The 279,683-nt window shown below is 38.1% G+C and overlaps 7 protein-coding genes and 1 pseudogene across 13 annotated transcripts; 2 read left to right on the top strand and 6 right to left on the bottom strand.

Annotated features, from left to right (window-relative positions):
• Positions 1-1,630: 1,630 nt before the first annotated feature.
• On the bottom strand, positions 1,631-25,150 carry TXNDC15 (thioredoxin domain containing 15). Its single transcript, XM_063086833.1, has 5 exons — positions 25,005-25,150; positions 8,776-9,260; positions 7,177-7,340; positions 4,750-4,880; positions 1,631-3,178 (listed from the first exon to the last, which is right to left on the bottom strand). The coding sequence occupies exons 1-5, from the start codon at positions 25,069-25,071 to the stop codon at positions 2,982-2,984; spliced, it is 1,044 nt and encodes a 347-aa protein (XP_062942903.1). The 5' UTR covers positions 25,072-25,150; the 3' UTR covers positions 1,631-2,981.
• A 13,309-nt stretch (positions 25,151-38,459) lies between these two features.
• Positions 38,460-48,071, bottom strand: C2H5orf24 (chromosome 2 C5orf24 homolog). 3 transcript variants are annotated; one of them, XM_063086199.1, is made up of 5 exons: positions 47,832-48,071; positions 42,620-43,049; positions 40,777-40,850; positions 39,591-39,642; positions 38,460-38,674 (listed from the first exon to the last, which is right to left on the bottom strand). In XM_063086199.1, exons 2-3 carry the CDS (start codon positions 43,044-43,046, stop codon positions 40,810-40,812), a joined length of 468 nt encoding a protein of 155 aa, XP_062942269.1. In that variant the 5' UTR covers positions 43,047-43,049; positions 47,832-48,071; the 3' UTR covers positions 38,460-38,674; positions 39,591-39,642; positions 40,777-40,809. The 3 variants fall into 3 exon arrangements, with proteins under 3 accessions (XP_062942269.1, XP_062942268.1, XP_062942267.1); XM_063086198.1 differs by having other exon boundaries at positions 39,591-40,850; XM_063086197.1 differs by having other exon boundaries at positions 39,591-43,049.
• Positions 48,072-56,825: 8,754 nt separating this feature from the next.
• LOC134370899 (ribulose-phosphate 3-epimerase-like) lies at positions 56,826-59,937 on the bottom strand (annotated as a pseudogene).
• Positions 59,938-62,486: 2,549 nt separating this feature from the next.
• On the bottom strand, positions 62,487-125,867 carry DDX46 (DEAD-box helicase 46). The gene is made up of 23 exons (XM_063085677.1): positions 125,705-125,867; positions 122,245-122,433; positions 120,656-120,799; positions 116,508-116,604; positions 114,366-114,531; positions 112,745-112,896; positions 111,571-111,684; positions 110,738-110,903; positions 110,048-110,168; positions 108,717-108,892; positions 107,665-107,786; positions 105,711-105,789; positions 103,767-103,849; positions 89,297-89,461; positions 88,415-88,577; positions 80,272-80,465; positions 77,995-78,132; positions 77,538-77,687; positions 74,014-74,187; positions 72,829-73,047; positions 71,530-71,674; positions 64,768-64,841; positions 62,487-63,513 (listed from the first exon to the last, which is right to left on the bottom strand). Exons 1-23 carry the CDS (start codon positions 125,719-125,721, stop codon positions 63,466-63,468), a joined length of 3,096 nt encoding a protein of 1,031 aa, XP_062941747.1. The 5' UTR covers positions 125,722-125,867; the 3' UTR covers positions 62,487-63,465.
• Positions 125,868-129,892: 4,025 nt separating this feature from the next.
• CAMLG (calcium modulating ligand) lies at positions 129,893-139,112 on the bottom strand. Its single transcript, XM_063084633.1, has 5 exons — positions 138,888-139,112; positions 138,507-138,743; positions 136,365-136,825; positions 134,228-134,293; positions 129,893-131,217 (listed from the first exon to the last, which is right to left on the bottom strand). The coding sequence occupies exons 2-5, from the start codon at positions 138,676-138,678 to the stop codon at positions 131,026-131,028; spliced, it is 891 nt and encodes a 296-aa protein (XP_062940703.1). The 5' UTR covers positions 138,679-138,743; positions 138,888-139,112; the 3' UTR covers positions 129,893-131,025.
• A 1,827-nt stretch (positions 139,113-140,939) lies between these two features.
• Positions 140,940-226,898, bottom strand: SEC24A (SEC24 homolog A, COPII coat complex component). Of its 5 annotated transcripts, none has more exons than XM_063084612.1 (23): positions 226,338-226,898; positions 207,306-207,773; positions 200,358-200,528; positions 198,279-198,356; positions 197,513-197,673; positions 197,077-197,249; positions 196,116-196,218; positions 194,968-195,094; positions 193,816-193,925; positions 192,009-192,121; positions 190,580-190,698; positions 186,440-186,495; positions 185,021-185,227; positions 183,999-184,119; positions 181,114-181,272; positions 178,068-178,241; positions 167,615-167,725; positions 164,644-164,819; positions 161,735-161,872; positions 158,310-158,414; positions 157,122-157,214; positions 155,094-155,197; positions 140,940-141,018 (listed from the first exon to the last, which is right to left on the bottom strand). In XM_063084612.1, the coding sequence occupies exons 1-23, from the start codon at positions 226,432-226,434 to the stop codon at positions 140,976-140,978; spliced, it is 3,207 nt and encodes a 1,068-aa protein (XP_062940682.1). In that variant the 5' UTR covers positions 226,435-226,898; the 3' UTR covers positions 140,940-140,975. The 5 variants fall into 5 exon arrangements, with proteins under 5 accessions (XP_062940682.1, XP_062940678.1, XP_062940688.1 ...); XM_063084608.1 differs by lacking the exon at positions 140,940-141,018 and adding an exon at positions 149,402-152,382 and having other exon boundaries at positions 226,338-226,897; XM_063084618.1 differs by lacking the exons at positions 140,940-141,018; positions 200,358-200,528 and adding an exon at positions 149,402-152,382 and having other exon boundaries at positions 226,338-226,896.
• Positions 226,899-234,360: 7,462 nt separating this feature from the next.
• On the top strand, positions 234,361-266,909 carry SAR1B (secretion associated Ras related GTPase 1B). Its single transcript, XM_063086547.1, has 7 exons — positions 234,361-234,483; positions 250,402-250,477; positions 252,362-252,481; positions 256,885-256,950; positions 259,181-259,284; positions 260,407-260,538; positions 261,760-266,909. The coding sequence occupies exons 2-7, from the start codon at positions 250,420-250,422 to the stop codon at positions 261,874-261,876; spliced, it is 597 nt and encodes a 198-aa protein (XP_062942617.1). The 5' UTR covers positions 234,361-234,483; positions 250,402-250,419; the 3' UTR covers positions 261,877-266,909.
• Positions 244,337-244,507, top strand: LOC134371134 (small ribosomal subunit protein uS14-like). Its single transcript, XM_063088153.1, has one exon. The coding sequence runs from the start codon at positions 244,337-244,339 to the stop codon at positions 244,505-244,507; it is 171 nt and encodes a 56-aa protein (XP_062944223.1).
• Positions 266,910-279,683: the final 12,774 nt, after the last annotated feature.

The following is a 279,683-nucleotide window of genomic DNA, read 5'->3' as shown; positions in this document are numbered from 1 at the left end:
TTTATATGTTGTATTTATTAATATTTTATTTTCATTCCTTTTTTTGAGATACAATTGACATACCATAAAATTCACCCTTTAAAGTGTAGTGTTTTTTAGTATATTCATTTGTATCTTTTTACTAAATAATTTAAGCAAATTAATAACATAAGCAGTTTTGCAGAGGATATAGCAAAACAATGTTTTTTTTTTTTTTTTTTTAAAGAATGAGTGTCTATTATTCAACTTAGCAGTTGTTAGTGGTCAGTTTTATATCCCATATGGACTTGGAAAAAATAAAACTTTTTGTCTAAATTTTAGCCTAAAATTCATGTACTTCTGGCCTGACCTTTCTTCTTCCTTCTGCCTGCTTGACAAGATGTAACTATTACAAAAGCAAAACTCAAGGGAGGAGTCAGGGAGAGGGCTTGATCAGATGTCACTGGTCTGAAGGCATTTATGTAAGACACTCTGGTTTCTTTTGCCTGAGGCCTAAAGCAGACAGAGACTTAGGGGTGGACTTAAAGGTTGTATTTCCAATATTTATATCTGGTGTTTATGATCATGAAAAATACTCATATTTGTTCTTTAAAGTGAGAACTGAAAGATGAATTGGTTGACAAGTTAGTGACCCTTCAGCATTTTCAGTGAGCTTATTTTCATCATTTTCCTTCCTTAACACCACTGTACAAGACTGTGGTATCTCAAGTCTAGTCATTAAAACATCAAGAGAAGGATGCAAGGACCCAGGAGAGTGATGTCTACCAATAGGGGCTGTGAATGTTCTGCCCTCACACAAAGCTCCCCAATTGACAGGATTTAAATCCCTTAGCAAAGATGAACTGGGCACATCCTCTGTAGCTCACTTGGGATGGCTTGGGATGGTTTGGCTGGTTGTGCTTTTGTTTAGATGGTTTAGATGGTTTAGCTTCCCCCTTCCGCTTCCCTCAACAGCAGTGCTTCCTGGCTGATCCTCTCTAAACTTGAACCTCCTCTCCAGTGAACAGCCCTGTTCCACATTTCCCTCCAGGAGAATCCCATGTAGCTGGTCTCAGCCGAGTGTTAGAAGCAAAGCCATGGATCTGTTGGTCATCCTGGGAGCTTTCCCTCCACCTTCAGACTAGAATAGGGCCCCCTTATATTTCAAAAGGCATGAAAGTTTTTGTATCTTTGATATTATAACTCCTACTCTGGGAATTTCCCCCCAAAGAAATGAGACTATACATACAACAATAATATACAGCAAAAGAAGACAGGTTAGGTAAGTAATGTTGAGTCTACTCAAAGGCCTGTTATGTATCTAAGGTTAGGAAAACTATTACCAACAGTAAAATATTTGTCATTTGTTAGTCAAACAAAAAAGTAAGGTGCTAAGTTATAGCTATATTATGACTACAACCATGGGAAATACACACAGGAGAAAGACGAGAGAGAAATGCATTCAATGGTCACACGGGCCATGGTACAGAAGCCAGGAGGGTGCCATCCCACACAGAGGTTGTGCAGTGAGAATACTTAAGTTTGAAGCTTGGTCCCACCACTGAAAGCTCCATGACTAAGAAATTATTCGGAACCTCAATTTACTTTTAAAAATAAGGATATTTAATAGTGTCAATCTCAGGACTATTGTATAGATAAATAAAAGTTTATGTGAAGCTTTTAAAACAGTATCAGGCCATCATATATTAATAACTCAAATGTTAGTTATTGTAAAGTAGAATCACTAGATTTTTTTTTTCTTGTATTTGTAATTACAGGTATACATCCATGTGAAGGTTCAAATCCCAGCTTCATCAATTTACTGTCTGTGTAACCTGGGCAAGTTATTTAACTCCTCTATGCTTCAGTTTGCTCATTTGTAAAATGGAAATAATGGTACCTTTCTGAGTCATGGTCCCCTCCTGCCAGTGACCACCCCAACCATAGCTGTTCACAGCATGACACATAACTTTAAAGTTGTAAACTCCCATTCAACACTCTGAGAAGGAGACATCTAAGGTCTCTATTTCTGTAGACTTAGGGTACCTTATGAAGTAAACATTCAACTACTCTTTCTAAAACACTGGAAACAGTATAAAAGTAATTTATCATTAGGTAATCAGCTGTCTTATATCTGAATTTATTTTAAGGGATCTTTTAGAAGTACCTTTTCAAAAATTTTGTATAAATTATATGTTGTCTCTTTACTAAAGGTGTCCTGAACTAGAATAAAATCAACTTGTGAGCAAGAACGGTGTTTTATACTTCTTTTGACTCACTAAACCTGGCACATTACTAGGAACATTTTAAGGGTCAATTAATGCATGCTGGTGAGACAACCATGGCTAAAGTTTATGTTTTAGCATGGAATTGATAACAAATGAGCTTTAGTTATCACATTTATTTTCTCCTAACATCTGCCTTACCCAGAAACAACTTAAACCACTTCAAATTCTTTCAGTGAAAGTATAGATCGCAAACACCAAGGTATCTGACTCTTTTATTTTCTATCGGTTGCTATTTGTGGAGTCACACTAGTCAATTCTAGTTACTCTTCCCGTAACAGAACACTTTTCTGCTTATGGACTCTGAAAGAGAAATTGCAAACAAACAGAAAACCAACCTTTTTAGACATACATAAAGAATCAAGAGTTTTCTAAAAGTATAATCTGAAAGTCCTATTTCTACCTTCTGTATAGTATGCATATTGTCATTCTCATATTCTACTAGAATACGTCTTCACATTTCAAACTGGATTACTCTTTTAAAATACTGGATTACATTCAAGTAGTAAAAACAAGAACAGTGCATTCTATTGAATATTTTTGCATGTTCTTATTGCAATACTAGTTAAAACACCAGCAAATAATTTTTTTGCACATTCAGTGGCTCAACAAATGCATGATACTTTTAATTTGACTGAAGTTGCAAGTCAACTGGAGAAAATGTATGAAATTGCAGCACTAATTTCTGAAATAAAAGGACTGAAATTCCTCTTTCCAACTTCTCCCTCCAGTCCATCACTACTCCGCATGTTCCTGCTCTTGTCCTGGAATTAGCCACCGAATACTCTCTGTTCGAATGGTAGCATACATAATAAAACTAATTAAAAAGAATGAGGAAAATACAAGCAACCAGTCCACACTTTTTATCAGAGTGCTGGGAAGAGGGCCTATTTGGTCAGCTTGAGTTACCACCACATTTTTCTTGGCTTCTATACCTGAAAGAGAAATCAATTGTTTCAAATCAGTTAGAAAAAGCACCTGCCACAGACTTCTCTTAAGTATTATGCATGGTATGCAAAATGACATGCAGTCCTAAAATAAACACCACCACTAATATATCTGGGATGGATTTCACTTGCCTGTCAGTTTAATTTGTAACTTGCCTTTCTCCCCAACGCATCAAAGGATCAGGAATCCATTCAGCTATTCAAAGCTAAAACACTAGAATTTCTGAGAAGTCATTAAGAGGTTTCTTAGACAATGCATTGTTAAGAGTTGCCTTTTGTGCTCTTTTGAGACCAAAATTCAACAAGTAACTAGTAAAGGTACTCTCAGAAGTCTACAGAATGTTTTCACAGGTTAAGTAATGCTAAATTCAAAATGCTTTTAAATTTACAGAAAGAATTGTTAGACCAACTAGCCACCACTGGGATCAGTGATTACCAAAGATGCTGTGACTCCTACCTAGGTTTCAGTTGTGTTCTAGGTCTTCTTAGTGCATTGAAAAAAATGAGTCCCACTCCCCACATCAATCTGAGTGACAATTGGGAATCCACTGCAAGACCTGAAATAGCTAACCACCTTGTAATATCCCAGTCTTACGCCTATGAGCTAACTCAGCTCTTTGTTCTTTAGGGCTAGATAAAAGTGACTACATGCAACTTAATATATATGAAAGGTGTGTTACAATTTGTATTTACTTCCAGTGAATATTCTTCAGGAAGAAGTGGGGTGCTCATAATTGAGGCATTAACGCTTTTGAGGAGTGAACTTTTCCAGTGGAAGAGACTTCTCCAATTTACAGTGCTCAAAATTTACATACATTAAAAAATAAGGTCATATGTTTTGGCAAATATTAAGAAAATAGCATCTGCAAATGAATTAATAAATGGAACACTACTCAACAATATAAAGGAACAAAACATAACCAAGGCAGTATCTCACAAGCACAATGTTGGGTAAAATAAGCCAGACAAAAAATAATACATACTGTATGTCTCCATTAATACAAAGTTCAAAACAGGTAACACTAGTCTATGGTATTAGAAGTCAGGATTGTGGTTATCTTCAGGGAGGACAGGAGAAGTAATGCTGAAGAGGGGCTAGAAATGTTCTATTTCTTGATCTGAGTACTGGTTACTGTTCGCTTTGTGAAAATTCATCACCCTGTACACTTAATGATTTATGCACATTTTTGTGTAAATATTAAAATGTAAGTGAAAAATATATGTTAAAAGGTATCTATAAGTGGCTGGCCAGCTGCCAAAAATAAAATAAAAAGTATCTATAGGTGAAGTGTATGGTATGTGAATTATATTTCAATAAAGGTGTTTGTTTTTTCTTAAAAATGCATCTATAAACGTTAAAATTACCTATTCATGTTGAACTTGCCATTGATTGGGAGATATTTAACAGGATCATAACAGTTCATTAGAAAAGTATTACATCTCAAAATCAATCTTGAATCCTTCACTTAGGATAAGGATTATAATAGATCAAAACCCACAGAAGGCACATACCCCCCACTATAAAATATCTTCTCCCTCAGTATATTATTTCTACATACCCGTCTGATTAAAAATGAAGATTTTCAGTGTTTCCAATGTTCGATCTGTATGGTTAAATCTAGCCATTGGTTTAGCTCCTTGAAATAACAAAATGTTAGGAACAGCTACAGTGCCAAACCTAGTAGAAAGACTACAAGAGAAAGAAGTCAGTCAGAAAACCTAAATTAACGATGGGCTTTCTCACACGATTACCATATCAGAATGGACAGAAATAAATGAAAAAGGATCAGTTTCGCGTGACCTAGGGAGGTTTCTGATATTTAAGTTTTAGGCTTTTAGAGGGCCGCCCGTGGTGGCTCACTCAGGAGAGTGTGGTGCTGACAACACCAAGGCCACGGGTTCGGATCCCTATATAGGGATGGCTGGTTAGCTCACATGGGAGAGTGTGGTGCTGACAACACCAAGTCAAGGGTCAAGATCCCCTTACCAGTCATCTTTAAAAAAAATAAAATAAAAAATAAACTTCAGGCTTTTAGTTTGTTACTGATGTCTTTCCTTATGGGTCTTGGTTCGGGGCATTCCTGTTCTGCAATCTGAGTTGCTTTCTATTACAATATAGATGCACCCATGACACGATTATTTCACTATTTAAGTTCCTAACTGTGAAAACAGATCAAACATAAAATGCTAATTCATGGACAAAGCACACTGGCAACTTACTTGACAGAAGAAATTTCAAAGTCTTCAGAATGCCCCTCCTCACCCCTCAAAAAAGATCAACTTATGGTAAGCAATTAGTTTGGTAAGTTGGCACATGGGAATATATGATCTAACAAACACTCCAGGAAGTGTACAATTAGGGCAGGATGACTTGGAAGTAATATGACTTTTACATAACACAGACCAGTGGTGATCAACTCCAGAGTCAAAACACTCTGTGTTCAAGCCTCAGTTTCCCCATTAGTAAAATAGTAATATTGGATAATCAGAATTTTTCTCCTTTGTAAACATGCTGACTTAAATATTAACATAAGAGGCAAACACATGTCCCAGCCCATATAATAAGAACAAGTGTCCACTTCTCCATAATTAAGGCACCATACCAGGCACTATATGGAGGTGAAGGAAAGAAAGAACAAAGCAAACAGTAAAAGTCTGTGGTGGGGCGGAGGGAGGTGGCGGGGGCAGACAGTGCCAGACCCCAAACCAAAGAGTACTAAGAATGCATGGGGGCAGTGGAGGGCCTGTCAAAGCTGAACATTGACCTGAACTGTCCTCCCAATCAATCTGTTTCCCTGGGCCAGGCCACTTAGTCTGATGCCCATATGAGAATTACTAATTTGTGGGGAATTTCTTTCTTCATAAACAGCTTCAGGTAAACATTGGCAGTTACATTCCCATACTGAAAATCAGTGGAGTGCAAATTAATAAGGTTTTGCTCTACGTCATTTTTCTTCGTCTTCCAGACACTTCTAAGTATTAACATACAAACTCCCTGTGCTCTGCTAAGAAGCATCCGATTTAGAAGAAGAGGGGGAACACACAGTTTATAACCCCAGCACAATCATAGCACTTCAGGGAAATATAGAACATCTGAACAAAGTTCTCTGTACCTTATTTTATTGAACATTTAAAATAAGACAAAAGTTTGCTGGTAGTCATCCTCAGGGTGGGGGGTGGGGGGGAAGAGAGAGAAAAGCTCAGTGAACTTTAAAAGAAATATAAAACAAAGGTAAATGTTATTTTAAAGAGCTAAATTGATTCATTATTTTATTGTCTACTGCAGAACATGCATGCAAGAATAAATGTAAATCATAAGAGAGAAAGAAAGAAGGAGGAAAAAGGAAAGGAAGGAAAGAAAGAAATCCTAAGTAGACACAGAACAGGGGTGCTGGGAGTTAGACTGCCAGGGGTGGGGACCTAAACTGTAGGTTAAAGTCAGAAAGGAATATCCTACTGTGATGCCAACTGTGCTAATTCAGTCTGGCCAGGACCCTAAAAATTCCTCTGGCTCCTCCCCTGCCATCAGGTGCCATCACCTGCCACCTTTTATTTATTTATTTATTTATTTATTTTTAAAAGATGACCAGTAAGGGGATCTTAACCCTTGACTTGGTGTTGTGAGCACCACGCTCAGCCAATGAGCGAACCGGCCATCCCTATATAGGATCTGAACCCATGGCCTTGGTGTTTTCAGTACCACACTCTTCCAAGTGAGCCACGGGCTGGCCCCATCTGCCACCTTTAAATCCCCCACACAGAGAACAGGCACAGGCCTCTTTCTTTAAGGGAAAAAGAAAGTGATGCCACCAGCTCCCTCAAGAGTTTGACAATCCTCACTATTCACTCCTGCCTTTCCCTTCCTTCAGTCCTGTACCAAAGCTCATGCCCACCTCCTCTATTTCTAAGCTAACTAATTAAAGCCTCCAAATAACTACAACCATCAGCCAAAAGGATGAGACGCTAACCCCACCCAGGGAACATACCTGCTGTGCTGAGATGCATCCAGTGCCAAAAAATGAAGAGCTGGAAATGCCCGGGGCAGAGAATTAAAATGAGGGGCCAAACTGGCAGAAAATCGGCACCATGGGGTGTAGAACAGGACTAGGGTACAGTCACTACCGTTTGGATTTAGAAAATCCATAAGATCCTATGGTAAAAGAAACAAGTGTTAAAGTCAGCAGTAAATGTACATGTAACACTTTTCTGGAAGGATCCCCAAGAAACAAGAAATACTGCTGCCTCCAGGGAGAGGAGGGAGACTGTGCAATGTACCCTCAGGAACCTTTTGTATTTAGAACCATATGAACCTGTGAATCAGCAGCAAAGTACTACCAGATGCCACATTATAAACTTTCCTCTAAGCTTTCCTAATATTACTACAGAGCTATTCAATATTTTTAATAATTCATCAATTCAAATACTAAATGCTCACAGGATACAGGCCACTGCACCAACCTTTCAGCTGTGCATCTCAATCTAAAATGGCATTATTAGAGCACTATGATCTCAGATCCAAACTATCATTTCAGTAGAGGTGGGTCTGTACTAAGCAGTCAGATAAATATATTTTGTCACGGGGCTGGCCAGTTAGCTCACTACATAGAGCATGGTGCTGATAACACCAAGGTCAAGGGTTCTAACCCCCATACCAGCCACCTGCCAAAAATAAAAAAATTTGGCCAAAGGTTAGTTCAATTCAAGGGTGCACCGCCCCTGCCACCATCTGTTTAAACTGTAACTCAGACCGTTTAAACTGCTCTCTCGTGGTCATGTATGACCCGTGAAACAGTCCTGAAGAGCTGAGGCACAGTGTCTACCAGTCACTCAGAGGGAACATGAAGGCAGCACTAGCCCCTGCCCTTGGAGGAGTGACATGCACTAAATGTACTGTGCCCTCCTCGACAGCAAGCAATCACAACTTTCAAAGCTAGGATTTACTTCTCTTTTATAAGCAGCCTGAATTCATCCTGTTATTCTGGCTTCTTAACCAGCCGACAGAAATTGTCAGTCTTTATTTCAGTATTCCCTTTGGAATCACCATTTATCCAACTATCAGGAAAAGCATGGCTTGGTTTAGGAGAATGGTTTCAGCTCTCACTCCAGAATAAACAGTGGATTCACATTCTTTAGAGGAAAGAGAAACTATCATCAATATTTTAATGAAAACATATTTTCTAGGGGCATCACTAGTCTAAATAATGCTAAATTGCAATTTTAGTAATTCAGATATTTTTAAGTTGTCTCTATTATAAATACTTCATTTGGAAGAAGAAAAACGCTGGGATTCTGATGTCAAGCACCTATCTGTCCACTGGGATTTTTATCATGAGTCCTGGTGGTGAAATTACTGCAAGACGAGTAGGCTTAGGCCACCTAAAAAGCCTAATTGACACTAGTTATATTTCCTCCTTTCCCTATAAACATCATAGACAGCAAAGTTAATTTTCACTGGAGCAGTCATTAAATGCTATTCCAATTGCAATATGATAAAGATTGACTCTCACTTTGAAAGTTGATAGAGTATTAAATCATAAAATTAATGTGCTAGAAAGGAGAAAAGTACTATATAATTTTTTTCTTACCTGTGACATATTCAAAATTTTCAGAGTAAAATTTTCTAATCCTGTCACATTTCTCTCCTCACAGGTCACCTTTGGGGATTTCAGACTTTCGGTGTTATTGGCGTCCTCTGTCGGGGCTGGGTCGGATTCTGGCACTTCTGGCTCTGCGTAATACTCCTCTTCCCTATCAGGGAAGTTTGCTCTAGCACTGTCCAGAGAGTAGAGGCTCTCTCGGAGGTCACACCTCGAGTCTTCCTCTCCTCCAGCATCGCAGGTGCCACTGCTGTACCCTGAGCTCGGTTTGTCCTCAGCTTCCCCAGGAATCACAGACAACATCACCCTGTGGTCACCATGGGTGTCCAGCCCCAGCACTGCACCAGCCTCTTCTGCTGCCCTGTCCTGGCCCATCGGATCACGTGGGGGCTCCTCTTCACTCAGGTACACAGCCCCCACCTGCAGAGGGTGAGCAGGCTTCTCCTCTGACAAGTGACCACCTTCTTCTGCAACTAAACCATGCCAGCATGTTCACAGTCATATTTGACTTGAAAATAAATGATCCCCAAAGAATTACAGTTCTCACATATGAAATGTTCCCTTTCCATTAAACTACCAGAGAGCTATCCACCATTCTCCAGTTCAGGAAGAAGGTCACAGAGCACACTAGATTAATGACTATTAAATAAATAAGTGGACAAACACATAGTTTTACATGAACCCTGCAGCTTGCCATGTGGATTATAACCAAAAATATTCCAGTGGAGATATCCAATTAAGAAAATATAAACTTGTTAACATTTTTATTTGTTTGATAAGAATACTCAAGAAACTACTAACAGTTTTATGCAAGATTCTACTAGGGCAAAGCATCTTTGCACACATTGTAACAGCTCTGTGAGATAGGCAAGACAAGCGTTATCTAGCCCACTTAATAGATGACCAAGTTAAAGCACAGAGAAGCTAAGCGTAGTGCCCAATGGCACATAGCTAGTAAGCAGCAGAGCCAGGTCTGGAAGCAAAATCTTCTGGCTGTTACCCAGAATGGGCCTTATCCTCCCTGCCATGATACCTTGGGGGATGTTGAGACATACCTCCTGAGGAACACTGCTCATGCCACACAGCAGCTCCTTCCTGAGGTGGCCTGACAGCTGGACTCTGCTCTGCTCTCCTGCCTGCACCCTTGGGTTGCTGCCCTTGGGAGTACTAAGAGATAGGCCCACCCACGCAGGGGCAGCAGGAGAAGGAAGAAGAGGACCTTCTTCCTACTTTGGAGCCAGAAGGAAAGCCTTGGGCAAAATGCTCAGATAAGGGAAGAGTCTCAGGCAGTTTTGTATACCCATTTAGCATCTCCATTCACATCTGTAGCAATGACTCCTGCTTTCTAATTCTTATCAACTCAACACCAGCTGCCAGACTCTGTGCCAGGCCCTGACCAGGGGAAACAAATGAGGCTAGCTACCCTCAGGAAAGCTCACCATGAGGCTGGGGAATGAGGCTGTGTAATGAGCTCTGCATGCCAACAGTGGGAATGACCAACAGGCTTCAAAGCTGGCAACAGGTTTGGGAGCTTCCTAAGGTATGCACATTTGTAAAAGGCCTCAAAAAATATCCCTACAGAGCCCATAATTCAGAGGGCACTGAGTAGAGTACACAAAAGGACTTGCCTAAGTAGAGGGCACAGTTAACCCTAGGGTAAATACAGCTCTGCTTGCATCTAACAAACCTCAAAAGCAAGATCCGAAAGGATCAAACCATTTTCAAGTGACTTTTTTTGGCAGCTGGCCAGTACAGGGATTGAATCCTGGAACTTGGTATCAAGTAACTTAACAGTACCCCAGAACAAAGCTCAAGAATATTTATAGGAATACTAAAATATCCAGTGTTCAACAAGGTAAAACTCATGTCTGGCATCCAATCGAAAATTACCAGACATTAGGCTGGCCGGTTGGCTCAGTTGCTTACAGTGTGGTGTTGTGATCCCCATGTTGGCTAGCCACAAAAAAAAAAAAAATTCCAGACATGAAATATAATCCATAATGAGAGTTACCAGCCAATCAAAACTGACCCAGAACTTACACAGATGTCAAAATTAGTAGACAAGGATATTAAAATAGTAATTATAACTGTGTCACATATGTTCAAAAAGTTAGTTTAGGATGTTAAAAAAAAAAAAAAAACCTGGGCCGGCCCGTGGCTCACTCGGGAGAGTGTGGTGCTGAGAACACCAAGGCCTCGGGTTCAGATCCCATATACGGATGGCCGGTTCGTTCACTGGCTGAGCGTGGTGCTCAGAACACCAAGTCAAGGGTTAAGATCCCCTTACTGGTCATCTTTAAAAAAAAAAAAAAAAAAACCCAAATCTTACTTCTAAAGATGAAAACTATAAAAAACTACATGTATGAGATGAAAACTGCACTGGATGGGGTTAACAGCAGATAAGACATTGCAGAACAAAAGAATAGTATACTTAAAGGCATAGTAATACACAGAACCTATCCAAAATGAAACACATTCAGAAAAAAAGAATCTGCCCCCCCACCTCCGGCCATATAAAAGCATCAGTGAGCTATGGGACAATTTCAAGTAGCCTAATGTATAGATAATTGGAGTACTGGAAAGGGGGTGTGGGGCAGGGAGAAAATATTTTAAGAAATAATGGACAAAAACTTTCCAAACTTGATGAAAACTATAAATCCTAGTATCCAAAAACCTCAACAAACCCCAAGCTCAATGAACTATACCAAGGCATATCATAATCAAATTGCTCAAAATAGTGACAAAGAGAAAAATCTTAAAAGCAGCCAGAGAAAAAAGACACATTATGTACAGAGTAACAAAGACAAGGATGACAGCAGATTTTTTGCTGGAAACAATGCAAGCAAGAGCAGTGTCTTTGAAGCACTGAAAGAAAACAACTATAAATCTAGAATTCTATAAGCAACAAAATACCTTTCAAAAACAAGGGTAAAATAAATACTTCTTCATACACACTAAAGCTAAAAGAATTCATAACCAGCAGACCCACATGACAAAAATCTTAAAGGAACTCCTTCAAGCAGAAGAAAAATGATACCAGATGGAAATATGAATCCACATAAGCGAATAAAGAGTACCAGACATGGTAACTAAATGGATAAAAATACACAATTCTTTCCAAAAGCCTATCTATAAAGAGAAAAAGGAAGACGGGGTAGTAGCCATGGGCAGGCAAGGGACTAAGGGAAGTTTCTATTTTGGTTTTTAGGACATGGGAGCAATTTGAGGATATATAAGGTTGATAGGAAAGCAGGTAACGAGAGAGAGGTGACAATGTAGGTTAAAGAGGGCAGAGTTCAGGGCTTGGGCAGCAAGGTGAGTCTTCAGCAGAAGAAGGTCAATCAAGGGCCAGCCCATGGCTCACTCGGGAGAGTGTGATGCTGATAACACCAAGGCCACGGGTTCAGATCCCTATATAGGGATGGCTGGTTAGCTCACTTGGGAGAGTGTCGTGCTGACAACACCGAGTCAAGGGTTGGATGACCTTACCGGTCATCTTTAAAAAAAAGGAAAAGAAAAAGGTCAATCATTTCCATGACTATAACCCAGAGACGGGGCTGGGTGCCTAGGCAGGGGGCTTTGCCATTTTTGTGGGGACAGGACCACATAGCCTGTCTTTCTATATAGCCTTAGGCTGATAAGCATGTATTGCTTGTATAATCAGAAGAAAAAACATGTTGGTTGGATCATCCACAAGATAGAGCAGGAAATGAAGCCAGAGAGGCTAAGAATCTGGAGAAAGAAGGATGCCAGGTTTGGGGGCTTTAATAATCCGTTTATGTTGCTTATAACAAAAGACCTGAGACTGGGTGTTTTATAAAGAAAACAAAATTTATTGTTTACAGTTTCTGAGGCGGGGAAGTCCAAAGCCCATCTGGTGTTGGCAACAGTGACCCAGGGGTCTCACATTGCAAGACAGTGAAAGCAGAGCAAGAGAGAGAGACAAAATCTCTTCTTCTTTTAAAGCCCTCAGAACCACACCCCTGACCACCATAGCATGGTCCTACAATCCAATCATCTCTTCAAAGCTCTGCCTTTTAATTACCATAATAGGATTTCCCACCCTCTTAACGGTCTTAGTGGGGGCCAAGCTTCTAATACATAAAACTTGGGGAATACAATTCAAGCTTCAATAGTTTTGGGGGGACATAATTCAGTCCACTACAAGGGCCAATCCTACTCACAAACACCCAGCTCCTCAAAGATTGCCCTCACTAAACCTAATCAACAGCCTAGGTTCCATAAGTAAATGCAGAATGTCTAAACACTGAAAGAACCTCAAGAAAATAAAATCAGGGCACAAATTAGAATCTGGTTCTCTCTGGACACCCTCGCATAGATGTCCCCTGCAGAAAATCAACAGGGAGTCTGAGTGATGCACGATGCTAGTATTTTATGTTCAGGAATATTGTTTTTCTGCCCTGTGAAGATATTTAAGTATACAGTACAGATTAGGAACAAAAAACATTTTTATGCCCTCAGGACCCAATATTTTCGGGTGTTAAGAAGAAATGAAACATTCCATACTAAGATAAAAATGGCATACTATGTGAGAGCTGTTGAACCCTCCCATGGTAATGTGCTTTTTTTTTTTTTTTTTTTGTCTTTTTTGTGACCGGCTGCAGAGCGCACCAGCCATCCCTATATAGGATCCGAACCCGTCGCGGAAGCGCTGCTGCGCTCCCAGCACCGCAGTCTCCCGAGTGCGCCATGGGGTCGGCCCGGTAATGTGCTTTTTAAGAGACTTTTTAACCTAACAAACTGACTACACTTTGAGCCATGCATTAAGTGAAAATTACTGCATCACTGGTAGCAAGGAAGTTGTCTGGAGAGCAAGAGTGGGGGCACCATGCCAAATCTGCCAGGGAGCACTAGCCTAGGTCAGCACCAGCACACCCTTCCAGCTTTTCTCAGAAGGCTCTCTACCAGCTGCAGGTTTCTTCACAATGGTTTCTGTGGCAGGGAAGCCAAGTGGAAAAGGATCAAAAATAGCCAGGGGTTGGAGGGGCATCAACCCATGGTTTCCATAGGCAATACTCGGTGTGCTCATCTAACGAATGGAGAAAATACCACCAAAATGCAGAAAAGTACAGGGCTACTGTGAAGATTAAATGAGAAAAGATGTGTATGGACACTGGCACATGGTAAGCATTCCATAAACAGCTGCAGGGATGATGATGATAATGATGATTGGAGGTTACAATTCAAAGAGACGGAAAGGTGCCATAACAAAGTTCTATTAATTCCCCTGTTAAACACATTCAGAATCCATCCACTTGCCCCCATGCCCACTAACACTCCTCAGCCTTCTCTCACTTGGACAATTGCTATAGCCATCTAACTGGTCTCCGCGGTCAGCCCTCTATTTCCTCTCCAGACCCTGCTCCTCACAGCAAACCAAGTGGAACTGAAAGTTAAAAGGCAAATCTGATCATATCACTCCCCTGCTAAAATCTTTTCAATGGCTTCCGCCTGCCCTGTGAATAAGTATGGATTCCATAGCATTCTGCATACTCACTTGGCACCACCAGACATGGTCTTTGATCACTCACATTCTTTTGCCTTCCTCAGAGCTTTCTAAGGCTGTTTCTCTGCTGAAAAAGCCCTCTGACCCCGCTCTTCTTCTGGCTAAGCTGATTCATCCTTCAGATCTTACCCTAACATCACTTCTATAAAGACACCTACCTTGACGTTCAAACCAGGGTGGGAGGACTCCCATTACAGTGCCTGATAATGCCCTGAGACTCTCCTTGATGTATTTTTCAGTCTTGCAATTTACTTAATTATCTGTAGTCATTTCATGGCTGCCTTCCCCACCAGATAGGAGAGCGAGGCTGCTGCTTTGTCTGGCTCACCACTGTACCCCCAGTGCCCAGTACACTGTCTAGCATATGACAGGTGCTCAGTAAAATCTGCTAGCTGACTGCCTAGTGAAGATTGGCATAGGGGTCTTGAAGCCAGGAGTTCGCTCCTATTCCTAAACACCCGAACAGCACTGACACCTCCAGTTGCTAATCTGCCAGGGGTACCCTATGCAGAAAAAAAGCCTTAGATTTTCAGCCACCCTGAGAAGGAAACAGCTGGTGAAGGCTCCTCTGTCTGCACCCTGTCTTCATGGCCTGGCCATGATGACCAATGATCCACCCCACAGCTGATGTTATCCCTAGGATCTACATGAATGTGACCCTCACTGTCAGGTGGGCTCACACTGACCGCAACAATAAGTCCCCTGAATCAGCCTAGGTTCTGCGAGGAAAAACAGCACATTTAACTTGGGTAATGTGAGGAGAACTTAATAAAGAGACCAGTGTGAGCTGTGTGCAGAGAAACTAAAAGTAACGGTAAGGAACTCAAGGTCCAGAGGCAGAAGCAGTCAAGGGCCCCCCAAGAGGAGAGCTCTACCCCTCCCACAGCCAGGCATACCGCCAGTGCCACGGAGTATGCCAAAAACATCACCTCGGTGTGGGTATCCCACCACAGCCACCACAGTAACGGCTGCCATGAAAATGGCTAGATGTCACAACCACCACGCAGATGGTCCGTCAGCCACTGGAGTGCATTGATACAGGGAGAGTCACCAGCAGAGATAAAGAAAAGAAGAGGATGTCTCTCTCCACAAAGCCCATTCCAGAGTAAAGAAGAAGAATCTGCTCTAAGATAATATTGGGGGACCTGATCACACCTCTCAGCATTGGACAGATCATCTAGGTAACAATCAACAGAGTAACCATTACTCTTTCAGAAGGAGAGAAGAAATCCAAGGTTATCAGTGGTGGATGGGGGGAGGGAGAGGGGGGAGGGAGAGATTGGACAAAGGGGAATAAAGAATAAGTACAATTTGTAACAATATATATACTAGTAATATTGATTTGATCAACGTATGTCAACATTGAACCCCCAAAATATGTATAATCAATTACGATTCAATAAAAATTAAAAAAAAAAAAAAAGAGGAGAGCTCTATAAAAGTCACTGCCTTTCAGCAGGGGTGGGGAGATGGGGGAAGAAGGGGGACAGACAGCCTTGAGGGAGAGAGCTAAGAGAATCAATATCCTGACCTCACTCCCCCCTCATTCCAACTCAGAGGAAGCAAGGTGGCAGGAAAGCCTGTTACTCCATACAGGGCAGCCACTGAGGGCACAAAGTGGGGTGGAGAAGCTGGAGAATGATCTGGGGGACAAACAGAAGATACCCAGCACATGTTATCACCACTCTGAGGCTGGTGATTAAGTGTAGTGAGAATACAGAGGTTTAGCTGTGAAGTCAGGCAGACGTGGGCTTAAATGGTTGTGGCTCCTCAACTTCGGCTGTATGACCTTGGCAAAGGACTTACTGTCTCTCAGTCTCAGTGTACTAATCTATAAAACGGGAACGAAGGGTTTCAAGATGGCGGCGGCTGCGGCGGCTGGCGCGGAGTAGCTGAGGTGGAAAAGGTGGCCACTGGGCCTCAGGCAGCCGGGAAACTTGTGGACCTTCCTCTGGCCATCTCTTAAGGGAGGACTGCTGCTGCTGGCCGGTCGTGGGGACTCAACGCCACTTTGCCCCCGGCAGGAGAGGCTGCCTCATTTACAGACAACAGCTTTAAAGTGTGGAGCAGGAAAAGAACTGATTCTTAGCTGCAAAAGCGAGTCTTGAAATAGGGAACACGGCGCCAGGGCTGCTGTGGATGCAGCCAGGATCCCGGAGGCTGGGGCCGCACTGAAGGCGGCCAGCTGCCCTATTCAAGATTCGAGGTTTCAGGCCGGCATTAAAGAAGACTCCTGGGAGCGCCCGAGCTGCGCCGCGACTGAACAGCCCGAGGCGGCAGCGCCGAGAACACGGAAGGCAACAAACCAGTGACAGAGCGAGCGCCCGACCTGGCACAGCACTGTGAGTGATCCCTGGCACAGCTCTGTTCGGGGGGTGGTTGCCCACGCGGCTCCCCGACTGCACCACCAGGCCACTCACTGCCCCGGTGCTGCCTCCATTTTCCCAGGTGCGGGCAGCTCCGCCCTGCTCGGCCATTACTGAGCCCATTTGCTTGGCCTGGCGCGGGGCTTTCCGGACCCTGCGGGCCGGCTTCCTCTCCCACTCCCTCCACGGTTCTCTGGCAGGGCTGGGGGTGTGGGGCGTCCCGACCAGTTTTGGGAGGGCTAGGAAGTACGGGCGGGCCGACTGTCACTCCACCACTCCCTGGACTCCGGCCCCGGTAAACTTCCTGTTACTGGGAGGCAGATACCATCTCTGTGACCACCAGTTTGGAAAAAAGCCTAACGAATTTCTGGTTGGGAATAGTGTGGTAGGAGAGTTCCCAGGTCCGCTTGAACCTGCCGGAGAGCAGGCTGCAGGCGGGCACTAGACTCGGTTTATACCGGGGGGATACAAAGGTGAACAAGACCCGAGAAAGATCTACACAGTGTTACAAAGGCACCCAGAGAGACCGGTCGTCTGTGCCTAGCAGAAACCTGGTAGACTTCCTGGGCGAGGCGGTGCTGAGCAGGGTCTTGAAGGCCCAGCTGATAGACGAGGGGTGCAGAAGACACGCCCCAACCCAGCACAGTGTGCACAGAGGGGGGAGACGTGCGGCCAGGGAGGCGGAGACTCGACAGAAACCACACACCCGGTGGGGTCGCCACTGCACGATCTAACAGCCTGGGCCAGAGCACACGGAACGGGGAGAAGTCCTGTACAGAAAGTGAAAGCTCAACAGAGATCACACACCCTGTGGTACGTGATCCACCAGCCCAGCAGAGTACAAGCTGACCAGAAAGGTGGATCCCCGGAGAAGCCCAAGACCCGAGGCAACCACACACACAAGACACTAGAGGCCAACTGAGCAGTCACGGCGGGAGCCATACCAAATTGGCAACCACAGCAACATCCTAGTTAGTCATTAGTCTTAAACCGGTGGACTGTGAAACCCCCTGCCACAATGAATAAACACCAAAAAAAAGACACCAGAAATACAAAAATCAAGAAAGTACACCACCAAAAGTTAATAAATCTCATACTCTAGATCCTATAGAACAAGAAGCCCTTGAAATAACTGACAAGGAATTTCGAGTGATAATTCTAAAGAAACTGAATGAGATACAAGAAAACTCAGCTAGACATCATGATGAAATGAGGAAAAGTATACAGGATCTGAAAGAGGAAATATACAAGGAAATCAATGTCCTGAAAAAAAATGTAGCAGAACTTGCTGAACTGAAGAAGTTATTCAGCGAAATAAAAAACACAACGGAGAGTTTAACCAGCAGGCTTGTCGAAGTTGAAGAGAGAACCTCTGAACTTGAAGATGGGCTGTTTGAAATAACACAAGCAGACAAAAAGAAAGAAAAAAGAATCAAGAACATGGAAGAAAATCTGAGAGAGATATCAGACAACCTCAAGCGCTCAAATATCCGAGTCATGGGTATTCCAGAAGGGGAGGAAAATGGAGATTCCATTGAAAACATATTCAACAAAATAGTGGCAGAAAACTTCCCAGGTATAGGAAAAATCACAGATCTTCAGATCCAGGAAGCTCAACGATCTCCAAACGTATTCAACCCAAAAAGGCCTTCTCCAAGACATGTCATAGTCAAATTGGCAAAACTCAGAGACAAAGAGAGAATCTTAAAAGCTGCAAGAGAGAAGCGTCAAATCACCTATAAGGGAGCCCCAATCAGGTTAACATCAGACTTTTCATCACAAACCCTAAAAGCTAGAAAGGAATGGGATGATATTTTCAAAATACTAAAAGACAAAGATTGCCAACCAAGAATACTCTACCCTGCAAGGCTATCCTTCCGAAATGAGGGGCAAATAGTATATTTCTCAGACAAACAAAAACTGCGGGAGTTCACTACCACAAGACCACCCTTACAAGAAATCCTCAAGGGAGTACTGGGTTTGGTTCCTGAAAAATAACTACCACTGCCATAAAAACCTAAGAAAAATCTAAACCCGCTAGTACAATAAAAATGGCATTCATGAAGAGAAAACAAGCTAACAAAAACACTATCTACAACCTAAGGAACCAACAAACAAAGAAACCAAACAGTAAATCAGAAAGCAAGGAACAAAAGACACCTAAGACAACCAAACAACCAATAAAATGCTAAGAATAAATCAACACCTTTCAATAACAACTCTTAATGTTAAAGGCTTAAATTCCCCAATTAAAAGACACAGACTGGCTGACTGGATCAATAAGCAGGACCCAACTATATGCTGCCTACAAGAGACCCACCTCACCCATAAAGATTCACACAGACTAAGAGTGAAAGGATGGAAAAAGATTTACCATGCAAACAGAAAAGAAAAACGAGCTGGAGTGGCTATTCTTATATCTGACAAAATAGACTTTAAACTAAAAACCATAAAAAGAGACAATGAGGGACACTACTTAATGATAAAAGGACTGATCCATCAAGAAGACATAACAATCATAAATATGTACGCACCCAATGTTGGAGCAGCCAGATTTATAAAACAAACTCTATTAGACCTAAAGAAGGAAATAGACACTAATACCATAATAGCAGGGGACCTGAACACTCCACTGTCAATATTAGACAGATCATCTAGGCAAAGAATCAGTAGAGAAACACAAGATCTAAACAAGACTCTAGACCAATTGGAATTGGCAGATATCTACAGAACATTCCACCCAACAACCTCAGAATATTCATTCTTCTCATCAGCACATGGATCATTCTCCAAGATAGATCACATATTAGGTCACAAATCAAGTCTCAATAAATTCAAAAAAATTGGAATTATCCCATGTATCTTCTCAGACCACAATGGATTAAAACTAGAAATTAATAACAAGCGAAACTCTGGAAACTATACAAACACATGGAAATTAAACAGCATTCTACTTAATGACATATGGGTCCAAGAAGAAATCAAGCAGGAAATCAAAAAGTTTATTGAAACTAATGAAAACAATGATACATCATACCAAAACCTGTGGGATACTGCAAAAGCAGTATTGAGGGGAAAATTTATTGCATTAAATGCTCACTTCAGAAGAATGGAAAGATGGCAAGTGAACAACCTAACACTTCACCTTAAAGAACTAGAAAAACAAGAACAATCCAATCCTAAAGTTAGCAGACGGAGAGAAATCATTAAGATCAGAGCAGAACTAAATGAAATTGAAAACCAAAAAACAATTCAAAAGATCAACGAATCAAAAAGTTGGTTTTTTGAAAAGATAAATAAAATTGACAAACCATTAGCATGGCTAACAAAAAAAAGAAGAGAGAAGACTCAAATAACAAAAATTAGAAATGAAAAAGGCGATATTACAACTGATTCATCTGAAATACAAGGAATCATTCGAGACTACTATAAACAACTATACGCCAACAAATTTGAAAATCTGGAGGAAATGGATAAATTTCTGGACACACACAAGCTCCCAAAACTGAACCGTGAAGACGTAGAAAATTTGAACAGACCAATAACAATAAAGGAGATTGAAGCTGTTATCAGAAGGCTCCCAACAAAGAAAAGCCCAGGACCAGATGGATTCACAGCAGAATTTTACCAAACATTCAAAGAGGAATTGACACCGATTCTTTACAAACTATTCCAAAAGATTGAAACGGACGCAAATCTCCCAAACTCATTCTATGAAGCAAACATCATCCTGATACCAAAACCAGGTAAAGATATAACCAAAAAAGAAAACTACAGGCCGATATCCTTGATGAATATAGATGCAAAAATCCTCACTAAAATACTAGCAAACAGAATACAGCAACACATACGAAAAATTATTCATCACGATCAAGTGGGATTCATCCCAGGGATGCAAGGTTGGTTCAACATACGCAAATCAATAAATGTGATACACCATATTAATAAACTCAAACACAAGGACCATATGATCATCTCTATAGATGCTGAAAAAGCATTTGATAAAGTTCAGCACTCATTCATGACAAAGACCCTCTATAAGTTAGGTATAGAGGGAAAGTATCTCAACATAATTAAAGCCATATATGCCAAACCCACTGCCAATATCATCCTGAATGGGGAAAAGCTGAAAGCTTTTCCTTTAAGAACAGGAACTAGACAAGGATGCCCACTCTCACCACTCCTATTCAACATAGTGTTGGAAGTACTAGCCAGAGCAATCAGAGAAGAGAAGGAAATAAAGGGCATCCAGATTGGAAAAGATGAAGTCAAAATGTCCCTGTTTGCAGATGACATGATCCTATATATCGAACAGCCTAAAACCTCTACAAAAAAACTCTTGGAATTGATAAATGATTTCAGCACAGTAGCAGGATACAAAATCAACACACAAAAATCAGTAGCATTTCTTTTCTCCAATAGTGAACATGCAGAAGGAGAAATCAAGAAAGCCTGCCCATTTACAATAGCCACCAAAAAAATAAAATACTTAGGAATTGAGTTAACCAAGGAGGTGAAAAATCTCTATAATGAGAACTACAAACCACTGCTGAGAGAAATTAGAGAGGATACAAGAAGATGGAAAGATATTCCATGCTCTTGGATTGGAAGAATCAACATAGTGAAAATGTCCATACTACCCAAAGTGATATACAAATTCAATGCAATCCCCATCAAAATTCCAAAGACATTTTTCTCAGAAATGGAAAAAACTATTCAGACATTTATATGGAACAATAAAAGACCACGAATAGCCAAAGCAATGCTCAGCAAAAAAAATAAAGCTGGAGGCATAACACTACCTGACTTTAAGCTATACTACAAAGCTATAATAACCAAAACAGTATGGTACTGGCATAAAAACAGACACACTGACCAATGGAATAGAATAGAGAATCCAGAAATCAACGCACACACTTACTGCCATCTGATCTTTGACAAAGGCACCAAGCCTATTCACTGGGGAAGGGACTGCCTCTTCAGCAAGTGGTGCTGGGATAACTGGATATCGATATGCAGGAGAATGAAACTAGATCCATACCTCTCACCGTATACTAAAATCAACTCAAAATGGATTAAGGATTTAAATATACACCCTGAGACAATAAAACTTCTTAAAGAAAACATAGGGGAAACACTTCAGGAAATAGGACTGGGCACAGACTTCATGAATACGACCCCAAAAGCACGGGCAACCAAAGGAAAAATAAACAAATGGGATTATATCAAACTAAAAAGCTTCTGCACAGCAAAAGAAACAATTAAAAGAGTTAAAAGACAACCAACAGAGTGGGAGAAAATATTTGCAAAATATACATCTGACAAAGGATTAATATCCAGAATATATAAGGAACTCAAACAACTTTACAAGAAGAAAACAAGCAACCCAATTAAAAAATGGGCAAAAGAGCTAAATAGGCATTTCTCTAAGGAAGATATCCAAATGGCCAGCAGACATATGAAAAAATGCTCAACATCACTCAGCATCCGGGAAATGCAAATCAAAACCACATTGAGATACCATCTAACCCCAGTTAGGATGGCTAAAATCCAAAAGACTATGAACGATAAATGCTGGCGAGGCTGCGGAGAAAAAGGAACTCTCATACATTGTTGGTGGGACTGCAAAACGGTGCAGCCTCTATGGAAAATGGTATGGAGGTTCCTTAAACAATTGCGGATAGATCTACCATACGACCCAGCCATCCCACTGTTGGGAATATACCCAGAGGAATGGAAATCATCAAGTCGAAGGTATACCTGTTCCCCAATGTTTATCGCAGCACTCTTTACAATAGCCAAGAGTTGGAACCAGCCCAAATGCCCATCATCAGATGAGTGGATACGGAAAATGTGGTACATCTACACAATGGAATACTACTCAGCTATAAAAACGAATGAAATACTGCCATTTGCAACAACATGGATGGACCTCGAGAGAATTATATTAAGTGAAACAAGTCAGGCACAGAAAGAGAAATACCACATGTTCTCACTTATTGGTGGGAGCTAAAAATTAATATATAAATTCACACACACACATACACACATACACACACAAACCGGGGGGGGGGGAAGAAGATATAACAACCACAATTATTTGAAGTTGATACAACAAACAAACAGAAAGGACATGGTTGGGGGGGAGGGGGGGAGGGAGAAGGGAGGGAGGTTTTGGTGATGGGGAGCATTAATCAGCTACAATGTATATCGACAAAATAAAATTTAAAAAAAATAAAAAATAAAAAAAATAAAAAAAAAAAAAAAAAAAAAAAGAATAAAGGCTAAAAGGACAAAAATAGTTTATAATTCTTTACAGCAGGTTTTAATAATCCCGATTCCTAGGTTACACTTAAATCAGAACCTCAAGGTGTGGGAGTAGGCCCCAGTATTTTATAGAGCTCTCTACACTTGATCTTAGCCAAAAGGCCGAGAAGCGATTATAGAGCTCTAGGTGATCTTCATGTGTGGTCGAAGTTTAGGAGCACTGATTTTTATGGTATGCAGAGCATTCTAACATATACGATTTCATTGTAAACCCATGTACAACCAATCTTACAGCTACTCTGTTAATTATATACTAGAATATTCCAACCACAAAAGGATATTCCCATAAATAGAATACAAAAAAAGAATTGTCAATAAAAGCATATTGCCACATAAATCGATAAGGGGATGGTGTGATATAATACAAAGAAGATTAAAATTTTAATCAGAAGATCTATTTATGGATCTAGTAATAATTAGTTGAAGTTTTAAAAATTTTTCTCATTTGCTATGACGTGGTCTGTTTCTTATTCTGTCTTCAGTTCCCTTATTTCTAAAATAAATAACTGAACTAACAAAAATGATTTCCAAGCTACTTTCTAGCTCTCAACTTCTTTAATTTTAGAATGAGTAGAAAAATTTAGAGATAAAGGGATGAAGATTAAATTTTGAGCCTTATAATATACCTAATATACCTAAACACAAAGAATGATGACTCATTTCCTACAGAGACATCTTTAAATATGTTCTATCTTTCTAATTCCCTATCACCTACTTTTCTGATCCTGAATTTTTATCTTTTTCTGATGTTATACTCATAGACCCAGAACTTTGCTCTGAACAAATTTCCCATTATTTGAGTATGAGAAATCACTTTTTTAAAAACAATAATTACTAATTATTCATATTGTGTTTGCCAAACTGAAAATCTCACAACTTCAGTTCTTCAGATCATGAAGATGTATCATTTTCTTATCTCATCAATTAAATGAAGTAAAAAGTTATATGCATTAAAAAAAAAAAAAAAAAAAAAAAAAAAAAAAACGGGAACAATAACAACATCCACTGCATAAGCATTTCAAGATGAAATAAGATGATGCCCGTAAAGCACTAAGCATAGTGCCTGGCACACAGTGAATACTTTCATTAATGATAATAACTGTGTTACTATTCCTCACCCATTTCCCTGCTCATCAACAGTCTGCTGACCGGCCTCCTTCCAGGGCATTTCAGAAAAATGAAAGAGCTTCCTATTAAGCTTTGAATAACAAGCAAGGCCAAAGGGTCTGGACTTTAACAGGACTATGCAGGAGCAATGAGGGTAAGGCCTCCACTCCCACTTCAGCCAGGCCTCCAGCGTGGTGCTTTCCTCACTAGAAAAGCTCCTCAGAGCATGCTCTGGCAAGCGGGGGGTTACCCTGGGAATCTCCTTTGTTTTTCTTGTCTGTCCTTCATGCCGTCATCCGACCTAGAGCGTCCCCCTTAAGACAGTGGTGCAGCAGGGTGGACTCCAGCGCGCCCTGTGTAGTCAGAGACAGGCTCTGACACTTACCATACGTGCAAACTTGGGCAGATTGCTTGGCCTCAGCATCTCCATCTGTAGATGCTAATGGAATCTATCTCACAGGGTTGGTGGGAGGATTTAATGAGATGATGTTGCTTTATGCAAAGTTCCTGGCCCTGGCAGCAACAAATGTCGGCTATTGGTTATGATTATTATTAATAATAAAGTGCTCATCACAGGAGGGTATGCCTCAGCAGGCGCTGTATACGCGGTCCCTCCGGACTAACAGATGCTACTGAAGGGGCCTGAACTTGGCGGTGTCGCACCCGGGATCCCTCCGCCTTCCCCCTACCGCGGACCACGAGCGGGCAGCACACCGCGGAAGGAGGTCGGGACGAGCGCAAGGGAGGACGACGGCCAGAGGCGAGGCGCGCATTGCGGGCCTTCGCGCAGGTAAAGGAGCGTCGCCCGGGTGGAGACCTCCTCGTTCCGTCATCTCACGCACCGCCGCCTGCCGCCCCCGGCCACGGCCCCAGCCCCGGCCCGCACTCACCCTTCAGGCCGCGGGCGGGAAGCCCCAGCACCCACAGCAGTACCTGCCCCCAGCCGAGGAGCTGCATGGCGTACGGCGGCCGGGCCCACCACGCAGGTCGAAGGGTAACCGGCTCACGGCGACGCGAGTCGCGCTCTCAGACCGAGGAAGGCGGGGGGAGGAGAGCCCGGGAGCGCGGGCGCGGCCCCGCCCCGCCATCTTGACACCTGGCAGCCACCGCCGGCGCCATCTTTGAGTCGGGCAGACGTCCTCTGGCTCTCTTTAGGAGCCAGCTTCCGGATATCGCAGGTGGTTTCGAAGTCCGGGGAACCCCACGTCCAGAATGGTGCTTCAGTAGAGGTCCGTGGCCCCCTTTCTTCCCACTCGAGTTAGGGCCTGACTCCTTGCACCACGCAATGCTCCTACTCGCAGAATGTTTCCACACTTCATTCCCAGAGCCAGAAAGGCCCAGAAATCTTGGAGTACCCCATAGAGAACCTTTGGACTCTGCAAATCTCGAATCTCTTGCTTTATTCGTGCTACCCTACCTAGGGTTGACAGATGGAATACAGGATACCCAGTTAAATTTGAGTTTCACATAAATAATTTTTCACAATAAGGGACATAACATAACTGAGCACCCTGTAATTTTATTTGCTATATCTGACAACCCTAACTCTACCTATCTACTCAGAGCAAGAGATGTTTGGTTGGTTGGTTGGTTGGTTGGTTGGTTGGTTGGTTGGTTTTAACTAACCTCCAGAGCAACCTTTTCCTCCCTAAATCACCCACCTAGGGCTTGGACCATGAGCATTGGCTCTGGGTCATGGTGGAGGTGGAGCTACCTGGAGCATAAAGCTAGGAAGGGGCTTAGAATGAAGGCATAGATGGGAAGGTGAGGTGTGCAACTGAGGAACAGGGCTCTGCATTCCCAGGCGAAGGCACAGAGGGAAAGTGTAAGAGAAAATTCTTAGGAGGGATAAAGAGGATGATCCTATCCTGTCAATGATTAGGGTCTTTTGATGGAGAGGGTCTTCAAAAATCTAATGAAGCAAGTTTTGAGCAGCCACCAGGCCTAATCAATGCAGAGTGCAGCTTCCAAACTTATTATAATAAGAGGTTTGGGAAAAAATAGAAATAGATTTCAAAGATCTTTACATCAATTTGTTAACATAGCAATGTTAAGGGAAACCTGGGTTGTTTGGCCATATGGTGAATCCCAGCTCCAGCACTTATGATAGTAAAGGGTCTGCAGGTGATTTAACCTTTCTTTAAAGCTCAGTTTCTTCATCTGTAAAATGGGGATAAATTATAGTCATGTGAATTAAAGGAGATGAGATGAGTACAGTGCCTGGTATACAGTAAGCACTTCAAAATGATACCCTGTCTTGGGTTGAATGTCCCCCCAAAACTTAATTCCCACTGTAACTGTTGAGGTGGGATATCCTATTATGGTAACTGAGGGGGTGGGCCTTGAAGAGGCGATTAGATTGTAGGAAGGATGGTGCCACATAGTGAATGGATTAAAAACGGTAGTCAGGGGCATGGTTTGGAGAGCTTTAAAAGGAGAGCACATGAGGGGCCGGCCCCGTGGTGCACTCGGGAGAGTGCAGTGCTTGGGAGTGCAGCAGCGCTCCCACCGCGGGTTCGGATCCTATATAGGAATGGCCAGTGCGCTCACTGGCTGAGCACGGTGTGGGCAACACCAAGCCAAGGGTTGCGATCCCCTTACCGGTCACAAAAAGACAAAAAAAAAAAAAAAAGGAGAGCACATGAGGAGGTTGCTCTCTCCCTCTCTTTGCTCCATCATTTTCTTCATGTGAAACCCCTGAGTCACTGTTGCTACCACCAGGACTCTCATCAGATCTGTTCCCTGGACTTTGGACTTCCCAGCCTCCACAATTGTAAGCAATAAATTTCATTTTCTTTATAAATTACCCAGTACCAAATATTTTATTATGAGCAACAGAAACAAACTAATACATAGCTATTATCAGTTGTACCATACAATTCTAGTGCAGTAACCATAGTTCCCTTGTACCCATCAAAGAGAGACTGTTACACTAGAAAGATGCATCATAATCTGACTGCATGGATGAATCTGTGGAGTATACTATTAAGCAAATATATTTCACAGGGCTTAGTTTCTTGTAGTTTCAGGCTTAGCCTAACCTTTTGAAATTACATATAGAAATGTTAACCTTGCAAAAGACAGGAAACTTTTCTCATGCTGGGCCTCTGATGTGGATGGAGAGTTGTGGCACAGCAAGGTTGCTGGCTCAAGGACAGACAAGTTACTGATTGATATGTAAAGATACTGGGAAGCTGATGTAGGGAAAGAGAATGTTTGCTAAGCTCAAGCTTTTGTTGGTGGATCGACTTAACCTTTTGCACATTGCACTATGGAATGTCACTTTGCTTGTTTTACTGATGTTACCAGCCTCTTTATTAAACTTGTTAAACTATACTTAGCAAAAACCCTACCCGTGTTCTTTTCCTGTAACTTCCTGGTCTGGAGAATAAATGTGGGTCAAGAACCCCAGTTCATAGTTAATTTCCCCCAAAAAAAGGAATGCCTCACTCTTGAGGGTTCTGGGAGATTAACCCCTTTGGAGTCTCTCACTGCTCAGAAGAGAAGGGCTTTGAGTAATCCTTTTTGCAGCTCCGTCACCCAGGGGAAGAGAGGTGACAAATCCGTCTGAGGCAAAGCAACATGAATCTTATAGTCTAAATAGGCTGCCATGGTTTTGCTATACTTAAATCCTTAAATGCCATTTTGTGGGTTAAGAGGATCTGAGACAATGGACAACATGAATAAAAAAGCCCACAGTTCTAGAATTTATCACTACAGTCATTTGGCTAACTACATCCCTCACCCTCAACAGTGTAATAGCAAACCTTTCCGTTAATTTATTCTCTCCCATACCCCTCATACCCAATTTGAAGGTGCATAAAAAAAACCAATAGGACAGAGCACTAAAGAGATTTATATATATATATATATATTTTGTTGTTGTTGCTGTTGTTGTTGTTGTTGACCGGTAAGGGGCTTGCAACCCTCGGCACGGTGTGGTCTGCCATTGAGCACCCCAGCCATTCCTATATAGGATCCGAACCTGCGGCCTTGGTGCTACCAGCGCTGCACTCTCCTGAGTGAGCCACGGGGCCAGTCCGGGATTTATAATAATTAATAAAAAAGAGGCTGATTTGATTCATCTGGATACTCCATGTGGGTGCTCTGTGGTTACTAGTCTTTTTATTATATCCTTTCCTTCTTGCGTATATGCTTTAGCTGGTGTGTTTGGGCAGATACACTTATAGAAGTTAGAATTGTTCTTTCAATAAATACTATATCTACACCCTCTAATGACAATTTAATGCAATCAACAGGATAGACTCTTCATTTGGCTGTCTCACCACTAGGTGGCACATGCACTTGTTTTCAGTGAGAAAATGCCTTCAGGTTTTTCCTGGTTTCTGTCAGGTTACTGAGGGGTGGAAAGAAAGTTGACATCATTCTTTCTTTGGCTGAAATTAAATCTATCTGCCAATAACATATGACCTGGGTTTGTTCAAAAAGATTCTGATAATAATGGAATTGTTATGCACAGCTATACACTTGCACTCCTGCTGTTTATAGTTTGTCCTCCTATAGGTTTTCCTAAGTTTTTAATTCTGATGAGTCATGAGAGCCTCTCTCTCTCTCTTCCCACCCCAGCCCCACCCCTCCATCCCCAACAACATACAGACAAGTATTTACTTTGGTTTAGATCACTGTGGCAAAGTATATTTTCCAAAGATGGCCACAACAATCTGTAGAGGATTCATAAAGCAAATGTACTTCACAGGGCCTGGTTTTCCAAAGCGTTGCAGTTTCAAATATTGACCTTGCAGAGGACAGGAAATTTTCCTCAGGCTATACTATAAAGTCTCTGGTGTAAGATAAAGATTTGTGGCACAGCAAGGTTGCTGGCTCGAAGACAGACAAGTTACTGATTGATATCTAAAGATACTGAGAAATTGCTGTAAGAAAGGAATGTTTGCTAAGATCAAGCTTTTGTTAACGGATCACTTAATTGCCTTACTGGAATGTCAGCTGGCTTGTTTCACTGAAAGTTACCAGCCTATATTATTAAACTATAACCCCACATATGTTCTCTTCCTGTAACTTCCTGGTCTGGAGAATAAATGCAGGAAGAGAACCCCAATTCGTGGTTAATTTCCCAAGGAAGGGATGCCTCTCGCTTGAGGATTCTGGGGAGGTTAACCACTTTGGGGCTTCTCACTGCTCAGAAGAGATGGGCTTTGAGTCCATTGAATCCTTTGTGACTCTGTCACCCAGGGGGAGTGGGGTGACAAATCCGTGGGGGGCAAAGCAACTACAATCCCCCATCCCACATGCTGCTGCTCTACAGTGTAACTTTGCAACTGCCCCATCAGTAGGTAGAATCTAATTCTACCTAAATTTGGAGGGGTGTATGATTCATTTCTAACCAACAGAGTGTAGCAGAAGTGATTCTCTATGATGTCTGAGGTTACACAGCTTTATCCTCTTTTGCTGGAAGATTTGCAATGGAGCTACTGGAGCTCTGAACCACAAGGTAAGCAGTTGGATTGTCCTAAGGCTGTCATGCTATGCAAAAGCTCAAACTAACTTGCACAGAGAGGCCCTGACACTGCACAAAGAGAGATGCCCACCATTTCCAGCTGATCCTACTCGGTTCCAGCTTTGGCCACCCATCAGTCTATGCCCAAGAAACTAGCCAGAAATGACCAGCTAAGCTCTTCCCAAATTCCTGACCCTTGGAAACAGAGATTTTAAAAATTGTTGTTAAGTCACTAAGTTTTAGTTGATTTTTTTTTTTTTATAGAATAACTGGATAATTGGGGGGTAGCTGGTCAGTATGGGGATCCGAACCCTTGGTGTTACAAGGCAGTGTTCTAACCAAGTGAATTAACCAGCTAGCCCTGTATCATCTTATTTTGTAATGAAATATCTTTAATCTGAAGAGAATATTTGAGTTAATTTAATAAATCAGTACTTTGGGCATATATTCACACACAGGCATACCTCACTTTATTCTGCTTCACTTTATTGCACATTGCAGATTTGTATTTTTTTTTACAAATTAAATGTCTCTAGCAACCCTGTGTCGAGCAAGTCTATCATCACCATTTTTCCAACAGCAGGTGCTCATTTTGTGTCTATCACATTTTGGTAATTCTTGCACTATTTCAAACTTTTTCATTATTATATCAGTTATGGTGATCTATGATCAGTTATCTTTGTTTTGGGGCAACAGGAACTGTGCCATATAGCATGGTGAACTTAATAAATCTGTGTGTTCTGACTGCTCCACTGACCAGCTGGTCCCCTGTCTCTCCTCGGGCCACCTTATTCCCTGAGACACAACAATATTGAAATTAGGCAAATTAAAATAACTCTACAGTGGCCTCTAAATGTTAAAATGAAAGGAAGAGTCACACCTCTCGCTTTAAGACAAAAGCTAGAAATAATTAAACTTAGGAATGCCTGTCAAAAGCCAAGATAGGCTGAAAGCTAGGCCTCTAGCTCCAGTTAGTCAAGTGGTGAATGCAAAGGACAATTTCTTGAAGGAAATTAAGGATGCTACTCCAGTGGACCACACCAATTAAAAGAAAGCAAAACAGCCTTATTGCTGATACCGAGAAAGTTTCAGTGGTCTGGATGGAAAATCAAACAAGCCACAACATCCACTTAAGCCAAAACCTAATCCAGAGCAAGGCTCTAACTCTCTTCAATTCTGTGAAGGCTGAGCGAGGTGAGGAAGCTACAGAAGAAAAATTTGAAGTGAACAGTGGTTGGTTCATGAGGTTTAAGGAAAGAAGCCATCTCCACAACATAAAAGTGCAAAGTCAAGCACCAAATGCTAATGTAGCAGCTGTGGCAAATTACCCAGATCAAGCAAAGATAATTGATGAAGGTGGCTACCCTAAACAACAGATTTTCAATGCAGATAAAACAGCCTAATACTGAAAAAAGATGCCATCTAACTTTCATAGCTAGAGAGAAGTCAATGCCTGGCTTCAACGCTTCAAAGAACAGGCTGACTCTCTTATTAGGGGCTAATGCGGCTGTGACTTCAAGTTGAAACCAGTACTCATTTACCATTCTGAAAATCCTAAGGCTTTTAAAGATTATGCTAAAATCTAACTCTGCTTGTGCTCTATAAAGGGAACAACAAAGCCTAAATGACAGCACATAGGTTTACATATACAGCATGGTTTACTGAATATTTTAAACCCACTGATGAGACCTACTCTCAGGAAAAAAATAGATTCCTTCCAAAATAATACAGCTCAGTGATAATGCACTTAGTCTTCAAGAGCCCTTCTGGAGATGTACAAGATGATGACTATTGTTTTCATGCCTGCTAACACAACATCCATTCTGTTCCCCATAGATGAAGTAGTAGTTTTTACTTTCAAATCTTATTTAATTTTTTGTTTGTTTGTTTGTTTGTTGTCTTTTTCGTGACGTGCACTCAGCCAGTGAGTGCACCGGCCATTCCTATATAGGATCTGAACCTGTGGCGGGAGCATCGCTGCGCTCCCAGCGCCGCAGTCTCCCGAGTGCGCCACGGGCTCGGCCCATAGCCATCCGTCTTCAGCAACCACCACCTTGAGCAGCCATCAGCTATCAACATCAAGGCAAGACCCTCCACCAGCAAATAGATTATAACTTGCTGAAGGCTCAGATGATCGTTAGCATTTTTTAGCGATAAAGTGTTTTTTAATTAAGGCCATGTAATTTTTAGACAATGCTATTATTGCATACTTAATAGACTACTATATAGTATAAACATAACTTTTATATGCACTGGGAAACCAAAATATTCATGTGACTTGCTTTATTGACATTTGCTTTATTATATTGGTGTGGAACTGCACTAGCAATATCTCCTAGGTATGCCTGTAGTTATCCTTACAACTTTATCATTTTAATGTTGTATTTTGATAGAATTAAGTTGACCCAATGCATTCATTATTTCATCAATACTGAATATTCCTTGTAGTTACAATAAAAGGTTAAACTGAGCTCCTTCAATAACTCATTATTCTCCTAAGATATTTACTATCTTAAGAGACTTGTGTCCTGAAGAACAGGGTAAATCAGAACAATGTACAGTAGTTGAGAACTAAACACTAAAAATGAACAAACAAACACAGGCTTTCTAACTTTACTCAGGGCACATACCCTAAACTGCATTCCTATTCAAAATCAGGCTTTACTCTGATATACATGAAATGATACCTGGTATAATTACAATAAACATCAGTGGTAAGAGGAAAATTCTGCATTTCTAATCTGGGTGCTAAGCCCTTGGCATGTATGTTTTCACTCAGATGGTTTTCTCCCAAAGATATCACTCTTATCTGCCTCATTAGGAATCTGAAATATAGAAAATGACTTGTTCAGTGTCACATAGGGATTTTGGACAGAGGTAAGGCTACAAAACCAATCTTAAGACTTTTTATGTCATGGTATGCAATCACTAACTCATCTCCAATGCTATCACATTGTTAATCAATACTTCTGTAATAACTTGTGTAAATATTACATTTAAATAAGCTGGTTTTTTAAAACACTAATGAGAAGGATCCTATAGGGAGAGGTTAAAGATACAAGAGAGGATAATCTCTAAGAAGGAAGAAGATAAACTTCCAGGGAAGAATAAACTTGAGACAGTAAGAGGAATACTTCCTACATTGTAATAGGAGGAAAGTATACATGCAGATAAGCCATTTTCTTGGTCAAGAAGAAAGGTGGTCTGCTGAGAGTGAGAGCCTGTGGTAGTATCTAAGGAGAGTGGAAAATACAGTAAAATAGCTTAAGAATGGCATGAGAACCAAGGATACAAAAAAAAAAAAATGAATTTGTTGGTAGCACTGGAGATCCAGCTGTGGTTGGAAAGCAAGAATTTATAGTGGCAAACAGCACAGTTAAGCACTTTTCTCCATCAGCCCAGGAGTAAATGGTAGTCAAAAATAGCCCAGTTAGTGTTTTGCCAGGCTGATGTGATAGTGCAGGATAGCTGGTTAGCTCCATTGCTTAGAGCACAGCCTAGTAACACCAAGGTCAGGGATTTGGATCCCCACACTGGCCAAACACGAGGAAAATAAAAAAAGACCATGGGCAAGTTACTTAATAATAGTTGTTGATTTCTTTATCTGTATAATTCAGTTTTACCATTATTTTGAAAGGGAAATTTCAAGAGTTGGCTATTCCTTAGATATGTTAATATAACCTAACAGTCACTTACGATTGGTGTATTAGTTACCTATCGCTGCAGAACAAACTACTCTAAAACTGGGTGTCTTAAAACAACAATAATCATTTATTATCTCAAACCATTTATGTGGGTCTGGAATTCAGGAGTGGCTTAGCTCGGTGGTTCTGGCTCAGAATCTCTCATGAGGCTGCAATCAAGATGTTAGCTACTATAGTCATCTGAAGGCTTGACTGGGACAGGAAGATCTGCTTCCAAGATAGCAAGCTGACATTGACTGTTGTCAGGAGGGCTCAGTTCTTCAGACCATGCAGATTTCTCCACAGGGCTGTTCGTGTCCTAAGACATGATAGATGGCTTTCCCCAGACCAAGTGATCCAAGACAGCAATGCTAAAGCTGCAATGTGTTTTATGTCCTAGACTCAGAAGTCACACATCATCATTTATGCAATATCCTATTACTGGTTACATATGTCAGCCATATACAATATGGGAGGGGACTACACAAGGACATACATACCAGGAGGTGAGGATCATTAGGAACCATCTTGGAGGCTGGCTTACCATAATCAAGTAATAAGATTTGAATATCTATAGTTTTAACATTTAATATTATAAATAACAACAGAATAACATTATAAAAAATACCTATCCAAGACCATTACCTAATGGTCAATTACCTAACTACTTAATATGCTATCCCTTCCAATTCATTGAATCTGATTTTTTTGAAAAGTACTTGAGCTTACCACAGATATGAGTTCTTCTGTTTAGAAAATGTAAAATATTCAAGCAATAAAGAAATAGCTAAATTATGATTCGACTTAACTGTTTGATAGTGTATCAAATGTAGAATTTGGAGATACCAATTCACTACTGCCATCTTTAAAATGTTAAAACTGACATAAAAGTGATGTGTATAAAAAAAAGGGGCAGTAGGCCATATATATTTTGTTTTAAAATATGAAATTTCTTTATTACAGGCTGGCTGGTACAGGGATCTGAATCCTTGACCTTGGTCTTATAACACCATGTTCTAACTGAGCTAACCAGCCAGCCTGTACCACCCTTTTTTTTTTTTGGGCAGCTGGCTGGTAGGAGGAACTGAACCCTTAACCTTGGTGCTGTAAGGCTTCATGAAATTCTTAAGGAAGAGAAAATCTTTCGAGTGTTGGAAGTACCCTTATAACCAGTTTTCTAAGAATAATTGCATCAATTGAGGTTTCTCTCCTCTCCCAGCTCCATTCCCACTCCAATCTCCAGATAACTTGAAGATTAAAGGAATATCTTATGATATTGCTGGATATTCTGCTGATACAGGTACCCAAAGGCCCAACTCAATGAGCAAACTTTTCAAATTAAAAAAACTCAGCATCCATTTTCATTTTAAGATACTTTAATGTTAAAAGACTTTTTGAATTTGTATTATAACTGTTCACTTGTGTGAACCTTTCACTGGTTTATAAACCAGTAGTCTAGTGCACCCAGAATACTGTTTGGATCAAAGAAAACACTCAAATCTTTACTGAATTAATCTGTTAAAAAATGACAACTAGTAACTATTTATTTATTTATTTTGTCTTTTTGTGACCGGTAAGGGGAACGCAACCCTTGGCTTGGTGTCGCCCACACCGCCCTCAGCCAGTGAGTGCACCGGCCATTCCTATATAGGATCCGAACCCGCGGCGGGCGCTGCGCTCCTAAGCGCTGCACTCTCCCGAGTGCGCCACGGGGCCGGCCCACTAGTAAAAATTTAAATGTGCCTTAGAAACCTCAGTTTGAGGGCTGGCCAGTTAGCTCAGTTGGTTGGAGCATGTTCGATCCCTGTACTGGCCACCTACAAAAAAAACCAAATGAAGAAAAAACAGAAACCTCAGTTTGGTTTCATGTAACCTGTAGGTATAGTTTTTGCTTATTCATTCTACCCCAACCTCCATTCACAAACCTTACCTATAGTAATGTGGTAGAGACTGCCACTAAAATCCATTCCCTCTTCCCATAGTATAATAAATGAACCTGGTTGTTCAAGTAGTGACTACATTTCCCAACACCTCTTGCAGTTATGTGGTCATGTGACTAAACTATTGTCAAAGGAATGTGAGAAGGGACTTAAGTTCACATTATTTGCTTAAAAGTGCTTAGACTTCTACAATCCCTCCCCCCTTCAGACTGGCTAAAATGAAAACAACTAGAGTAATACTGGAAGCCATGTTTTGAAAATGGCAAAATCACTATAAGCCCAGGTACTTGAAAGACTTCAGGGAAAGCACAGGAGTTATGTGAGTAAAAAATATGCTCGTCTTATCTGTGCCATTGCATTTTGAGGTCTCTTTGTTATAACTATCAATATCATAAGGTCTAACTGATACACATGGTATAGGCAAGGCAGATGAAATGGAAGACTTCAGATATTCAGAAATACTATATTGATCTCATAAAGATTAAAATTTCCCATAATATGAAAAACAGCATTAGTAGGAACCAAGGGTCACACAAATATACAGAAATTAGGTATTTTCTAAACTAGTTAAAATATTTTCTTTAATGAGAAAGAATTGATGTTATTTGAGGCAAATTAACAAAATCAGCAAGAAATTAGCAAGTAAAAACAATTCAAAGAGGAAAAAGAAAAAAAAGTATGTGTCTGTGGTGCCTATAGGTCACAAGCAGCTATAAGGCAGCAACTGGGTTGACTGCCACTCTACATACAACTTCTTATCCCAAGAAAAGCTAGCCCAAGGATAAAGGGACAGATGACAAACAATAAATCATAAACCAACTTCTTAGAGATCACATACCAGCACTAGGCAAATCAGAGACAAAGTGGCAGATTCTATACTGAAAAACATTCCAAGCCCATATGGAAATAAACACCTAAGATAATGGACTAAAAACCTTAACAGAGTTGTAAAAAGGACAAATGACAGAGAAAACTAAAAATAAGACTGACTTTTTCTTTCACTCTCCTTCTAAGAAGCTACTGCAAAAGCCCACAGGATCTCAGAACAGAATGGCCATGGAGATAAAATGAAATACATCACAGTTCTCCATGGCCACATTTATCTATCTGACTCAGTTCAAGAACACCTATTACTAAAAGCAGAACCCCATTTTTTTTCCCAATGGTGAGTTTACAGTAGCAGTTAAGATCCCCAGCTTTGGAGTGAGATAGGCATGGGCTCAGATGCTGACTCTATCACTAACTGGGTGTATGATCCTGGGTAAATTATTTAACGTCTCTGGGATTCAAGACTTCTTACCACTAAGAGGGGTATTCCAACTCCTTCAGCACCATTCAGTAAAACCGCAATGACTTAATGAAATAAAGTATGTAAAGTGTTTATATGCCATGCACAGTACTAAGCAGCCATTATTACTGTACCCTATTATTATATTTTCACCCCAATGGGGTTTTGTTTTGGAAAAGATTTATAGTTGACAGTAATTTTGAAGCAGCTGCAAGTTCCCTTTAAGGCAAAAGGCCACATCACAGTGTATTCTAGATTTGCCAACACCTACCACAGGCATTTGCATATATTACCTCACCTCTACTACTATAATACTCTTACAGAAATTGGGCATTAAAATTCCCATCTACTTCACAATTTATGTGATGCACATCTAGAAACATGATTGATTGGTATTGATAAAATCCTCATAAAACCAGAACAAAGTATTCTAGGTGCTAACAAAGGAATATATATGGCTGCAGCAGATCTTTCATTCTCAACTGTAACAATCTAAATATTTGTACCAAAATTCATAATTCCATAGTTTTATAAAACTATCAAATGCCAACTGACTAATATTTTCTAAAGGTTGTTCATGATTCTCACCCACCGGCAGCTGTTAGGATAAAGAACACAAGCCTGTTATTTTTCAAGGTATAAATTCTAGGTGATAAAGGGAGACAGCCTTCTCTTTAACCTATGGATTTTCAATTGGCTGGCTTTCTCAACTAAATAAAATACTGATGTGCTTGCTGACATTTACCAGAGAATGAGAATTTTGGAAAAAATAATTACAACGAAATAGTAAATATTTATTACAAAACTCTATAAAAAATTAAAGAAAAATGTGATAAAATATATTTAGTGAACAATAATTAAATAATCCTGTGAGCTACAGCAAATGGCCCATGTTTTACTATGATGATGTAGATATTTTCCTAGATTAGGAATAGCACACCTAATCAACAGCACATGCCCATATACAAGTGAAAGGACTTCAACAATTGGAGCAAAAGCACACATAAAATCACTTCTAATGCAATCTCTAAAGGTAATAAAAAAGCCACTATCAATTTTTTAAAAGGTTTTGAAATTCAACTTCAAATTGTATTTGCTGTTTCCCACTCCAATTTCTTTATAGATGAGGGTTAAGCAAACTTTTTCTGTAAAGCAAAGGAACAGTTAGTAAATATTTTAGGCTATGGGGACTGGCTGGTTAGCTCAGTTGGTTAGAGCACTCTGTTATAACACCAAGATCAGGGTTTCAGATGCCTATACCAGCCAGCCACCAAGAAAAAAGAAAACTTTAGGCTATGCAAGGCCTTATGTCACAAGTATTCAACTCTTGCCACTGTAGTGTAAAGCAGCCATACACAATCTGTAAACAAATATCTACTCCAATAAAACTTTATTGACCAAAACAGGCAGTGGGCCAGGGTTTGCCAATCTCTGTTCTAGATGATCTGCAGCCTTCAGAGAAAATGAAAAACACAATTATACATTCAAGTAATCATGAGAAAGTATTTTTTCCTTTTTATATCTCAAATATTTGACAGTTACAAAAGATGCACACACCGATCTCCCTAAGGTTAACATAAAAAATAAAATAAAATAAAATGAGCCATGTTTATTATCTGATTTTTTTAAACCAAAGGGATCAATCATGTTAAAATTTAAATATAAGCTTTAAGTAAAACTATTAGTCTGATGTATCTTCATAATGGGAAGAAAATGCAAAGAAAATTAGATCTATCTGTAAGGATTTTAAATTACAAATATATAAATACAGCTGCTTTAACAAAAATTAAAAAGTATAAAGGGGAAAAATAAATAATTTTTTTAAAAGTATAAAGGGGCAGATTTTAGAAAGCAAAATTCTAATAAAAATACAAGATCCACAGTCATGAAAACGGTTTACCATTTACTATTTCCCTACTAAAATGTGCTATGCTAAAAAATAAAGTTGTAAACATAACTGGTTTTAAAGTAATGACTTTATTAATAAATATACATCCATATGATGATGTAGATACAAATCATGAACACTACTCCATTCCCATACACATAATTGCACACGAGTAGCTCAAGTTCATGGACATAAAAACATACACAGTATCTATTCAGACTTTTTTACAGCAGAGGACAGCGTGCTTATTATCAGTTAATTGGTAATCATTTTCTCCATAATTATCTGTGGAAAAAGGAAATAGTGAAAACTTAAAGAATCAAAGTGGTCTGATTACTTTAAATCACACACTTGATTTACTATAGCATTAAATTTTCCAAAAATTAAATACATTATATGTGAGAGCACAGATTTATCTAGTTGGGGGCAGTAGAGAGAAAAAGCAAAGGAAAGATTTAGATACATCCTAGAGTTGAATAGCATATAGTTAAGCTATAATAGAAACAAAAATGTAATAGCATCAAATTTTTTACGTACAAGGAAAAGATGTTTTGAACAACTGTTCTGAACTCTTATATTTTACTATAAAGAGATCATAAAATTTTACCGCATATACAGACAGTGACTGACAGAATAGCAGTTATCATCAGTATCCCTTGAATTGTTCTTTTAAAGCTTCTTAGAATATAAAGGAGAAGTTTAATTTTTTTTTTACTTTAGCTCATTCACTGTGGTTATCCTTACACTGGATGGATCACCCTTAACCTAATAAATGGATGTAGATATTTCCCCCCCTCCTTAACTCAAAGAAACTCTATTCTAATTTCATTAAAATATACAGGTAAATTCACGCATCAGTTTGAAATGGATGTTACTTTGACAGATATTTCTTTTAAAAAGTAAATAAAAAATATAAAGAATTTTTAGTCTAATTAAAAGATTTTTTAAACGTCCCCAAATATTAAAAATTAAACCAGATACTACTTATTCTCTTCCAATACATCATGCCAATATTTTTTAATATCCAGTGCAAAACTCCAAAGATAGTATCAAAATCATCCCACACTAAAGATTAGTTATGCAAGACCATATCCATCAAAAGTGGAAATTTCATCTGTATTAGCTCTTGATCTGTTAATATAGCAATAATAAATAAGGCATGTTAAAATCTTTTTTAAAGAAAAAAGTAAAGCAAACTTACTTGAATAGCAGATCATTTTCTGACCAATAGTTTTAATATAGAACAGTGAAACCTATTTTGTGAAGAACAGAATTACATAGTATAAAATTAGCAATTTACCTTTCAAGGAATAATCATACAGCAGGGGGAAAAGGCCAGTTTTCCCCAACTGATTATATTAAAGTATAGGCAACTGTTTAACATGCTATTTCAGTGTTTAACATGACAAAAGACAGTGTTACAAAAGATGCACAATGTAGTCTTTAGATATATGGAAGTAAAAATATTTTGTATTTTAAGACTTCATTCATGTTATAACTTGATGTCTTTCTTTTCAGCATGGTACCAGTAAACTGTTCACAAGGAGAAAAGTGAAATCAGGAGATGCTCACCAGTGTACAGACCTAATACTCCAGGTAACTTCTCACATGAATAGTAAATTCATCTTTCTAAGTAATCTTATCCATTTAAAACTGTAACCATTTGCCCTCTTTTTTTCCCCTGGGACATAGCTGCTGATAATAAACACTGTTATGAACATACCTCCCTTAGTTGATTTCACCATTTCATATACATGTATACAAAATTCATTATACAATACACCTGCTTTATCTTCTGACACACAGCACAGCACCACTGAGTAGATGTGCTGGAGGAGGGTGGTAGTGGTGGTGGTGGAATGAAATGTAGAAAAGGGCAGAGGAGAAAGATAAGGGTATTTATAACAAAAGCAAGAATGAAAATAATCTGAAAAGTAAATGTCAAATGCACTTTACTATGAAACACAACATGAAACCAAATCCTTGACAAAGGTGTATATTATTCTATGGCAGAACATTTAATTAAACAACTGTCTTCAGGAACTAGCTCAAAAGAAGATTTCTAAGCAGCCAACTGCTAAACATTATCTTTAGAAACAGCTAAATGACCGATACATAAAAATAGTGGATAGATGGAACATATGAGTAAAGATGCAAGCATTTGTGTGTGTCAGAAGTTATACTGTCTGAGTTAATTATTAAAAGTTTTATATTTTAAGCTTCTGCAAGAAGAAATTTTTGTAGCAATTTAGCTGCCAGAATATTACAAGTGTTATGTAGTCATCCAACATTGTTCTCTACGGTTTGTGCAAAGCTAATATTGTTGAGGTCACTGTCTTAGATGCCAGTGCACACATAGTCTCCACATATAATGCAACACCTCTTACTGTAAAGAGCAGTATAAAGTCCAGCTCAATGTGTCAGGCATCACTGGAACACCTGAAGGCTTGCTGCTTTTTTCCTGATAAAAAAGGTATGAAACATGACATCCATATGCAATCAGAGTTTGCATTAACTGAGAGCAAGCCCAGAACAACACAATAAGCACCCTCTAAAATTTTTTATTATTTTAAAAGTTTTTGGGTCCTGCAAATCTACATTTTAATCTCAAAGGCATTTAAAATTGCAAGTACAAACATTGTAACTTTAATTTAAAGTTCACTGGAATTTTTTCAAATCCAAAGTTTACAATCTTTTATTTAGAACAAACTCAGAATAAATAAAATGTGTATATATATACATTTTTTGGCGGCTGGCCAGTAATAAAATGTGTATTAACAAGTAATATTACTTTCAGTAAGGAGGGAAGAGAGGTTTCCCTCTGTCTCCACTATGTGTATCTATCCAATACTTTTCTTCTTTTCTATCTTGCTTCTAAAGCAAACATTATTGGAAAACAAAATTTCTTTTGAGTGAAGTGGTCTCACTGGAGCCACAATAAGATTTTTAATTAAACTAACCAACATATTTTTTACATGTTTCATGCATAGATGGATTCCTATATATTTCTTCATATTTGGGTTCTGACTGTCAGGAAACTGCATTCTATTTATACCAGTTTTACAGTCTACCATTCATTTTGTGTCCTTTGGTAGATATAAACCTGAAAACACAATAAGTGCTAATGCAATAGGACAATTTCTCAGAAAAATTAAAAAACATACCAAATAAATGAGCAATACTAATAAATGTTTTTAAACATAATACTTTAGAACTCACTAACTGTATGAAAGGCAAAATATAGTGACTACAAGCTACATGCAGACCTTAAAATGTTTCTTTTTCTATTATATTAAATATGCTATTCTCAGAATGCATTGTATTTCACCAAAAATGTAATGTGCAGTTTTTATAAAATAGTTTAAAATTTCTGTAAATATGAATCGTTTGTAGTGTTTGGTATATATGCTCTTAGGCAATTTAAAAATACACAACTTAATCACTGCTGAAAGGCAAACACTAAAGAATTCTTTTAGAAATAATGGTTAAATCAATTAATGCCATGTAGATCAATAAATAAAAAGCTGTCTGAACCTAGAACATTAAAAATAATTTTCTAACATCTGCAGTCTATGTAAATGCCAATGCATACAAATCTGTGTCCTGTCTCATGAACATAAATGTTACAAAAACTCACACAGCCATTACCTCAAGTAATCCTGAATCATTAATTTGCTTTTTTGCTCCATCAGTTAAAAATACCTTAGATAGTATCTTTATTATATTGTAGGCTTACTTCACAACTCATAGGTATAATGGTTTCAGTTGTTCAGCACATAAAGCATCGATTAAGAATGGCCCCAAAGTAGTAATGAAACATGAAACACAACTGTAACTCTAAAGGAAAAGCAAAAATGATTTAGTTAGGTGTTACACTTGAACCTATGTACAAATACAATGCCACTGCTATTGCCCTGAGTGCACCTGTCAGCACATGGCAGCTTCTGAGCAAAAGCAGGAAAACAAATTAAACAGGAAAACAAATTTGGAAAGCCCAGGTCATAAAGTTATGTATGTCAAAATAAAACCAAGAGGCTTTGGGATTATTCACAATCTTCCTTCCGAACCTGGCCCTCCTTTCCTGCCTCATTCACTCATTGGGTGGCTTGACTTCACTGCTGGTTTCCTCTACCCCGTGAACTGCTCTGCCATGCATCATAGGATAAGGAAAAGCAGCAGTGCCACAGCCATAACCAAGATCGGCAAGACGGGATAGAGCTTTAATGCTACCTGGAGGTCTCCCTGGGCTGACTTTGTATCCCGCAGCTTTAGTTGTACCCAAAGGTCTGCCCGGACTTGTCTTAAATCCAGCTGCTTTAGTGGTTCCCAGGGGTCTGCCTGTGCTGGTCCGGTATCCTGCTGATTTGGTGGTTCCCGATGGCCGGCCACGTTTACCAGATCGGTTGAGATTTTTCTTTTTTTTTAGTTCATCTTTTATTTCTATGCTTCTGCCACTTGTAGTCTGCAAATGTGTTTCATTTAATGGGTCTTGCCTCTGACAAACCATTGGTTTGTGGCTGACTGTGTGGCTGTATTTGCTTTGCTGGGAGGAATATATGTCAAACTGATCAGCAGCTCTCATGGCATCTTCATTCAGGCACGAAGGCTTGCCAGGCCCACAGAAAGCTGGATTACTGCTGGCAACAGGATGCATCATTTTCTACCAAAAATAAAAGACAAATATGCATAAATACACATACACAAATATATACCTGTATAAAGCATTCAGCGGGAAAACAGTCTGTCTTCCAATAACCATGCAGACTACCTAAAATTAAGCTGACAGGCAGGACTCCAAACCACTTATAAACAAACACACATAAGCAGATTCAAAGACACTTGTTTTGGGCCAGCCCCGTGGCTCACTCGGGAGAGTGAGGCACTGGTAGCACCGAGGCCACAGGTTTGGATCCTATGTAGGGATGGCCAGTGCGCTCACTGGCTGAGCTCAGTGGCTGAGCGTGGTGCAGACCTCACCATGCAGAGGGTTGCGATCCCCTTACCAGTCAAAAACAAAAACAAAACAAAACAAAAAGATACTTGTTTTTCTCAATTTAATCATGGGTAGGAACAAATGTCATATAAGATAACTGAATTATAATACTTATTTAGTAGCCATAATATTCTCTGAGTAGGAACTGGAAAAGTTTCTAAGTAGAAAACAAATGTTACGTTTTGTAGGCTTTTCTCTTCTAGATTTTGAAACCCCTAAAGGAAAATAGTAAAGAGAATAACTCTTATTAACATGATTCTTATTTTTCAGTTTGCCTAACATTCTTAGAATGCCTCCCTTTGGCCTTTTATTATATTTCTCACATGTATACTTCTGACCTGACCATAGTTTCCACAAGACAGACACTCCATCATTATTATGATTTATTATTTATACAGAACAGTGAGTGTATGTTACACTTTACAAAAGATAGAATGTGCCAAGCAAAGAACACAATCTCTTGGTCCAAGGTACTGACTCTCTTCAAACATACTCTACTCAAACAGAAGGCAGTATCAATACAAATTGTAAACAAAGGTTTCCATTAACTAAAATGAATATTTATACAAAGTTAAGACTTATATTATGAAAATATTGGTAACAAACATAATAAAATACCTATTTTTAAAGCATGGTTATTAAGACAAAAAGTTGAATGTACAACACTGCTTTCTCCCTTGATCATAAATGTGATGTGGATCTTCTTCCCTTACAAGAGCCCTGTGATTTATTAATGAACAGCCCAACGTTTCTGTTTTCTCTATGAGTACATCCTTGTTATTTTTTCTTTATAAGGGATGTATTAAAACCACCACTATGACAAGCCAGCCCTAAAACAGCTATATTGTTTAGACACACAGGAAATGAGAGTTTTACAAAGACAACAGTATTATATTGCAATGAATAAAGATGCGGGTTCTTACTCAGATTTAGAAAAAGAGTCACAAATGTATATTAAGGTCCAGCCCCATTTCATTAGATGTTTGCCTGTATACTTCATACATGTAAAACTGCACCAAGACCCCAATTATGAAAACAGTTACTCAAACAGGTAATTAATGTGAGTCAAAACCACTACAAACTTATTTGTTTATAAAGACAAAAGGGGGGGGGATTAAGTCATAGAATCAAATTCTGTTAAATTACTAAAATATTTGCTGAGAATCAACAGATACAGAGCTGTCAGCCAGTCTTAACTATGAAGGAAAAATATCTACAATGAGAAGCTTCTTTTTTATGGCAGAAGCCTTATAGACTTGAGAACATAAGACAAGATTTGGCTAAACACAAGTATTAAAAGGAGTAATTTTTGACCCATTCCCCAAGGATATAGGAGAACTAGGTTATTAATTATCATTTTAACAGTTCAAATTCTAATTTCAGATGAGAAATAAAGAGATAACCTCAAGATGAGTTCCAAATATAATATTAGCTGTAAGTTAACAGTTTTGGGGCATTTTCTATGTGCCGGGCGATAAGCTTGGCACTTCACACATTATCTGATTTAATCCTCAGTACAAGCCTATGAGGAACATACTATTATTAGGTCTATTTTACAGAAATGGAAGCACATGCTTTAAGCAACCTGCCAGGGTCACACATTAGGACATGGTAAAGCCAAATATGAATTTAGATAATCTGACTTCGGAACCAACAATTTACGGTACAGTATACAGCTATACCAGGGTTTTTCAACAGCAGCACCGTCATTTAGGTCAGTTAATTCTTTGTTATAGGGGCTTGTCCTGTGTACTGAAGGACGTTTAGCAGCATCCCTGGCCTCTCTACCCACAGATGTCAGTAGTAACAACCTCTCTTCCTTCCCCCAAATTTGTGACAACCAAAAATTTCTCCAGATGTTGCCAAATGTTCCCTGTGGGGCAAAATCCACTTCCCACCATGAGAATCACTCAGCTATACTAAAATGAAAACACAAGACCCAACTCAAAATATTCCTGTTTAAGTTTTTATCCCCCCTTTAGCCCCTATCCCTCCAAACAGCCACAAATTGTGTTAGTAACATCTACAAAGTCAAAGAGATCTGTTTTTCAAATTGAAGAAAAGCCAACGTTGAGATCTGTAAAGGGACCAACTACATTCCCCTTCCCTTGAAGTCATAAACTAATTAAGAAATATACACAGGAATTAGATAGGAATCCAAACACCAATTTACTGTCAATAGAGTTGGACTAGAGACCATATGCAAATACAAAGAGAAATACACAGACCTGTGAAAAGAAGACTGTAAGAGAAAAAGCAAACCCCTTTTCAATCTTATTATTCAGAAATCATCCTGCTGGAAAGCTCTAACAGAAAGAGGTAGAAAGGTACAAGTTCTCTTCCACAGGTAGAACTACCAGTAAGGAGACAAAATATTTCTTCCTATAATCTGTTTCAACATTTTATAGGTCATGCCTTTTCAATACCTATCACTAAATTTACCAAAACCTTCCCTCTGGACCTTTTCTTACTTCATTTTCTCTTAGTATATTAGAACATTCACATTCTATCAGCACTCAGGATATATATCCTCAGTTTAAATTACGTTACACTTTTAGAGGCAAAACGTTGCCACATGTCCTTTATTCAGATACCAACTCACACTGAAAAAAACACATTAAAAAATCAGACCTGTAATTAAAAAAAAAAAAAAAGAAAGAAAGAATAAAGCACCCATCTCTAATTCCTTTAATCTTCTCCAGGAACGTTTGCCTTTGGTTTGTATTGTCAATTTACTTCTGGCATAGCTCACATTTATTGAGGGTCAACCCCATGCAAAACATTACTCTAAGCACTAGGACACAAAATACACAAGAGTAAAGTCGTGTATTGCAATGGAAAGACAGTAGGTCTATATGTTCTGTATTTTCCTTCCCTGTAACTGCCAAGAAATCAGTACACTATTCTGCTTATTCAATAATTGATTAACAAACTAGACAAGAAATTTACTATGACAATTATTCATGTAAATAGTTAACTAAAAAAGGAAAAAGATAAAACCAATCCTTTCCTACTTTCATACTTCAAACTTAGTAAGATGGGAGCCATCACATATATTTATATGCAAAAAGCATGTTTATATACAGTATTTGCATACATAAGCATTAACCCTACACTTCATAATACCTCCCTCCTCCCACTTCAGTGCTTGACAGCTAATTATTCTTGAAAGACTCTTCCCATACAGAGTTCATTGAAAATACGCAGGCCACATTTCTTAAGACAGTCAGAATGAATACTACATGTCTACAAAGTTTGTACTGAATGGAAGCCAAGAGATAGAACAGACTGTGTAAACTACCAAAGGTTAAAGATCATCTTTTAAAATGGTTCACTGAAGTAAGGGAGTTAACTAAGAGCTTCTATATATTTTCAATGTGACTAAATTAGAATTTTTGAAGCACATGCTAAAACTTGCCATCCCTGGAGTTGTTTTACTGTGTGTTTAACCCTAATGTCTTTCGGTGAGCCCTTCTTTAATAAAACAATTCTTTTCTCTTCTCTTGAATGCATCAATCAGCCTTTAATTGCGAACATAAAAAACTAAAACTGTTTTTAGCAACTTCACAAAACATGCATGAAGCTTTCTTTCTAAACATGGAGAAAACCTTCCTTTTAAGAAACTCAAGTTCTGCTCTTCTCCATACATCAAACACCACATAATTTCAGGTCATTTGGCTAACAATTATATACACTCATGATATTTTATACTTCTAAATGAAGTATCCATTTACGACCCACCTCAATCACTCTTGAGAGTCTATTTACCCAAGGCCCGGAGCTGTGCACGCTGCCCCACCAGGAAAGTTTTGATACCAGTACATAACATATATAACGGCCTCCTTTGTTTTCCTTCTATTCCGTAACTGTGCCCCACAGCACAGTTTCCCCAGGGCCAGAATCCTTATTCGACATAAGGCGTTTAGAAATGTATTACCTGTTGTATGTCCGAAAGCAACTATCAATATATTAGCAATAACAAGTTCACAGAAGATTCACGCCCACACTAAAGAAAGGATTTTGTACCCTCCAAAATTCAAAATTCATAACTCGCTGTCCGTCCACTCGAGTTCTGCAAGCGTAGAAGTCCACAGGCCACTCCATCTAGACGCCAACCTCGAAGCCAGGAGGGTTTTATTCAAACAGGGGAGAGAAGACTGCGGATTTTGACCTCTCAAAGAAAAGAAAGGGTGACCCCTCCCCCCCTCCCCTCTGCCACAGTTGGAATTTCCCCCCAGTAATGGCTCCACATCCAGGGAAAAGCAGGCTACCTCCGGGGCCTTCTCTCGCTCCGGGCTAGGCCAGAGCCCCTCCGCAGGCGTGGGTCGGAGACCCCTTCTCACCAGGCTGCAAGACGCCCGTTCTCGCCGCCTGTTCGCCTTCTCAAAGAGCGCCCGCCGCCGCAACTCCGCTCTCAGCCAGCTGACCAACCCGTGCGCGCCCACCTACCTCAGCCGCTCGAGCCCGGCCCCTCAGCGCGTCCAGGGGCTTCCCATCAGCTGGGAACCTCACGCTGGCGCCGCTCTCTCACTAGCCCGCCGCCTCTGCACGGTGCGGAGAATAGTCCAAGGCAGAGGCGCAGGCAGCGAAGGCGGCGGTAGCGACGGCGGCGATGCAGACGCTGGCTCCCAGCTCCGGCTGCGGCCACCGCGTACGGTACCACCCCGGACGCAGAAGGAAGAGACTCTCTGAGCCCCGTAGTGAAAGAGGCGGCGTGCGCGAGCGTGCTCCAAGACCGCGCACGCACACACGCACGCACGCATCGCGAGACTCAATCTCCCGCCGACGACCAGCACGCAAAATTGGGGAGGGATCCTCGGCAGCCAGGCTGCGCGTGCGCGTCGTGAGACCGGGAGGGAGGCTGGGCTCAGGCCTGAACTGCGCGGGTTCTGGCGTGGACCGTCCGCAGTAGCCGGGTTGGAAGGACCTACCAAAACTGGAACTTACAACTTCCTTAATGTGGATCGATTTTCACCCCAATTCTCTGATGTGGGAGCTACTACTGACCCTATTTCTCGAAGATAACTAATAAATGGTGGAGTCAAGATTTGAACTCAGCAGTCTGGTCCCAGAGACTGCTTTTAATCGCGTTGGCAAAAAGATTCATTAATATCTCGTTGCTAGTGCTCAGAGCATGTTAAAAAGACTCAGCCTCTACCCTTTGGTTTCTTACAGATGAGTAGGGTGAGATTCCCACCCGCAAACAAAATGGGGAATAATTCAAATACAGGATCATGGGATAATGAAAAGCCTGCTTGTGAGACAACCCATACTTTAAAAAGTTTTTACATCCACGATCTCCTTAAAATTGCCATATTCATTCCACCACCACAAGCAAGGATGAGACAAGTAGTTTGCTGACAAACTCCTCCTTTTATGTATTTATGGTGAGATTTCTGGCATATTGGTCACCTCATACAAACACACTTAGCAGAAAGGGTAAGTTTACTCAATTCTTCCTCCCATTAATTTCTGGAAGTTAGGAGAGGATCCAGAATTAGGGCGGCTACCGAGGGGAAGACACTGTTTTAAGCAGTGGGAGGAGGCTAGAGGTGGGAGCGTGTCCTTTCCCCCCATGCAGTGAAGGCTATTTGAGGAGACAACACTTAGCACTGAGTTCTACCATAAGCATAGCACAGGGCCAGATGCTGCCCTGACAGGAGAGGAGGAGCAACTTTTCTGGGTAAACACACAAGCCAGGACAGAAATCAAATAAAACTCATAAAACAAGCAAGCCCATTGATCAACCTACTGAGGGACTGGAGACTGAGACCAGCCATATGGACAACTGATCATGCCTATATAATGAGCTCCAATAAAAACTGGACATCAAGGCTCAGGTGAGCACCACTGATTGGAAAGGTAGAATTTTTTCTGGCAGGCAGGGTTTCATAACATGATTCTACACATCATTCTAACTAATTACCCCTATAAAATACTAGGAAACAGTATTGATGATGCTAGTATTGCTTATATATAAAAGGAAAATACCAATATAGTTAAAATACTTTTAAAAAATTTTTTAAAACACAGTTGTTAAAACACCAAGGTCAAGGGTTCAGATCCCTACAACTGGCCAGCCACCAAAAACAAAAAACAGTTAAAAATACATACACAGAATTGAAGACATATTAAGTAGCCTCACCAAAAAACGTGTTCTCTAAGCAAGGCTTTTCTACTCTTGAAGTGGAATTTGAGAATGCATCATAGCATTCCCATGCCATGACTATTCCAAATCATAATTCTAAACTTTTGTCTGAGATGGCATTTGTACATAAAAACACTTGAGAAACAGAAACTTTTGTACAAACAAGGTCAAGTGGTTTACAGGCTCCATACAGGGGTAGCCAGAGTAATAAAGGAAGTCAGACATTCCTGGGTTTGAATGCGTTTCTACCATTTGCCTCCTGTGGTACTTAGGGCAAGTCTCTGTACTTCCAAGTTTCCACATGCAGTGAAATGAAAACAATATCCTCCTCCTAGGACTGTGAAAATAAGTAAGCTAGTCTATTTAAAGTATCCATCAGTACTGAGAGGTTCATCATACTATTTTCAAATATTTGAAATTTTCCATAAGAGTTTTTACAAGTTTTTGTTATATTATTCTTGGAAGTAACCAAATATGGGCATTCCAATAAAATGTTGAATAAGAATTCATAGTAGTAAATAAAGTATTCATCACAATGCTCTTGATTCACATTGAGGGGAATAACTGAGAAAGACTTGCAGAGAATTTGAGTTTTTGGCTTGGATTTGAAGGTGCCAGGCATGGACTGATGGAGCAGAAGGGGAAGAGAATAGCAGCAAGTACATTTACACTGGTGGAACAACCTTTAGCCATTGAATGCTGCAGGAAGGATTTAAGTGGGCTTAAAATTCCCACTTTATTCTGGAGAGATCTTTCACAGAAGCAGCCTTAGCCAGGAAATGTCAGTAGCAAATCTCCAGCCAGCTCTCTTTAGAAAGATATCCAGCCACCAAACTGGAACTATGCAGACATATCAGCTGACTTTTCCAGGTGCTGACCTCAGTAAAACAGGGGTCACTAGCAATTTGATAAACAATCACCTGATGGGCATTTGATCAAAGAGGAGACCATTCCAGGCTTACTCACCCTCTGACATGCCTATTCATTAATGCTATATGTTGACCTATTTTAAAGACTCAATGGGATAGACAAGTGTTATAACCATACAAAATAACAGCACTTCACCAAAATCTATGAACTTTCTCCACAATAGTCATTAATGAGATATTAACCAAATAACTCCTTTTTACATAGGAATATATTACCTTTCTAGGCCATCCCTCTTATCACAGGCCATCTCTAACATCTAAAAAGTTTGACCTCATATTGAAGTCATCAGCTTCCTTATTACTGTCTACCCATTGTCCTGGTTTTATTCACTCAAGTTGCACAAAGTCAGTCATAAGATCTTGCTCACCTCTGTGACAAGGTCCTCATTTCATTCATTCAAGACATTCATTCGTGGAGGGTCGACCTCTGGAAGGGCTTTATTGGATGTCACAATAGTTACTACAACTAATTTCCACTACTTGGCTCCTCTGTACTTCTCTAGCCTCCCCTCTCCCAAAGTTAGGCCTGGCCTGGCCAATGAAAGTGCCATTAAGAGTGTGATATTTCAGATGTTGGAGGTGCTATCATTCTAGATCCTGGAGTAAGAAAGATGTGAAGTGACGCTTCCATTTCCCCAACATAGAAAGAGAATTTAGTATGGATGAGAAATAAACTTTTTATTTTTAATCACTGAATTCTGGGTTGTTGCTACACCATAATGTATCATATTCTATAAAATGGAGATGTATTTTTACTCCTGGTGAAAAGCTAGGGGAAGAATTTTTTAAATAATATAATAACCTAAAAAATTGGAGAGAAAGGAAGGTATAAGTAAAGAATTTAACCTTGCCCAAGAGAGGTCTGGCCTTTGCCCTTGGATTCTTGGAGGTGAAAGCCCTTGGAATGTCATGCTTGATAGTGTATTTGTTTGCCTGGGGCCTTGGCTCATAGTCTAATATGATTTAGTATGGGGAGTTGGGTCAAATGGTGGAACTCCACCTCTCAGGGACTGGAGACTGAGATCAGCCATACAGGTAGCTGATCACACTTACATGATGAATTCCAGTAAAAACTCTGGATACCACAGCTCAGGTGAGCTTCCCTTGTTGGGAAGCAGGATTTTCTGGCAGGCAGGTATGTTGGCACACATTGCTGCCAGGAAAATAACATTGTCCATGACTCCACAGGGAGAGCACTAGAAGCTCTACGTTTGGAACTTCCTTGGACTCTGCTCTATGAGGCTCTTCTTGTGGCTCATTTTAATCTGTATTCTTTCACTGTAATAAACCGTAACTGTGTGCATAACAGCTTTCAGTGAGTTCTGTGAGTCCTTCTACTGAATAAAACCTAAAGACAGTCTTGGGGACCCCGGAACTTGCAATTGGTGTCAGAAAGAGACTTGTGGGCTATGCTCCCTCTAACTTCACAGCAAAGGATTTCAAGAAAGTGCTAGGGGACTCCCTGTAAGAAGAATGGGCAACAGACTTTTGAAGAAGTGGTTTAACATCCAATTTTACATTTTCCTTATCATGCTATATATATTTCTTTATTAGATCCTTTGGTTTCAGAAAAGTGTGCTACAATCTACAGACATCTTATGTTTTCATTACATTGGGGAAAGGAGCAAGGGAGGACCACATTCATATTTTGGAAGTAAAGCAGAAGTGGTTGGCTAGTCTTCTCTAAGAACCATACTAGAATTTAACTACCAAAAAAGTTACTGTTAGAAAAAGTGTTCAAAATTCACATTGTAGCTTCAGGGTCACTCAAAGCAGTATCTGATAAGAATGCTCTAAGGCATCTTTAAAATGCTAAGAATCATTAACCAGAGCAAAGGTTTTCAGTGTTTTTACAGTGCTATGCTTGTTACTTTTTAATTTTTAGTACAGGTTGAGTATCCCTTATCGAAAAGCTTCAACCAAGAGTGTTTTGAATTTCAGATTTTGGGATATTTGCAAAATACATACCAGTTGAGCATCCCTAATCCAAAAACCTGAAATCTGAAATGCATTTCCTTTGAGTGTGACGTTGGTGCTCAAAAAGTTTCAAATGTCAGAGCATTTCAGATTTTGGATTTTTTCGATTAGATAAGCTCAGTCTGTAGTGACTTGCCATTCCAGTCAACTCTAAAAGGCTGTCACTAGGATTTGGCCAGCTCACTGTGTAAAAACTGTACAGACATGTTGGTAATCTATATACCATGTTTTCCAATTTAAGACACGGTGGAAGACTTGGCAAGGAAACACCTATTGAATATGTTACTTCAGATCCTGAAGAGAGAAGGAATAGCAATTTAAATAGGATGCTAAGGCCACATCACTTACCTGTTCTTAAGGTTAAGTTATTCCTTAATACTTTACATCAGCATCTACAGTAACAACACCCTCTTTCCAGTACTTTCAGCAGCAGTGCAAATAATAAAAGCAGTATGGGCACAGTGCACATCACACACGTATAATGTACAATTAGTGTTGAATGTCAAGGCTATTTCAAGAGCATAGCCATTTATTGTCACTTCTACAACAAGAGCACACTTTTAAGTGTCACACTATTTGACTTATCTCCCAACATTTTTTCTTCAAAAGTATATACTCCTGAAATACAATCTGGAATCAAACCAACATTTTTCATTGCTTCTCCAACAGCTTCAGCCTGGCCTAAGGTACGCCAGACCATACAGACAAACCATCGGTTAATAGGCTTTTGAATAATAAATGGTGATTGCATAAATGTGAAAAGAAGGCCATAAAAAAGAATATTTGTCCAGACCCGGAAGCTGGCTACCTCTAAAGACTTTCAATTGAGGCTACAAGTGTTCTTAAACACTTTCATTTGAAATGAAAGATATACACAGGAAAAGATGAATCTTGCTTTCTAAATTTTAACTTACCAGTAGCAGTTGACTATCATTGCTAAATACACAGGTTTATAGCAATACTGAAAGGAAAGATAGTGTCTTCATCCGTTTGGGCTGCTATAACAATGGGGTGACTTACAAAAATCCAAAAATTAATTTCTCACAATTCTGGAGGCTGGGAAGTCCAAGACCAAAGGTACTGACTATGCAGCTCCTGTTGAAAGCCTGCTTCCTGGTTCACAGACAGCTACCTTTTTCCTATGTCCTCGCATGGCAGAAGGGGCAAGGGAAGGGCTGGCCCGTGGCTCACTTGGGAGAGTATGGTGCTGATAACACCGAAGCCACATGTTCAGATCCCCTTACCGGTCATCTTTAAAAAAAAAAAAAAAAAGAAGGGGCAAGGGAATTCTCTGGGGTCTCTTTTATAAGGGAACTGGTCCCATTAGTCCTCATGACCTAATCATCTCCAAATACCATCACATTAGGGATTAGGTTTCAATGTATGAATTCTGGGAGGACACAAACATTTAGCTTACAGCAGAGAACATAAGAAAACCAACCTCCATTCACCCACTGTATTAAAAATACTAGCTAACATTTACTGAATACTTACCATATGCCAGGCACTATCTTTATGTGCTTATTGAGGAATCTGTGCTCTCTTTGAAGCTCCCAGGCATCCACCAAGCTTTCCATATGCAAAACTTGTGCCAGAGACTTGGGACCTGGGTTGGTTTGGGAGATGGGAAGGACTCTTTTCCAAAATCCACAGTAGAGTTTTGGGAATCTCAGCTCCCAGAATACTCCCTTAAGCAAAGCACAGAGAAAATATGCTGTCTTCAACAACCCTTGGGCTGGCTAGAAGGCACCTGAGACCCTCCTAAGATTTCAGGAAGAAAGGCCAAGGACATTTTAACATCCAAGACTGCTAAAAGGGCCTAGAGTTGATAGGCTTCTAAAAATCTATCCACTACCAAGTTCAAACGAGAATCTTTTTCTGTGAAAAGAACACTTTTTTTTTTACATTGAATCCTCACATTTTCTTTATTCCATAAATCGCAAAACTGTGAAGAGAAAAATATTCAAAACATTGGCTACTGGGTATTTCTAGATATTAAATATGGCTACATTTTTTAAATTCTGAAACTCTAGCTTTTACTTATTTTTGCTTGTACTTTTACTGTACATTTATTTAATTATTTACTTATTGGCAGCTGGTATGGGGACCTTGGTGTTACAAAATCATGCTCTAACCAGCTGAGCTAACCAGCCAGTCCTGTACGTTTTTTATTTCTAAAGAAAACAAAAGCCAGAAAAACCCAACTTGTCCAGGCAAATAAATTCAAATCTTTGTCAAGTCTGATATTATAATCTTCTTTGTAAATTTTTTGTTGTTTTGTTTTTTGGTCGCTGGCTGGCATGGGGAGCCAAACCCTTGACACTGAGCTCTTATGTAAGTTTTTAAATTAAAATTATTTCTATATGCCTTGTGTTCTTTGATTTGATTAAATGTCACCTATTCATGGCACAAAACTTTCCTAAGCCAAAATAAAAACATTAAGAAACAAATTTTTACCTTGAAGTACAGAAAAAAAGCCCAAGCAATCTTTATTCTATGCGTGTTAACATTCATTTTTCAAACCTTACTTCTCAAAACTCATAGTAGCCTCAGTAAGTTTAACAACACTGGTCCTGTTATTTCTTGCCATATTAATTACACACCAAGAGTATTTACAGCGATGAAGCAGCTGACATATCTGTAGTCCCTGTATAATTTGGAACACAGTTACAATATTTAGTATATGTATTAACTCTGTACCCTGTCACTTCTTAGTCTACCTGGTCTTTCTTGGAATGAAATATACATCCTGGGGTCAACATCCATAGTTCCAGAGTATTCTCAGCATCTGGTTCTGCTACAGGTTAAAATAAGACAGGAAATAAGACAATGTTAAGTAAAAGAAGCTTCTTTAGTCTAACACACTTCTCAAGGGCTCCATTTTTAAAGAGAGTACAGACCAGAAAACCTATGCCTTCCTGGATCCTTTCCATGCTACCAGCCTATTGCTGAGCCTTAGTTTCTTCATTTTTTATTTCTTTTGTGGCTTTTTTGGCAGCTGGCCAGTAAAGGAATCAAACCCTGGATCTTGGTGTTATCCGCACCACACTCTAACCAACTGAGCTAATCAGCCAGCCCTTCGTTTTTAAAATAGGGACAAAATTACTTGTCCTTCTACTTACAGAAATGATGTATAGATTTAATGAGATTATATCAAAGTACTTTATAATCCACAAAACAAATTTATATAATTTTTGTGTTGAGCACCCTCTAAATTCTAAGAATAGTACTGGAAGCTTTACATATACAACATTACCTCTTCTAATCCTCAACACGACCCTTAGGTTAAATTACATTTAATGTACAATGAGTTAACCAAAAAGGATCAGGTGATTTGCTGAGGTCAAATAGCTAGAAAGGGGCATTACTTCCAAATAGAGGTTTTCTTTTACTTTCTACTCAGAGCTAACACAACAGTGTTATTTATTGGCCTTAAGGATGGTGGGGAAAGGGGGTGGGGAAGAATGGTGGGTGAGTTTAAGAAAACCAGGGCTGGAGGGCCAGCCTGTGGCTGACTTGGGAGAGTGTGGCACTGATAACACCAAGGCCACGGGTTCGGATCCCTATACAGGGATGGCCGGTTATCTCGCTTGGAAGAGAGTGATGCTGACAACACCAAATCAAGGGTTAAGATCACCTTACTGGTCACCCCTTTAAAAAAAAGAAAAAGAAAAAAAACCAGGGTTGGGGAAGAATTGCTGAATAACCAGTTTAGACAATGGTAACGCCCTGACAGAAGTCTATGCTTGAATTTTAGAGCTCTTGGGCTTCATAAATTTTATAGCTTTTATGAATCAAGTATAAGGTGAAAAGTGAAAAATAAATGTTTCAAGTGCAAGAATGGGGTATGCCATGCCACCCAAACTTACATTTTTAAGTTCCATTCTACTCATATTATCAAGCCTATAAACAAATCACAAATGACATGAAAGAGGAAAAACATATGACTTCCTTTGTTTTGGGAAAACAGCTGAGAAACCACAGAAAATCCTGTTCAGAAATACAGAAAAGTTTTTTCATAGTAGCTAATTTGCCTTCCTTAGGCATTAGGACACGTTTCTGTTCGTAACCTTAAACAGCTGTATTTTTACTCTTTACAAAAATTAAGCCTCCCAGTAAAAACAGGGTATTTCATCACACTAGTCTTTAAATTGCATCACTAAAAATGTAGTTGTACTCACCAACTTCTAGGTGGTCACAAGGCCCTCCAGCATATACTCACCAACTTCTAACCTCTCAGAGCATCCTGCACAATAGATTTTTATCACTGAAATGAATAATTGCTCAGAAAAGCTGCACTGCCTCAAGTGCAATGATTTGTTAGTCAAAATTTCTATTTTCCAGTAAAAAGGAGATCTCATGAGCAGAAATATTGGGCTCCTTGTGGTTTCATCTATCAAGAGAACATTCCCGAGCAGCTTCTGAGCAAACATTTTGTATTAGTCCATTTTGTGTTGCTATAACAGAATACCTGAGACTGGGAATTTATAAAGAACAGAGGTTTTTTTGGCTTACAATTCTGGAGCAGCTGCATCTGGCATAGACCTCAGGCTGCTTCTAATCATTGTGGAAAAGTGGCAGGCAGCTGGTGGGTACAAACAGATCACATGGCGAAAGGAAGTGAGAGGAAGCGAGGGAGGGGAAGGGAGGATGTGCCAGGATCTTTTAAACAACCTGCTCTTGCAGGAACTAATAGCGCAAGAACTCTCTCATTAATCCCCCCTCCCCCAGGCACAGTATTAATCCATTCATGAGGAATCCGCCCCCATGATTCGATCAGTTTCCAACACTGCCACAATGGGGATCAAATTTCCACATGAGTTTTGGAGGGGACAACACATCCAAACTCCATCATTCCATCCCTGGCCCCCCCAAAACTTATGTCCCTCTCACACACAAGATACAATCATTCCATCCCAACAGTCCCAAAGGTCTTAGCTTGTTCCAGCACCAACTTAAAAGTCTAAAGTCTCATCTGAGATCAAAAGCAAAAGTCCTTCCAGCTGTGAACCTGTAAAAATCAAAAACAAATTTATCTACTGCCCAGATACAATGATGGAACAGACATTGGGTACACATTCCCATTCCAAAAAGGAGGAATAGGCTAGAAAAAAGGAGAAACAGGCCCCAAACAAGTCCAAAACCCAGCAGAGCAGACATTAAGTCTTAAAACTCCAAAATAATCTTCTTTGACTCCTAGTCCTGCATCCTGGGCACAAATGGGCATCTGGGCCCCCAAAGCTTCAGGCAGCCTCATTCCCACAGCTCTGCCAAGCACAGCCCAGTGATCTGCACAAGTACCTGCAGCTTTTACAGGCCTGCGTTGCACGTTACCAGTGACCCAGTAGTTCTGGGGTCCTGGTGGCAGCCCTGCTGCCTTGGCTCTACTAGACATTTCCTTGGTGGGGGCTCTCTGTGGGGGCTCCAACCCCACTTTCCTGCTCAGCATTGCTCTAGTAGATGGCCTCAGCAGTGGCTCCGCCCCTGCGGCAGGTCTCTGTCTGGGCCCCCAGGCTTTTCCATACATCCTCTGGAATCTGGGTGGAGGCTGCCACGCCTCCACTGCTCTCACGTCCTGCTGGCCTACAGACTTACAATGTGGATGCCACCGGGGTTTCAGGCTTCTACTCTCCAGAACTGCTGCACAAACCACACTTGGGGCTGCTCCAGCCCGAGCAGCCGGGATGCAGGGAGCAGGTCCCTGAGGGCAGCTGCACCCCAGGTCTGTCCTCCGGGACCACTCAGTCCTTCTAGGCCTCAGGGCCTGTGATAGGTGGGGCACCCTTCCAAACTTCTCAAATGCCTTAAGGGTTTTTTCCCCATTGTCCTGGTTATTAGCATCTGGCTGCCTCACTACCAAGATAATGTCTTTAGCAAACAGTTTATCTGCTTCACCCTTGCGTTTTCTCCTGCTCTCTGTTTCTCTACCTCATGGCCAGGCTGCAAATTTTCCAAATCTTTACGCTCTGCTTCCCTTTTAAATTCTGGCTTTACATCATGCCTTTGCCACCATAACTCAGCATAGGCTGTTAAAAGTAACCATGCAGCTTCCTTAATGCTTTGCTGCCTAGAAATTTCTTCTGCCAAAAATTCTGGTTCACAACTCTTAAGTCCCACATTCCACAAAGTCCAAAGGCATGGACACAGTGCAGCCAAGCTCCTTGCTATGGTGTAGCAAAGGTTATCTTTTGTCCAATTCCAAATAAGTTCCTCATTTTTATCTGAGACCTCATCATCCACATGGCCTTTACTGTCCACGTTTCTATCAGAATTCTGGTCACAACTATTTAACCAATTTCTAAAATATTCCAAACATTCCCTCATCTTTTTGTCTTCTTCTAAGTCCTTCAAACTCCTCCAACCTTTGCCTATTTATTACCCAGTTCCAAAGCTGCATCCACATTTTCAGGTATCTATATAGCAACACCCCACTCCTCAATACCAATTTTCTGTATTAGTCCATTTTGTGTTGCTATAACAGAAATACCTGAGACTGGGTAATTTATAAGGAAAAGAGGTTTATTTGGCTTACGATTCTGGGACAGTTGCATCTGGTATGGGCCTCAAGCTGCTTCTGCTCATGGCGGAGTGGCAGGCAGTTGGCGGGTACAAGCAGATCACATGGCAAGAGGAAGCAAGAGAGCGAGAGGGAGTACCAGAGTCTTTTTAAACAATCAGCTCTCGCAGGAGCTAATAGAGCGAGAACTCACTCACTACCCCTCCTCCCCCAGAGAGAGCATTAATCCATTCATGAGGGACCTGCCCCCATGAGTCAATCAGTTTCCAACACTGCCACACTGGGGATCAAATTTCTACATGGTTTTGGAGGGGACAACACATCCAAACTTGATCACATTTCTTAACAGTTTGATCACAGATGTGGGGTCTTCACTCCTCATAATGGCACTGCTAGACACAATCATGTTAGGTCCTGCCTCTACACTTTTATGGACAATATCAGGACCTACTCCACCAGTGACATTCACATCCAAAGATGGGAACTGGGTCCTCAACCAATGAACCTTTGGCATAATATCTTCCATGAATTTCTGCCCTCTGAACCCAGGTTCCACTGTCATAACCAAGGCCATATCTATTTGATTAGCCCATGGTGCCAAATACTCAAGTGTAGTTCCTGGTTTAATGGTAAGGCCAACCTTCATCCTATTCTCTCGAATGTCTTTATTGGAGAGAACCCCAGGTTCTCAGGAGCTTCAAGAAGAAAGGTGTATTGATTGGATCCTGCTACAGCGATTGGCTTTACCCACTGTTCCAGCCTGGATGCCAACATGTGCATGTCAAAGACAGGGTCCTGGCCTAGCTGCTTTAGGAAGCTTTCTACCACAGGGTGACCAAAAGTGATGCTGGGAACAAAATGCCCACTGATTATGTCCAGGTGCAGGTAATCAGTCTCAGAATATGGCATCTGGAGGCACTCAAATCCTAAATTGGCCAGGTCACTGTTGAGGATGGACAGGCCAATCTTGCAGTGCAACGCCATGGTGCTGACTCTCAAGAGCAAGTTATCGCACTAGTGAACTGAAACTCTAGCTTTTAAAGTAATCCTAATATCTGAGAGAGTAACTCTTGAGTTCTAATTATCCAAAGGGGTTAAACTTTCATTTTTATTTCATATTTTTTTCCCCTCTCCAACAGAACAGAGTTAATGCAGACTTAGAAATTCTTCTTAAAGGCTTGAACTTCAAAATCATGAACTCCTAAAAGTTGATACCATATTTGGAAGAGAACAAGGTCAAGAAAAATAATCAAAAGTAAATTCCTCACCAGTAATGATGTCATTTGACAGTATTCACTCACACACACACATACCAGTAAGCCACACAGTACTATAAAGGGAAAAGCACTGATAACATGGGGATATCTTAAGAATATGTTTGTTTACACTTTTTTTCCACATTCCTACTTGAACTCCTGCCTGAGGAAAATAGTAAATTGATACAGGAAAAAGGACCTTCAAATATCCATTAACTGCCAACATTATCAGACAATCTTTACCTAGTGAGGAAAATGTAGCTCCAGAGAGTTGGCATAAGAATAGGGCAGATATTCCATTAAGTGGTGTGTAAGAAGATGTTGTTATGCTACAAGGTAAATGTCCCACTGCAGTAAGATTTTGTTAAGGTTTTCTGATGGTTACACCTAAACTAAATAAAAACTTAAGACATATTCATTCACTATCTTTCTCTCTCTTCCCTTATATTTATACACACACACACACACACCCGTTTTAAAGATAAACTGCAGCTTTTCATGCCAGATGCAGAAGGCATGAGAAAACGCCAGTAGATTCCCATTCTTACATAAAACTATGTAACAAAATATGAAGAACTGGCAGCTCTAAGCTCACATCTAAGTGGAAGAGTAGTTTCACTGACCAAATTGGGCTAGCCACTCAGAACTACTACCTGCTATAAGAACTTAGCATGATCTATAAAACAGCAAAATGGGACACTTTACTAAATAGTGTAGCTATTTACTTACCCCAGACCTCATTTCAACTATCATTTTCTCCCCAGCTCCTAAGCACTATATTAATCTGTCACTAAAGGACTTTAGCTTATGGCTTCAAGAAACAAAGCAAGGCACCAGAACAAAAAGAGTTCAGAAACCTCTAAGTTATAACTTTAGTGACTTTGCTTTCTAGTTTGTGATTTTCAAAGTTCTTACGTGTTATTTAGAAGCAGATCCCACAGCTGGCTAAATGGGATTTATAAATTCAAAGTATTCAAGAGCCAATTCTCCTTTAAAACAAACAAAACAAAACCAACTCTATACAAAGGGATTGCCTGCCTCAAAAGAAGGATCAGCACTCACAAGTGCATTACAACTACGAGTTGAACACCATGCATGCACCAAAAAGGCCAGTAATACATAAAATATATCAAACAGTAAAGTGTCCAAAAGGAGCTGGGGAGAACTTAGCCATTATCATTTCATTCTATACCTCTATTATGTAAGAATGTCATTGTGGTAAAACTCCAAATAAAAAATAAACCTATTATTTCACTTATATTTTTCTTACACTAAATACAAAGAACATCAAAGACTAAGAGGTTTCTTTGAGAAGAAATTTTTGGCATAGAACTGTAAATATTTTGGATAGTAAATTGCTAGAATTTTTTAATAAAGATACACAGAGTACAATACCTCTCCCACATGTCTACCAGTATGAGCCAAATTAGAGAAACAGCAGAAGAAAAAGCATTTGAGAAAGATAATTTTTTAGAAAAATGCAGATCGAATTAACTTTATTTTATAAGGAATTTAGAAAACATGAGCAAATATTCATATTGCATTAAAAAAACTAAAGTCTGTACATCATTCAAATTTTAAAAATCAGTCAGTGTGATACTAAAAAACGTACTAACAGTAATGTTTCATTTTAGAACAAAATACTATCAATGAATGACTCATCACAACTAGATACACAAATGAAGGAAATGCTAAAATGATGTAAAACTCTGAATCTCAAAGTGATCCAGTTGCCTGAAGGAAGCACCAATTGTCACCAATGTGGGACTGCTAAATATTCTATCAAAAAAACAAACTACCACTGGGTGATAAAAATAAACAAATAAATAAACTAGGGCGAAAAGGAGCCCACGATGCCTGGAATTTTAGAGTAAATGGTTTATTTGGTTCTATTGTTACATGTATTTTGTCTGTTTTCTTCCTGCAAGAAAGTAAGTGGACGTGTGAGGGATCCAAGAATATTTCCCAGTTATACCTTACTTTTTCAGTAAGGATAACTTTATATTAAAGAAATAATGACTGATATTCCCCGTCAATTTAGCCATTAAATGTACTAGTAAGATAATATGCTTCGATTTTTCTTTTTTTTAAACTATATAAGTCAAGAATATTGAAAGAACTTTTGTGTCTCTTAATTTAAGAAATATATCTATTTAATTCCTTAAAAAGTTATTTTTTTCAAGAACTGATAATAATATGAAGTTTAATATACGAGGAGTCTTGAAAAGAATATTAGGTAATCCAATTATAACAATTTAAATTAGAATATTCAGGAACTATATCTTGAAGGCTCAAAAATACAATTTATGATTCCTTATGAACTAAATTTCACTGAGAGATGATGAAGTCTAAGTCTAAAACTTGGGTACCATTATGCTTAAAGATTTTTAAGAAAGAAAATTCACAACCCACTCAATAATCCCAAAGGAAAATCAGACTAAAAGTAGGGGGGTTTATATATGCCATATACATAGATTTATAAACAAACACATTCAGAGGGAAAAAGGAATCATATTTACTATTTATAGGCTATAATCACTTTCTTTTAAGGAAGACTAAAAAAAGAGTAACCAGGCATGAAGCCAGAGGTTGCCTGGGGAACCTAAAAGTAGCAAATACTAAAACTCTTTGTAGAGTTTTACACTCAGTATAAAGAAATGCAAAAAATTCTTATACTATAAATCTTTAATTTTACAAAAACCAAAAGTAGTCCAACTATTGCCCATTTATGATGATAAAAATTGAAACAAAAGCTCTGAAACTATTTTGTAAAACTTACTATTATAACATTCTTAAATCTAGTTCATATTGTTCCACTGAGTCAAGCAACATTTAAGCTCATGGCGGGGGACACAAAATATGACAGAGAATTTTACCTTTTCTCAGGAGATGATCACAATTTCATTGACAGTACAGGATAAGGAGAATGGCCCCTAAGCAACTTGTGTACTTAAAAGTCCAAATATTTCCATTTTTTTAAACCTCTAGAATATTATCCAGATATTTAAAATATTGATATTTAACTTTTATATTAAGGACATCATACTGTGAAAACAGGCTTGCTTTAATATAGTTCGACTGATTGTGGGGGTACTTACTGACAGAAGATTTCTTTTGCAAATACTGGTTTCTCGTGTTTAAAAAAATCAGCAAGACAGAATTGTAAAAATCTTAATTTACATTACATTGTAAATGGCAGACAACAACTGCCAAATGTATCACAGACCAGTACAGGTAAATGTTTTTTTCCAGATGTCTATAAGACTTTGTATCTTCCTTTATTTGTTGGTTGGTATGAATTTTGCTACAATAGAAAATAGAAGAAAAAAAAAACATTTAAGATAATTTCCTTTAATAACTTATAAAACTACCAAATATTTAAAATAAAAATGTTAATATTATTGCATCAAGGATGAAGAAACTGTTCACTAACTAATCATTTCTCTTGGTTCACTCATCTACTCCTTGACAACCGTGTTTTCAATCAACTTATGGTGGTAGCATCTACAAGCTCAAGGTGCTTTATCACTCCTTGGTGAAATGGTCTTAAGCACTTGATTTAAAGGCTGTTTTTCTTCGTCCCTCTTGTTTTGTGTACCCTCTTTTCTTTAAACTTCTAATTCCCTCCAAAGAATATTCTTTAAGGAAACGTTTAGAAAAGCCCTCAAAAACATATTCTTAGAGAAAGGATAAGGTTTCCTTCCAAAGGGCCTTCATTGAAATGCACACACTGTAGGAAAACTTTACAAGCTTCCACTGGCACTAAAGACACAGGGATGTATCTGCCCCCTTTGGAAAGGTATTCTGTAAAGGGCTGCTTTTTCCAAAATCAAAATGAAATAATTGCCTAAGCTTAAAAACACTGATAAGACCATGTGTTGGCAAAGATGTACAACTGGAATTTTCATACACTTCTAGGGGAAGTGTAAATTGAAATAACTTTTGGAAAACTACTTAGCAACACCTCCTTAAAGCTAAACTATATATGCCCTATAATTAGCAATTCTACTCCAAGGTATACACCTAAGAAAAAAGCATACTAATGTGTACTGAAGAGATATAGAAGAATGTTTATAGAAGTGTTATTCATAAAAACAAAAAACTAGAATAACCCCAAAGTTCAATATATAAATGAACTCTTGTATATTCATACAAATATTATATGGCCATGAAAATGAATGAATTATTGTTACATCCAATAACATGGATTCATCTCAAAATAATGTTGAGTGAAGGAAACTAGCTACAAAAGGAATACATAGCATATGATTCCATTTATATAGAGTTCAAAAACAGGCAAAACTAATCTAGAATTTTAAAAGTCAAAATAAGGTTACATATGGGGGACATAAATAGTGACAAGGAGGGCCAGGGGGAAAACTTCTGGGATGCTAGTAATGTTCTATATTTCTTGATGTGGGTAGTAATTACATCAGTATACTTTGTGAAAATTTACCAAGCTATATGTTTATGATTTTTGTATTTATCTGCATTTGTATTTAGCTCAATAAAACACTTATTACAAGAAAACAAATAAGCCCTTCAGGTTTTCACTCACCAGCCGGATCAGCTCTTCTTTTATGAGCCTGGTGATTTCTGCCTTTGCTTTCTGCACAGCCAGTTCATTGGCACCTGGTGATTGAGTGGAAAACATATTCATTTTACTAGAATTGCACTGAATGTTTATCCATGTCATGGAGGTTCAGGAGGAAATACTGTAGGTAACTTTTAGGAACACTGTACAACTCCTAACACATTACATTACATAATAATCACCCACATTACATAATGGCTGCTTATTATTCTGACTAACAAGTGAAGAAAGTTAGAAGTAATAAAGAAGATAATGAATCCAGGAGGATGTTTTCAGCAGTGATGGGGGTAAAACTTAATTCTGAGATTGCTGTAGTTGAGATGCTCATGGGATAAACAGCTAGATATGTAAATGAGACCAATGGAAATATGGACCGGCTTAGGAGAGATGAATATTACAGAGCCATCAAGGGTAGGTCGGGTGGGATGTGAGGCCAGGAGACAATACCAGGGAGTAGGTAACTAGAAAATAGGTAGCACAGTGCACACTGATAAGAGAAAAAGCTCTGGACCAAAGTACACTAGAGATTGAAATGCCAAAGAATAAAAGAACTGGGATTGCAATGCAGCAAGCTGCATTTTTATCATTCTATATTTTGAAGAAAAAAAAAAGAAAGAGAATTTTTTCCACACCAGCCAGCTGCAACCACAACAACAAAAAGAAATGAGAAAATTCCTTCCCCTTTATTAGAAGTACATAACCTTTCTGACCCCAGAGAGACAGAGATGCAGAAATAGTTTAACAACAGGAAGGAAAGGGCCAAGGGTATGGCTGTGAAGTTATAGCAACATGTCTAATTAAAGTCCTGTACCTGCACCAGCCACTAACCAAAATATTTTAAAGCTGTGTGGAAGGTGGTTGCTGGAAGGAGTAAGAGGTGAATAAAGGTGAAGGGAAGGGTAGAATCAAGAGCCAAGTAAAACTGAAAATTACAATCAAAATGAAATTTGGAGGCCGACCCCGTGGCTCACTCGGGAGAGTGCGGCACCGGGAGCGCAGCAGCGCTCCCGCCGCGGGTTGGGATCCTATATAGGGATGGCCAGTTCGCTCACTGGCTGAGCACGGGCACAGAAAAAGGACAAAAAAAAAAAAAAAAAAGAAAAAAGAAATTTGGGAGGAAAATATGTTGCTTGGCTTGAGATGGTGTGAAGCTTGCTGCTGATATTCTTGTGCTGTTTTAAAAAGAAGGAAAATGACACTCTTACCCAGATGCAAATGGAAGAATTTTCCTACTTTAGTTAGATCGTGACCGTTTGGACCAGTTTAAATTTTGACTTATGTACCTTCTTTAGGTAACAGGTTACATATATTTATAAGCATTTCCCTTCACTGGTCCCAAAACAACTCTGGCTGTTGTTAAGGAATTCTCCACTAGTAAAAAGAGGCCATAGAACAGGCTATATATAATTATAAATTATACAGGCTGACTAGGCACGAACTTCTTTCGTATTCTCCTTCCCTCTGCCCAGTGAGAGGCCTGAGGGGGCTGAGCCCTATAGAGCCTCCAAAGAGCCAGGCAGTGGGGTACTTCCAATTACAGAACTAGAAACAGGTGACACTAGGTTCCTTCCACACTAGAAATACTTCTTTTTATTCTGTTAGTGTTTAGCTGAGTTTGGTTGGGGTTTCAAAAATTAAATGATACTTTAAAAAATGTAATTTATCTCTGAAAATTCTAAAAGCCTTAGATTATTTTAGTTACCAATCCCCAGCTCTTATTTACCATCATTATATAGCTAGAATACTCAAGACGTTTTTGACAAGGTTATGGTTTTACTGGGGGGGAAAAACTTTTTAGATTATTATTAAAATTAGATGTTATTTCAAGAGTGCAAGTTGTCAGCGGAGAGGAGTGACCAGAACCATTCTAGGTGAAAGGAAAAGTAAGTAGAAGCTGTGGACAGTATACAATGGATATATTACTTCATATCACTCGGTAGTATAGGAGATGTGTTCTGATAAAGTTATATGTAAATCAGACTTTGATATATTAATTATACCACATCAAATAAGCATAACTACCTTTATATTAATAAATGAATTACAAAAAGGATTCTTTTTCATTTTGTGGTTTTGTTTTGGCAGTTGGCCAGTATAGGGTTCAAACCCTGGACCTTGGTGTTGTCAGCACCATGCTCTAACCAACTGAGCTAACCAGCCAGCCCTAAAGGATCCTTTTTCAAAGCGAATCATGTCTCCAATTAACCTCCTTTATAAGGCAGGCATTTAAATATCGGTTTTCCTTAAATGATACTTATGATATTCAAGCACAGAATAAAAGTCTGACTCCATGTGTACCAAAGGTTTTCATCATGATTCCTCTGAATATCGCTGTCTCCATCCTGTGTGGTCTAATGAACACTGTAATAAAGACTTATCCAGTTCAAATACAGAAAGATGTCAGTTTAATTTTCTCTGCTTAAAGACACAGGTGCCAGCAACCCCCATATTACTACATAATAAGGAATAATGTCACATGATTTAAAAACAGACTGAGTCATTAGCAGACCAAAAGTCTCTCAGGATACATGAAAGGGTGCCATTTTAAAACCTAACTTGAAATAGATGAGTCAATTTCTCAGTCACAAACATAAACAAAAACATGCAGTTTGCCTAGTTTGGACCCACATCCTTTGTACACCATTTAAAAATATGTATGAAATTAACTGTACAGCAATGCTAGAGCGGCAAAACCATGGAAAACATAAAAGCTGCATCTGAGTTTCATCTTTGCCACAAGTCATCATTAATTCAAAAAGTCTAACAGTAAGAGTGACCTTGGTGAAAATGGTAGAGCAGGGAACTCCAAAAGCCTGTACTCCATAAAAGCAGGGAACAAATTTGCAAAATCTGTCAAATTCAACTTTATCTGAACTCTGGAAACTAACCAAAAGTTTACAGAAACCAGGCAAACACTCGCTCAAGGAAAAAAAAAAATCAGCTGAATCTTGGTAATAGTACTTACAGTGTTTTATCTTACCCTGACTCCAACTCCCCTCCAACCCTACTACCTGCTCCCCACTCACAGCCTTTAAGACAATAGCCCACATTCCCAGTACCAGAATGAACCTGTGTTTGACCTGACTGGTGGCTCCCTAAAGGACCACCTCAAAGGGCTTGCCTTTATTTAGAACTCTCTCAGGGCTGAGGCAGCTACTGACGGGGGTGGGGGTAGGGGGTTGGGATTTGTTAAAATGCAAATGAATTAGCCACTACCCCTTGGGACAAGGGGTAACAGGTGGGGCAAAAGACAAACAAAAAGCTTGAAAAGAAAGGCTGGGGAATGCAATGCTTTCAGGAATAAGGGCTTAAAGCTCCTACATATTCACAGGAATCTAGAAGGCCATGTGCATGCCCAGGGCTGGGCACATGCTCAGAAAAGACCTGAAAAAGCCCTAAGTTCTCACCTCTAGCTGACCTTCAGACTCTCTGCAAGGAGAAAATGAAAACTAAAGCAGAGTTATAAACTTACTGGCTGAGAGTTGAAGGCTTGCCCCAGTACACACAGAGAGCATACCTGCAAAGACAAGAAACTTTCTCTTTCCCAGGCATGTAAGGAAATCTCTATCAAATCACTAGCTGACTTCAGTAGCCACACATGACAAAGAATACAGACTATACAAAATTAGTTCATAAAAGCCACTAAACAGCTCCAACAAGCAGCAGCAACAGTGAGGAGAATCTGATTTCCAGTTACCATATTATAATGTTCAAAATGCCCAGTTTTCAGCAAAAAATTTAGTATGCAAAGAAACAAGAAAGTATGGCCCATTCACAGTAAAAAATAGAAATCAAAGGCCAGCCCCATGGCTCACTCAGGAGAGTGCGGTGCTGGTAGCGCCAAGGCCGCGGGTTCAGGTCCTATATAGGGACGTGCAGACCACACCATGCCGAGGGTTGATCCCCTTACTGGTCCAAAAAAAAAAAAAAAGAAAGAAATTAATAGAAAATGTCCCTAAGGAAACCCAGTGAACTTACTAGACAAAGATTTTAAATCAACTATTTTAAATATGCACGAAGACCTAAAAGAAACCAGGAAAATGATGTCTTGACTAAATAGGGGATAAACCAAATAGAAATTCTGGAGTTGAAAAGTACATCAACTGAAATGAAAATTCGTTAAAGGAATCCAAGAGCAAATTTGAGCAGACAGAAGAATCACTGAACTTGAAGACAGGTCAATTGAGATTGAGTATGAAAAGGCAGGAAAAAAAAAAAAAGAAATGAAGAAAAATGAACAGAATCTAAGAGACCTGTGGGACACCATCAAATGCACCAACACGTGCACAATGGGAGTTCCAGAGGAGAGGCAAGAAAAAGAGAAGCAGAAAAAATTTGAAAAATGACCCCAAATCCCCAAATTTGATGAAAAACATGAATTTATACATCCAAAAATCTAAACATAAAAACCCATGTAGAATATACTACATATATATGTAGTACATATATTATATATACTATGTTATATGTATGTCATAATCAAACCATTAAAAGCCAAAGACAAAGAGAGAATCCTGGAAATGTGACTTGTCACCTACAAGGGATCCTCAATGAGATGAACAATTGATTTCTTATCAGAAACCATGGAGACTAGAAGGCAGTGGGATGGCAAAGTGATGAAAGAAAAAAACCCTGTCAACCAAGAATTCATGTCCAAAAAACTATCCTTCAAAAATGAAGGTGGAAAAAAAAATATTTTTAAAGGTGAAATTAAGACATTCTCGGATATACAAAAAATGAGTTTATTGCACATATAACTGCCCTACAAGAAATACTAAAGGGAATCCTCCAAACTGAAGTGAAAGAACACCAGAGAGTAACTTGAACCCATGAGGAAATAAATAACACTGATAAAATTAACTACACAGGTAAATATGAAAGTCAGTATTATTTTTGGGTTATAGCTGCTCTTTATTTCCTTCATGATTTGAAAGACAAATATGTAAAATAATTATGAATCTATGTCAAAGGGTATGCAAGCAATGTACAAAGATGTTCTTTGTGACAATGACAACAAAAAAGTGATGGGACACAACAAAATAGGAACAAAATTTTTGCATATCACTATACCTAAGTTGGTATTAATTGAACTACATTATTATGAGTTAAGACGTTAATTGTAATCCACAGGGTGACCACTAATAAAATGCCTAAAAATATATATAGTGAAAGAAACAAGAGCAAATCAAAACGGCACACAAGAAAATATTTATCTAACACAAAAAAAGGCAGTAACTGAGATCTTTATAATGTAGGCATTTACAGCTATAAATTTCTCTCTGAGCACTGCTTTCATTGCATCCCATAAGTTTTGTTAATGTACTAAAAGCCACTAACTGTACATTTTAAATGATTAAAATGGTGAATTTTATGTTATGCAAATTTTACCTCAATAAAAAAAAGTTCCAATAGTGACTGACACCTAACATAGACATTGTTTCACACATTAAGCCCTAGATGGCATAAATTTGCTGACAATTTTAAAGCCAGTTCTAAAAGGGACAGTCCAATCAAAAAGTAATAGCCAAATCGGCAATGTGAGCCTTGTACTGAGAACAATGCTACGGTGCCAGGCAAATGAAGCCAGCACAGATGGTTCCACTATCTAACAGTTTAGTTCTCTCTGTCTTGCTTCCATCACACATGAAGTTAAAAAAAAAAAGTTTTTTTTGACTAGCCTTAAAAAACGAACCAAACACTTAAGAAGTCTACTACAAAGATGTTCAGATTAAATATAAATGAAGTGAAGCAGGTTGTCCTACTAGGCAATGCAGTAATACATCAGAAAAGACAAAAATGGAAACTGCCTCTTAACAGACCTGCAACATAACCACCGCCATCTTAGAAAAGCCCAAGTACAAAACAGCACCATCCACCTCCTCCCCTCCCCTCCATTTTCTCTTACAATAAACCTCATGGTTTAGGAGAAAATGAAACTTTTCATTGTTTCTACATGCGCAGAACTCTCCATCCCCATGACCTAACTCAATCCCCACTCTGGAATTACATCACCCAGCTCTTGGCACCAACATACCAATATAAGCTCTATCACCCCACACCTGGTGCTGTCCCCCATTTTCAGGGCAGCCCTGGGCTGTCCTCCATTCTAAGTACAGCCCGGCAGATTTCCTTCTTTAATAAAGCTTGAACGGTACCCGGCATCTGGGCTCACTGTCTTTCACCTCTGAAATGAATTCATTCATGAATGAATGAAATAAGGTTAAAGACCAAACCTGATTGCGCTTAGATAATGCATTACTTGCATCCTTTAGGTTATGGTATTAACTGTGCACTTGTTATTTCGTTAAAGATATGAATACATTTTAATGGACAAAATTTCATAGACAATATTTGCTTAGATAAACATTCATTAAGTGAACTAACATAGCTGATTTACTTTCTAACCTAAACTTTGGCCAGAATATTCTACTTATTAGAAGCATAAATGGATCAGTTCTTATAATGCCTGCTTTCTTTTAGAGTGATCTTCAAATATGATTGAATTGTCAAAAGTGAAAGAGTCTCACAAACAGATCATTCAACTTTGTATATGCACTTTGTGTGTGTATATGAATAAAGACAGCAAATAACATATGAAACTTTTTTTCTTACAGGTGTTCCTTATTTTCAGTCTTCTCTAGAATTGACCTCACATTCTTTCTGTGTCTATTGATCTATATAACCCTGGATCCAACTCAAGCCTGAAATAAAACCAAAAGTACATACTTTCAATTGCCAAGTAAATTTTCCGCTCTCCTTCCTTGGGTTCTTTGCCAGGAGGGAAGTATGTTCCTCTGATTGTAATTGCTGCTTCAGAGTATTCACTGATTCTCTGCAGAGCTTCTTTAGAGGTAACCTTCCACCTAGCAGTCTAAAAGAAAGAGTGGGAAGAAAAATCACTTCATAACAGGATTAAAAAAACCTGACAAAAAAATAGGTCAGCTAATATCATATTAGTCAACGCTAGGATCATAATTAACCCATATGTTTACCATACATTCTTTTAGATCACAATGTACCTAGAACATATTCATAAAAATCAAATTTCTATTGTTACCTCCACCATTTAGGTAAAAAGTAAAGTAGCTATGATCATGGGTTTTAAATGCTGCTTGTGACATTGTAAAATATATATTCGGTCTTTATCCCTGTCTCCTGGCATACAATTCCTAAAATCCTTAGAATCTCCAAAGTGATAAGAGTGTCTTTTTATATGCTAATGAGTTGACTAAAGGCTGAAAGCCCCTAGGTAGCTTCAGGATGTGAGCTGGTCACTGGAAAGACCAAGGCAGGATTAAAGGGTTGGGACTTTCAGCCCCACCCCCCAGCCTTCCGGGAAGGGAGAGAGGCTGACACTTAGGCTGATAATGGCCAATGATTTAATCAACAATGGCTACATAATGAGGCCTCAATTATGTATGCACTACACAAAGAGGCCTCCATCAAAATCCAAGAGGAGTGGGTTTGGAGAGCTTCCAAAATGCTGAACAGGTGGGCTTCCTGGAGGGTGGCACACCAGGGAAGGGCATCGTACCCCTTGCCCCATACCTTGCCCTATGCATCCCTTCATCTGTATCCTTTGTAATATCCTTTATAATTAATGCGTAAAGGTAAGCAAAGTGTTTCCCTGAGGTCTGTGGGATGCTCTCACAAATTAGCCAAACCCAAAGGAGTGGAAGATTGTGGGAACAGCAATTCATAGCTGGTTGGTCACATGTTCCAGAGGCCTCAACTTGTGACCAGCACAGTCTTGGGGGACTGAGACTGTGGGATCTGATGCTATCTCCAGGTAGACAGGGTTGGAATTGAATTGGAGGGCACCCAGCTGGTGTCCACTGCAAAACTGATCACTTGATGTGTGGAGAAAACCCCCACACATTTGGTCACAGTAGTCTTCTGTGTTGATAGTTGCTGAGTAAAAGTACAGGAAAAACAATTTGGTTTGTTTATTCCTATATTCACATACTCCTAAAGAAGCAAGAGTTGCTACTTCACAATAAAAAAAGATTTAAACCTGTTACTTGCCTGTGGAAAGTCATTGATCTCTAATTCTTCCTCATATCTCTTAAAAGATTCATTCTGTCCACCATCCTGTCTCTCCTCTTCTTGTTTCTCCAAAGGCACATAATTGAGCTTGGCATTGATCTTTTCAGCAAGTTGCTCTGCAATGGTTTTTGCAGACACAGTGGGAGCAAGAATGGTGCCACCTCTGAGAATTGCATTGGTGGCCTGTTGCATCACATCCTGCAGTTAAAGAAGACCTACAGTCAAATCTCCAATGAGGGCAGAGACAGGACCAGAATCCCTACCACATATTATTCTCTGAAAAGCCACTAACTCTGTATTAAATAAATAAGTAAATATCTTTCTAATTCAGAGTCCCACTCATATGTGCAATTTAGCAGTACATATTTATAACTAATAGTTTAATGTATCTCTCTTACTCTTGATGAGAAAACTGAATAACATTCAACTCTCTACTAAACATTCTGCTGAATCATAGATATGCCCTTCATAATTAGGTAAATCTTGTTATCAGATACAGTGCAATATTTCCAAAATCATTTGTACACTTTGTGACTCCTAGGAGTTTCCTCTGAATTAGAATCTTTGTACCACTACCAACACTGAGCTCTTCCTCCCCTGTGGCCCAACCTAACATTGAATAAATTATAGTAAATGATCTTCATAATATTATTGAAATTAACAAACCATTCTTTGGGAATGCTATGAAGATTTGCCCTTAATTAAAAATTAAGCTAACAAAAGATTCGAGAAAAAGATGCCATGTGAAATATTTAAAAAACAGATTTCTCCACTGTTTAAACCCATGTTAATGTAAGTCATGTAACTGGGTGTTTATACATCCAGGGAATTGTTTGTGTGCCCAATACTCATCCAATAAAAGTAGATGAAGAAAGAAAAAGAGAATAACTTCTTTAAAATTTTGGTACAATCAATCAGAATACTACTCTATAAAACTATCTATGGCTAACATGCCTAACAGCTAGGCACTGCAGAACAGACATAAAGTGAAATCATCCAAATGCAATCATCAAAGAATTCTGTATTGAGAATGTTAAACTATCACAAACTCAATGCCTAGGACAACTTCTTGATCACTCATGCTCAACATAATTCCTATAAACTACTTAAATCAAAGAACTAATTAAAAGTATTGACTGAGACTTGGAATAAATTACTTAATACCTGAGACTCGATGCCCAAATTCTTCTGAGCATTGATTCTAAGAGCTAATCTCTTAGCTATTTCTAATTTCTCAGCATTTCCTGCAGTTGGAGCAGGAACACTAGATGTTCCAGGAGCAGCCATATCCTTTACTCTCTTCTTTGAATTAAACATGCTTTCAATTTGTTCATCAATCTAGACCAAAGTAAAAACAAGAAGGATTAGTAAAAACTGGATTAGAAATACCAATTTAGGTCTACCTACAAAAACAAGAAATGTCTCCACCAAAAGGTTAGAATCAAACAGTTACATTTATGTAAACAAACAGATCAATAGGAACCAATATGTAGATCAATAGGAAAATATACCACCTATTCATTAAGTGCAACACATTTTATTTCAAAAATCAGTTGTCTATGGTGAAGAAAAAAAAAAACAAAACAAAACAGATACAATGCTGCATGAACCACTTAATCAGACTCCTGAGAGGTCCAGAAAATACATCCCAGTTCAATAAATGAGGAAATATGTGCCATCAAGCCAATGTGGTGAACCTTAGTTGCTACAGGGCTCAGGCACTGATGACAGATATACTGCAATTAAAGAGGTTGGAAGAAAGCGCTGTAACTCAAGACCACTGGACAACTAAAAATACACACAATAATTCTCATGAGGAATGATACAAAATGTTCCTAAGGCAGGGCTCCCAAAACTCTGCCCAACTGTTAAAATGAAATTGGATTTCCCTTAAAAACAGGGTAACAGAATCAGAAAAGAAGGCTTATTGCCTTATTCCTCTGAATCAAGACACGAAAGAAATGAAGGTTGGTTTCCCAATCAAGGCAAAGAGCAACGAAGAAGCCTCAACTCTCAAGTCATGTGACTACTACTGCCACTGTGTAATACTCAGGGTAATCACACCTGCATACTAAGAAAATGCAAGGCTATTTATATTTCTTTTTAAAGATGGCTTCTGCCCCAAATGCAGAGAAAGTTTGTTCGGGTTTTTTAAATTATTTAGGTTAAATTAGAAAGAAAGCCCTTTTTCTAAAATAGCTGTAGTCAACTGAGCTTCATTTTAAAACATTCCTATCTATTGAGGGGTTTTAGTTTTAAATGGTTTTAAACTCAACATTTAGCTGAGGAAAACTTTCAAATTAAACAGTATGCATGGTATTAAAATCTAAATGAGTACATAAAATGGGGAATGGAAAGGCCGGCCCATGGCTCACTTGGGAAAGTGTGGTGCTGACGACACCAAGTCAAGGGTTAAGATCCCTTTACCGGTCATCTTTTTTTCAAAAAAAAAAAAAGAGGAATGGAGAATGTATACAGCGCCAGTTGACAAGGCTAACTTTATTTTTTATTTTATTCACTCAAGTACTATTCTAATTTTTTACAAAAATCATACAATACTTTAACAGAGAAATGATAAATATATTTCATCATGAGATTTTGAAATTTGTTAAAATATAAAAAAACTGACGGGTGGTTTTTCTTTTTTTTTTCTTCTTTCTTCTTTTAAAGATGACTGGTAAGGGGATCTTAACCCCTAACTTGTGTTGTCAGCACCATGCTCTCCCAAGTGAGCCAACCAGCCATCCCTATATAGGGATCCAAACCCATGGCCTTGGTTTTATCAGCACCACTCTCTCCCACATGAGCCACGGGCTGGCCCTGACAGGGTTGGTTTTAAAACATGGCTACAAATTATTTAATACTCTTCCCTTCAAGAGGTGAAGCCTCCCCAGGAGTGTAGGCAGGATTTAGTGATTTGTTTCTAACAGAATAAAGTGGGAGTGACTGTGTATAATTTAAGAGACCAGTCGTAAAAGGCACCAAGTCTTCCTCTTTGCTCTCACTCTTGGATCATGTGCTCTGGAGGAAGCCAGCTATCATGTCAAGAGGACATACAGGTAGAGTGGTGAAGAACTGAGCGACCCTGTAAATATCAGAGTGAGCCATATGGGAAGCAGATTTACCAGCACCAGTCAAGCCTTCAGATGACTACAACCTCATGGGAGCTGAAGCCAAAAATACCTGGCTAAACTGCTCCTGATTTCCAGATCTTCAGGAACTGTGAGATAATAAATGTTTACTGATTTAACCTGCTAAGTTTTAATTTGTTATACATTATCAGATAACTAAAACACTGACTTCATTAAATTTTGAGACAGTATGGTACACTAGAAAGAAATGGCCTAGAGTTAACAGGAGACCTGGGTTCTAGTCCTGGCTGTGATTAACTACTAATATGGTCCAGGACCAAACACTTTTTCTGGGCCTCAATTTCCTCAATGATAAGATCGGATTGAATTCCTGATTTCCAAAACTGTGTTCTGAGCTAAGTTTTAATACGGTATGTAAAAAAAAAAAAAAAAAGTTCTATGATTACAACATATGCTGGAGAATTTCTGGCTTAAACAAAGTTAAATAAGCTTCCTTTATTACCGATTTTTTTTACATGCTTTCATGTGCTATGTGTGTTCTACATATTGAAAGGGGGGTTACTGGTATATACTAAGCACATTTCACAAAAATGATGGAAACATCCTTTTCTAAAGCTCCTGGGATTAGGGTTCCAAAGAATACACTCTGTGAAACCTTCTACTTGCTGAGCTCTCAGGGTCTCTTCTCATTGGATCAAAGATAATGTCATAAGGTAAAAAACATGGGTTTTGATAAGAATTGACTGGGTACTATTACCGGCTCTTCCCCATTACAGTTGTTTAAACCTGAAAAGGTTATTATTTCTTTCTAAGCCTCAGTCTACTCGATTATAAAACGGGAATATTCTGAGTATCTACCTTGTATAGCTATTGTGAGGAGGTAAATGAAATATCCCTATAAAGCACTTGGTAGCACTCAATAAAAGTTGACTATTATTATTAATAAAGATGTTTTATAATTATCAAATTAAAAACGATAAAAAAATATTACTACTAATGTTGTTAAAGGTATAGGAAGTCATGCACTCTTTAAAAGCACTACAGTTAAGTGCAAATTGGTACTCCCTTGTTGGAGGACAATCTGACAATGTTCAAGACTAAATTAAATATACCCTATGGCCTAGCAATTCCACTTATAAAGGCATCCTCAAGACTTAATCTGATGAGTGTGCACAGTTAAATGTGCAAGGATATGCAATGAAGTATAATTTATAATAGTATATTCCAAATAATGAATACATAGAAACAACCCATATATTCAAAAATAGGAGTTTGATTCATTCAACTGTGAAACATCCATATAATGAAATATTATGTAGCCATCAAGAAAAATGTAGAGTGAATTTATTAAAATGGAAAGATTTCTACATACTGTTGTTGTAAAGAAGGTTATAAAGCAGTATGATGCTATTTTTATGAAAATACATAAATATGAGCATATGTAAATACACATACACACACAGAAAAAGGTTAGGTGGGGTACACACCAAAAAGGTTTCCAGTGATTGCCTATCTCAAGCATACGGCAAGACCTCCAGTAGAATAGAAATAATGCCTTCAATTGGCAAAAAGGAGGCTTGGAAGAACAATACTTACATCGACTGCAGCATCCTCATCATCTGAATCTTGCAGACCAAGAGCTGCTTTTTGTAACTTCTTCCTCTCATTAGCCAAAGCTTGCTCTGTTTCATCAAACTTGAATCCCTTACCAGAGAACCCACTACTCTTTTTAATTATTTTCCCTTCCTTTCAAGGAAAAACAAAAAAAGTTAATCTTATAGTAAAAACTTTAATGTTTAATAATTTATAGCAGTTAAATATTTTTCAAAGTGGTAATATGCCAAGGTAACAAAAACACTTAGAAAAAAAATAGAGCTCTGTATAGACTTCACAAAATACTAAGTTCAAGCAAAAGCAGGATTTTGTTCTCACCCTTTTTTTCCTCTCTAAAGAGAAATAAAAACAGTCCTATCAAAATCTGTAAGTATTAAATATTTAAGGTTTAGACCACATTAATAATTTGCATATAAGTAACAGAGGTTAAAAAACTCACAGCTTTCTGCTGATCTTTGAAATCACTCCAGAGTTTCTCTAGATCAGGAGGCACTGCAGTTCCTGACAATTCAAGAGCTTTAATTATGTCACCAGCATAGCGAGCTTGATCTTCTGTGATAAAAGTATAGGCATAACCCTAATGAACGATGAAAAGTAGAATTATTAGACACTAACAAGATGAATCCTACTTAAATCAAAGATAAAATCAGAACCACCTAATAAAATCCTCTTGAGACTGATACCATTACTAAAGAACTTTAAAGGCCACAAGAGTCCTACTAAATTATTTAATAGTTTAAAGTGAAATATTTAAGTTTAATATTTAAAAATATAAGCAAAACTAAAAGAATTTCTCATTTCTTTATGCAAAAGAAAAATATATGTGATTTTACACAAATGCACAATTACATTGTCATTATGTATTAATTTTCTTTAATATAGTTTTTTTTTTTTTTTGCTTGCATCTCCTTCTACTACTACCTACTGTAGCACTCTCACGCATATTAACTTCCTAGGATACAGCTTTCCCTATTCTTATTCAAGACCAATAAAAGATATAAAAATATGTATGTGTAATACATATATGTGTATATAATGTGATTATATACACAAATGAGTTGTTTTTATATACTTAATTTATGTAGCTGTTTTGCATAAATGAGATCAGCTACATCACCTCCCTGGGATTCTACCTAAAGCACAAGTCTTCACATGCCCCTAGCAGCTATTTGGTTTAGGCAGGAGAAAGACTAGAGTTGGAAATGGAAGAGTAACAAACCATATTCAGGCTGCTATATTAAAAAAACACTCTGCCCCTAAGAATGAACTGTTAAAATTTTAAAACATGGCTTAAGATTTTATTTCAGGAATATCTAAATTGTTACCATACTTAATCCATGGTCTACTTTTGTACTGCCTAAGAGCTAAGAATGATATTTACATTTTTATAGAGTTATAAACACATACACACACACAGAAGGAGAGAGAAAGAGAAGAGTATGTGAGAGACTGTATGTGGGCCAAACAGGCTATGATTTTTCTGGCCCTTTACAGAAAAAGTTCACCACTCCTCAGAATACTCAAGTTAAAAAAATAAACGCCATCATTACTTATTAGCTGTGTAACCCTGTGCAAGTGATTTAATTCTATGTCCCATAATTTTTCTCACCTATAAAATGGAGTAACATCATCCACCTCAAAGGAAAGTTTTGAGGATGAGATAATATATGTAATGAAGTGCCTGACAGATAAAAGCACTCCATAAATATAAGCTATTACTATTAATACTATTATTGCTTTATTATGCAATGTCCAGGCTTAGAAAATCAAATATAATATCATAAATGTCTCCAACAACAGAATATTCTGTTGCCTTCAAAGAGAATGAGTTAGACCTATAGTTACCAAAATACAGGTTAGTCAAAAAAGGCAAGTAATTTATATATATATGTATATGTATGTATGTATGCATGTGTGATATACGGGGGTGGGGAGGTTGGTAGGTGTGAAGGTGGGTGGATGTATTTAACAATACCATGGTTTTTAAAAGCAATGAAAGATCCCAAATTATATACATGTATATATACACAGAAATTTTTAGGTAGCAGGTGGAAAAACCTAAAAGGGGACACAAACTGTTAACAATATCTGCTTATAGAGAGCAGCTAGGTATCTGAAAAGTTTAATAATACTTAGACATTTATATGTATACTTTGGTTCTCCCTTATCTGTGGTTTTGCTTTCTGCAGTTTCAGTTACCTGCGGTCAACCAAGATCTGAAAATATGACCACACTGAGAGAGAGAGAGAGAGACAGACAGACAGACACACACACACACACACACACACACACACACACACACACACACACACACGCACACACACTCTCACAGAGATAAAGAGAGACAGAGACTATATTCAAATAACTTTTATTACAGTATTTTATAATTTTTCTACTCTACTATTACTGTTAATCTCTTACTGTGCCTAATTTATAAATTAAACTTTATAATAGGTAGGTTGTATACGAAAAAACATAGGACATGGAGGGTTTGTTATTATCTATGGTTTCAGGCATCCACTGGGGGTCTTGGAACATATACCCCAAGGATAAGGGGAAACTACTGTATAAATGATTAACATCAACTATTCCCCACACTCTGCTGATTAAGGATTTTCAAAACATCCCCCTAACTCCTATCATCTACTCTTTAAAATAGTGAAGAAACATCTATATCTTAATATAATAGAAATCAACTATAAAAAATTATTTTTACTTTGTTGCCTGCTCTTCCAGTCCGTCCTGCTCTGTGCACATAATCCTCATAATGGTTGGGGCAGCTGTAATTTACTACAAGAATCAGATGTTTCACATCTAGACCTCGGGCAGCAACAGAAGTGGCCACAAGAAGTTTGCAGGTCCCATTCTTAAAGTCATTTATGATGCTATCTCTGTCATATTGATCAATGCCTGCAAGTAAATTAAAGAGAAGAGCTGTAAAACAATATGTTCAAGTTAAATTTTCCATTTCCTCTGACAAAGAAGGAATCTAAACTAAGAGTAAAGAACAAACCTACATTTCTAACATCTACAATATAGAAAATAAAAGACTATGAAAAATGGCAAGATTAAAGGTTGCTGCTATCAATTCATTTACGAATCTTCCAAATCTACCCTTGTTTTGCCCCCTTTTTTATATATAAGGCTTACAATTTCAGAGGCCCAGTCTCAAAACCACTAACGTAAACCTGTTCTGGGGCAAAGGGACAAAAAGCAGAAATATTCAGCGGATACTGACAGGATTCAGATCTTTCTCCTCCTGTCAGTTACTCAGAGCCTGCTACTTGGTTTTGTCCAAGGACCAGAAGCAGCATCATCTAGGAGCTTGCTAAAAATGCAGAATCTCAGGTCTTACCTGAAAATACTAAATCAAAATCTGCATTTTAACATTGAGAAGCACTGGTTAAAAAGTACCCAGTTGGATCTCAAATAGGTCAACTAAAGAGACTCAGAATGAGTGACAAGGCAGAGTATAAAATACCAAAATGTTCTATTACAAGATGCCCAGGCCACAGATATATTTTATGATGGGATACCCAGGAATTTCTGGTAATAGAGAAGAGAATAGGATAAATTCTCAAACTTTAAAATTCGTGCTTAGAACAGGAGATTTCACATAAAATCTAGGCTTAACATGCACAGGATATTTAGCATCTAAATATTTACCAATATTAATTTCTATTAATTAATAGAAAGGGGGGTTTAAAGAGAAATTGGTAAAGGGCCAGAAAAAAATGATTACATTTTGTATCAATTCTGCAAGTACACACATTTTATTCCTTGGAATTAAATATAATATCTCAGTCTCAAGAGGTGAATCATGGTTAGTGTAAACCAGCCCTTCTCAAACTTTTTGTGCTCAGGATGCCGTGTGTGTCCGTCCTTTTTGTGACCAGTAAGGGGATAGCAACCCTTGGCTTGGTGTCGCCCGCAGCCAGTGAGCGCACCAGCCAGCCCTATATAGGATCCGAACCCGCGTCGCCGCTGCTCTCCCAGCGCTGCACTCTCCCGAGTACACCACGGGGTCAGCCCATGCCTTGACACTCTTAAAACCAATAAGGACCAGACCTAAAGAGCTTTAGTGTACATAGGTCTTGTCTATCAATATTTAACGTATTAGAAATTAGAAGAGAGGAAATTTTAAAATACTTAGCTTGTTTAAAAATAACAGCAATTACATGTTAAAATAAAAAACATTTTTGTGAAAAACAACTTTTCCAAAACAATAAAACAAGTAAGATGAATGACACTGTTTTACATTTTTGCAAATCTCTTTAATGTCTGGCTTAATGAAAGATAGCTGGAGTCTCATGTCTTCTGCTCTCAATCTGTTGCAATATAATATGCTATGTAGCCTCTAGAAAACACTGCACACTCCTGAGAGAATGAAAGTGAAAAAGGCAAATAGCACTGATGGATTATTATGAAAATACGTTTGGCCTCACTAACTTCCTGAAGTCTCAGAGACTCTCAAGGTTCGCAAGACAATACTTTAAGAAGCACTTGTCATTCCCCTTGCTATGAATGATTTAGGCTTAAGCACGTGATGTAATTCTGGCCAAAAAGATAAAAGAACTACACACAGGGGATTATGGGAAACAATTTCCTTACTTATATAAAAAAAACACACATTTCCACCAAAGTAGAGGAAGCTCTTATGGGACCAACTCTCTTGTACATAACAACTGAGAGCTCTAGGCCAAATATAAAGAGCAACTAACTTAAAGGCACCAGAGTGATTAAAAGCAGGCAGGAATTGGAAGAAAGTTGACATTTGGAAGAATGTAATGGCACTAGTTAAGTTTACAGGATTTTATTTATTTATTTATTTATTTTAAATCTCTTTGCTTGGAAGTGGCCATGGGTAGCCTAAGTGAGGAAGTCAAAACTTGAATAGAAACTCAGTCTTACTGACAAGAAGAACCATAAACAAGAGTTTAGAACAAACTCAGGACTGGAAAAAGGAGGTGGATAAACAGACCAGCCACCCTTAATTGTGCATATATACGCTGCCCAAATATCTGACTGACCCCTAAATTACACATGCGTGGGGCAAAATTCAAGCAGCCCCGCTATGGCTAAAAAAATTAATAGATATTTCAGATGCTGCCCATTACAAGAAAGACTTAGTTTGGAATATGGGTCCAGCTAAGTTTAAAAAAAAAAAAAAAAAAAAAAAACACTCTTGAGGGGAATATAAAAGAATTCAGAATCTCTACAATGTATCATTCACAAAATCCAATATAAAACCAAAATTACTAGACCTACAAAGAAATAGAAAAACATATAAGAAAATCAAAAGGAAAGACAACGAATAGGGAGTGACATCAAGATGACCCAGACATTATAACAAAGATGTTAAAGCACTTATCATAACTACGATCAAGGATATGATATTTTTAATACTCAGAACAAATGCCTAGAATATCTAATCAGACACATAAGGAAATATAAAAGAGAACCCATTGGAAATTTCAAAACTAAAAAAAAAAAATTTAAAAGTTCACTGGATAGGGCTGGCCAGTTTGCTCAGTTGGTTAGAGTGTGGTACTAATAAACACCAAGGTCCAGGGTTTGAACCCTATACTGGCCACCTGCTAAAAAAAAAAAAAAGAAAGAAATTCACTGAATGGGTTTAACAGCAGATAGAAGATGGCAAAAACAAAAACAATCTGGGGCCCGCCCGTGGCTCACTCGGGAGAGTGCGGTGCTGATAACACCAAGGCCCCGGGTTCGGATCCCATATACGGATGTCCGGTTCGCTCACTGGCTGAGCGTGGTGCTGGTGCTCACAACACCAAGTCAAGGGTTAAGATCCGCTTACTGGTCATCTTTAAAAAAAAAAAAAAAAACAATCTAATGAACTTAAAGACAGAATAAAATAAATTATCAATCTGAATTATAGAGGAGGAAAAAAGGTTGAAAAAGACTGATCAATGCATCGGTGACATGTAAAACAATATCAAAAGGTCAAACATATGCATAATTGGAGTCACAAAAAGGAGAGAAAATAGGGCAGGAAAAGTTTCTGAAGAAAATACAGCCAGGAATTTCTCAAATCAGGTGCAAGACATAAATTCAGAGATTCTAGAAATAAAAGTGACCCCCTAGCAGAATAAATACAAGAAAACATTCCCTACATACTCTTACCATATGACCCAGGAATCCCATTCCTGACTATCTACCCAAGAGAAATGAAAACTTCCATTCATACAAAAAACTTTTACTTGAATATTTAACAGCAGCTCTACTGATAATTGGAAAAACCTAGAAACAACCAAAAATGTCCTTAAACAGATACAGTTACACAGTCGTACATCCATACAATGAAAACTACTCAGCAATACAAAGAAATGAAATATGCAACAACTAAGATGGATCTCAAAGTCATTATGCTTAGTGAAAAAAGCCAACTGCAAAAGGTTACACGCTGTAAGATTCTATTTACAAACATCCTTGTAAGAACACATCAGTGGTTGCCACGGGCAATGGATGAGGGAGGGGGTACCTTTATAATTACCTTTATAAGAACAGGATCAGATAGTTTTAGGGAGTAATGGAACTGTTCTGTATCTTGATTATAGTGTGTTCTATGGGAATGCAGAAGCAGCCAAACTACTGGAAACAGCTCAGGTGTCCAATAAAAATGACTAAACAAACTAATGTTTTCATACAATAGGATATTATCCAGCAATACCAGGAAAACCTGATACATCCAAAAACATAGATGAATCTCAAAAAGCATATACTTAATGAAAGAAACTTTGTACAGTAACAGTAATACCTTACACAGTAATAATGTATGATTCCTTTTATCTGAATTCTACAACAGATAAAACTAATCTAAGTTGGAAAAAAATTTTAAAACTGGTTGCCTCTGGGTGGTAGGGGCAGGATTAACTGAGGGAAATTTCTGACACTGTATCTTAATAGGGGTTTGGGTTTCACAGCTTACATGCATTGTGAAAACTCATCAAATGGTACACACCTAAAATCTACATTTTACTATCATTTACCTATAGTTTTTTATTGTAAAGAAACAAATTTTGAACTAATGTTGATGATATGCATACTGAAATAAGAATGTGACGAACTGATGCTGTAACTCACTTTGAAATGCATCAAAAAACTAAGAAAAATTGATACATGAGTAGAGAAGGGAGAGATAGCTAAAGATGTGATAAACAAATACAACAAAATGTTAACTGTAGAATCTAGTGTCAAATATAAGGGTTTCACTATACAATTATCTCAGATTTTCTGTGTTTAAAAATGTTGGCAATAAAAACAAGAGAAAAAAAGATATACACACAAACATATGGAAAACAGTCTTTCTTCTTTCTCTGGAAGTTGTCCTATCTGGAGGTGATCACTAAAAAACTAGAGCCCTTTTGCTGCCATGAGAAAAGCTAGCTTAATAACTAAGCTAACATTCACAGGATGGCAACATAGAAACTACAATTTGGTGATGTTGAGCCACTAAAGAAAGGAACTCTTGAGTCAGTCACTTGGCTGTGGTATTTCACACTGTGTGAAAAAATAAAATTTCCTCACAATTTAAGGCAGCTGAATCCACATTTTCTGTTACTTGCACAAAAACAAAACAAAAAACTAATATTAATAGCACATTTCAAAGACCTCAATGAAGCATTTTGCCTGCTAAACAATGTCTCTATTCTCACATACCATAATTAACAGGAAGAAAAAAACTACTGGATGACTTTCCTAATTTAAACATTATTTGCCACATTAAATACAAATATGTGTTTTAACAAAATTTTTAAATTATTCAGTGCAAGTACAAACACGAAGAAATGGATGACTGACAAAACAGAAATTTCAGACATGGTTTAAAGTGTTTTCAGATTCTTCCACTTTAAAGGAATGCAGGCATGTGATAAATAAAAAATAAAGTAGTATGAAAAACATGCTCTCCATGTATTTTATTTCATAAAACACAATTACCTGGACTTTCATGTTCTGACAAATCTTTAACAAAAAAGTCAAAAACCATGGAACGTTTTCTGATTGCTCTACTGAGAAAATTTTCTCAGGTTAAAAGGATCAGGAGCCATAAAAACAGACACATGGACCAATGGAACAGGATAGAAAACTCAGAAATGAATCCATATAACTACAGCCAACTGATTTTTGACAAAGATGCAAAAAACACACACTGGCAAGAGGAAAGCGTCTTCAATAAATGGTGCTGGGAAAACTGTATACCCATACACAGAAGAATGAAACTAGACCCCCATCTCTCAGTATACACCAAAATCAACTCGAAACAAATTAAAGACTTGAAACTATAAAATGACTAGAAGATAACATAGGAGAAACACTCTAAGACATTGGTCTGGGCAAAAATTTTATGAAGAAGACTTCTAAAGTACAGGCAATAAAAGCAAAAATGGAATGAAGACAAATGGGACTACATCGAACTAAAAAGCTTCTACACAGCAAAGGAAACCATCAACAGAGTGAAGAGGCAACTGACAGAATATGAAAAAATATTTGCAAACTATTCATCTAACAAAGAATTAATATCCAAGGAACTTAAATAACTTAACAGCAAAAAACCACAAATAATCCAATTTAAAAATGGGCAAATGACCTGAATTGATATTTCTCAAAAGAAGATATACAAATGGCTAAAAGTTATATCAAAAATGCTCAACATCAGTAATCATCAGAGAAATGCAAATCAAAACCACAGTGAGTTATCATCTCACTCCAGTTATAATGGCTATTATCAAAAAGACAAAAAAGAACAAACACAGAAGAGGATGCAAGAAAGAGGAGCTCTTACACACTGTTGATGGGAATGTAAATCAGTACAGCCATTATGGAATACTGTATGGAGGTTCCTCAGAAAACTAAAAATAGAACCCACCATATGATCCAGCAATCCCACTGCTGGGTATTTAACCAAAGAAAAGGAAATTAGCATGCCGAAGAGATATCTGCATCCCCATGTTTACTGCAGCACTATTCACAATAACCAAGATGTAGAATCAACCTAAGGGTCCATCAACAGATGAATGGATAAAGAAAATGCGGTATATATACACAATGGAACAGAATGAAATTCTGTCATTTGCAACAACATGGATGAGCCTGGAAGACATTATGTTAACTGAAATTAGTCAGGCACAGAAAGATAAATACTGCATGTTCTAGCTCATGCAGGAGCTAAAAAATGTTAAGCTTATAGAAGTAGAGAGTAGACTCACATTTACTAGAGGCTGGTAAGGGGAGGGGCAGGGGAAGAAGGGGAGATAGTAGAGGGATAGGGAGAGGTAGAATAATGGATACAAAATTACAGCTAGATAGGAAAAATAAGTTCTAGTGGTCTACAGTAGTGCTAAGCAACTATAATTAACAGTAATTTATTGTATATTTTCAAATGGCTAGAAGAGAGGACTTCAAATGTTCTTTGCACAAAGAAATAATAGATGTTTGTGGTGGTGGATATGCTAATTAGCCTGATTTAATCAACACAGTCTATACATGTATTGAAATATTACTCTGTACCCCATAAGTATATACAATTATTATGTGTCAATTAAAAATATATTTTTTTAAAAATCTAAATAAATTTTTTAAGAAGAGGACCAAGGTTGGGCAGAATATATAATCCACTCTCCTATCTCCTGCCACCCAACTCTTCCCCACTGAGCAACTACAGCTAGCTCTGTAGAAAACAGCATCAGTATAGTGTCTTTGAATTGGCTTCTCAGCAGAAATAAAGAGATGTTAAGCCATTAAATGTTAAGTTTTGCCAATTAGACCAACTGCCCCTTTATGGAGATCAATTCTGAAAGAAGAGAAATACCAAAGTCTCCATCCTTACAAATTAACAAAAATTAACAAGTTCAATATTTTTTCTCTCATTTGGTCACATTCCAGAGTTATCAGCATCTTATAGTCGTAATAAGCCTAGCAGCAAGAATGGGCCTCATGTTTTGCAGTTTGAATTTCTCCTAAAGAAGTAAAAAAAAAAAAAAAAAAAAAAAGGTATGCATTTCAAAGCCCATACTTCTCACTAATAATGCCAGTACACCTGAGTATGATGTAAAAAATTATATAAGCTACATGTGCACATTAGGAATTTCAGCCACATAAGTAAGGCAAATCAGAAGTGGATCCCCAGACCCAAATGAGCCACCCCAATAGACCGAGCATGAAACAGAGACTAGATTTACAGGAGGTATTTCAAAAAGTTCATGGAAAAATAGAATTAAAACATAATATTTATCTTTCCACGAACTTTTTGAAGTACCCTCATACATGCTGAGCTGTGCCAGTTCATAAGCAAACTGTTGCCACTAAATTTGGGGTAGTTCATTACAAAGCTAAAGATAGTCCAAACACCTGGTTAATGAGGGTAATTCAAACTCTTTTCCATATGTTTTGTGTTCTAGTCCCACATATATGTAACAAGGGTGATATTACACAGAAATTAAAATGTTACTTAAAAATTTCAATAAAAGCTCCAAGGTAAATCACGAAAACCTCTAGGTAGCCGTACATAGTGGAAAGAGTATAACATAAGTCAGAAAATTTTAATTTTAAATTCTAAAATTAAATTGAAAATTTTCATTTCAATTCCTTCTAAGCTGATTAATGGTATATAATCTGGTCACACCAATGAATGCCTGTCTGATCTTCTTTATCTCTAAGATGGGGTGATAATAATGCTTACCCCCAGAGCAGTTGTAAATAAAAACTGAGATCAATGATGTTAAATTTAATTCTAAACTACAGAGAATAAAGTATTATCATTCAGAACACAGCATAGTGCTTAGCAAGTTAAGTACTTAAAAGATATTTCATGTGTGAATGAAATTAAACATTACCTCCATGAAGAGACATGCAAGGATAAGATGCTCTCATTAAATCCTTCAGAAGCCCATCAGCATGTTCCTGCTTATCCACAAATATAATAACAGATCCTGATTCTTGATAATGGCCTAGAAGCTCAAGTAGCTTCAAGAATTTCTTTTCTTCTTCAATCACAATCTGAAAACACCAAATTGCACTAAGTTAATTGAGTGAAAATGCAAATACATCCCTTGAAAAGAAATATTCATTTTATTTGTGGTGAATGAATAAATAATCTTGCTATATCTTTAGGAACGGCTAGGAAAATGCTGATTTTAACTGGTAAACCAGTAAGAACAACAACAAAAAATTGTAAGCTTTAAGAGAATAAGAGGCTTACAAATGTGGGCAAATGATTACCTGTTCTGTCTCTTAACTTCATATTCCAGTAACCAAAGAATAAGATAAGTATGTGACATTGCTGTCTACCTGCCCATCACTTCCGGTGGGAGAAACTACAAAGAGGATTTAAAAGAGTCAGTTCCGAGGAACAGCATAAGTCAAGAGTATCTGGTAAGAAGTTGAAGGCTGCAGTTGACATACACTATTTACTTTTAGAAATTATAGGGCTGGCCCGTGGCTCACTCGGGAGAGTGTGGTGCTGATAACACCAAGGCCACGGGTTCGAATCCCTATATAGGGATGGCTGGTTAGCTCACTTGGGAGAGCGTGGTGCTGACAGCACCAAGTCAAGGGTTAAGATCCCCTTACCAGTCATCTTAACCTCCCCCCCCCCCGCAAAAAAAAAAAAAAAGAAAAAAAGAAATTATCTGCCCACCTCACAAACAGTGATCACAAAAGGATCACCCATACTGCCTAAACATCGAGACTGAGGATGTCCTAAAAATAATACCCACCACTTGTTGCTCCACATCTGAGCAAACCACACTCCTGCCTCCAACCTGCACTTCAATGGGTTTACTCAGGATTCTGCGAGCTAAAGCCTCCATAGCTCTGGGGAAGGTGGCTGAAAACATAACCGTCTGTCGATCAGGACGAACATTATCCACAATGCGCATGACCTGAGAAAACATTACAAATGAACACAGGGAGTGTAGTCTTCAAAACTTATACAATGTTAAAACCAAGTAGAAGAACTTTTGAGTACAACTATTTCAGTTACTTTTAAACTTGTTACCTTAGAATATCACAGTTCATTTTATCTCCTAATTTGCTACTCTCTGTTTCCCAGTCTCAAGAAATGACAATTCCACATGGTTAGGCCAAAAGTCTGAGTCATTTTTAACTAATCTCTCTCTGTCACTCATCTCACAACCAATCCAAGTAGCCTCTATCTTCAAACTATATCGAGTATGCAACCGATATCCACTAACACCACTGTTTTCCTTCAATTATTCAATTCAATTATTTATTGAGCACCCAGGCTCAATAAAAATGTTCCAGGCATTGTACTAAGTGTTAGTAATATGCAATAAAATCAGAAAAAAGGAGGATTCTTAGAAGATGGCAGAATAAGAATCACCGGGAATCTGTATCCTCACCTAGACAAATATTGCACTGTAAGGATATGTCTGATGTAACTATTTTGGAACTCTGGAATCCATTGAAGGCTTGCAACTTCCAGGAGAAGGCTTGGAAGGCAAACAGTATACAGTTAATTTCCACCAATTTCAGCTCAGCACACTAGCAGCTACTCATCTCACACAGGTCCTTCGGGAATAGACTGCACACAGCTCAGAGGAGCCAGGGTGGGTAAAAAGGACTCTGTCCTCCAAATATCAAGGTTCTACAATCTAACTGCTACTTTTGATCACAGAGGTATACAACAAAGAGGCAGTGCCCACTGTTTTGCACTCACCCCCAAAACTGCTGCAAACCATCCCTCCCTCCCCCATTTGAAGTGACTTCCATGGAATTAAAGGCCCCAAACCTCTTCCTCCTCCCCTTCATTTTTCTTCTTTTCTCCTTCTGGAAGCCAAACATTAAAGACTAGGATATTCAAAAACAACTAAATATACAGGGAAAGGTAAAGAGTGACCACACATACTCAGAGAAAGGCGCAGGTTCAAAAAGACCTCAGAAGAACTTAAGCTTACACCTCAGAGTGATCCTTGGCACAGAGACAGCCTACAACAATCAAAAAAGCCAAAAATAATTTTTAAAAAAAACAGTAACAAAAAATAGCAAACCATAGGAAAGGTAAAGAATCTGATCACCACAGTTACCACATTATTAGATTCAAATGTCCAGTTTTCAACAAAAATCACAAGGCATACAAAGAAACAGGAAAGAATGGTGGCACATTCAAAGGAAAAAAATTAATCAACAGAAACTGTCTGTGAAAAAGACCTGATAGCAGGTCTACCAGACAAAGACTTTAAAACAATTGTCACAAAGATGCTCAAAGAACTAAAGGAAGATGTGGAGAAAGTCAAGAAAACAGTGTATGAACAAAATGTAAATATCAAAAAAGAGGGCCGGCCTGTGGCTCACTCGGGAGAGTGTGGTGCTGATAACACCAAGGCCGCTGGTTTGGATCCCATATAGGGATGGCCGGTTGCTCACTGGCTGAGCGTGGTGCTGACAACACCAAGTCAAGGGTTAAGATCCCCTTACCGGTCATCTTTTTTAAAAATAATAATAATAATAAATAAATAAATATCAAAAAAGAGATACAAATCTTAACCAAAAAGAAACCAAAAAATAAAAGCAGAAAGCAAGCCTGAAGCTGAAACGTACAATAAATGAAAAACTCAGTAGAGGAAGTCAAAGGCAGATATGAGCATGCAGAAAAGTGAATTGGCAAATTTGAAGATAGGACAATAGAAACTATTGAATCTAATGAGCAGAAAGAAAAACATTCAAGAAAAATGAACAGAGAAAAGAGAACTGTGGGACACCAGCAAGCAAACCAGTATGCACATTGTGGGTATGCCAGAAGAAGATAAAGAGAGAAAGGGGCAGAGAGAATATTTAAAGAAATAATGGGTGAAATTTTCTAAATTTGATGAAAGACATGAATATAAACATCTGAGAAGATGAACAAACCCCAAGTAACAGGAACTTAAAGAGACCTACACAAAGACACACTATAATCAGACTTTCTAGAATCTTGAAAGCAGCAAAAGAGAAGTGACTTCTCACATACAAATGATCTTCAATAAGATTATCAGATTTCTCAACAGAATCTTTGGAGTTAGAAGGAAGCTGGCAGATGCAAATGCTCCTTGACGTACAATGGGGTTAAGTCCCAATAAACCCACTAAGTTGAAAATGATGTTAGCTGAAAATGTATTTAATACCCTGATATAAGCCCATCGGTAAAGTCAAAAAATTTTAGTTGAACCTTTGTAAATTCAGATGCTCCTTGATTCATGATGGGGTTACATCCCGATAAACCCATCATAAAGGCAAAAACTCGAAAGTGAAACCATCATAAGTTGGGGACTGTCTGTATATTCAAAGTACTAAAAGAAAAGATTGCCAACCAAAAATCCTACATCCAGTGAAACTGTCCCTCAAAAGTAAGGGAGAAATTAAGACATTCCCAGACAAAAACTGAAGGAGTTTATCAACACTAGACATGCCCTACAAGAAATACCTAAGGGAGTCCTGCAAGGTGAAATGAGAGAACACTAGATAGTAACTTGAAGCCATATGACAAATTAAAAATCTCAAAAAAGGGAAATACATGGCAATTATAAAAGCTAGTATTATTTTAACAACATTTTGTAACTTCACTTTTGTTTTCTACATGATTTTTTTATTTTTTTTTATTTTGTCGATATACATTGTGGCTGATTATTGCTCCCCATCACCCAAAACCTCCCTCCCTCCGCCCTTCCCCTCTTTTCTACATGATTTAAGAGACTAACACATTTTTAAAAATTATTAATCTGGGGCTGGCCAGTTAGCTCAGTTGGTTAGAGCACAGTGGTATAACACCAAAGTCATGGGGTTTGGATCCCATACCACCAGCCCCCCCCCCATTACGAATCAAAAAGCTACTTTACTGTAACTTCGGTTTGTAACTCCACATTTTGTTTCCTACATAATTTAAATGACTAATGTATCTAAAAGAAGTATTAGTTTATGTGTCAGGATACACAATGTACACAGAAGTAATTTAATAGTATCACCAGCTGAAGCAGTTAAAGATGGAGCTATAACGGAGCAGAGTTTTTGTATGTTATTGATGTTAAGCTGATATAAATTCAAATTAGAGTATTAGAACTTTAGGATGTTAAATGTAATTCCCATGGTAACCATAAGAAAATAACTACAGAATATACACAAAAGGAAATGAGAAAGAAATTTAAACATTTTACTACCAAAAATCAACTAAACACAAAAAAGACAATAATACACAAAATAAGGGACAAAAACCTATAAGGCATATAGAAAACAAACAGCAAACTAATAAAAGTTCTTCCTTTGATAAAATTTCTTCTTTATCACTAATTACTTTAAATGTAAATGGATTAAACAAACTCTCTGAGCAAAAGACACAGAAGAGATAAAAACACATGATCCATGTATACGCTGTCTGTAAGAGACTCATTTTAGACCCAAAGACACAAACAGATTAAAAGTGAAAGGATGAAAAAAAATATTCCATACAAATAGTAATCAAAAGAGAACAGGAATGGCTTTAAATCAAAAAAAGGTTACAAGAGACACAGAAGGACATCATATTAATAAAAGGTTCAATACAGCAAGAAGATATAGCTGGGCCGAGCCTGTGGTGCACTCGGGAGGGTGCTGCGCTGGGAGCGCAGCGACGCTCCCAGCGGCCGCGGGTTCGGATCCTATATAGGAATGGCCGGTACACTCACTGGCTGAGTGCCGGTCACGAAAAAGAAAAAAAAAAAAGAAGATATAGCTCTTATAAACATTTACACACCTTAATAGATAAACTAGAAGTAAGGAAACAGAGAGCTTAACGTGATAAACCAAAGAGATATAACAGACAGATACAGAACACTCTATTCCACATCAGCATACATATTCTTCTCTAGTATACATAGGACAAGTACCAGGATAAGCCTTATGTTAGTCCACAAACTGAATCTCAATAGAGTTTAAGACATATATCATACAAAGTATCTTCTCCAACCACAATAGGATGAATTTAGAAATCAGAAGTAAAACTAGAGAATTCACAAAGTTGTAGAAATTAAACAATATACTCTTAAACAATAGATAAAAAAAATTAGAAGAGAAATTAGAAAATATTTAGAGACAAATGAAAACAAAAACACAACATACCAAAAATTATGGGATGCGGGAAAAGCAGTGCTAAGAGAGAAATTTATAGCTATAAACGCTTACTTTAAAAAATAAGAAACAAGTGAGAAACAAATGGGACCCTCAGATCGATGAAGATCCCAGGATGACAGCTGTATGTCAGATATAGAGGACAATGAATCCTGAGTTGAATAGGTCAGGAGGATCTGAAGAAACTATTTAAGGAAGATGAAACTGATAGGAATATTGATGTCTCAACTGCTTGAGAGGAGATTTAGATAACTAATAAGGGTTTGGTACTGAATTAGTTTTAATTATATAGGGACCTAAGAAACCCAGCAAACCAAAAGACAATTAAGAACTCTAGGGAAAGCAAAAAGTTATACAGGAAAGTAAAAACAGTCATAGTTTACTACATTTTCCAGCTGTGAATAACATTTAGATTGTCTTAACACTGTGTACTGATTCAATTAAAACAGCAACACAACGCTACTGGGAAGATAAGGAATGAAAATGGTGCATAAATGTGACAAGGAAAGAAAAAACAAATAAATTTTGATGTTCCACTGTGGGAAGTCAATAAATAATGTCTAAAACAGAAAAATCAAAAAGTAGTAATAAAAGCATGCTATTTAGAGAAGTGGAGGTAAATATCAAACTAATCAGCTAAGAGATGACAGTGGGAGAGGGGCTACTGTTAAACTTATGCCCACATGTTGATAAAACTAAAAAGTAAAAAGAAACCAGATCAGGAATTCCTCTGCTCAAAACCCTCCAATATCATCTCATCACATTCAAAACAAAATCCAAATTCCAAGCCCAGGCCTGACATGTTCACTACAACAACCAGCACCACATACCCATACATACCTCTTTCTGCCCTCATCTCCTCCTATCCTCTCTGATCACTCTCCCCCTCCTTCACTCTGCTCCAGGGACACTGGCCAAGAAAGCTCTCAACTCAAAAAGGCTTATTTATACTTGTCCTTTCTCCCAAACATCTCCACAGCTCAATACCTCACTTTATTCAGGTCACTTTATCAGCAAGGCCATTCTTCACTACCTTTAGTAGCATCCTTTCTCCTCTTCTCCTTCCATCACTTTCTATTACTTTACATTATTTTTCTTCACAGCACATATCATCTGACATGTACTGTTGGTCTGTTTCTCCTCATTAATAAGAGTAAATTTCGTGAAAACAGGGACTTTTTGTTCACTGCTGTTTCCCGAGTAGCTACAATGTGTACCACATGGTATTCATTCGATTAATATCTGAATGATATTAATAAAAAATCAGGAGGGCTGGCCCATGGCTCACTTGGATCTCTGATCATGAGGTATGTTGGTCTGTAGTTTCCCAGGAATATCTTTGTCTGGTTTTGGTGAATCTTAAAGTTAACCAACTTTAAATTAAGAATTCAATTTCTTAGGGCCGGCCCGTGGCTCACTTGGGAGAGTGTGATGCTGATAACACCAAGGCCACAGGTTCAGATACCTATATAGGGATGGCCAGTTAGCTCACCTGGGAGAGCGTCAAGGGTTAAGATCCCCTTACCGGTCATCTTTTGAAAAAAAAAAAAAAATCAGGAATCATTAACCATACTTAGTTTGAGAATTTGAGACTGGTAGTACTGTAATATCACCGGAAATTCACACAAGGGTATTTAACGTGTCAATCTTTCAAGACATTACATAAAAAGCATCACAATTTTCAGATATCTTTTAAGACATTATATAAAATAGCATTACAAATTTCAGGTATCTTATCACCTAAACAAGTGTAAGGATTGCTAGTTTAATCTCAACTTCTTGTTTTACAGATGTGGAAACAAGGATCAGACCATTCATATTAAAACCCACATCGTGGCCTTGAAAATCTCTTTAAAGAATAACACACGGGGGGGGGGGGGGGGGGGGGGGGGGGTTGGTCAATTAGCTCACTTGGTTAGAGTGTGATGCTGATAACACTAAGGTCAAGGGTTTGCATCCCCATATCAGATAAGCGACCATTTAAAAAAAAAAAAGGCTTGGTCAAAGAGTAATGCATATTTTTCCTTCCTAGAATGTTCACAAATGACCTTTTGTTTTCAGCATATGCAGAGAGGCAATATCAAAGGATAACAGCTTTCAAGAGAGCCAAAGCTAACTCCTTTACTTGCCATAATATGAACAAATATCTTCTTGAAGTAACAAACCCTCTCTGCTTCATTTAACAGCCTACTGAACACCATGACTGCTTAGAGTTGTGAAGATGCTCCTACAATGACCCTAGAGTCATAAAATACTTTTTCAGTTACATCTGGTCAGGGTTTTGACTGTTCTCTTCCCCTCACTTGGCTCTCAGGTTGCTGACTAAAAGGTGTCCCTGAAAGTTTTCAGTATATTCCTTCTCTCATAGGACACAGATATGGCAATTCAGCTATGGACTGCCAAGTAAGTCCATAAACTTACTGGGATTCTGTCTTAAGTGTCTCAAGATTTAGGAACTTAATTCTGAGGCAAACATGTTAAGGGTTAATGCTTGCATTTGAGCTGCCCAAACATCTTGCTGCATCCTTCTAGGTCCTTGGTTAGGTACTTAAGGAAGCCAGGCTGCCTTAAACAAATGAGATGTTTACAGGAAATACCTTTTATAATATAGTGTGTAAGACAGTAAAGAAAATCCTTCTCTACTACACTTCAGAATATTTAATGGCTGGCTTCTAAGAAAACTAGTTTCTTCCACATTTGCTTTTGATTTAGATTTCCCCCTTTGACTTCTCTTGTCACACACTAAAGTGGTTTTGTTATTTAACCCATAATAAAAATACTCTAATATTAGACTATATAGGAAAATAAATCATCTCCATTTAATGATGTTATATCCCCATTAGAAAATTCAAAGTAGATAATGTGTATGTCCAATTCATATCCTAACTCTCTAATCCCCATCTATTTCTTTATCTAGCCCCTATGTTATTTCTCCTAACTAACAGCAGAAAGTACTCTGAAATATTGTTAGATATTATTCTAAATATGATTTTTTTATGAAGAAAAATAAGCAAAGGTATAATTTTTAAGTGTTGTTCAAAGGTGCCATACACAACTGGGAAAAACATAACCATATTTTTCTCCCACCAACTAATTCCTCTTTAATGGTTGTTAACAATATTCAAAAGCTATCTTAAATTTAAATTTTAAAATATTATCCCCAAGTTTTCTTAAATTCTTAGCAAAACCGAAAAGTACACAAATGCCATTTAGAACCTCCTCTTGAATCTACCCCCATTCTTTTAACTCTCTAATGCCACATCTTAGAGCTCCCTGGGATAAACCAGGAACTCTTGAAAAACACATTTTAAGAAAATACTTTTCTTTTCCCATGTTTCTCCTACAAGTGTTTCTTTAATAAATCTTCTCATGAGCAGATTAAAAGGACAAAACTCTTCCTACAGATGAAGTTCCAATACTTAAGATCTTTTAATGAACATCCGGTCAAGATGGCAGAATACACAGTCACCAACGTCACTCTTTCCCACGAATCAACCAATTTACAACTACTAAAAGGCTACCACAGCCAAGCTGGGGCTGCTGGAGCTCAGGAGAAGAGGAACAGAGACCTATGGAATGCATGAAGGCAGGAGAAGCCACAGTGAGAGAAAGAATTGCTCCCACCATTTCAAATCCTAGCTGCTTCAAGGCTGGAGTTGGTAGTGCACGGAGCCAAGAGCTGGCAAAAGCCACTGCCGTGCCCTTCCTATGAAATTGCTTGGAGGCAGCAGGGGAGAGGAGGGACTTGGTTGGCCCTCAGGCCAACAGGACTACTAACAGGGTTCCTGTGGACCCACATAGAAGGAGTCACAGCAACTGAAAAAAGGAGCCACTCAGAGGCCAGTGAGTCATTGCAAAGGACCAGCACATGGCCCATCCCATGGGAAGTGTTTGGAGTGTAGGCGGTAGGGAAGACAGCCCACTGGCAGAACACTGGGGCACAGCATGGACAGTTGATCTGCCCTCCAATCAGCATAGGAACACTCAGTAGAGACTGGTCAGAAATATAGAACTGTAGGGGGAGCAGTTTGCTCAAAAGACTCAGGCTCAGACCAGAGTTTCTACAAAACCCAGGTGTAGTGGTTCTCACAAGACCGGAAATACCTACAAAGTCAACCACTAAAAACTGAGCTGCACAAAAAGCCTTCCCCAGGGAATCGGCAGCAAAGCAGCAATTTAGCTCCACCACAGGGCTCAAGTGCTGGTCCCCACAAGTAAGCAAAGGACAACAAATTAATTCCAGTGCAGAGTTTAAGTGGTGAGAACAGAGAATAATCCAACACAGAACTGAAAGAAAAAACAAAACACCAACAGACCAGAGACAAAGTTTGATATTAACTGGTAAAGATCTCACTTCATCAAAGAACACCTATAAAACCTAGATGGACCAGAAGCCCCCCGGGCCCCAAGCCAGGGAGTGGGAAGCGCCAGAGCCTCAGCCATGTCCCCCGACACCCACAACCAGCCCAGCAACCACCACTGATCCACCACAGGAAGCGCCCCAGGCTCCCAAACCAGGATGATGGGGGGTCTGGGGCCTTGGCCACATCCCACCAACACTCGCAACCAGCTCAGCAATGACCGCTGAGCTGCCACAGGAAACACCCCAGGCTCCTGAGCCAGATCAGTGGGGGACTGAGGGTTTTGGCCATACCCCCTGACATCTGCAAGCAGCCCAGCAATGACCACTGAACCACGGCTGGAAGCCCCCTGGTCTCCTGAGCCAGAGAAGGGGAGGCTGAGGGCTTCAGCCACATCCCCCCAACATATGCATTCAGCCCAGCAATGACCAACCTGCCACTGGAAGCCCCCTGGTCTCCCCTGCAGAAATGAGGGGGGTGCCACGGGCCTCAACCACACCCCTCTCCTTCCTCCTTCTCCCACCCTATTTCCTTCCCCATTCCCCTCTCTCCCTCCCACCCAACTACTACATAACAACAACTTAGAATGTAAAAATAGATGGAGCCAGGGACTGACCCTTCCTCCTGCAACCAGGTACACCACCCCTGGTACAGGGCCCGGCCGGGGTCCTGAGGCATGGAACTGGGGACAAACCCCTCCTCCTGCAACCAGGCATGCCGCCACAGCAATGTGGCCCACCCAGGGTCCTGAAGCATGGATTCAGGGACCAACTCCTCCTCCCTCAACCAGGCATACCACCGCTGCCATGGGGCCCACCCAGGGTCCTGAGGCATGGAGTCAGAGACCAACCCCTCCTTCCACAACCAGGCAAGGAGCACACCAAAAACACCACTTCCATGTGGGTGGCCCATGACAGCCACCACAACAGCCACGGCTGCCGGAAAAATGGCTAGATACCACAACCACTGTGCAGATGGCCCACCAGCCACTCGAATGGATTGACACAAGGAGAATCACCAGCAGAGACCAAAGAAGAGGATCTCTCTCTACACAAAGCCCATTCCAGAGTGAAAGAAGAAGAATCTGCTCTACGATAATAGTGGGGGACCTGAACACACCTCTCTCAGCACTGGACAGATCATCTAGGAAACAAATCAACAGAGTAACTTTTACTCTTTCAGAAGGAGAGAAGAAATCCAGGGTTATCAGAGGTGGGAGGGGGAAGGGAGACAGGGGTGGGCAGAGATTGGATAAGGGGCATAAAGAATAAGCATGATTTGTAATAATACATGTTAATAATATTGATTTGATCAACATATGTTAATGCTGAACCCCAAAAATATGTATAATCAATTATGATTCAATAAAAAATAAAAGATCTTTTAATGAATCATGCCAGCATTCCAGGGAAGCCTCAACATTCTGCTCCCAAAAGTAGTACATATGCTTTCATCATGACTTAAACATATACTCTTTGTTCATGTCTGTAAAAATGCTATTTATAAATATAACAACTTTGCTGTGTTAAAAACATCCCCATTACCTTCTATCTCTACTCACACTCATACACTAAAACTAAATACGTCAGTCCAGTCTCTTATATTACAAAGCTAGCAATTATTCCACTTTCCATTGATTCAAAACCAGAAAATTGGCATATGCTTATTTTAAAGATGCTCTAAAACTTTATCCCATTCTATCTCTAGATGATATGCAATGCTTTTCTTTACTCTCAAGAAAATCATTTAGTAGCAGGTTAACGATTTAATTACCCATCAATGTGAATATCACAACCTTTACTTTTTAACCACAAAAATGATCCCTGTGATGTTAATATGTATGCTGGTAAAAATTATCCTGAATTAGATCATACTTTGAGGTAGGAATAAAACTTGGGGAGAAAGGTCCTTACTATCATTATCTGCCCAACTCTCCTTCCTCTCATGTAAAGGATTATAAGACTTAGAAATAAATTTTTAAAAATCCCTCTTTTTTCAATACCTTAACTTTCTTAAATAGTAGCTATGTTACTAAACAATAACTGCTTATTCACCAAACCCTTCACAGGTGGCCGAAACAGAGATGACTTAGAGATGCTGAGATATCTAATGATCTGTTTACCTGTTTTTAATGCCAATTTGAAATGGCATTCAAAGTTGTCAGGAGCCATTTTAACAATAGCCACCATTTTAACAAATAACAGCCATTTTATGTAATCCTTTCTCTTCCTCCTCAGAAAAGCCCGCGCGCGCCAAGCCAACACCTCTCCCACCTCCTCTTCTCATACCACGCCACTATCACCCCACTGTTCTTCCGCCTATCATAAGCTGCCACACTCTGTGACAGCCCGCCCCTTCTTCACTATGTATATAAGCAATCGCCTGACAATAAAATTTTGAGGCTTGATCAGAATCTTGTCTTGCCTCCATTCTGTGTGTCTCCTGTCTCTTCCTCTTTTCACCAGCTACAGGTAGTCCTCCTCGAGCCCACGTTCTTACCTGTCCCGCAGGACGGGACACAAAGTTATGATAATCTCCCATTAGGACAGTGGGATCCTTAAAATAAATGACATAAGTATGGTGCTCTGCAGTGTACAACTGACAAGTATGTTTATGGTCTCACTTTACAATGTAATTGGTATTTTCAAGAAAGTAAAAACAGGAAGTGAACTTCTTTAGAATCTCCAGCTCACTTAGTGTTAGGCATAGGTATGAATGATAAATTTTAGGTCAATTTTTTAAAAATATTGTTCACTTTTTTAATAATAAAAACAAATATCTATTTTATATAACTAATAGAAATATTATTTAGAAGTCCAATGCGCTATCCATTGCGCCACGGAGCCACCTTGGAAATATTATTTAAAAACACTTTTAAAGTATGTCTATCCAGCTCCATGATGGTTAACTTGAGCTAAATTTCCATATCCAATCAATTTTTCTTACTCTTTATTTCTACTAAATTTAAAAAAGAATAAAAACCCCAGAAACTATGGAGCAATTTCTCCTGGAAAACCACTGTTATTACTCTTGCAAGTCTAATTTCAGATGCAGGGACAAGTGGATTCCTAATCCACTCTTCAGTTGCATTCCATTCTGAAAGTATTGCTTAACATTCTGTTACAGCACTTAGAAATGTGTCCATTAATAAGTCTACAATTTTTCTTCAGTAAGTACAGAAAAAATCAGTAACTTTTAAGAAAGAGGCAAACTAAGCAATCAAGCCATTTCTACCAATTTGGTCTTTTTAAAAAAATCCCATTACCTTCACCTCCACGGTTTACTCTCATTTTAGCTCTTAAGTGTTAAGTTTAGGGCAATTCACAAAAATTTGCATAAATGTCTTTCCACTTACCAGCCTGTATACACTTGAAGGTGGAAAAGCAGAGTCCTGGACATACTGCCCATGTCATTGTACAACTTGGTGTACTCTGAAACATGTATATTTAGTTGCCACAATTAAATTCCCAATTTTCACTGTTTTCTTCAATACAGAATCATACCTGGAAGCTAACTCTTCTCTAGATAGAAGTCAGTGTGCATATTTACATTCAGTAGCACCAGTTTTGATTAACATAGCAGTGTCTTTTCCTGTGGTACATCCAAGTAGTGGTCCATGGCACTGAACCTCTGCCCAGTGTTTTTTAATCTATAAGTTCACAAAATAATTATTGACTAAATCTAAATTTTCCTCTCTTCAAACAGGTTTTTAGTAATCAACAAAATTAACAATTATTCAGCATTTCTCCCTCTTATACTTACACACATGTATGTAAGAACACAAGTATATGCACATACATAAGTACACACATGTACATAAGGACAGGTATGTACACATGTATCTAAATATAGAAGGGGAAATACTAAATTGTTTATTTTGTTGAAACCTGTTTACACGTACTCAGGTACATGTATGCACATTTATGCACAGTCATGTATGCCTGACCGCGTTTTGGTCAACAATAGACCACGTATTTGACAGTGGTCTGATAAGATTATAGGTGTGTACTAGGCTATACCATCTAGGTTGTTTTTTTTTAAATTTACTTTTTAATTGAAACATAATTGATTGTACATACTTATGGGGTATAGAGTTGACTATCAGTATTTCTGTGCAATATGTGATGATCAAACCAATATTAGTATGTTCATATTACAAATCACAATTATTCTGTGCCCCTTACCCAATTTCTCCCTAAACCCCCCACCCACCCTACCATCTAGGTTTGTGTAAGTACACTCTATGATATTCCCACAATGACGAAATTGCCTAACGACACGTTTCTCAGAATGTATCCCAGTTGTCGGGGGATGCGTGACTATTCTTACATACATGTATGCGCTTATGGCAAGGGGATGATTCACACTTTGCATATCAATAGAAAATGCTGTTTTGGACTCTTCTGGAAAAACTTAACTGATTTATCAAAAAGGCCCTATCACTAAATCTACCCAAAGCATTATCATAAAATCTAAAATTTCACATGATGTGGAAAGAAATTAAAGGACATGTAATTCCATTTTCCATCTGATACTTCAATTCCCTATACTATCTTTCCACAAATGGACCCCTTGCCTCTGCTTAAACAACTGGATGAAAAGGATGATCAACATCTGTTCCCCTCCCACAAAGGAACATGTTTCATCTCCAAATAACATTTACTCAGAGCTGGTCAGTTAGCTCAGTTAGTTGGTGTGCAGCCTTATAACATCAAGGTCACAGGTTTGGATCCTCTTTCCGGCCAGCCATCAGGGAAAAAAAAAGTTTACTCAGTCCTTCCTCATACTAAACTCAGATCAAGCTCCTTAAGGCTTCCACACTGGGTCCCAGTTCTACAGCTTGGAACCAAAAGAATAAATTCAATACTTTCATGTGATGGACTTTCTGAGGTTAAAAGATTATTTTAAGTCCCCTATTCTACACTAAATATTCCTCATTCCTTTAACTGTTTCTCACATGGTTCAAGCATTACCATAACCCTGTTTACTCTCTTGTGCTCCTCTATTTATATCTCATTTAGAATGTATTCCCTAAATCTAAACACAATACAGGTACTATCATATGACAGGCAATACATTTTTGGAGAATACATGAATAAACTGAAAAGGCTAAAACAGTGTTCATCTTACCCCTTTCTCATACCCATTTCTATCACTGCAGACTGTGATCATAAATTTCTTTTGGTATCCATAGCCTATTGAGAACTCACACTGCTCTTCTTGTTAAGAAAAATTTCTACCACCTTTTATCATGTTTCTATAAATTTACATCACTGAAATTTTGTACTTGAGCACATAGCATGTATAAGGAATATAAAAACCTAAGCTAGACAAATGCTTTGGTAGTTTTTACCTTTGGTAAATGTAAAACTATCTAGATCATAAGGTAGTTAAAGCCATGAATTAAAGCAATTTACTTGGAAGGACAATGAAAACTAGAAAATATGAAAGCTTTAAGCTTCTATTATTAGTACTTCAATTCTAGTTTTACTAATGATAGTTTTATATGGCTAAGGAAAGCCTGCACAAATACCTCCTAAACGAGTTTCATGGGGAATCTGAAACATAAATATCTATTTCAATTCCATATGTTCCCAACCCTCTGTATTACCATGCAGCAACAGATGTGTGTGTATGTAAATTTCAGAAACCTCACAAACATTTCATTCTTATGGCAGTTACAAGGTTATATTAACATTTTAAAATGCTTAAGAAATGTAATGATTACCTGCGGTTCAAAACCCATATCAAACATTCTGTCTGCCTCATCTAAAACAACATAGGTCACTCTTCGAAGATTTGTGACCCGACCTAAGATGAGAAGAAAAAAATAAAGACAAAAAGAAAACTAAAAATCAGTCACAATTCATTTCATGACTACCAAAACTTTAAAAAACTGTAGAGGGAACTAAAATGCCTGACTTAACCAGTGGGGTAGGTTAGGTATCTTTAAACAGTGAAAAGAAATTTTGGTCTACAATGTCTAATCTAGTGGCAAATACTTTCTGACAATGGGTATATGAGGCCCTTTATTTTGTCAAACTCGTCTCTTGCATACCATCATAGGGCCTGAAGAACCTGTAAAATTCAGAAAACAGCCCTCTCCAAAACACATCATAAAACTAAGACTGAGATGAAGCATCGAGCCACATCAGCCATTATCTGACAGCATCACCTAGAAAAAAACATATTAGAGATTACAGCGTATGTGTGGAAAGCAAGTTCCAGTGCTAACAATATCAGACGCAGAAAACTTCTCTTTATATTACTTTATAACCTACTTCCATATAGTTTAGAAGGTTCTTAAATGGGCATGTTAAACCATTAATGAGAAGCCATTTGACATCAATAGGTAACTAACAGATTACACAAAAACCTTAAATACCAAATGCATTACACGTAAATACATTTTTCTACACAAAAATACAACTCCAAATTTTATTAAGTGCTCCCTCTGGTTTAAATAAATGCAACTGGTTTCTTAACCAGTGAAAACTAAATACAAACACAGGAAATCCTTTCTAAAAGATCGATACAAACATTGCTACAAACGGTTGAATCAATCACCTGGCAAAAACATGTGTAAATAGTTATTAAAAATAAACCAAAAGGACAAATAAAGGAAAAAGGTAAAATTAATTAAGATGAATTTCAGGAGGAAACTTAATCAATGCAGCAATTGAGAAAAAACAAGGGATTATTTAATCAGCATTCAATCCAAAACTTTTCATATGCTGTAGAAGCACAATGACTTATCAAACAAATTTCTATGTCACTTTGCCAACTTCATGTAGAATTAGAATTAAGTTTATACAGAAATTCAAGCAAATGCTATTAGAAACATGCATTAGTCAGAGTTCTTAATACTCTATTTGTGGATACTGAATACTGCAAAGGAAATCTTTGAAAGCGTTTTCTTTAAAAATAGAAATGAGCCAAAATAAATGCTTCCTAATATTTCAATATTCCACATTAACATTTGCAGCCCAATTAGTTTTGCAATGTTGGGAACAGCATTAAATTACCTACCTTTGATGGTTTAAGTCTCGGAAGCCCAGTTCTATAAATCCTGACGGGCCTTTCTCCACAGAAGTTAAATAATGTCAACAGTTTAGTAACAGTTTTGATAGGGAAGAGTTTAACAAAGCATAACATTTGAGCTAAAAACATGCAATATTTACAAAAGATAAAATTTCTTAAAGCTGCAATATATTAATATTTATCCAGTATTGTAAGAAAATACTAGCTCCTGTGGGGATAAAGTATAAATTTTATAACAAAGAAAAAGACAGTACCCCACCCTTATAACAGCAAAGCCAGGACAAAAATGGACTAAGAATCTGAGTTAAGATCGAATGGATCGCCAGTTAGCTCAGCTGGGTAGAGCTTGGTGCTGATAACACCAAGGTCTAGGGATCAATCCCTGTACAGGCCAGCCGCCAAAAAGAACCCCCCAAAAAACAAATGGAGTTAATTCTGAAAAGAAATTTTAAATTAAACTTCAAAAAGATTAATGCTTACAACAATAAACTTATTACAATACAAATTTTAAGATATTACAGCTTTAAGAATAAATGCAGAAACCCTTTGTTGGTTTCTTGTATCTGCTTTAACAAAATTGTATAGAATTCAAAAATAAGAGAAAAGAGAACAAAAAACAGCCCTGACTTACCACTGTTAGCTGCTAACATGTCAATCATTCGACCAGGTGTACAAACAATAATTTCAGCACCTCTTTTCAGCTCAGCAATCTAATAAAAAAAGATGAAATTTTAGGCTATTTATCACTAATGCTTACTTAAACAGACTCAAAAATATCGCACCTGATCCTTGCATAGCTCTATACGGCAAGCTACTGAAGTCTCATTAGAAGACTCTAAAGCTTTCTTCTTAATTCTTTGGAATGCTGTGGCACTACTAAAGGAATAGGTAGCAGCAGTAAGACCACGTCATACACTTGAAACCAATGAAAACTAGAGAATTTTACCAACTTTAATTTGCTGCTATACCTCAACACCAAGAAAGGAACTTAAGAGAGCAGTTAAAAAAGTCATCATATAAGGGCCGGCCCGTGGCTCACTTGGGAGAGAGTGGTGCTGACACCACCAAGTCAAAGGTTAAGATCCCCTTACCGGTCATCTTTAAAATAAAAAAACAAAGTGATCATATAGATCAATGCTTTTCAGTTGAGGGTCGCCTCCATTACTAAATGATGAAATCAATTTAATAAGTCACAACCAGCATTTAAAAAATGATATAGAATCAAAAATTCCAGAATGCCTTAGATATCATAAAACTTTTGTTTGACTTCCACATAAACATAACATGCATGCATGTACCAGGTTATTTTTTAAGTGTATTTCTTATTACAGGCTGTGTTCAAGAAAATTGGCAAGATAAACTTAGAAAATGATCTAAGGTTCAAGGGTTTAAAATAGTATTAGGAAAACAAAAGCAAACATTCTCAGAGTGTGTCCTTGTCCTAAGCTAGTTTTGTAGTTAAATAAGTTCAAAAAATGCCACTTAATTTATCCCATTCTTCTAGCATCACAATATACGTTAGCTTATTAATGACTAAATCTTGCAGGAAAGAAACCTGTTTTAACTTTGCATAATCCAACACTTCCAAAACTTATTTGATCATACTTGTAGACTCACTTTTTTCCCTTCTAGTTAAGCAAAATATCTGATAACTATCATTCTTTAGAAGACACTTGGAGAAATGCCAAACTAAAGACAGTCAAGGTTTGTTTAAATAATTCTTGCTAAAATCATTTAAGAATGCAGATGAAATTGATATCAATGCTTTCCACTCATCACCACCTTTTAAAGATGTCAGCATGAGTCAGAGAAAATAAATGCTGACTTAGCCATCAGAAGACCTAGATTCTAGAGCTAACTCCAATACTTACTAACTTAATTGGTCAACTCACTTAATCTTTCTGGACATTCTCTCATCTGTAAAATACAAAATATCTTCTTTCCCTGGGCAAGGGAAGAGGAAGGAGGAAGGACAAGCTAATGTAAAAATGACTTAAAAATTCTAAAACATAGAATTAAAACAATTTGTTCTCCCCCCCCCAGCTTTACTGAAATATAATTGACAAATAAAAATTGTGTATACTTAAAGTGTAAAATGTAATGGGTTTTTTTGTGTTTTTCTGGGTTTATTTATTTATTTGGGGGGGGGACCTGGCCAGTATGGCGATCTGAACCTGTGACCTTGATTGTTACCAGCACCACGCTCTCCCAAGTGACCTAACCAGCCAGCCCTTAATGTTTTGATATACATATACACTGTGAAATGATTACCACAATCAAGCTAATTGACATATCATAACCTCTCATAGTTATCAACTTTTACTTTTGTGGTAAGAACAATTAAGATCTACTCTCTTTGCAAATTTTAAGTTTACAGTACAGTATTATTAACTATTGTTACAATGCTGTACATTAGATCTCCAGAATGTATTCATTCTACAGAATGTAACTCATTCTTACTAGTATTTTCACACCTCATATTTTTTAAGATTTTAGAAGCAATCACTGTTTGAAACACTAAAATAAAAATCATTCTTTAATCACTTAATTTGAGAAAAGAATGGAAAAAATGAATGTTTCTTTACCTGCTCACTGATTCCTGTTCCTCCATAAACACAAACCACTCTAAGTCCCAAGGTCTTCGAAAACTTCTTACATTCCTTAGTAATTTGTAAAGCCAGTTCTCGAGTTGGAGTCATGATGACAGCTGAAAAGATAAATATGTCAAATAGCCTAGGCACCAAAATTCTTGAGAGGCTGTGCTTTAAAGTGTTAAATTTAATCTCTGCAATAAAGTTCAGATCTCTTTGTCCAATTTGTTTGTGTTTTATGCCTCTCGGAAAACTCTTTCAAAAACTTCATAACAGTAGAGACTGTGGTGAAGGATAAGTATAAATAGACTTTAAGAATATGCTACAGGAAGATAAATGACAGTTAAACGCCTCACTCAACCTCAGGAAAACACTTGGTTGAACAGAATGCAAACAGTTCTCAACTGCAAATCACAGAATGAAGAAAATCAAGTGACTCACTCTGCTGTATAAGCCATACCGCTGCTTCCAGAAACAACCTTGGTCTGAGGGGCACAGACAGAGGAGAAATATACTGTGCCCTGTGTTTCCAAGAGAGCGGCTAAACAACTTTTCAAAACCCTACTCTAATTTGCAGAAGACATCTCTGCCAAAATGAATCAAGAAATCTGAATCTGAAAACCTAATCTTGAATGAAATGCTGGCACTACAGCCTTCTAAGGGCATTTTAAAAACTAGGAAAATACATTTCCCTACTATCTTCATATTGAGTTTATATATCCACTGATATTTGGCTAAGAACAAACCTCAACATAAATAAGCAGATAGATGCACAAGGAGTCTACCTGACAAGTCAGGGTTTAAAAACTGAGCTGCGCCAGGAGAGGCTGTTTTTATACTTCTGAGATGTCACTCCAGAGCTCTGAAGATTCTCACTCCACCTGCTGGTAGGGGGAAATCAGCCCCGAAGTGACAAATTGATAGACAAAATGTACACGAAGACATCTTTATTGTCATAATGAAGAATAATTACAAGTATCAGGTCTTTCTGATTAACTGACAACAAAGTTGTTATCTGAAAAAAAGTTTAATGAAAAGAATTGTACCTATTGGCCCCTCTCCTTCTTCTAATGACCTCTGATCCATGATGTGTCTAAACATGGGCAACAGAAAAGCAATGGTCTTTCCGCTTCCTGTCTTGGCAATGCCAATCAAATCTCTTCCAGACATTATAGCAGGAATTGCTTGCGTTTGAATTGGCGTGGGCTTTTCATAGCCATGCCTTCAAAAGAAAACCAAAGACAAGGTAAAAATTGGCATCTCTGGGGCCCTCATAGTCCCATAAGAATAAGCTCTTCCAAAACGTGGTATATCCATACAATAAAACACTATTTGGCAATACAAAGGAATAAAGTACTAAGACATTCTACAACATGGATGAGTGTTGAAAATATTATGCTAAGTGAAAAAAGCCAGTCACAGAAGACTACATATTGTATGATCCTATTTATATGAAATGTTCAGAACAGCCAAGTCTATAGAAAAATAAAGTAGATTAATGGTTGCTCAGGATTGTAGAGGATTCTTAAAGCAAATGTACTTCACAGGGCCTGGTTTTCCAAAGCCTTACAGTTTCAAATATTGACTTTGCAGAGGACTGGAAATTTTCCTCAGGCTATAAAGTCTCTGGTGTAAGGTAAAGATTTGTGGCACAGCAAGGTTGCTGGCTCAAGGACAGACTAGTTACTGATTGGAATGTAAAGATACTGGAAAATTGCTGGAGAGAGAAGGAATGTTTGCTAAAATCAAGCTTTTGTTGATAGGACCACTTAATTGCCTTAGTGGAAAGTTATCTGGCTTGTTTCACTGAAAGTTACCAGCCTATATTGTTAAACTATAACCCCACCTATGTTCTCTTCCTGTAACTTCCTAGTCTGGAAAATAAATGCAGGAAGAGAACCCCAATTTGGGGTTAATTTCCCAAGGATGCCTCTCGCTTAAGGGTTCTGGGGGGAGGTTAATAACTTTGGGGTCTCTCACTGCTCAGAAGAGATGGGCTTTGAGTAATCATTTGCATCTCCGTCACTCAAGGGAAGTGGGATGACAAATCTGTGGGGGGCAAAGCAACACAGGATAGAGGAGAAAAGAGAAGACTGACTGCTAATGGACACAGGTCTCTTTTCAGAATGATGAAAATATTCTAAAATATAGGTTATGGTGATAATTGCAGAACTCCATAAATATACTAAAAATCATTGAATTGTACACTTTAAAGGGTAACCTTTATGATAAGTAAGTTATATCTCAATAAAACATTTACAAAAAAAAGAGTAAGTTTTTCTATTAGAGTAAAAATGTACCCAAGGAGATACTTATGTGAAAGCACTATTTTGAGTAGCAAGATACTGAGAAATGTGGACAATCATCAACCACTTACTTTTTGAGGGAATTTAAGATCTTCATGGAAATTCCACACTGGACCCAAGACTTAATTGGTTTGGGACAACCTTTTCCTTTGACTGTAATACCTTCCATTTCCAATCGAAATACATTCACCTCTACAAAACAAAACCCATATTAAAAACTCTTAAATATTGTTCTACTGGTACCTTCTACTTTTCAATCAGGCATAGTAAGATTAAGAATCTTCAACTTTTATTTTTAACGCTATCAAAGACAATTCCATAGAGGAGCTACAAGAGGAAGCACTGAGCAGGTAAGAGGGATAGCTAAAGCAATTACTGCTGCAACTAAAGACAGAAAAAATACCCCAATTTCAACAATTTGGTTTTTGTCTTAAATTGCAATGGCAATAAAAGGAACAATGACAAGTAATCCAACCACATAGTCTCCTAGCTCTTGATTACCTCTGTTCAACCAGTGATAAACAGATTCACAGTGGTCCCTAACTCCCAAATCCCAGAAGGAAAAGGCTAACAGAAATATTTTATTTGCCACTTCACATGGAGATTTTCAACCCTAAAAAACCCAACTACATGAGCTAAATTAATCATTTTTTTAACACTTCTCTTGCAACTAACGGGCCTATATGCATTCCTGCTGGAAAAAGTAAAATGCATCTTCCTCTGTTCCCATTATAACCAGTAAATGAATACAAGAATTTTACCCTCTTGAGACATTTTTGCTAGTTCTGGAACTTCAACATAAAAGTTTTTTCTAAATGGTTCATATTCAATTTTTCCATGATCAACAGGTTCTAGAAGCTTTCTCTGTTTTGTCTGATAGCCTGTAAGGGCCGTCTGAAGATCAACTTCTTCTTCCTCTGAAGAATACTATAGTTAAAAAAAAAAAAAGGAAAGATCTAATTTCATTATTATATTCCACTTATGGGAAGCTATAGTCCCACCTTTTAAAATTCTTCTTTTCTAGAAACTACTCGTTAGCTTTTATTTTTTTACTTTCTAAAACAGGCTACTTGATCCACAGGATTTTCATGCTGCTCCAGCAAAGTTAAACCTCATAATTTCACAATCACCTCAAGTGACATCTGTCATTTTGAATAGAAACACATCAGCTCCTAAAATTTTTCAACTTAGTTTCTTTTTTCTTTGCCCTTATAGCAAGTCATAATGCCAAGAAAGATAAAATGATAATTCTCAGAGATGGCATTAATGAAGTTTTGCTATTATTCTCATTATATAGATCTTTCCAATATGTTAATGAGAAGAAATTTGTTCTATCACTTCATTTCTTCTCTCTGTATTGCATGCCTGAGGTAAGCTGATAAAGGGGATCAAAAAATGAGCACACAGTGAGAGATAAAAGATGTTAGAATGCTCTACCAACTGGATATACAGCTCTAATACTATTATACTGTTGAGAATAGCAAGAATTTCTCCTAATAGTTTGCAAAACTAAAAAGCATATCTCCACTAATGCTTTCTAATAAATACTTCTAAGACAAAGTCATGAGCAAAGTCAAAATTAATGAAGAATCACCTCCATGGCATCCTGGTCATTTTCCATCAGCTCGCCTTTCTTCTTATCAGAATCTACAACTGCTTTTTTGGTTGTCACTACAGTAACAACTTTTGTGACTGTTGGCCCAGACTTCTAAAATAAAAAAGGAATATGAAATATTTTGCAAAATTGAAACGAACTGTATGTCAATTGAAGTACAATGATAACTGTCATAATTTGTAATTCCAATTACCTTAGTTATTAGTGACAATTAATGAAAAGACAAATAGTAGTCTGTTTTTATCCTTAATTTGTACAAACTTTAAACGTAATATAATTACACTATATTTTATAATACATCCATACAGACATAGTTTACTGTATAATATATAATTTTATATAATATATTTTTAAAATACTATTAAATGGTAGTTTTCACTCATTAAACAAGCCAGGCACTGTACTGGGAGCTTGGATGAATCAACAAACAAAACAGGTAAAGGTCTCTGTCCTTGGGAAGTTTATATTTCAGAGGGGAGAAGAGACAAACTGTAAACACAATAAAAAAAATAAATTACAAAATTTGTCAAAAGGTAGTAAATGCTATTTTAAAAAAAGGATAGGGTGAAGGGGGTCAAGAGTTTGAAAGATAGGAGTGCTGGAGAAGTCTGGAGAGGACCTATCAAAAAGGTAACATGTAAGCAAAGATACTGAACAAAAATGATACTGGTGAGAGAATGACTTTTTTTTTTTTTTCTTTTTTTCTGTTTTGGCAGCTGGCCAGTACGAAGATCCTAACCCATGACCTTGGTGGGTTTTTTTTTTTGTCTTTTTTTTTTTTTTCATGACCGGCACTCAGCGAGTGAGTGCACCGGCCATTCCTACATGGGATCCGAACCCGCGGTGGGAGCACCGCCGCGCTCCCAGCGCCGCACTCTCCTGAGTGCACCACGGGCTCAGCCCATGACCTTGGTGTTTTAAGGCTGCACTCTAACCCACTGAGCTATCAGGCCAGCCCTGAAAGAAGAACATTCACAGCTAAAATTCACCAGTATCTCTAGTACTCAGAATGAGTACTTTCATCTCTGAGATGAAGGGAAACAAAACATTTAACTTTACAAAGTCATGCAAATCAGCAGTGATCCAATGCAACAATGAATTCAAGTTATCCAAGTGGGAATATAAATCTTTAAAAATAAAGAAAATTCCATACCTTTTCATTTCCCCCACCACCTTTTACACTTCTCATATTAAACTTTTTTACTTCCTCTTTCACTTCTTCCATATAAGCATCTAATGGATCTAATTCCTCACCCTCCATTTCATTTCCTTCCTTTTCAGCTTCTGCAGGATCATCTTCATCATCTAAAATATGAGAATATACTTTCCTTGTAAGCGTGTTTCAAAAGGAAATATTCCACAATCAGACCACACCCCACCTTTCCAACCTTTCCTCCCACTGCCCAAACACCCCCGTTTCCAATTACTCCAGCCACGCTGCAGTTCAAATGCTCACACTTGGAAAGTTTTAACATTTTTACATCAAGCATGTATTACTTCTGAATAACAATAATAATGATAAAAGAAATAAATGCTAATAAATTACAAATCATTTCATTCAAAAGGGACAAAAAGATTATGCCTAAAAAATGGATCTCCTGTGTTAGATTTTACAGCTACACTGCTAGAAGCAGAACCAAAAACTTTCTCTGCCAAATCACATTTTAAATTATTTTTTTCTTTCAATTACCATTCTTTAATTCACAGAGAAAAAAAACTGCACATCATTCTTAATTCAAGACAAGCCAATCTTTTATATAACTAAGACATCATGACCACTTATAAATAGAATCCACTAATCTATTTAAACCACTCTTTGAAACTTTCACAGAAAATTGACCAAAATTCCATTTTCCTATAAAATTCTATCATCTTCCAGCTTACTAAAACCTCAAAACTCAAAATCAGATGTGGAGGGGTAATGTTTCTCTCCTAAACTAGGAAAAATCAGAGAAGGGACTAGAAAGCATGCTCTTAACTTACTCTCATTACTAACATTCCTACTGATGGTAAAAAAAGTAAAAAGCTATTTACTGACTACATCCATAGGCACCCAACTCTTCACTGTAAAGTAAAATCAGTGATCCTTACTGAATACTACAATTATTAAAAGGGGCATTTAAAATCTCAACATGAATCCAGCAATTCCCCTTCTAGGTATATACCCAAAAGAACTGAAAACACGGTCTCAAACAGATATTTGCACACAAGTGCTAACAGCAGCATTATTCCCAATAACCAAAAGGTGGAAAAACCCAAATGTCCAACCACAGATGAATGAACAAAATGGTGTCATATACATATACTGGAACATTATTCAGCCATATAGAGGAAAGAATTCCTGACACATGCTACCACACAAAAAAAACCCTTTAAGATACTATACTAAGGGAAATAATCCAGACAAATAAAAAAGAAATATTCTATGATTCCACTTATATAAGTCATCTAGAACACGCGAATTCATAGAGACAGAAAGTAGAACAGAGGTTACAAGAGGCTGGGGAGGAGGCAGGATGGGGAGTTGTTAAATGGGTACAGACTTTGAGATGATAAAAAAGTTCTGGAAACAGTGGTGATGGCTGTAGAACACTATGAATGTACTTATTATCACTGAATTGTACACTTAATAATTAAAATGGTAAATATTACGTTATGCATATTTTTTCACAAGAAAAAAGGCCAAAAAAATCCCAACATGAAATATTACCCATAATTCTAGAATAATTTACATGAATTGTTATACAGGTCATTAGGCTAACAAACAAATATACCATCATCATCCTCTAAACTCCATTTTTTCCCTTGTTTCATCTCTTCAATTTCCTTTTTCAGTTCCCCTATGTTTTCCATGGCCTTTTTACGTTGCTCTTCTCTCCATTTCTCCACTCTCTCTTTTCGTTTTCTCATTTCTTCTTCAAGCTTATTTTGGTCAAAATTCTTGGGAGGGCAAAAGAGAGATAAAGAGAGAAGAAAAATAAAAAACAAAACCAGTATTAATAATACTACTCCAAGTGACATTCCAAATAAGTTCTCCAAAGTATAAAAAAGGAAAAGGAAAAGCAGGTATACATACAAACTTCTAAAAGTAGACCAGATTTAGTAGATCACACATTTTTATAAATATATCCACAAATATATTACCAAAATGAAATCACAATAAAAATCATCTTCAACTAAGAAAGGTGAAAGATTTCAAACACGATAAATTAATCTCATTTTAGCTACAATTAATATACACACATAAATTTGATTTTTTCCTCAGAGTAAAAAACTAAATCAACTAGCAAGCACAGTTCCCCAGTTATTCTCAATTTTAAATCCCCCAAACTCCTCCAAGATTGCTTCTGTGAAAAACAATTTTTTTTTTTTTTTTTGGTGCCAGGCTGGTATGAGGAAAACAACCTTTGACCTTGGTGTTATGAGGCCGCACTCTAACCGACTGAGCTAACCAGCCAGCCTAAAGCAATTTTCTATTACAAGTTAATGAGTAAAGGAAAGCATATCAACATGACTAACTTTTGGTCTTGTAGGCTTTAGGTCTAGGTTTCCTAGAAACAGCCATTCTAAAGCCTTCATCAAGACTATTAATGCTCTGAAGAGGAGGAAGCAAATCACCTTCACAGCCACAATCAAAGATTTGAAGATTAAGCATTACAGGAATCAAAATTTTACACATGCTATCATTATGTCTATTTATGAAAATATACATGTAAAAAATGAAGAAAATATTACAAAACTGTAATGATGGTGTTTTGGGTGCCTGGGATTACAGAGAATTACTTCTGACTTTCTAAATGTTTTCTGACATGGTTATTCTATGTTTGTGTTTTAAAAATAAATTTATTTCTTAAACAAACAAAAAAAAGCTTTGCTCCTAAATTTATATCCTTTATAATAAAATCCATCCTCTTGAAAGATAAGCCTAGGAATGTTTGCTTTCTCAAGATCAACCAGTCATTAAAGAGAAGAGATACGATCAGAAGAAGCCAGATCCTCAGTCTTCCTGTGTTGTATCCTTTCTTAGCTACCCTGATCAGCAAGCAAGTCTCTTAAGAAAAGGAACCACTAAAAAATCAGAATTCAATAAGAAAACAAAACAAAAAAAGAAGTAAAGCTATAATGTTTTCTAAAATGGGCAAAAGATATGAATAGGTAGTTCAAAGAAAAGTGCAAATAATCAAACTTACAAAAAAAAATATTATTTATATTATAAATTTATATTATATTATGTCCATAGCATTTAAATAGTCACTAATTTAAAGACATGTAACTCTGGCCACCAAAAGAAAGAGACATGAAACTCAAAATAATAAGATCCACCCTAGCCAGCCACCAAAAATAAAAATGAAGAAAATAAGATTACAATTACTTCCTATTGGACTGGTAAAATTAAACTTTGAAATTCCCAAGTCAGCAAGTATGTGGAGAAACAAACATTTTCATATGTCTAAATTCTTGAGTATAAATTTATACACTTTTTTAAAGGGCAATTGATAATATTTATATGGTATGATCGCATTCTATAAATAAAAACATGTAATATGTAGAGATCTGCAACTTTTTACAGAAAACAATTTTCTCATGGGACACATATTTTCCTGTTTATCTTATGTATCTGTTACCATTTATTTAAAAATAAAGCATATGGCATTAAAAAACTAAACTTGTGGGCCAGCCCCGTGGCGCACTCGGGAGAGTGCAGCGCTTGGGAGCACAGCGACGCTCCCACCGCGGGTTCGGATCCTATATAGGAATGGCCGGTGCGCTCACTGGCTGAGCGCGGTGCCGGCAAAACCACGCCAAGGGTTGCGATCCCCTTACCGGTCACAAAAAAAGACCAAAAAAAAAACTGAACTTGTCATCATAGAAACAAGTTTGATTTGATACAATTACTTTTAAGTTAGTAAACATACACCAGCATCTTTTTCCTTTTCATCCTCCTTGTCATCTTTGTCTTTTTTCTTCTCTTTAGAACTTTCCCCACCATCAGTCTTCTCCTTGGATCTAGACCTACCAAAAAAAAGAAAGCAAGCAAGAGATATCATCTGTTTGTGCTTGGAAACACACATTTTAAAATACTTTTATAGACTTGTATTTCACTTTTGCGTAAGAAATAAACTTCTAAGAGCCAACTGCATTTTCATGTTCCATTAATAAACACCTTAAAAATATAATGAAAAAATTAATCTCATGACATTAAAAGCAAACATCACTAAATGTTTGGAAATCCAACCAAAAAAAACTGGACATACCATATAGAAACAATTATGAAATTTAAATAGTATAGTTAAAATTTAATAAATGGAGAAATACACCAGGATCTTAATACTCTGCAAGATAATTTATACATGTAATATTTAAAACCTAAATGGGCTTACATTTTGAGCCTACTTATGGTATCTTATAATGCATAAAATTTCTTAATTTTAATGTAATCAAATTAATGAATTTTTTTCCCCTTTATGATTGGTGCTTTTTTGAGTAGTTTAGAAACCTCCCAGATTTGAAGATACCTAGGAGTGAAGAAGATATTCTACAGTATAAGCTTCTACAAGGTTTATAGTTTTGCCATCTAATTTGATCTTTAACTTGTCTGGAATTGCTTTTTGTGCACAGAATGAGGTGGGTGGTCTTATTTCACTATAGAAAAGCAAATGTTCCTAGCTCCATTTATTTTTAAAAACTTTCCCCCACTGATTGCAGTGTCATCTCTGTCATTAATCAAATGGCCATAAGTATAGATCTATTTCCAGCCTCTTTATACGGTTCCACTGATTTATTTATCTATCCTTACACAAATACTGCACTGTCTTTATTTGTGTAACTTTATAACAAGTTTTGATAGACTTGGTAGAGCAAGTCCTCCAACCTTTTCTTCAAGAGTATTTAGAGGAGGAGGGGGTAGCTGGTTAGCTCAGTTGGTTAGAGTGTGGCCTTCTAACACAAAGGTCAAGGGTTTGGTTTCCTGTACCTGCCAGCTGCCAAAAAAAAACCCCCAAAAACCAAGAGTATTTATTGGGAAAAAAGGAAAAAAAAAAAAGAAAGAAGAAGAGAGAAATAAAAAGAAGAAAAAACAAAACAAACAAAAAAAAAATACGGATTTATGGGGCTGGCTGGTTAGCTCAGTTGGTTGGAGCATGGTATTGATAACACCAAGATCCAGGCTTCAATCCCTGTACCAGCTAGCCGCAAAAAAAAAAAAAAAAAAAATCAGTATTTACATCCCTTTGCATTTCTAATTTTATGATCAATTTATGAAATACCCTTCTATTCATATCTGCTAAGAACTTTTAAACATGACTGTAATATTGAAATTAAGAAAACATATTTACCAAATCTATTTAATATGACTTTTCTCCTTGAATCTTATTAATATAGAGTATTATTCTTAATGATTTTTCTAATGTTAAACCAACCTTCCATTCTCAGAATAAAGCCAACTTATGTTATATTATCCTTTTTTATACATTGTTGGATTTGGTATACAAATATTTATGTTTAGATTGACTACAGCCTATAATTTTCTTTTCTCACACTGCTCATATCAGGTTTTATTAATATCTACGTTATTCTCAATTCACAAAATGAAGTAAGATATTTTTTTTAAGTCTCTATTCATTAAACGTACCATTATAGAGAGTGAAAAGACTAATCAGAGTAAGAAAATATATTTATCACTCATATAACTGACAAAATACAAATATGCAGAATATTTAAAAACTACAACAAAAACTCCTATAAATCAATTTTTAAAGAAAGAAACAACTCCATAGGAAGAGGAGCAGAAGACTTGAAGATGTACTTCAGGAAAGAGGAAATTCACAAGATGAACAAAAACATGAAAAATCATTCGAACTCATTAGTAGTCATGGAAATGCAAATTAAAATCGCAATGATTTGTGTTATCACACATCTACCTAACTGGCAAAAACTTAAAGGCCTGGCAACTCCAAACACTGGAACGGGTATGGAGCAACAGAATTCTCATATGCTGATGATAATTAGTACAAACTCTTTGGAAAACGATTTGGGATTACCTACTAAAAATAAAGCTATGTTTCTTCTATACCAAACAATTTCACTCCTAGACATACGCCCTAGGGAAACTCATGCACATGTATACTAGTATATATATACATACACAAAAATGCTCATAATAGCACAAAAGATAAAACTAACCAGGGCTAGTTCATTAGCTCAGTTGGATAGAGCACGGTGCTGATAACACCAAGGTCCAGAGTTCAATCCCTGTACCAGCCAGCCACCAAAAAAAACCCAAGAAAAACAAACTAAACATCCACCTCAGAAGAATGACTAAAATTGTGGTATATTTATGCCCCAGAATACTATTCAGCAATGAAAATGAACCATTGCTACAAAAAATACAGATAAATCTGAAACAATGGTGAGCAAAGACATAAAAGAATATACTACTCCATTCATGTAAAGTTTAAAAATATATAAATTAATTTTTTCCCAGATACAATGCAGGTGGTGAAACTACAAAGAAATGCAAGGAAATTATTAGCACAAGTCAACAGTGGTTTTATCTAGGGAGGAAGAGAGTTGCGTTAGAGAAGGGAAACAGAGGGCTTTCAGGGTACTGACATTTTATTTCTTGACCTTGGTGTTGCATACATGGATGTTTGCTTTACAATTATTTAATAAACTACATGTTTATATTTCATTCACTTTTCTAAATTTGTTTTATTTTTAATTTAAAAAAAATCCTATTGGAGGGGTTGGCTGGTTAGCTCAATTAGGTTAGAGCGCAGTGTTATAACACCAATAACAATAACACCCGATCCCAGTACCTGACAGCTGCCCACCTCCCCGCTACCACCAAAAATCACAATGGTATTACACTGGCCTTGGTAAAATAAAACTAAAATTTGTAAAGTAGAATAAACATGGGAAAAATACTAATAACTAATATGAAAAATATACAGAAAACAGATACAAGTCTACACATCAACTATCCTATGATTTCAATGCAGAAACAATAATAGGTAAAGAACAAAATATTAATAAATGAAATATTAATAAACAAATTATATCTAACAGATAAATTATATCTCAAAATTGAATATTACTGGCATCTCAAGGAAACATGTACATTTAACTTACACAAGCAAAGCTCACCCATCCTGAATTCAGCAATGCACACCATTAGTTAAAAAGTTATTTGCCAACCAACCTCAGAAATACTATCTAAGAAATTAATTTCAAAAGAAAGGGCCAGCCCCGTGGCTCACTCGGGAGAGTGCAGTGCTAGTAGCACCGAGGCCACGGGTTCGGATCCTATATAGGGATGGCCGATGCGCTCACTGGCTGAGCGTGGTGCAGACCACACTGTGCCGAGGGTCGCGATCCCCTTACCGGTCAAAACAAACAAACAAACAAAAATAATAATAATTTCAAAGGAAAAAACACAGTTCCTACAAAGATGTCTATAAAACATAATTATGACCATAAATAGTATGGTTTTTTTTTTTTTTTTTTTTGGTCTTTTTCGTGACCTGCACTCAGCCAGTGAGTGCATGGCCATTACTATATAGGATCCAAACCCGCGGCAGGAGCGTCGCTGGCTCCCAGCGCCGCACTCTCCCGAGTGAGCCACGGGGTCGGCCCTAAATAGTATGTATTAAATAAAAGTACAATGCATCGAGTGTTAAAACTGACAGAATCTAGTATTTTCCAATTGAAACATAAACTTTATAACCTATTAAAATAAAATTCTGAGGTCTGGCCCATGGCTCACTTGGAAGAGTATGGTGTTGATAACACCAAGGCCACGGGTTCAGATCCCTATATAGGGATGGCTGGTTCCCTCACTTGGGAGAGGGTGGAACTGACAACACCAAGTCTAGGGTTAAAATCCTCTTACCAGGCATCTTAAAAAAAAAAAAAAAAAAAAAAAAATTCTGCCAACAGTTCAAGGTAGAAGTTATATTTGGCAATTATTTAGAAAGATAAATTTAAAGGAAAAAAAAAAAGGAGAGATAGAGAAGAGAGCCAGTTCCCAACCTGCATGATAGATACAGTCCAATGGTAACATTACCTATTCTCAGCTTTCTTGCTTTTATTACCAGGACTGGAGGACCGGGATCGCCGACCCCGACTTCTACTCCTTGAGCGTCTCCTGTCTCGACTGCGGGATCTTCTTCGTTCTCGACTTCTCTCTCTCTCCCTACTTCTGGAACGCCTGCAAGGGGGTCATTTTTCATTTATTCTGTGGCCAAATGTAGCTATTATTTCAGATCATGATTCTGTTCCATGGTGAAACAAACTTCTTAAATTATTACCATTATTAAAGGCCAAGGCCTCAATTAACTATCAAATCAGCTAATTAAGAAACAAGTAATTCCCCATACTGGGGATGAGGGGAGGAGAGGAAAGAGGGGCAAGGAGGAGTAAAGCCAATTTTTACAAGTACTCAATGTAAAAATGGGGACACCAATTTTATAATGATGTTTGTTGAAAAACAACAAATCTGTAATAATAGCTATTTTAAATCTACAGCCTATAATAGAAAATCTAATTTTCAAAGACAGCCTAAACCTAAGTGTCAGATGGGCATAACGAGGCTGTGAAAAGATCACTAATCTGAAGATGAGGAAGCAAGAAATTCTATCCTGGTACTGTTAGTAATTAATCAGTTACATGACATAGGTCAAATCTTCAACTTTCTGGGTCTGTTTCCTCATCTATAAAATTTGGAGATTTTGTTAGATAATCTCAAAATCCTTCTTGCTCTAAAATTCTGTGATTCTACTTTCACACCAAAAAGTCAAAGACCAAATGTAAAGTGACCAATTTCGCTTAACTAAATAGTGTGAAATTGTTCCTGGGACCACATAATATGAAATTGAATTAGTCAGCACTATCCGCATTGTCATAAGTATTTTCCCTGAGTACTACGTGATACTATTGCACTCTCTCTTTCCAATGTCTGAAAAAGATAAAGTCAAATTCTTTCTGTGATTCTGTGATCAGTTCACAGCATAACATATCTTCCTTTCCTATTTTAACGAGAAACTGCATTAGAATTCTTTTTTTGGGGGGGTGTGGGGAAGATTATTTTTACTTAAAGACTATTTTTTGCCTCAAGAAAGGGTTGTGGTTGCTTGACTAGTGCCAAGGAATATGTAATCAAGTAAACGTAAAATAAAAATTAAGGTGTTCTTTAGTTTAAACCTAAGACAGTTCATTAAAATAGATTAAAAAGGAAAGGAGGGATTGGAGAGGGCTCTGTCCTGTTTCTTTTTCCTGTTTAGTGGTGGCTCTGAACACATCGGTCAGCTCTCTTGGGGCAGAATTAGAATAGAATCCCTTGTAGAGAACATATTATCTTACTTTTTACTTCATGTTTTACCTGTCTCAGGGGACTTCAGGGTTCACTTTGGGTTACAGGAAATACAGCCTAAAGTTTCCAGACTTAAAATACTCTTTGAGAGAGTCTTCGTAGGCAAATCTTTCTGGGTCTAATCAAACAAGCTTGGGATAAAGCAGAAGGCCTACAAATAGACCACCAAATTCTAGTCCAAAACACACTTTTGAAGAAGCGCAATTTAATTGAAGTCCCAACTCATCACTGGTCCTTTGGAGATTGTCTTACCTCCAAAAAAAAAAAAAAAAAAAAAGTCTTACCTCAGACGCTTCCTGTCTCTTGACCGAGATCTTCTTTTATCCCTGCTACGAGACCTTTCTCTCCTTCTATCTCTATCTCTACTTCTAGATCGTCTGTCATCTCCACGTTTACTTCTTTTGTCTGAGGGTGAGCGACTTCTAGATCGACTTCCAGAGCGTCCCCGTGACGCCGATCGCTTCCGATAGTGGCTAGAATAGTATTAAGCCAAAGATTAAGCTTAGCAAATACAGTTAGCTTCTATTACATTTTATTTATTTTATGACATTTTTTCCAAAAAATTTCAGCAAACAAATTCATCACTGAAAGGGCTCTTTATAAACTTTTTTTAAAATTAGGAGGAAAACAATGAACCCTTCTGCTACAGCACATGCAGAGAGGGAAAAACTATCGTGAAAGAGAAGCAAGGACAGGGTACAAAATAGACCAAGGCAACTTACTTCTGGTAAAGGAAGGGATGACAGACAAGCAAAGAAACAAATATACAGTATGTCAAGTAGTGCTATAGAGAAAAATAGATCAGAGTAAAGGAAAAACCTTCCAGGCAAAAGGCACAACAAGTGCAAAGTCCCTGAGAAGGAAGCTCGACTGGTGCAAGGAACAGCAAGGAAGTCATGTGTGTGGCTGGGGTGGAAAGAGCAGCAAAGAGAGCACCATGAAACAAGATGAGAGAAACACCACAGCAGTCAAACATGGAGGGCCTGGGCCGAGCCCGTGGCGCACTTGGTAGAGTGCTGCGCTGGCAGCGCGGCGACGCTCCCGCCGCGGGTTCGGATCCTATATAGGACTGACCGGTGCACTCACTGGCTGAGTGCCGGTCACGAAAAAACGACAAAAAAAAAAAAAAAAAAAAAACATGGAGGGCCTTATAGGCCATTATAAGGACTTGTTTTTACTCTAAATAAGATGAAAAACTACTTGAAGATTTTAAGCAGAGGCATAGCATAACCTCACTAATGTTTTTAAAGTATTATTCTGGCTGCTGAATGAAGAACAAACCAAAGGAAGGAAAGCGCAAAAGGAGAGAAAACAGGTAAAATCCTAGAGCAATCATCCAGACAGTGGTGGCTTAAATCAGAATGGCCAGGGTGGAGATGTTGAGAAGTGCCAAAATCTGGATACTGTGAAGGTAGCACTGATAGGACTTAATGATGAACTAAATGTCAAGTGTGACAGCAAGAGAGAAGTCATGGATGTCTCCAAGATATCTGACCAGAGCAAGTAGAAAAATTAAGTTGCCATTTACTAAGATGGGAAGGCTAAGGAAGGAGTAAATGTGGGGGGAATGTGGGAAGTCAGAATATTTACTTGGACATATACAGTACGTAGCTGAAATATAAGTACAGAGTTCAAGGAAGAGGTCTGGTCTAGAAATATAAGTTGGGGAGCCATCAGTGTACAAAGGCTATTTAAAGCTATAAACCTGGATAACACCACTAGGGAATGAATGCACCCGATTATCCTTTCAGCACCTCAAGTTCAATGCGTAGAAACCCAAATTTGTTACGGTTCCCTCTCCAAACCATTTATATCCCAACTTTCAACCACTAAGCTCAAAACATAAGTTACCCTCAATATTTTTCTTTTTCTCATTCTACACTACTAATAAAACACCAACTATCACCAATTTCACCTCCATAATTCCTTTCACATTATATCTCCTCCTCAGAGTTCCCACTGTTACTATTCCATATCAGACCTATCTACTTATGACATTTTTAAAGACTCCTGGTCTTCCTCCTTCTATGCCCTTTTCCTTTCAATCTGTCTTAGTGCCGCCAGGGTAATCTTCCTAAAGCAGAATTCTGATCCTATTGCACACTTCTTACACAAAATCTTCAAAGGCTCACAAATAAATTCTTACCTTCAAAACTAAATCTACAATCCACCCACTTTCTGGGTCCAAGTCCTTTTCAGGACCTACATTCCTACTACTTCTCTTCAGCCTTTCATGAAACCTACAAACAAGAATACTTCAAAAAGCTCATGGGAAAAAACAGAATTAAAAGAAAATACTAATTTTTCCATGAACTTTTTGCAATACCCTCATGTGTAGGCAAGCTAGGCTCTCTAGCTATTTCTCTAACACCTTGCCATTTCCTACCTCTGAGCCTTTCACTATTCCCTGAACAAACCCAGAGCACAAACCATGCACAGCAGATGGGAAAGGGAGAAGGCTGAAGGGATGGATTTTCTTGTGAAAGACCTTGAAGGCTGTCTTAAGAGTCTGAATTTCACCTTGGAAGCAGTAGGAACTAATGGAGACCAAGTCAGGGAAATGACATGATATTTATTTCAGAAGTGTCACTGGCTACAATGCAAGGGATCTACGATTAGGAGATCAAGATCAGAGGAAGATAATTCAGGGAGGAACCTATCTGAAGCAGGTGTGGAAGGCTGGGCAATAAATGATTACAGCCTCAATTAAGTCAGGTAGAGCAGGAATGGGGAATGGGTGCAGAATCTGGTTGGATGTAGGCAGAAAGAGAAAAATGAATCATATAAATACCACTTCCAGGTTTCTGGCTTGGGCAGCCAGATGAATGGCAATGCCTTCAGAGAGATTTAAAAGACCTTCACAGGAATTTTCTGTAATTAAGGAAATATTCTTTATCTTTATCCAGGTGATGGTTACAAGGTTTACGTATTTGCTGAATTTCATCACGTTCTACCCTCACACTCTGTCCATTTCCCTGAATATAATTATACCTCAATAAAATACTGTTAGCATTAAAAACAAAACTCTCACTGTCCCTAGATATAAACACAGTCACAGCTAAATACAAGCTAATAGTCATCTTTAAGATAACAAACCTCAAGGTCCCGAACCAGTTATCAACAATCTAAAGTTATGATGAGATCTCATATTTCTAATAAGATTTCCCAGTCCATAGTTTCAAAGGGATAGAAAGCAGGTAACAAAAAAAAATATGAAATCTGTTTGCGAAGTAAATGTCCACGCAACAAATATTTATAGTAGCGCATTAAAAGCCTAGTCGTGTAGTGCGGTAGGTGCGGTAAAATTGTCTGCCTACACGCTCCTATCAACTGACTTGGGAAAATACCATATAGGCACAGATAACTAAAATGCAGAGTGATGGGCGCCAAGAAAATGCTGCAAACGCGAAGTGATGAGAAATTCAACAGGGATCACCAATGACTGAGGTGATCTGGGTACGCTGCGTGGAAGTGGCGGGATGTGGTGCCCAATCACTGACGTCCTGGAAGGTTGTTCCCGCTTCAAGGGCTCGAACCGGCGGATGGAAGGGCAGGAGAAGCCTGTGCCCGTCGCCGGCCCGAGCACAGCCATTCCTTCAGCCGAGGTCCTCAACCCCTACAGTGGCCGCGGAGCAGCGCCGGCCGCACATGCCCGGCCTAGCCCCTCAACCACTTTAACTCCCGCCTCTTCTCACGATCCCAAGAAGCCACTTGCCCGCTCGCCCGCCCGGCGCAATGCCTTACCGTGACTCCCGACCCATGCTACCGGCCGCAGGAAAGCCGGCGCCGCTGGGGACGACGCGTAGATGAACGGGACAAAGGAGGAGACCGCGCTGCCTTCGGAGAGCCGGGCAAGGACCAGCACTAGAAGGCGGCAGCAGCTCCAGCGGTGGCGGCCATCCCAGCACAGCCAACGAAAACAGGACGTGCTGGCGCCAGTGGCAGGAGGAAGGGAAAAGGCGGCCGGAAACGGCTGCCTCTCCACAGCGCCGCCTCTCGGCTGGAGGGCGCACAGCGCGGGCAGCGCCGAAAGGAAATTCGTTGGCACTACCGGGGGGCGCCACAGCCTTAGCCGGCCCTGGGAGGGTCTTTCCTGCAAGGGCCACGAGGGCGTCCCGGGCAGGCCGCTGCTGTCCCAGGACCTGTACGGAAGTCTGCCCTAATCGGAGCTAAATAATAGTGCAACCATCTCCATACACTCTATTCATTTATACATCCACTCGTGTTTATATGCTTTGTCATGTGCCAGGCAGGTGCTAGATCCTGGGAGCTTACAGTCAAGGGTAGGAAATAGACATGACTGAAAATGCAAGCAGATGTAATATAGCAAGGAGAGTCCACCATTGGATAGGGGATCAGAAAGAGTTCCCAAAGCAAGCAAGTGACCTTTGATGTGAGATTTGAAGACCAAGTAGGAGTTTAACCGGTGTAGAAGAGGACTAAGAGCTAGCTAAAAATATATTAGCAAAAGATTATAATGGTTCTTAACATTGCCTGACCTGGCAATCGGTGTTCCACCCCGATGTTCTGATTTAATTGGTCTGAGTACATCTTGTGCACTGGAAATTTTTAAGCTTCCAAGGTAATTCTGACGTACAGTCAAGATTGAAAAAACCAGCCTCATGGATCACATAGAAATGTTTTTGCAGAAAGCTGTAACGGAGTTGGGCAGAGGCTCTCATTTTTACTTCACATGCCTCTGAACTATTTTACTTTCTTACATCACAAGATAATAGAAAAGTTCTGCATCTTGATTGGGGCAGTCATGGTGTGGATGTACGAGTATGCATTTGTTAAAACTCACTAACATAGACACTTCAAATTAGTGCGTTTTACTGTTGGTTTTTCTAAAAAAATGAAACCATACCAAGGTCAAGAGTTCAGATCCCCATACTGGCCAGCCACCAGAAACAACAACAAAATAATAATAAAATAAAAATGAAACCAATGAGTAAGACTCCAAGATGAGTTTCTGCTCTTCCCCTATGGCAGCAGTGAGTAACACTGAAGAGGGGTAGAGACTGGAGGGTCTGCCAGTCCAAGGATAAGAAGGCCTGAGCTAATGTGTGACAGGATGGACACCAAGTAGGGTCAGGTATCAGAGGCACTGCAATCTGCTTGGATGTAGGCAGCAGGTAAGCAGTCTAAGAGAAACAGGAAACCGTTAGTGGTTTAAACAGTGGAGACAGTGAGAAATTGTCAGATTCCGGATGTATTCTGGAGGTAGTTCTCAAAACACTAATTGATAGATTGGATGTGAACTGTTTTCAACAGAGCTATTGTGAATTGTGGCAAATCTGTGGAGATGAGAAAGGCTTGGGAGAAGCAGATTTGGTGGAGGAAGGAGAGATAATCAGTGGTTCTATTTCACTCGTGATGTTTGAGAAGCCTAGTAGACATGCAGGAGATAATGGCTATTCAAAGGAGATATAAAGTTGAGATATGGGTTGTCAGCATTTTATAGAATGTACAATACTTAGTATTTGAAGCCATGGAACTGGGTGAAGCCATGCAGAAATCAAAGGAAATAATTGTCTTTAACTTTTGAAATTAACACAATTCGAATATTGCTTAGAATCACAGAATTAATATTATAGCTGGAACGGATTTTTTATTATTATTATTATTTTTATTATTATTATTTTTTTTAAAGATGACCGGTAAGGGGATCTTAACCCTTTTTTTTTTTTTTTTTTTTTTTGTCTTTTTCGTGACCGGCACTCAGCCAGTGAGTGCACCGGCCATTCCTATATAGGATCCGAACCCGTGGCGGGAGCGTCGCCGCGCTCCCAGCGCCGCACTCTCCCGAGTGCGCCACCGGCTCGGCCCGGGATCTTAACGCTTGACTTGGTGTTGTCATCACCACGCTCAGCCAGTGAGCAAACCGGCCATCCGTATATGGGATCCGAACCCAGGGCCTTGGTGTTATCAGCACCGCACTCTCCCGAGTGAGCCACGGGCCGGCTCTGGAACGGATTTTTTAAATCACATACTCAAACTTCATGACTTTCAGAAAACTGAGACTCAGGAAACATTTTTAGTCCTAGATCACTAATCTTGTTGGAATGTAAACGGGAACTAGAACGCAGGCATCTGATACCTAAGCCAAAACTCTTTTCAAGATACTTTTTTTTTGGGGGGGGGAGGCGTGCGGGTGGTTGGTATGGGGGTCCCAACCCTTGACTTTGGTATTCTGATACCACGCTCTAACCAACTGAGCTAACCAGCGAGCCCAGATACTTTATTCCTAACTCCCCTTTAAGAGAACACATTAACATGAGAATTCTAATTAGCTTGAATATTTCGTGCCTACAACATATTCATAGCAAGTTCACATTAGTTCTGAGTTCTACAAAAAGTGTGTATCTATTAGCAAAAGTGAAAGAAGTGATTATAGTCCACTGTCTCTAATACATCACTGTCGGCAAACTGTCCTGGCTTCCAAAGCAGCGTATTTTGATTCTAATTAACCCAGTTGAGCATCTCATAACCCTCTTGCTGTTTTTAGTACCAACTGTGTTTTTAGTACCAACTGTGCTGTACATGTCCATTTACACAACCACTATAGATTTTTTTTTTTTTTTTTTTTTTTTTTGTCATTTTTCGTGACCGGCACTCAGCCAGTGAGCGCACCGGCCATTCCTATATAGGATCTGAACCCGCGGCGAGAGCGTCACCGCGCTCTCAGCGCCGCACTCTACCGAGTGCGCCACGGGCTCAGCCCCACAACCACTATAGTTTGAATGTGCCCTCTAAATCTCATATTGAAACTTAATTCCCATTACAACAGTAGTAAGAAAGTGGGAAATCTGACTATGGTATTTGAAAGGTGGGGCTTTAAGAGGTGATTGGATCATAAGGGACCTGCCCTCATGAATGACTGAATCCATTCATGGATTTGAGTTAATGGATGAATGGGTCATCCTGGGAGTAGACTGGTGGCTTTATAAGGAGACAAGTGAGCACATTTGCATGCTCAGCCTTCTCGCCATGTGATGCTCGGGGCCACGTGATGCCCGGGGCCACCTCAGAACTCTGAGCAGAGTCCCCACTAGGAAGAAAACCCTCACCAGATGCACCCTCTTGAGCTTGGACTTTCCAGCCTCCAAAACTGTAAGAACTTGTTTCTTTATAAATTACCCAGTTTCATGTATTCTATTTTAAGTGACAGAAAATGGACAAAGACAACTAATCAGCCCAAAAAACTAATGGACAACATAGTCAAAGATGTCACCTTTTTTTTTAAGTTGACCGGTAAGGGGATCTTAACCCTTGGCTTGGTGTCGTCAGCACCACGCTCAGCCAGTGAGCTAACCAGCCACCCCTATATAGAATCCAAACCCGTGGCCTTGGTGTTATCAGCACCGCACTCTCCCGAGTGAGCCATGGGCTGGCCCTAAAGATGTCACCTCTAAACAACCATCTGTCAGTCTAGTTTTAACTCATATTTTTCTGAAATTTCTAAATAACAGCATTTTAATTCATTTTAATTATTTCAAGCACTAAGAAACTTCCATTCCCATTTGGCATTATTCAACACACTTAAACAAACAATAAAGGAGATGCCAATCACTTGAAAAGAAAAAGTGGCACCAAAAGACACAGCTTACAGCTCTTTTTGAAATATAATTTGGCAATAATCTACAATTAACTAAAACTTTGCATGTGTCAATTGGCTAAGTGGGTTTTTTTGTTTTTAAGAAAGACAATTAGTAAACGTGCAACTGAAGACTAGTAGCATCTTCCCAGGGATTAAGCGTGGAAGTGACAACTGTGAAGATGTTTTACAGTCCTCTAGATACTAGATTCATACGGAATCTGGAAAAATGTGTACTTGTAATCTTAATCCTAAATCAAAAGAATAGAGATATTGTTATACTTATTCTCTATTACTCTGGGTCAAAATAAAATGACAAAAATCAAGACAGTGAGTAATAAAAAAAGTGTGTATTTTTAATATCACAAGAATTAACCAAATAGTCCATACAAAGAACTATAAGGAAATGTAACACCAAGTGATACAACACTTAAGTTTTATATTCTTTTAAGACAAATCTTCCAAATATGACACTGTTACCTAGTTAAAAGGATATTTATGTTACTGGGTTCTGCATGCCTCAGTTCTTCAGATTCCAGTTTTATATCTAATCGTTCTGTTCTAGTTTGCTTAAAAAATATGAGGGTACTTCAAAAAGTTCATAGAAAAATAGATTTGAAAGATAACACGAATCTTTCGATGATCTTTTTTGAAGCACCCTCAGACTTCCAAAAACTGAAAACTCGGGCCGGCCCGTGGCTCACTCGGGAGAGTGTGGTGCTGAGAACACCAAGGCCCCGGGTTCGGATCCCATATACGGATGGCCGGTTCGCTCACTGGCTGAGCGTGGTGCTCACAACACCAAGTCAAGGGTTAAGATCCCCTTACCGGTCATCTTTTAAAAAAAAAAAAAAAAAAAAAAAAAAAAACTGAAAACTCAAGAGAAAATTTCCAATTCTGAGTTTGACATATAGCAAATGAAATTTTTATAAGTACCTTCCGATTTCACATGTATGAATCTTAATCATTTCTTCCATTAAATATTTGTGGAGTAAAAATTAAGATACTAACTCAACAAGAAAAGATTAGCTACTTTATTCAGCCCTTAATCTGAAATGTGCAGACTTGTTTCTTTCATTTTATTTTTAAGATGGCTTCGTTTCTAAGAACAGAACAACACACATACAAGAAGCAGCCCTTAAGGCTGGCTGAGACCATGTTCATCTGCTCTCCTAAAAGCACTAGTTCGGCCCCCAAAAGAGGAATTATAAATCTGAGAAGTTAGGGGAAAGGTATCAAGTAGGGATTTTAATTAAACAAGAAAAACCAATTAATGGTACTGGTATTCTATTCTTCATATCAGTACTAATACAAACTCAACCCTTTTAAATGAGGGGAACTGCCATTCCATTCCTAATAGAGTGGTTTTACAACTTCTATAAAGTAAAAGAATTCCATAAAGGTGTAAACCAATTTGCCTCCTTTAGAGACACTGCAATATGTAAGCTTCTTCTGAGTACTACAGGCTTCATGGTACTTCAGAGCCCCAATAATCAAGCAGTTCGTGACAAAAGATAAAAGTGAAAAAGTAGACACAGAGATCTGTGAAGACTTCGCCCATTTTGCTATAGGTATCCATTGATCGATTTATCACTTCAGCAGGAATTCCAGATAACAGAAGTGCAGCTGTTAGTACTGTTGTCTTTACCTTCTTTTCACCCTGTATAGAGAAAGACTCAAATTAATTTTACAGCAGACTAGTTAAGCTCTATAAAAATATAATCAATACTGTTACTTTTGCCTAAATAATTTCAAAACTGTAAATAAAGTTTCAAAACAACCAATATGTCAATGTTTATTGAGCATATAATACATAATCAGCAAACTGTTCTTGCTATCAGAAGTTTTAAAAATGTATCATCTTGGAAGCAAGACATAAACAATGATTTGAGATATAAATAAGAGCTCAAGGCAAAAACAGGAAAAACATTACAATACAGGACATAAATAACTGCTAAATGAATGACATGGATAATGTGTGGCATAGGAGCTCAAAGGAGATAAAAACTGCTCCAGTGTTTTAAATAAAGCATAAGGAAGGATTTCAGAAGTAATAGAATTAAAAATAGGCCTTTGAGGATGAGCAAGATTTTGTACCCACCAGCCACCCAAAAACAAAAAAAAAAGCTGACTATAATGATGAGCAGGATTTAGACTGACAGAAATGATAGGAAAAATCTTATGGTAGGGTAGTCTCAAGACAACAAAAGTCTGAGGGAGAAGAATGCTAGGTATATTGGAGATCAGTGAGTAATCTGTAATGGAATTATAGGAACATCCTGTAGAGCCCTAATTGCTATGCAAAGGAATTCACATTTGATTACACATGCAACAGATATCATTAGACAGTTCAGAATACTTTTGGGGAGAGAGAGAACATTTACTTACTAATATAATTTGCTGGCCTCATTTTTTAAGGAGATTCAAAGCTGGATTTTTATTTAATTTATTGATTTGGTATCACCAAATCCAGTCACATGGTTCGAAAATTTTTTAAATACAAAAGCTATAGTTACCAAAGAGAAATCAAAGTCTATGTCCACAAGAAGACTCATACAAGAAAGTTCTTTAGTAATGACCAAAAACTGGAAACAACCGTGATGTCCACCAACAGGAGATTTAATAAACAAACAAATATATTCGTACAATGGAATATTACCCAGCCAAAAAAAAAAAAAAAGAATGAACTGACATGTTCAACAACATGGATGAATCTCAAAAATATTGTGCAGAATAGGTCTAGCCAGTTAGCTCACTTCATTAGAGCACAGTGCTAACACCAAGGCACCAAGGTCAATGGTTTGGATGCCTGTGCTGGCCAGATGCCAAAAAACATATGTATATATTATGCAGAATGAAAGAAGGTTTGTACAAAAGAGTACAAACAGGAATAATCCCATTTATATGAATTACTAAAACAGCCAAAACTAATCTATGGTGGGAAAAAGAAAATCAGACCTTTGGGGTTTATGGGCTGGGACTGCCTGGAAAGGGGCATGAACAAACTTCCTAGGGTGATGGCAAAGCTCTAAACCTTGAAAGGGGTTTGGGTTTCACAAACTGTCAAAACTTATTAAACGGCACACTTAAGACTTAAGCATTTCCCTTATGAAAAAAAAGAACCCTAAACAAACACTGAATTCTGGTCAATGTTACATAAGAGGAGTGAAGTATACTGATATGGTAATTCCACAATAAACTTTGAAATGCATCAAGAAAAATAAGATGGTATGAAAATGGATAGAAAATTGGACAGATACATGGTAAATATGAGATGTTGACTATAGAATCTAGGTGGGAGGTATAAATGGGTGTTCACTGCACAATTCTTTCAACTTTTATATGTAAAAACTGCTATAACAAAATGTTTTGTTGGAAGAAAGTATATAATAGTCTTCCTTTTCTCTCCCTCATTCACCTAGGAAGCCATACACACACCTATCACTAATAACCACTGTTGATAGGCTGGCCAGTTAGCTCAGTTGGTTAGAGCGTGGTGTTATAACACCAAGGTCAAGGGTTCAGATCCCTGTATCGGCCAGCTGCTAAAAAAAAATGGAAAAGAAAAAAAAAGTAAGTGAAATCAAATATGTATTATTTTTCCTCCTTTTCACAAAAAAAGGAGTATAATATAAATCCTATTCTGCACATTGTTTTTTTCCTTAACATTTGAAATCTACCTTTTTTTTCTCTTAAGATTTCTTGGAGAGCTTCTTCATTCTGAATGGATATGCCATAATTTTTTTAATTTAGTCACTTATTAGTGGACATTCAGGTGGTTTCCAAACTTTTGCTATTGCATAACTGCAATCAATGTTTCAAGGGCAAATTTCTAAACAAAGGCTTTAATTAAAATCACATTTCTTTCTTTACTCTTTTACTTTCTGTATTCGACACCTCAAAAATGCAAATGTTTCAAATCCATTAAAACCACAAACAGATCTGTCAGCCCATTAGATATGACTAAGCAAACAGCCAAGTAGCCATTGTTCAGCAAGAGTGCACAAACTCTATCACAAATAATGTTACCTTCTATGTCATGCAAGCCAAGCACCATAAAACTGTGTATACATCTGCAGTCAAGCAGACCAGGTAAACACTGACTCTCACTTGCACTCTGTTCTGTAATACTGGCCAAATATTTCCTGCAAATATCAGGCCCTCAACATCAAAGATAAAGTGCACAGCATTGCTATTAAGTGTCCAGTAAGGAGCACAGAAAGATAATGGAACCCATTTTAAAAATAATTTCCTTTATTATAGACAAAATGAATTACTAAATTTACTAAGTAAACTGAACACTTTTCTTAGACAAGTATTATTCAAACTGTCATCATGAAGGATGAGTTTTTCCCCCAATCAACTGTGGACCAACATATTTGTAAAATATAATAAAAGTGTTATGGCAATGTCAAATTGCTAAAAAAGTTTCTAATTACTCACTCTTTTAACTTAATGCATCACAAACAGAAACAAATACTTCGAAGGTCAGCACTAGTGGGAAAACCACATTTTGAGTAGTACTGATTCAGACAACAAGTAGGCCTAATTTTTTTTCTGGCTTTACTACATACGCATGATTGATCTAATTTTTTTTTAAGTTCTTAAAATTACCTAGTTATGAATCAATCTAAATACATCATGATACTTTAGAAAAGATTTTAATTTACCTTGGGAAAATATTTGTATAGTCCCATGTACGCAAGTTGTAAAGTAAGAAATGGAGCAAATATGGACTGTGAAGACAGAAGATAAAATTAAGTATTTCCAACATATTATTCAAATAACAATAAATCAAACTAACAGCAGCTATAAAATTCTAAACAAAAAAACTATAATAATATATTTAATTTTACTGGCTGCAAGTAATCTTGTTTCTGCAGAAGGGTGAAGAAAATAAAGAGATTTGATTTCCTAACTATAAAACATGTTTCTCAAATCATACAATTCTTTCACATTCTTTTAGTGTCCCCCAAAAATGTCTTCTCTCATAAAAACTTATCTTTTAAGTTACTTAAAGTATTAAATAATACCAATATATCACACATAATGACATATGATATATAACACATCGTACAGTAAATCTACCTCACACAGAGGGAATTAACTGACAACCTGCAAGCACACATAAAGGCCCAGCATTCAAAATAGGTGTCATTCATTCCTCAGACTTTGGGGCAAAAAATTAACTCATACGGCCACCATCTCTGGCACTGAAATGAAAAGCTCTTCTCACTATAGATAAAATGACTTGATGATCTGGCTTCTCAGACAAACTGAAAAAACCAAAATAACATTAATTTACATAATTATTTCTATAATTAAAAGTTTTATGAAGGGAGTGAAAGAGCAAACATCACTAGATGGCAGTATGGTGCAAGCAATGATAAACAGTTGAAAATCTGACAGTGAAAAAAACCAGAAAACCAAATCAAAAAACCTCATACAAAAATGAGGAACAAAAATAAAAATAGGACATACTGTAAGTTTAAAGGCATGAAAGCACAAAACCCTTTACATAAGAGACAAAAAAGCAGCTATACAACTCATTAAATGCTGAAAACATCATTTCTCTTTGCTGACGACAGTTTGTCAGGGGAAGGGGAATCAGATCTGTTCAACACATTCTATTTACAAAAACATTTGTATAAAAATAGGTTTAAAAAGATGTTGTGCTTAATGATATAAACCTTATTTCTGGAAAATTTATTTATGTGCCTGATACATGGTAAGTATTCTTAAAACGACTACTGAATGGAAATACCTCAGAGAGCAAGACACTAAACTATGAGCCATGCTTTTCTGCATTTTCCCACATACTATAAAACAAAAGGACCCTGGACTGTCATCATAATGTTACTACAACATTATAGAACGCTGAGGTGCTTTCTGAGCCACAGAAAAATTACCTCATATTCAGAACCACAGGAACTGTATTTTAATATTTTAAGTTATTGGAAAATTGGTAATTAGTATACATCATACATAGGCATCTGACCCTTTGGTTCTGAGATGAAACTGCCTGGGTTTAATCCCAATTGTCATCTAATAGCTATGTGACCCTGGGCAAATGAGGATCTCTCTAAGTGCTCATTCCCTCAGGATCCAAATGATACCTAATTTATATCTATACAATGGAATGCTACTCTGCTATTAAAAAAAAAGTGAAACACTACCATTTGCAGAAACATGGATGGACTTAGAAAAAATCATATTAAGTTAAATAAGCCAGGCACAGAAAGAGAAATAGCACACGTTCTCACTTATTTGTGGGAGCTAATAAAAATAAATAATATACAAATGAACGGGGTTGCGGGGAGGAGGGAGAAGACACAACAATCACAACAATTCCTTGAACTTGTTAAGATAAGTGAAAAGATATGATGTTGGTGGGGGGAGGGGAGAGAGGGAGGGAAGAAAAGGAGAATCGGTAAAGGGACACGAAAATCAACTATATTGTATATTGATAAGTTAAAATATAAATAAATAAATAAATAAAAAACAAATGATACCCAGTTCATGAGGATAAGAATTATAGAATTAATATATGCAAAGTACTTAAAATGGTACCTAGCATGTAGAAAGAATTTAGTAATTATTACTATTAGGCTCTATATTTAGCCAGAACACCTCATTCTATAAATAAGATGAATAGCAAACTTTATAATACAGCTCCAAACAGCTATGTAGATCTGGTAGATATTAAATTAATATCAGCAATGATGTCTGTGGATTAAAAGCACTCACTATTATAACCAATTTGCGTTTTCCATTAAGTTAGTTAACAGTTTACAACTCTTGTCTTACCAAGTATTTGCAAACAAAAGCTCTGACTCCAAGAGCAAGAAGAGCACATCCCACCAATCTAAATATTCGAAAAGAGTCAAATTCTTCTGTTGAACTTCCATCTTCTTGACTGGGTTTTTCACTAATCAGCTGTTTCCTTAGCTTCATTGCTTCTTCAAATCTGGACAGGTACTGTTCTAGACCATGGTGAGAACCTCTCTGGACAGTGTCCGCTGTCAGGTCCTCTCTGTTCCGATGCCGAAGCTCAAGGTTGACATCATTACTGCCCTCGGGTGGTTTAATGAAAGAGTCCAATTTGTCTCCCAGTTGGGTCCCCTTTATCTCGGCCACTCCACCCTGCTGGTCAGTTGTTCCTGAACTAATTGAATCACCCAGCACTACTCGCTTTGAAACTGAAGGAATGCCAAGGGAGTTCAGTTTATCACTGTCCTGCTGCTTTGATTTTGTTTGACTTTCTTCTTCTAAAAACAGAAATGTAAAAGCTTTATGTATTACATACTGGCAAACACCTTACATGTTAGTATTAAAAAATATGCTGCTGCAGCCAGAAGTCAGCAATATCTGAATCGAAATAAATACTCATTCTGCATAAAATGAAAACTAGTTCCTTCCTCTATATCCTCAAAATATATCACCCAAAAAGAGTATTCCTGCAGAGGAAATAATTCAAACTTTGTGAGTAAGAGATAAGACCAGCAGACAAACTGGGAAAGACATTCAGGGATGGAGGAAGCTAAAAGACTAACTTTTCACAGATAATGTACCCCAGAAGTATGACTGCATTGCCTGTTCTAGCTTCTTTGGTTAAAAATATAAAATCATTAAGGCTTTTTAAAATCTGTATTTAAAATTAGATTTCTGAATACAGAGCCCTGTTAGCATAGGGTGTGGCATATCTTACAGCTATTATTTATGTAGTCAGGCAGCCATTAGTAGGTACTTCAGCAGTTTTAGTATGCTGCTCTGGTTTAAAAACAAAAACAAAAAGACTTCAAGACACATAAATTTTTCAAAGCAAAAGAACAAAATATAAAAAGTACCTCAAGAAAGATAACAAATAATGCTTTGGGAAAGAATAAATATCCTGTAACGGCCAGCCACCAAAAAAAAAAAAAAAAAAAAGTATCCTGATACCAGTCTAATGTTAAAAGAAAATGTTTGACCTAACTATTGTCCTGAAAGAATATGAAGTGGTGCTCTTACCTCTCTCGTTTGAGTTGTTTAGACTTTCAGAGCTACATATCTAAAGCCTCACTGAACAAAAGACACTAAGATCTAAGGAGCATGCAACCAGTGACTAAAGGCCAATTACTAAAGGAAACATTCGATGGACACTTAGATAATGCTTAGACATACTAAATGTTCAATTATGTCCACATGAAAAAAAATTATTTAAAAAACTCGATAGACATGTCTTTGGGGGATAAATAAGGATTGATGTTCCAGACATCAATCACATCAAGCTCGGCTAATGAAAAGATACCTCAAGTGGGCACGTCGCACTTGCTGGGTCTATAAAGAATGCTCACTCCTATTTTTTTCACCTCTTCTAGAAGGCCTGTAGGTGACAGCGTTGAGGGCACTGAACACTAGGATATGACCATAAGAGTGCCTGATCCACGTAGGAGGGACTAGGGGTGCAGTTCAGTAAAGAAGCTGATGTGGGCGGACAAGAGTTCTACAGCAAAAGGCAAAAGAAGTAAACACTAGGGAAGGCACTGGAAGGAAAAACATTTGGAACGGACAGAAAGGAAAGAAATCTTCCTGAGGGGCGCAGTGGGCAGAGCAGACTGGGCATACAATGCGCCCTTCAAGAAAGGCGAAGGGGTAGGGAAGGAGAAAGGGGCCGTCTCCGGGTAACTGGGCAGAAGGAAGCACGGCAGAGAGACTCAGGATCGAAGGCTTTGCAGCGGGGGTGGGGACAATCTCAAGACGAGGCTCCCGGAAAATTAGGGGAGAGCGACTAGGAAGGTCCCGGGATACAGGAGTGAGAACTTAGGGTATCACCTAAGGGGCGGGGCCGGGAAAGAGGTCAGAGAGCAGGGCTTGGTCAAAAGGTCAGCGGAGTGGAGGCGGGGAGGGATGATCCCGAAAACTTAATGGGGGGGGTGGGCGAGAGACATGAAAAATCACGGCTCTCACCGGCGCCGCTCCCGGGCCTGTGAAAACCCATGATCCGGTTGATGCGCTGTTCCGAGTTCATGAGCAGCTTTCTCCGCCGCACCTCCGCGCGACGCTGGGAAGCTGACAGGCCTGAGCTTGCCGGGACCGCCGGCCTGTCCCCGCTGTCGGTAGCGACGGTCACCGATTCCATCCTCCCCTCCACTGTCTGGGAGTGGTGTGGCGGTGGTGCTGATGGCGGCAGCGGAGGCAGCGGAGGCAGCGGAGGCAGCGGAGGCAGCGGAGGCAGCGGAGGCAGCGGAGGCAGCGGAGGCAGCGGAGGCAGCGGAGGCAGCGGAGGCAGCGGAGGCAGCGGAGGCAGCGGAGGCAGCGGAGGCAGCGGAGGCAGCGGAGGCAGCGGAGGCAGCGGCGGCGCCGACGACTTGAGCGCGGCCTCACGGCGCGCGTCCTCGTCTCAGTAAAAACCCACCCACGAGTGCGGTGCGGGAGACTGCGGGATAAGCATTCGCGCGCTGCCTGATGGGATCCAGCGCAAGGGTCTGGCCGCCATCTTGTGTGAGGGCAGCGCGGGACACCCCGGTCCTTCCCCGCCGCGGCTGGCCCTCACTGCTCCCCTCCCCCGCCACCGGGTTCCCTCAGCGGTTCACCCGGAGATGAAAAAGACCGGCATTGGGGTTGAGGAGCGGGATAGGTATGGCAGTGAGGAGCACGCGTACCTTAGATTGGTGCCAGGAAGCAAAATGGAGTTTGCGGCTGCAGGTACGTGCGACCAGACTTTCTACGGCCTCGCTCATAGGCTGTGGGAATACGTAACTCTGGACGCGACCCTTTAGGGAACGTTGCGCTGGGATTTGTTTTTGAGGCTGGTCCTTCCTGAATTGCTTTTCTCGCAAGCACACTTTTGGTTTGTTCCGAGACTTTCCCAGTGAAGCCTTCGTGTCCACTCTATCTAAATTGCCAAGACTCCCTATTTCCCTTCTCCGCTTTTTCTCCTTAGCAGTTATAACCGCCTCGCATGTTAAATGTACTTAATTTTGTTTATGTTTCTTACTAACTAGAACGTAAGCTTCTCGAAATCAAGCACTGTTTTGTTCACTGTTGCAATTCCTAGAACAGCACAGCAGGGCAGCTTTTTCCACTAGGCACAGAGATGGGAGCCCACAAAAAATGTTTTAATTTTCTTTTATGATCAGAAGAAAAATAATATAATAATAATTACTATATAATAACAAACCCAGTCTGGATTATAGTTATCACTAATACCAATACTGTCATAAAATATAATTTTAGGTATAAAGCCATGTCGGGACCTAAAATCGCCTGGGCTGCAGGGGGTGTTGGGGGACAGATTTCTCCACCCTATGTTCCCATCCCCTGACTTTCTTATCTTGCTTGATAAACAGGGAAACAAGTCTGAGAAGCCAATCAATACTTTGCAAAGCTAACAGTTCTTTCTTTGAGACTTGTAGAGTTTTGAAAAGTGGTTAAGGCTAAATGACTGGAAGCTGATCTCAGGCACCAGCCAAATCGACCAGAGCTCTGTGAAGTGAAACAGGTTTTGCAGAACAGTTGATTCTACTCCAGAGCAGATGAAAATCTTACAGGGTCTTGAGATAACAGCAAAGGCCTTGACGGGACCTGTACCTGATTCATAGACACAGACCCCTCACAGCTCACGGATCCTTCCCTCCTATTTTTCATTTCTGTTGGGCTGGGTCATAGACCCTTGAAACCGGTGCTGTGCAGATCACAGCTAGGTAGTTGGAAAAAGATTCTGGGAGCCGTTGGTAAGGTTGACATGCTTTATTCGGATGTGAGCTCAGCCCCACCCATACTGATCAGAGCCACTGCCTTTTATAATAGCGTCAGGTAGCCAAGGAACATATGAGTGCATATAATGCAGTTATACCATCCTTACATAATGTATTTACAACAGACATGCTTAACATGCTTAGCTGGATATAAGGTGAGGGAGCCTCACCATTCTATTTTCCTCACAATTTCTCACATTCCGTTCTCTCATCCCCTTCTTTAAAAACCCTTCAGTAAACCTGAGTCTTTGAGATGGTTTTAGCCTGGCCATTCACCTTCAGGTTTACCAGAGAGATGGGTGAGCCAAACATCTTTCCTCAGATCACTGGTATTCCTGAACAATGGCTGACTTCCATTGTCACCAACATTTGATTTTTGAGTGATTTGCTTTTGTCTGGGGGCAGGCAGCCAGACCCGTGAGTTTGATATCAATTTTGGGGAGCCTCCACCACAAACTGAGTGTGCCCTGTAACAGAAGGAACCCATGAAGGCAAAAGTGCCTATGTACCACAGAAGTCGTAATGCAATACTGGCACTCTGTAATGACTTACTAAGAGAATGAGTAAATTAATGAAGGAAGTGAATCCATCAAGCCTTGCTGAGAGGGTGACACACCCAGTTCACAACTGAGGCTGCAGAGGTTGAAGTAGTCTGCTGGGCCCCTTGCAATGATGCCTGCTACACAGTCATCCTCAAAATCAGGAAGCAGGTGAAATCGTACCTATAAGGTAATAAAATACTATATGTATATGCAGAAAGAAGTTGGGGGAAAACAAACAAAAAAATCTTGTTTGGAATTCAACAACATGAAAATCCCTAAAAAAGATAAAGACTGAACTTTCACCCTTGATTGGATGAAAGTTCAATCTCAGGGAAATGCCCTGTAGAGCAAGGGCTAGGGTCTGGAGCTCACAGACCCCTCAAGCCCATTCACAAACCCTTCACACACAAGTCTATGAGCTAGGTAACTGGCAAAAATGTCCTTGGAGCCTTGGTTGAAGTAGGAATAGTCTTTATTCAGCACACACGTGTCTAAAAGTTAAACAGTCCAAAGGAGAAACCCAGAAACTCAACTGCTGCTGGCAAAGTCCAAGGAAAAACTGAGCAGCTGACAGTAGAGTAAACATGCTCTATTTTTAGACTCAAGCTCTGCTGGCTAGCCTGCTTCACAAACTCAAGAACACACAATAGCAACAAAACTAAAAAGATACATTGGTGCACATGCAGGCTAACTCCACCCACACACAACTTGTTTACAAGAAATGTCCAGGGAGCCTGACAAAATTATCTTATTTTCCCCACATGCCCTAATTAATCATTTTAAAGTATTAGAGGATGTTCCATGCATATCTGTACAGACCTAGATCTCTGAGCCCCTACTGTGCCTTAAAAAAATTCTACACACAATTGGAAATAATTGAAATAATTGTCAAATAGTAACAAACGTGCAGAACTTGATGCAGCGAGGGCCGGCCCGTGGCTCACTCGGGAGAGTGTGGTGCTGATAACACCAAGGCCACGGGTTCGGATCCCTATATAGGGATGGCCGGTTGCTCACTGGGTGAGCGTGGTGCTGACAACACCAAGTCAGGGTTAAGATCCCCTTACCGGTCATCTTTTAAAAAAAAAAAAAAAAAAAAGAACTTGATGCAGCATAGCCCTGATGAGTCAAGACAGTTCCAGAAAGGGCTGGAGGAGCTAAATTAGAATTATGATGTTAGATTCAGTGATATTAAGCTTCAAAACAAGTGTTTCCTTCCAAGAGATATTTTATTCCTCCTTGAAACTGAAGTAGAAAAAAAAAGAGTGAGTTGATGAGGCTGCTTAGAAGAAATTCAAGAGTAAACTTTAGGAAATTATTTCCTCTAAATCCCAAAATACATTATTTCAATAATTTTCTCAAGTATAGTTGTTAAACATCCAAAGTTTACAAGCAACAGGCTGAACTAACAATTTCCTTAATGAAATTGGGTTTCAGTATAACGAAGTGACAGCCAGGTAGTGAACATCATGAAATAAACCGAATTTTACATGTTTTTGTTTTTGTTTTTTGGCAACTGGCTGGAACAGGAACTGGCCAGTCCAATTTTACATGGTACTGAATATTTTGTTTTGCAGTATTTATAATCATACTAAAAAGTACTATATATTTTTTTGTTTGTTTTTTAACTATTTTTCTGGACTGATATTCACATACAGATAAAAATTACTATAAATGTGTAGATATTGTGGGTTGGGACACAATCATTTGGCTCCTTGGATGATGTTACTTTCAAATGTTACACTCTAGAGTAATACTAATGAGGATTTCTGTTACTCCCTGAAAATGGTATTTTAAGGTCTCTGGCCTCCCTTAGCCCTCAGACAGTCTCCAGACTTTTTTTTTTTTTTTTTTTTGCACCAGCTGGCAGGTATGGGATCCAAACCCTTGACCTTTGTTTCTTCAGACTCTTGAAGTCCTCCTTATACTCACTGTCCTTAGCGCTTCTATAAAGTGATTCATATTGATGCATCACCCCCCTTTTTTAAAAAAAAGATGACCAGTAAGGGGATCTTAACCCTTGACTTGGTGTTGTCAGCACCACACTCAGCCAGTGAGTGAACCGGCCATCCCTATTGGGATCTGAACCCATGGCCTTGGTGTTATCAGCACCACACTCTCCCGAGTGAGCCACAGGCTGGCCCCTGCATCACCCCTTTTTGCCAAATTATTGTAAGGGAGTATTTCCTGACTCAAAGCCCCAGATACCTGAAGAAGGAATTCAGAGAGAAAGCGCCCAAGAGACACTAAGAATTTTATACCTTCCATATTCCTGCCTCAGAAGGCAGTCTTTTCCCCCTAATGGTTCCTCCTCTTTTCCTAAAAGCAGTCCCTTTTCTCCAGTGAGACTTGGTATAATCAATATCAAATAACTTGTATAAACTGCCAGTCCCTGTCTCACTACTCCTCAAAGTTCCCAGTAAATAGTAAAAAAAAAATTTTTTTTTTTTGGCAGCTGGCTGGTATGGGGATAAATAGTACAATTATTCAGTCACAAATTGAGTGTTCCACTGCTTTTCATTTATTCATTCATTTATTTTTGGTGGCTGGCGGGTGCAGGGATCCAAATCTTTGACCTTGGTGTTACCAACACCGTGCTCTAACCAATTGAGCTAACAGCAAGCCCTGCTTTTTTTTTAAGGCTAATTTTTAACTTTCTCTGAACCAGATATACGGTAGTCCCCTCTTATCCATGGTTTCACTTTCTCCATTTCAGTTATCTGCAGTCAACTGTGGTCTAAAAATATTAAATGCAAAATTCCAGTAATAAAAAATTCATAAGTTTTAAATTTTTTGCTGTTTTGAGTAATGTAATGAAATCTGGCACAGTCCCACTCTGTCTTGCAGGGACACGAATCCTCCCTTTGTCTACCTCATCCATACTGTTTATGGCTACCTGCCTGTCAGTCACTTAATAGCCAACTACATTATAGGATCAACTGTTTCAGAATGGCAGTGCTTGTGTTCAAGTAACCTTGATTTTACCTAATAATGGCCCCAAAGCACAAGAGTAATGGTGCTGGCATATTGTTAGAATTTTTCTATTTTATTATTAGTTATTGTTAATCACTTACTTTGCCTAACTTATAAATTAAACTTTATGATAGGTATATATGTGTAAGAAAAAAGATAGTATATAAAGAGTCAGTACTATCACAGTTTCAGGCACGCACTGTGAATCTTGGAATGTATCCTGCAAGGATAAGTACTGTATATACCTGATAAGATGTGACCAGTGCTTGAATTTTGTAGGAATTCAGAACATACCAGCATTCAAAATGTGCTGTACTGGCATATTGACTATTTTGAGTGAAAGACACTTGAAAAACAGAAGATGCAAGAAGGATACTCTAATCTTCCTTTTTCTTAAAAACAGGAGATAAAATTCCCATGTGAGAGTTACCCTCCCTATACCAGGAGAAGAAAAACATTCTCCCCCTCCCTTTTTTTTTGGTGGCTGGCTGGTACAGTACAGAAATCCAAACCCTTGACCTTAGCGTTATTTTTTTATTTTTTATTCTTTAAAGATGACCAGTAAGGGGATCTTAACCCTTGACTTGGTGTTGTCAGCACCACACTCTCCCAAGAGAGCCACGGGCTAGCCGAGACCTTAGTGTTATAACACCACACTCTAACCGACTGAGCAACTGGCCAGCCCCTTGAAGAAATATTCTTATCATCAAAGGGGAAAGTTGAGAACAAGAGAATTCTGTACAAACAAATCTTGTTAAAATTATTATTTTCCTTTTAGCCTCCCCATATATTTTAGTTACTTTTCCAAAATTGCGTCTCTGTTCAACCGAGTATAAACACATTTGTGTTTTGCCACTTCTTTGGGTCTTCTTATGAAACCTTATTTTATAAGGGTTACCGTGTCATGTACTTTAAGAGGGTAGAGGTAGAGTCCTGTCTCCCCTACAATTTGCATACAGGAGAATTTCAGTGGCATGTTATGGTAGCTCTTACAGGTGTCTTTGAGGGAAAAAAAAATGTCCTAAGGAGCTAAATGATTTTGCTCCAACCCACAATATTCATATACATACAGTAATTTTTAGTATGGGCATAAATACTCTAAAACTAAATATTCAAACTACCTAAAATTAGTTACATTTATTTTATGAGGCTGATGATCTCTGGCTGTCAGTTGTGCCCAAACTGCCTCCTGAGAGCCCTCTTCCTTAGCTTCCGAGTGTCCCTGTGCTGTAACTATCACATCTTTCAGAGTCTCCCTCTCAGTTCACCCCTGCTCTAAAGCTACCTTTCTCTTCTCATTCTAAACTGCAAGAAACAGAAGATGCCAGGCTTTAGGTAATATTATCCAAATAAAGCAATGGAAATTTTGATGGGTGTTTTTGTTTTTTGAGTTTTGGGGGTTTTTTTGGTTTTTTTTTTGGCTTTTTGGCTTTTTGGGTTTTTTATTTTTTATTTTTTTTCTTGTGTGTGTGTGTATCTATATTTTGAGGTAGTTCTGTTGATAAGAAGAGGGAAGAGAGGCATTTTGTGTGTTCGTAGACCACAATAGTTCTCTATCATCCCTCACTCTACAGAGTGGCCTGGAGATGCTGGCCTCAGCCATAGGCCTCCCCTTGCATTGGGGTCTCATTTTTTATCATAGGCTGGGCATGGAGCAGAACTAGCCCTAGGCCTTTACCATCTTTTCCTCACCATTTAGATTCTTATTAGGTGTATTTACACACATTGTAACTAATTTATTCATAGATTAGATATACTGACACACTGTTTCAGGCAGCATAGTTTTGCATATCCCTCTTATATATAACACAGAGTTTGAATTGCTAAGAATCTTATACTTCCAAATGATACTACAGTTTGATGTCATCATGGAGAAGCACAATCGGGAGAAATGCTAATTAATTATGACACCAATTAATCCTGCTAACCAATATATAGTCCCTATTCATGAAGACAAAATCATGCACCAAATCATAGTGTGCTGATAGTGAATTAGCACTGTTACAAAATGTATAATGAACCAAAAAAATTTATCTTTTGATTTAGGAATCCCTTAAAATTTACCATAAGTAAACTATTGTCAAGAAAGAAAAACTATGAACATGAAGATGTTTGATGAATAACCGTGAAAACTTGAAATTAATTTGTATTTCCAACATTGGGAGAACAATATGTACTTATTAAATAGCTTATAATGTGCTATTATGCAGACACTAACAATAATAAAGATAAAGCAATATATACAGTGATGTATAATGCAAAATGGAATCTTAACTATGATTTCTAAGTGTATAAACATCTTATATGCATATGAACAAAGATTGGAAGGGAATGAGGAATCCATAAATACAGAATTCTTGTGATTGTGTATGGACTTTTCTAGTTTCACTAATAAATCGTGTTTGAGATTGTTCATTCATTCATTGGTTATTTGAGTGCCTACTATATACCAGCTACTAAGCTAGTTAAGTGTTGAATCTTCAGGTGGAAATACATTCCTAGAAAAACAACCTTCCACTAACTCAGAATCTCACCAGTATTCTAAAATAGTAGTGGTTTTCCATAACCCCTAGTATGCATACCTTCAAATTGGTACTTTTAAAGCGATTGTGAAGACTTCGCCTTTTAAAATCTTCTCATTTAACAACAAAGTTGGCCAAATACATTTCCAGGATAAACAAAAAAACTTTTCACTTGAGAAAGCCTATAGAAGCCGGATGAAAATTTCACTTCTTTAGACAGATATGTTGACTTTTGGGGGGGAAGTGGGGAGCAGCTTGCCAGTGCAGGGATCTAAACCCCACTCTAACCAACTGAGCTAACCAGCCAGCTCTGATGGTTGATGGCTCATTTAATAAGGTAAGAGTTAAAAGTGTCAAGATTTCATATTGCATACTTACCTATCTCTGGGGAACCTTTTTCCAGGTGGGTTTCTGTGGTTTATTAATCATCTTTTCTAGCACTTCTCAATGGTATATGTGATTCTTTGATAAATGATGTGTGTACTTTTGATTTTTGATTCTTGTATTAAATTCTATCTTCCTCACCATATACCTTACAAGGGCAAGGCTATCCTTTCTATCCTTTTTTTTGAAGTGCCACTTTGCCCCAAGTCTAGCACTGAGAGTACTAGACTAAACTTACCTGAATATTTGCAGAAATTTATCTTTAAAGGAAGTGTCAAAACTTGGCATTTTCAATGAGTTTTACATATAATTTTTATTTGATCCTAGCTTATTTTAGGTAGGCTAATATTAACAATTTATTGGTAAACTGTAGAAGAAAGCCAAACAGATTATTAAGAATTAAGTGATAAAATTAGAATTCAGTTTCTGGGTTTAAAATTAGGCAGTAAGTTGATGCTTGGACTCCTCTCTACTACACACAGCAGTAACAGTTAAAAATACAAAAAGAGAAAAAGAAATGGCTTGACTCAAAACCATGAGAGAAACATCTCAGCAGATCAAAGTGTCAGAAACATAAGGCAGTGTGGAGCTGAAGTCAGGTGCCTGTTGGGCTGCAGGTCCAGAGCAGGGGATGGCAGCACTTTCTGTGGGGTAACGAGCACTAAAATTATTCCATGAGATAGGGAATACCAGGCCAAACTCATTGCTTGATGTCTGCCCTTCCAAAAATTTTCAAAATACCATTTGCTGTTGACCCACACAGCCTTGGACTTCAGCTTTATAGTTAGTAAGGTGGAAGAAAGAGCAACAAGTAGACTTCCCTCTGTGGGTGAATGGAATGGTGATATCCCAACTCACTGGAGAATAGGAGCCCACAAGCACCACTATGAGCCCTAGTAATAGAAAAGGGGATGAGAAAAGGCAACTACAAAACCCCTAAGTAGGGGGTAGTTAGGCATGGACAGAGAGAGATGAGCTAAAACAAAAATAAAAATCCTTGTGCTCAGAGGAGCCTAAAAACCCAAATTCCAACAAACATGAAATATAACACTTAAATTCTTCTAGAAAAATTAAAAGTTGGAATAAGAATTCACTTCAGAAAGAATTAATCTTATAGAACAGTTTTTATTTTTATTTATTTATTTTTTTTAAAGACGACCGGTAAGGCGCACAGAAAGAGAAATACCACATGTTCTCACTTATTGGTGGGAGCTAAAAATTAATATATGAATTCACACACACACACACACACACACACACACACACACACACACGGGGGGGGGAGAAGATATAACAACCACAATTACTTGAAGTTGATACGACAAGCAAACAGAAAGGACATTGTTGGGGGGGGGGGAGGGAGAAGGGAGGGAGGTTTTGGTGATGGGGAGCAATAATCACCCACAATGTATATCGACAAAATAAAATTTAAAAAAAGATGACCGGTAAGCGGATCTTAATCCTTGACTTGGTGTTGTCAGCACCACACTCACCCAGTGAGCAAACCGGCCATCCCTATATAGGATCCGAACCTGTGGCCTTGGTGTTATCAGCACCACACTCTCCCGAGTGAGCCACAGGCCGGCCCTATAGAACAGTTTTTTTTTTTTTTGTCGTTTTTTCGTGACCGGCACTCAGCCAGTGAGTGCACCGGCCATTCCTATATAGGATCTGAACCCGCGGCGGGAGCGTCGCCGCACTGCCAGCGCAGCACTCTACCAAGTGCGCCACGGGCTCGGCCCCTATAGAACAGTTTTTAAAAATATATTATTTCCCCATACTGGTCAGCTGTCAAAAAATAAAAATTAAAAAAAAAATTTTTTTAAACAAAAATACATTATTGAACAAAACCAGACAGAAATGAATAAAAAACACATGGATATATTTTAAAAAAAACAATCTTGGGAATGAAAAATGTAGTTATACAAAATTCAATAGATAAGATTAAACTCCAGACTGGACACGGTCAAAAAAGGAATTAGTGAAAACATACATCTAATAGGAATTCTGGGGGTAAAAAAAGAATAGAGAGATTGACAGAGAAGCAGATATTTGAAAAGAAAATAGCTGGGAATTTTCAAGAATTGAAGATAGACTAGAATCTTCAGATTTAAGTGTGCTCTGAATAATAAGGATAAACAATAAACCCAGAGTAATAAAACTATAAAACATTAAGGATAAAAGAAAAATCTTAAAACCTAACAGAGATTCTACCTCTGCCTAAGGGGAAGAAAAAAAAAAAAAAGCTAAGAAATTAATCTGCAAATGAAACAATTGGACTGACAGTAGTCATCTTATCAGTAACAAAAGGGTCCAGAAGACAATGAAGTCATAGCTTAACAATATTGAGGAAGAAATAACCTTCAATCTACAATTTCAAACCCAGCTATTCATGAGGAATGTGCATCAAGAATTCAGTCTATGGGCCGGCTGGTTAGCTCAGTTAGGAAGCAGTGTTATAACACCAAGGTGAAGGGTTCAGATCCCTGTACCACAGGAAAAAAAAAAAAAATTCAGTTTATGACCTCCCAGACTACCTACTTAAGAGATTTAGAGCACCTTCAGCAATAATTTTCCATTGACTTAACTCGAATACACAATATAGCACTACTAAGTGATTGGCAAGTTGTTCAATCACTTTAAATAACTAGTCACTGTTTGTAAGCGCTTTCAATTAACTTTATTGAATAGCCAAATTGGTAAGTTAGCACAGATCAAATGATTGTTTGCATGGGTTACAAATGACTTTTTTTTTTGTTTTTTTACAGGAATAAAACAGTGAAAATTACAAACTTTAAAAAGGAAGACAAATCTTGTCTCTAACATTTCAGAGAAGCAAGATTAACACAGCACATTGAAAAATCAATACATATTTGAATTTGAGAACAAGAATTTAATGTTACAATATTATACACTACTTTACAAAATTAAAATTTCTACATAAGGATTACATTTGTAATAGTTAACTAAATCTTGAAATCACATTTGGTGGTCCCCTAGATAATAGCTGTTATGCATCTTTTATTAGAAGAAATAAATCTTTTATTCTAATTATTGCAAAACAGTCTATTAGACTCAGTACATTACATTAAATTAAAAAGAATGAAATATACGCAAACTAAAACAAATGGTACTGCTTGAGTGAATATTAGTATGTCAGAAGACTTACAGAAATGTTATTTTAAAAACCCTAGAAATTAGAAAAATAGAGTACTTTTTATGGTAGAACTGCCATGCTCAGATTTAAATACCAAGATTGCCCTTGTCTGTTATTTTAGTAGTTGTAGATTGGTAAAAAATTCAAGGATCTTTCATAATTTACAACTACAATAAAAAAAAATATGGCATAGTGTAAATATTAGTTGCTTTACATCAAAAAGTAATACAAGATGATACGGCAGATAGTGCCCTACTGCAAAAAAAAAAAAAAAAAATCAAACTAGAAAACACATTCAATATTGCAAAAAATAATTGCTTTATATCAATATCCTGAAAAGGCTCATTCATTCTCCCATTATCTAGAGAACAAATACTGTGAATCCTAACTAAAGTTATGTTTTTATGACCTGTTATAAAATTATTCTGGATTGCACATGTTATACAATATCTAAAACAATTTTTTAAAGTAAAATTTTTAAAACTAAATTTGTGAAATATACTAACAAAGCATGTGGTAATAACAAGAGTCATATCCACTTAGGGATGTAGTGAGGCACAAGGAAGATTATCCCTAGAAGCACAAATGTTTCCCTCTGGAAGATTCTTTACTATTATTAAGAAAGGACCTACAAATACCAACATTTAAGTCACATTAAGAAGATTTTAGTTATGTACTTATGTTTCTCAAAATAAGTACATAATGACTCTTTCTTTAAAATAGGGGAAAATATAAATTTATTTTAATTTACTACAATTTGAAAATTTCTTCAAATAAATGAAGCAGCTTTCAAGAAAACTTCCAGTTCAACGTACCACTTGCACACGGAAAACAAACTTTAACACTGTTTAAGGGAGATGATATTTTTATAAAACATGATTATTCTGATACAGCTGGAAGTAGTTGTATAGTCTAGAGGGACCTGCTTCTTCCCTATCCCAAGCAACTTAGTTAAAATCAGCTCATATTGATGTAAACCTGAAAGTTACTATTTCACTGGTGATCATATGAGACCAAGATTGTAAACACATTTTCTAACCCATTAAAACAAAAAACCAAAAATCTTTTCATCAAGTATAAGACATGAACATCTTATAAGAAGTTCATTCAAGACAAGATGAATCTGGGAAAACTGAGCCAAACTCTTTTAGAGATATATCACAGCACTTTAAATACACAGATGTGTAATTTACCTATTTGTAAACAAAATTTGCTCAATAGTTTTGACAATATTTCTTGAGCTGAATCAAAAAAGCAGTCTCTTGAGCATGTTCAGAAATCAAGTCTTTCAGAACATCAATATATTGAATTTGTTAAATGTTAATATCCACTAAATCAAATAGCAGCATTCATGCTTTAATGGGTTTTAATATCCAAGAATAAATATTTCTTATGAGTGGCTTCCAATTTAATTATTAAACTCCTTAGGAAAATGTTGCTGATACATTTAAGATACCATTTAAGAAATCTTTCTTTCATTCATCCTCATTTCACCAAATTAACACTTTTATTATACATCACAGAGCAGAAATGTACCCAACAAAAACCCACTTAAAGGGATCAAGATAACTAAAGTTTTTTTCTCTCTCTATTATCATCACCAGTCCCAATATATTTATAAAGACAGCTCCAATTCTTTGTACTGCAGAGTAAGACAGGATGTCCAAGTTTTCCTCAGCCAAATCAGAAAACCACCTTATTATAGTTTTCACTTCAAGTCAAATGACTTTATTCTTCAAGTATAAAGAATACTGACTGATTTTAAAGCTTAAATGCATTACTTCATATTCTTCTCAAGCTAGACTAGTTAGTTTACTCTAGTTTTAGTTAACATGATGATCCTTTTTCTTTCTTAAAAAAGGGGAAAAAAAGTGGGTATGGGGTATTACTCCTAGTTTTTCTACATTCTATTTACTTCTGAATTTTTTTGATTTTAAAAATATCATTACCAATGGATTTGTAACTTCCCTGCAACGCTTAGTCTTGTGAGGTTTTAAATGTAGCAGCCAAATATTCAGAAAAATAAAAAATGAGAAATATACATGTTGAACACAGAATTCTCTTTATTTTACAAAATGTACTTTGCCTCTGCAATATTGTCTTGTCTTATTTCAATCCATAACAACTCAAACATAATTGGCAGCAAAGGAAAAAAGGTATTCAATCATATATAGATATATTTTGATTTGAAAAATACAGTATTTCAGAGTTGTATGTTTGATTCTCTGCTCTGGTCCTTTATTTGCTATAGTTTGTTGAAATCACAGTGAGAACATCTTAATCATCACGTAAGTTCACAAACTTATTAGAAAAGGAAGGTGTTATATATTCCCAGATATTCTGCCTTATCATGACTTTCCTTAGAAATAACTAAGTCAAATTTCTTCATTTGTTCATTTATTCACTTGTTGCTGTATGTGCAAGAGGAATTCATAATATGATAATGCAGATTCTGTTCTGTCTTCTACCATGTTTTGAAGGAAGTTTGCTTTCATTGGACTCTCATCCCTTAGAAACAAAAGGCAAAAATATTTATATACATTAGATAAGATGTAATAGTAAAATAAACAGTTGATTTTTCAAGAGGCTTTTGACTTACTCTGATAACTATAACATTTACCACACAAATAGCTTCTTCTATAGGCTTCCTCTGAAAATATTTGGTTGATTATGTAAACTTCATGTTGTTTAGAAGGAAAAGTTTGTAAGTTGGTTGGTTACTCAGTTGGTTAGAGCATGGTGCTGATAGAGGGAAAAGTTTATAGTGGAATTAAGAGAAATAGTTAATCCAGCAATTCCATTTCTGGGTATATATCCAAAGGAATTAAACTGAGTACAGTAGTCTTCCCTTATCTGCAATTTCAGTTACCCACGGTTAACCATAGTCTGAAAATTTAAAAGGAAAATTCCAGACATAATTCATTCATAAGTTTTAAATTACACTCCATTCTGAGTAGCGTGATGAAACCTTGCATCATCCTGCCTGGGATGTGAACTATCCCTTTGTCCAGTGCGTCTGCTGTGTAAGCTCCCTGCCAGTTAGTCACTTAGTAGCCCACCTTGTTATCAGATCACCAGTGCAGTATCACAGTGCTTGTGTTCAAGTAACCCTGATTTTACCTAATAATGGCCCCAAGGCACAAGAGTAGTGATGCTGGCATATTGTTATAATTGTACTATTTTATTATTAGTTATCTATGTTACTCTTACTGTGCCTAATTTATTAATTAGACTTCATCATAGGTATAGTCATATGTGGCATAACAACATTTCAGTCAACAATGGACCACATATACTGTGGTGGTTCCCTAAGACTATAGTGGCTGGTTAGTTCAGTTGGTTACAGCGTGGTGTTGTAACACCAGAGTCAAGGGTTCGGATCCCTGTACTGACCAGCCGCCAAAAAAAAAAAAAAAGGTTATAATGGAGTCGAAACATTTCTATTGCCTAATGATGTCATAGCCATTGTAATGTCCTATCACAACATGTTGCTCACATGTTTGTGGTGATTCTGATGTAAACAAACCTACTGCACAATATGTTGAGGGGGAGTCTAGCTTACCCACAGGGTGACCCTCCCAAAGGCAGCTCAGACCTTTCAGATAGAAAGCCAAGCATTTGACACAAGAGGTCTGATACCAAGTGAAAGGATTACCGTATACTTTAGAATTCTTGCATTTTAAAATGATTCCCGCCCATCCCCACAGCAAAATCATAGCTAATAACAGTTAGCTAACACTCAGTATTTGCTGACTGCCAGGCACGATTCTTACCTATAATTTCATTTTCATAACTTTGTGGGGGTAGTATTATTCTAATCCCCATTTAACAGAGGGCCCATGCTCATGCAATTAGTGGCCAGGGTAGATAATAGGAAAATTCACTGATGTTTCCTTTCATAATATACTTTTGTATGACAAAATAGCCTAAATGACACATTTCTTTGAATGAAACCCCTTCCTCAAGTGATGCACGACTGTATGTATGTATGTACAGGAGAAAACACAGTATATATAAGGTTCAGAACTACCTGCAGTTTCAGGTATCCCCTGGGGGTGTTGGAACATATCCCCCCCGGATAAGGGGGGGAACTACTGTATGTCAAAGAGATGTCTGCATTCATTGTAGCATTATTCACAATAGCCAAGATATGGAAACAATCCATCAATAGATAAATGGATTTTTTAAATGTGGTATATATACGTGATAAAATAGTATTAGGCCTTTAAAAACCAGAAAATTCAATAATTTGTGACAATGTGGATGGACATAGAGGACATTACACTAAGTGAAATAAGCTAGGCACAGAGACAAATATTGCATGGTCTCACTTGTACATGGAATCTAAAAAAACTGAACTCATAGAAGTAGAGGGTAGAATGGTGGTTAGGGGTATGTAAATGAGGAAAGGGGTATATTGGTCAAAGAGTACAGTTTCAGACAGGAAAAATAAGTTCTAGTGATCTCTTACACGGCATGGTGACCATAGTTAATAATAATGTATTGTATATTTCAAAATAGCTAAGAATGAATTTTAAATGTTCTCACCACAAATAAATATCTAAGGTGATGGATATGTTAATAGCCTCACTTGATCATTCCACAATGTATACATATTGAAACATGACGTTGTACCCCATAAGTATATACAATTATTATTTGTAAGTTAAAAATAGAAGAAAACTAAAAAAAGAGCAACAGTTAAGCTTGTTTTTTTTTTTTTGGCGTTTGGCCAGGACAGGGATCGAAACACTTGACCTCGATTGTTACTACACCACACTCTAACCAACTGAGCTAACTGGCCAACCCTAGTTAAGCTTTTTATTAACAAGTTCATTAAAAGTTTAGTAATTCTAGGGCCGGCCTGTGCTCACTCAGGAGAATGTGGTGCTGATAACACCAAGGCCACGCGTTCGGATCCTTATATAGGGATGGCCGGTTAGCTCACTTGGGAGAGTGTGGTGCTGACAACACCAAGTCAAGGGTTAAGATCCCCTTACCGGTCATCTTAAAAAAAAAAAAAAGGTTTATAATCCTAATAATTAAACATAAAGCATAATTTAGTACTATTTATTGAGAAGAATTATTTTTCATTTTTTTCCCTGTATTCTTATAAAAGGCTTGCTAAAGCATTAGGTCACATATATCTATGATTCAAAACAACTCATCAAAGGCCAAACAAATTGTTTCACTACTAGCCTATGGCAAATTCAACTTACCTTATTACATAAAGTATTGGGAAAAATGGTCTCTGCTCTCTAAGCCAAGAGATGAAAGCTATTGTTCTGGCAGATTCTGGTGTATCAAGTTCTGGAAGATCTGTCTGTTAAACAAAACCAACAATATCCAACTCACTCTAATAATATATCTTTCATATGGTCTACAGTACTTCTCAAATTTTAACATGTATGTGAATCACCTGCTGATCTTGTTGAACCACAGATATTGATTTAGGAGGTCTAATGAAGGGCCTGAGATTCTGCATTCCTAACAAACTCCCAGGTTATGCCAATGCTACTTGACTGGGGACCACAATTTTCTAGTAAGAAACCAGAACAGGAAAAGGCAAACTTCTTAAAGGACCTAGCAGTAAATACTTTAGGCTTACAGGTTACTTGGTCTTTGTTTCAACTATTCAATTCTGCTGTTGTTACACTAAAGTAGCTATAGGTAGTACATAAGTGAATGTGCATGGTTATGCTGCTGTAAAACCTTATTTACAAAAACAGGTGGCAGGTGCCCCTTGGGCATAGTTTGCTGAGCCCTGATCTAGAAGAATCTCCTAGCTCTTCTCTTCATTTTATTATGACCTAGAGAATTAATTGATTCATTTAGGTGGTTATTACAAATAAGACAATGTCTTATTTCTTCATTACTTAAAATGTTTAGTCATCCTGTCCAGTAGTTTTGCTCAAAGTCTGAAAGCTAGGATAATCCTAGCTATAATCCTGACATACAAGGCACTTCAAAAATTTAATGGAGGGCCAGCCAGTTAGCTCAGTTGTTTAGAGTGTGGTATTGGTTAACACCAAGGTCCAGGGTTCTTTCCCTGTACCAGCTAGCTGGGAAAAAAAAAAAAAAAAAATTCATGTAAAGATCCATCTTTTTTTTAAAAAAAAAATCTTTTATCTTTTAAAAATTTTTTTCTTAAAAGATGACTGGTAAGGGGATCTTAACCCTTAACTTGGTGTTGTCAGCACCACGCTCACCCAGTGAGCCAACCAGCCATCCCTATATGGGATCCGAACCCGTGGCCTTGGTGTTATAAGCACCACACTCTCCCGAGTGAGCCACAGGCTGGCCCAAAAATCTTTTAATTCCATTTTTCCACAAACTTTTTGAAGTACCCTTGTATGTCTTTTAATAAATTAATCCCCTAATGGCTTTTATGAATGGAGTCATAGAACCCATCAATATGAACAAGTGATGAAATAAAACACATATTCCAAAGTCGGATACAAACTGGTATTAGGGACTGAAAAATATGACACTAAATAAGACCATCTATTTATTATCATTAATTCTAACTTCATAATTCTAAACTCTCCAAATGCTATATAGTTTAACAAGCACTTTCTCATGAATTATTTCAATTACTCCTCCATAAGCAACAGCATTCTTATTTTACAAGTGAAGTTATTTAGTGACTTGTCCAAGATCACACAGCTAGTATAGACAGAGTCTATTAATACTTTCTTCAGTAATCAGTATTAATTCAGCTGACACTAACCACCTGTCACTAGTTACACTAGTGTGGTAATTAGTTTAGTTCTTACTCCAAAGCAGCAGTTTAAAAGACCCTGCTACTTGGGAGAGTGTGGTGCTGACACCAGTGAAGGGTTCAAATCCCCATACTGGCCAGCCACCAAAATAAATAAATAAATAAATAAAAATAAAAGACCCTGCCAAAGAACAAGAAATCACTTGGGAAAAACTCAAAAACAAACAAGCCACAAAATTAATGCCATTTGCAACAAACTATTTTTTTGTCATTAACTAAATTCATTTCTTTCTCCCCAAAATAGTATACTGTCTTAGACACATAAGAACAGGTAAATTGATGATACAAAGTGACCTAAAGCATGCCATTAAAACATGAGTATTTTCATTTGAAACATATATAATCCATTTCTCTTTTGATAAAATTTTTAGTAGTATTTTCTAATTTCAAAATGGATATTCATGTTTTTGCCACCTTTGAAAAGCTCTTTAAGTGTATTGTAATCACTATAATAAAAGAGTCTTACCATAGTCTGTGGAATTGATGCATAGTTTTGAACTCCTAGAACCTGGCTGAGAAAATTTTGTGCACAATTTTTTCCAACCCAAAGCATCAGTACCTGGGGACAGAAATAAAATTATTTTGAGATGTAGTATCAACAGTCAATCTATTGACTAACCTTTTCTACTCCTATTTTGTGTGTGTGTGTGTGTGTGTGTGTGTGTGTGTGTGTGTGTGTGTGTGTGTGAGATGTAGTATCAACAGTCAATCTATTGACTAACCTTTTCTACTCCTATTTTGTGTGTGTGTGTGTGTGTGTGTGTGTGTGTGTGTGTGTGTGTGTGTGTGTGTGTGTGTGTGTGTGTGTGTGTGTGTGTGTGTGTGTGTGTGTGTGTGTGTGTGTGTGTGTGTGTGTGTGTGTGTGTGTGTGTGTGTGTGTGTGTGTGTGTGTGTGTGTGTGTCGCGGCGGGAGCGTCGCCGCGCTCCCAGCGCCGCACGCTACCCAGTGCACCACTGGTTTGGCCCTCTACTCCTATGTTTTTTTTTTTTTTTTAAAAGATGACCGGTAAGGGGATCTTAACCCTTGACTTGGTGTTGTCAGCACCACGCTCAACCAGTGAGCGAACCGGCCATCCGTATATGGGATCCGAACCCGGGGCCTTGGTGTTATCAGCACCGCACTCTCCCGAGTGAGCCACAGGCCGGCCCCCAAAATCCTATTCTTTTTTTTTTTTTTTTTTTTTGTCGTTTTTTCGTGACCGGCACTCAGCCAGTGAGTGCACTGGTCAGTCCTATATAGGATCCGAACCCGCGGCGGGAGCGTCGCCGTGCTGCCAGCGCAGCACTCTACCAAGTGCGCCACGGGCTCGGCTACTCCTATGTTTTAAAAGATCAAAAGGATAAGTAGGTTTTCATTATTTCCAGATGAAATTTGCCAGAAAATTTTTAAAAATTTTAATTATAAAAAGGATAAGTATATTTAGTGAGACTGTACAGCCTTTAACTGAACTTTACCATGATGAGACATTTTATGCTCTGTACAAAACAAGAATGGTGTGGAGGGAGATGGTAGCTAATACAAATATATGTAGGTTAAAGAGTACTCGGTCTGTTCAGGAAGAGATAACGAGAGATATTAAGGTGAATGAATGCAAATGCTGAAAAGGCACAGTGGTATGCAGTGTGAAGGGTCAGGATAAGTCAAACTACTCACAGAGCCTGCATCCATGAGGAAAGCTCCATCTCTGCTCAGCTTTTCCACTGAAAGCTGAAGAATAGGGGGTTGAGGTATGGTTCTATCATTGATGTTGAGTGCTCCCTGAGGAATTGAACAAAAGATTAAAGCTTTTAGATACAGGTAATATGCAGTCACAATTAAATAACAACAACAAAAAATTAAATGAATACCTCTAAGAGTTTGGACCTTACTTAGGAAAATCACAATTATTCATATTTAAATATAAAGAAGTTTAAAAAAATATGTATCACTTATCTAAATAGAGCCACTGTGAATCCCAGTAAAGCCAAATTAACTTCTGATCTTAATTATTTATTTTTTTTGTGGCTGGCTAGTATGGGGGTCCTAACCCTTGACCTTGGTGTTATAACACTGTGCTCTAACCAACTGAACTAATTAGCCAGCCCTGATCTTAACTATTGTTTTAAAAATGGATGTAATAATGTAATAAACAGAATGCTGTATTCTAAACAGGTAAATGACATTGGTGAAATCCAAATAAATTCTGGAATTTAGTTACTAATAAAGTACCAATGTTGGTTTCTTGATTTTTACAAATGTACCATAGTTATGTAAAATTTTAACATTAGGGAAAAACTGGGTGAATGGTATATGAAAACTTTCTGTACTATATTTGTAACTTATCTTGAAATCTAAAATAATTCCAAAATAAAAAGTTTATTAGAGAGAGAGAAAAAAAACCTAGTATCTCTCTTTCAAAATTTAATCAGAAATCTCCAAATTGGCTCTGATTGGACCTGATTGTTTGGCTTGGGTCATGGGCACATCCTAAAGGAGGGGGAAAAAAGCCTAACTGAAATGAGATTTTAATAGTTTTCTTTAATTTCAAATTTATTTAATAAAGCCAGAAATGGAAGTTTCTCATTTATAATTGACTAAAATGCCGTTATCTGGAAAAAAAACCACACAAACACAAATCTTTCAACATTCATAACTATTCATTTTGACCAAAAATAAATTTAACTACTTAAACTAGGTACTTAATTAAATCCTACCCAAGGGAGGAAGTAAAACACAGACCTACCAAGGAGTACAGCCTAGGGATGTTTATGTTATGTGAATATAGATGGTTAAAATTGGAAACAGTGTATATAGCTAAAAATAGTAGAATGGTCTAATGAATTTATTAAGTCATTAAAGTGTATGTTTTAAATTAATGCTTATATGCATGGAAATATGCTTAATTACAATAATAATAATGAAGATGATGATGCTAACAATGGTGGTGGTGATAATAGCTATTTACAGTTTATGTGGTGTGTCTATCATAGCCAGGCATTGTTCTAAGAGCTTTACATACAATAATGCATTTAATGTTCAAAACTACAAAAACATCAGGATTCAAGCTGTATAACCACAATGAAGTAAAGCAAACAAAACTAAGCATGGAAAGTAAAGGCAGGAAGAATGTATACCTGTAGAAGTTATTTATTGCTCTGTGCTTTCTGCATCCCTCCTTTCTGCATTCCCTATTGTTTGAGAGACCTGTTCATTTCATTTCAGTGACGAGTCTTTGGCTCTAAGGGCTATTAAGCATATTACTTTAAGACCTCTGCCCTTGGGAAATGTGGGAAGCAGAAGAGTCACTATAACCTAAATAAAATCAATCAGAAATTCCCCTAGAGGTTTTCTATGAGAACTAAGAGAGCTGTCTTTCTCAGATGGTAAAGAAGAGAAGCTATCTGTGGCTCGGTTTTCCAGTCTTGCAGAGAAGGCTGATCACAAAGAATGTAAATCATGCAAAGAGCGTCTTTGAATCCTAGGTTCTAGTAGATTCTGAGTCTTGCTCTACCCATGCCTTTCCAATGGTTTTTTTTTTTTGGTTGTTATTGGCAGCTGGCCAGTACAGGGATCGAACCCTGGACCTTGGTTTTATCAGCACCAAGCTCTAACCAACTGAGCTAACTGGTGAGCCCCCTGTGGTTTGTTTTTGAGTGTCATTTCAGTCCCCTTTTCTGCCTAAATTTCCTTGCAGCCAAAAGGGTCCTGGATAAATATACCACCAATTTGTTAATAGTGCTTGTTTTTGATGAAAGTATTATAAGTGATTTTTCTTCTTATTTATGGTTCTCTCCATATTATAGACATACATTACATTTATGTTAATTTCTTATGTGTATGTGTGTGTGTGTGTGTGTGTGTGTGTGTGTGTATTTTTTTTTTTTTGGTGGTTGGCCAGTATAGAGATTCAAACCCTTGACCTTGGTATTATAACACCATGCTTTAACCAACTGAGCTAACTGGTCAACCTTGTTGTTATTTTTTAATGTGAGGAACAGGTAAATCCAGTTAATTGAACTTGCCAAAAAAAATTAATCTAGAGTTATTATTTTTGCAATACAAACTAATAATGTTATCAAAAGTTTTCATTTGCTAAAAAGTTACCTCAAATTTTATAGGCATCTTCTCCTTTACATATGCAAGATAACTTCAATTTTTTTAACTTTGGGCTGGCCAGTTAGCTCAGTTGGTTAGAGCATGACCTTGTAACACCAAGGTTGAGGGTTTGGTTCCCCATACCAGCCAACCACCCCCCAAACCAAAAAAAAGAAAAAAAAAATGAATTAAAAAAAATTTTTTTTAACTTTAAAAGGTTTTTAACCAAAATATTAGTTCCAACATATACAAGGGTACTTCACAAAGCTCATGGAAAGATTTGTATTATCTTTTTTTTTTTTCTTTTAAAGATGACTGGTAAGGGGATCTTAATCCTTGACTTGGTGGTGTCAGCACCACGCTCTACCAAGTGAGTGAACCAGCTATCCCTATGGAGGGATCCGAACCCGTGGCCTTGGTGTTATCAGCACCATACTCTCCCCAGTGAGCCACGGGCTGGCCCCATATTATCTTTTAATTCTATTTTTCCATGAACTTTTTGAAGTACCCTCACATATCTTAATAACTTCATCACAATTATAGAAGGCTTATGATTTAACATTTTCATGCTTATGACGTTAACTCTGGTAAATTTCCTATCAAAGGCAAATAATGTTACAGCTTAGATAAATCTTTTTTCTTTAATTCAAGGACACTGTTATACTGAAAATTGGCATAAGACGTTCAGATGTAATTTCACTCTCAGGATACTCCTTTTGGATCAATTTGTTTAAATAAATATATAACAGATAGCTCTGGTGAATTTGATAATATCCTTAATTCTTAAATCTGCTCTAGAAGTTTGTTTAAGGAAACTTAAATAAAAGCACTATTTTTAGGAGTTTCCCTAAGCCTAAATTTCTTTACACAAACCTAGCGAGGAAGTAAAATATAAAGCTTTAAAAAACAAGCAAACCAATCCTCATTCCTGCACTGGACTGAATATGATTAGGCCTATAAACTTTCAAGTAAAAGCCACTAAAAAAAAAAAGAATCAATCTTACCTCATCTGAGAGATCGTCGACTCTGTACAAATTGGGATGAGTTGTGAGCATAAGGTAAACCAAGGGCTGATTTTTCACTTGACACATAGCAAAAATGCGTTCATCTAGCCGTGCATTTGTCCCAGTCTGGAATGATTTCTGTAAAAAAAGAAAAAAACCCATCCCCCCGCAAAAGGTATTTAAAAAATACATACAATACATATAGACCTTTGTAAATGTCAGTTGTTAAAAAAGTATCTTCAGACAGAATTCACAAACTTACTGTTAATTATTCTTTAAAAAACTATTTTAAGAAGTCATACACATCTATTAAATTGTGGCTGTAGCCCCATCTAAAAGGCTTGACAAGTTAATTAACTAACAATGGCAAAGTTATTTCATCTCCCTTGTGTCTATTTCCTAACCAGTAAAATATATCTAAACACTCTCCCATATAGAGACAGTGATGTAACAACCTAAGCAACACCATGGGAAGTATAAAGTTATATTGTGGATGACAAAATAAAGGCACATATGAAAGACCAAAAAGATATCCACTAAGTGTTCTATAAATGCTGCGTGATAATTAATGGTGGCTTTCATTGTTTCTCCTACAGTTAGAGAAATTAACAATCTAACAAAGCTTACAAATCAGCAATGAAAATAACACAAATGAGGTCAGCTACTTACTAGAAAACAGTTAATAAGTAATTGTGAGATTTAACCAGTATATTAGCTTTATGATAAGGTTTTAAGTATTCTAAATGACGAAAAGGAGTAAAAGAGGAACAGAGAGAACAGCAATGAAATGATGCATTAAAGCAAATACACTGACTACAAATAAAGGAAGATTAGAAAAGGCTCTTAAGATTTTTTAAAAATTGGTATGTGGATAGTCATTAAGAGTGAGGAAAGAGTATTATGAGAAATGGAGAAAGGAAAGTTCCATCTATTCATTTAAGAAGTATTTACTGAGTGTCTATTATATATGAGGAAATATTCTAGGTGCTGGGACAAAGTAGAGAATGAAAAAAGTTCCATGTCCTCTTGGAGCTTACTTCCTATTAAGGGACAAGTAAATAAAAAATAAGCAAAATATGTGGTAGGTCAGTGATAAGTACTATGGAAAAAATACAGAAGAGAGCTAAATGGTGTCACAGGGTGGTGTGGGATGAGAATGTTGCATATTAAACAGGAGACTAGGGAAGGCAAGCCTTAGAGAAAAGATAGCATTTGAGAAAAGACTTGATAGCATTTCATAAAAGAGCTCAGATTTTTAAATGTTAAAATCTAAATATTTATGTAATCTCTGTACTCTTCTATTCAGAAATGAAAATATATAATTTGAGTTAAAGAAACTCGAGTTAAATTTGAATTTAACTTGAGTTAAATTCAAAAACCATTCCTATTAGGTAGTAGCCGGTTGCTCTTCTCATTTGGAAGAGACAGATAGATCCTGGAGTTCAGAAAAATATAGAGATTAACAAGATCCAGAGCAATTCTTGATTAGTTCTGGAATCTGAGATTCCTCCTCAGGTGCTTTATTAATTTATTTATTTTGGTTACTGGTTAGTAACAGGGATCAAACCCTGGACCTTGGTGTTATCAACACCATGCTCTAACCAACTGAGCTAACAGGCCAGCCCAGGTGCTTTATTAACAGGAGCTTTTAAATAAAATTTTATAAGGGAAAGTTACCCCAGGTCTATAAGCTTACGCATTAAATTTTGGACAATGGATAAGTAAGTATACTCTACCAGCTCCGAATTTTCTTTCTTTTATGGGAGGAAGGGGTAGGGGCAAAGATCAGGCAGGGGAAACATGCAGAGAGATAACATGCAGAAAGCTGTCAGAGAGATAACATTTGAGGGCCGATCCTGTGGCTCACTCGGGAGAGTGCGGCGCTGGGAGCGCCGAGGCCGCGGGTTCGGATCCTATATAGGGATGGCCGGTGCGCTCACTGGCTGAGCGCGGTGCGGGCGACACCACGCCAAGGGTTACGATCCCCTTACCTGTCACAAAAAACATACAAACAAAGAAGATACCAGAGAGATAACATTTGAGCTCAAAGACAAGGATACAGAAGTGCAGTCCAGGCCATGGAAATAGGTACACGGGTATGAGAAAGCATATCCAAAGAAGATTAAGAAGTGTAATGTAGCTGAAATACTATAGGGAGCAGGAAAGAGTCAAAAAAAGAGTCACACATGCTGGGTTTTTGTGTGTTTTTTTGGTTATGTTTTGTTTTGGTAGCTAGCTAGATTGAACCCTGGACCTTAGTGTTATCAGCACCATGTGCTAACGCTTTCTTTTCTTTTTTAGAATTTATTTATTCATTTTATTGGTGACAAATTATAATTGTATATATTTATGGGTTACAAACTGATGCTATGATAAAGTATACAATGTGGAATGATTGAAACAAGCTAATTAACGTATCTGTCACCTCAAATAAATATCATTTATTCCTGTCTAACTGAAACACTGTACCCTCTGACCAACATCTCCCCATTCTCCCCATTCCCCAGCCTCTGGTAACCATCATTCTGTTCTCTGCTTACACGTGTTTGATTTTTTTAGCTTCCACATATAAGTGAGAACATGCAGTGCATGTGTGCCTTCTTGGGCCAGCAATAAAATATGCAATTCCTGTTTTGGAAAACTGATTATCAATTGAATTTTTGATAACATTACTGAGTATGTTACTTAGTGAGCATCTCTTTTGAACAAGGCACTTGTTTTAAATCAGTTATTTACAACTTTCTTTGGTTTTTAAATTCCTTCAAGGTTCAAATAATAGGTAAGGTTCCTGTCCTCAGTAAATTTAACCAGCATAAAGTTATCTATAAAATGTTTAGGGGCTTACTGGATAAAAATTTTGGCTTTTGATGTTTTCACTCTCTGGTAGTTTCTGTTTTTGTTTTTCTTACCTGCTTAAGGAGAGCCAACACAAAAAGTGGAAAAAGCCGCAAAGAAAAAGGAACCATGAGTCCAGGCTGCTGGTTACTCAGGACTGAAGAACGGTAAGCTGAAAGAGAGTCGATGACGGCATTCACTAGAGCATCTCGAGCGTCACTCAGACTGGAAGTCACGGACCTGTCAACAGCTAATCGAGGTGAAGGTAGGGACAAAAGAGAAATAAGATAGAAGTTCAGCTACGCTACTATTAAGGATAGAAGAGATAATTTTTAACAACTATACTAAGTATCTCTCAAATTTATTACATACACAATGAGCCAAAACATATAGCAGTTAAATGCATGCTCTGGAGAATCAAGCCAACCTCTGTCAAAATGCTAATCTGCTATTTCCTAACTATATTACAATTTGGCAAGTAACTTAACCTTCCTGAGCCTCAGTTTCCTTATCTATAGAACAGGAAAACTATACTATGTGGAATCTAAGATGCTATTGATTATAATCTAAGGTGCTATTAATTGTACATACTTTATATACCACTGAGAAAGAAAAAATGCTGCAATTAAACACACAATGCTTTTTTTTTTTTTCAAAGATGACCGGTAAGGGGATCTTAACCCTTGACTTGGTGTTGTCAGCACCACGTTCTCCCAAGTGAGCCAACCAGCCATCCCTATATAGGGATCCGAACCCATGGCTTTGGAGTTATCAGCACCACACTCTCCCAAGTGAGCCACGGGCCAGCCCTAACAATGCTTTCTTATCACACAGTTTTTATTTTATGCTTATGGAAAGTGCTCTTAAACAGTTACTTAGACAAATTATTATCATCTATCATACCACTCTGTTTATATGCATTTCTGCATATTCAAATAATTTTTTCAATACTAAAAACAGTGTAATTGTTTTGAAGATTTCTCAAAGTCTAACTCAATCCATGTATCAAAAGTACATTCACTGAAGGGATATTATTAATGGCTATATGCAAAATTTGCACATAGACAGGAAAGAATAAAGAATATTGTTACCTGGTTCAACAGTAATGCAAGACTTCAATAACTGAAGACATATCTAATTTTAAAGATGGTAAAATGTGAAAAAAATGCACATATTGGGCTCAACTAAATATGGTAGCAGAATACTCACAAAATTGTTGTGAAGATCAAAAAAAAAAATCCACAAAAGCTGCCTGATAGTTCTTGCTATCAATAAACATAATGATAATAATGATCATACTGTTACCAAAAAATATTACTTAAACATAAAATAAAGGTAGTGACCCTCAAATTTCTTAGGTCACAATCTTCAGCTTTTAACAACATAAAAGACTGAGGTAGGGGTGAATTTTTCTTAACAGGCTCCATGAAAGAAAAATTTTCCCAATAAGAAGTTTGAGAAAATGGGTAACTGCTCCTGCTATAGGCAGATTTGAGTTTGAAGCAAATGGACCCACTGAAAGTCTTCTCTGAAGGAGAAAGGCAGCAAGAATCAAAGTGATGTTAAGCTCTATATATTTGAAAAAGGGACAAAAAATTAAGAAGGCAGCTATATCTGAGATAGAGTAAATAGGCAAAGATATCAGTAAGTTTTCTGCTAGCTCACATGATTTGGGCAAGGCTGTAAAGAAGTGTGGTAGCAAACTGGTTTTCAACCCCAAATTCCATGACTCCAAGTCTAATGATCTTTATGGTACACTGCTGTCTCTTGTAATCCATGCCACAAAGCTCATTACTAAGCGCTAATGTTGGAGTGAGCAGAACTGAAGCCATATTAGGACCCAAAACAACATGGACTATAGGCACATTTTAAAAAGACATAGTTTTAGCTGGCTGGTTAGCTCAGTTGGTTGGAGTGTAGCCTTATAACACTAAGGTCACAGGTTCGGATCCCTGTACTGGTGCAGCCATTAAAAAATAAAAAGACAGTTTTTTTTCTTGGCATGCATTTCTCTGAGTTCCCTCTTTTCCCGTGGTTATTTGATATTTTAAACTTTGGCTATGTGGAAAGATGACATTATTAACATGAATGTAAAGTTGCTTTCCATCCATTCTGAAGCTGCAAACTTGCAGACCCTGGGAAACCAAGGAAGACATCAATAAAGCTATGCTGATTCCATACTTCTAGCAGAATCATGAGATAACAAGCATGGGAGCAGAAACCAGACGGTCTCTTGGCTAGACGCTGCACCTGAGACCTTGCGTGAAACCCTCACGGCTCACATTTCCTACCCTCCTACTTTTCATTTCCCACCTTCCATTCCCTCAGGACCCTCTTTAAAGACCCCTGAGTAAATCTGAGTCTTTGAGATGGCTTCAGTCTGACCATTCTCCTTCAGGTTTACTGGAGAGATGGGTTAGCTTAACATCTCTCCTCAGGTCGCTGGTATTCCTGAATAAAAGCTGATTTCTATTTTCACCAACATTTAACTTTTGAGTGGTTTATTTTGAAAGGGGCCAGGCAGCCAGACCTATGTGCCCAGTAACAAATTTTGGGGAGCCTCAGCCAGGAGCTGAGTGGCCCTGGTAACACTAATATTAACCATTACATAAGATACGGTTATTTAAGTCCAAAGTAGACAAATATGCAGTGGTTGTTTAAGGCCAGTGAAGAAGAGAGGAAGAAGTGGGTAGTAACTGCTAATGGGCATGAGGTTCTCTTTTGGGGTGATAGAAATGTTCTAAAATTAGGTCATGTGATGGATGGGCAATTCTATAAATATACTAAAAACAATGGAATTGTATAACTAAAATGGGTGATGTGGTTTGGTATGTAATTATATCTCAGTAAAGCTGTTTAAATAAACAAACAAAAAAACAAGATTACCCGCAGCAGATCTTTTCATTCAAACAGTTACTTACTAGGAACGCACAAAATCCAAAATACTGAATCACATAAAGCTAATTATGTAAAGAAAAACAAAGCTATGTGGATTTGCCTAATATTATTTGCAAAATATTTACAATGGGAGATAACAACTCTTACCCATATTGGCCAATAATCCTGAAATTGCTTGAACATCAGCTCCAAGAAAGACTTCATTCAGAGTTGAAACTACTGGCAAACACAAAGTATGGACACGAATTCTTCTTTCACCTTTGGGGAAAACACACATATGATAGTAAGGGACAGCTATATAAAAAAGAGTTTATGTGCTGTGGGCTCCTCCCCCGAGGAGCTCATGCTCTGGTGTGGGAGATAAGACAAGTACACAAATAACCGCGATACCAGGAGGAAGGTGATAAGTCCCAAGAAAGATCTACACAGTGCTACAAAGGCACCCAGAGCGACCGGTCGTCTGTGCCTAGCAGAAACCTGGTAGACTTCCTGGGCGAGGCAGTGCCGAGCAGGGTCTTGAAAGCCCAGCTGATAGACGAGGGTTGCAGAAGACACTTCCCAGCCCAGCCCAGTGCGCACAGAGCGGGGAGACATCCAACCAGGGAGGCGGAGACTCGACAGAAACCACACACCCTGTGGGGTCACCACTGCACGATCCAACAGCCCGGGCCAGAGCACACGGAACAGGGAGAAGTCCTGCATGGGAAGTGAAAGCTCAGCAGAGATCACACACCCTGTGGTACGTGATCCACCAGCCCAGCAGAGTCCAAGCTGACCACAGAGGTGGCTCCCCGGAGAGGCCCAAGACCCGAAGCAGCCATACACACAAGGCACTAGAGGCCAACTGAGCAGCCACGGAGGTAGCCATACCAAATTGGCAACCACAGCAACATCTTAGATAGTCAATAGTCTCAAACCGGTGGACTGTGAAACCCCCTGCCACAATGAATAAACATCAAAAAAAAGATACCAGACATACAAAAAATCAAGAAAGTACACTACCAAAAGTTAATAAATCTCAAACTCTAGATCCTATAGAACAAGAAGCCCTTGAAATGACTGACAGGGAATTTCAAGTGATAATTCTAAGGAAACTGAATGAGATACAAGAAAACTCAGCTAGACATCATGATGAAATGAGGAAAAGTATACAGGACCTGAAAGAGGAAATGTACAAGGAAATCAACGTCCTGAAAAAAAATGTAGCAGAACTTGCTGAACTGAAGAAGTTATTCAGCGAAATAAAAAACACAACGGAGAGTTTAACCAGAAGGCTTGTCGAAGTTGAAGAGAGAACCTCTGAACTTGAAGATGGGCTGTTTGAAATAACACAAGCAGACAAAAAGAAAGAAAAAAGAATCAAAGACATTGAAGAAAATCTGAGAGAGATATCAGACAACCTTAAGCGCTCAAATATCCGAGTCATGGGTATTCCAGAAGGGGAGGAAAACGGAGATTGCATTGAAAACATATTCAACAAAATAGTGGCAGAAAACTTCCCAGGTATAGGAAAAATCACAGATCTTCAGATCCAGGAAGCTCAACGATCTCCAAACCTAATCAACCCAAAAAGGCCTTCTCCAAGACATGTCATAGTCAAATTGGCAAAACTCAGAGACAAAGAGAGAATCTTAAAAGCTGCAAGAGAAAAGCATCAAATCACCTATAAGGGAGCTCCAATCAGGCTAACATCAGACTTTTCATCACAAACCCTAAAAGCTAGAAAGGAATGGGATGATATATTCAAAATACTAAAAGACAAAGATTGCCAGCCAAAAATACTCTACCCTGCAAGGCTATGCTTCCGAAATGAAGGGCAAATAGTATATTTCTCAGACAAACAAAAATTGCGGGAGTTCACCACCACACGACCACCCTTACAAGAAATCCTCAAGGGAGTACTGGGTTGGGTTCCTGAAAAATAACTACCACTGCCATAAAAACCCAAGAATAATCAAAACCCACTAGTACAATAAAAATGGCATTCATGAAGAGAAAACAAACAAACAAAAACGCTATCTACAACCTAAGGAACCAACAAACACAGAAACCAAACAGTAAATCAGAAAGCAAGGAACAAAAGACACCTAAGACAACCAAACAACCAATATAATGCTAGGAATAAATCAACACCTTTCAATAACAACTCTTAATGTAAAAGGCTTAAATTCCCCAATCAAAAGACATAGACTGGCTGACTGGATCAAAAAGGAGGACCCAACTATATGCTGCCTACAAGAGACCCACCTCACCCATAAAGATTCACATAGACTAAGAGTGAAAGGATGGAAAAAGATTTACCATGCAAACAGAAAAGAAAAACGAGCTGGAGTAGCTATTCTTATATCTGACAAAATAGACTTTAAACTAAAAACCATAAAAAGAGACAATGAGGGACAGTAATTAATGATAAAAGGACTGATCCATCAAGAAGACATATCATAAATATGTATGCACCCAATGTTGGAGCAGCCAGATTTATAAAACAAACTCTATTAGACCTAAAGAAGGAAATAGACACTAATACCATAGTAGCAGGGGACCTGAACACCCCACTGTCAATATTAGACAGATCATCTAGGCAAAGAATCTGTAGAGAAACACAAGATCTAAACAATACTCTAGACCAATTGGAATTGGCAGATATCTACAGAACATTCCATCCAACAACCTCAGAATATTCATTCTTCTCATCAGCACATGGATCATTCTCCAGGATAGATCACATATTAGGTCACAAATCAAGTCTCAATAAATTTTTAAAAAAATGGAATTATCCCATGTATTTTCTCAGACCACAATGGATTAAAACTAGAAATTAATAACAAACGAAACTCTGGAAACTATACAAACACATGGAAATTAAACAGCATTCTACTTAATGACATATGGGTCCAAGAAGAAATCAAGCAGGAAATCAAAAAATTTATTGAAACTAATGAAAATAATGATACATCATACCAAAACCTGTGGGATACTGCAAAAGCAGTATTAAGGGGGAAATTTATTGCATTAAATGCTCACCTCAGAAGAATGGAAAGATGGCAAGTGAACAACCTAACACTTCACCTTAAAGAACGAGAAAAACAAGAACAATCCAAACCCAAAGTTAGCAGATGGAAAGAAATCATTAAGATCAGAGCAGAACTGAATTAAATTGAAACCAAAAAAACAATTCAAAAGATCAATGAATCAAAAAGTTGGTTTTTTGAAAAGATAAATAAAATTGACAAACCATTAGCATGGCTAACTAAAAAAAGAAGAGAGAAGACTCAAATAACAAAAATTAGAAATGAAAAAGGCGATATTACAACTGATTCATCTGAAATACAAGGAATCATTCGAGACTACTGTAAACAACTATATGCCAACAAATTCGAAAATCTGGAGGAAATGGATACATTTCTGGATACACACAAGCTCCTAAATCTGAACCATGAAGATGTAGAAAATTTGAACAGACCAATAACAATAAAGGAGATTGAAGCTGTTATCAGGAGGCTCCCAACAAAGAAAAGCCCAGGACCAGATGGATTCACAGCAGAATTTTACCAAACATTCAAAGAGGAATTGACACCGATTCTTTACAAAGTATTCCAAAAGACTGAAACAGATGCAAATCTCCCAAACTCATTCTATGAAGCAAACGTCATCCTGATACCAAAACCAGGTAAAGACATAACCAAAAAAGAAAACTACAGGCCGATATCCTTGATGAATACAGATGCAAAAATCCTCACTAAAATACTAGCAAACAGAATACAGCAACACATACGTAAAATTATTCATCACGATCAAGTGGGATTCATCCCAGGGATGCAAGGTTGGTTCAACATACGCAAATCAATAAATGTGATACACCATATTAATAAACTCAAACACAAGGACCATATGATCATCTCTATAGATGCTGAAAAAGCATTTGATAAAGTTCAGCACTCATTCATGACAAAGACCCTCTATAAGTTAGGTATAGAGGGAAAGTATCTCAACATAATTAAAGCCATATATGCCAAACCCACTGCCAATATCATCCTGAATGGGGAAAAGCTGAAAGCTTTTCCTTTAAGAACAGGCACTAGACAAGGATGCCCACTCTCACCACTCCTATTCAACATAGTGTTGGAAGTACTAGCCAGAGCAATCAGAGAAGAGAAGGAAATAAAGGGCATCCAGATTGGAAAAGAGGAAGTCAAACTGTCTCTGTTTGCAGATGACATGATCCTATATATCGAACAGCCTAAAACCTCTACAAAAAAACTGTTGGAATTGATAAATGATTTCAGCACAGTAGCAGGATACAAAATCAACACACAAAAATCAGTAGCATTTCTTTTCTCCAATAGTGAACATGCAGAACGAGAAATCAAGAAAGCCTGCCCATTTACAATAGCCACCAAAAAAATAAAATACTTAGGAATTGAGTTAACCAAGGAGGTGAAAAATCTCTATAATGAGAACTACAAACCACTGCTGAGAGAAATTAGAAAGGATACAAGAAGATGGAAAGATATCCCATGCTCTTGGATTGGAAGAATCAACATAGTGAAAATGTCCATACTACCCAAAGTGATATACAAATTCAATGCAATCCCCATCAAAATTCCAAAGACATTTTTCTCAGAAATGGAAAGAACTATCCAGATATTTATATGGAATAATAAAAGACCACGCATAGCCAAAGCAATGCTGAGCAAAAAAAATAAAGCTGGAAGCATAACACTACCTGACTTTAAGCTATACTATAAAGCTATAATAACCAAAACAGTATGGTACTGGCATAAAAACAGACACACTGACCAATGGAATAGAATAGAGAATCCAGAAATCAACCCACACACTTACTGCCATCTGATCTTTGACAAAGGCACCAAGCCTATTCACTGGGGAAGGGACTGCCTCTTCAGCAAATGGTGCTGGGATAACTGGATTTCCATATGCAGGAGAATGAAACTAGATCCATACCTCTCACCGTATACTAAAATCAACTCAAAATGGATTAAGGATTTAAATATACACCCTGAAACAATAAAACTTCTTAAAGAAAACAGGAGAAACACTTCAGGAAATAGGACTGGACACAGACTTCATGAATACGACCCCAAAAGCACGGGCAACCAAAGGAAAAATAAACAAATGGGATTATATCAAACTAAAAAGCTTCTGCACAGCAAAAGAAACAATTAAAAGAGTTAAAAGATAACCAACAGAGTGGGAGAAAATATTTGCAAAATATACATCTGACAAAGGATTAATATCCAGAATATATAAGGAACTCAAACAACTTTACAAGAAAAAAACAAGCAACCCAATTAAAAAATGGGCAAAAGAGCTAAATAGGCATTTCTCTAAGGAAGATATACAAATGGCCAACAGACATATGAAAAAATGCTCAACATCACTCAGCATCCGGGAAATGCAAATCAAAACCACACTGAGATACCATCTAACCCCAGTTAGGATGGCTAAAATCCAAAAGACTCTGAATGATAAATGCTGGCGAGGTTGCAGAGAAAAAGGAACTCTCATACATTGTTGGTGGGACTGCAAAATGGTGCAGCGTCTATGGAAAATGGTATGGAGGTTCCTCAAACAACTGCAGATAGATCGGGCCGAGCCTGTGGCGCACTTGGAGAGTGTGGCGCTGGGAGTGCGGCGAGGCTCCCGCTGCGGGTTCGGATCCTATATAGTAATGGCCGGTGCACTCACTGGCTGAGTGCCGGTCACGAAAAAGACAAAAAACAAACAAACAAACAAAAAAAAACAACTGCAGATAGATCTACCATACGACCCAGCTATCCCACTGTTGGGAATATACCCAGAGGAATGGAAATCATCAAGTCGAAGGTATACCTGTTCCCCAATGTTCATCGCGGCACTCTTTACAATAGCCAAGAGTTGGAACCAGCCCAAATGTCCATCATCAGATGAGTGGATACGGAAAATGTGGTACATCTACACAATGGAATACTACTCAGCTATAAAAACGAATGAAATACTGCCATTTGCAACAACATGGATGGACCTTGAGAGAATTATATTAAGTGAAACAAGTCAGGCACAGAAAGAGAAATACCACATGTTCTCACTTATTGGTGGGAGCTAAAATTTAATATATAATTCACACACACACACACACAAAAAAACCGGCGGGGGGGGGGAAGAAGATATAACAACCACAATTACTTGAAGTTGATACAACAAGCAAACAGAAAGGACATTGTTGGGGGGGCGGGGGAGGGAGTAGGGAGGGAGGTTTTGGTGATGGGGAACAATAACCAGCCACAATGTATATCGACGAAATAAAATTAAAAAAAAATAAAAAATAAAAAAAATAAAAACTCCCATTAAAAAAAAAAAAAAACATAAAAATAAAAAAGAGTTTATGTTAGCGTCGCTTAAAAAAAATCACTTCTTAGGCCGGCCCGTGGCTCACTCGGTAGAGTGCGGTGCTGATAACACCAAGGCCACAGGTTCGGATCCTATATAGGGATGTCCGGTTTCCTCACTGGCTGAGTGTGGTGCTGACAACACCAAGCCAAGGGTTGAGATCCCCTTACCGGTTATCTTTAAAAAAAAAAAAAAAAAAATCACTTCTTTTTAGGACTGGCCAGTTAGCTCAGTTGGTTAGAACACAGCCTTGTAACACCAAGGTCAGGGGTTTGGATCCTGTTACTGGCCAGAAAAATCACTTCTTTTTAATTTAGAACCAAGTATAATTATATAGTAAGCAGAAATAGAATCAAAACCTTAATGAGTGAAAACTAAAGATTTATTTAAAAAATTTTTTAATTATAAAATTCTTTTCATTTAATAGATAGCAGGGATTATATTCAAATGATGATAATATGCTAGCTTTAAAAAATCTCTTTTCTGAACTTTTTGGTTAGTTTACTTTTTTTGGTAGTAACAATTCTGAGTTAATACCTTTGAGGGGTCTTTAGAAAGCTCATGGAAAATGCATATTATGAAAAAACTATGCGTGGATCTCGAAATTTTTTTGCACCAAAATAAACTCATACTAACTTGTTATAACATGTCTGAATAGTATATAGTTTGAGGCACTGAGAAGGATAAGACATCAGTTTGAAAAGAGCCCCAATCAGAGCAACATGAATTATGCTAAAATTGAAGCATGAACAAACATCAAATTTATGATAAAGCTGGAGGGAAAAATGGTGAAATCACTGATGCTTTATAAAATGTTTAGGGGGACAATGCACCAAAGGAATTAGCAGTTTACAAATAAACAACTCATTTTAAGAAGCAGCAAGATGATTTTGAAGATAAAGCCCACAGCCACAGACCATCCACATCAATTTGGGAAGAAAAATTAATCTTGTTCGTGCCCTAATTGAAGAGGACCAACGATTAAGAGCAGAAACAACAGCGACACCACATACATCTCAAATGGTTCGGCTTACACAATTCTGACTGAAAAATTACAGTTGAGCAAACTTTCTGCTCGATAGGTGCAAAAACTGTTAGGCCCAGATCAGCTACAGACAAGAACAGAGGTTTCAGTGGAAATTTTAAACAAGTGAGATCAAGATCCTGAAGCATTTCTTCTAAGAATTAGACACTTTATAACATAGCTTTTTATATAATTATAATTTTATATTATATTTTTTATAATTTCATATTATAATTTATATAATTATAACATAGCTTTACCAGCACCATCCTAAAGACAAAGCAATCAAAGCCATGACTACCAAGAGGTGGAAATAGTCCAGTCAAAGCGAAAGCAGACTGGTCAAGAGGAAAGGTCATGGCAACAGTTTTTTGGGATGCTCAAAGCATTTTGCTTGTTGACTTTCTGGAGGATCAAAGAATGATAACATCTGTTTATTATGAGAGTGTTTGGAGAAAGTAAGCCAAAACGTTAGCAGAAAAATGCCCAAGAAAGCTTTACCAGAGAGTCCTTGTTCACTAGGACAATGCTTCTGCTCATTCCTCTCATTTAACAAGGTCAATTTTCCAGGAGTTTCAATGGGAAATCATTAGGCATCCACCTTACAGTTCCGATTTGGCTCCTTCTGACTTCTTTTTGTTTCCTAATCTTAAAAAATCTTTCAAGGGCCACTAGTTTTCTTCATAATAATGTAATGAAGCCTGCATTCACATAGTTAAATTACTAGGAACCTCAGTTCTTTAGGGATGAACAAAAGGCTGGTATTATCGCTTTCAAAAGTGTCTTGAACTTGACAGAGGTTATATTGAGAAATAAAGTTTATATTTTTTATTTTTATCTTTTAATTACATTTTTCCCTGAACCTTCTGAAGTTCCTTTGTATAAAACATCACTGCCCCAATATGTGTTCTACAGCCTGTTTTGACATTTGAAGTCCAGAGAAATCTTATAATTTTCTCCTTAATCACAGAAAAAAAAATTTAAAAGAAGGGCCGGCCCGTGGCTCACTCAGGAGAATGTGGTGCTGATAACACCAAGGCCATGGGTTTGGATCCTATATAGGGATGGCCGGTTAGCTCACTGGCTGAGCGTGGTGCTGACAAAACCATGCCAAGGGTTAAGATCCCCTTACCGGTCATCTTTAAAAAAAAATAATAAAATAAAATAAAAAGAAATGGAATAATATCCACAATATTTTTCTTCAGTAATTACCCATAATAATCAGTAACTACAAGAGACAAAAGAAAAGCTTTGAGAATCATCAAATAAGTTAGCCCTTTAAAAATTTCTAGTCAGCAAGACCCTGATACACCAAAGAAAAACAAGTTAAAAAACTAGAGAGGCTACTCACACCACAACCTGAGCAGACACATGGAAAACTAATGAAATATATATATAAGGAGCTCATACAAACTACTTTTTTTTCTTTTTTTTTAAAAAGATGACCGGTAAGGTGATCTTATTAACCCTTCAACAATATTTCATTTTCATTATATGAAAATTACTATTTTATATCATCTACTTTTAAAAAAAAGAATGTACTTGAACAATAAAACCAAAAACTATACAGGCATCTAATGTGATCCATGGAAGCCAAGAACAAAAGAGAAATTTATCCACCAATAGTAAAATAACTGAAAAGATCTGAATACCAAAGAAGACATAAGAATATCAAATAAATTTATGAAAAGATGTACAACATTAGTTATTAGGGAAACATGAAGTAAAACCACTACATACTTTAAGAAAAAAAAAAAAAGGAAAGGAAAATTTTAAAAAACCTCATGCCAAAAACCAAACTATAATAGCAGAATGCTGGTGAGGATGCCAAGCAGATAGAACTCTCATACACTGCTGATGAGATGCAAAATGGTATAGCCACTTGGGAGAACAGTCTGGCTGGTGGTTATAAAGTCAAACACCATCCAACCTAGCAATCCCTCTCCTAGGTATTTATCCAAGTGAAATGAAAAAAACCTGTACCTAAATATGTATAGTGGCTGTACTTGAAAATGCCGAAAGTTGAAAACAATCCAAATGTTCCGCAACTGGGAAGTAAATAAACAAACTAGGTACAACAGAACACTACTCAGGAATAAAAAGCAACAAACTACTAATAGGTGCAACATATGGTTGACTCTCACATCTACTACGCCATGTAAAAGAAACCAGATTCGGCTACGCACTATATAATTCCATTTCTATGACATTCCCACAAGGGCAAAACTATAGTCAGAAAACAGACCATGGGGCCGGCCCATGGCTCACTTGGGAGAGTATGGTGCTGATAACACCAAGGCCATAGGTTCGGATCCTATATAGGGATGGCCGATTAGCTCACTGGCTGAGCATGGTGCTAACACCAAGCCAAGGGTTAAGATCCCCTTACAAGTCATCTTTAAAAAAAAAAAAAAGAAAAAAGAAAAGAAAACAGATCAGTGGTTACCAGGGGCTGAAGAAAGGAGAGGTGTTGACCACAAAAGCAAGGGAAGATGTTTGGGGTAATGGAACTAATTATGATCCCTTTACATCACCTTAGGATAAAGCAGAAATTATAAATTAATTAGGAACAAACAAATCACAGCCTTAAAAAGTGTTTCCTATCTTCCATTATAAGCTCCTTCAAAACTTATCTCAAATGTCACCTCTGTGAGGCCTTTCCTGGATACTCTATCGTAAAAGAGTAACCATCCAGAACTTCCTCTTCCCTTTACCTGCTTTATTTTTCTCCTTCACTACTATCATTATTACTCATTTTTCTTGTTTAATGTCTGTTTCTCCTACTAAAATAAAGGTCTGTGAGAAAAGGGACTTTTAAAATTCAAATTTATTAACTGTTGTATCAGGCTGTCTGATACACAGTAGACTCTCAATAAATATGTTTAAAAAATGAATAAATATAAAATGGTTTAAGAAAATAAATGCCAAACATCTTGACTTTACCAAGAACAGCAACAAAGCTCCTATGATTAGGAATACTCTTTTGGCTTAACAGAATAATTAATTACCTCCAAATAAGAGGGAATTTATCATGGGCAGAGAACATATAATCACATCAAGAAACTTCCTTTATTTCAACATTGTGCTTATAGTTTAACAACACTGTACTGTACACTTAAAAATTTGTTAAGAGAGTAGATCTTCTGTGTTTTTTACCACAATAAAAACAAACCAACAAAAACTTACCTTTGCTGGATGTATACAAGAGTGCTGACTGAAAAGAAACCAACTGAGTGTCAGTAAGACTCTCTTCTACAGACATCTGTACTGCATACCCAGCATCTGGGTTGACATTGGGCAAAGACAATAAGTCTGTTGATCGAACAAAGAAGTTCCCATGGAAAGTATGAATGGAAAGACCTAAAAAGAAAAAATTATTAAAATGATTTATGTATACCTACATATGGATATTTTAAGTTTTATACTAGTCACTTAGATTGGCAGAAAGTAAAAAAGCTAAAAAGATAATACACAGTACTTAGTGAGGTTGAGGGGTAATAGGTATCTTCTTATATGAAGGTGGGGATACAAATTTTCAAAAAACTTTTTTGGAGGATAATTTGACAATATCTATCAAAATTCTAAATGAATACTTATTTGACCTTAGCAATCCCATATCTAAGAATTTATCCTATAGATATACTCATTGAAGTGTATAATTTATAAGTGCAAAAAAATTTTAAGCAGACCTTTTTGTAACAGCAAAAAAATTTCAGAAATGCCATCAATGGCTATCAGTAGGAAAATAACTAAATTGTGATTTGTCCATTCTACTGAATACTAGATAGAAGTTAAAAAGAATGAGATAGATTTACATGAGCTAAAATTAATTGATCTTCAAGATTTACTGAGTAAAAATATGTACAATTTATTATTTATGCAAATACACCTTACCATATACTTTCCATGGAATACCTAAGTAATTTTTTTTAAGACTAAGAGAGAAGTGGGGAAAGAGAACAACAAGGAGTTCAAACTGTAACTGACGGTGAACAATCAACTGAGATAACTCACAACCTTCAGACCAGCCCAGAAATTTCTGATATATGCCAAAGTGGTTACAGTAACCACATAAGGATGGAGTGAAAGTGTGAGCACACACACATGTGCAAATTGATATAGGAGGACTTTAGCTTTAGCAATAATGTTTTTATTTTTTACAAGAAGAATAGATGCATATTTTGCTTGTGAAATAAAAACCTCCTTTAATATAGTAATCAAAAAAAAAGAAGGATGCAGGTCTGTGTATACAAAAATAGAAAGGTGTCTAAGACATTGTGATAAAAAATGCTAGGTGTGTTTCCTACTGCTTTTATTTAAAGTTAAGGCTAATATATATGCTTATATATGCGTGGGAAAACTTTTGAAGGGCATATAAGAAACTTTGGAGGGGAAGATACTGGCATATGTTTGATCCCTCACTTTATAACTTTTTGTACTTTATCTTTTTTGTTGTTAGCTTTGCCAAGAGTATGTATTTTATTTGTAATAAAATAAATGTTAAAAAATAAAGAGATACCTAAGCAAGTTAACCACAAAGCTTTATTAAATTAAGCACTTTAGAAAGCCTAGTTCATTGGCATATCCTCAAGTTCTTTATGCAAAGTAAGGTACATATAAAATAACCTCCGTCTTGCCGAGTGCCTAAAAGCACTTTCAGGATGTACTTTTCCCTAATGTATAGCCAATATCTGCAGAAATAAACATTTTTGAGGTCTGTCAATCCTGAATGAATAGGATCCAACAAAAGTGTCCTTTAAAACAAAAACACTAAAAAGCTATTAGAATTAATAAATGAATTCAAGAACTTTGCATTATTACAGTGATGGATAATAGAGAAACTTCATGTGGCACATGGTTTGACTATTAGATTTCAACATGTAGAGGGCAGGTTAGTGGAGCCTTATTTTTAATTTTTGCTACATATTTCATTTAGTCTTTCCACTTAACAAATAACTGCCTCACACCCCTTTATAGAGCAATAATATTTTAATATCTGAATAATAATTAGAACCAGATTGATAATGTGGAGAAATGAAAAACCAAGAATTAGAACACAAAAGATTTCCCACTTATGGAGATGGATGATTGCAATGATTGCACAATGAGAAAGTACCCAATGCTATTGAACTGTACAATTAAAAATAGTTAAAATGGTAAATGTTATGTATATCTTACAGCAATTTTAAAAAAATAAAAATAATTTTTCTTAAAAGGAAAGATCTTCAGGGGCTGGCCAGTTAGCTTAGTTAATTAGAGCATGGTATTACAACACCAAGGTCAAGGATTCAGATCCCTTTACTGGCTAGCTGCCAAAAAAAAAAAAAAAAAAAAAAAAGACTTTCTGCTACTATTGTTCAATTTGAGAGTACTTCAAAAGTTCATGGAAAGATTCATATGATCTTTTAATTCTATTTTTCCATGAACTTTTTGAAGTACCCTCATAACTGGAATAAAAATCTATCAGTAACATGTTTTATTTTCTTTAGGGACGTGGTCTTTTTTTTTTAATTGAGATAATTCACATACCATAAAATTCACCATTTTATTTATTTATTTGTTTGTTTACTTTTGTTGTTATTGTTGGCTGGTACAGGGATTGAATCCCAGACACTGGTGTTATCAGAACCATGCTCTAACCAACTGAGCTAATTAGCCAGCTTCAAATTCACCATTTTAAAGTATACAAATCAGAGGTTTTTAGGGTTTCACAAAAATACCTTTTTTTCTGTTAGTGTTTTTTCCTTAATTGCATAGTCCATCAGAGTGAACAAAGTATTTTATTTTATTATTATTATTTTTTAAAAGATGACTGGTAAGGGGCCGGCCCCACGGCTCACTCGGGTGCACTGGTAGCGCCGAGGCCGTGGGTTCAGATCCTATATAGGGATGGCCGGTGCGCTCACTGGCTGAGCATGGTGCAGACAACACCTTGCCGAGGGTTGCAATCCCCTTACCAGTAAAAAAAAAAAAAAAAAAGATGACTGGTAAGGGGATCTTAAACCCTTAACCCTTGACTTGGTGGTGTCAGCACCACACTCTCCCGAGTGAGCCATGGGCCGGCCCATGAGCAAAGTATTTTAGAAGAGCAAATCTTATAAGACAAGACTGGGTGAAACATGTATACCGGTATCAAAAACAACATTTACTACCACATTAAAAAAAAGGGGGTCACAGGTTTGGATCCCCCTACTGGTCAACCACCAAAAAAGGAAAAAAAAAAGGTCCTCACCTTTAGTGCACCTAATCCTCATGACTGCCTCAAAGCCAATCTTCCGAGTGAGGTATCTCTGCAGTTCCTTCTGTAATTTCTGTACCTGGACTGGGTTGTGCTGATGATGGTAAGAGGGATAGTAATAAACACTACCTGCTGAATATCGAGAAATACAACCTGGAAGAGAATACAAAGTCCTTTTAAATTGGGCCATTACTATTACTATACCAAAGTAACTGCAGGCATTTGAATCAATCTTTCTCTAACTTCCCAAGGTACTTAAAAAAAAAATACTTCATGAGATCCAATCAAGATGGCGGAATAGACGGTCCACAGCATCACTCTCTCCCACAAATCAACCAAATTTACAACTATAAAAATGTAACATCAGCCAAGCCGGAGCTGCTGGAGCTCAGGGAAGGAGAAGGAGAGACCTACGGAGTTCATGAAGGAGGGAGAAACTACGATGAGAGAAAGAAAAAGCTGCTCTGAGCATTTTGGGCCACGGCTGCTTTAAGGCTCAAGCTGATAAGCGCATGGAGCAGGAGCCGGGAGAAGCCTCTATCGTGCCCTTCAGATGTAGTTACTTGGAGGCAGCAAGAGAGAAGAGGGCCTTGGCAGCCCCCAGGACAGCAACACCGCTAATAGGGTTCACGTGGACCCACGCAGGAGCGAGGAGCCAGAACAACTGAAAAAAGGAGCCATTCAGAGACTGGTGAGTCACCACAAGGGACCAGCACAGGGCCTGTCCCATGGGAAGTGTTTGCAGCATGGGCGGTGGGGGAGATGGGCCCACCAGGGGAACAATGGGACACAGCAAGGACAGCCAATCTGCCCCCCAATCAGCACAGGACCACTCAGAGGAGACTGGTCAGGAATATAGAATTGCATGGGGTGCAGTTTGATGAAAAACTCAGGCCCAAATCAGAGATTCTACAAAACACAGCTCCACCAGGTCTCTGGAGAGCCGGAAGTACCTATTAGGTCAACCATTAAACCCTGAGCTGCACAAAAAGCCTTCCCTAGGGCAACAGCAGCAAAGTAGCAATTTAAACAACCACACAGCTCAAGTACTGGTTCCCACAGGAAGTTCTGCCGTGTTAGAAGCAAAGGACAAAAAATTAGTTCCGGCCCAAGCACACCACCAGCACCTTGGGGTCTGCTTGGTAACTGAAGGCTTGGATCTGGGGACTGGACCCCACTCCTACTTCCAGGCAAACTGCACCAGTGCTTCGGAGCCAGCCTGGGGACCTGCAGCATGAAGAAGGGGACTGGACCCCCCTCCCACAACCAGGCACACCATGCCAGCACCTTGGGGCCTGCCTAGGGACCCAAGGCAAGGAGAAGGGGACTGGACCTCTCTCCCACAGCCAGGCACACTGAGCCAGTGCCTTGGGGCTCACCCAGGGACCCAGGGTATGGAGTTGGGGACCAGACCACCCTCCCACAACCAGACACAACATGCCAGCACCTCAGAACCCACCCAGGGACCTGGGGCAAGGAGAAGGGGAATGGATCTCTCTCCCACAACCAGGCACAACATGCCAGCACCTTGGGGCCTGCCTGGGGATCCGAAGCAAGGAGAAGGGGAATGGATCTCTCTCCCACAACCAGGCACACCACGCCAGTGCTTCAGGGCCCACCTGAGGACCTGAGGCATGGAGAAGGGGACTGGACCTCTCTCCCACAACCAGGCACACCGCGCCAGCACCTTGGGTCCCGCCCAGGGACCCAGGGCATGGAGAAGGGGACCGGACCACCCTCTCACAACCAGGCACACTGAGCCAGCGCCTTGAGTTCCATCCAGTGACCCAAGGCATGGAGCCAGAAACCAGACCCTCCTCCCACCAACAAGACACACCACACCAGTACCTTGGGGCCCACCCAGGGACCCGAACCAAGGAGAAGGGCACTGGACCTCTCTCCCACAACCAGGGACACCATGCCAGCACCTCGGGGCCCGCCCAGCCCAGAGGCATGCAGAAGGGGACTGGACCCTCCTCCCACACCAGGCACAAAATGCCAGCACCTCAGGGCCCACCTGGGTACCCGAGGCATGGAGAAGGGGACCAGACCCTCCTCCCACAGCCAGGCACACTATGCCAGCGCCTTGGGGCCTGCCCAAGGGACCAGGGGCATGGAGAAGGGGACCAAACACACCCTACAACCAGGCATACCACCAGTGCCAAGGAGCATGCCAAAAACAGCACCCCCACGTGGGTGGCCCACCATAGCCACCACAATAACCATGGCTACTGCAAAAGCGGCTATATGCCACAGCCACCATGCAGATGGTCCACCAACCACTGGAGTGCATTCACACAAGAAGAGTCACCAGCAGAGACAAAGAAAAGAAGAAGATATCTCTTTCCACAAAACCCATTTCAGAGTGACAGAAGCAGCATCTGCTCTATGATAATATTGGGGGACCTGATCACATCTCTCAGCATTGGACAGATCATCTAGGCAACAAGTTAACAGAGTAACCATTACTCTTTCAGAAGGAGAGAAGAAATCTAGGGCAATTAGAGGGGGGATGGGGAGGGAATGGGGGAAGGGGAGTGGTTGGACAAGGGGCATAAAGAATAATTACAATTTGTAACAGTATATATGCTATTAATATTGATTTAATCAACATATCTCAATGTTCAACCCCAAAAATGTATAATCGATTTTGATTAAATAAATAAAATAAATTTAAAAAAAATACTTCATTCCTTTAAATAGCAGTATAGAAATTTCCCTATTACTAAATGCTTAAAGTAGAGATTATAAGATTTATAGTAGACTAAACTGACTGATTAACTCTCCCAAGGGAATAAAAGTTCTTTTAGAATGCTATCATGTATATAAATAACATTTTGATACTCATTTAAGAAAAAATATCATTAGGAGGCACTTACCCAGAGAAGCCAAATCAGAATACTGTCCACTGAGAAGGAATAAGTCAACAGCTACCTGCTGACCAGAACAGTCCAAAGCTAATTTCTTATAGAAGTCAGTGGATGGTGTTAGGTGTATTTCCTATTGATAATAAATTACAAAGAGAAATTTTTAAAAATCAGTAAATTGTCATAAAATTTAAATACACATCTACATATACCATGGTATTAACAACAATTATCTCTGGGCATTCTATAAAATCCTTTTGCTTTGTTATATTATTTGATTTTTCATTCAGAATTATGTATTGCTTAAGATTCTACAGTTTTCTTTGTTTTATACCTAAAAAGAAAGAAATACATGTACTATATTAATTTCATAATTGGTTAAGATTAACTAAAATGTATTAAATGCTCAGCATGCTGAAAACTGTTCTAAACAATTCATATGTAATATCTAGTCTTTTCAACTACCCTAAGAGTAGATACTATCATTATTTTCACTATACATGTAAGGAAACAAAAAGGCAAAGAAATTAGGTAACTATTCAAGTTACTTAACTATTCAATCTACTAAGCAATGGAACATAGGCAGTCCGACTCCAGGAGTGAGATCATAACCAGTTTAGTATACAGACCTCTCTCCCCTAATCTTTTGAGAAATACAGGTCTCAAACTCTAAGTATACATACACAGGAGCTAAAAAGCAATCCATGACCGTCAATATTACAATATATCCCTAACTGGTAATCTATGTTCTACTTTGTCCCTAGAAAGCATATTCTTAGCCACCCAGATTTTCACATCAAAGGCAGGCTGGATTGCTAGTGGCCTGGTAAAGATATTAAAAATAAGGTAAGGGTGAATCAGGCAGAGAAAAATATAATAAAATAAAAATGTCTACATAAAAGTGAAACCGTTTACCCATTTCCTTATGGTCCCTCCTCCCAACAACTGAAAAATAAATTTAAAAAAACAAGCTCTGTGATCAAAGGGACAGAACACCAATATAAATCTTTTCATATATTTGATAACTTTCTGACCTTAGCAGATGACCTTTGGTTGGGTTCCTCTCGTGGTTTCAGGGTTCCCACTCCAAGAGTTGGAAGTTGTGTTTGAAAGACAGACATTCGACCACCAGTTGGGGACATCAGCTTAAAGGCAGCCTGAAGTGCAGGACCCAAGGCACTCTGGGTCTCCAGAGTCTTGGTAAACATTTGTGGCAAAGTTTTCAGTAAATCTTGGACAAGCTTGTGAAATAAAGCAAGAAAACTCCAGAGTATTACAATTAATATTTATTTTTTCACAACAGTTAGTATCTAATATGAGTGGTCTTCAAAAGGTTCATGGAAAGATTCATATTCTTTTAATTCTATTTTTCACAAACTTTTTGAAGTACTCTTGCATAATACACAAGAAAGACATTGAGTCATGATGATGGTCAGAGAATCTACAGACGTTACAGTAAACAATGAAGTTGTTCAAATGATGGGAACACCATTTTAAGTCAACATTATATATTGGCAAGCAAGACAAATCAAAATTGGGGCCTTACAGTTCTTGCACATGCAGTAGTCCAGCAAGACTATAAGTCCAAAATGTATCCAAAAGAACCATCACAGTTTAGAGATTTGACGTTATTTTTTTCTACCAAATATCCCCAAAGAGATATATTTTAATGCCATAAAATACGGCCTTCTCCATCACCTCTACATACTTTATTCTTTTAAATTCCAAAGTGAGTTTAACTCTTCCCTGTCGCAAAATCTAAGATATCCAGTAACTTTGCTAACTAGTAATATTACTACAAAAGAAAAATAAAAAACTACTACCTATATCAGGTTAGGTTGTACAAATAGTTAACGGGGAAAAAAATACATTGCACTATGGCACAATCACCATTGCCAACAGCGGAGACCATAGACTTGCTAGTTAAAATGTTACCCCTATGGCATATATGCATGTACAGGGTAGACAACATCCCCCCTTCAGACACATTCTGTTCACCTCTCACTGTATTATGTCATGGCAATTTCCAGGCAGGTAATAAGAGTTTCTTCTGAACTGACCCCAATGACACTCTGTGAATCAGAAAAGCAAAGGGCACTGAAAGCAGCCTAGCTAATGTGCTTCTGTGTAGTGACCAGAAGCTTTATCTCAGCAACCCTCCCAACTTCCCAAATGGCTGGCAAGACAGGTTTGGTTCAGGTGTTCCTCCTTTATGGAATAGGCTTATTTTCTACCCTACGATATACAACTTGCTTCATTATACTTAAAAATGATCAGCTCAAGGTTGAACTCAAGAGTTGTTCCTCTAATGAATTTTAACTAAGAACAAATATAAAATGATATACATCTTAGAAATGTCACAGAAAGAAGCAAAATTTTACTTAAAGTTCATTTCAAAAATATATTCCTTCAATATTTCAATTAAATATGTCAGGTATGAAAATGTGCCTTACCTCTTTACTTTCATTTAAATTTACTAACAAATTCTCTGGCATAGGTATAAAAACATCTGAAAAATAAATAAACATTTATTTTAAACAAAATTTAATTGCTAAAGATGCTCCAAATACATAACAGTGATGCAATTAACTACTCCCAAACTTAAAGAAAAGCCTTCTACACTATGATAGCACTGTCTATATATGTCCCAAGAGCCACCAAAGGAGCACTAGTTCAGGTGTTTATTGCAACTTTTCTGCTTCTCATCTGCCACCTTATAAAAGATAAGTATTCTCCCAGTATGGAAATATTGACCTCTAAATACTCACTAAGGCTTTGTGCAAGTGCTCTGCTTCTTAGGTTGAAGACAATTTAGAATCCTGCATTACCTTCTTTTTTTTTTTTAATGGCTGGCTCAAACCAGTCAAAGACACACTCTTGGCATTAAAAAAAAATGTTGACTAACATGACACACAAGAATGCTATATCTCCATACAGAAGTAATACAGCTCACCAAGAGCTCTGTCATTCAAAAAGCTGATTCTTTCTCATAAAGGCCCACACCAGTGCCTTCAATAGTGGAGTACAAAATCAAGTGAATCAGAAGGTATGCTAACTGACCTCTTCATATGACCCTCTTGGGACTGGCAGTTAGCTCAGTTGGTTAGAGTGTGGTGCTGATAACACCAAGGTCCAGGGTTCAATCCCTGTACCAGCCAGCCGTAAAAACAAACAAAGAAAAAAATACATGATTCACATTTATTCCTGCTTAGGAATTAAACTCCCTTCCTTAAAAGGAAGCAAAACTGGGAAGAGAAGACTGGTAGAGGAAGATTATGAGGAGAATCAGTTTCTCTATTTCTATAGATTTTGTGAGTGGCGGGTGGGTAGCTGGCTGGTACAGAGATTGAATCCTGGATGTTGGTGTTATTAGCACCATGATCTAACCAACTGAGCTAATGAGCCAGGACCCCTCTATAGTTTTTATTTATTTATTTATTTTCCCATATAAAGATGACCGGTAAGAGGATCTCAACCCTTGGCTTGGTGTTGTCAGCACCATGCTCAGCCAGTGAGCCAACCGGCCATCCCTATATGGGATCTGAACCTATGGCCTTGGTGTTATCAGCACCACACTCTCCCGAGTGAGCCATGAGGTGGCCCTACAGTTTGTTTTTAATTACAAAAAAATAAGGCTCATTATAAAGTTAAAAAAAAAATAAAAAAAAATAATTTGAAACATTATTTACTTCAGCTGTCATATAAAAATTCCACCAGCTACTCTTCAGTCTTCTTCCCTTTTTTCCTTTATAATTATTTTATAACAACTTTATTGAAATATAATTCACATATCATAAAATTTACCCTTATAAAGAGCATATATAATTCAGGGATTTTTGATATATTCAGAGAGTTGTCCAAGATCACCACTATCTAATTCCAGATCCTTATTATCATCTCAAAGAGAAACCCTGCAACCATTAACAGTCACTGTCTGTTTCCCTTCCCCCCAAGTTCCTGGCAACTAGTAATCTACCTTCTGTCCCTATGGTTTTGCATATTCTGGACATTTCATATAAAGAAAATCATAATATAGTATATGTCTTTTGTGACTGGCTTCCTTCACAAAGCATAATGTTTTCAAGATTCCTCCATGTTGTCATGCATCAATACGTCATTCTTTTTTATTGCCGAATAACATTCCATTGTATGGACGTATCATATTTTATGTTCTCCACTTTTTTAGTCATGCTGCTGTGAACATTAAAGTACAAATTTTTGTACAAACATGTTTTCAATTTTCTTGAGTACATACTTAGTGAGTAGAATTGCTGGGTAACTCTATTATTTAACTTTCTAAGGAACTGCCAGACTTTCCCAAAGTGGCTGTACTATTTCATATTGCCCTAGCAGTGTATGAAGGTTCTAATTTCTCTACTTCCTCAGTAATACTTGTTATTGCCTGCCTCTTTAATTTTAGCCATTCTAGTTGGTGTGTGGTGACATCTCATTGCAGTTTGCATTAGCATTTGCCTGATATCTCATTATGTAGAGCATCTTTTAATGCACTTATCAACCATTTGTATATAGAGAATATTGAATATTGCATACTGAGTAGAGAAATGTCTATCCAAATCCTTTACCCACTTATTAATTAGGTTATTTGTCCTTTTATTATTAAGTTGTAGGAGGGTTTTATGTAATCTAGATATAAATCCCTTATCAGACAGGATTTACGAATATTTTCCCATTCTGTGGGTTGTCTTTCCACTTTCTTGACGGTATTCTTTGAAGCACAAAAGTTTTTGATTTTGAGGAAGCCCAATTTATCATTTTTTTCTTTTGTTGCCTGTGCTTTTGGTGTTATATCTAAGAACACTGCCTAATCTAAGGTTATGGAGATTTCTATATTTTCTTCTAACACTTTTATACTTTTAGTCTCACACTTGGGTCTATGACCCATTTTCTGTTAATTTACTATGGTAAAATATACATAATAATCTACAGTCTTAACTATTTCAGAATTTGATCATCCCACATAGAAAATCTGTACCCACTAAATAATAGCTCCTTATTGTCCTTTCCCCCCATTCCTTGGTAACCTCTATTCTACTTTCTGTCTCTATGAATTTGGCTATTCTAGGTACTTCATGTAAGTGCAATCATATATTATTTGTCCCTTTGTGTCTGGCTTATTTTACTTAGCATAATGTTCTCAAGGTTCATCCATATTGTAGCATGTATCAGAATTTCACTTTTTTTAAGGCTACATAATATTCTATTATATGTTTACACTACATCTTTTTTTATCCATTCACCTGTTGATGGCTACTTGGGGTGTTTCCACTTTTCGGCTGTTGTGAATAATGTTGCTATAAATGATGATGTACAAGTATCTGTTTGAGTTCCTGCTCTCTATTCTTTTGAATATATATTGAACAGTGGAATTGCTAGATCATATGTAATTCTATATTAACTCTGAGGAACTGCCAAACTGTTTTCCATAGGAGTTGTACCATTTTACCCTCCCATCAACAATGCATAAGGGTTCCAGTGTTTCCCCAGCCTTCTCAACACTTGTTATTTTCCATTTTTTGATAACAGCCATCCTAATGGGTATGAAGTAGTATCCACTGTGGTTTTGATTTGCATTATTTTCCTAGTGACTAATGATGTTGAGCACTTTTTCATGTGCTTATTGGCCATTTGTGTATCTTCTTTGGAGAAATGTCTATTCAAATCCTTTGCCCATTTTTGAATTGTGGTTTTGTTTTTTTGTTGTTGAGCCATAGGAGTTCTTTAGATATTCTGGATATTAAATACTTTATCAGATATACGATTTGCAAATATTATCTCCAATTCTGTGGGTTGACTTTTCACTGTCTGGATAGTGTTCTTTAATGTACGAAAGTTTTTAATATTGATGAAATCCAATTACTTACTTATTCTTTTATTGCCTGTACTTTTGGTGTCATATCCAGGAAATCATTGCCAAATTCAATACCGTGAAGATTTCCCCCTGTTTTATACTTTAGCTCTTATGTTTAGGTCTTTGATCCATTTAGAGGTAATTTATCCTCATATGGTTTAAGGTAAGAGTCCAGCCTCATTCTTTTGCATGTCCAGTTTTCCCACAACCATTTGTTAAAAAGACTATCTTTTCCCCCATTGAACAGTTTTAACACCCTTGTCAAAAATCAATTGAGGTTTATTTCTGAGCTCTCTATTCTATTTCTTTGGTCTATATGTCTAACCTCAAATACTTTTTGTTTGTTTGTTTTTGGCAGTTGGCTGGTAGAGGGATCTGAACCCTTGCCCTGGTGTTATAACACTGTGCTCTAACCAACTGAGCTCTCAAATACTTTTTGAATGAAGGAATGGGAAGAAGAGAAAAAGAAACCTAAATCTAAGTATTAACATTAACTTGTATTTATTACCTGTTCAGAATTCACTTTACTCTGTTTCTTGTTCTATAAAATGAGAGATTAGACTGAAGGATTCTTAAAACTCCAACAATCTCATGATTTTTAACTCAAGATTCTCCTCAATATACTAGAATCATACCATACAGTAATTTATCAAACAGTCATGAAATATTTCTAAAACTGAATATTCCTAAGGCAGTTCAATAAATTTAAGTGTATAACATATACCTTCAATATCTGAAACTATTAGCATCTGAGGTTGAGAGAGACCTTCTTGAAGACTGTAGAAATGGATTGTACTGTCAAATGTTATGAAGCCAATTTTTGTTCTAGTGTTGCCAGGAAGCCTAAAAACAAATTCGGAAGATTATTTTATCAAGTTTTCCAGTCTACATACATACATACATAAAATATCTAAGAGTTACATGCAAATATCTAATTTAATATTATGGAAATTGGCTCAACATAAACAAAAGTTTAAACCACCCAATGTTTAACTAACATGAAAACATATCTCACTCAAAGGAAAAACACTACACATAAACCAAACAATCAACAAAAAAGTACAATAAGACAGCAATTCAAAACCAATTACATATATATATAAAGTTATATCTAATCACTTAGGAAATAGCACGTAAAAATACTGGAAAGCATGTATAAAACTTTGCAGATGATTTGAAGCTATTTTATAAAGAGTACTTTAAAAAATTACTATATATCAACTCTAAAATATAAATTTAGGTAGTGCATCTCTTTACCTCTTTTTATATTGTTTAATGCATTTATTTAAGAACAAAGAGGAGCAAAAGCATCTGTTTTAAATAATTCAAGTATGTGGAACTACAGTTTCATAAAGGGAAAGAGAAATTGGTTTCCACTCTTACTCATGCTTGGGTGAGTCAGCAAACTATCTCATCAATACACAATCCCACACACTATCTACAACATTAAAAATACAAACGCTGGCAGGAACAAGGATGCTCTTTCACCAAGGTAAGAAAGTTACTCCATTTGTGATAAGATTTGGTCTTCCACATTCCTCCATACCACACAAGAGCACTATACTTTTTTATAATGAAAGGGCACACCAGATTTCATGGATTGTACTAAGTATCTAAGCACCATTTAAAATACAGTTATTTAAACGGATATAAGAGACATGATAACCAAATGCAATGTGTGTACACTGTTTGGATTCTTATTCCAACAAACATTCAGTAAAAACACATTTTTGACACAACTAGAAACAAAAAATGAACTGGGTATTAGGTCATATTATGGAATTATTGCTAATTTTGGCTGGTGTGATACTACTATTGGAGTTAGGATTAAAAGTTAGTCCATATTGGCTTTAAAATACTCAGCGGGGGAAAGTGTGTGTGAAGGGGGAGGATTAGATGAAGCAAGAACAGAAGAACGCTGAAGATGATAAAGTTGGGGAATGGGTACCTGGAAGTTCATTACATTATTCTTTCTACTTACTATAGGTTTGAAAATAACGTTTCTAGAGAGAGTGATGCCTAAGTTAACAAATGATTTACATGGACTTATAGAACATAATAATATAGGTTTTTCTTTTGTATTTTGAAAACTACTCATTCATTTTGCAAACATTATTATTTATTTCAGACTTAAAATGAATTGAGACACTTACAAATCCAGATTGTCTAACAAACTCTGGCAAACTGAATTCAAGTATCCAGTTTCAACTGCATTGTGAGACACATCAAATACAAAGAGGTACACTGGAGGTTGAGGTGGTCGTAACTGAAGGAAAAAAGAGGATCTCATTAAACATGTTTAATAGTTAAACTTACCATGTGCTAGGTTCACACATGACAAGACAATAAGCACTATTTACAGAATAAGTGGAGAGTATAATAAACAGGTAAAGCTATAATATATTGTTTACAGATGCATACTTAAAATGAGTCTGTGATTGCCATAATTCAGGAGTGTTTTTTCTAGGATAGGGAGGAAAGGAAATGTGAATAGAACGGCTTCTGGCAGTACTGGCAATGTTCAATTTCTTGACCTGAACAGTACTAACAAAACTTTTTCCTCTATAATTATTTGGTAATCTGTATATTTAGGTTTTATTGACTTTTCTATATGTGTGTTATATTTCACAATGTAGGGAAATTATAATTCTGAAAGTGACAAAGTTAGCCTCAGCTGTTTATTTAATCAACACATTTCAGCCAAATTGCATAAAAATTTAAGACTGTATTTTAAACTTCCAAACTCAAAACTGGTTATCAACTCAGCAAAAAGCATCAAACAACCACAATCACTATTGGGCATGTAGCATAATGACTTTTATTTTTACATGTATCACTTGACAAATTCATAGAACCTGTCGCCCTAGAGATAAGCCAAAAAAGAACAAAAACCCTTTGCAACAGGCAAGTTTCCAAATTTAAAGGAAACCATTTTTGCAAAACCTGGGAGATAAAAGGAACCTAGGAAGGCTGATTCAAAAGAACAAATGCTTCTGCTTTTTTTGGTTTTAATTCAGTAAAGGCACAGCTACACTGCAGATAGCTATTACCAACCACAAAATGCCACAAAATGTTTTCTACACTGAAGCTTTTCTGTGGTGAAGAGACTGATCCCTCACAAGTTCTATAGTAAAATGGTTCCAATTGCCCAGAATTAAGTGGCCCAGGGCTGGCCACTTAATTCAGCTAGTTAGAGTGCTGCCTTGTAATACCAAAGTCAAGTGTTCAGATGCCCATACCAGCCAACTGCCAAAAAGACAAAAGATAGACAAAAAAAAAAAAAAAAAAAAGACTATGCCACAAAAATATACTAAAATATTAAAATATTAAAAGTCACTGTAAAGTCTTATTTTAATATTTCCCTTTCCCTAGCGGCAATTATGGCACAGTGAAAGAATAACCGAATTAAGGCCTGGATTTTTATGCAAGTTCTACCACTTACTAAGTGATATTTGGCCAGTGACTTAACCCAAGTTTGCTTTCACATCTGTAAAACAGGATTCATTTCATTTCCCTAGCTTACTTCACAGTATTGATTGTGATAATAAAAAATATGAATGCTTTGTAAAATATAAAGTACTAATTAAACATTAGGCATAATTATTTTAAAAATGCAAGACCTTAGATATTCTCACAAGTGTATGAGAAAGTACTTGCAAGATGTTCATCACAGCATTATTTGTAACAGAAAAAAATTGGATGTAACTTAAAAGTCAATATTACCCTGATGTTATACTGCAAATCTCTGGATGGACACACTAGAAACTTAAGTGGAACTTTACATACACTTTTACTTTTCAAACATACCCTTATATACTAATTAATTAATTTTATAAGTAATGAACAAGTACTACACTTTTATAAATTTAAAACATAAAATTTTGTTAAAGGATGCTATATTGTTTTATTTAAAACCCAGTATTAAGAAATAAGTGCACTTTATAAAAAGTAAACACTTACCATGTATTCTGAAGGAGCCATAAACTCAATAGTAGCATTTTGAACTTCAGGTCTTCTGTGAGGTTCTCCATAAACTCTGGTCAAAGGGTTGTACATGAACTCTTCAGGAACTACATAAAGTTAACAATATATATATATATATATATTAATAAAACTGGAAGGATTATTTTAATATACCTTGCATTTGGCCATTTTCTTAATTTAGGGGCTTAGAAATAATTCAATATAGGCCAAATATTATGGGATAAATTCACTTTTTTTTAGTTCCACTCAAGTTCCCCACATATTAAATGGCACTAAATATGTCCTACTTTTACAACTATAATCACTGTGATGTTTTTTTCTATCTTCTGAAATCCTCTTTACCTTAATTCTTGCTATAGCAGCTTTCCTAAAATAGCTTCTTGAAAAGATGATAAAAACTCATTAAATGCCAATTTTTTCTTAAATTTAACAATTAAACAAGGATATTAACATTCGACATATGAAGCGTAAAGACTCTGGCTGGACCTAGAAAGTTTTACCTATGAAAGGTAAAACTATTTCATAGGTTAAAGCCATAAGGGTTTAGTGAGTTTAATTAATGAGATCTTTATGGAACATCAGTTGCCTGCCACTTACACTAGTGCTCAGAGAGTATTTTCTAAATCACCTGTCTTCCGAGTAACTATTTAGAAATTCAAATCTCTATGTACTCTACAGGGTAAGCTATAGTTCATGAAATGAGCAGCTTATGAAAGAGGCTTCAACCTTTATTACCATTTCATTTTGTATACTGAAGCACATACACATTAGATTTTAAAGGTATAATAAACACTATACATACATTTTCTAATAACATAATATTATCACATTTTTTACTTTAAAAAGTATATAATCATTTATTTATAAGTATAAAAAGGCTGGCTGGTTGGCTCAGTTGGTTAGAGCACGGTATTATAACACCAAGGTCAAATGGATCAGCCTCAAAAAAAAAAAAAAAAAAAAGGTATAACTACATACAAAAAAGTTAACAGTAGTTTTCTCCACGTTGAGGGATTGCTTTCAGATAAATAAGAGGGTTGTTTGGTTTTTTTTTTTAAACTTCACATTTGTATTATCTGATTTCCCTACAATGCAGATAAAATTTTTAAACGTTTCAAAAAAGCATACCATCATTGACTCGGTAACATAAGTTACACTTCCACCTCCTTTGATCAAGAAAGCTGACAAAAGGGTTGATATACGTCCTGCATGAACGGCATCTCACAATCGTACTGGAGGTAACCACAGGCAATTGCTGAAAAAACAGAACCAAGTTTTTAAAGGCAATGATCATCATGTTGAAAGGGCAAGCATTAATCCATCCCTTCCAAATAACTGTTGGGATATAATTTTGGAGAAAAAACCTAGAGTAAAAGAAGTATCCAAACTGCCACACAAAAAATTTATGTACATGAAACGTAATGATTTTAAACCCTATTGTTTTTCCGGTACCATTCTCATTAAAATTTGCCTTTTAAAAAGTATTTGCTTTCTCATTAAACACTCACATTGCAAAACCAAGGTAGTAAATTTACAATATACTTTTGGGATGGATCGCAAAGGAAATGCAATCAACATTCTAAAACAAATGACCACTGAAATCATTACAAAGTTTCTTGATGTTACATTAAAAAGCCTACTTAGTTCTCATAAAAGAACTGTTATAAAGTAAGGTAAGGTTAAATTATATTTAAATATTCAATTAAACTTTTCAATTATGCTCCTATTTAAAGTTTTTCCTACATATTAAAAGTTCAAAAGTCTTAATATCAAAAATCAGTATACACAATAAAATCATATCAACAATAGATTTGTTTTTGGAAAGTCACCTCACTCACACACTGATCCTCATGAGTATGTGGTCATATGTCAAGGTCCCAGAGCCTTAGGACAAAGGTAGATCTGTTTTTTTCTTTTGTAACAACTTCTTGAAACATCAAATTTTACTCCAACAATGGCAGAACAAAGAGACTGAATTACTTTAATGGATAATTTAAAACTTATTAAACAGTACAGTTTACTCATTTATTTTCTTTCAGTACCTCTACTCTATTCAGTACTTCTCGAATTTCTCAACAATATGCTTATTTTACCTCATTTTGAAAGTGTTTGATAATAAAATTTTTGCCTGAATTACAAATAAGGAAATCTGTCAATAGTCAAGTACCTAAAGATAGCTCAAACAAATTCTATATGTGACTCTTGCATTGTTGCAGAAAATTTTCACCACCAAGATAATTTTCCACAAGACATTTACTTTCACTAGGGAAACATACCAGCAGGTCTTTGAAAGGATGAAGCAGTAGCCCCAAAGGAAGTTTGGCTTTGTTCAGTAAGGCCTGAGTCTGAGGAATATTAGTCAGCGTGCATCGAAATAACCTATGTCAAAGTAAAAAGCATGTGTCGGATGCTGCTATGATTATTTTTGTATCAAAAAAAATTTTTTTTGGAAACAGATTACAAATGAAATATTTCAATAGGCCCTCTCAAATTTTATCCCATTAAAATATTTAAGTATAACTCCTACTGAGAAATAGAGAATAAATGGTTACCCCATATTATATAACTAAAATACAGTCTCTTCTTGGCTTTATGTGTAAGACAGTCTATACTATCAAATGACTTATTTTTCTTTATGTAAGTCTAGATTAAACTGGAATTACCAGGATATGACCCAAATTTGCAAATGCAGTTTATTACATAAAAGTTCAGTTTTGCTGAAGATTCTAAAAATACTATTTAAAAATAACAAAGTTCAATTAATCAGAAAGTCATCACCACATACATTTAAACTTACGGCAAATTTTTAGGAAGAAAAATGTATTACAATTATGTTTGTTATGAAATCAACTTAAATGCCAGCCAGCAGCCAAAAAAAAAAAGAAAGAAAGCAATTTAAAATGAGTAAAACAAAGGATTATATAGAATCTAATCTCTGTACTTTGGATATTGGAGAAAAAATGTAGCCACCATAATGATAATGAATATCATAATCTCACTATTGCTGAAAAGAGCAACAACCAATTTGGGGATTACAACCCTATTTTTTGACTTAGACATTTCAAATCTCAATTAAGTAACAGAGTTCTATCTTCTGTGTCCAGAATTTCCTTCATAAATTAAGAGACTTGTACAGCTTATTCAGAACACCCTGAAGCGCCAAAAAAAAAAAATCTGTAAAACTTTTAGAACATGCATGCTATCACATTTAATAAGAAATGCTATGGAAAGCCTTACTCTGGGTTACAGTTGAGTTTCTGGATGTCTTCATGCAAATTTGGAACTGGAGGCTGCACAGGTGTTGAAGGAAGCATGTTTCTTTCTTGAAGAAGATTGATAACTCTTAGACCCTCTGGATGCAGACTTAATCCACTCATGCTTGTGGTTAAATGATTAGCACCTAAGGGAGTCTATGGATACATAATTTCAAAGTAAGTAACCTTTATAAGTGTGTAGGGACTTGGTTAATTTCTCTCTAAATAACAAAAGTGTAATCTAGATTTCGTGGCCAATCTTTTGGTTGAAGCAATGTATAAGGACAAAGCCTTTACAGAATATCCATTATTATTCTAATTGGTTATAAAAATGTTAAGTATACCTTCCTAAAACTTGCTTCATGTGTATACAATTAAAACTAAAAGATGGAAAATAGGATTAAAAAAGAAAAGTTTACCTGAGTAAAGGCTTGTGGCCCACTTGGGTAATTCAACGAAGAGGGTGGCATTCCAGTTGCACTAGGTGGTGTTATGTTCTGATAACCCGGTGGTAAGGAAGGATATGAATATCCAACACTTCGGCTCATTTTGGGATTCTTATTAGTAAGCTGTGGTGTTGCTAGAAACAAGGTAACTTTTAAGTTCTATTTTATACTCCAGAATAATTTAAATCAACACATAGATCCATTAAATTATAGGAATTATAATTATAAAATTCTTTGGATAATTTAATACTTCATCAATTTTATAAAATAAGACAAATAAACACTAGTAACAAAGTATTACCAATTATTAATATCTAGTTAATGTAGACTATAGATGTAAATACACAAAAATAAGTTTGGTATGATTAATTTACTTTCATATCATATGCTAAATTTTGTATTCAAACTAAAATTTTAATTCAAAACAACTTTAATGAAACATTCTAAATGTTTAACTTAGGGGATTGGTTAAATAAATTTAAATATATCTAACTGATAAAACTACTCTACATTCTAAATAATAATAATGAAACCCACGACCCCAATTCTGAAGGGAAGAAAACAAAAAATCTACATGCACAGAGATGAAAAATGTTAACAGTAAGTACAGCTACATAACATGACTATGAAGTTTTCTTAGTTTCCTACAGTGAGCACAAATTTATACAATGAGCACATATTACATATTACTTCTGTAATCGGAAAAAAGACTTAAAAAAAAACATTCATAGCATCTCACCCAAGAAGCCACCTCCTTCAATTTCATCATAACTATTGTGGACCACCATAGATCCATTATTGGTATTTGATGTAATACCTAAGAAAGAAGTTCATTAGCAAGATTTAAATTAGAATGATTATTACAATTTCTGCAAATATCTAAAAATTTCTTTAATATCTAAAATTTTCGATAACTTTCCAAACACCAAATAGTTTAAACCACGGCCTATCAAAAACGTCAAATGTTGAAATAAAAAATTCAAAAAATGCAAGTTTTAAAATATACAAAAGTTTCAAACAACTTAAATGCAGCTTCAGGGAAGGAAAACATGAGTCTTCAGAAAATCTTTTTTCATCTTACATTGTGCCTAAACCAAAGGCCCATATAGCAAGGCTTTAAAACTTAACTCTAGCAAAATAACTTCTAAAAATGATGGTCCTTTGTGTGGAGTTTATAAAATTGTATACTTTCTGAAAGATTTCAGCAGTTGTAAGAGCTGCATTAAAAACCTCTAAGGACCACTACAGATACAAGAAAAAAGTCCTCATGCTTTCTGTTTCTGATTGTGGCAGCCAATAAAGGAATATGGGGGGGAAATTAAAAAAAAACACAAAAACCTCTAAGGAGCAGTACACTATGAAAAAAAAAATCATCATAATCAATACTACTTAAAGAAAGTAAGATTATGAGGATAAAAGACCTTATTTTCAAAATATTTAACCAAGTGGAATCCAAAATTAATATGAAGGTGATATAAATGAATTAAAACAACTGCTTTAAGTCTAGAGAACAACCACTAAAATTAGATTAAAATCTTAACTTGTCTTCTCCCAAAATTGTATAGGATTAATGATAACTGTCATAGACATCTGCTTATGAAGGCTAAAAATGTATTTCCAAGTACCCCTGCTTTTTATGAGCTCTAATTCAGAGGCAGAAGAAACTACATTCAGCAAACAGCATCAGCATTTAGCACCTAAGTACAAAGGTGCTAACTTTAACAAACATACTAACACCAAGTAGGTAAATTTAATGATTTCAATAGTCAGTAACTTCCATCCAACTCTCAGTACCAACTAAGTTTAGCCATAAATTGATACAAAAAAAACCCCATAGTATAACTTTTAGTAGAAACAAACAAAAGCATAGGGCATAATGTGAATTCTTCTTAACTGGTTAGAAATGTAATATTTATTGTAGCTTGATTGTCAAAGTTATAACGTGGCAACCAGTGAGACAATGTCTATTGTTTTGTTACTCATTATTAACACTATTCTTTTCCCTACTTATAATACTTAAAAAAAATATGCTAGAAAAAAATACAAAATGATAATATTGATTACATTCAATAGTATGATATTGGCATTGTTTTTTCTCCTCTTCTGTTTTCCTATTTATACATCTTGCTGCAGTGGTGTTAAAATCATATTTCTTACTTTACAAAAATCTTATTTAATACTTATATTTCAAAGTTACATCCCAAGATTATGCTTTAAAACATTTTACCTATATAAAACTTCAAACTGCTTGTGTATTTGTCTTTTTATTTAGTCTCAAATATTTGTTAATATTTACAGTAACAGTGGCAATCAAAATATTTTTGATGGAAAAGGGTCAAAATTTTAAAAGGAGAGTTCTAACACCATGTCCAGAAAAGCAGGAATTCTTCTCTTGTACATCCCCCAAAGGCACCTAACTTTATAGCCATGATTTTTTTAAAAAAATTTGCACAGCAACAAAAAAAGAAACAAAAAAAAGTTAAGAGCAGTGTTCCCTCATGCTAGTCCACAGCCCAGTATAAGGCAATGGAATTCCTGAGGAACTTTTTGTTTATTTTTATTTATTTATTTATTTATTTTGGCAGCTGACCAGTACAGGGATCAAATTCTGGATCTTGGTGATATCAGCACCATGCTCTAACCAACTGAGATAACCAGCCAGCCCCTAAGGAACTTTTTAAATTCCTGAAGCCCCATCCCTAACCAAAACTAGATTTTCTGGAAAAATATGATTCTAATGCACAGAATTCAGATAACACTCACCTTTCTACCCTAAGTCAAAACTTTAGGACTTGACTTTGTTTTTTGGTTTGCTTACCTTCTTGGTTGATAGCTGAATTAAATGAAGGTGGAGGTACAGCTCTATGTGATGATTTCTGGGGCATGAGGGCCCTTACTGGAGGTATGCCTCCAGTTGGAAGGGGCCCATGAGGAGTTCCTGGTTGAAAAGTAGTAGGCAAAGGTGGATTTGCTAAGGGAGGTGCAGAACCTATGGAAACATTGGTTTTTCACATGTCACTTAAGAACTTAAGATAAAGGCCAAAACCAGCCTTTTACCAAAGCTGAATAACTCCCAAATTTACATTTTAATTATAATCACTGACAAATCACCAGAAATATCTTAACTTCCTATATTTATGACTTTTTCATTTATATGTATACTTTACACATTTCAAACTCTCTACTGCCATGCTTCTTGTCAATTATTAAAACAGTGTAAATATAAAATCAGCATCAAATCACTTCTAGAGTAGATACAATGCCCTATTAATTAATTTTTCATTAGCTGATCACAGAGGTTCAATAGGCCAAGTGAAATATTCTAATGGAAATTAACATGAATAAAATTTCATTATTTTTTTTCCATCTCAGAAGACACACTGGAATAATGTCATTAATTTTATTTTATAATTCTACAATATTCTGTTAATTTTACTAACATAGTCCATTCAATTAACATCCAGTAAGTTTAGAATTAGCTTTCTAAAAATACAAAATATTGTGGTTATTCTAATTTCTCCAAGTTCTATCTCATTTGGCTTTGTTTTATTGGAGTACAACCTATTAAAAAGTGAGACTATAAACTTGGACACTGTTCAATGTTCACTTTATAATAGTTAAATCTAGCTTACCTTCTATACTGGTTTAAATATATTAAGAATACTCTGTAGTCTTAAAAATCAGGAAATGATCCAAAGTTTATATATAAACATTATAAAACACTGCTATCCAGGAGGTTTATAAGTACCTATTAAACCAAACTAAGAATGACAAATTATTTGTCCTTGTATCTCACCAGTATTTCACTGCCCTAATCTTACCATTTTTCTATTTGGAAAATAAGTTCCAACTAGTGTAAAAACAGTTACTCTATGGGAAATTCTTCTATGTGATAATCAAAGGTTCAAAACCCACAACCACCAGTTCTTTCAAGTTAACCACATTGCTTCCACCTTCTCATTAGCCAAAGAGGAGGAGCAAAGTCTGCATAATAGATAAAACACCACTGATAAGTAGGTGCTTTAATTTTTCACAAGACTTTTTTTTTTAAACATCTAAGTTTGTGAGTAAAATAGACAATAAATTTACATATATAAGTCACATATACATTTATATGACTTTATAAAGTCATAAATTTACATATATTATATATAAAATACAGATAACTTGTATTTTATAAAACAAAAGGAATAAATGCAACCAGATACAAAATTTTTCAAAATGCTTCTTCAATACTTTAAAATTCTCCAGGGCCAAATTGAAAATTTATTTTTATTACTGAAACTTACAGCTTCCAACAAGACTAAATCAGTGCCTTGCTGACAATAGTGAAGACAAAAATTACTGCTACTTAACTCCCTTATCAAAGAAGCACTCACACATATTTATGGCAATACAGACAAGTCGAAAAAAACAAAGGGGCAAGGTACATTACCAACTCAGCATGAACAAGAATGTATGATACATTTGGCCACAAAGATGTAACAACCTAATGTTTAACAGAATACAAACTTATAGAAATTCTTTTTATAGATTTTAGAAGAATATTTTTGAGTCCAGAACATGCCACATTTCAAAAAACAGACATTATATTTCAAATTGAATAATTCTTATTTATAACACTAATACCTATAGTTTCAGAATCTGCCTTCTCTGATCCCTAAAGCTAATTAATTTGAGGATGCTAATAGGTGGCCTATTAGAAAAAAAATTCAAGGGTCAGCCCGTGGCTCACTTGGGAGAGTGTGGTGCTGATAACACCAAGGTCATGGGTTCGGATCCCTATATAGTGATGGCCAGTTAGCTCACTTGGGAGAGTGTGGTGCTGACAACACCAAGTCAAGGGTTAAGATCGCCTTACCAGTCATCTTTATAAAAAAAAAAGAAAAGAAAGAAAAATTCAGAAAACTTAATATGTAGACTAGAAACAATATAACTCAGACACTTGGTTTTGATATCAGACTATCAGGTACTTACTATCAGTTATGGGTTAAAAAAAAACAGAAGTAAAAAGTGAAGCATTTATTTTAGGGGTCTCATAAGAAAAAAGAAGGGGAGTCATAGATTTATTTTAGGTTTATTTAATTAGTTTATATATCTTTCTTTCTCCTTTTAAAAAAATTTTTGTTCCTTTATTTTCTTTTTGGCAGTATGTTCCTTTCTTTCATATGGGAACATTCACACATTTCAGCACTTGTTTATGTTTCTCTCACCACATCTGTGCTGGATTCAAGGTGCTCTGTCTGAGGACTTCTGTTATAGCCAAAGAAATTTCAGATTATTGATGACCATGTGCCTTTTTAAACTACATGTATGCTTAAATAGTTTTCAAATAGTACATTTTCAAACTATTTATACTTAGGGCAAATTATTCAAGTCCCACATTTTTTATCTATAAAAGAGATTGCTGTGAAGATTAAATAAAATAACACATTTAAAATTTGGTAGAAGAGAGCAACACCCAGGGTCCTAGGCAGGAGCCAAGGGCAGTACCTGTGCCTGGAAGCAAGGAAGAGAGCATGCCAAAAACACTACTTCCGCATGGGTGACCCACGACAGCCACTGCCACAGCCATGGCTGCCGCAAAAGCAGCTTGATGCCACAGCAATAGCCACAGCCACCATGCAGGTGGCCCGCCACTTGACACAGAGAGATACCAGCAGAGACTGGAAAAAGAAGAGGACATCTCTCTCCTCAAAGCCCACTCCAGAGCAATAGGAGAAGCAACTGCTCCACCAGATGACCAGACCTCAATGTAGAGATACTAGAAATATGAAAACCCAAGAAAATATGGTACTACTAAAAGAATATAGGAATTCTCAAATACCAGATCCTACAGAGCAGGAAACCCTTGAAATGACTGAAAAGGAATTCTGAGCAACAATCTTAAGGAAACTCACTGAGATAAGAGAAGATTCAGTGAGACAACATAATGAAACAAGACAAAAAATCCAGGATATGAAGGAGAAAATTTAAAAAGAGATTAATACCTTAAAAAAGAATGTAGCAGAACTCACAGAACTGAAAGATTCATGCAACAAAATGAAAAACATAACTGATAGCTTAAGCAGCAGGCTAGAATAAGCAGAAGAATTTCTGATATTGAAGATAGTCTTTTCAAAATAACCCAGGTGGACAAAAGAAAAAAGAATTTTAAATAATGAAGAAAATCTAAGAGAGCTAGCAGACAACCTTAAGCACACAAACATTCGAATTATGGGTGTTCCAGAAGGGGAGAAGAAAGGAAAAAGCATAGAAAACCTATTCAATGAAGTAACAATGCAAAACTTCCCAGTTATAGGGAGAGACATGGACCTTCAGATCCAGGAGGCTCAAAGATCCCCAAAGAGATTCAACCAAAAAAGATCCTCTCCAAGACACATTATAGTCAAACTGGCAAAACTCAAAGACAAAGAGAGAATCTTAAAAGAGGGAAGAGAAAAGCGTCAAGTCACCTATAAGGGAGCCCCTATCAGACTAACAGCAGACTTCTCAACAGAAACTCTACAGGCCAGAAGAAACTGGGATGATATATTCAAAATTCTAAAAAAAAAAACCCAAAACCTGACGGTCAATAATACTATACCCAGGGCTGGCCCGTGGCTCACTCAGGAGAGTGTGGTGCTGATAACACCAAGGCCGCGGGTTCGGATCCCATATAGGGATGGCCGGTTTGCTCACTGGTGAGCATGGTGCTGACACCACCAAGTCAAGGGTTAAGATCCCCTGACCGGTCATCTTTAAAAAAAAAAAAAGAATACTATACCCAGCAAGGCTATCCTTCAGAAATGAGGGGAAAACAGTACATTTTCCAGACAAACAAAAACTGTAGGAGTTTGCTACCACATAACCAGTCCTACAAGAAATCCTCAAGGAAATCCTGCATCTGGAATCTGAAAAACAATAATTACTACTACAAATACACTAGAAAGAACAAAACCCAATAGTAGAACAAAAATGCAAATGAGAAAGAGAGAAACTAAAACTTACAACCACAAAAAAACATAATGACAATGTAATAATGTCCTTGCTTTATTTCTGATTTTAGTAATTTTGGTTTTCTCTCTTTTTTTCTTGATCAGTATAAAGGTCTGCAAATTTTGTTGATCTTTTTAAAGAATAAACTTTTGGTTTTGTTGATTTTCTCTATTTGTTCTTTAATTCCCTAGTTCATATATTTCTGTTGTAATCTTTGTTATTTTCTACTTATATTTGCTTTTGGTTTAGTTTGCTCTTCTTTTTCTATTTTCTTGAGGTAGAAGTTCACATTACTGATTTGAGATTTTTCTTATTTTTAATATAGGTGTTTACAAGTATGATTTTCCTCTACACACTACATGAGCCCTACATCCTATAAATTTTGATATGCTGCACTTTGTTTTTCATCTCTAAGTACTCTCTAATTTCCTGTTGTTTATTTTAGGAGAGTGTTGTTTAATTTCCACACATTTGTGAATTTTCTAAATGTCCTTCTGTTATTGTGGTCAGAGAACATGTTTTCTATGATCTTAGTCTTTTTTAAATGTATAAAGACTGGTTTTGTAGCCAACAAATAAAATAAAATAAAATACTGAATGTTAAAGCTGCAAATGTCACAGAGGTCTTGTATGTGCTGTATATGTTTTTTTTGTACTCAATAAATTTTGAGTCTTTTAAAAAATAAAGTTTGGTAGAGTGCTAGAAAATAATAAATGCTAGATAAATGTTGCCTATAATTATTAGCAGTGAGATGAATATTCATTAATTTCAAGTGAGTGATGCTCACACATGGTGTCAAATGAATTACAATAAAAGTAACCTAAAGGATTTTGGTTCTAGCAATTGTGGGTCAGAAGATTTCTACAAAAAAACTTAAGTTTCTACAAGCAGGCTTAATTTGTACAAGGCCAAAATGCATTCGCCAGGCTTTTAACAGTTCCAGCAGTTAACAAGCTAAAAGCCTAATAGTTTCAGCAGTTAACAAGCCAAAAGCCTAATGGAATGTAAGCCATATATAGATACAGAAATACATGAGTTTGGGGCCGGCCCGTGGCTCACTCGGGAGAGTGCGGTGCTGATAACACCAAGGCCACGGGTTCGGATCCCATATATGGATGGCGGGTTCGCTCACTGGTTGAGCGTGGTGCTGACAACACCAAGTCAAGGGTTAAGATCCCCTTACCGGTCATCTTTAAAAAAAAAAAAAAAAAAGAAATACATGAGTTTAAAAAAGGTAACCATTGATATTACATTTCGCTTGGAATTTTTTATTAGTTCATTTCCTTGAGTATGTCTGCTGAGCAGAATCAACCTTCGGATCCTACTACAGAATTTTAAATACTTTCCAAAGTAACACTACTAATGTTGTTAAATGTATAAGACCCTGCTAATTTAATAGCAGGAAAAGAAAAGTGAAATGGTTAAATGAACCTACTTCTGTACCAGACAGGACCAAACACTAAGGTTAAAAAATAAAATGATCAAAGTCAGTCTAAGAATATATACCTTTCTCCCCAGACTGATGTACAGATTCAACACAATCCCTATCAAAACCCCAGCTATTTTTCTTTGCAAAAACTAACAAGCTGACCCTAAAATTCTTATGGAAATGCAAGGGAACCAGGAGAGCCAAAACAATCTTGAAAACAAAAAAGTTTAAGGAGTCACATTTCCCAAACACAAAGGTTATTACAAAGCTACGGTAATCAAGATGTTCAGTACTGGCATAAAAATAGACATATACATCAATGAAATAAAATTCAGGACCCAGATATAAACCCTTAATTTATGATCAACTGATTTTCAACAAAGGTACCAAGACTATTCAATGGGAGAAAGAATATTCTTTTCATCAATTAGTACTAGGACACTGTATATCCACGTGCAAAAGAATGAAGTTGGACCTCTACCTAACACCATACACAAACTCAAGACTGATCAAAGACTAAATGTAAAGACTAACATTATAAAACTCTTAGAAGAAAATATACATATAAATCTTTGTCCACTGCACTGACCACTGATCACAGCTGTGTTCAATAATTCTCCTCACTACAAAAGCGTTGTCTGTTTTGACCCACCCCTCCAGGAACCTGCACAGCTTCTGGGGAAAAAACTGCCTACAGCCATGCCAAAAAGATATCCCAAGCCTCAGATCAAGACCAAAGAGAGACCACAGGGGTTCACATTCAGTTTCCCTAGACTGTAAGATGAAACACAGTTAATAATAATAGTAATGGCCAGTAGTTTCCCTAGACTGTAAGATGAAACACAGTTAATAATAATAGTAATGGCCAGTCCCTAAGGAAGTGGTTCTGCAGGCATACCTGAATCCCTGAAATACCATGGGTGACTGAAAGATACAGAGGAGATACCTTCAAAGGAAAGAAGCATCCATGATTAAGTTATTAGGGTTAACTCAAAGGTTAGAGAAGTAATTTATTTAAATACTAACAATCCAAGGTCAAGGGTTCAGATCTCCCCTACCAGCTAGCCTCCAAAAAATTAAAAATAAAGACTAACAATCATTTTATAAATCAATAGTTTTCTACATGGTTTTAAGGCTTCGTGTATTAATTTGAGAGCTCTCTAACATAGGGGTGGAGCCCCAGATGCGGGGGACCAGTCTACCCTGTCTCCATTCTGGCACCTCGAATCTGTACAGCCACTTTTCTACTGACAATAAATCTGAGCAGCCTCTAAAAAGAAAAAAAAGTATTAATTCAAACATCTAAACAAGCAAAAGTTTCACATTTCTACATTTTAAGCACTCCTGTAAGAACACTACCTGATTTTATGAAGCTGTTTTGAAGTGAAATATCTCCAGAAGAAACATATTGATGATTTGTTGTTAAATTTGTATTCCCAGATACAGTTAGTTGGGATGTTGCAGGAGGACAATGGTTTGTCTGTGATACTGTGGGTGGATAGTTATATTGCCAGTTCAAAGGCGGTGGTAGGTTGGCTCCAGGAAGAAAGCTACCAGAAGGCATTGTTGCAGCAACTGGGTTCTGAGAAGCAGGTAGTGGCATTTGGGGAACAGGACCACTGTAGATTGAAGATGTCACCAGATTAGAAGCCACAGGTGGTCTACTAAGAGTCTGCTCAGATCCCTGAGAACCACCATAGTTAGACTGTCCAGAAACTGGATTCAAAGTCTTTGCTGGTATTAAATGAGGGTAGGATCCTGGAAGCTGGGAATTATATCCTTGGCTCATTGACACTTGTGAAGAAATCCGTGCATTTTGGACAGGACCTTCCAATAAGAGTAGGAAAAATTAGTCTTGCAAACATATATAGAAATACTTTTAAAAATACAGTAAAACAGATTTGATCATTATACAACATATATTCATTGAAACATCAAATTATACCCAATAAACTTGTACAATCACAATGTGTCAATTTAAAAAAATATAGTAAAACATATGGTACTCTTACACTCAGCAATAAAAGACAAATAACCAAATTTAAAAATAAACTAAGGATTTAAGTAGACATTCAAATATATTTCCAAAGAAGATACACAAATGGCTAATAAGCACACGCAAAGACACTCAACATCATTAGTCATTAGAGAAATGCAAATAAGAACTACAATGAGATACCACTCATACACTAGGATGGTTAAAATAAAAAAGATGGACAATAATAAGTGTTGACAAGAATATGGAGAAACTGGAACCCTCATACATTATTACTGGAAATGTAAAATGGTGCAACCATGTTGGAAAACACTCTGACAGTTCCCCAAAATGTTAAACATAGTTATCATATGATCCATCAATTCCACTCCTAGTCTACACTAAAATTTGTAAATCAATGTTCAGAGCAGCATTATTCGTGGTTACATGGGTTGGGGGGAGAGAGTGAGGATTGACTGCTAATAGGAATGGGGTTACTTTCTGGAGTGAAACAAATTCTGAAATTGATAATGATGGTTGCAAAACCCTGTGTGTATAATAAAATCCACTGAATTGTACACTTCAAATGAGTAAATTATATGGTATGTAAATGAAAGAGCTGTTATATCTCAAATGGCTGTTAAAAAAAAAATTCCTAGAATCATCACTTCTACTCAGTAACATACAGCATTTCTGTCCATAAAATTAGACAATAAAAGGAAATAAGATGAATGTTAAATATATATATATGTATAGCACTTATACAAACGTTTCATTTACTTAGACTTTTTACATTTAAAAGATATAAAAAGAAAATATTTATCTTCTAAATATACCTCTTCAATCCATGCAACCAATGTCATCAGCCTAATTTGTATCCTTTCACAAACATATACGAGGGTACTTCAGAAAGTTCATGAAAAGATTCATATTTTCTTCCAATTCCATTTTTCCATGAGCTTGTTGAAGTACCCTTGTATAAGCATGTGTATATTCACAGAGAGGTAGGTTGGGAGGTTACAAAAGCATATATACATAAACTTATGTGTGTGTGTGTGTATATATATATATAAAAGTTGGCGGAGGGAGTTAGTCTATATACATTGCTTTACAAAACAAAATAGACATCCTTCCAGGACAAGAGAAATAGATCCAAATGTATTAACTGCAGCATTGTTTATAACATTAAAAAGTTGGAAATCAATTAAATAACCACCAACAGGGGACTGAATAAATTGTGGATTAGTCACACAATGGACTAATTACCAATAAAATGAATAAACTAAATATGCATCTATAAATAAAGATAAATTACAAAAAGAACATGAAGAGAAAAAAGGAAGCTACAGAGAGATAAGTATGATACATTTTTAATGTCTTTTTATTACGAAAAATTTTAGGCACAAAAACATAAGACTACTTCATGAAGTGTCTCTCAAAAAAATATTGAAATGTTGACTGGAATTGCACTGTATTTACATATTAATTTTGGATTGGTTGATATTTTTATGATACCAAGTCTTTCCATTAAAAAACATGGTATATCTCTCCATTTATTCAAAACTTATTTTGTATCTTCAAATATATCGTGCTTTTTTCAAAAGATGTCTTATATCTTATTTGTTAAATTTCTTGCTAGGTATTTTGTAGCTTGCCACTATGAGTGGAATATTTAATGTCATTTCTGTTTCTAACTAGTTCAAAGAAAAGGCTATAAATTATTCAAAGTACCATAAATGCCCAATTATGAGGTTAAGATTTCTCCCAGACTATTTCTCAAAAAAAGAGGAAGTCATATGAGTCTCTACAAAGATTCTCATTGTACAAGATTGCTTTCTCCTACTGAATCAACTCAATATTTTTCACACCATGGGTAGCAACCCATTAATGAGTCATGAAATCAATATGAGTTGCAAACTACCTTTTTTATTGATGAAATACAAGATAATAGTTAAGAATGGAAAATATCAGAGCACATTACATTTCGTAAGGGCAAATGCGATTGTGTGGTTTCAGTTGTAAATATACACATAAATGAATATATGTACTGGGTCACTATATAAAATATATTCCTTATTTTAGATTACAGTAAAAGTCTAAAATCCATCTGACTAACTTGATGCTCTTGCATTCTCCCTTATCCCTCTATGATGTATTCCTTACACATCCTATTACTTTTTAAAACATGAATCACGGGGCCGGCCCATTGCTCACTTGGGAGAGTGTGGTGCTGATAACACCAAGGACACGGATTCGGATCCCTTGGGATGGCCGGTTAGTTCACTTGGGAGAGCATGGTGTTAACAACACAAAGTGAAGGGTTAAGATCCCCTTACTGGTCATCTTTTATTAAAAAACAAAAACAAACAAACAAAAAAAACATGAATCACATCAACTACCCTACTCTCCGGCTCAACATTTCCAAATCCTTATCATAGATTACAAGACCCTCTATGTCCCTGGCTTCTTTTCTGATTTCATTTCCTACTTTTCTTTCCTTTTTTGGGGGGCAACTGGCTGGTATGGGGATTCGAACCCTTGACTTTGATGTTATCAGCACCATGCTCTACCAAGTGAACTAACCAGTCAGCCCTCTTTCTTTCTTTCTTATATTGGATCTTCATTTTATTTTAATAAAACAGAGCCAGGATAATAATTTTTTTCTGATCTGGAACTCAAGTCTTTCTATTATATCCTGATTCTTTTATTCTATTTGTTTCTTGCTAGCTCCCTAGGCAAATTTTACTATAAAGTTCAATTTATCTGTAAAGTTAGGTTTAATATAGAGTTTGCCTACTCACACAAGCAAGTGGCCAATGTCTTGAACCACAGATTCATTAGATCTATATTTGTTATATTAATCAAACATCGTTTTTCTCTCATTAGGCCCCTCCAGTCCTAAGCTGGTTCTTCCACTTTACTATTAGTTAGTAATACTTGTTCACCTGTGAACACCAATGAATCTTTTTATCTGAGATCTCTAAATCTGGAGAGGTGGCTATGCACTTTGTACTTAAGCCAACTTGGAGCAGATTGCAGTTCCAAACAAACATAACAATCTTGACAATTCTACCATATAATACTTTACCACACAATATAAATGGCTTAATGAATAATGTCCACTGAAGACTGTAAGCCTCTCTTAAATATACACACACACACATATATATATAATAGAACCATTCTTCATTGAATTTAATAAAGGCCTGTGGTAAGGTCACCGTGTCAACTGACATCAGTTATTCCATTTAATGACCAAAAGGCCTTTACTAGCAAGCTATTCAAAGAATTTCCTACTCCTTTCCCTTTCTATTTAGCTCCAGCCACACCCACTTTCTTAATGTTCCTCCAACATGCTAAGTATGCTCCCCCACCTCAGTGTCTTTCACTTTTTACTTTCCAAGAACACTCTTCCCCCAGATAATTTCACTCCATCATTTCATTCAAGTCTCTCAAAAATATTATCTCCTCAAAGAGGCACTGCCTGAACACCATACCTAAAATAGCTCCTCTTTCATTTCTTCCTCTCTGACCCTGCCTTATTTTTCTTTCTAGTGTTTACCTGACAATCATTTAATCAACAGATAGGTACATAAATAGTCTGTATACCTCACAATAACATAAGCTCCATGAAGGTGGGGAATTTCTTTGTTCACTACTATATATCCCCACCACCTAAAACAGTGCCTATCACATATTTGTTACTCAATAAACATTTGTTGAATTAGAGAATAAATGTTACAGCACAATCTCTCTCTTATTTTGAACAATAAAATACTATTTGGAGAAGACAAATTAGTGAGAACTAACTTTAATAGAGGCTAGTTTCAATTGCTATAGTGAACACCTGATGGTATCCCTTAAAATAAAAGTAAAGAAATTATTCCAGCCTCTCCAAAGTAGGACTCCTATCTTCCCTTGCCTTTCTGTCTTAGAGCTGGCTATAAAGAAATCCTCTGACCTACCTTGTCTGATTGTAGGTGACAAGACCCCCATTCCAGAAGGGGTCCTGCCCCATACCCAGGAGGAAGAAATGCTGCACAAAGAAGAGCTGAGAAGAACCTGAGCAAACAGGCCTTGCTGGGTTTCCCCACCCAGTCTTTTAGTGTTAGATCACACCCTTTTTGTCCAATCACATTTCTTTTTCTTTTTCTTTTTTTTTTTTTGTCCTTTTTGTGACCGGCACTCAGCCAGTGAGTGCACCCGCCAGTCCTATATAGGATCCGAACCGGCGGTGGGAGCGTGGCAGCGCTCCCAGCGCCGCACTCTACCAAGTGCGCCACGGGCTCGGCCCTTGTCCAATCACATTTCTACATGGTTGTCCATGCTTTAATCATGCCTACATAATGAAGTTTTCATAAAACCCCAAGAGCACAGGGTTCAGACAGCTTCCAGATGGCTGAACACATGGAAGTTCCTGGAGGGTAGAGCCCCTGGAAGGGCACTGAAGCTCTGCACCCCTTTGCCCATACCTCGCCCTATGCATCTCTTCATCTTTATCCTTTGTAATATCCTTTATAATAAACTGGTAAAAGTGTGTTTCCCTGAGTTCCATGAGCCGCTCAGCAGATTAATCCAACCCAAGAAGAGGGTTATGGGAATCCCAATTTATAGCCAGTTGGTCTGAAGCAGGGTAAAACAACCTGTAGCTTGAGATCGGCATCACAGTGGGGGAGGGGGGAGTCTTGGGGACTGAACCCTCAACCCATGGGATCTGACACTATCTCCAGGTAGACAGTGTCAGAATTGAACTGAATTAGAGGACACCCAGCTGGTGTCTGCTGCAGAACTGCTTGCTTGCTTGATGGTGGAGAAACTCCACACATTGGTTACGGAAATCTGTCTTCTGTGTCGATTACTGTGGTTTCAGAGAAGAAGAAAAAAATGTTTGTTTTTCCCATTCACAAGGACAACTGTTAAACTTGAATGGGGTCTGAGAATTAGATGATAGTAATACATTAATGTTAATATCCTAATTTTGATAGTTATATTGTGGTTATGTAGGAAAACTTTCTTATTTGTAGGAAATAGAAACTAAAATATTTGGGGGTGATGGGACATCATGTTGGCAACTTACTCTCAAATGGCTCTGGGAAAAAAATGTTCTTTATACTGTACTTGCAACCTGCCTATAAAGTCAGGACTGTTCCAAAAAGTTTAAAGCAACAGTAAGTTGATAATAGTGTGGAGACTACAAATCACACCTACTTAACAAATGAGAAAGGCTAATAAAACCTTAGCGGCTTGGGGTAAAACTTTCCAAGAACAGCATTCTTACCCATACTCAGAGTGTCTGGTATATCAAACAACTTAATGAGAAGTGAAAATAATGTACTCTGGAAAACTCTTCTAATAATGACAACATTCATGTCAAAGGTGCATGTGAAAAACCATAATGAAATACCACTTCATACCTTCTAGGGTGGCTATAATAAAAAAGAGTGACAATAACAAGTGTTGACAAGGACAGGGAAAAACTGAAACCCTTATACATTGCTAATGGAAATGTAAAATACTGCAGCCACTTTGGAAAACAGTCTGGCAGTTCCTCAAAATGTTAAACATAGAGTTACCATATGATCCAGCAATTCCACTCCTAGGAATATACATCTGAGAGAATTGGACCATAAAATGGAATAAAGAACTGATACATGGATGAACAACAAACACGGATGAATCTTGAAAATAGTATGGTAAGTTAAAGAAGCCAATCAAAAGACTACATATTATATGATTCTATTCATATAAAATTTACAGAATAGGCACATCTAAAGAGAAAGAAAGTAGATTAGTGGTTGTTTAGGGCTCATGTGTGGGGATATGGGAACCAGTAACTGCCTGCTATTGGGTATGTGGTTTCTTTCAGAGGGTACAAAAATGTTCTAAAATTCAATTTTAGTGATGGTGGCACAAGTATGTGAATATTCTAAAAAAAAAATTGAGTTGTATACTTTAAATGGGTAAATTGAATGTGAGTTATATCTCAATAAAGCTATTTTTAAAAATAAGAAAAGAAAGAGAATAAGTTATACAATTCATATAATAGTTACCTCTAGGAGAGGGAAGGGGTTTTGGGATAAAGAGGAACACAAGGGTTTCAATGGTACTGGTAATACTCTGTTAAACTACGTACATAGGAATTTGTTTTATTATTTCCCTTTAAACTGTACATATGTGTTCTATACATTTTGTGTGTGTGTTTCACAATAAACATTTTTAAAACGAAACAAAAAAGAGCATGTAAAGAGTTTAAATAAAATTATTTCATGAATATAAAAGTAGAAAATTAATGTTTCTAATGACATATTTTTTCAAACCTTTTATATATTAAAAAATATTTTAAATATTACTACACATACATTTTTAAATACAAAGCTTAAAGATGTATGTGTTAGCAAAATAAAACATTAAATATTATAAGTACTCATTTAATTATTTCATCATTATCCCTAAAATTTCATACTTTTAAGTTTGCTGGAAAAAAACTGGGAAGGGGGAATCTTCTCATTGGGAAAATGGAGGATTGCTTTTTTTTAGGGTCATCTTATATTTAAGCAAATACAATATTTCATCCCTATAGGATGCCAAATAGGCTAAGTTTTACTGACAAAAAAAAAATCACCTTAACTTCTTTGGGTACAAAACAAAATCTGTCTCGCCCACAGAGCCTGGCACTGTTCTGACTCAAATACTTGATTTGGTTCCCTCTCCTACTTGACTGTGTTAAAGTAAGTTAAAATGGAGACCTGGCCTGAAGAATCCCTGGGCAGACAAAGCCAGTTAGACCTCCTGAGTGACCTTAACCTTGCTTGATTTGCAAACATAAGCAAAACTTAACTTGGCTTATTTCTTGTAAATACCTATAATAAAGAAAAATAAAACTTAAGGTCAACCAATCAGAAGCCACCAACTACCTTATAGTTACATAACTAGGGACTTTCCAGCCGGATAGACCAAATAAAGCAACCATATAACTGTAACTAATCAAATATTTTCTTTGCTTTAATTCCATGTTTGCCCTATAAAAGTCTTTCTCTTGCATTCTCTTGGTGGAGCCCCATAATCACTTCTGGTTTGGAGCTGTCCAATTCATGAATCACCATTTGCTCAAACATACTCTAAATTTTTATTGTGCCTCAGTTTACTTTTCAACAATGGCTAAGCTAAAATGGAGGGGATTACAAGAGAAAACCAAAGACTGCCAGAATCACAGTCACCTTTCCAAACCGAAAAAAATTTTTAAAAAAAGAAAAAGAAAAAAGAAAATTAGAAAAAGAAAAAGAAACAACATATATATGTATTTTTAAAAAACTGAAAAAAATAAAATTACTAGGACTAAAAGGAACAGTTAAATAAACTTGTACAGCCCTGGCTACTGGCAAGTGCATTGCCTCCACTGAGAACATTTCAGGTTACTTTCTGGACCTTTCTATTTACAATTAGGTTTTTTGTTACTGATCCATTGTCTAAAGACCCTGAAGAAAGCAATAATGTGAATGTGCCATGTTAATCCAATTGAAAAGTGTCTGAACTATTCAATCAGCTCTAAGAGGAGACTAAAAGAATAATAACAAAAACAAATGGTGACCCTGGGTCTGGAATCATTTTAAGATAAGCAGATTAAAAGGTTGGCCCAAAAATTAAAAAAAAAAAAAAAAAAGTAAGTAAATAAAAGGTTGCCCAGAGGAAAAAAGCAACTATTTAGTAGCACCACCAATGAGAAGCTACCAATGAGAATGTTAAACATATATGTTTAGAACCAAGAGAATGTCTTGGGTCCCTGAGGCTGACCTACTCTGAATACACACTGATAATAGCTAAACATAGTGACTATCTTACCAAATACGCAGATTTTAAAAGGTTTCACTTTCCCTAAATTTTACCTACTCAATGTTTATAGAACCCATTTATACAGCCATCTTGAATCCTTCTTTAAATAAGACATGGGGTAAGGAAGAGAGAGAAGCATAAATATATCACTTAACTCTGGCTGATCTCCAAAACATATTACAGGGATATGTTCTGGGAAATTAACTACTTACGATTTCTAAAAATATTTGCTTAGGTGAGGGTACTTCAAAAAGTTTGTGGAGGGGGGCGGGGGGGAGGGAGAAGGGAGGGATGTTTTGGTGATGGGGAGCAATAATCAGCCACAATGTATATCGACAAAATAAAATTAAAAAAAAAAAAAAAAAAGTTTGTGGAAAAATGTAATTAAAAGATAATACAAATATTTCCATGAATTTTTTAAAGACGCCCTGTATATGTATAATTTATCAAACACTAACACGTGAAGTTATAGAATCTGCATATTCCATAGGACCCTGAAGATTCTGGTACTCTGAGAAACTCCTGACTTAGAGCAGCAAAGCAACTTGTCCTAAATCATACTGCTAGTCAACATAGTTTACTGAACTCCTAGTCATAGTCTATATATTCTAACTCAATAGTACAGTGTATATTCAATCTCTGGGACTTACTATAAAAAACTATCTAAAAGAATATCATAAATCCTGTGCAATCAACTTCCTAATGGTACAAGGTCACTCTATATGAAATGTATATAGAAAGAGGCATTATAGTGATTAAGAGCACAGACTAGAACAACTACCTGAGATCAAATTCTGACCTTCACATTTAATAACTGTTTGTCCTTGAGCAAGATATTTAACCTCTCTAGACCTCAGTTTCCTCATGTATATATGGGAACAGGAATAGAACCTACATTATAGGGTTGATATATATATATGGTAAGCAGAAAAATGGCCCCCCAAGATGTCCATATCCTAATCTCTGGAACCATATTAGGTGACACAGCAAAGGAGAATTAAAGTTGCAGATAGAATATAAGCTGCTAATCAACTGACCTTGAAATGGGAAGATTATTATACATTATGAGGATATACCGAATGTAACCACAAGTTTGAAAGAGGGAGGCAGTAGAGTCAGGGTCAGTGATGCTATGTGAGAAGGACTCAACAAGCCATTGCTGGCTTTGAAGATGGAGGAGGGCCAGGAGCCAAAGAAGTAGGACATCCTGCAGGAAAGCAGTGCAGCTCTGATGACACCTTTATTTTATGGTCAGACCCATTTCAGGCTTCTGACTTCCAGAACTATAGGATGACAAATCTGTGTTGTTTTAAGCCACTCAATACGTGGTAATTTTTTACAGCAGCAATAGGAAACTAATACAATGTGAAAATGAGATTTATGTGAAACATTTATAATAGTATTTCTCATATAGCTAGCACTCATTAAATGTTAGCTACTGTCATCATCTAAGAAACATATATTTGTATCCTTAACACTGCATTACTCATTGATAATTCTACAATTCTTTATTAATATAATTAATAAAGCAAATAATTTCATTTGAGCTAATATTTCTTTCCCCTAATCTGTCATCTAGTTAAATATCAGCCCTATATTTAGGTTAATTATTTATTTTACTCCAAATGGTTAACTAAAAACATTCTATTCATTCCCTGACTGAAGAGACATATTTACTAAGTATCTTGTGAGGACACAAAAAGGAGTAAGTTCCACTCCATCCCTGCCCGCAAGCAGCTCACAGTTTATTTATTTATTTATTTATTTATTTATTTATTTTTTAAAAGATGACCGGTAAGGGGATCTTAACCCTTGACTTGGTGTTGTGAGCACCACGCTCAAGACAGTGAGCGAACCGGCCATCCGTATATGGGATCCGAACCCGTGGCCTTGGTGTTATCAGCACCACACTCTCCCGAGTGAGCCACGGGCCGGCCCAGCTCACAGTTTAGATGGGAAGACAAATAATAAAGCAATCACAATAGAGTATGATGTGACAGGGGAAACGCAGGACACTATGAGGACACTGAGGAAGCAGCACCTGGACTACACTGAAGGCAGAAAAATAGCAAAGATGGTTTCCTAAGAAAGGGAATTTTAAGCTGAAACCTAAAGAGAGTTCGCCTCTGGAAAAGTAGTGTCAAGGGTGTCCCTAGTAAAGGGAACAACCTGTGTAATAGTTTGTGGTGGTGAAAGGGCATTCTGAAAAAAGCTTAAGTATGGCAGGACTAAGCTTTTCCTCCTTAGTACAGTATAGCAGGACTAAAGTGCTGAGTCAAGTATCTGAAGTGAAGCAGGAGTTTAGGACTACACCCTTAAGAAGTATGGATTTGAGCCTAAAGGCAATGGGGCTTTGAAAGGCTACCTGTGAGAAGTTATAAATTTACATGTAAGAGAACCTCTTGGAGATTAGAGAGATTAAAGACTGGAAGGAGTCTTACAGCAGCAATCCAGGCAAGAAATGATGGACTAAATAGTAGCAGTGGATTACAGAGGTGTTTAAATAAATGAAAACATTTGTAAAAAATTAACTTGTAAGCACATTTTGTGTTATTTGGATAAAAACAGGCCATCTCACAGCCTACTACTGCCACAAGATTCATGGCCCACTTTTGTATCTATGATTTTTAGCAGAGGCTAATAATATGCTAAAGAGGCACCTTCAAGCCAGGTGCAGCCAAGTAAAAGCCAAATAGCATCAAAATGTACAAAACAAGCAAGAGTTTTACAGTAAGCCAATAAAGAAGATGAAAAGAATATATGGTCATAAGACCACCCTGCAGAAAAACAAATACATAAGAACTTGCTTTGCAGTGGTCACCATCGTAGACCCATTGTAAGCGACTATAATGTGAAAATCTTATATTTAGTAATAGAAGTGTAGTAGTAAATATACAATAATGTTTCACTAAATGGATTACATTTTTTTTTTATTCTGAAGTCATTACTAAATTAAGTAGCCCATCAAAATAATGGATCAGTGATTGTGAAGGGGTCCAGAATACACCACTGTGGCATAAAAATTATTTTGAGCAGAAGGCACGAGTTCCTGAAATCTCTTATCTGGCTAAAAGTAGAGTCTCCAAAAAGAACTCAATTGTTATAATTCTCTTCCTAGGAGAAAACAAGTAAGACTGACTCATCACCTGAGATAAGTCTGCACACCACACCTAAACAGACATCGTCACAAAACTATCACATCTATTCTCCTAAGGGCCCATTTATCTTTCCTAAAAGTCACTTGTTTTCCCATAAGTGCCCTTCTTCCCCCCACCATACCCCTTCCCCTATTAAGATGGTATAGTCAGGTTCCCATATGGTCAGCCACCAAAAAAAAAAAAAAAAAAAGACGGTATAGAAAGAAGCTCCAAATTCCAACTACCTCGAAGGGCTGGCTGGTTAGCTCAGCCTGTTAAAGTGCAGTGTGGCTAGCCACCTCCTAGAGTCACATTTTCATGAATTCCTCTACATATGTGATTACATTTTGTCTTTTCTCTTGCTAATCTGTCTTGACAGTTTATTTATTTATATATTTATTTTAAAAGATGACTGGTAAGGGGATCTTAACCCTTGACTTGGTGTTGTCAGCACCACGCTCTCCCAAGTGAGCAAACCAGCCATCCCTTTATAGGGATCCAAACCCATGGCCTTGGTGTTATCAGCACCACACTCTCCCAAGTGAGACAACGACTGGCCCTTGTTTTGTCAGTTTAATTACCAGGCCCCCAACTATTGAACCTAAGAAGGTATAGAAAAAGTTTTTCCTCCCCAACAACTGCAAACAAGTTTCATCTTCAAAAAGGAAAAAAAGGGCTCGCCAGTTGGTTAGAACATGGTGCTGATAACACCAAGGTCCAGGGTTCAATCCCTGTGCCGATCAGCCACACACACACAAAAAAGGAATAATGACCATGATAATCACCCAAATAATTCTCCAATATGTTCAAAATTAAAACAAGCAAATCAATTTTGGCTTTAGCCAAATATAATCCATCACATTATTTAATGTTATTGAATTTTATCGCTTTTGTAAATGTTATTTTAATGTTTTATTTTTACAGTGTTACAGTAGCTATAAACATATGGAGTTCATACCTAGTTTTGTGTTTGTACATACATTTAATAAAAATAATTTCACATCAGGGTCACAGAGAAATATTCAGCATCTATACATTACTTAAATTTTTAAAAGGGCTGCTCGGTTAGCCTAGTTGGTTAGAGCACAGTGTTCATAACACCAAGGTCAAGGGTTCAGATTCCCCAAAAAAGAAAAGGGAAAAAAATGATTGAGGAAACTGAAAACTGATGGGATCTGATGTGGAACTGAATATGGATGATAAAGAGAGAAAGGAATCAAGGATGACTCTTAAATCTCTGACCTGAGCAACTCCATGGGTGGTAGTACTGCATCAGGACAGAAGGAGAAAAGGATTGGGGAAGGTTGGGAATGGCAAAGAGAGACTGAAGAGTTACATGTTTTAAACATACTAACTTCAGGTGCCACCAAGAAATCCAAGTGAGATGTCCAATAGGAAGATATCTATCTGCAGCCAAAAGAGATGGGTTTCAGCTTAAATTATAACTTCGGGAGTCACTGGCATATGTATAATATCTGATACTATGGGAATTGATATCATCCAGAGAGCATGTACAGAAGTAAGAAAAATAGAGAGATCAGAACCTTGAAGAACATCAACATTTAAGAGAGAGAGAGGGAAAAAGAAACCAAAAAAGGTGGAAAGAAAACGGGAAGGTGTGATATCCTAGAAACCAAGGTAAAGGATTTTTGTAAAATAATAAAGTAGTGGTCAAGGGAATCAAATGCTGCTCAGGAAATAAAATGAGGACTGAAAAATATTTTTTGAATTTTATAACCAGTAAGTCATTTGTGGCCTTCTTAAGGGCAGTTTGGGGGATGTGTAGGAACAGAAGCCAAATTAGAATACTAGAGAGGCAAAGAAGCAAACAATATTAAAATGAATGCAGATGAGGTTTTCCCAATCACCAGCTTCAGAATCAAAGAGAAAACTGCTATAATGGTACAAATTGAGATCCCAGGTCCCACCTTTGTAAGTTCCTACTCTATAGGACTCAGTGCGATCCCAGATTCTGCATTAGTAAAAAACTTCATGTACTGGTAATTCTCATGTACTTCAGAATGTACTTTAGGAACTTAAACACTGATGTAGATAACTTTCAAAATGATTGCTGTATATTATTCTTCATTAAATCTAGCACGTAAAAATTAAAAGATACTTCCGATGATACCACCCCAATTTTTATTTATTAATTTTTTTTGGCGGCTGGCTGGTACAGGAATTCAAACCCCTGACCTTGGTGTTATAATCACCCCAATTAATATAAAGTAAAATAATTATAACTTTACAACTTTTTCTAAGAAAGCCTACTAAACAGTGGCAAAAACACACTGAATAAACTAAACTACCCTTTTGGTTGGCTTAGCTGGTTAGAGCACAGCCTTGTAACAACAAGGCCAGCCACCAAAACAAAAACAATAAAAACACAAATAAATAAATAAATAAACAAACTACACCTTTCATATAAATTTAATAGTAAGGGGAAAAAATGTCTTCCAAACTGTTTCCCCTATAATTCCAGGTAAGATAAAGACTTAAGATCTTTTTTTTAAAAAGATGACCGGTAAGGGGATCTTAACCCTTGATTTGGTGTTGTTAGCACCACGCTCACCCAGTGAGCCAACTGGCCATCCCTATATGGGATCTGAACCCGGGGCCTTGGTGTTATCAGCACCACACTCTCCCGAGTGAGCCACAGGCCGGCCCAGACTTAAGATCTTTTTACTCTTAAGTAATTCATTTATTAATATATTAGGTAAATATATTGAGCTACTATTTGCCAAACACAGTTCACACTTTCCACCAAACATACATGAATCCAATTGAATGACCAATTGTAAAGTTAATTCAAGACTCTCCAGGATATGGTTCCGTTAATTATAGTGTCCTACATGAAAGTATAAATAAGTGACAGAAAAGTGGCTAAGTATTCAAAAAACATCAATTTTAGACAGCAAATATGTTCCTTATACCTTAAAAAGCTCCTTCTTTCTAACTATGTGCTTTTAAATACAACAGGTAAAGACAACAAGTTAACTACTTGAAAAAAATTTTAATTTGGCACCTCACCTCACACCATACATCAAAAATACACTCTGATAACCTGAAGAACTGACTGAAACTATAAGTACAACAAATTGATGCCATTTCCTCAAGCTGTGAGTACAACTGGTGGGTCAGTCACTAAAATAAGAGCTTTAAGAAAGCAACAGAAGGGGAAAAGCAAATACTAGGAATCAAACTGGAGGTAGGAGCAATTTCAGGATCTATAAGACATTTACGAAATGTGATGTTGAAACAGCAAAAAAATGGACTAAACACTAACAAAAGTTAGAGTCAGATCATGCATTAATTAAAATCCCAGGAAAATAAGCTATGTGGCAGTTTCAAAAAACGTCAGCAAATATTCACTGTAATTAAATGTATCTATCATCATAAAGAAACCAAAAAGAAGGTTCTGATTCTTGACTCAGGCACTCATTCAGGGTGCTAAGTCCTGGCAGAGATAACAAACACATAAGTAGAATAACAGTGGCTAAGTAAGAGATTGCCTGGGTTTAAATCTGAGTTCCACAATTTAATACCTGTGTGACCTTGAGCTAGTTGCTTAACCACTCATCTCAGTTTACTTGTCAGTAAAAACAGTTCTTACCTCATAGGGTTGTTTTAAGGATTAAATGATATGATGCATATAATGCAAGTTAGCACAGTGCCTGGGCACATAGTAATTGAACAATAAATGTTAGTTCTTATGTTACTATTATTTGTCTTTCAGGAGCTCTCAGTCTATCAACAGAGACAAACAAGATGCTCAATAGTTACCACATAATAGAGGTATGTAAAGAGTATTATGAGCATCCAGAGTTACTGCCCCCTCTGAAAACATTAGATGGAACTTAACCACAACAGTGTTATAGACCACATGCTATTTTTATTCATAGCATGCTTTGATCATTACTAAAGACTTCCTATATATATATATATATATATATTTTTTTTTTTTTTTTTTTTTTTTTTTGTCTTTTCCGTGACTGGCACTCAGCCAGTGAGTGCACCGGCCATTCCTATATAGGATCCGAACCCGCGGCGGGAGCGTGGCCGTGCTCCCAGTGCCGCACTCTCCCAAGTGCGCCACGGGCTCGGCCCTAAAGACTTCCTATATTAAATACACAATCATGAATATGGTTTACATCATAGTGGAACTAAAAGATCTACATTTCTGTCACTCCTAAAATAAAGATATTTGCATAAACCTAGTATTTAAACTGATGATGAAAAAAATCCCACGTATTCTATTGTTTTGACTGATAATATTGCGCAAAAACCCACAGAAAAATGAACCAGAAAAAAAGAAGTTGGAGGTGAGTTCTAATCTTATAATTCAATACATGCTTAATAATCTGAATTGCAAAATACCCAACTCTAAAACATTCCTTTAACAAAACTAGTAACTCCTAAAATACACTAGATACTGTGTGGAGAGCTTGAAAGAGAATGATGTGCAAAAACATATATTCTTACCTTCAACAAAACTAGTAACTCCCAAAATACACTAGATACTGTGTGGAGAGCTGGAGAGAGAATGATGTGCAAAAACATATATTCTTACTTTCATAGGGTTCATGGTCCAAAGGGAAGTCAGATATTATCTTATTAAATTAAAATACAGGGCTGGCCGGTTAGCTCAGTTGGTTAGAGTGCAGTGTTGCTAAGACCAAAGTCAAGGGTTTGGATCCCCATACTGGCCAGCCACCCAAAAAATAAATAAAATAAAATGAAATAAAATAACAATATAACAGGGGAATGGGGAGAAGCTAGGAGGAGGAGAATATCTTTTTCATCCTTAATTCTACATGCAAAATTTAAATAAATATTACTAAAAAATAAAATTAATAAAACTGCAGTTTCTAACTGCTTTGGCAAATTGATTTAAATAGTCAATAAAGCAGCTTTTACTATTATTATTTTTTTTTGGCAGCTGATCCAAACTTGTGACTTTGGTGATATAAGGCTGTGCTTTAACCAACTGAGCTAAATAGCCAGCCACCTTTAGCCTTATTATATGATAATCAGATTAAGATCTGTTAAAGTAGTCTTACAGTCTCTCTATCAATTTTTTGACAAGGAAATATGTACTGTATACACAAATCTACATAAAAACTTAGAAAAACCTGTCTAGACAAACTTTAGGTTGTAATACAATGTAACAATCTATTACAGAAACGTCTTGGTGTGTGAGGAATTCTGTAATATAATAACACCATACAATATGAAATCAAGTTATAGAAAAATAAAAAAGATTATTCAGGACCACCAAGATAAGGAAAGAAAGATAGGAAGAATAGAAGGGAGGGAGGAAGGGAAATGAAAAGGTCACTATTAGGTTTTTCAATTATAATCTAAAAAATATCTGAAGATCCAACTGTACTGTAATCTGTAATTTACAAAGCTACAAGCTACATTAAATCTAAAGCTAAAAAGTTTTCAATAGACTAAGCAACAATTACTGCCTTGAAAGAGTTAACCAAAAACTAGATTCCAGCAAAGAACCTTTTGTTCACCTTCTAGAGAAATACCCTTCCCTCCAATTCACCAACACATCCATACTATGTATTATTAGCAGGATGAACAATAAAACAACCCAATAAGGGCTAGCCAGTTAGCTCAGCTGGTTAGAGCACAGCCTTTTAACACCAAGGCCAAGGGTTTGGATCCCAATGGCTAACCGCCAAAACAAACAAACAAACAAACAAAAACCCCAACAACCCAATACAGCACAACAGGCATTTATTAGGAATATTTCTATAAAAAAAACCACTTTAGATATGGCGCTTACAAGAAGACTGTCAAAATTATATCTTAAAAGAGGCTTGTATTTGAAGTCCTATGATTTCACTCTCCACCTCAGTCAGTCACATTCTTCCAGCTGCTATCACCATGAATTGCAATCACCAATTACATACCTGAATTCCCAATTGTCTCTGGGTAACATGTGCACAGGGAGTGCTTACTTATTCTCTTCTATATCCCAAAGGAGAGAATTTAAGAGGTGTGCAACAAATGTCTGTTGGACTGGATCAAATTAACATAGTGACAACATCTCCAATACAGCATATCATAGTAGTTAAATTCCTTTAACATTTCAAATTATGACTGCTACACTAACATATAAAATTACAAGCACATCTGTGGGATTTGTCATTTAAAGTTTATGTAAAATTGCAATTTACAGAGTATAAGAAAAATCCACTGCCATATAACATCTTGCTTATTTTTTGACCTTAAAGAGGATGTCTTAAAATGATTTCATACTTAGTGTAAATGTTACTAAAAATCCTAGAATAATATGTAGTTTACAGAATCTGTTACCATAATTTGATAAAGAAAAATTGATTCAACTTAACACCCTTTCAGTGCCTCTCCCTCCATTTATTCTAGCTCCTGCCCACAGGCTGCCTACTCACAAACACTTTAAAGTCTTTTAGAGCCTTCTTTGTAAAGAAAAAAACAGTAGTTGTGTCTAAAAACAATGTAAGTTACCAATTTTAGTCATTGGCTATTATTTCCAACTTCACAGCAATCTTAGATTCCAATGGGCAACTTAAGTACTTTAGTATTATTCTGCTAGTCTTATTTCCATAAACCAAAGATTTGTAGGTCAACTGGTAAGTAGGCAAGCTGTTGGCCAAAAATCTGTCTTTCTTTATTATAATAATTATAATAAACTTAGCAAATCACAATGTAGGACAATTTAAGAATCCTTGAAGAGGTATAAAATTATAAGACATTGTTACACTAAATAACAAGCTATAGTGCCACATGTACACTCTTGTCAGAGGTGCAAAGAGTGTGTCCAACCACTTCCCAAGTGATGTAAAGACCTCTAGAAATCAAACAGAAGACCGTCCTTTCTATTTAGTTCTTCCACAGCTGAAAAACTGAACAGGTCGCCTAGGTATAATTCTGGCAAGGTTCTGGGAGAGATGAGTAGACCCTAAAGGGGTCGCCTAAAAGCAGAGTCATTTATTCATTTCCGCAAACTCAGACTAAGTACGACCCCCACCCCACTGCAGGGCCTGCAGAACGGAGATGAATCAGACTCCAAACCCTGCTCTCTAGGAAACGGGGGTGAGATGGTGCGGAGGGAGAAGGCACACAGACACTATGATCCTCGTATGCGAGTTTTAAGGTATTGACCGCATCTTTATTTTTTCTCCCATGTCTACTCAGGGCGTCGCATACAGCAGGTGCTCATCAACTGTGTGCTTACTGAATGAATAAATAAATGTAAAATACTAAGACGAGCCCAGGGCTGCGGGTGCACATTCGCCGCGGTCTCCGTGGCCCCAGCCGCCCACCACCACCCGCACCAGACGCGGGCCGGGAGGTCACCCTCTTCTCCGTCGCCTCAAGCGGCAGCAGCATCCAAAGGTCAATTCGAGTCCAGGCCCAGGCTGCGCCATCCCCCCGCCCCTGGGCAGTACTCACCGTTGGTGTAAGGAGACCCTGAGGCCGAGGGGGTCCCGTTCTGGGCCTGGAGGCCGGTTGGGGCGCCGCCAGAGGCCGGTATTCCCGGCTGGGACATGACGAACGGCGATTATCGGGTTTGGAAGGGGCTGGTCGGGATCGACAACAGCGCCAAGCCGAGAGCTGTAAGCGGAGGGAGAGGGCTAACGACTAAGGACTGAAGACGAGGAGAAGAGAGGGCGGCGCATCAAGCACGAGGCATGGCTCCGCACTCGCCCCAGCCCGCCCGCGGCCACGGCCTGGCCTGGGAGCTGATGCTTGGGAATCGGGCAGGTGGAGCCGCAAATGCTCGGCTTGGAGACGACAGCTAAATCCGGAGAGGAGGGAGGCCCCAGCCGGAAGTGTCTGTCAGCCGCCGGCCGCGCAGGCGCAAACGGGACACGTGGCACTTCCGGCTCCGGGCTCGCAGCCTCCGCCGCTGCTGGCTTGCTGCTCCCTCCCGGTGGGACTGTCCGGAGGCCACCTGACAGCTGCGGGTGCCCCAGCTCCGAGGACCGTGCCTGGCCTTGCCTGCCACGTCACTGACTCTTACGCCGACCGGAAGTGGCGCGTGTCACCGCTACGGAAATCCCCGCCGTCGTGAACGTGACCTAGCCCGCAGGGCCGGTGTTGGAACACAATCTGGGCTTCAGTGGCAGGTTTCGTGGGATGGGACTGACAGTTCCTCTTCCTGGGTTTTGTGAAGATTACCTGAGACGACAGGCCTCTTCATCCTCTGTTGAGGCTGTACTACGACTGGTAGCTGAACCGGTTAATGTGCATCGCAGTATTTCGTTTCACAGTTCTTCGTCATATTCCAGGTGTAAATAGTAAGGAAATTTTAAAAAGAGGTGGTTAAATATATATTTGTTTTAAAAGTGTGATCAAGTCGAGGAGGAGGCCTTTGCTTTTTGACTGGAAGATTCTGAGGTAATTTAAATTTTGAAACTTACTGAGTCATAGCTTAATCACGCTAAAGTTCATTAGCAGCACATTTAAATGGAAGTTTTATTTGTTCTAAGAGTTTACAGTAAGGTGAAGAGTTCAAACATCCTTTCTGGGCAAGTAGAACTTTTTCTCTTTTTTTTTATGGCAAATATATATATATATATATTTTAACTTTTCAGGCCAAAGGGAAGTAGAAACTGGGGTGATGAGACAACATAATTAATGATCTCAGTAATCATCTTAGCTTCGTGCTCTGAACTGATGATAAAGCCTTTCTTACAGATTTGTACTGTTGATTAAAATGTCATGCCACGGGTTTCACAATCCCGAAGTACGAGTACATCTTATCTAATTCATTTAATATCAAATGCCTGCTATGAAGTGTTATAATACATGCAAAAAGCATGTTTAGGCCACTGTGTCAGGCCTAAAAAACAGTGAGAATTCAAATAGCTAAAGAAAAGCAACAACAGCAACAACAAAAGAATTCAAATAACTAAATGTTAAATTTTTCTTAAGGCTGTTTTGTTATCATTTGCCTCAGAAACTTACTAAAGATGTATTTGCTGTGAGTGGAATTCAACAATTAAATTCCTTTGTACAAGATTCAAGTACAAAGGCTTTAGGATGAAGATGATACTTTTGGTCAAACTGTTTTCAGCTTAGTGCCCTGTGACAAAATTCCAATCATATATCTAAGAACACTTAAAAAGGTGTGCAAACAGAGAGAAACTGAAGCTTCATGAGGTCACACAGAAAATCAGGGTCACTCTTCAAAGAGGCAAATAATGCACAGGCCTGCTCCTAAACTTGGATTAGTTATCTCTTTTTATGCAACTCCTTTTGAATGATCTTGGTTTGTTGACATTGGCACAGGGGTTTGATTTGGTTAAATCAAGCTTTCTTTGGACTTTGTTCTGTTTAAGCAATATCTGTGTGTTCAGATATCTTAAAAAGTAGGTAATCTCATTGGTTAAATCAGGTTAAATAAACATAATTTGCTAATAAATAAACAATGCTTTTTCTAAAATTTGTTCCACCACTGTTTCTTTGTTGCTGTTATTCCCTCCATTAACTACGGTTAAGTCTTTCAAATGTTTTTTTACATTTTCAATGTAGTCAATTTATAATATTGAGAAAAGCTGTAGTTATCATCTGCCCACCCTCAGGGATAGTAAAAAGATAAGTAAGTAATTGAGGTGGGACAATATATAAAAGAAGTTAAGTAATTTTCATATTAAGTATTCACACAATATAGGATCCTTCTCTGACTTCTTAAAACGTGGCCACATAAATGTCATGGAAAAATTATTAGTGTTATAATCAATTGTTAAAGTTATTGATATTTCTTTACAAGAGTACTTCAAAAAGTTCATGGAAAGATACCTATTATCTTTCAATTCTGTTTTTCCACAAACTTTCTGAAGTACCCTTGTATCCACTCTACACTACCACACACTTTCCTAAACTGATGTCAGTAACATATTCTACTTTTTAAAATCTTTCATTTCCAGAACAGGACCCTTCTGCCACATATACATCCTTCATCTGTCCATTGTAAGATTTTCTGCACATAATTTCATAGACTTCAACCCTGCTTAAGAAAATTATAAACAGCAAAATGAGTTACAAGAAACTGTTTCAGTAAGGAGACAAGCACTATACAAAGAATATTTCATTACGTTTGATTATTTATGTAGACTCAGGGAGACAGGCATTTCTAATAAAACTTGCTGATATGCAGAAGTGGATTTAGGCTCACACTAGGGCCCCTTTGCCTGCTTGCTCATGACTGTTACATTGTCAACTGATAAACAGGATCAATTCAGTCTACTTTTCAGGAAGGGGGAAATTATTTTAGGCCCTTTAATTATTTTAAAAAATTTGTTCTGTTTCTATTTCAAACAAACAAACCAGTTTCAATTATAAACAAGTTTGTACAAACAACAGTTTCATTCGCTGAAACTCTCTTGTGGCTCCATTTTAGGAACAGTTCCTTTGGCCTCATTTGCCTCTGACAGGACATCTGTTTGTATCTGAAGTCAGCAGCGTGAAGCTACATCACAAGTACATTCATCCCACACCAAGCTAGTAAATCCTATTGCTGTCTTTGAAAACTTTTCATTTTTATGTAGTTCTTACCATTCTCCCTGCCCCCTCTGATTAGTTTTTATCATCGTGACTTGAACTGTTGGAATAGTCTTTCTAGATTCCCTCTCCCATCCTACATGTTGAATTGAGCTCCTAGAATACTGATTCCATTTCTGTTTTCCTATACCACAAAACCTGTAATTGCTCGTCCTTCCTGCTGCATCAAGTTAAAATTGCTCTTCATGGCTTTTCTCATCTCATGCTGAGCAAAATCCAAAGTCCTACTCATAGTCTTCAATGCTGCATATGACCTGGCCTTACTACCTCTCCAACCTTATCTTTTTTCCACACTCCCTCTTACTCACTCCACTCAATACGTTTGCTATTTCTATAGCTATCCAAGCACAAGCCTGTCTTTTCATTTATTTCCATTACTTGGGATGCTCCTCCCCAAGACATCCACAGAGCTCAGTCTCTCACCCCTTCAGACCTTCCTTTGTTCAATGTTGCCTTCTCTGAACACCCTGTACAACAGCATACCATCCCTGCTTTCTCTCTTTTTTTATTTTCTTCCCTCCCTGCTTACTCTCTATCCCTCTTACCTTGCTTGTTTCTTCATAGCACTTCTCATCATTGTAATATATTTGTGTCTGTGTTTATCTTTCTTCAATTGAATATGTCTATACATATCCTGTTAATTATAAAGTAATCATGTTTGTCTCCCTCTTAGACTGTCAGAGAGTAAAGACCAGGGACTGTGTCTTATTCACTTGTGCATTCTCAGCACTTCGCTTGGGACCTCACACTTAACAGGTATTCAGTATTTTTGAATAAATAAATTTGAAGTGTCATGTTTTCCAGTCTTCTATTCTGACTCTTTTGACCCTCATTAATTCACTACTGTAATCTCCTTTCGCACTCATAGCCTAAACCACATCACTAACAATTGTTTCTAAACTGTGTCGGTCTCTAGTTCTTTTAGGATCTTAACTATTATATGCTATGTTGTGTCTCCTTTGATACAGGCCTGACAGTATAGCTGAAATGGTGTCAGCCTCTGGTCAGTCCCCATCTCCCTGAGAAGGGCTGGAGTACAATATCAAATACCAACTCTTCCTTTTGCCTTTTCAAACTCCAAATACCTCCCTCTACCCTGACTCCCTCTACAATACTCTGACACCATAGAATCAGAGATGTGAGGTGTAACTTCCTCTCTAAACCTCCCTTTTCCTCATGACGCTTCCTGCTGAATGACCTCACCAACTCCTTCATTCACTAATTCATTCATTTAAAAAATATTTTATTTATCTTTTGGTGGCTGGCCGGTACAGGGATCCAAACCCTTGACCTTGGTTTTATCAGCACCACGCTCTAACTGAGTGAGCTAACCATCCAGCCCTTAAAAAATATTTATTAAATGCCTTCCAAATGTCAGGCACTGTGCTGGACACCAAGCAAAACAGAACGAGATAGACAAGGTCTCTCCCTTCTGTGGAGTTTACAGTTGAAGGAAACAAAATACAAATATAAATAAATATTTATTTTTAAGTTTCGAATTTGCTAAGCGCTATTGAGGAATAACTGCTGAGATAGAGAAGAACAAGCAGGACTCTGGATAGGATGGTTAGGACAGAAGGTCACATTTAAGCTGTGATCCAAAGGATGAGAAAGCTAGCTATGCAAAGGGAGAAGACAGGGAGAAGAAGGACTCCACGCTTAGGAACAGCATGTACAAAGGCCCAGGGTCAGGAAAACTTGCTGTGGTGAGCAAGGCACAGTGGCATGAGATGAGATTGGAGAAGTAGAAGAGGCCAGAGCAATGACAGCCTTGTAAGCCATGTGAAGAGTTTAGAGGCTTTGGGAAGAAATTTAAGAATTGTAAACAGGGAGTAACTTGATCCAATTCATACTTTAAGATGAATCCACTAAAAAAAAAATCCAACTGATGTGAGGATAATTGATTGGAGAGGAAAGAATGGAGTTGCTGTAACACAGACCAGAGATGATGGCCTGCAATAAAGTGGTTGTAATGGAGAGAGAGAGAGAAGTAAATTTACTAATCCAAGTTAAAACTTTGGACTTTGGTATCTCCTTTACTTTTGCTAGTCACATGCAGTCTATCATGAAGTCTTGTAGATTACAACCTTTACAGTTTCTCACACTTAACTCCCTATTACTCTGTTTCTGCTGACCCAACTGAGGCCTTTGTTACCTCTTACCTGCATGATTGCAGCAGCCTCATTACTTATCTAATCTGTCAGTCTTGACTTGTTCTAATACAACCCACACACTGCTGCCAGAAAACACAGTTCTGACCATGTTCATGTTCTGCTCAAAACCCCCAAAAAGTCTCTACAGTTTGGGAATTAAGATCCCCAATAGTCCAGGCTAAACCTATCCAATTAAACCATAACACTTGTCTGGTCTTTTTTCCCCACATCTATTCCTTTTTGTATGTTATTCTCTCATTATGATGTATTACTCCTGAATATTAGTTCCAATTTTACAGATGCAGGAACTGAAACTTTGAGTGGCTGGTAAGGTTGGAACCAGTCTTTGACTGTAATCTGTAGACTATTAAGTCTACAGCTAGATTGTTTTTAATTTTACTGTTTTACAAAACTGTGTATAGTATGGTTATAATCTTATAAAACTGGTTATATCTGTGAGGTATGGCTGAGGCTGATTTTTTTTTCCATTATATTTTTCTGGATTTTCCAAACTTTTTATAATTACTGTGTATTACTTTTATAACAACAACAATCCTCAAGAAGATTGGGGGATTTAGCCTTAAAAGGAACGAAATTCTGACATGTGCTTCAACATAGTTGAACCTTGAGGACATTATATTTAAGTGAAATAAGCCAGTTATCAATACTTATGATTCCACTTATATTAGATGCTTAGAGTAGTCAAAATCATAGAGACAGAAAGTAGAATGGTGGTTGCCAGAGGCTGGGGTAAAGAGAAAATGGGAAGTTACTCTTTAATTGGTATAGCATTTCAGTTTTACAAGATGAAAAGAGCTATGGAGGTTGTTGGTTGCACAACATTATGAATGTATTTAATACCACTACTGTACACTTAAAAATGGCTAAGATGGTAAATTTTATGTTATGTGTATTTTACCACCACCACCGCAACAAAAAAACTGGAAAAAAAAAATCGGGAGAAAAATCCTGTTTCCTATTAGTCTCACCGCACACAGCAGCTTCTCCTGCCTCCCCTTTCGCTCACCGCCATCACCACTTTGTACTTTGTTATCCTTTCTTTCCTTCTACCTTCTTTTATAGTTAGTCATGACCTAACACAATTAAGAGAAGAGACTGTCTTGCTTATTGTCACATTTCCACATTCCTAGCCATTTTACAATTTGTTGCTGAGGACAGCAGGAATCATAATTTACATTTTTTAAAGTCTGAACAAAATGCCAGGGGTATCAGTAAAGAAAGGCTATCCAAGGTAAGAGCTGTAGAGTACTCTTGAGGAGCCCAGTAAATTGCCTCCAGCCACTTTAAAGTGTTCATTAAACCAAACTAAATTCAACACTAGGTGAGTGGAAAGGGAGTGGAGGAGAACCCAGACTGAAACAGTCTCCTCCAACTCGGGCCAATGGATTCTAAGGAAACTCTTCAACCCCTTGAGGACAAAAATATACCTAGCCAGACCTTCATGTTACAAATAAATGATTTGCTCATATTTATTGAGCACCTGTTGTGTGCCAGGCACTGAAAATGGGTTCAGGAGGGAAAAAGGCAGATGTAGTTCATAACCTTAGCAAGCTTATAAAATGTCTGTTGGGGGGGACTTTAAACAAATAATCACACATATTTAATTATATAATTATAAATGAGATGACTTCAGTGATAAGGCAAATTATACAGTTGCTGGGGAAACCTGTAACAGAGGACTTAAGCAATTCTAGGAGGAAGGCTTTGATGAAAGAGGGCTATTTGAGCTGACATGAAGAGGGTGTAAGAGTTAGCTGGGTGAAGAGCAGAGGTGGGAAGAAGCGATTCTGGCAGAGGGAATGGCAGGTGCAAAAGAAAAGCACATGGAGTAAGACACTTTCTAAGGCTGGAGCAGAAAGGGGAGGATCCAGCAGAGCCACTTACAGGCTTTGTTGGGAATCTACCAAATAACCACTGCTACAATCCTCAAACAGCTCCTTATTCTGTCCATGTCACCTAGAATCTTATTCCTCAGAGCAGATTTGGAAGCACTATCATATTTTCATTCAAGGCACCCAAGTATTCCCATTTAAACAAATTTAAGGGAGGTAATCCATTAGCAAAGAACAGTGGAGTTCCATTAGCAAAGACAGTCTTTTTGGCCACTGGCTGGCATGGGGATCTGAGCCCTTGACCTTGGTGTTATCAGCATCACACTCTAACCAACTGGATAGTGCAAGACAGGCTTGTTTAAAGCTGAATACTCAGCATCCAACACTTTTTTGTGTGTGTGTGTGTGACTGGTAAGCAGATCGCAACCCTGAGCTTGGTTCTGCCGGCACCATGCTCAGCCAGTGAGCGCACAGGTCATCCCTATATAGGATCTGAACCCGTGGCCTTGGCCCTCCCAGCGCCGCACTCTCCCGAGTGAGCCACGGGGCCGGCTGTAACACATTTTGTAATAATGTATTTTTATTTGGTTGGGGTTTTTTGGCAACCAGCCACACAGAAATCAAACCCTGGACCTTGGTGTTATCAGCACTATGTTCTAACCAACTGAGCTAACCCAGCCAGCCCTAAAAGTGTATTTTTAAAACACAGATGCCAAGGATAATTATCCCAAGAAAGGGAAGAGTGTTCCCTTCTCTTCCAGGCCCACGGGCCCTTTAAGACCCTTCGGGCGGTGTGGGGAGGCAAAGCAGCTGGGAGGCCAGTGGATGGGGGTTGGTGGGGGGGGTGCGAGGAGGCGGAACTGAGGGCACGCGGTGCCGCGGTCCTGCGGACGGTCGCTAGAGAGGCACCCGCCACCCGGAAGGAGCTGACGCGAGCTGGGGCAGCGGCAGCCATCGAGCTTTGCACTTCGGTCTCAGGGTGTAGGGTCGACTCCAAGCCTGGGATTGCATTCTCTCCAGTCGCAGGTGAGTGACAGCCCCTCCTTTCGGAAGGACCGGCGGGTGGCAGCTGTGGATCCCCGGGAAGGCGCAATTTAAGGACTGGACCCACCCAGTGTCCCTGCCTGTGGCCGTATAAGGAAGGGGTGCCTGTTTTTCGCCCCGCAATCAGGCGGCGCGAAGGAGGACAGGTCCCATCCATGTCCACGGGACTGCTGTGGTGGCCCTCGGGTGGACACTGCTGATGTGAGACGCCGGGTTATTTCAGGAAAGAGCGAGATGACTGCAAGTCTGCCCCTTCCCTCCCCAGGGTCTCAGTTTCCTCACCCAATAAGGTGAAGACGTCGGGGATCGTTGACAGCTGGAGAGGCTGTGACGCGGCGTGCTGTTTTCAGCTCTCCCAATTAGTGTGGAGGCAAACTGAGTTAACGTTTTGCCATAGCTCAAGTTCGAGTTGAGAGGGGAAAACATACATTGTTGGGGAAATTAATGATTCACAAAATATTCAAGATTTTCCAACAAGATGGGAATTTGTTTTAAAACAGCTAAAAAACTGACGTTGCTAACCCAAAGAACCAAATTCGTCAGGAATTTAAGGTATTTAGTACATTGGGAAAACGAGGTGAAGAAATTTTAACTTGAAAAATTAAACCTAGTGTTTTGTTGTGTTTTTTTTTAAAGATGACCGGTAAGGGGATCTTAACCCTTGACTTGGTGCTGTCAGCACCACGCTCAGCGAACCGGCCATCCCTATATGGGATCCGAACCCGTGGCCTTGGTGTTATCAGCACCGCACTCTCCCGAGTGAGCCACGGGCCGGCCCTAAACCTAGTGTTTATTTTCATTTTCTTACATGAGTATAGCCAAGTGTCTTACGTTGAAGTAGCCCTTTGTTCAATGTTAAAATATCAGTTAAGGGCCGAGCCCGTGGCGCACTTGGGAGAGTGCAGCGCTGGGAGCGCAGCGACGCTCCCGCCGCGGGTTCGGATCCTATATAGGACTGGCCGGTACGCTGGCTGGCTGAGTGCCGGTCACGAAAAAGACAAAAAAAAAAAAATATATATATATATATATATATCAGTTAAGCGTAAGTCGCATTAAAAGCAAATAAAAGAAGGAAGGGAAAGGAGCATTTATTGATTATCTACTATGTTAAAGCTCTAGCTCTGCGCACAATCCACCAAGGAAGATAGTAGTATCATCTCTATTTTACAGATGACGAATAAAGGGAGATTTATTTATTTATACAGTTTGTCAATAATTAGTGGTGCTGATATAACAAAGCAACATATATATCCACTATTGTACCTTTCAGTAGATTTGTATTTGTTATGAAAATATTTTGAACTTTAAAAATTTTAAGATAGTTCGTTGGCATTTTCTAACTTTTCAGGAAAGGAAAGTGTTGTCTTTATTTTAGAAACGTTAGAGAAGCATTGTCACTAATTATGAAGATTAGCAATTTAAATAAGGTGCACTATTGTGCTGGAGTAAAAATTCAAGCACGAATTGAGACAGAAGATTAGCCTATCAAATTAGGGTGGGAAACTGAAAAAAATAATTAAAATCACTGCCACATCGTTTGAAGTTTACAAATTAGAATTCTATAGTAACGATTCATTATTTCTCCACCCCCTTCTTTAAGTCCACACTTGGCTGAAACTCACTTAAATTATTTCTCTGCAAAATATTACTAAGCAAATAATTTTAATTCACAGTGTTGAGAAGTTTCTGTTCCTTGTTTATAAGTTTTAGAGCAATTTCTTTTTTTATTTTTTCCGGCAGCTGGCCAGTATGGTAACTGAACCTTTGACTTTGGTGTTAAAAGTCTGTGAGCTAACTGGCCAGCTAGAGCAATTTCTTTTTTTCCTTTTTTTTAAAGATGACCAGTAAGGGGACCTTAACCCTTGACTTTGTGTTGTCAACACCACGCTCTCCCAAGTGAGCTAACCGGCCATCCCTTTATAGGGATCCAAACCCGTGGCCTTGGTGTTACGAGCACCACACTCTCCCAAGTGAGCCAGGGGCTGGCCTCAGCTAGAGCAATTTCAATTAGAGTATTTTAAGGATTGATTTGTCATCACATGTGTTGGTTTTCATTTTCTTAGCTCAGTATTCAGACTCACAATCTTCTTTTAATATAGTATTTCTTTTCCTTTTCTCACTCTTAAAAAAAAATACTGCTATTTATATTTATCATCATTTAATCTTCTCTTAATCGAGTGTCACTTTTTCCTAACAGAAGCTTGGGTTGATTACATGAACCAAAAGGTTTAGTTCCCTTATTATAACTACTATACATTCAGTCCTAAAATGTTTTCTTAAGTTTTTTCTTTGCATCACAGTTTCAAAACTTTAAAGGCTGTAGAAAGAAAATCTAACAGTTTTAGGGGAGGATATTTATAAAGCAGCATTGTCTTGAAACATTCAATATTGTACCTGTCCATTCTTGGTAATGTACAGGACCTTGCTGAATTCCTACAAAATATAGTCAAGCACAGTTTGGTCTTCTTGTACTATTTTAATTTGGGAGGGGGGATTCTAATTACCTTAGGGGTGGCATACTGATCTCATGGAATTTGTACATGTTTTAATCAAAAATCTGACACAATTGGATAATCATCTCTTCTAGTAAAATTTCTTTACCTGGATTTTTTTTTTTTTTTTTTTTTTGGAGGCTGGCCAGTGCAGGGATGGAACCTCGGACCTTAGTGTTATCAGCACCACACTCTAAACCAACTGAGCTAACCGGCCAGCCCTCTTTACCTGCATTTGAGGAGAATTATTCTAGTGCCTTTTCTGGTGACAGTCAATGATGGTGTATTATTATTTAAAGTAAAATCAGAATGTCGTTTACAACGTGTTCATATTAAAAGTTCTTAATATTAAAGTTAATTTGCAAATTGGCATTTAAAATTTTGTGCTTTCAATTTCAATTAATTTAGTCTAATGAGTTAATACCATCTTATATCTGTGTAGTATTCGAAGTATTTTCTTTCTTTTTATTTTTTATTTTTAAAAGATGACCAGTAAGGGGATCTTAACCCTTTGCTTGGTGTTATCAGCACCACTCTCAGCCAGTGAGCCAACCATCCCTATATAGGATCTGAACCTGTGGCCTTGGTGTTACCAGCACCGCACTCTCCCAAGTGAGCCACAGGACGGCCCATATTCAAAGTATTTTCATATACATTATCATATTTAATCATTCTTACAACTCTGTGATGCAGCTGGTCTTCCTGTTATAGACAAGAGGAAACTGGGCTCAGAAGGATTGCCATTCCCAGAATGAAATAATAGTATTTCAAAAGGTGCATTTTAAATCCAGATATTTTTTATTCTAGGACAGTTACTCCATCCATTTTACTACAGCTGTACCATGCTTTGCATCCCAAAGTTATTAATGCATTTATTCTACAATCATACGCTGATGTTGTATTTGCCTCTTTAGACTATTCTCTTTTCTCCCCATGGTACTTTTTGGAGTATTAATATCTTGTAATTTTATGTATATTTTTTCTTTTTTTAATTGCAAAAAGAACTCTTAAAAATGAATTAGAAATATCAAAGCAGAAATTTGGTGAAGGACATGAGCAGATAAGTCACATACCCCAAAGAAACACAAGTTGTTAATAAGTATATTCTAAGATCTGGTTGCAGTCCAGGTCGGGGCTGGCCTGTCCCGTCTCAGGACCCCCTGGGCGTCAGCTGTCTCTGTCACTGGCTTGGGTCTTATGTGTATTTTTTAAAAGTGCATACCTAAATGGTTCTGCTTAATTACTCATATAAAACAGTTGTAAATATTAAACGACCATTTAAGTTTTTTAAATTTTCTTTTCTTTTTTTATAGTAGCTTTATGAGATATAGTTGACATACCATTAAATTTACCCTTTTAAAGTGTACAATTCAATACTGCCAGCTGCCAAAAAATAAAAATAAAAATAAATAAAATGTACAATTCAGTGTTTTTAGTATAGTCACAATGTTGTGCAAACATCACCACTATCTAATTCCAGAACATTTTCATCACTCCAAAAAGAAGCTTAGTACCCATGAGCAATCACTCCCCATTTGGCCCTCCCCAGCCTGACAACCACTAATTTAATTACTCTAAGGATTTGCCTCTTCTGGACATTTCTTATAAATAGAGTCATCCATATAAGTCTTATGGGACAAGGCTTTAAGAAGTTATTTGTAATCTGAGAAGTTCTGTTCCATTACATCCTTTGCACTGATTTTCACGTTATTTTGAGTAGATCACTTTTCTAATCTGCATAGGGACTTTTCCTGTTTGGTGTTCGTGCAATAAATAAATCTGCTGACATGTAATATTTCCTTGTTCTTGACCTTTGCTCTTCACATGTCTTAATACTGTGTTCATGGTGTTGTGTTACCTGTTCTCAGGGCTCAGTTTTCTGTAGCTAAGTAACTTTTATTCTTAGTTGGGCATTTTTTACCTCTACGTACAACAACAAATAGTTAATTCTGTTTCTAACAACTCCTAGCTTGTTTTAAGGTCTTAAAGACCACACTTTATAGAAATACAAGTATCTTATTATCTTCCAAAACAAAGTTTCTGCATATGGATTATTAGATTCATTCTCTTGGGACAAAATTTTACAACAGCAAATTTATACCACCCTTATGCAAAAAATCCTTTTTCCTTCAAGGATTACCCCTTTCCACCCTCCACCATTCCTCAGAGCTCTCACTACCAACAGTCATCTTCAGTGAGGACTTTGCCACTTGATTCATAGTCTTAATCCTATAGCAATTCCCTCCACTTTTCTAGGTAATTCTACTGCTTGTCAGTGTGGATCGTGTTTCCTGTATCTTTCACCTCCACCTCTATTCATTTGTACATGCCAGAACCAGGCCTTGGAGCTTGCCACCACCCAGACCTGAACTTCTATTGAAAAAATATATATATTTTTTTGGGGGGTGGCTGGCCAGTAAGCAGGTTCAAACTTGACCTTAACTTCTGTGTTATCAGTACTTCTCTTGAATTATTGAACCCCATATTCTCCTCCACTTTGCTGACATAGTTCTGGCGCACCTTTCACCTCTCTCACCCTTTTACTACATCAACACCTGCTTTTTGGCTATATACTTTTTTTCTGTTCTCCCAGTTCTATTCTGTGTAAAGCTTGCCTTTAATTACCACCCCACCTCTATACACTACCTATGTTTATACCCTTATCCACTCAGCCTGAACTTCTGATCAGATCACTTCTCATCAGTCCTCTCAAGGTCCTGTTCCCCTTGTCATTTTTCATCCCAATCCTGGAAGTTTCTAATCTCCAGTCACTCCATGTTCTCTAAAGCTGAGCATTGCTGGGGGTGGGGGTAGGGGGTGGGGGGTGAGTGGGGAGGTTGGTTGGAGGTCAGAAATCAGTGCAGATTGGCACTGCTGTGATTGTTTGCTTTTCAATTCCAACTGAGTCCTTGGCTCTCTTTAGCAATCTTTTAACTGATCCATTCCCCACAGTAGCTATTCTAATGTTTGCTATGCTCCTCAAAATTACCCTACATTCCTTCTTCACTTTTGGAGTCATACTCTTACTACCTCCACAAATTTCCAAAATCTCCTGGCCCTCCTTCCTTCTTTTTTCTTCCTTTTTTTTTTTTTTTTTTTTTGGTAGCTGGCCAGTATGGGAACTGAGCACTTCGATCTTAGTGTTATAACACCGTGCTCTAACTTTCCTTCTAATCTTAGAGGGAGAGATGCACTCTCATTCTGAGCTCCTCTTGAGACTTTGTCCCTTCCTTTGGTAAATTCCTTTTTTCTCTTACTCTTTTATCTTTAACCTCCCTACTCTTTCTACTAGCCTCTTTCCTTCAGCTTATCATACTCAAGCCTCAGCCTTCCTTGAGAAGAAAATCTCATTTTCCTCATTCTCTTTCAAATGTTTTGAAAGAGGAATCTCCTCACTGCCTCCACCTGTTAACCTCTTATCCATTTCACTTCTCATAAATAACAGCAATCAGGCTTACTTTGTCATTTTCTCTCATTCGGTCTATGCAACACCCTGAGGGATTTTTCATAAGAAGTTTGTAACTTGTTCAAAGTCATACAGCTTATGGATATAGGCTCTGCTCTGCTTTAAGCACTGATTACAGGCTCTCCTACACCTCTGCTGCACAAGAGGCTGTTCAGGCTGTCTAAAACTGGTTCATTGTCACCAAAGCCAGCTATGGCCTCTGTGCAACTGTGTTTGATGTAGTTAACTTCTTTCCTTCCCATTTTTGCACTGTCTCTTCAATTCCTTCTACCCTCCTGGGATTTCACTGGTTCTTTCATCTCCTTTAAAGACCCTTAAAGACCATCTCAAGTGAGAACTTATTCCTTCCATGGCATTTTGGCTGGTGCTTGAGGCAGGAGGACATTCTGATGTTGGGAAGGAGAATGGGCAGTGTTTTATTTATTTAATTTATTTTTTACTAGCATATTCATTATTACAAATCATACTTATTCTTTATGCCCCTTATTCAATCTCTCCCCTCCCGCTCCTTTTTTCTCTTCCCGCTTTCTCCTCCCCCCTGTAATAACCATAGATTTGTTCTCTCCATCTGACAGATTAACTGTTCCTCTGTTAGTTTGTTGCCTAGATGATTTGTGCAGTGCTGAGACAGGTGTGCTTCTCCTTGTGTCAATGCAATTGAGAGTCTGGTGTGCCATCTGCATGATGGCTGTGACTGTTGCTATAGAGACTAGCTGCTTTTGCAGCAGCCATGGAAATTGCAGTGGCTATAGTGGGCTACCTGTGTGGAAATGGATTTTAGTGTGCTCTTTACTTGATTGCAGCTGGGTTTGTCTTCCCCAACTCCATGCCTCAGGACCATGGTGGAGCCCCAGGGCAGTGGTGGCAGCTTGCCTAGTTGCAGCTGGGTTTGGCTTCCTCTGGCTCCATGCCTCAGGACCATGGTGGGGCCCCAGGGCGGTGGTGGCAGCTTGCCTAGTTGTGGCTGAGTTCGGCTTTTCCTGACTCCATACCTCAGGACCCTGGCAGGGCCCCAGGACAGTGGCAGCAGCTTGCATAGTTGCATCTGAATACAGCTTCCCCCAGCTCCGTACCTTATTCTAAGATGTTGCTGTGGAGCAGTTGGCAGGGAGGGGAAGATGGAAAGGGGGAGGGAAATAGGGTGGGAGAAGAAAGAAGGGGGGCCATGGTTAAGGCACATGGCACCCCCCTCATTCCAGCAGGGGAGACCAGGGGGCTTCCAGCATCAGCTTGGTTGTTGCTTGGCTGGATGCAGATGTCAGGGGTGTGTGGCTGAGGCCATTGGCCCCCCACTGCCCGGCAGCATCAGGGTGATTCTGATGGCGACTCAGTGGCCATTGCTGGGCTTGGTGCGGAAATCGGGGAGGCATAGCTGAGGCCCTTGCCCCCCACCCCCCAATTGCCCTGGCTCGGGAACCCAGAGCACTACCTGTGACAACTTGGTGGTTGTCACTGCACTTATTGCAGATGTTAGGGGGAGGCGTGGCTGAAGCTCTCAGCCCCCCACTGCCCGGCCTGGGAGCCTGAGGCGCTTCTGTAGGCAGCTTGGTGGTTGTTGCTGGGCTGGTTGCGGATGTCAGGGGGGCATGGCTGAGGCTGTTGGTCTCCCACTGCCCTGGCAGCAGCCTGGTTGTCGTTGCTGGGCTGGGTGTAGTCATTGGGGGTGTGTGGCTGAGGCCCACAGCCCTTTCTCCTCCCCAGGGGGCTTCCAGTCCTTCTAGGTTTTATAGGTATTCTTTGGTGATGTTAGAACTTTACTGGTTAATATCAAACTTTGTCTCTGATCTGTGGGTATTTGGGGTTTTGTTTTTCAGTTCCTAGTTGGATTATTCACTGTTCCCATTACTTAAACTCTGCACTAGAACTAATTTGTTGTCCTTTGATTACTTCTAAAATGGGGGAACTTCCTAAAGGAACCATCTCTTGAGCCTTGTGGTTGAACTGAATTGCTGCTTTGCTGCTGATTCTCTAGGGAAGGCTTTTTGTCCAGCTCAGATTTTAATCGTTAGCCTTATAAACACTTCCAGGTCTCGTGAGGTCTAGTACACCTGAGTTGTGTGGAAACTCTGGTCTGGGCCTGAGTCTTTTTGACAAACTGCACCCCCTGCAGTACTATATTCCTGACCAGTCTCCACTGAGTGGTTCTGTGCTGATTGGGTCCACACCATGCTCTTGTGTTCCCCCCTGCCCTGTCTCCCCCACTACCCACACTTCCAAACACTTCCAAACACTTCTCCCCCACTACCCACTCTCCAAACACTTCCCTGGGATGGGCCATGTGCTAGTCCCTTGCAATGATTCACTGGCCTTTGAGTAGCTCCTTTTTTTTAGTTGTCTGTGGCTCCTTGCTCCTATGTGGATCCACAGAAACCCTATTAGTGGTCTTGCTGGCCTAGGGGACACCAAGGCCCTCTTCTCCCCTGCCACCTCCAAGCAACTTCATACAAAGGGCACTGCAGTGGCTTTTGCCAGCTCTTGTTCCATGAGCCCACCAGCTCTAGTCCTAAAGCAGCCAGAGTTCAAAAGGATGGGAGTGATCCTTTTTTTCTCTCATTGTGGTTTTTCCTGCCTTCATGAACTCTGTAGGTCTCTCTTCTTCTTCCCCAGAGATCTGGCAGCCCCAGCTTGGCTGTCGTTTCTTTTTAATAGTTATAAATTGGTTGCTTTATGGGAGAAAGTGACGCTACAACCTAGTCTGCCATCTTGACCGGAAGCCTGGGCAGTGGTTTTAAGGTGGCAAAATACATGTTACCCACAGTGAATGACAGTTTACTTTGACCCAGGGAAAGTTACAAATAGGGAAGTAATATGTGTTAAGTTTGGAAAGGTAGCTAAGAGGTAGATGATGGAAGTTCTGGAATACTAGACTAGGAGTTTGAATGAATCATTTCTTAGCTCAAAATCCTCTGGGTGCTCTCCACCCACATGTATAGGGTGGCCAAATAATTTATCACCCTAACTCAAGATGGTTTTGAGTGAAAGGAAGCACTATTAATAATTATACTAAGGTAACAGGTATAAGCAAGACTGTCCCCAGCAAACTGAGAGTTATGGTCACCCTGACTATGCAGCAAGTCAAGTCCACAGTGACATTTTTGTGAAGCTGCTCTGGAGGCAGTGTATAAGATGGATAGAAACAAATTTTGGGGTTAAGATCATAGTTTAAGAATGTGACATAAGGTTCTTGACTAGATGATTCCCCTGAGAACCAAAGAAAGCATTAGTTTTTGCTGCAAGAAATTGATAGGACTGGGGAATAACAGTTGAAAGAGAGGAAGGAATTACATGTCAGAGTCCTGAGCTGGAGTAATTTAATAAATGGTATTTTGGCAGCCAGTTAGCTCAGTTGGTTACAGTGGTGTTGCTAACACCAAGATCAAGGGTTTGGATCCCTGTACCGGTCAGCTGCCAAAAAAAAAAAAAAAAGATACTTAATCACTTAAACAAATTTATATTTATTTGTTATAAAGCTTTAGAGAGCCACAATTGTCAACAATTGGCTCATTGTCACCAAGGCCAGCTGAGGCCACTGTGCAACTGTGTTTGATGTGGTTATCTTCTTTCCTTCCCATTCATTTTTGTACTGTCTCTTCTATTTCTTCTACCCTTCCTGGATTCCACTGGTTTTTTCACCTCCATCTGGCCCTTAAAGACCATCTCAAGTGAGAACTTACTTCTTCCATAGCATTTTGGCTGTTGCGTGGACATGGAAATTAGAAACACACAGGTTTGAAACTTAGATGTGCCAATCACTAATAGTTGAGGTTTAGTTATTATAATGTCAGTTTGTTCTTCTGTATAATGCAAACAATGATATATTTACTTTGAAAGGTTATCAGGCTTTTTCTTTTTGCCTTGTTGCACTCCTGAAAGCAAGATGGGTCACCAGCAGCTCTACTGGAGCTACCCTGGAAACTTCGGCCAGAATTCTCGCTTTTGCCACATCTGTTCAGACCGGCGTGGTCTGATCCAAATATACGGCCTCAATATGTGTCACCAGTGTTTCTGTCAAAACATGAAGGATATAGGCTTCATCAAGTTCGACTAAGAGATTTTCCTTGAATGAATCATCCAAAGCATCCACCCAACAAAAGAAACCATGCTAGCTCCTTGTACATAAAATAAAATATGGAAAAAAAAAAAGGTTGTTGGGGTATTTAGTGGTAATGTATGAAACATGCTGTGGGCCACATAATAGAAGAAATAATAACAGCAGGTAGCATTATTGAATGCTTTACTCCATACCACATACTAAGTGCTTTGTGCACACTAACGTATTTAATCTTCACAGCAACCACCTCAGGTAGCTACTATTCTTCCCCCCCACACCGCACTTTTTGGCAGCTGGCCAGTATAGTGATCTGAACCCTTGACCTTGGTGTTATAACACCACTATCCCCATTTTTTTATCCCCATTTTACGGATGAGGAAAGTGAAATAACTTGCCTGAGGTAGACAGTAAGTGGTAAAGTCCTGGCATCAGAGTTCTTGCTCTTAACCTCTAGACCATAATGCTCACAGGGGTTAAATGGTAGCTGCTATTTTTTGTTGTCTCACCTTGTTTTATTAAATTTTCTTTTTAATGAGATAGATGGGACTTTTATTTTTTTATCCAATCAGTTTACGTATCTGTGGTTAAAAATAACATTGCTGAAATAAAACTGGTTCAGCATTAATTCTATTTCTATTTCATTTTTTCTTTATTTAAAAAGTTTTTATTTATTTCTAAGTTTATATATTAATATTGGTTTTTTTACATTCTATAATGTTGTGGAGCAGCTGGGGGAGGGGGAGAGAGAAAGGGGAAGAAAAAGTGGGAGAAGGAGGAAGGAGGAGGGGCAGAGTTGAGGACTGTGTTACCCCCCTCATTCCTGTATGGGAGACCAGGGGGCTTCCAGTGGTGGCCTGGTCATTCCCTGAGCTGGGTGCAGATGCCAGAGGGGTGTGGCTGAGGCCCTCACCCCACCCCCACCCCAGCTCAGGAGCTCAGGGTGCTTCCTGTAGTGGCTCGGTGATTGTGACTGGGCTGGTTGCCTGTGTTGGGAGGGTGAGGCTGAGGCCTGAGGCCCCCCACCGTCCCGGCTCAGGAGAGCCCATGGTGCTTCCTATGGCAGCTCAGTGGTCGTGGCTGGGCTGGTTGTGGGTCTCAGGAGGCGTGGCTGAGGCCCCCAGCCCTCCCCCCTCCCTGGTTTAGTAACCCAGGGGACTTCTAGTCCTTCTAGGTTTTATAGGTGTTCTTTGGTGATATGAAACCTTTACTAGTTGATATCAAATTTTGTCTCTGGTCTGTGGGTATTTTGTTTTTTCTTTCAGTTCTGTGCTGGATTATTTGCTATTCCTATCATTTAAACTCTGCACTGGAACTAATTTGTTGTCCTTTGCTTACTTCTAAAATGAGGGAACTTCCTGTGGGGACCAGCACTTGAGCCCTGTGGTTGAGTTAAATTGTTGCTTTGCTACTGATTCCCTGGGGAATGCTTTTTGTGCAGCTCAGGTTTTAATGGTTGACTTTATAGGTACTTCCAGGTCTCCTGAATTGTGTAGAAACTCTGGTGTGGGCCTGAGTCTTTTCAGCAAACTGCATCCCCTGCAGTTCTATATTCCTGACCAGTCTCCACTGAGTGGTCCTGCACTGACTGGGGAGCAGATCATCTGTCCTTGCTGTTCCCCAGTGTTCTACCAGTGGGCCAGTCTTCCCCTACTGCCCGTGCTCCAAACACTTCCCATGGGATAGGTCATATACTAGTCCCTTGCGGTGACTCACCAGCCTCTGAGTGGCTCCTTTTTTTCAGTTGTTGTGGCTCTGCTCCTATGTGGGTCCAAGGGAACCCTATTAATCTTGCTGGCCTGGAGGCCACCAAGTTCCTCTTCTCCCCTGCAGCCTCCGAGCAACTTCATCCAAAGGGCACAGCTGTGGCTTTTGCCAGCTCCTGCTCCATGCATTCACCAACTCCAGCCTTGAAGTGGCGGGGGCTTGAAATGGAAGGAGCAGTCCTTTCTTTCTTTCATCATGGCTTCTCCCACCTTCATGCACTCCATAGGTCTCTCCTCCTTTTCCCCAGAGATCTAGTGGCCCCAGCTTGGCTGTTGTTGCTTTTTAATAGTTGTAAATTTGTTGATTTATGGAAGAGAGTGACACTGGGGACTGTCTATTCCGCCATCTTGACCAGAAGCCCTATACTCTGTTTTATTAAATTTAAGGACTGATTCAGTATTGTTTCTTTTGTCCATATATTATAGGTAGCAAGCATGAAGTCCAGATGACTAAATTTTGTCTCAAATTTGTTTGTCACTCTGGCTCCTGCCTCACTAATTAGCACCCACTGACTTTTACTCTCAGTTCACCACTCTCTCAACCCAATCATATCATCCAACAATACCTGACTTTTTGCTGTACCCTTTCAGTTTCACCACTCTGTACATGGTAAGCCCTTCAAAACTTTCTGTCAAACTCCTACTTAATCTTCAAGAGACAGACTAAACATCATTTGGGAAGTCTTTCCTTAGCTGCACCTTGTTGCCTCTACAGAACTATAGAAATAGGACTTTGGAGGGCTGGCCCGTGGCTCACTTGGGAGAGTGTGGCATTGGTAACACCAAGACCAAGGGTTCAGATCTCTATATAGGGATGGCTGGTTGGCTCACTTTGGAGAGCGTGGTGCTGACAACACCAAGTCAAAGGTTAAGATCCCCTTACCGGTCATCTTTATAAAAAAAAAAAAAAAAGAAAGAAATAGGACTTTGGACAGAGAGAGAAGCAGCAGGACTGATTTCATTTGTTTTTTTGAGGTGGGGGCAGCTGGCTGTCATTGGGATCTGAACCATTGACCTCAGTGTTATAATGGTTTTTCTTTTTTAATGCATAATGTAAAGTACCAGCGCTGGCTCGTGGCTCACTTGAGAGAGTGTGGTGCTGATGACACCAAGGCCACGGGTTTGGATCCCTATATAGGGATGGCCGGTTGGCTCACTTGGGAGAGCGTGGTGCCAACAACACCAAGTCAAGGGTTAAGATCCCCTTATCGGTCATCTTTAAAAAAAAAAAATAATAATAATAATATAAAGTACATTTGTGAACATACCATACCTCTTCCTGTGGTATTATTTATTTTTATTATTCTGTTTTTTTTTTATTAGTCCCGTAGGAGCTTATTATTTACAATATAGGCAATTTTTTTTCTTTGTGTTTAAGTTTTGAAACCCTGTAAGGTAAGTTGTTGCTATTCCTGATAATATACTATTGAGTTTTAACGATTTTCAGTTAAATTGCATTTATGTAGTTAGCTTATCACTCTAGATGATAATCTTTTTGAAGGAAAGAGCCAAGTTTATCATCAATCTTTGTATTTCTCATGTGTCTAGCTCAGGACACAATATGAGCTTGGACATAATATGAACTTGGTAAATGTGTATGGAATTGAATAAAATATCTCAACACAATCTACTGCTTTATTTGATTCTCTACAGCAAAGGCTATTATGATTCTCTTTGCAAAACATGTATCACACCTTAAAATCTCTAGGAAAGGGCTGAGCCCGTGGCGCACTTGGGAGAGTGCGGCGCTGGGAGCGCGGCAACGCTCCCGCCGCGGGTTCGGATCCTATATGGGAATGGCTGGTGCACTCACTGGCTGAGTGCCGGTCACGAAAAAGACAAAAAAAAAAAAAAAAAAAAAAAAAATCTCTAGGAAAGACAAACCACTTATATATGAGGGGTCTTCAAAAAGTTCATGAAGATTCATATTATCTTTTAATTCTATTTTTTCATGAACTTTTAAGTGCCCTCATATTCTCTCTGATTACAAATTTCAATTTCTACAACTTAGAATGTTAATGGTAGAGAAGGTATAACTTTCAGACTGAGTAAAATAAGAACTTCTTTTTTTTTTTTTTTTTTTTTAAAAGATGACCGGTAAGGGGATTTTAACCCTTGACTTGGTGTTGTCAGCACCACACTCTCCCAAGTGAGCCAACCGGCCATCCCTATATAGGGATCCAAACCCGTGGCCTTGATGTTATCAGCACCACACTCTCCCGAGTGAGCCATGGGCCAGCCCTAAAATAAGAATTTCTAACGTGTTATATTCTTACACGCACACACACATATATGTTGCTGTTGTACTTCTCATTCTTATACTGACACGTGGAATTATTCATAATTTTGCTAATTTTGATTGATCATAAGAAAAAAATTCTGCTCATGTTGGTTCAAGTAAGGGGGAGAGGAAAGGGGAAGGGCTATTGCCAGGATCCAGGGAATCTTGTAGGAAATACTACTAGGTCTCATACAAACTGGAGGTGATCTCACTCTCCTCCCTCTGAGGGTGATATGGTCTCTTGGCCCCTCATCCTCTAAGAATTCTGAGTTTGGTGGGCCCATCTGTGTCAAGCTTGACAGCCCACGTGAGTGAGAGGTAGTTAAAGCAGTGTTTTGTGTCATACTTTGTCTAAAGAATGTCAAAGATAGCACGACCCTTCAAACTTTTTGGACTTGACTCAAATTTTGGGCCTGGGTTCTTTTGTTCAGCTCTGGAAACTAAACTTTGTTGATCTAAAAGTATATTTTTGTATATATAATCTTTTTCCAGGATTTTTTTCTCTTATTTTTCATATTACCACTATTAATTTATCAAGGCATGTCAAGTAAATTCTGAATTGAACTGTACTCTGTATTTTCTTTCTTTTTTTTTTTTTTTTTTGTCTTTTTTGTGACCAGCACAACCAGTGAGTGCACCGGCCATTCCTATATAGGATCCGAACCCGTGGCGGGAGCATCGCGTTGCGTCGCGGCGCTCCTAGCGCCGCACTCTCCCGAGTGCGCCACGGGCTCGGCCCTGTATTTTCTATTATGAATTAAAAGTGTCTTTAACATTCAATAAGTATGATTAAAATTTGAAAAATGCGGAAAGTTAACAAACCCAGAAATTTACCACCTGGAACCAATTGCTATAAAAGACCAAAAGAAATACAAAAAGGGTTTTTACTCCACCCAGGAATAATCAGACTTGGAAACTCTTATTTCATTATCATAACCTTCCTACTTTTTCTCTCCACTCTTGCTCCTTTCTCCTCACCACCAACAGATTTTGTTAAATATCCCATAGGCTATATATATTGTAATTTATTTAACTTATTGTTGAACCTAGATATTTCCAAAATTTTATCTTTAAAATTTTTTTTTAAATTTTATCTTATTTTAGGCAGCTGGCTGGTATGGGGATCTGAACCCTTGTCAAAATTTTTCTTAAGTAACATTTGTGATGCACATCTTAATACATAAAGCTTTTCTATATTTTAGGGCAATTTCTAAAAGTAGAATTCTCGGGTCAAATGTGATCAACAGATATATTACCGCCAAGATGGCTTTGAAAAAGAATTATACCAGTTTATACTGCCACTAACTGTGCCTCTTTTACCACATTCTTTCTAGTCATAGCTGTTATAATTCTTTTTCTTTTTCTTTCTTTCTTTTTTTTTTTTTTTTTTTTGGTGGCTGGCCAGTGTGGGAATCTGAACTCTTGACCTTGGTGTTACTACACCACAGTCTAACCAACTGAATTAACTGGCCTGCATAAATCTTTTTTTTGCTACTTTGATGGGCAGAGAATGGTCTCTACTTGGTATTTAATTAAATTTATTAATTTTATTTTTTATTTGTTTTGGTAGCTGTTTGGTACAGGGATCAAACCCTGGACCTTGGTGTTATCAGCACTATGCTCTAACCAAGAGCTAACCAGCCAACCCACTACTTGGTATTTTAATGGCATCTTGTTTTTTTATGCATCCATATAAATCATGTTAGACCAGCCTGGATAAGAGTGTTTTACTCTTTGTAGTAAGATTATTGTAGGATTATTTACTCAAAGTTAGTATTTTACCACTGTTAACATTTAATATATATTGGTGTTTGATACTGACTACTAAATTCAAAACTCTTTTTCAGACCCTATAAGATTTGGATATGTCCTTCATATTTGACTGGATTTACAGTGGTTTCAGCAGTGTGCTACAGTTTTTAGGTAATGTTGGCCCTTTATTCTCCATAGTTATCCCATTTTGTCCTATTTATATAACAGTGCTTTTTTTGTAGAGCCTCTTTATATGTAAGCCAGTAGTTAGGAATGTGGGCTTTGAAATCATATGAACATGTTCAATTACTCATTGTATTACTTTTAAATTACATAATCTTGGGCAAATTACTTTCTCCACCTTAGCCTGAGTTTCCTTATCTGTAAAACAGTAATGATAATTCCTATCTCTTAAGGTTATTGTTAGGAATATTACTAACAGAAATACCTACCATTAATTAGCCAGTTTAACTATGTGCCTTAATGCTTTATCTCATTTAATCCTCACAGGAATCCAATCCAGTGTGTTATTTTTATTATTATAAAAATGCACGTTCCGTAGTGTACCTTGTATATCAAAACTGGCAGTTTATAATCTGCTAAATGAGACTTGTTTACCCAGCAATTCTGACTAGTGAGTTTCCTCTCTTTACAGATTTTATTTTTGCCTTAGCTTCTCATTCTTTTATTGAAACCTTTGACTTGTCATATTTTTCAGTGAAACTAAGTTTTGATTAACTTTTATGTTGGGATATATAGAATTTTATTATTGTAATAATTAATGAATGTTTAAAAATATTTCTGGTCCCCTGATTATCAGATTTTGCCCTAAGATTAGTCTCTGTATAATCATCATCTTATGAACTGGCAGAAAGAGAAGCATTTCATGTAATTACAGAGTGGTCAGTAAAGTTTCCAACTGGCCACAATAGTACTTATGGAATTATATCTCCTATATAAATAGTTCTTCCTCCACAAACATAATCTTAACCGAGGAAATAGATTAATTAAAGGAGAACTATGTATCCCAGCTTGAGTAAGTATGGAAGACAATCTTCCCCTTAGGATCAGAGTTGTTGCTCAGTAGTTGATCAGAAGATTAGGACTTCAAACACTTTACCTCTTAGACTTAAATGTGGATAAAGAACAAGGTGTTATTTTGGCATGAATTTATTAGAAATGGATGGCCTGAAACGGTCATTGCCTAATGTCTCTAAAAGTTCATTTACTGATTGAGTAAATATTTTTTGAGCTGCTACTATGAGTCAAGTCCCCTGTCCTCATGTAATTCTGTGGGGCTTAGGCAATGAAATACATAAAAAATAAAGTTCAGTATCAAATTTAGCAGTTTATGCTAGTCTACTATAAATTGGTCAATGGTGCCTTTTCTCTGTTTATCAATTTATCTCTCTTAGTTTTTTTTTTTTGGCAGCTGGCTGGTACAGGGATTGAACCCTGGACCTTGGTGTTATCAGCACCACACCCTAACCAGCTGAGCTGACTGTCCAGCCCCAATTTATCTGTCTATCAATGCCTGGTTGATATTTCTAAAATTATGTGCTTGGTTTTTTCATTGTTGTTGCTTAGTTTTATGCAATCCTGTGATGAATAGTTTAACCTTATTCTCAGGGAAATTTGCAATGAAATACTTAACTTTTTGACTGAAAAAACTCTCACTGTAGTTATTATTGTTAATGTTATTTTTACCCATGAAAAATTTCTTCTTTAATTTTTTTCTTCAGTCTAGCTTCATAAATATATGATGTCAATTCTTTTATGTTTCCCTAAAAGAGGACACAGATATTGACCCCTAAAAATTATCAAGGTAATCAGCATTTTGGCATTGTAGATATGTTTAAGCAACACATATTCTATTGACTGGGGCAAAGTTTAGTTTTATAATTATTTAAGTCCCAGATCATCCATAGATTAAAAATAGCTCTTTTAAAACTGAAAATAGATTTAGAAATCCAAACTTATTTGGGCCCAATATAAAGTCATTTTGATAATCTGTGTCAGATATCACTTTGACCAATCATAGCTCTTACTCTGCAGGGTTATATAAGAAAACTGGTAAATTGGTATTTCTTGGATTGGATAATGCAGGAAAAACAACATTGCTGCACATGCTAAAAGATGACAGACTTGGACAACATGTCCCAACATTACATCCCAGTAAGTATATTCCCCCATACAACATAACATGTGATTGAGTGATGCTGAGTCATAGATGCTAACCAAAAGTTTTTTGTTTGGCAGGGGTTTTTTTGGCAGTTAAATTATGATCAGGTGATTTGATCTGTTCTTAAAATCATATGGTAGCTAATAGGTGACCTAGCTCCCAGGGAGTATATTTAGATCTTGAAATAATACACATACCTTTTTATCAGTTAGTACTCCCTTCTCCAGTTATAGGAATTAAAAAGTTATTGTCTCAGGAATTGTGACATGATTGGTAAACAGTCCACCATTACCTTGTTTACATAACCCGAATTTCTTTCAAATTTTAAAACCACACTATTTTAATCATGAATTCAGTAGACAGATTATAGTTTTATACATTGCTGGCAACTCTCAATTTATTAACCAGTTATTTTTCTAGTACTAACAATCTTAATATCTGATATGAACACCATAGAATTAATCTAAGAAACAGGGCATGTACTGATACATTTATAGAAAGCTTTAAAATGATTTTAAAAATAATTTGCTTGCTTTCTTTTAGAAAGACCACCTGAAAAACATTAATAATGACTATAAATTACTTTAGTGTATAAAGTTACATAATGGGTATTAATTGAGAAAGTAATATTGAAGTGGCAAAATTATTTGAAAAAAACCTAATTTATAAATACCTGTGAGGCCGGCCCGTGGCTCACTCGGTAGAGTGAGGTGCTGATAACACCAAGGCCATGGGTTCAGATCCTATATAGGGATGGCTGGTTTGCTCACTGGCTGAGCGTGGTGCTGACAACACCAAGCCAAGGGTTGAGATCCCCTTACCGGTCATCTTTTTAAAAAATAAATAAATAAATAAATAAATAAGTAAATACCTGTGACCTTACTTTTACTGGTGTAAAAGATTATGAATGAAGTAGACACAAAGTTTAAAGACAAGTTAATCCACAAATTAATTATGAAATAATGAGTATAAAATTGAGAACTGGACCAAAAAGTAGATAATACCATAGTTATTTAGTTCAGTGAATGTTCAAAGAACAAGGAAGAAGAACATAACAAAACAAAACAAAGGATCATTTTATCTCTAAAGCTGTTAGTGAGGTTGGAAAAGGAAGATTTCATAAAATTGATAAATCTTTTTTTATATTAGGAGAAGAGAGTAGGGCTTGTCAAATAAGATTCTTTTTTTTTTTTTTTTTTTTTTTTAAAGATGACCGGTAAGGGGATCTTAACCCTTGACTTGGTGTTGTCAGCACCACACTCAGCCAGTGAGCGAACCGGCCATCTGTATATGGGATCCGAACCCGGGGCCTTGGTGTTATCAGCACCGCACTCTCCCGAGTGAGCCATGGGCCGGCCCAGATTCTTTTTTTTTTTTTTAAAGGGGATCTCAACCCTTGACTTGGTATTGTCAGCACCACGCTCTCCCAAGTGAGCTCACCGGCCATCCCTGTATAGGGATCCGAACATGTGGCCTTGGTGCCACCAGCATGACACTCTCCCAAGTGAGCCACGGGCCAGCCCATCAAATAAGATTCTGATACAAGAACAATACTGTTAAAGAAAAAATAATCATGGTGAAATTGAGTATATAAAATTATCTGTAAAAACAGCAGAATTAGAAGAGGCTACAAAATGATCTTATATTAGGTGTAAGTCTTTTTTACTTTTTTGATGTTGCTCTCTTTCATTTATTCAACAGATATTTATTAAGCACCTATTTTATGTCGGACATTGTTCTAGAGATATTAGGGTACAGCAGTGGCACAAAACAGATGCTATCTCAACCTTCCTGCAACTCACATTGATTTCAACTTAGACTTTTCAGTTAGTCAAAAGCATAAGTGAAAAAGGTAACATACATGTATCCTTTGATCTGACATTTCTACTCCTAGGTATTTATCTGGGAGAAGTGAAAACATGTATTTACCAAAAGCCTTTTACAAGAATGTTTATACCAGCTTTATTTGTAATAACCCCATACTGGAAACACTTTAGACGTTCATCAAAAAAGAATGAATACACAGTAGAATTCTACTCAACAAGAAAGAGAAGTAAACTGCTGATGCATTCAGTCATATTATGCTACGTGGAAGAAGCTGGTCACAAAACATTACCTACTGTATGATACGATTTATAAAATTTTAGAACAGGCAGAACTAACCTGTGGTGATAGAATTCAGATCAGTGGTTGCTTCTGGGGGCGGAGGTGGAGATTGACCAGGAAGGGGCAAGAGGAGACTTTCTGGGATGTTAACAGTGTTCTGGATTTTAATCAATCAAATTAGGATTTCTTTTATAAAGCAGGGAGCATATGGGGGATTGTAACCATGCAGGTGGTTTGCCATCCACATCCAAGCATTATCTTTTTTTTTTTTTTAATGGATAGTGACTTTGAACACAGATTATATTAAATATTTCATTCAGTTTTGCAATCTACATACAGAATTTCTTTTTTATATTATTTTTAATTGATACATAATTGTACAAATTATTGCACGTATTATGGGGTACAGCAGAATTTCCTAACAAGATAAATTGCTCTGGGCCAGAGTACTGAAACTCATTGTAATTGTGGTGGACTTCTGCTTTTGGCAATGAGTAAAAGGGTCTGGAATTACCCTTCCACTGTAAACAACTAGAAAACTGGCCCAAAAACATACAACTGTTTTCAGACATTGGGCAACAGCTAGCAGAGGACTATGATTCTTGAGAAAAAGAAAGCAGACTCTTCTTTATTCTAGCTTTATTCCACGAGGTAATTTTCAGACCATGATGCAAGGAGAAGAAACCCAAACATAGCCCAGTAGTCTTGCTGAGTTGAGGAGATAGAGACCAGAATGTGGGAAGGCCAAGGTGACTGGAATTTGCTGGACAGAGTACTGGAAAGGATGGAGGTCTGGAGAGAAAGGACTCCAGAAATTTGCATGGCTGAATACCAATCTGTACATGTATAGGGTAAGACTCCACAAGGCCAGTCAAAGGATGATTTCTGAGAAGGAGCAATTATAGGGAGCCATTAGCCAAATAATTACTAGAGCTCACATAGGCCTAGGAATCATTCAAGTTCCCACCAGCCAGAATGAAAAGACACTTGGCTAGATACACAGGGCATTTAATAGAGACCCCAGAAAGAGCATACCTTAGTAGTGGGACTAAACTAGCCCCAAAGTAAAGGCTACTCTAAGTCTGCAATAACAGGGCCGGCCCATGGCTCACTTGGAAGAGTGTGGTGCTGATGACACCAAGGCCACAGGTTCGGATCCCTATATAAGGATGGCTGGTTAGCTCACTTGGGAGAGCGTGGTGCTGGCAACACCAAGTCAAGGGTTAAGATCCCATTACTGGTCATCTTTAAAAATATAAATAAATAAATAAATAAATAAAAATAAATCTGCCATAAGAAAACTTAAAAACCAATCTGCAAGCAGCTGAACTGTCTGCCTGAACAAAGCCCAACCTTCCTCTTCAAAGGAATACAACAAAATCCAGCATCCAATATAAAATTACTAGACATGCAAAAAGCAGGAAAATGTGATCCATAACCAGGGGAAAAAGGAATCAGTAAAAACAGATGCAAAAGTGACAAAGATGATGGAATTAGCAGATAAGGATGTCAAAGTTGTTGTGAATGTGCTCAAGGATTTAAAGGAAAACATGAACATAATGAGAGAAATGGAAGATATAAAACAGAACCAAATGGAACTTTTAGAAATGAAAAATACAATATCTGAAATGAAAATTTCATGGGATAGGATTAACAGCAAATTAGACAGTGCCAGTATTGCAGAAGGAAAGACCAGTGAACTTAAGTCAATGCAATAGAAAGTACAAAACAAAGCACAGAGAGAAAAATGACTGAAAGAAATATAAAGTCTCTGTGACTTGGGGGACAATATCAAGCAGTCCAACAAACTTGTAATTGAAGTCCCAGAAGGGCAAGGGAGGGGGCAGAAAAAATATTTGAAGAAATAATTGCCAACATTTTGTATTATAATTGTGTTTGTCATTAAAGACTATCTCATGTCAGCCATAAAAAAAATTATTTCACCTGTATCATTTAAGTAATTAAATGAAAAATTATGAGATTGGAGCAGTCATTTGAATTCGTAACAAATAATTGAATAGATTGCTTTTAGCAGGGGGAATAGAGAAGGAAAAGTAAATGTTGGATTTGTGGTGGGTAGTGAACACCAGAATTGAATATTACAATTATGTGTGTTATATTGTCAATATGAATTGGAGAGTATCTAATTACAGCAAAGTATTCTTTTGCCAGTTCCTAAATGTTTGATTTGACCTTATTTGCAATAAAAGTAAAGCAAACATTAAGTAGTAATATATGCCATGATTGGATTTCTGATTTTCATGTTATAAAAATATTTTGTATTATTCAGCCTCAGAAGAACTAACCATTGCTGGAATGACTTTTACAACTTTTGATCTGGGTGGACACGTTCAAGGTAAGATTCTATTACTCTTATAGTTGCTTTTTTTTATTTTAACTTAATAAAAATGTGGCCATTATGTTCCACTGCATGAAATCTCATTCTATTCAATCAAGGCCAGAGTAGACTTAAAATTTAGGAATTATTACCCCCACATAAATGCTTTAAAAGCAAGGGTGGGATGTTAAATTGACCATGATTCTTCTGGTCAATTTAAGTCTGAATTGCTTTGGTGGTAAAGTATATGAGTAAAATTTAGCTTCAGTTCTCTCTCTGCTTCAATCTACCTTTCACCTAGTGTCATAGCCATGTTATGAACATGTTGCTGCTCTGTAAAAAAAAAAAAAAAACCCTTCAGTGGCTAAGTCATTACCTACAAAATAAAGGCCAAATTCCACCTGGCATTCAGGATCTCTGTGAGCTGTCCAAGTTTACTTTTCTAGTGTTTATTTCCTGCTATTCTTCCCATTCTCTTTACTCGAACCAAACCAGACCTTCTTGGTGTTCTCCTACCTCTGTGCTTTTGCTCATGCCATCTCCATCTGAACATGAGTAACCCCTTCACCACCCAGTGTACATCCTGCTACCTCCCCTGGGAAACCACTCCCAGCTAGGAGTGCTCTCAACTGTACTTCCATAGAAGTTAGTGCATTTTCATACGTGTCTACAAGTTTAGAAACACTGTCTTATCTCCTATACCAAACTTTCTGAGACTAAATTCCTGTTCCTTTTTATATCCCCAAAAGTGCTTGGCAGTGTTCAGCACATAGTAAGTCATAACTAATGAATATTACGGAGTTCATAGGCATTCTAAAAACCTGATATGACATATAGTTGAAAAGATTTTAAGTGGTTGTAGCTAGTGAAAACACATTTCAGACATAAAATAATTAATTTCTGGAATATGATGATTAGTGGGAATTGTAATCTAATGGAGTTTGTCAACTTCATTTCTATGTTGTTTTCAAGATGTGCCATAAAACTCAAGCCAGAGAGGAAAGTTATTTTTCCCTGGGGTACCCCCAAAACTTTCTCCTCTAAAAAAAGAATGTCATGGAAAAAAAATTACCCTTATGATTTCATAAACTTTAATTAATTATTAACATTTGAGCTTGTTAGGTAGAATAGTTTGCTTTTATTATTTTAACTTAAGCATATACCTGGTACCAATTTACTTCTGTCACTGATGCCAAATTTATCACTGGCAAAAAAACTGATAAACTGGAAATGTCAAAAAATACATATACATACTGCATATACATATTACATATTATATATACAGTTGAACGATGTGGAGTAAGGGGAACTGACCCTCCCTCCCATGCAGTCAATAATTTGTGTATAACTTTTGACTTCCCAAAAGCTTAGTTACTGTATATACTATAAGCATTACAGATAACAGTTGATTAACACATATTTTGTACATTTTATGTTCTATACACTATATTCTTATAATAAATAAAGTAAGCTAGACAAAAGAAAATGTTATTAAGCAAATCATAATGAAGAGAAGAAATTTTAGTATATTTACTGAAAAAAATCTGCATTTATTTATTTTTTATTTATTTATTTATTTATTTATTTTTTTTGTCGTTTTTGTGACGGGCACTCAGCCAGTGAGTGCACCGGTCATTCCTATACCGCTGCGTCGCCACGCTGCCAGCGCCGCACTCTACCGAGTGCACCACGGGCTCGGCCCAAAAAAATCTGCATTTAAATGGACCCATGCAGTTCAAACCTGTGTTGTTCAAGTGTCAACTGTATATAAATTTTTTACTGTTTATATTTTAGATTTATATACTAGCAGTCCTCCAGTGAACTTAATGTACATCATTGTCCAATGGTGGCAAATACTAATTCTACTTTTTTGTTGTTGTTGTTGTTTAGTTTTGTTTTTTGGTACCTGGCCAGTACACAGGATCTGAATCTGGGATCTTAGTATTACAGAGATGTGCTTTAACCAACTGAGCTAACTGGCCAACCCAATTCTACTTCTTACATGGGAAAACTGGGGGAGAATAAAATATCTGACTTGCCCACAATCGAGGAAAACCTGAAATATCTTCTTTCATATTCTGGGAAGATTTTTGGCACCATTGGGTGAAAAGATTAACTTGGATATATAGTGAAGTAGCAACAACAGCTAAGGGATAACTACACTTTGATATCTTGTTGGACTCTTCAATCAAACCATCTGGTAGGTTAGACCAGCAAATAAAATCTAACTCCTGATTGTTTTTGTTAGCTCGAAGAGTGTGGAAAAACTACCTTCCTGCTATCAATGGCATTGTATTTCTGGTGGACTGTGCAGACCATGAAAGGCTGTTAGAATCAAAAGAAGAACTTGATGTAAGTTGGGGTTTTTTGTTTTTGTTTTTGGCAGCTGTCCAGTGCAGGAGAACTTGATCTAAGTTAAATAATTAAAACTAAACATAGTTAAATCACTCTGATAAGCCTGAAGAAATATGTTAGAGATATAGGTAGCAGAGTTCAGCTTTTCTGCAGTCTCTGATGAAACTTCTGGTAGTTTGTTAAGCTCAGTGATTGCTTTAAGTAATGATTACTTAGAATGCAGAAGGAGTAACTTGGAGTAATTGCAGCTATTGAGAAAGCTGACATTCTTCCTGAAGAATTGAGGAGTTCACCCTGTACAGAATGTGACCTCCTAGTATATTTCATGTCCACTACATTCCTGGAGTGGGTGGATCTTGAGTCCCTGGTCATATTAAGATGCCATTTCTTCAGGAGTTGGCCAGGACCTAGGAATGGTAGAACATGCCATCTTTGTTAACACTCCCAGGAGGGAGGAGAGGCGTGTGTAGCTGTCTCCTCTCCCATCTCCCAGGTCAGAGGCTTCATAAAGGTGCTCAGGAGCAGCAAGTAAAGCCAGCACTAGATCTGGGGCCACAAAGTAAGCAGATCCATGATTTGACTGAAGGTTGACCCAACCGTGCCTCTACCCAGAGAGGCAAACAAATACTTGTTCATGTGGAAAAGTGCAGGTAGGTCTGTGGTCATGGAATAGGGTCAGGGAATTCCTGAGTTCCTTCCTTATACTAGACACTGTGCATATGACTTCATTTAATTCTCACATCAACTCCAGAAGGTACATGCTACTATTCTCAATTCTCTCTGAGCTTCAGTGAGGCTAACTTGCCCTAGGTCACAAATCAAAAGCAGCAGAACCAGAAATGAAACCAGGTCTGCCCACCTCTGAGGCGTTGGCCCTAGCCTCTCTAGCTCACTGATTTACATAGTGAGCATTTACAGAATGATCCTTAAAGAAACAGAAGAATAGAGCTTATGCTTTCTTTAAACTCACTTTAAAATGTGGGAAAAGTTTGCCAAAGAAAGTTGGCATGACATGATATGATAGAGAATGAATCCTTGACTATTTTGGTATCTTTTCAAAATAAGTCCTTTAGATGGTTTCATATCAACGTCTGTTGTTTTGTTTTGGTTTTTTTTCAGTCACTAATGACAGATGAAACTATTGCTAATGTGCCTATACTGATTCTTGGGAATAAGATTGACAGACCTGAAGCCATCAGTGAAGAGAGGTTACGAGAGACGTTTGGTTTATATGGTCAGACAACAGGAAAGGTAAAAGAAAACTTTTTGACAAGTGTGAGTATTTAATTCTACAGTACAAATGTCTTCTTAAATTACTCTTGTCCAACTATACAAGCCCATTATCATTTTTTTTTTCTTAAAGAGAGCTGGCATTTATACATTTGAATTTTTAAAAAATGTCTTCATTTCTTTCTGCCACTGAATGAAAACTTTTCTTGGTGATAATAGAAATGTCAGGGTTCAGTTACTCCTAAAGCTTGCGCTTATGGGAAACTGAATTAAAGCTTTCAAAGTTTTATTTATCATACATTTTCAGAACACTCAAATAAGGCCTAAACACACTATTAAACACTCAAATATATATATATATATATATATATATATTTTTTTTTTTTTTTTTTTTTTTTTTGAGTGTTTTAAGCATACCAATAGTGTTTTTAGGCCCTGAGTTCATCAGAGATAAATAAGATGTGAACTTGGGTATAGGAGTGTTTTAGGGTTTTCTGAACATATACTTTATAATGTTTTAAAATATTTTTATGTTCATTTTTACTAGGATTTGTTGGGGGGGGGGCATCTGTATTGAAAAATCCCACATTGGAGCCAGCCCATGGCTCATTTGGGAGAGTGTGGCACTGATAAAACCAAGGCCACAGGTTCAGATCCTATATAGGGATGGCCAATTAGCTCACTGGCTGAGCGTGGTGCTGACAACACCAAGTCAAGGGTTTAGATCCCCTTACTGGTCATCTGTTTAAAAAAAAAGAAAGAAGAAAAATCCCACGTAAAACAATGGAAGAATCCCAGAGTTTATAAATAAAATTTCCTTGGTTTACATATACTCTTTCAGGTTAGAGAAATACTAGAGCATATAGGAGGAGACTCTTAGACAAAGTAGACGTTGGTCTGTTTTAATAGTCAGCTCCACATTAATTTTAGGAAATGCCTTGTTTGGTTATAAACTTACTCAAAGAATGTTGTCTTTAATACCATTAAAGCCAGTTTGGATTTTTTCTAAGACAGATTATTTTTATTCTTGTGGGCTCACAAACTCACCTCTTTCCCACTGAATACCATTCTGTCCTAAGGTGGAGTGAGAGGAGGCTTCCTATGTGTTTAGGGGATTTGGATGTCAAGCAGCCATGGCTTTATCACAGTCACCCTTTGTTCTTAAGTAGAACATGTAATTCTGCTGGGTAGTGGGGCTTTTATTTCATAAAGCTGCAACATAATGTCTCTCTTCTCTTCTAGGGCAGTGTATCTCTGAAAGAACTGAATGCCCGACCCCTAGAAGTTTTCATGTGCAGTGTGCTCAAAAGACAAGGTTATGGAGAAGGCTTCCGCTGGATGGCGCAGTACATTGATTAACAACAACCTGCCTGGTTTCCGGGTCTCAACAGTCAGGCCTACTCAGAGATTTGACACTCAACGTGCATAACTTGAATTCAATAGACTTTTGTTGGTTATAAAGCAGATGTTTTTTAGATTATTAATATTATGTCAACTTAATTTGAGTGAGAATCGAAAACTGATTCAAGTAAGTTTGAATATCACAATGTTAGCTTTCTAATTCCATAAAAATTAGTTTTTACAGTTGATAATCTGACGTCTTCCCAGCACCATTTATAAAAAGCAACTTTCCAGCAGTACGTTTGAAGCACTTTTTAACAACATGAAACCACATATATAGACCATATTTAAAAGCTCATCATGTTAAATTTTGTATGTACTTTTTGGAAGTAGTTTTTAAATTTTAGATTATATATTCACCTATCTTAAGTGTACAGTTAATAATGAGCTTATCAATTATTGCATGATGCCTTACAGTTTTCAATAATATTTTTTCTTATGCAAACGTCATGCAATAAAACAAACTTTAATGTTTGGCATCCTTGTTGGACAAATGTTTTATTTGAATGTGTCTTATCTAGCTAGTATAATCTGAAATTTGAGTATTTAATATTATACATCTGAGGGGATTGTTGAGAAAGGAAATTTCTTTAGAGTGTTTAATGTTTAAGCCCCTAGAGGCTATTGCATTTACCACGAGACAGTATTTACTGTGAGACAGTTGTGGTTGGTTGTACCTGATACCATGTTTCTCTCTGAATCATGTGTATTTTTATCAATAATGCTATTATAACCAGTGCTGATGGGGTCCGTGTCCTAGTCCCTGTAGTATCAGCCTTTTGAAGAAAAGCACATCTACAGTACACAAGGTTGACTCTCAGTTTGATGGGCCCTATAGTTGTATCCCAGTTGTCTAATTCTGAAGTGCTCCAGTCTTATTGGTGTCCAGTTTAGTAATCTGTGCCTCTTCACCGAAAGTACTGACAGGCACCAGTCTCTCCATATTTAGAGGTACTCCCCAGGGCAGGCAATAAGTAGGATTTTGGGGACAATTTCACTGTAGAGACCTGCATATCTGAGGAAAAAGAAACAGCTTGTTCTGCTCCAGTCATCACCGAGATAGGCGGGGATTTTGCTCCTATCCAATAGCTCATTTGCATTCTTTGGCATATTTTATTTTCTGGTAGGAAGAAAACAAATGTTTGTTTTTTAAATTTCTTTTTTTTTTTTTTTTTTTTAGTTTTCAGCTAGCCCTTACTTTATAGCACAAAGACTTTTGTTTTTAGATATAATGCTTGCCATGTGATAGTGTCTGCAAGCCTTACTGCTAGACTTACTAATCATATTTTAGTTAGTTCTTTAAAAGCCTTATAATTTCCTAAGAAATTGAGTTCTTTTTTTCATATGTCATCATTAGTTAGATAAGATGAAAGGTAAGTGCAAAAATGTATTTTTAAAGACTCTCAAGCTTAAGATTTCTCTTCTGATTATAAACCAATTTTTATAGCATTTTTAACCAATTCCATTGAGAATAGATTGTTCCAATTCCATCAAGAATAATTTTAATGCAAAGTTAGTGTTTTCTCTTGCCATTGTCCAAGTCAGAGTTGTTATAATCCTTTTGTCATCAGTATGTAACCTATGAAGCAGATGAAGATTGAGGAATATTACTGGAAGGAATTATCAGTTAGCTAAACTGACAAGGTCATTTCCTAACATACTTAGTTTTAGTAATTTGGTTAATCTGTCTCACTTGCAGTTGTTTTTTTAAGTGAGCTAAATAAAAGAGCTTTTTTTTTTGGTAAATAAAAGAGCTTCTTCCCTGCCTAGAAACATCAGTAGCAGTAAGGGAAAATGCCATTGCAGCCTGTTGATTTATTTTGCCAGATAGGTTTAAAGTACTCACTCCTAAAGTCCTAACTAAATAGAACTAAGCCTTATTAAAAGTAACTGCCTCTTGTTCGTGCATCAGTCTTCAGTACCTTCAGGGACATGTCTTTCTTCAAGAATTTCCTAGAGTGTCCATTGGAATACTCGAGAAACTAATTATTTGTGCCATAAACTGGTATAAAGGAGCAAGCTTATTGGTTTCTCTAGAGGGGAAAAGTGCTTCTTGATACAGAATATCTTGCTCCACTTCTGACACTGGGATCAAAGAAATAAGTTGTTTCGTGGACCATAAGATTCTTATGGCCCAAGCCTCTAGAAATGAAGCTGCACTTAGCAGCAACCAGCTTTCCTACCAGCTCCAGGGGGCAGAGTTCCCCAGCCAGAGGATTTACCATCCACTTGGAGAAACCTTCCAGAGCACATACACTGGGTGCTGGCTCACTGCTCCCTTTCAAGAGAAGCAAATTAAGAGAATGGCAAGAAACAGTAGAAGCACACGGGAAAGACAACTCTGCATTTGCCTGTACAAGTGAATGCTTCTGTGGAGTATTGCCCAGGTAAAGATTAGTATCAGGGACATAAGTTAATTTTGTTTCCCACACTGTAAGATGTCAAAGTATAGTTGTTAACACTGTTGTATACAAGTTAAGACTGGATTCCATACAAATCAGGCACTTTTCAAAAGTTGTTTTAAAATCTGAAGCCCAAAACTCTGAAAATATAAAGTCTCAGCCCACTTTTATATTTTAAAAGAGATTCCTATCCCACACCTGTTTTAATGACTGCTTTTAATTACACTTTTGGGTTATAACTGGTTTAAGTTTATCAATGAATTTTTAGAATGGAGATTATAGCATTTTTAAATTGAGAACACGCATTTCCTAAAGTATATGAAAAATATTCTTCACTGTTGGCTTAGTTGAACCAGTATCTTTGTGTGAGTGCCAAAGATGTTATGTTCAGATGTTGCCTGCATAGACCTACAATTTAGTTTTGTGTGCCTGCATCCTTATGCAAATATACTGTGGTTTACAATGTAAAAGCGGAACACTGTTTCTTTTCCTTAGTTTTCAGCTGGCTCACACTTCTCTATAGCACTTTCCAATGATTAGCCCCATTCAAAAACCATTTTCACAAGTTTCATCATTAAAAACAGTTTACGTCTAGTGAACATGATTTGAGAATTTCAGGAGAAAGGTTTATATTTTCTGAAACTCTATTTGGTTTGTGATTCGAGGTATTTCAGTCTTGTTAGTCACTTACATGACTGAAGTTTGCAAGGATTTTTATTGCCAAGTAGAATTTGACCATAATACTGAGAATAGCTTATATAAAGGGAAATCTCTCAAAGTTCCTTCTGTTCATTTTATTTTTTATTTTGGGTTTTTGTGTGTGTGTGTGTGTGTGTGTGTGTGTGTGTGTGCGCGCGCGCGCGCATCTGGCCGGTCCAGGGATCAAACCCTGGACCTTGGTGTTGTCAGCACCATGCTGTAACCAACTGAGCTAACCAGCTAGCCCTTCTGTTCATTTTATTTAGAGCTTATTGTTTGGATCATTTTAAACATATGTAAAAAGTTGGTGAAGCTTCTAAAAATATTCATGAAAGCATGTGACAATATAGGTTAACAAATGTAAATGCCTACATCAAGAGTTCAGATCCCCAAACTGGCCAGCCACCAAATAAAAAAAAAAAAAAAAAAGCAAAATTAATAGGGAATAAAAAGTAGCCTATATTAATATAAAACCAGAGGTTTTGCTGTAAATATTAGAGTTCAGAAAAACAGTATGCATCAGTTAAGGACTACATTATCAAAGCTACATGTCGATGCTTCTGGTCACTTCCATTATCATTACTATCCTTTTGAAATTCAAGTTAGTGCTTTATGACCAAGAAAAGAAAAAAGAACAAGCTCTTGGAATATGTGACTGTGCCTCTTTGTAGAGTGATTGAGATTTTATTAAAACCATGTTTCACTCCTGAACCCTGTAACCATTCCCTCTCACACATCCCTACCCCACACCTGGATTTAAAAAATCACCTAAGGGGCAAGTCAGTTGTTCAGTTGGTTAGAATGTGGTGCTGATAACCCTAAAGTCCAGGGTTCAATTCCTGTACCAGCCAGATACCAAAAATAAATAAATAAAATAGGGCTGGCTGGTTAGCTCAGTTGGTTAAAGCACAGCCTTGTAACACCTAGGTCACAGGTTCAGATCCCCAAACCAGCCAGCCACCAAAAAAAAAAAAAGATTCCCAAGTGTGGTTAGAATCTGCGGAGACTACTGAACATGCGTTTCTGAACCAACTGATTTTTATCCTTGTAATTTAGAACATTAAGTAGTTAATATAGTTTATGCCACTGATTGATTGTTTAGGATTTTGACCACACTTTTAAATAAAATCCAAAATAATCAAAGTAAAGTAAGCGAGGTTATCCAAAGCAAACTTTGTTTCAGGTGTGCCTCCATCCCAAATAGATGTTAGGGCAGAAATGGGAAAGTGATTTAATGCAGAATTATTTTTGGAAAAGCTGCACTGAAGTGGATGGATTCTTCTTCACCATGCATTTTACATGGAGGATTAGATTTAATTTTAGTTTTAAATATCTGGAGGTAAAAGGGGGTGACAGTTCTACAGTTTTTGACATACAGGTTTTCTTCAGAATTGTTCTTATTATCAAGTATAAAGATTCACGTCAGAATGGCCAACTTCATATGGGTTTCTGTATTCCCTGATGCTGCTCCTAACCTGACCCTATAACCAATTTGCCATTTTGAGGCAAGAAGCACTCAGGGTGAATGTAGTCACGTTACTTTAAAAGTGTTTTCCACGTTGAGGCCTTCAGTATTTGGCTGAGTGCAAAATACATTGAAGAGGTAGGTCAGTGATAAGGTCATCACTAACTTTGTTTGCACTTTTGTACACCACTGCTTGCATTAGGATCTTAGTGTGAATTTTAAATTGTTTTACAGTGTATACAGATTAAGTATAATTTATATAAAGATGTTTCTGTTTACCTTTGTGTACTTTACAAAGAACAGCTATAATAGTTAAATCGTTTTTAATTATGTTTGTATGTTGATTATGTTCTATTATTTTTTCACCCCCTATGAATTGAGTGTCAGGAGTAGAAAAATAAAATGGTAATCTGGTCTATGAAGAACTATAGTGTCAAGTTCCATTTTTTATATTTAATTGTAATTGTTGGGCTGACTAGTTAGTTCAGTTGGTTAGAGTGTGGTGTTATAACCCCAAGGTCAAGGGTTCAGATCCCCGTACCAGTTAGCTGCCAAAAAATAAAATAAATTATTTTCATTTTGCTCATTAGAAATTTCTTAGATTTTGAAAATTACAAAGATACTCATAGTTGAACTTTGCCTTTGTGCAAAGATTCTAAGGACACTTTGCTTAAGTACTACGCCCTAATTTGCCTTGTAAGACTGAAAACAATTTATGGGCAAGCTGAAGTGGGACTTATACAATTCTGACTCAGTTGAATAGTGAAAAATATGACAACCAGTTAGTTTTATCTACATAAAGGTTCTCTAACTTTACTATGCACAGAATCTCCTTGGGGAGCTTTCACACACACACACACACACACACACACACACACACACACACATCCCACCAGAGGTTGTGATCCAGTAGATCTGGGAGTATGGGTGGGGGACAGGAATCTGAATCTTTAACAAGCTTCTCATGTTTTTCTGGATTTTTTTATTTAGGAGAAACATTAATATATAATAATACTAAGTATTGATAATAATAAATGATCATTGGCCAATCAGTGAAACAAAAAATTATTTTGGTAAGGATTATCAAGCAAGTTTTGAGACTTAAATCCAAATATAAAACCTTTCTACAGCCATCCCTTTAACCTTCCCACTAATAATGTATAGCAGTGACAAGTTTTATACTAGCTCTCTAACAAATCAATCACAACTCTATTACAAGTGGACCCATCAAAGTAGAGATTTACCTGTGGACCCTCAAGTTATTTGTTGAATTGAAACTAAAAAGTAGATAGAAATAGTGATACACTGAAGGGACCAATGCTACAATAATAGAGTCCAGTTAATTTAGCTCATTTTGGCTGGTTAGCTCTGTTGTTTAGGGGGTGGTATTATAACACCAAGATCAAGGGTTTGGATCCTCATACTGGCCATCTGCAAAAAAAATTTTTTTTAATTTAGCTCATTTTTTAAAAATTTAGCTATACAGTCTTCAAAGAGACTATCTGATGTTTGTACCAGTAATGTACAAGTAATGCAGGTGTCACGGTCCCAAACACAGTGTGAAAGACACCTTGTTGGGAATAGGGGAAGTTCCTAGGAAACAATGTAAATGAAGCCCTTTGGGTGGTGGCCAACACCCTGCTAATGGAAAAGTGGGAACAGCAGCTTAGAAATCTAATGATTAAAAACAAAGATCCTGGGGCAGTCCGTTTACATTTAGTCAGTTGTTTAGAGTGTAGCTTTATAACACCAAGGTCACCAGTTTGGCCAGCCGCCAACCCTCCCCCCAAAACAGGCCCTAAAACAAAACAAAGGTCCTAAAACAGGTCTTGTTTATGCAAGGTTCACCTGGTTAATTGACAAGGGTTAGGGCCTGTGTTTATAAAGCCTCTTAATTTAAAATTAGACACCAAGGTGCAATAATTTTCTGGCTATTATTTAGTAAACAAAATAAGCCTAGCTTTTAAATGTGGATTTTTATTTTGGAGGCATGGAGAACTATTTAAGATATTTATTAAAGTCACTATGACTTTAGTGATGGCAATATGCAACTACATACAAGCTGATAATGTTGCAAAAAGAAACTGAAGTTTTCTTGAATTTTGGGGGGCTTGCATTAATGGGTAACAGATTTCTCCAATTAATCAGCTTTGTAAATGGCATGTTACGTAGTTATCAAAAGTGAAGAAAGGGAAAGAATAGTTGGAATTTATTTATTTTGACTTTAGCACCTTTTATTCTGCGTTTCTGAGCCTCCTTATCCCCACACTCCTACTGGCAAGTTTTGCCCAAGTGGTCAGTCACTGTCCTGGCCACTGACAGCCCCACCTTTGCCTTGACAAGATGCTGTATGTGACACCCAATAACTGGAATTCAGGAACAGGTGGACAGGGAGACAAGCACTTGGGAGGAGGGAGTAAAATGGAGATTTTTGTTCATTGCTTTCTTGAGCTAAAAGGAATTTAATGTGAAATTTAGTGGAATTGTAGTACCATTTCATCTGAGATTAGCAACATCTCAGAAACCAGAGAGATCTTAAACATTACCAAGTAACAACACCATTTAAGGGTTCTCTCCTAGCCATTGGGTTTGAGTTGAAGACCCACCTCCTGGTTAGGAAGCCAAACCAGATTGATTGCTGTCTGGAGAAAAGCAAAAGCAAGTTGATTTTCCTCCATTCTGGGACTTCAGTTTTGAGAATCTAGAGGCCAGGAGTTCTTCTTTGGATAAAGGGCAGAACAGGAGACCTCTAGCTCTGTTTTGGGCCCCAGAGAGGCAAAGCAAGTAGGAGCTTACTTGTGACTAGGCACTCCATTATATTAGGACATAGCTTTGACAGTTCCTGAAAGAAATCAGGCAACGTTGCTTTCTTTCCTGGCTGCCTGGCAGCAGATGGCAGGGGCATGAAGCTATTTAGAGAACAGTCTCTGAGTTTTTCTCCACCCCAGCTTCTATTTGGGGCCAGGCTCAAAATTATCAGGCCTCTTGAGTTCTCTGGCAGTCAGGTGGATTTGCTGGGGCTTCAGTCTGCCTTCCTCCTTGGAGAAGCAATGCCTTGACCCTTCTGATTACATAGAGACTGGGCAGCCTTTTTGCCCACCACTCCTTGTGCCAGTGCTGGGATGTGCAAAATAAGGGGCAGGGTTCCTATTCAGCTGGATCTCTCTCTTTTTCCTCTCTTACACACAGAACCCTACATAAGGGAAGCCATTAGCTATCGCCAGGCACTGAATTAACAGTTGTGCTGAAGTGCTGGATTCAGGCTTGGCTGCTTTGTCTCACTTTCTGTCTGCCTTCCCTTCAGTCAGTTACTGAGCAGGCATCTCCTGAATACCTGCCTGCTGGGGTCTGGCATGGCATAAAGAAAAATGGACAGAGTCTGCTCAAGGCACCATGGAAAGCAAAAGGAGAAGGCCCTCAAACACTATGGAAAGTGCTCTCTCTCTCTCTCTCTTTTTTTTTTTTTTTTTTGGTGGCTGGCTGGTATGGGGAAGCAAACCCTTGATCTTGGTGTTACAAGGCTATGCTGTAGCCAACTGAGCTAACGGGCCAGCCAACTAAGAAGGAAGTTTCTAGAAAGGGGGCACCAGAGCTGAATCTTGGAGTACAAACTAGTTAAATGGAGAAGGGGTGAGAGGATTTTCCAGGCAGATAGACCAGCAAAGACAAAGCTGTGGAGGCAGAAAAGGGCATGCTAGGGCCGGCCTGTGGCACACTCGGGAGAGTACGGTCCTGATAACACCAAGGCCACAGGTTCGGATCCTATATAGGGATGGCCAGTTGGCTCACTGGCTGAGCGTGGTGCTGACAACACCAAGCCAAAGGTTGAGATCCCCTTACTGGTCATCTTTTTTTAAAAAAGAAAAGGGGCCAGCCTGTGGCTCACTCGGGAGAGTGTGGTGCTGATAACACCAAGGCCACGGGTTCGGATCCCATATAGGGATGGCCGGTTTGCTCACTGGGTGAGCTTGGTGCTGGCAACACCACATCAAGGGTTAAGATCCCCTTACCGGTCATCCTTTAAAAAAAAAAAAGAAAAAGAAAAAGAAAAGAAAAGGGCATGCTGATTTGGGGGTTGGTATAGCTCAATGCCTGAAGAGGTACCAGATGTAGAATATATTAGAAGGAGGTAAGCGTGGAGGGCAAGACTGCAGAGCATGAGGCCTGAACTAAGGAGGCAGGAGTCCAGGGCAGTCCTTTCCCATCTTTAACCTGTTTGTCACCTGTAAGGATGTTATATTATTTCCAACACTGATGTGTGACCGTGTTTTCCAAGCCAAGGTAGGAGCCAGGGATCCACGAGGATAGTCTTGCTCATAGGGCCATTGGATCAGGACATACTATTTGAAGCTGGGACCATTAGGATAGACATACCCTCAAAATGCCAAACTGACCCTTGAGTATGTGCACCAACATGGGTGGCACTGACAATGAGGAAGTTTCTCATTTGAAGTAAAACAAACATAGGAGCTGACTGGTGCTGTTAGAGCACAGCCTTGTAACACCAGGGTCATGAGTTCAGATCCTCGTACTGGCCAGCCACCACCACCACCCCCAAAAAAGAATTATAAAACTGAAACACAAGCTGAAGCTGTTGAAACAGCAGGTGCCACCAAATACACTGAGCCCTGGGGGTGGAGGGGGGAGCTCACTGAGGAGACAGCTGGGAGCAGGGAGCTGAGACAGCATCTGTCCCCTCTCCAACCCCTTTCGGCACAAACCTCTGACCTGGGACTGGCCTTGCCTGAATTGTGTAAGGGTACGGTGGTTCTATCCATTAACTGTTAGAAGTGTAATGGAGGTAGAGAGGGGGGAATACCCTACATTCTAACCCTCTAGGGAAGTAGGAACTTGAAAAGTCAGGTGGGCAGGGTATCTTAACTGTGATGAAATAGCCCAAGGGCTGCCCATTGAAACCGTATTGGACTTAATTTCTGTGACTCTAGGGCTCAAGAGGACCTGTGAGTAGAAATGTCAAGTGTCAGGGAGACAATTACAACTGAATTTAAGGAAGACAGTTTTGTTTTTTTTTTGGCTGGCCAGTTAGCTGATTTGGGAGAGCGTGGTGATGGTAATACTAAGGTCAGGGGCTCAGATCCCTGTACCAGACAGCTGCCAAAAAAAAGGAAGACTTTTTAACACAGGCATCTTAGCAGTGGGTTGCCTTTCAGATGACAGGTTCTCTGTCACTGGGATTCAGGCAGAGGCTCTCCTAGAAAAGGGACCTATGTGGGACAGTGGTTGGACAAAATGAGTTCTCACGCCCTCCCCACACTCAGCGGTCCCATCATCCACGTGAAGCTTTTCGAATGAGAGCCAAGCAGGAATCAAGATTGAGGGTGCAAGATGGTGCCAATCCCATGCCCTTGACTGGAAGTGCTCCTGGAGGGGAGAGGAGTCCCTAAGATTTACCCTCTCCTTCAGCATCCCTCTGATTCCTGATGACTCCACAGGGGCACACTACTCCCGCTTTGACGTGGGTGCACTTGTGACTCACTCTGGATGTGGCAGATATCAGGCCCACCCATCAGACCTCCTTCCCAAGCTTCCTAGGACTCTACTTCAGTAAGAAATGAGCACAAATATGGTTGGCATGGGGGACCAAGGCTTTGTATACTGAGTTCCTGACACCAGAACCAGGCAGTCTTCAAGATCCCCAGAAGAGCAGTCAGAATATCCACAGGTGAAAGTTTATTTTGCTGAGTCACTTTTCCCCCTTGGCTTCTCCTGCAAACCCTTGGCTGCTCTTCTAAGTCTCACGTTGATCACAACATTTAATCCCTAGGAATGGAATGTTCCTTCTTTGCAAAAAGTGGGGAGGTGGGGAGACAGGAGGGATGTCCTATTCAACTGCCTCCAGCCTCTCAGGTTACAAGGTTTCAGGTGTGCAGGATGACCACAGGGCTGAGTAACCCAGAATGCTGGGGAGCTGGGTGTGGCTTTGCTTTGGCCCTTGCAGCTGACTCTCACAGACACTTGAGCTGCTTCCCTGATGACCACCAGCTATTTACAACTCGCCCCTGTCTAGGACCTGAATGTAGCCAGTCCCTGCCTTTACCCCAGACTACAGTTGTGTTGTGCTTTGCTTAGGGAGGCTCATGAAAACTTGTAAACAAACAGGGCTTACCGGGTCAGATTCCAGGAAGTGAGAGGTAGTAAACAAATCCCTCTGGCCTCCTTGCCTCTGGTCAGCCTGCCAGCACTCCCTCTGCCTAAACCACCATGTCCTGCCCTCCTCTGACACCTTCAAGTGTCTCCTCATTTTGCCCACTTCACACCCCTGCCCACTTTGAGCCTCTCAAACCCCTGCAGGTGAGCCCAGCAGGAACTCTCATCCCCATTTAACAAATGAGAAAACTGAGGTCCAGAAAGGGCCAGAATGCAAGTCCCTAGGTCTCCATTACCCCAAGACCCACAAAATTTCCACTTCAAGCCACTTCCCCTTTCACAATGCATTCATGGAGGAATTCTCTAGACCTGAATGGCCACCTACTGCTTAATGTTAGTTGAGGATGAAGGGAAGAATGAGGGGGATCACCACTGAATACAAACCTCTAGACCAGGGGCAAGCCCACCCTTTATTGCTGTTACCTAGAACTCAGAGGTCCCAGCCATGCCAGAGAGGCCTAGGCTCCATTCCCAAGCCGGGAAGACAGATGCCTCCAGGCCCTGCTCCTTGCTTCACCCTGTCATGGTCCCAGCCAGACCTGACATCTTACCCCATGATCACACCATGGCTAATTCTATGCGCCCAATGGCGCCCTCACCTGGCGACAGATGAATCAGCAGCCATGATGATCTGATTTCACCAAGACCCCAAGCTGAGTGGATAAAACTTCTTTCTTCTCTCCCTCTGACCAAGCCTAGTCTGGAGGCTAACAATATTAGTTGGTTTTCTGTTTCTTATAAAAGAACACCTTAAACTGGGTAATTTATAAAGAAACAAAATTTATTTCTTACAATTTTGGAGACTGGAAAATCCATAGTCCAGGGGGCATATCTGGTGAGGGCCTTTTCTGGATGGGAACCCTCTACAGGGTCCTGTGGCAACACAGGGTATCACATGGCAAGAATGACAAGAGCTCTCTAATGTGCTTCTTATAAAGCCACCCACAATAACTCATTACTCCAAGAATGGATTAACTCATGAGGGCACAGTCCTCACAATCCAATCATCTCTTATAGGCCCCACTTTTCAAATATCATAATTGGATTTCCCACCCTCTTAGCACTGTTACAGTAGGGAAACAAGATTCCAACACATGAATCTTTGGGGGACACATTTGACCCGTAGCACTTTCCTAGCCCCATCTGCCAGCCAGCCCTATCTCACTCAGCTGGTCCTAGAAAGCTCTCACTTGATCCTCTCTGACCATGGACCCTCCCCCTGGAATTGGACTTTAGAGATCAGATATTTGCCACCCTCTTATCCCATTATACAGATGGAGAAACGGAGGTATGTCAAGTCAGTGGGAAAGTGAAGACTCTTCACTCCTGGGTTAGCCATATTTTCCTATAAAACTGTGCAAAAAGCCTTGGGGAGCGGGGAAGAATTAATAATAATAATAATAAAAGAGACTTGAGTCTGAGTTTGAGTTGGGACACCTAAGGAGATGTCATGAGCACCCCAGGAAAGGCAGAGGCTCAATGGGAACTTTTTGTTTTAATGTTTTAAAATGGCTTCTTTTGCTTAACATTGTTGTTGCAACTAAGCAGTTGTATGGTATTGCATGTAGCTGCGTTCCCCCCCCCCCTTTTTTAAATATTCTCTTTTAAAAAATTGTAGGGCCGGCCCATGGCTCACTCGGGAGAGTGCAGTGCTGGTAATACCAAGGCCACAGGTTTGGATCCCATATAGGGATGGCCGGTTAGCTCACTAGGTGAGCCTGCTGCTGACAACACCAAGTCAAGGGTTAGGATCCTCTTACCAGTCATCTTTAAAAAACAAAAAAAAAATTGTAGCAAAAAAATACATAACTTAAGATTCACCCTCCCAATGATTTCCAAGTGTACAGTACAGTATTGTCAACTGCATGTGCATTGCTGTGCAGCAGATCCCCAGAACCCGCACCCCATCCTGCCTCTACACCCACCAAACAACTCAATTCCTTGTCCCCCCCCCAGCCCCTGGCATCCACCGCTGTACTTTCTGTCTCTATGATTTCAACTGCTCTACCCTAAGTGCCTCATGTAAGTGGAATCATGCAGTATTTGTCTTTATGTGCCTTTTTCACTAAGCCTAATGTCCTCCAGGTTCATGCATGTTGTAGCAAATGACAGGATTTCCTTCTTTTTTTAATGCTGAGTAATATTCCATTGTACCTATGTACAACATTTTCTTTATCCATTCATCTCTCAATGGACATTTAGGTTGCTTCCACCTCTTGGCTATTGTGAATGGTGCTGCAACCAACAAACTCTTTAGGTGTGGAGCTGAGACAGTAAATAAATGGGCTATGGGCACTGGGGAGCAGGGTCCCTTCAAGGACACTTCAAAGCTTCTGTTCAGCCTTGGGTTGTGAGTGAGATACAACGGAGGCTGTGGCATAGACAAGACAAGGGCTGGGTTCCATACGTCCTGAGCCACTGGCCGCAGCCTCCTTTCCATTGCTCTCACACTGTAGCGGTGAGCATGGTGGGGTTGCTGGAATAGTCTTAGATCTGCTCCAGCTTATAAAACAGTGGGAAATCACTCACCAGCATCAGCCCCTGGCAAAGGGCATGAGGCTTCCCACTAGGATTGACAAATAAAGAACAGGATGTGATATTCGGAACATACTTATACTAAAGAACTATTCATTGTTTATCTGAAATTCTAATTTAACTATGTATCCTCTGTTTTTATTTGCTAAATCTGACCACCCTCTCTCCTACCCACTGAAGGTCTCCCTCACCAGCCAGCAATCAAACCCTCCGTAGCCCTACCTAGGCTCCCTCAGAATGGGTCGGCACTGACACTTCTGAATCAAGCCTGGCTTGGAGCACTGGGCAGTGCCACTTTGCTACATTAAACTTCCCCTTAAGTCGCCTGCTTAACTGAGCCCCATCCTTTTCTTCCTCCCTTTGACTCTTAGCAGGGAGTCTGCCTAAACTCCAAAAGGCTGACCTAAAATCCATATGTTATGATCTCCTCTTATCAGGGAACCCCCAAATGATGATCACGAAGCCTCCGGTCCCTCTGCCTGTGTCTCTCATCAGAGGAATGAAGAGTGGGTGTCTGGGGAAGACACCCATAGGCAGCTGGGGGCTTGGCTTTCACAGTGTGAAGGAGCTGGCCTTTGTGGACCTCCTCAAAAGCCTGGCCGTGTGAGGCTGAAATGTGTGCGTCTTCTGGGAAGGGGAAGGTCGTTGTGGGACCACTTTGAGCAACCTGCATTTCCCAACGTGGGTCACAGGCACCTCTTCAAGTCCTGGAACCTTCGTCTCCAAGAAAAGGTGCCCATGCAGCCTCCTCTGGCCTCTCTGGGCACAGACGGAGGCTGTAATAAATAAGAGGGCCTGAGGCCAGCTCTGGGAGGACCCAGCACTCCCTCTCTGACCCACTGTTCACTTCCCTCCTTTCTTTGGCAGGCCCTGGGTCTCCTTGGCCTCCCCACCCCACCCGGGCTGGGCACCCAGCAGGCCTCATCCTGCTTATTTTCCCAGGAGGTGTCTTGTCCCTTAACTGCCACCCTGTCCCTGAGGGCTGACAGAGAAGACCCCTCAGCCCTGGCTGGCAAAGGAGAGGTGCTGGTGTGTAGGAGCCTGAGGAAGGACAAAGGAGGAGGAAGGCTGGAGCTCTGTGATTGGGGAATGCAGGGGACTTGAGGCCCCTGAGCTGGATGCATCTGGGCTGGGGCCTGGCAGGCAGCAGGTGGCGCCCCAGACACTACCTTGTAGGAATTGAGAGAATAAGGTACTTCAGGGAGGGCACAGGAGACCTCCCTCACCCCCCTGATGATTATCTGAATGAAGTCTGTCTCCCACTGTGGCCTGGCCTCTCTAGAGGAATATGTGGTCACCACTGCATCCTTAGGGCCCCACAGCAGGTGCTCAGAGTGCTGAATCAGTGCATGCAAGAATGAAGGGCGGATGGGTGACACTCCCCTCTCTGAGATGTCCCACGTGGCCTCCCTCACATCCCTATGCCACTGGCTGCCAGTCCTGGCTGAAAGAGAACTGGCCTGCCATGGGGGAGCTGTGACCAGGTCAGGCCCACACTCCTGCTGTCCTGTCCTGGAGGCTCTCATGGGGAAGGGACATCAGAGACAGCAGTAGGGAAGAAGGCCTAGGAGCACCAATCAGATGTAAGACCCCTGCCCTAAAGCTGCCACGTGGACTTGAACAGGTGCGGGAAGTGATCCTAGAGAAACTTGGACTGGGAAGGTAAGGCCAGGCCTGCTCCTCAGCCTCCTGTATCCTCGGTGGAAGGGGGTCAGAGGGACCTCACAGCTGTCTGTTCCTTACTCCATAGGAGCCTGGGTGAATCCCAGGCGACTCAGGGGAAAGCTGAGGGCCTCTAGGGCTGCCCTGGCCAGTATGATAGCTTCTAACCACATGTGGTGGCTATTTAGCACTTGAAATGTGGCTAGGACAAATTGAGATGTAATATAAGCAGGACAAAATACTAGACTGAAAAAAAAAGTGAACTATCTCATTAATAGTTATTTTATATTGACTTTATGTTTCTTTTTTTCGGTGGCTGGTTTGTACAAGGATTGGACCCTGGACATTGGTGTTGTCAGCACCACACTTTTAACCAACAGAGCTATCCAGCCAGCCCTGATATCATGTTTAAATGATTGTATTTCAGATATAATACGTTAAAGAAAATATATTATTAAAATTCATTTTACTTGTTTTACTTTTTAAAAAGGTGGCTACCAGAATTACAGATGTCATTTGCACTGTATTTCTACTCAGTGTTGCCTCAGACCCACAGGACTTGTGAGCCCTCCTGTCCCACATTTATCAGCTGGGTCAGTTTTGCAGGTGTGGCCTTGCTTTGGGAGGAGGGAGGCTCGGGTGCGGTGCCCAGGGTGGTGGGCCCATGGAGCTGACAGACCCTTGCCACAGCCTCGTCAGCCCCAGGATTGATTTCCTGCCAGCACCCCTGCTAACTTCATGGTTCAGGACACTGAGCCCTTCCCACTCACAGTTGAGCTGCCAGATGGCTGGGGTTGGTGCCCTGAGAGGACACCCATAGTCCCGTTAGGGTTCCCTGGCCACCCAGCAGAGATGTGGCCCATCGGTGAGGGAGGCCTCCCTCCCTCCACAGGCATTTAGGGAGCACCCCTCCACCGAGCTTTATTTCTAACGCCTTGGGCACTGCAGACCCCCCAGAACTTTGATCTGGAGGAACTCTTGGGGACCTACCGTCTATTGCACCAATCCTCTGTGGAAAACAACTAAGTCAGTGGCCCCAGAAGCTAGATTCCTTGAGTCCCAGTTTACCCTTTTTCCCACACAGCCTTCCCTTGGTCCCTCAGAGGAGGCTCAAGACTCTTCCATGATACAGCTTGGTGAATCTTTGCACATGCTGAGCCCTTTGCCAGGAATGCTCTTTGTCCCACCCTCCTATGCAGCTCCCCTTGGGCTAATGTAGTGGATTGAATTATGTACTCCCAAAACTCACTGAAGCTTGAATTGTGTCCCCCAAGTTTTATGTATTAGAAACTTAGCCCTGCCCCCACTGTTAAAAGGGTGGGAAATCCTATTATGGTAGGTTGAAGAGGTGATTGGATTGTAGGACCGTGCAGTAGTGAATGGATTAAAAATGGTGGTCAGGGGAGTGGTTCTGAGGGCTTAAGAATAGGAGAGTCTGTGTTTTGCTCTCTCTGCTTCCACCATCTTGCAATGTGAGACCCCTGGGTCACTGTCACCATCACCAGATGGACTTTGGACTTCCCACCGTCAGAAACGGTAAGCAATACATCTCATTTGTCTTTATAAATTATCCAGTTCCAATTATTTTGTTATTGGCAAATAGTCTGTTTAGCAACCTAAACAGACTAATACAGCTAGCAACTATTTATTGTGTAGGTCTCCACTGCCTGGAGGCCGTACAGAGGCAGGGCGTGGTGATACGCACAGCACCTGGGCAGAGTGAGGCGTATGGTCAACGACTAATTGTTGAATGAAAGAATAAATGAATGAAAGCCATCACTTCCTCAGAGAAACCCTTCCTGAACTTCCCTGCCCCCAGCCCAGCTCAGGCCTCTGTAGTAATTACCACAGTTCCCTCATTGTCTGTGTCCCCACTGGAGTGTGAGCTGCCCCAGCGTGGGGGAGTATTTGCTCAGTAAATATAACAAATGAAAAATATATGAAAACAAATGAAAAAAATAACAAATGAAAAACAAACCCAGGCAAAAATGTTTGCTGTTTTAGGGACATACCCCGGAGGCTCCTCCCAGGGCAGCAGTCCTGCCTTTGAGACAAACTGTACCTCTTACCAGAAGTGTGACTTTGGGTATATTCCTTCTCCTTTCTGCATCCCAGAGGTGATCACTGTGAAGATGAAATGCAATACTGCCCTTAAAGCACAGCCCCTGGTGTGTGCTGAGCACCTACTATGACTATCACTATTGATTCCTTAGGAGGCAGCAGCAAGTCCCCTGGGGAACTCAGGAACTCTTGCTATTTTGCTGAGCCCACAGTCGGGTGTGTGTATGGGACCCCCAGAACACCCTACACCATCCAAGGCAACGGAGCCTCACACCAGCCAGCACAGAAAACATTGCTTTATTAACTGCGTTTGCCAACACACGAGGAGTGCAAAGGGCTCCTTGAGACACAGGCCCTGGCGGGGGCTGGGGTCTAGAAGCCCCTATGAGTGAGCAGGACAGGATGGGGCTGGGAGCTATGCAGCAGCGGCAACACAGAATCATGCAGGGCACAGCGGGCACTGGCCGCACTGAGGCGACCATACATTCTATTGCTCGTCAAGGGTTGCAAACATGGACAATGTACAAAAAGGAGAAATAGGTCTTTGCGTTAATGAAAAATACATTTTTTCTCTACAAAGGAATCTTTTCTAATACAAGAAAATAAATATTGCAACATAAGCCAAAAATAATTTAAAATTGCTCTTTTCAATATATTTTCTATATTTCTCTTGTATATTAACAAATGGCACATCACTTTCTTTGAAACAAAGACAGAAGGTGTCTCCTCCTGTGACATTCATATCATCCCTCCCACCCCCCAAACCGATGTGG

This window comes from Cynocephalus volans, chromosome 2 (assembly GCF_027409185.1).
Source record: "Cynocephalus volans isolate mCynVol1 chromosome 2, mCynVol1.pri, whole genome shotgun sequence".
Taxonomy (NCBI): Eukaryota; Metazoa; Chordata; class Mammalia; order Dermoptera; family Cynocephalidae; genus Cynocephalus; species Cynocephalus volans.
The sequence above is the reverse complement of the archived record's forward strand: the minus strand, read 5'-3'. Positions and strand labels throughout refer to the sequence as shown.

What these genes read in the sequence shown, in the direction of transcription:
- TXNDC15 (XM_063086833.1), bottom strand. Translation starts at nt 25,071, where the DNA reads ATGCAGCTCCTCGGCTGGGGGCAGGTACTGCTGTGGGTGCTGGGGCTT. An exon ending in TCCCGCCCGCGGCCTGAAGG is followed by an intron (nt 9,261 to 25,004) that starts GTGAGTGCGGGC and finishes GGCATGGTTTAG; the next exon opens with TTGCAGAAGAAGGTGGTCAC. An exon ending in CTTCATTTTTAATCAGACGG is followed by an intron (nt 3,179 to 4,749) that starts GTATGTAGAAAT and finishes TTTCTCTTTCAG; the next exon opens with GTATAGAAGCCAAGAAAAAT.
- C2H5orf24 (XM_063086197.1), bottom strand. Translation starts at nt 43,046, where the DNA reads ATGATGCATCCTGTTGCCAGCAGTAATCCAGCTTTCTGTGGGCCTGGC.
- DDX46 (XM_063085677.1), bottom strand. An exon ending in AGAGACAGGAAGCGTCTGAG is followed by an intron (nt 120,800 to 122,244) that starts GTAAGACTTTTT and finishes ACCCCCTTGCAG; the next exon opens with GCGTTCCAGAAGTAGGGAGA. An exon ending in ATCTTAAATTCCCTCAAAAA is followed by an intron (nt 108,893 to 110,047) that starts GTAAGTGGTTGA and finishes TTTCTTTTGAAG; the next exon opens with GCATGGCTATGAAAAGCCCA.
- CAMLG (XM_063084633.1), bottom strand. Translation starts at nt 138,678, where the DNA reads ATGGAATCGGTGACCGTCGCTACCGACAGCGGGGACAGGCCGGCGGTC. An exon ending in CAGGCCCGGGAGCGGCGCCG is followed by an intron (nt 136,826 to 138,506) that starts GTGAGAGCCGTG and finishes TTCTGTTTTTAG; the next exon opens with AAGAAGAAAGTCAAACAAAA. An exon ending in TATACAAATATTTTCCCAAG is followed by an intron (nt 131,218 to 134,227) that starts GTAAATTAAAAT and finishes TTCTCTATACAG; the next exon opens with GGTGAAAAGAAGGTAAAGAC.
- SEC24A (XM_063084608.1), bottom strand. Translation starts at nt 226,434, where the DNA reads ATGTCCCAGCCGGGAATACCGGCCTCTGGCGGCGCCCCAACCGGCCTC. An exon ending in ATTTAAATGAAAGTAAAGAG is followed by an intron (nt 185,228 to 186,439) that starts GTAAGGCACATT and finishes TTATTTCACAAG; the next exon opens with CTTGTCCAAGATTTACTGAA. An exon ending in CATCAATTCCACAGACTATG is followed by an intron (nt 155,198 to 157,121) that starts GTAAGACTCTTT and finishes TTTGTTTAACAG; the next exon opens with ACAGATCTTCCAGAACTTGA.
- LOC134371134 (XM_063088153.1), top strand. Translation starts at nt 244,337, where the DNA reads ATGGGTCACCAGCAGCTCTACTGGAGCTACCCTGGAAACTTCGGCCAG.
- SAR1B (XM_063086547.1), top strand. Translation starts at nt 250,420, where the DNA reads ATGTCCTTCATATTTGACTGGATTTACAGTGGTTTCAGCAGTGTGCTA. An exon ending in CAGTGTGCTACAGTTTTTAG is followed by an intron (nt 250,478 to 252,361) that starts GTAATGTTGGCC and finishes CTTACTCTGCAG; the next exon opens with GGTTATATAAGAAAACTGGT. An exon ending in ATGGTCAGACAACAGGAAAG is followed by an intron (nt 260,539 to 261,759) that starts GTAAAAGAAAAC and finishes CTTCTCTTCTAG; the next exon opens with GGCAGTGTATCTCTGAAAGA.